Source organism: Equus asinus, chromosome 5, assembly GCF_041296235.1.
Source record: "Equus asinus isolate D_3611 breed Donkey chromosome 5, EquAss-T2T_v2, whole genome shotgun sequence".
In the NCBI taxonomy this organism is placed as follows: domain Eukaryota; kingdom Metazoa; phylum Chordata; class Mammalia; order Perissodactyla; family Equidae; genus Equus; species Equus asinus.
Window position 1 is genome coordinate 47,284,320 of NC_091794.1, and position 250,635 is coordinate 47,534,954.

General features: G+C 38.8%; 2 protein-coding genes, 1 long non-coding RNA gene and 1 pseudogene across 13 annotated transcripts; 2 read left to right on the forward strand and 2 right to left on the reverse strand.

Moving 5' to 3' along the window:
- Nucleotides 1–231: 231 nt before the first annotated feature.
- On the reverse strand, nt 232–105,230 carry ECT2 (epithelial cell transforming 2). 11 transcript variants are annotated; one of them, XM_070509429.1, is made up of 27 exons: nt 104,979–105,230; nt 102,558–102,661; nt 64,285–64,436; nt 63,442–63,521; nt 63,241–63,333; nt 61,550–61,732; nt 56,882–56,971; nt 56,039–56,146; nt 55,030–55,103; nt 54,210–54,340; nt 53,953–54,068; nt 53,792–53,854; nt 52,222–52,444; nt 47,749–47,885; nt 42,582–42,701; nt 35,464–35,532; nt 26,912–27,022; nt 25,648–25,744; nt 23,947–24,028; nt 18,588–18,666; nt 18,301–18,420; nt 15,289–15,427; nt 13,619–13,773; nt 6,138–6,245; nt 4,986–5,132; nt 3,192–3,458; nt 956–2,271 (listed from the first exon to the last, which is right to left on the reverse strand). In XM_070509429.1, exons 1-26 carry the CDS (start codon nt 105,117–105,119, stop codon nt 3,252–3,254), a joined length of 3,129 nt encoding a protein of 1,042 aa, XP_070365530.1. In that variant the 5' UTR covers nt 105,120–105,230; the 3' UTR covers nt 956–2,271; nt 3,192–3,251. The 11 variants fall into 11 exon arrangements, with proteins under 11 accessions (XP_070365532.1, XP_070365537.1, XP_070365533.1 ...); XM_070509437.1 differs by lacking the exon at nt 104,979–105,230 and adding an exon at nt 103,312–103,466; XM_070509431.1 differs by lacking the exon at nt 3,192–3,458 and having other exon boundaries at nt 232–2,271; nt 104,979–105,227.
- NCEH1 (neutral cholesterol ester hydrolase 1) lies at nt 103,481–157,050 on the forward strand. Its single transcript, XM_014866847.3, has 5 exons — nt 103,481–103,711; nt 140,052–140,280; nt 142,177–142,246; nt 152,246–152,417; nt 154,290–157,050. Exons 1-5 carry the CDS (start codon nt 103,481–103,483, stop codon nt 154,905–154,907), a joined length of 1,320 nt encoding a protein of 439 aa, XP_014722333.1. The 3' UTR covers nt 154,908–157,050.
- An 11,728-nt stretch (nt 157,051–168,778) lies between these two features.
- LOC106847509 (tubulin beta-3 chain pseudogene) lies at nt 168,779–170,372 on the forward strand (annotated as a pseudogene).
- A 364-nt stretch (nt 170,373–170,736) lies between these two features.
- Nucleotides 170,737–174,521, reverse strand: LOC123285974 (uncharacterized). The gene is made up of 3 exons (XR_006528091.2): nt 174,389–174,521; nt 173,118–173,193; nt 170,737–170,874 (listed from the first exon to the last, which is right to left on the reverse strand). It is a non-coding gene; the product is annotated as an uncharacterized lncRNA (long non-coding RNA).
- Between the last annotated feature and the right edge of the window lie 76,114 nt (nt 174,522–250,635).

Genomic DNA, 250,635 nt, shown 5'->3' on the forward strand with positions numbered 1-250,635 from the left:
TAAAGTATGACTATTACTATAAATTAAGTAGTCTTTAAACACTGGAACTTGGCTTTAAAAATCATTTGGAATTCATGTCTTTTTAAACAGTACATATTTAACTTTCTACCTTGTGCTATTTATTGTGCCATCAGAATTCTCTCTCTTCTTGGGTCAACTTTGGCTATATTTTGCCTAGTTTCTCCAGATTTTCAAATTTGCTTTGGAGTTAAACATTTTCTTACGTCTCTTCCATATATGTAATTCTTTATTTTTTTATGGTTCTATATTCAATATGTCATGACTAAGTAGGGTATAACCTACAAATACAAGAGTGGGTTAACATTACAAAATGTATTAATGTAACCCATCAGATTAAAGAACAATAAACAAAACATCATTTTCTCAACAGAGAAGAAAAGGTTGATTATATTTAATATTCATACGCCTGAAAGTATATTAACAGATAAATACATGCAAGCTGTCTTCAACTGGTAATGGGGATATATCAAAAAATACTAGATACTAGAGCAGGTGTAGTTAATTATAAAAACTGGAAGCATTTCCTATATTTTGCCAGTACACAGCTAATACATTTCCAACTTCATGCCTTATCTCACGTCATTTCCTCTCCCTTGAAATCCTACACTTTTGGAGGGAATCACAGCTCCAGCTCCAATAAAATAAAAGTTCCATATTTTCTGCCATAAAAATGCATAATGCACAAAAGCACAACATTTTATGTAACCATCATAGGATTCACTACCTCCATTCTGCAAAGTGGACTACAGATTAAAAGCTCCTATCCTACACATAGCCCACTATACACGTAATGCTCAAAAATATTAATGCAGGAAGGTATAAGCACATAAATATGCAAGCAAATACACAACAGCACAGAAATGGATGCAGGCATTCACACGGGCCTATGAAAATTTGTCTAAAGGAACTATTTAAAACATGAAACATAAAATATACTTGGGTTTTAACTATTTATTTACAAAGTTCTTGCTAACACAACTGCTTTTAAAATATAGCAATAAAGGGTCATTTACTATTTAAAGTGGCACATGTGGCACAGAAAACAATCTAGTCAGTTAAACTATTAAGGCAAATAATTGGAAATTGTTAAATGACCATTAAAAGTTGGCAGTACTCCCTAAACAGGTAGGAAATAAAAATGCATTTATTCATAGGAACTTGATTCTTTCGCATTACCGACTATTTAAAAAAAATTGTGAAAAACATCAGTGCTTGAAAAATATTTTACAACAGCAAAAAAATGCATTCCAATTTTACATTTAATTATGAAACCACAATAAAAACTTGCCCATACACGTATCTATGTATTTTACAGCAGGTTAGTAAAACTGATGCCAACTTTAGAGTTATTTCATAAAGAATATAAAGAATCTTTACCACAATTTCCCCCATGGTCTTATCCTTCAAAATAAAATTTCATACACTACTTAACTAAATTAAGATTTGCTACTGGTTAAAATCACCATAAATATATTGTCTTTGAAACAGCTACAAGTATACACCAATATCATGTTTGTGCAAAAATATACATTATTTTTTAATCTTTCTGTCCTTATTTCAATTTTCAAAAGTATGTTGGAACAATATCCTTTAAATGTTATTCTTCTTAAGGGCTAATCTTTTTAAATCTGTACACTAGATCGTGAAAACACTTGAGAATAAAATAAACTGCAAATGGAGCAGCTAAGTAACTACTTCAAACAGCACATGTGAAATAAGACTCCACTATTTAATCAGTACATACTATGCTATCACTTAATTTCTGCACAAACTGAGATACACAAATATGTATTCCCAAAAATTCATTCATGGACATTATACAAAGAGATTCACAGAGGTATTTGGCATCCACCAATAAAATTTATTTACTCTATCAGGTTGCAAAGTTACTGACATCATGAATAACTTAAATTATTGGTCCAATGAAGGATTCAAGAAGACAGAAAAATTACATCAAAATCAGTACAATTTTTTACATGGATTAACTGCAAAACTGTAACAGGTTAACTTCTTTCAAAAAGACAATCAAATCGCATAGCTTAGTGTTATCTACCTTCTTTCCAGCTTTCACCAAGTGCTAATGATAAGTACCATTTAAGTCAGTTTCTTATTTGGTATAAGGTGTTTATAAGCTTCTATAAATTAAGATTTTTTTAAGCTTCATATCAAATGAGTTGTAGATCTACTTAAAGTATGACTTCTCCTTTCAAAAAAGGAAGGAAGGCTGACAAGGGAGGGAGATGGGATACCCTGTAAAGACAAGACACAGATTTTAGATTATCTTTCAGAAAATTCTAACATACTTTTTAGCATCATGCATATCATTTGTACATTTTACAAATTACCGTAACAATTAATTAAAAGACATCTGAAAGTTCTAAACTCTTTAAATATGTTTGTGTGCATAATTTTGCTCCAAATAAAAAATGAGCAAAATTGCAGCGCTTCTGATAAGAGAGATTATTAAGCTACTCAGCTGTCTAAACTTATTGTTTCAGGGGTCAAAGTGAATAACATCAGAATTTTCAACAATAACAAAGAAACATGCACAAGAATACCAAAAACCCAAGAGTGGGTGTAAATCAAAATGAATTATAAAGAAAACTACTGTTTTAAAATCCATGAATGGCTAACCGTAGCTAAACTTAGAGCTAACAAGGTAGCCGGCTGTTAAGTTCTCATCACAAGGAAGTAAAATGAAGTGTTGAAAGAGCTGAGTTGGTAAAGTATTACCGTTCAAGCGATAACAAAGCAATGATTTAAGTAGATAATATAAAAGTTTACATCTTCCTCAGGTGAATCTTTTATGATTTGCCATACTAAAGGCACAAATTTATATATATGCCATAAATCTAAGATTAAGAATCAGATTTAGAATATAAATCCACTTTACATGACACTTACTACTATTCTTTAAAATGATCGTTTTCATAAATAAGAAAATTTGTAATGAGATTGATTTTTTATGGACTTAAGAGTAAATTACCTTGCAAAAATATTTTCATGTGCCAATACGCAAAGAAACTCTATAAAGCCTAAGTTGTTGTGAATTCGAAGGAGTTATACAGTTGTGAATTCAAAAGTCCCCATCCACCTAATAAGTGATTCAGTTTAGAAAGAATACTTTCTTTTTTAACAAATACAAATTTCAAATAGCTAATTAAGCTCACATTAAACTTCGAGGCTTTGTTTCCATTACTGTTGGCATATCTCCTAATTCTTCACAAATGTCAAAGATGACTTGGATAGAACTTTTTTTGAAATTTGAAAAAGTCAGTATTTCCTTCTAGCATCTCTGAAAAACTAGCTCGTGAGGCAGAATGACGGACAGATGGAACCCAGGAGTTCTGAGCGCGCCCACCAGTAGAGTTTGAGCGCTGAACATAAACAAGCTTAGTAAATCCAGTTACATTGCTTGTGGAAACAGAATGGGTAATCTGTCAGAACAGAAACAAGCAATTGAGAGGACACAAATGTCTGAAAGATATTTTAGATACTTATTTATATTTTATTTACATAAAAATGGCAAAACCATAAATAATATAAATTGCCTAAAATTTTTCTCTACAATGCAGTTACTTTCATATGAAAAGCTTATAAGTTTATAATAGTTATTATAGATGCAGGAAATAAAGAGACAGTACTTTGGCCTTCAGAGCTTATAATATGATTTTAATAAATGCAAGCTCACTGTATTTGATCACTTTTAACACATTTTTCATTGATCAAATTTCTTTGCATATATTTATATTATCAACTAAGTACAACTCCTCTCTCACCGAAAGGTTAACCTTAATCAAAAATCTGTATAAACATACTTATAGATTTAGCTGTACCTCTTTAATATATTAAGTAAAGGCTTAACTTTTTAAAAAAATAAGTTAGTGAGCATTATGTGCCTTGCTGTATAAATTTTATAGAATAAAAGGTAACCACTTATAAAACACTAGAGCACTGCGTGCCAGGGACTGTTCAAAGTGCTTTGCACATATTAATTTATTTAATCCTTACAGCTACCACTTTAGGTTCATTTAAAGACAGTGAAATTGAAACAGATCTTTAATAACTTGCCAAAAGTCACACAGCTAGTATGACAGCAGAGCTGGGATCTGAACATGAGTTCCAGTGTTCATTCTCTTAACCACTCGAACTGCCTCTCAATATAATTGCATCATATGTGTGTGTGTGTGTGTGTGTGCTGTACGTATTTAGTCCTTATAATAACACAATAGGGTAATACAATACAACAGGATTATATACTATTAATCGCTTTTCTGTCATCTACAAAAATGGGGATGAGAGAATAAGAAACTTGCTGAAGGACACACAACTGAGAAGTGACAGTCACTTGCTTTTCTTAATGTTAGTAGGTTTGATTAATAATAATTTTACAAAGAACATACAGATCACTCATTACTTAGTGACAGCAGTAAAGGTTAGAAATGTCCTTAATATTAATTAAACGTCTAATAATTCTGACACCATTGGGAATTTGGATTGTTCAGGAAACATTTAAAATATATACATGAATTGAGAACTCTTATCATCCTTTGAAGTTCACAGCTTCAGAGATTATATTCTACTCATCACAGAAATAGTAAAAGGAATAAAGCTTAGTTTCTGCTACATTATTGGAGCCAATCTGTATGAACAGAACCATTGCTATTTATGTTAGTAAAGTGACAGCCCACATTGAAATGTATCTCTCTTCTTAGAGATTTTAGAACATATCTCAATCCCAATAAAATTTCATATCAAATAAACTACACATTAAGTATGTCTCTAGTTCATTAAGTGAGGTTTTCTCAGTTACTTTTACCCAATTAAGAGGTTAGAAGTTTAAAGATATCTATTTTAAAAATGATGGAGATATTAACAGTTCCATCTTTAAAAAGTTAACAAATTGCATACCAACTCTATAAATATGAATAAGTCATTTAGCCCATTAAATCAAAGTCACTTACAGCTAATGATGATGTGCTAGACAGACGACTCATTACATGCTTCTCATTGCTGGAAGGACTTCTTCCCTCCACTGAGCTTTGAGATGCCATGAGAGCCCTTCGTAGAGCTCTTTTTGGAGTTTTGGAGAAAGAGAATGCTCTTGTAACCTAGAGTTAAAAAGAACTATAATTAATTAAGCCTAGACAAATTTAACATAACTGATAAGAATGACCATGCATAAACAATGCCAAATGACACATGAAAAGCTTTTCTACAAACGGTATATGGCAAAATCAGAACCTCTTTGGACAAGGCAGTGAGAAAATATAGTACGCTGTAGACCATTCCATGTCGCATTCATAGAGCATCACAGTCCAAGGGGAGAAAGAAACTGTGAGGAAAAACCTGGCCTGGGAGAGAGGAAACTTGGGTTTTTGTCTGATTCCACTAAATTTAGTTGTGAGATATTTAATACAAATCCACTTGAACCTCAATTTCTTTACTGAAACAGTGAAGGAGTTCATTTGAATCATCATTAACATGTCTATCTACTACACATCACACATGTTAAATGCTGAGAGATACAAAGGTGATTAAATAAAGTACAGCTCCTCCCCTCCAACTCAAAGAAAACTAAAGACTTTATAAATCTAGCAGTAGGCTACAGCTGCAAATTTCGCCTGGTATATTAAAATTTCAGTTCTTTTAGAAAGTCCCATTTACCAAGATTCTTACATAGTCCTCAACATCTCTGACAAAATAAGTAGGAAAGTTATCTTCATTGTTAGAACACTGAAACACACTTATGATCAGGAATAGATCCCAGGTCTCCTGACTCTGTCATGTGCTCTTGGCTGAAAAACATCTGCAGCAATATTTAAGATGAATGCACATACATCTCTATCTAACACACCATCAGTACACTTCCACCCAGGTATACAGTTCGTAGAAGCATCACTGCAATCAGAATGAGAGGGATAACAAGTTGTTATAATTACTGAGGCAAAGAATTCACGGAACTAAAACTATAATCTCTGGACTATTCCCTAGAACCAAAAACAGCTTTGTTTTATAGACTATCTTTACAATGGTGTTTATGGCAATATTATTTTAATATACTCTGAAAAATACATTTTGGAGATATGTTAAATAATAATTTCACTAAGACTCACCTTTTTTGAAGTCTTTTTTATCGCTCTAGAGGCTCTACTCAATGTACTGTCCATATCTTTTGTATTTACTTCAAAGGATTCTGGATCAGCAGTGTACATAAGATTTTCCTGTTGAAAAACAAGTTTCTAATCATTTTAAATATATAAAAAATAAAAACACACAACTGTTTATAAACCTTCAAGCACTTATATACATATGGAAGTATACATAAATGAAGCTATATGGAAGTATACATAAATGAAGCTACTCAAGATTTTTGATGTGCTTAACATAATTTCTACTCTGAAATGTACTAATTTAAGGAGAGTGGAAAATAAGTATCAAGTAAATGAAAATTCACTGCAAGGACCATGGACACCAAAGCAATTGGATAAAGAACTCAATATAAAATCTTACTAACAAGCCTAAAACTAACAAGTTAGAAATCGAGCAGACATAATGCTTAATTATAAAGTCTGCTAGAAAACCAGTATCACAAACTTTCCTTGAGATAATCTCAAATCAAAACAGAGTTTCTCCTACTTTCCCCTTACTTCCTCAATTAACATCTAGACAGATTCTAAATCAGAGGTTCTGAACCTGTGATCAACGGCTCCTAGAAATGGCAATGGATAGAAATCAGGAGGTATGCAACCCCCATGAAATTATGTGCAAACTTCTGTGTGTACATAGTACAAAGGACATTTTTTCTGAGGAGGGGGTTCATAGCTAATACATTCTGGAAGGAGTCAAAGATTTAGGCCAAGAACCACTAACCAAAATTAATTTTAAACGAGACAACTAATCTCAAGTACTTCAAAATATTACTTGCTCCAATTATGTCTGGGCTTTCAGAAGAAAGCAAGTTAGACAAAATGTTTTTGCATACTTCAGCAGCCAATGTTCACTTTAAATTTATAAATCTAGGCCATGAATCGGCGAGTTGTCTCACTACTCTAGCACTATAAGACCATCCTCTAGCAAGATCATTCTGTAGCTAAGGAGAATTTTACACAATCTTGCAAATGTTGGTTTTTCTGAACATGTTCACTCTGCAAAATGTAGAAAATACCTGGTATATATAACCCATAGTAATTATAAGGCTCAAACAAGATAATGCACAGTATTTAAAATGAAATATTAAGCCCTTTACAAACACAAGATGTTAAATGAACAGCTGATAAGAATCTCTTCTGATTTTACTAGAGTTAAGTTTATCATTCTAGTATTTTTGAACACTCAAAGAGCTTCCACTTTCTTGTTGTTAGGAAATAAACTATTACAATAGCATTAAAAAGTATAAAGTAATACCTAGGAATAAACTTAACCAAGGAGATGAAAAGTTTATCCACTGTAAACTACAAAATGTTGTTGCTGAAAGAACTTAAACAAGACACAGATGAATGGAAAAACATCCTATGTTCATGAAATGGAAGATTTAATATTGTTAAAATGTCAATAACCCAAAGCAATCTACAGATTCAATGAAATCCCTAGCAAAATCTCGATGATTTTTTTTTCCAGAAAAAGAAAAATTCATTCTAAAATTCATGTGGAATCTCAAGGGACCACAAAAGGCCAAAAAGCTTGAAAAAGAAGAACAAAGTTGGAAGTCTCAAATTTCCTTGTTTCAAACTTACTAGAAAGCTACTGTAATCAAAACAATATGGTACTGGCATAAAGGAATAGAATAGAATGGAATGGAGTAGAACAGAAAGCCCCAAAATAAACCCTCAGATAATATGGTCAAATGATTTGACAAGGGCGTCAAGACTATTTAACAGGAAAAGGATAGTCTTTTCAACAAACAGGGTGGAAAAACTAGACAGTCACAAGCAAAAGAATGAACTTCGACCTTTCCTTACGCTATATACAAAAAAACCAACTCAAAATGGATCAAAGATCTAAACATAAGAGCTAAAACTATAAAACTCTTAGAACAAAATATAGTGCAAAAGCTTCAAGACTTTGGATTTAGCAGTGATTTCTTGGATATGACATCAAAGGCAGAGGCAACAAAAGAAACACAGACAAATTAGACTTCATGAAAAGTTAAAAAATTTTGTCCAAAAGACATTATCAAAAGAGTAAGAAGGCAATCCACAGAATGGGAGAAAACGCTTGCAAATCATCTATCTGATAAGGGATTAATATGCAGAATATATAGAGAATTCCTAAAACTCACCAACAACAAAAATAAACAACCAGATTCAAGTTCAGCATTCACCACCTAAATTTTCTTGAGTTTTTCAAATTTAACTCTTAAATCTATCTATAACTAATGGGAATATAAGGTTAGGATACACACCTAATTTTCTCTAAGCACTTAACCAACTATCTTAGCACCATGTGTTAACAATCTTATTAAATTATTATAATTCTATATTTGTCATACAATAAAGTCTTATTTCAAGGCCGGTTACCCTTTTTGATCTACCTATAAATTTTTGAATCAGTGCACTATTCTGATCATTGTAACTTTAAAAATACAATTTAATAGTTCATAAAGGAAGTACTGTTTTCTAAATTTTTTACTGTTGCTTTTTGTTCAAAAGACCATCTTTAGAATAATTCTGTCAAACTCCAGAAATTTCCTATAGGACTTTATAGGAACTGTAATGAATTTACATCTTCATGGCTAGTCAGCATTCTCATACAGGAACATCATAAGTCTCTCCATAAAGTATTGCAGTTTTCTTAAAATAGGTTTCACTTGTTCCTTCTAAGGCTATTGCTAAATTTATACTAAAATTTCCTAAATGTATATCAAATTTTACTTGAAAAGGGGGTCTTCTCTTCCTGCACTTTCTAGTTGGTTACTGCTAGCATAGAGGAAAAATAGTGATATGCATGTACTTACATTTTATTTAGTTACTCAACTAAACTCTGTTATAAATAAGTTCTAAAGAGTTTTCAATTGGTTCTTGCCAATTATAGGGACAATCGCTTGCAAAATAGCTCTGAATAGTTAACATCTCTTGCCAATCCATGAGGAACAAAGCAGTCAGGACTGTGACTCAAGCTCCGCCTGTCCCTGAGTGTCCCTGCATTCCCATCACATTCACCTGCAAGCTTTTGCCTTAAGATTCCCTATACCTCACAGAGGAGGGATCCCATTTCCCACATGGCTGTACATACGGCACCATAAACTACACACAGCTGTAGCTTTAGTTTTATGAACTTAATTTTGTTTTTATTTCATTCTATTTTTAATTTTAATTTCATTTGATTTCATTTCAATTTCATCCAATCAGCAAATATATATTAAAAATCTATTATTTGATAGAAGTTTTTTTATATTCCTAGACATAGAGGAAAATTCAAAAAAAGGATGTTTTGATGCTGAAATATGTTCTCCTTCTTTGTTTTGTTTTTAAACTACAAAGTAAGTTATCAATGCTCATTCTGAATTGGTCAACTTACATTTTTTATAAACTGAAAACTGAGAAACAACAGAATTAGGTGGAAAACAATTAGAAACAATAAAAGAATTAATTTAATAAAAGAGATGGGTTACAAAATTAACATACTTATATCAAAAATTCACCTATATACAAAACTAGAGAACAACTTAAGCAGCAAAAACATCTCATTTATAATATTATAAAGAGAAAATTACCTAGGAATAAATCTAACAAGAAATGTACACGTCTACACTTATATTTCCAGAAAGATACCTATGAAAGCATCAAAAGTTGCACCGCTGATAAAAAGACTAGTGGGACAAGTACATATATTTTACTACAGTACACTTATCTATTTGATTTTTTTCTTAAGTGCAAATACTATTTTTCAATTTGAATTATAGTAAAAATTATAGCATGAATATAACTAAATACTGGTAACTTTAATTTACTCCTTGAATAAAATATATGATTTCAAAATGTATTAATGTATATATAATGAAACTAAATTCCAAGTGTGTTTCATTTTGATGAAATGCTCTTTTTATAATGAAGGCACCCGAAATTTAAACCCCTAAGCAGCTGTTAATAAAGAAGAGATTCGCAGTCTTTCCTATTGCTATCTTAACTACTACTAAGCATATAATAACCACCTATGAACTGAAAAGGGAGCAGATGGCTTCATGTTTTCTCTCAATGGACAAATAAATTGCTTCTGATTCAGTGCGGGCGGGGGGTGGGCAGTAGATATGAGGTCTTTTACGTTTCTAGAAGGCTCTGGGTTCAGAATGACAGAGAGTAAACACCTTGCTCACTAGTTGCTGAGAAGACAACGTAGCTGTTTGCTAAGACGTAAAAATGAAGTACTTTCTTTAGTTCTCTCTGCTTAGAGGAAGATAAATAGGGCAAATCACAGGCAAAGTGCAAAAGAGGGAAAATGTATCTTCCGTATTCCTAGGCTTTTTTCTATTACTCTTTTTTTCTCATTAATAATTACCATTAAAATGGTAACTATTCAAAAAAAATCCTACTGCTTTCTAATCTATTCCTCTAAATTTCTAAAATAAAAATGAAATTTATACTGGAACCGAAACTCATTTTCAATAACAAACTAAAACAATTTTTACAACATTTTATGACTTATTCAATGTATCTCGAGCATTAAAGCAGCTTGGGAGCAGAAGGAGTTCTTCAGTGGGCCTCCAATTCACATGCACCTGAGAGCAGTTCTAAAGACAGATCGGCCGAGTTTAAGATTAGAAAGCAGTAACCAAGTTCTCCCATTGAGATATAATATTAATTTCAAGGGAAACAGCTACAGATTTCAGAGGTCTACTCATGGGTGCTAATTCACAGAAAATTTTCTAGCATTTCTGACATCTTAAGCCAATGAACCCATCCACATGTGAGTTATCAGACTCTCCTTTCCCTAAGTTCTCCTCTCCCACCAGTCCTCAAACTCACACACACAAAAGAAAAATTGTCTAGTGTCATGTGTCCCCTCCCTTAGCCTCTGCCTCTGCCTTAGTGATTTCCTCAAATTCTGTAATTAGGTTTACAGCTTAGAGCTTCTGATTTGGTCAAATTAAAGTAGTACCAGTAACAGACATTTATATTAGCAACTTACTATGTATGGCTGATAACCAGAAGAATAATTATAATTTTAACTACATATCGTATTAAATCCATTATAAATATTGGTTCAGAAGCACAAACTCTTCTGATATATGTTCTATCTTCAGCCTATTTCTCACATAGTTAGAAATTCTAGTTACAAATTTAAAAGCTGAGAATAAATATTACTACTCATAAATAGCCAGTGGTGATTTGACCAAGATGTAGGACAAGTTTGATTTTTAAAAGAAATAAAAAGAACTAGTGGTAAAAGTAGTGAACTGTAGCATAGAGTATTTAACTATCAAGTTACTTCTTCTAAACTATTCAAAGTTGGGGGAGGGGAGTAGTAATATTGCTTAAATTCATTTGTTAATAAAATTATACTTTTCATATTAGAGGTTAGAAATCTGAAATGGCTTCAGCAAAGCTACCACCTGACTTCAGGCAATATATGAACCTTAAGAGTATGGATCATGCAATTAAAGGTTACATGTTGGCAAGAGACCAAAAATACATACCTACGTATTGTGACAGATAAAATTTTCAACAGATAAAAATTTTAATCTAAATCCTGAAATAACAGAATTTGGGATACATCCATGGAGAGAAAAACTACCAAGAGGGTTTAACCAAGAACAAAGATACCTTGATTCTAATGTTAGCTTTAAGCTCTTCTTGATCTTAGTTTCACATGTAAAATAATGAGATTAGATTAAGTTTCTTTCAGCCTGAAAATCTTAATTTTTAAGGCATTTACAAATGGGTGTGACAAACAAAATAGTACAGAATAAAACAGTTCTACTTATTTTACTCTTAAGTAAGCTCCAATTATTTAGGGCACCAAAAAATATATGATAGGGAGGACAAAAACTACTGTCAAAGAATCAGATTTTTTTAATATCTTTTACATCCTTTGAGTATATATATTCTTAGAAATACTTTCTCTTCAACATGGCAAATGTTCTCAAATGATAAGACACTGACTCAGGGCTTTTTAAAAATTTACTATGTATAGTATTTTAAATGTGGGAAAGAGCTTGACTGAAGTCACTGAATATCTGAATTTACAAACATATTTTTTAGTAACAAAATTTCACAACTTGAAAGAATTTTGTGGTTTAAGACAGTAAATCAGCACATAGTTAAGTGTTTGCTGCCATCTTGTGGCTGATTTAACTCTGTGAAATTTTTTCATTAGCTGTTTAGATTTCAGTTCTAAGATTATTAGCCATCTCCTGGCTAGTAATTCAATAGATTGCATTTTAAGAAAATTTTTCCATTAACTGTTTATGCTTCCATATTATCATTATAAATTTGGAAAGGATTGCATAAGCCATCTAGTCTGACATGATAAATGTAGAAGTAATTTCTACAATAGGCAATCACTGTACCGTAAGGATCTATTTTATATACAGATACCTAGAATTATGAAAATAATTCTTCCTTATAATGAGCGTTTTTGTAAGCTTTATAACAAAAGCTATCTTCATCATTTTTTAGCCAGTATTCTGTTGTATGCAGTAGCACTGTATTACCCTGTATGAACATTTTCAGATCAAACCAACCTTTATTTATAACATATTCTTGTCCCATATAAATTTCAAAAAACACAAACAAATCAAAAAGTCTGTTAATTGTTCTAAACACTGAGGTAGGGACCTTTAATCAAGTATTGTCTATTTAATAAACAATAATAATTATACCTCAATGTCTTTCAAAGTCAGGCTTAATTATAACAAAATAAATGTTTATTCCCACAGGAATGTCCAAGACAATCTCAGTTACAGTACTACCATACTGAAAAGAGTCATCTATCAATACATTCTCCTCTGTGTCATTTGTGCAAAGATGAAGGGGTCTGTATCTGTCCATCACATGTCTCTCCCATACACGATGAAGAAAACAAATTATCTTCTAAGGGACCTAGATTTCATCCAAGATCTACACAGGCTACATAGTTTCTGGTGAGTCACTTAACTTCACTAATTTATTTTCTCATATATCTTCACGTTAATCTGTATATGATAAAGATAATTATATACTCACAATGGCATTTGATTTTAAGGGGTTGGACTGAGAAAAGTGGGTTGGCAACTTGCCTGAGAGGAAAAGCAACTAGCGACAACTCACGTAGTGCTTTCAAGAAGTTTAAAAAACAACAAAACAAAACACCCTCTATTTTACAAATAGCCAGGTCAAAGAACACCAATGAAAATCACAGGATACATTACAAGCCCCAGAAGCCCCACTAAATCAGAGCCATAGGCTATGAGGGCCTGTCTGCAAGCTAGGGACTCAACGAAATGTTTCATGCATCTAATACTTTTAAAAATCTTTTCCAAATAACTTATTAAACCAGGTGTCCTCAATACCCACAAAACTAAAACTGTCTCACATTCATAATTAACAAGGTATTAGAAAGGGACAGGTTTATTGCTATGGAGTTTAAATTTCACTATAGTAGTGGTTTAAGAACTTACAGCATCTGCTTTACAAATGGTGTTGGCTACATGTCGACATAGCATCTTTAGCCAGTTTTCTTTTGGAAGTTCCTCTGATGTCATCTGGAAACTGAGTAGCACATTTGCCTGCTCTGTTGGTGGCCTTACAAGCAAGGCAAAAGCATTATGGCAATCTAGGATTCCAGAATAATCATAAACATTAAATGTTACTCTTTCGAAAATAATAGATTCATTCAAGTTTAGTTCCCTCTGAGCAACAAAATTCCAATGAAATTATCTCTTCCCCATCCTTCAGTCCACTCTTTTTAACTGAACAAAGAATATCACCATATTACGCTGAAATACTGGAAAGAATTAAAATAGTAAGTACCATGTGAGAAACCAAGAATGATAATTTGACATTAAGTAAGCAGTATTTTCCACATTTAATATTTTCTATGACGTTGTTTTTAAAATTAGATTATATCATTTCTTAGAATTCTAGAAGGTTTGAAGCCCCGCACCCCCACCCCAGTACATAGTTGTATATTCTGGCTGCGGTCCTTCTGGTTGTGCTATGTGGGACACCACCTCAGCATGGCCTGATGAGCGGTGCCATGTCTGTGTCCAGGATCCGGACTGGCGAAACCCTGGGCTGCCAAAGCAAAGCATGGAAACTTAACCACTGGGCCACGGGGCCGGCCCCTAGAATTTAAGTTTTATAAGAATAATTCAATAGCTCAACCTACTGAAATCAAGTTCAAACAAATAAAATGTCCAAATATCAAAACAGTTAAAAAAATGTTTTGTGATGAAGATGCTAAAATGGAACCTATTTTAAACAATGAAGTCTTCCATAATTAAAATCCAAAAATATGCAGATGATTTAAATAAATGCACTATGTAACCCTTAAACGAATCTAGAATTTGACAACCAAGTAAGGATAGCAACATAGCTGCTGTTCAAGTTTTTTTTAACGTTTCTATTAACTCAAAGCCTTACATCATTAAAGGATGGGATCAGTAATGGAACCAGCTTACACTGTAAAAACATATGTCCAACATCCAAAATATGCCCATGCACATACATCACTAGCTGCCAACTAAACAGATGACACTGTGTTTAGTAGGTACAAAGTTTTAGCAAATTCAGGCCTTCAGAGAACCCTCCCTAACACTAGCAAAGTTGAGAGTACAAGCTTTCCTTAATACACATTTGACCTGTGTCAAGTCTACCATAGTCACTTTGGATATATCTATTCATGCACATCCTTTCCTGCTCATATCCTAAACATAACCCTAATAATGCCGCCATCGGCAACAGGGAAGGTGTAAGATGCGGAGCACAGGTAACAGACTGGTGATTTCTTCTGGGTTCTGAAGGAATAAAAGTAAGTTTTGGTGTGGGAATAGACTAAGCTAAGGCACTGTTTTGTCATGTAACCATTGAAGGGAGGAAGATATTCCTTAAGGGATGAAGATATCCCACAGGTTGAAATAGCACTTTCATTGGAAAAAAATCAAAAGTAAAGTCAGTTCCTAGAGATGGAGTTGAGACATAAGTGTAACAACAATTATTCTACCAGAACTAACCAACTATATTTAAAGATAATTTACCAGTTAAAAATTAAATAAATAAGCGAGTGAATCAAACCTACAATGAATATAAACTATTTCTATTTAGCCAATAGTTTATCCAATGAGCATACCTTCTGTTTCTCTTATGTCCAGCACCTTCTTAATTTGAGAAAGAGGCATTAGATGAATGTGCTTCAGAGAAGCTGGGGGACGGGTATGGCCATGAGGACTCCTAAAAGTGCCAATAACCTTGTGCCGTTTTCTTGCTATCTGATTGTAGGGAAAACAAAGTCACTGTCAGTAATATGAATAAAAACAATTAAAGACCAAATACTTAAAAATAAAATGGCACTAATCACGTAAATCTGTATGTAGCTCATTTGACTATTAGTCATTCCAGAATTATATGTGATAAGAAGGAGAGTTACTATGTGACAAATTCATCCATGTAATCGTAAAGCAGAAATTATGTAGCTCTTCTCACGTTTATATGACAAGAGCTCAAAAATCAGGAAAATAGGCTAAGGGACAGGGTCTCTGCAAAAGGTCCCAGAGGTGTGAAAGAACTTCGAAGCACTGTGAGAAGTAACAGCATCGAAGGATAGAGGAATCTTGAGTTCAGGAAGGGGAATAGTTGCCCTGGGATCTCTCTCTTGGATTTAAAAGATAATTGATACCAGTTTAAGAGCAGAGTTCACAATTATTTCTGATCCTGTCCAAGACACTAAGGTTAAATAGTAAATCATGCAGAAATGGTTCTGCTCTCATATTTACACACTACTGAAAAAGAGAAAGGTTAAAGAGGTAACTAACCAATACACTAAACAAAAAATACAAGTTATAAACTCAAGGTGCTGTGTTAAGATATAACTTTTTCTAAACTGGGAACTCATGCAAAAGAAAGAGATAGGTGAAGTAACACTGGAAAAGGGAGGAGCAAAATCAGAAAAGACCTTGTGATTCAGGATGTACTTCAGTTCTGTGAATTTTATAAGGTCTTTAAATTTATTGTTTTCATTTCCATGAAAGCCTAGTATATTATTTTGCCTTTTCAAAAGAAAATCTCTTAAGGTTAAAATCATCAACTGAAAGACATTAACACAAAATGATTTAGATTAAGTTACTTAATGAATTGAGATTGGTCATGATCGTGAATATGACAAACTATAGCTGAAAATTGTACTACCTTGTATTGGCTAATTAGAAAAGATCAAAAAGCAGTATCATAATCACAGGCAAGCAGAAATAGGACAGAGATCTATGTTACATATCAAATATTAAAAGTTCATTGACATTAATATAGTGAAAATAAGCAATAAAAGCTCTTTCTTTAAAGAATTATTTCCACTGTAATATTTGAATGTACTTGTGATGACACCAATGCTAGTACATCAAGGTAAAAAATTCAAAACACAGACGAAAATATATCCTTAAATCCTAAATTAGTTTATCTTCAGTAAACATCATATTTAATGGAAAGCAACATAGATTTTCTTCATTTTAAATGTTTCCAACTTTTCTATACTCTTCATTCCAAATTTGCTAAGAATTGTGTGTGTGTGAGGTTTTTATTTAAACAAACAAGCTAAAGAATAAGAGTTTAGGATTATAAATCTTGAAGTTCAAGTTTAACGTTAGAAACAGAGCTGTTTCAGTTAATGTGACTCTGAGGCAGGGAGGCTGAGAGTAGAACAGAAAGTCACAGGTAAACGAAGTGAGGGGCCAGGGAATCACATAATGGATCTAGAAGTCACAGGGAATGACCAGTTGCAGGAATTAAAGTGGAAGGGAGGTCAATGAGCCAGTTACAAAAGACTTCACGTAATTTGAAGGGGATGTAAGATCAAAAATTTCAAGGAAACCACAACTCTCTCAGGATTAAGGGGGTAAAAACCAGAATGGATTAGCCTATTAGATGAATGGAGCCAGTTGACCTAAGGACTTCAACAGGAAAAACCTTAAAAAGCATTAGTAGAAGCAAACAAATAGAAGTACTGAGCAACTATATATAGTAAAATCCCAAGACAATGCAAATTCAGATAAAATACGACTGAATATTGACTGCACCTACCCCTTTTCTCAAAAGCAGAGTAGGCTAAATTTCTAATTATAGAAGAGACAAGTGAGTCCAGAATTATCTGCTTCATGATTTTTTATGACTTTCTCAGTTTAGGGTACAGTATTTTTCACTGTCTTTATTTTTGTGTTTTGTGACATTAGCAACCAAATGAAAATATCATTTTTCACTAACCTCACAACAACCTCTGCATTTAACACAAGAGAATTTTGGGTGAGATTTTATTGTACCTGTAACTGTGCATGGCTTGTTCTCTAAGACTCTCTTGTATTTTATACTTTAGATAATAATGTGCATGATATAAGAGGGCAGCACTAGAAGAGAAGTGAAGTAAAAAAGGTTAAAAGGAAGCAAAGACTTTAAAGAAAAAGCAAACCCATCAAATCACTTTAATGAAAGCAAGAGAAAGTTACCCAGTAACAGAAATGTCAAATTAGTCTTCTGGTTAATGCCTGTTTTATCAAAATGTTTTATCTTCTGAGATGAAGGAAAATAGACTCCCTTTATATCCCCCATTGGACTGTTTAGTTGTTTAAAAATATACTATTAAAATAAGGAAAGAAGAGTTGAAAAAGCACACAAACATAATTAAATTTGCCTGTAGGGTTAATATGGGGGAAAAAATTTAACTTAGATGAGAATTTTAGAATTAGAATCATTGCACCCCATCTGATATACTGGCCACTCAATCACTCTAAAACCTACTGACTTAAGGAAGAATCAGGGGATCATAATTCATAACATTAAATAATCAAGTTATCTCCCTCTTCAACAAAATACTGACTTCTTTTTCGTTAAAAAAACTACTTAAATTTCTAAAAGAAGAATTATTTTGTAAATCTTGAATAAATATACATAGAAATACAAAGTTTCTACAATTCTTGACCTAAGCATTTATTTGCCTGGAAATAAACTAAATTTTCATTTGGATTTGGATTTGCAACCAGGGCAATTTATCATACTTCTTAGTACTAGGCCTTCTCCTAAAAGCATTCTATCAACATTATTAAACCAACAATTAGTCATACAAATCAGTGGTGTTATACTATATTAAGTACAACTTTACCTCCAGGCAGTCATTGAAGAGGAAGAGAGTTACTTGTTCTCCTCTGTCACAGGGGTGCTCACCTAGAGAAATGGTTTCAACTCGCTGGACTAAGCTTCGGTGAGACGATAAAAGATTAGCCTATAGCAATTGAAAATATTAATAGAAGAGATCACTTGGTAGCAAGCAATTTTTTAAAAGTGATAATTTTTTTAATAAGTTGTCCCAAGATTCTGTTCATATTAAAACTGTAGAATCTAAACAAGGAAGAGAAAATAAACTGACAATCATCAAAAATGACCACTTACTGGGCATCCATCTACTTCATAAACAACATCAAAGATTTGCTTTTGAGCTTCAGTTTTTCTCTTATCTTCATTAATATGCCTGAAAAATTAATAAAGTTATCTTTAAAAAACAACAGAATATGAAAACTGCATACAAATACATCTCCTGTCACTATGACGTTCTTCCATGTGAGTCTATTTTAATTTTGATAGGTGAATCAGTTGAAATAGTCCCCTAGAAGTATCCCACGACATTAGAAAAAAATTCCATAGATCCTTCAGAAAAGTATGTGTAACTATACTCCTTACTACATTCTTTTTTTCAAATCATTATACACTTCCTAAAATACATTAAACCAGTACAAACTTCAAGGGAACAGAAGTTCTAACTATAAGTTCAGTTAAGGTTTTATGCAAGTCAGTTGCTAATCATTTCACTGAAACAAAAACTAAGGCTACTGCTTCCAGATAGGGTGGAATAAGAACGAAAGGATATACCCTTCTGCCAGAAACAATTAAAAAATTATCAAAATATAAAAGAAACAAGGGTTCTCAAGACACTGAAAGTCAATTCCTATGAGACAGGAAACAAGGCAAGCCAACTATAGTCGATTATACTGTCTATAGGAGACACACTTTGGATTCAAAGACATAAATAGGCTGAAAGTAAAATGATGGTACTACTCCACCCAAGAACAGCAAAACTCACATTCTTCTCAAGTCTACGTGGAACATTCTCCAGATTAGGCCATAACATGCCTTAGAAAGTTTGATTGAAAGACTGAAATAATACAAAGTATATTCTCCAACCACAATGCAGTGAAATTAAAATTAATAACAAAAGGAAACTTCTGGAAATTCACAAATAAGTGGGAATTAAACAAAACACTTCTAAATAACCAACAGGTCAAGAAGAAATCACAAGGGAAATTAGAAAATACTTTGAGAACAGTAATTTCAAATCAATAACCTAACCTTCCACTTTAAAACTCTGGGGGAAAAAAGAGCAAACTAAATCTAAAGCAAGCAGAAAAAAGAAAATCAAAAAGATTGGAGTAGAAATTAATGAAATAGTGAATACAAAAATAAAAAAAATCAATAAAACTAAAAGTTGGTTCTTTGAAAAGAACAACAAATTGACAAACTTTAGTTAGGCTGACCAAGAAAAAAAAGAAAAGGACTCTAATTACTAAAATCAGGAATAAAATATGAGACATCACTACCTTACAGATATAAAAAGGATTATAAGAAAACACTATGAACAACTGTATGCCAACAAATTAGATAGCTTAGATGTAATGGACAAACTCCTAGAAAGACACAAACCATAGAAACTAACTCAAGAAGAAACAAAATCTGAATAGATCTATAACAAGTTCAATTAGTAATTTTAAAACTTCTTACAATAAAAAGCCCAGGCCCAAATGGCTTCACTGAGTAATTCTACCAAACACTTGATGAATTAATAAGAATTCTTCATAAATTCTTCCAGAAAAATAGAAGAGGAAGAAACACTTCCCAACTTCTCCTGTGAAACCAGTATTAGCCTGAGACCAACACCAAAGACATCACAAGAAAACTATAGACCAACATCCCTTATGAATGAATATAAACACCAAAATCCTCAACAAAATGCTAGCAAACCAAATCCAGCAACACATGAAAAGAATTATACACCATGACCAAGTGAGATTTTATCAGAGGAACACAAGTTGGAGTTAACATGTAATTATCAGTATAATACGCCATATCAACAGAATAAAGGACAAAAACCACACGACCACCTCAGCAGATGCTGAAAAACTGTTTGACAAAATCCAATGTCCTTTCGTGACAGAAACATTCAACAAACTGGAATAAATGAGGACTTCCTCAACCTAACAAAGAGAATCTACAGAAGTCCCACAGCTACCATCATACTTACTAGTGAAAGACTGAATGCTTTTCCTCTAAAATCAACAAGACAAGGGACAAGATGTTTGTTCTCCCCACTTCTGTTTAACATTGTTCTGGAGTTGCTGGCCAGGGCAATTAGGCAAGAAAATTAAACAAAAGGCATCCAGATTGGGAAAGAAGAAGTAAAACTACGTCTATTTGCAGATTACATAATCTTGTTTATAGAAAATTCTAAGGAATCCACTAAAAAGATAATAAAACTAAAAGAAGTTCAGCAAGGCTGCAAAGCACAAGATCAATATACAATACACTAGGTGAACAATACAAAAATGAAATTAAGAAAACAATTCCATTTACTACAGCATCAAAAAGAATAAAATAGGAATAAGTTTAACAAAAGAAGTGCAAAACTTATATTCTGAAAACTACAAAACGGAGTTCAAAGAAATTAAAGAACGAAATGGAAATAAATGTTCACAGATCAGAAACTCAATATTGTTAAGATGAAAATACTCCCCAAATTGAAATATAGATCCAACAAAATCTCTATTAAATTTCCCACTGTTCTCCTCCCCCAAAACTGACAAGCTGATTCTAAAAGCTACATACAAATTCAAGAGACCCGGAATAGTCAAAACAATCTTGAAAATAAAGAACAAAGTCAGAGGACTCACAATTCCCAATTTAAAACTTAATATACAAAGCACAGTAATCAAGACTGTGTAGTACTAGCATAATCATAGACACAGAGATCAATGAGATAGAATTGATAGTCCAGAAATAAACCCTCACATTTATGGTCAACTGATTTTTCAATAAAGGTGCAAAAGCTTCAGTGGAAAAAGAATGGTCTTTTGAACACACAGTGTTGGAACAGATTTCCATATTAAAAAAAATATATCAACCACACCTCACCCTTTATACAAAAATTAACTCAAAATGGATCACAGACCTAAATGATTTTTACCTAATGACTAAAGTTATAAAGCTTCTTGAAGAAAACAGGAGAAAATCTTTGTGACCTTGGGCTAGACCAAGATTTCTTAGATAAAATCATAAAAGTATCATTCATAAAAAAAATTGATAAACTGAATTACATAAAAATCTAAAACTCCTGTTTTTTGAAAGAAACTGTTAAAAGAAAAAACACAACACAGACTATGTGAAAATATCTGCAAATCACATATCTGACAAGTCTTTTAACCAGAATATATAAAGAATTCTCAAAACTACAAAGAAAATAACCCAAATTAAAAAAAGTAGACAAAAGATTTGAACATACAATCACCAAAGAAAATGGATAGTAAACAAGCACAAGGAAAAATGCTCAATATCATCTGTCATAAGGGAAAATGCAAGTCAAAACTACGAGATTTCACTACACATCTATTAAAATTTCACAAATTAAAATGACTGACCATAGTGAGAGCTGATAAGGACAAGGAGCCACTGGTACTCACCACACACTGTTGGTGGGAATATAAAATAGTACAACTGCTTTGGAAACAGTTTGGCAGTATTTTTCAAAGTTATACACACATCTACTGTATGACCTAGCCATTCCTACTCCTACGTATTTACCCAAGAGAAATGAAAGCATATGACCATACTAAGACTTGTTCACAAATGTTCATAGCAGCTTTATTTGTAATAGCTAGAAACTAGAAACAATCAAAATGTCCACCAACACACAAATGGATAAATTGTGGTATATCCATATAATGGAAAACAATAAAAGGGAATGAACTATTGATACAAGCAACAATAAGGACTAATCTCAAAATAATTATGCTGAGTAAAAAAAGTCTGACCAAAGATAGTATACTGTCTGATTCCATTTAGATAAAATCCCAGAAAATGCAAATTATAGAGATGAAAAGAAGAGCAACTGTTGCCTTGGGATGGGCAGGTGGGACAGGGAGAGGCAAGAAAAGGGACTACCAAAGGGGATGAGTAAACTTTCGGAGTTGACAGAAATGCTCACGGAAATGTTCCTTATCTTGATGGTGGTGATGGTTTCACGGGAGTACATGCATGCCAAAATTAAACTACATTTTACACATGTATAGTTAATTTAAAAAATAAATATTTAAACTACTACAGCATATATCTATGGCAAATTAATGTTTATAAGTTAAGTCATGTGTAACTAATATCATTAGAATCCAATTTTAGGTTTTTATGGTTTGCTTAAATGGCAAGAACTAGTTAGTTGGTGGTCATTATTTCCTTTACCTGAGGTATTATGGTTGTTTCAATCAACCACAAGCCTTCAATCCATAGGCTAAACATTCAAGAATCTCAAGAATTCAGATGTGGTCAAATTCTATAAGGTTTATAAATCAGCATCACAATTCAACATTAACAAATAGCATAAACTACCATCAAAATAATATCAGCAGAGTTTCTACACACTAAACAGGTAAACTGGGCAGGTAATAACCTCTTAGCTTTTCTCTTTTGTGAAGATATGCTAACACTGACTGCCTACTTCATAGAATTTGCTGAAAGAATCAAGGTAGTATGTGTGTCAGAATATGTTAAACTATCAAGTGTTGAAAAATAACTATTACCCTGGCTTGAAAACAAATCAAAAGCACGAAGTTTGGCTGATGAACATATAAAATATGAACATAAGCAAAAAACAAAAACTGCATAACCCTTTCAGAAGCAACAAAAGCTAGTATTCCCTAATTTGAGCATTATTCTACTGCCGAACCCTCTAGAGCTAGGAAACCTTCTCCCTAAGAGCTCTTTCGCAAGTATGTTAAGAAACTATTTCACATAGAAGCTCCCCATGGAATCTCAGAAATCACCTAATTCTATCTATTAAACACGTTGATATGTAAAGTCCAAAGAGCTGAAGTGCCCTCACCCTCCATGAGGCCAGAGTTTTCAATTCTGATCATAATAATAGGCATGAAAGATGATTTCTGATCAGAGCTGTCTTCAAATTAGACCTACAGCAAGTAACCAAAGTTAACAATCAAGCTCCCCAAGTCAATTTCATCACATTTATACTTTAAATACATCTCCAACCAACCTCATCAATTTAATTCTATAAAACTCAAGGATATGAAACAAAAAGTAAAAATACAAGTATTATAAGTCTTTTCTTTTTATTCCATCATGGTCAAATTCCTGAGTTACATTTGGGCAGTTTATATAAAGATAAAAACAAGCTATGACTGGAGGTATATGAAGAAAATGTCTATTAGTGAATTTATAACATTCAAATTTGTACACCATTGTTCCTTCCATGCATAATAGCTTAACACCTTCAGAATGTGTTCTTGATTAACCAATGTATTCTTACAATACTTCTCCCATCACTTTAATGTGTAACTACACTATTAGAGAAATAATATATATAATATTTTACAAAAATTTGTTACTGATATTTTTCTCTCCATTTAAGACTCTAATTTTTCTATTAATTCCACTCTAAATCTAAGAACAAAAAAAGTTTAAATAATGCACTTACGTCATTACTTCCTTTAGTGATCCAATAGCTTTTTCTAGAGTGCTTTTGTCAGGATTTTCTTCAGCTGTATGCTTCTTGAGATCTGTCATGATAAAATGTTTGCTCCACAATTAAAAGAAGTTCAGTGGTTTTCCATCTAAGACTTAAAAATGCTATCCATTATGATAGAAATAGGTTGATTAATTTTTAAAGATATATCTAACCCTTACTTTAAAAAATGTTTTATGCAATGTTGCTTTAAGAGCTTCCTTCTTACACCTTTAAGGTTTCTACATTTTTTTATTGACCAAATTTTCAGAATATGTAACACATCTTCTTACACCGCTATCTCAATTCCCTTCTAGTAAAGCTTGGGGACTCCTAGATTCCTCAAACTCTCTCCACAGTGCTGAATGAAAACACACAATCTTCAATTAGCTGAGAGATCATTATATGTGTTATATTTCATATTGGGGCCCATGGCTCCATCACAGAGAGCATTTGGTATCCTTAATGGCAGGTCTGTTTAGTTTACAGGTTCATGAGATGCTTACTCTTTTACTCTTCTTAACCAAGTTGTTTATGCTATGTTCCACCTAATGGTTCCCTAGCAGCATGCCCACCTAATCTTTTAAGTGGGGTGATAGGAAAAAGGCTTAGAAATCACATTCATTTTAGTCATGACAACATTTGAGGGATTTCAACAAGTACTTAATGAAACAATAATGAAGATAAGTAAATAAGCAAAAAATATACTGCTCTATAAAGTTTACCATTTGGTTGCTCATATAATCTCCTTACAATCTATAAAATGGGATAGCTTTTAAAGACTGAGAAATCATTTTATAAGGTAATAATTGTAAATTCTATTAGATAACCTTAAAGAGAACAAAAATTATCAAATTTTTTAGTTACCACTACAATTCATATGTTAACCAAAAGATTTTAAAGAAAAAATAGATTAAATAGTCAAAAAGTTAGCCTTCTCATCTGCTATACATACTATTGTAGTTAAGATTTGGGGATCAAAAAGCTTTATTACACACTTATTCCTGTTTGGCAGTTTTTTTATTATTTCTTAAATTTAAGTATGAAAACTAAACTAGAATTTTATAAAAATATTCACTACTTTAGTCAACTAAATGTAAAAGCATATACATGCCTTTCTTTTACTGCAGGCAAAATTTATTCATAAAAATTTACTTTCTGCTGTAAAATTTCCTTCCATTGATACCTGTAGTTTAAGTTCTAGAATAAATGGCTGTATGTTTCAAGAGTGCTCTGTACAATCTAAGGGGAAAAAAAGTAAGCAGAAGAATAAGTATATAGAACTTTACTAAGATTCAGAAAAGGACCAAACAATTTGAAACATGTCATCTCTCATCTTGTGATTTTGTGGATGAATTGTGTATTTACGTGGATGTAAATTGATTTTGAATTAGTGACACACCACAAAATGTAAGAAGACTTAGCGGAAGAAAAAGCATAACATGAGTCAATATAATTGATATCAGAACAAATAAAGCATTTTAGGCCAGACTGAATTTTTATAGCATCAGTGATTATTAAGATTATCCATAAAGATATACTCTATGTAAGAGATATAAACTTTAATGGTGAAATCTAAGAAAACTATGAAAATGAGAAGAATTTCACTTTTTTTAGAACAAAACAATTCCATAAAAACATCCAAAATAGTCTGAAAACAGATCAGACAAGTACCATTTAAAAGTAATGCAACACTGGGTAACCTCTGTACTGGTCTGATGAGAAGTTCGACAAGGCTCTGCCGTCCACATTCTGGTTTAGCTTGGTTTATCTGAAAGGAATTAATTTATTCAACAATAAAAAAAGGTCTTCTGCAAAGATTCACACCCTACATTTATTAGACTACACTTCATCATTAGTGCCCTAGGATAAGCACTAAGGCGGGTGGTAGGGTGGGAGTTGTTCTCTGGCATATTACTGGGGTTGAATAATCTTCCAGGCCCTGAAGTGACCTCCTGGCCAGCCCAAAGGTTAACATTTTAACGGAAAGTGAGTTCCTCTACATACGCCCAAATATTCCACCTTAAGTTTCTCTTAAGTCTACAGCATTCACAAGAAAAAAAACAGTTTTAAAATACTAACTATGCTGATACCAGTGGATAAACAAAGTAAGGCACTGGTAAGAGAAAAAATCATTAAAAGGAAAACAAAATGTCACTGGAAAAGTTTTAGGTGTTTAAGAACTAAAACATGTATAACTTTTTAAAAAAAAATAACCACATTAAGTTTTGCATGCTCTGCTTCGGTAGCCCAGGGTCAGTTCCTGGGGATGGACCTACACCACTTGTGGCAGCCATGCTGTGGCAGCGACCCACATACAAAATAGAGGAAAACTGGCACAGATGTTAGCTCAGGGAGAATCTTCCTCAAGCAAAAAGAGGAAGATTGGCAGATGTTAGCTCAGGGTGAATCTTCTTCAGCAAAAACAAACAAAAGAAACCCACATAGAACATTCTCATTCACTCAGCTGCCTTTTGGACCCTGCTACCTAGTATGTGAAATCTTCTGAAGCTAAATATCACTGCCACTCTCAGGTACAGCTAAAGTTAATAAATAACATTAAGGAGTTGTTATATGGATACATTTTGACCAAAAGTATAATTTTAATAAACTCCTTCAGAAATTATTCTTAGGTTTTAGGGGCTGGCCTGGTGGTGCAGCAGTTAAGTGTGCATGTTCCACTTCGGCGGCCCGGGATTCGCCAGTTCAGATCCCGGGTGCGAATCTGGCACTGCTTGGCAAGCCATGCTGTGGTGGGCATCCCACATATAAAGTGGAGGAAGATGGGCATGGAAGTTAGCTCAGGGCCAGTCTTCCACAGCAAAAAGAGGAGGCTTGGCAGCAGATGTTAGCTCAGGGCTAATCTTCCTCAAAAAAAAAAAAAAGAAGAAGAAAAGAAATTATTCTCAGGTTTTAATCTGAAAGAAAAGTGAATTACCTTCAGAAAAGCATGAAATCTTGGTTTCTGTTTTTCACATTTAATAATTGTTTCCTTGCTCATTTCAAAGAAGTTTACAAAGGGAGGATAGGTTTTTACCAAATCTTTTGACTAAGAAAAGAAAAAAAAAACCAAAACATTAATTTGTAATGCATGTCACCCTTAGACAATAAAACTTAAACTCAATCAATCAATACTCACAATCTGACATACTGAAAAGAAAAGTTTAAAGTAAGTTTCTTCTCAAGTTAAATACAGAAATTTATTTTATAAACTTCTCACTAATGAGTGAGTTGTGAAACAAAATGCATCAATTGGTACAGACAGCATAAACCTGAAAAGCAAATAAAGACCCAGAAAGAAACAAAAGTATACTGCAGCTTACTGTATTGATACAAACATGACAAAGTTTAAAATTTTCTGTAACTTCAGAATACAGTAATTAGAGTTGATTTATGCAGAACCCAAAAACATACTACTATTTACTGAAGGATCCAAACCACCATTAAAAGATCAATTATATTACTCAAAAGTACAAACAAAAAAAGGAAAAATATCTTGGGTAATAGTGGAGAATAATAGGTATCAAAAAGATACGTGACAATAATCTGCATATTTGGAATTTTCAACAAACCAGAAAACACCTAAGAGACTATATGGTAAGAACGGAATTTAGGAGGAAGCCTCAGAGAACAAAAGTGCCAGAACCCAAGGCACTGGAATTTATACATAGTATTCAAAGAGACTGAAAGAAATTTATAAATTCTATTCACAGCACTTCATTTAAAATGAATTTACAGAGGTGGTGTCAAGATGGCGGCGTCAGCTGACTCTGAACTCACCTCCTCCCATGGACACAATGAATTTACAACTACTCTTGGAACAATCACCCGTGAGACAGAACTGAAAACTGGATAAAAAGAATCCCCACAATAAGGGATAGTGCTGACTGAGGTGAAGAGGCAGAAATTCCTTGCTGGAGAGAAAAAAGCCACCTTTGAGCCACAACATTTCACAGGCAGCCCAGAGCAATCCTAAGATACAAAGTCCTCCCTGGAGGAGTGGGGGACTTGAGCAAGAAACACTACCACAAACAGCAGCTTTTGGACTCAGTACAACCAAGACAAGTGTCATAATACCTGGCTTTGCTGGCTATTAACTACAATGAGGAATATTCCCAGAAAAGCTATTGGACACAAGGAAAAAAACAGCAGGCTCTTAAAGGGCCCAAGCACAAATTCAACTCTTTCAGAAAGCAACCTAAAATCACCAGAAAGAAAGGTGCACAGTCCTTTGGTGAAAAGAGACTCACCTGATAGGCTCTGCATGCATCTCACTGAGAGGTGAGACCTCTCCAGGGACTGAGACATTGGCGGCAGCCATTACTGTGACCTAGTGCAGGCATGCTGACACAGATGCTGGAAGACGTCAGTGGAGTTCTTCCTCTGGCCTGTTAGCCCAGGGTCTGCTCCACCCACTAGAGCACCAATTTAATCCAGCTCAGCCAGGGAAGGCAACCCACACTCTACCCAAAAGCCACCTCTTGGGCAACTTGTGGACCCACATGGGCAGGGTGCCTGGAACCTCTGCAACCAGGCAAGTGGGTCCACTTCAGGGCGGCAGGGTTTGAATGAGGGAAGGACCTGCAGTGGTGGAGTGAGCAGAGCCTCTGCAGTGGGGTGACTGGGTACACTTCAGTGGGTCAAGGCACTCAAACAGGGCAGGATTGTGTTGATGGGGTGTGTGGCCCCGGGGCAGTGGGGCTTGTCAGCTGCAGCAGACTTGTGCTTCTCAAAAGCCACATAGGGGAGATGCCTCACATTCCAAAGCCTGAAACAACTGGGTGCTCCCATACCTGGGGGCAGCCCAACTAGGCTGCAATCCTGAGAGAGCTGACAACAGTTTTGCAGGCTGGATGTCCACAGCAATTATAAGCCTCTGTGCCTAGCAACCAGCCACACTGGGGGCCTACTCAGTAAAAAGAAAAACTGCAACAGCTATTACACTTTGTAGCCAACTGTTCTGGGACTTCCCATACTCAATAAAGTGACTGAAGGGACCATAATAGCCACATGCAGCTGAGCATTACAACGAGCTGGCCAAGGGGGCAGCCTAGCCTCCCTGGGCAACTGCAACAAGAGCAACCCTGTCATAACAGAAGGACACACGAAGGCCACACAGGGCACACTCCTGGAACATTTGGAACTCGTGACGAGAGGGAAGCACACTGCTGGGCCTCATAAGGCATCTCTTACATTAGGCCACTTCTCCAAGATTGGAAGATGTAACTGACCTATCTAATATACAGATAGAAGCACAAAGAGGCAAGATGAGGAGGCAAAGGAATATGTGCCAAGTAAGGGAACAGGAAAAACCTCAGGAAAAGAACTAAACAAAAAAGAAATAAACAACCTACCTGACAAAGAGTTAAAACAAATACTCATAAGGATGCTCACTGATATTGGGAGAAGAACGGATGGACTCAGTGAGAACTTCAACAAAGAATTAGAAAATATAAAAAAGAACCCATCAGAAATGAATACAATACCAGAAATGTAAAATTCACTAGAGGGACTCAATAGCAGAATAGATGATACAGAAGAACCGATCAGTGAGCTGGACAACAGACTAGAGGAATACACCCAAGCTGAACAGATAAAAGAAAAAAGAATTAAAAAGAATGAGAACAGTCTAACGGACCTCTGGGACAAAATTAAGCACACTAACATTCATATTATAGGTCTTCCAGAAAGAGAAGAGAGAGACAAAGGGGCAGAGATCTGCTTAAAGAAATCATAGCTAAAAACTTTCCTAACCTAAGGAAGGACACAGACATCCAGGTACAGGAAGCAAAGACAGCACCAAATAAGATAAACCCAAAGAGGCCCACACCAAGATATATTACAATTAAAATGTCCAAAATTAAAGATAAAGAATCCTAAAAGATGCAAGAGAAAGGCAACAAATTACATACAAGGGAAAGCCCATAAGGCTATCAGCTGACTTCTCAGCAGAAACCTTACAGGTGAAGGGAGTAACACAATATATTTAAAGGGCTGAAAGGAAAAAACCTTCAGCCAAGAATACTCTACTCAGCAAGACTATCATTCAGAATGGAAGGAGAGAGAAAGAGTTTACCAGACAAGCAAAAACTAAAGGAGTTTATCACCAAGAAACCAGCTTTACAAGATATGCTAAAGAGACTTAAGAGGAAAAGAGAAGACCACAAATAGGAATATGAAAATTATCACACACACACAAAAAAAGCAATAAAATCACTGGTAAAGGCAAATATACAATAAAGACAGCAAATCAATCACCTAAGAAGGTCAAAAGACAAAAGTACTAAAATTATCTATTTCCATGATAAGAGGGTAATGGATACACATGCACAAAAAAAGAGGTCAGATATATCATCAAAACATAAAATGAGGGAGAAGGGGAGTAAAAGAGCAGAGCTTTCAGGAAGAGGTCAACTAAAGAGACCATCAACTTAACATAGATTACTATACATGTAGGTTATTATATACAAACCTCACGATAATCACAAACCAGAAAGCAATAATACACAAAACAACAAGAGAAAGGAACCAAACATACTACTAAAGAAAGCCATCAAACCACAAGGGAAGAGAAAGAGAAGAAAGGAATAGAGAAGAACTACTAAAACACACAGGAAAAAAGTTAACAAAATGGCAATACGTATATTCTTATCAATAGCTGCTTTAAACGTAAATGCACTAAATGCTCCAATCAAAAGGCAGAAGGTGGCCAATTGGATAAAAAAATAAGATCCATAAATATGCTGCATTAACCCACACACTAGAGACCTAAAGATATAAACTGAAAGCAAATGGATGGAAAAAGATACTCTATGCAAATGGTAATGATTAGGGGCTGGCCCCGTGGCCGAGTGGTTAAGTTCGCGCGCTCCGCTGCAGGCGGCCCAGTGTTTCATTGGTTCGAATCCTGGGCGCGGACATGGCACTGCTCATCAGACCACGCTGAGGCAGCGTCCCACATGCCACAACTAGAAGAACCCACAACAAAGAATACACAACTATGTACCGGGGGGCTTTGGGGAGAAAAAGGAAAAAAAAATAAAAATCTAAAAAAAAAAAAAAAAAAAAATAAGATCCATAAATATGCTGCATTAACCCACACACTAGAGACCTAAAGATATAAACTGAAAGCAAATGGATGGAAAAAGATACTCTATGCAAATGGTAATGATCAGAAAGCTGGGGTACTAATACTTATATCACACAAGATAGATTTTAAAAACTGTAACAAGAGACAAAGAAGGGTACTAAATAGTGATAAAGGCAACAATCCAATAAGAGGATAACACTTGAAAATACCTATGCACTCAACATAGGAACACCTAAATATATAAAGCAATTATTAACAAACATAAAAGCAGAAAGAGACAGAAACACAATAATAGTAGGGGACTATAACACTCCACTTATACCAATGGACAGAGCATCCAAACAGAACATCAATAAGGAAACACTGGCCTTAAATGACACATTGGACCAGATGGACTTAGTAGATATCATATAGAACATTCCATCCAAAAACTGCAGAATACACATTCCTTTCAAATGCACATGGAACATTCTCCAGGACTGATCACACATTAGGTCGTAAAACAAGTCTCAATAAATTTAAGACGACTGAAACAATATCAAGCGTCTTTTCTGAGGACAATGGTATCAAACAGAAATCAACTACAGGAAGAAAAGCCACAAATATGTGGAGATTAAACAAAATACTACTGAATAGCCACTGGGTCAAAGGAGAAATCAAAGAAGAAATCAAAACATATCCTGAGGCAAGTGAAAATGAAAATACAACATGCCAAAACTTATGGGATACAGTAAAAGTGGTTCTAAGAGAGAAGGTTACAGCAATACAGACCTACCTCAATCAACAAGAAAAATCTCAACTAAACAATCTAACAGTACACCTAAAGGAACTGGAAAAAGAAGAACAAACAGCCCAAAATCAGCAGAAGGAAGGAAATAATAAAAATCAGAGCAAAAATACATGAAATAGAGGACTAAAAAAAACAATAGAAAAAAAGAAAATCAATGAAACCAAGAGATGGTTCTTTGAAAAGATAAACAAAATTGACAAACCTTTATCTAGACTCACTGAGAAAAAAAGAAAAGGCTCAACTAAATACAATCAGAAATAAAACAGGAGAAATTACAATGGACACCTCCGAAATACAAAAGATAAGATATATTAGGAAAAGCTATATACCACAAATTGGATAATCTAGAAGGAATGGATAAATTCTTAAAATCAAACAAACTTCCAAAACTGAATCAAGAAGACAATTTGCACAGACCAATAATGAGTAAGGAGATCAAAAAGGTAATCAAAAACCTCCCAGAAAATAAAAGTCCCAGACCAGACGGCTTCCCTGGTGAATTCTGCAAAACATTCAAAGACGACTTTATAACTATCCTTCTCAAACTCTTCCAAAAAATTGAAGAGGAAGGGAAGTTTCCTAACTCATTCTATGAAGCCAACATCACCCTGATACCAAAACCAGACAAAGACAACACAAAAAAAGAAAATTACAGGTCAATATCACTCATGAACATCAACGTAAAAGTCCTCAACAAAATACTAGCAAATCGAATACAAAAATACATTAAAAAGATCATACACCATGATGAAGTGGGATTTATTCAAGGGATGCAGGGATGGTTCACCATCCGCAAATCTATCAACATGATACACCACATTAACAAAATAAAGAATAAAAATCACATGATCATCTCAACAGATGCAGAGAAAGCATTTGACAAGATACAGCATCCATTTATGATAAAAACTGAATATAATGGGTATAGAAGGAAAGTACCTCAACATAATAAAGGCCATATATGACAAACCCACAGTTAACATCATTCTGAATGGAGAAAAACTGAAAGCTATCCCTCTGAGAACACGAACCAGACAAGGATATCAACTTGTAACACTCTCATTTAACATAGTATTGGAAATCATAGCCAGAGCAATCAGGCAAGAAAAATAAAAGGGATACAGATTGGAAAGGAAGAAGTGAAACTTTCACTATTTGCAGATGATATGACTTTATAGATAGAAAACCCTAAAGAATCCACCAAAAAGCTTTTAGAAATAATAAATGAATATGGTCAAGTTGCAGGACACAAAATTACCATATAAAAATCAGTTGCATTTCTACACAGTAACAATGAAGTTAAGAGGAAGAGAAATTAAGCATACAATCCCATTTACAATTGCAACAAAAAGAATAAAATATCTAGGAATAAACTTAACCAAAGAGGTGAAAGACCTGTACACTGAAAACTATAAAACTTTTTTGAAAGAAACAGAAGACACAGAGAAATGGAAAGATATTCCAGGCTCTTGAATTGGAAGAATTAACATAGTTAAAATGTCCATACTCCTTAAAGCAATCTACACATTCAATGCAATCCCTATCAACGTTCCCAGGACATTTTTCACAGAACTAGAACAAAGAATCCTAAAATTTATATGGAACAATAAAATAGCCAAAGGAATCTTGAGAGAAAAGAAGAAAGCTGGAGGTATCACACACCTTGACTTCAAAATACCACCAAGCTATAGTAATCAAAACAGCATGGTACTAACACAAAAACAGACACACAGATCAATGGAACAGAATCGAGATCCCAGAAATAAACCCACACATCTATGGACAGCTAATTTTCAAAAGAGCCAAGAAGACACAATGAAGAAAGGAAAGTGTGTTCACTAATGGTACTGGGAAAACTGGACAGCCACATGCAAAAGAATCAAAGTAGACCATTATCTTACACCACACACAAAAATTAACTCAAAATGGATTAAAGACTTCAATGTAAGACCTGAAACCATGAAACTTCTAGAAGAAAACATAGGCAGTACACTCTTCAACATCGGTCTGAGCAGTTTATTTTCAAGTACCATGTCTGACCAGGCAAGTGAAACAATAGAAAAAATAAACAAATGGGACTACATCAAACTAAAAAGCTGCACAGCAAAGGAAACCATCAACAAAACAAAAAGACAACCTAACAATTGGGAGAAGATATTTGCAAACTATTTATCTGACAAGAGGTTAATACCCAAAATATATAAAGAACTCATACATCTCAACAACAAAAAAATTAACTATCCAATTGACAAATGGGCAAAAGATCTGAACAGGCATTTCTCCAAAGAAGATATACAGATGGGCAGTAGGCACATGAAAAGATGTTCAACATCACTAATTATCAAGGAAATGCAAATCAAAATTACAATGAGATATCACCTCATGCCTGCCAGGATGGCTATAATTAACATAACAGGAAATAATAAGCATCAGAGAGGATGTGGAGAAGAGGGACATACACTATAGTTGGGAGTACAAACTGGTGTAGCCACTATGGAAAACAGTATGGAGATTCCTAAAAATACTAAGAATGGCTATTAATTAATTAAATTAAATTAATATATTATTAAAATATTAAGTAATATTTATTTAATTAATTAATTAAATATTAAGAATCCAGCTATTCCACTGCTGGGTACTTATCCAAAGAACATGAAAACATGAATATGTAAAGATACATGCACCCCTGTGTTCACTGCAGCATTATTCACAAGGACCAACCTAGATGCCCATCAAGGGATAAAAGGATAAAGAAAATGTCATATATATACACAATGGAATATTACACTGCCGTAACAAAGAATGAAATCCGGCCATTTGTGATGACATGGATAGACCTTGAAAGTTATTATGCTAAGCGAAGTAAGTCAGAGGGAGAAAGTCAAATATACCATATGATCTCACTCATAAATAGAAGATTAAAAACAACAACAAATTGTGTGTATTTACACAGAGACAGAGATTGGATTGGTGGTTACCAGGGGGAACGGGGGAGGCAGGAGGGTGAGTGGGATGATTAGGCACGTGTGTGTGTGTGTGGTGATGGATTGTAATTAGTCTTTGGGTGGCGAATATGATATAATCTAGACAGAAATCAAAATATAATGACATACACCCAAAATGTACAGAATGTTATAAACCAATATTACCACAATAAAAATAAAACAAAATGTATTTACTTTATTTAATAAACTTAAGTGGTTCTTATCCTAAAGAAGCAGTTCACTAGAAGGTTTTATACAGAGCAGACATATGACAGCAAAAACTGCTATCAACTAAAGAAAGAGAAAAATAAAAACTCAATTATAGAAAATTTCCAAAAGAATCATTAATCTGTGGCCATTAATAAGGGAAAATAACTTGATATGTAGTAAAACAACTAAAGTTTGACAATTACTGCTCCTACTGCTGACCTTGAGCTATCAAGAAAGTGTTAAATTGTATACAGAAAGTATGTTTCAGAAGACAAAAAAACTTAATATATTTTACAAAAATAACTATGTCAAAGTTTTTAAAGCTCTCACATTTAAACAGGTAACTTTCACTCCCTTCAGTCCTTGATGAGATGATACTTTAACCTGAAAACTTAAAAAAGAAATAAAATACTTACATATTTAAGAAAGATGTCACCGATGCTTTTGCTCTCATCCCAATTAACAATAAGGTCTTCAAGATCATCCTGAAAGAGCACAAATCATTTAAAATTTAAAATTGAACTTGACAATTTAAAATCTTTTAATATTTTTAAGATATTCACTTGAAAGCACTTTAGAAAGTGTCTTAAACTTGATATTCAAAACAATAAATAATACATTCTTCCTCCTCAACAAGGAATTAACTCTTTGTGAAGAAAATATCCTTTTAAAAATGATTTTAAGAAAATATAAAGAGTGTCAAAGTCACTAAGACTAACTTCCCAATATGATGTGATAGTTCAATGTCTTTTCTAGTTAACTATGAAGGTGATTGGTGTTATTTATTACAAAAATCTACTTTCAATCCTGCTGCTGAACCATCTTATTTAACATCAGCCATTGGAAACTGTAATTTATAATAGAGATCAGCAAACTTAAAGGGCCAGATGGTAAATACTTTAAGGCTTGCAAGACATATGGTTTCTGTCACAAATACTCAACTCTGTCCTTGTAGAGTGGAAACAGCCATAGACAATCCACAAACAATTGAGTGTGGCTGTGTTTCAATAAAGCCTTCTTTAGCAAAACTTTACCAAAATCCAAAACTGGTTAGATTTGGTCCATCGACCACAGTATGCTAATCCCTTGTCTATAAGACTTATCAATCATCATTCGAAAATACTACATATTTGTAAAATTTTAGAAAACCTTTAAAAGCTCTGTAGGATAATAAAACACAAATCAGATGATAAAATGAGATGCCAAGAAATGACACGCCTTAATCGAAATTCTAAAAGTGACTTTAAAGTAGAAATTAATCAACAAGCTCTTATACCAGAGGTTCTTGAAGTATCATCCACAGACCCTCCAGCACAACCTTTTAGTAGGAGCCATGAGATTAAACTATTTACAATACTAAGGCATTATTTGATTTTTTAACTCTAATTCTCTCACAAGTATACAATAGAGTTTTCTAGAGACTATGTGATATGGCAACAGACTGAATTAAGAAGCAGATATGAGAAAGAATCTTCTATTAAGCCAGGCAGAAAAAATACAAAATGACATCACTCTTCTCACTATTTCTGTTTTTGGAAATTAGTTGTTTTTCATAAAGAATATATTATTTATGCTACCATGTATGTAATGAGTTATGAGGACTTTAAATGTATCAATAAAAATTGTTTTAATTGGATATCCACCAAATAATTACCAAAAAATTAACTCAAAATAGATTATATACCTAACTGTAAAAGCTAAAACAATACAACTTTTAGAACAAAACACAGGAGAAAATCCTCAAAACTCTGAGTTAGGCAAAAATTTCTACATGACTCCAAAAGCAGGGTACATAAAAGAAAAAAATGCATAACTGGACTTCATCAAAATTTAAAACTTTTGTACTTCAAAAGACACCATTAAAAAAATAAAGACAAGCTACAACAGACTCAAAGAAAATATTTGCAAAACACACAGCTGATAAAGGACTTGAATCCAGAATTTATAGAGAACACTTACAACTCAATAAGACAAACAACCCAATCAAAAAATAGACAACAGATCTAAGCACACATCCACCAAAGATAATGTACAAATGGCTAATAAGCAGGTGAAAAGATGCTCAATATAATTAATCATTAGGGAAATGCAAATCAAAACCACGAGATGCCACTTCACATCCTAGAATGGCTATTTAAAAAAAAAAAAAAGTATTGGTGAGAATGTGGACTAATGTGAACCCTCATACATTACTCTAAGAATGCAAAATGGTGTAAAAGCCTGGCAGTTTCTCAAAAATTTCAAATATAAGACTACCCACCAAATATAAGATGACCCACCAATTCTACTGGTAAGTATCTACTAAACAGAAATGAAACCATGCCCACACAAAGACGTGCACACAATGATCATAGCAGCATTATTCACAATGGCCAAAAACTTGAACAACTTAAATTTCCATCAGTTGATGAATGAATGAAGAAATATGACATAGCCATATAATGGACTATTATCTGGCAACACAAAGGAATAAACCACTAACAGGCTACATCACACATGAAATTCAAAAATATGCTAAGAGAAAGAAGCCATATGTAAGACACCACATACTGTATATTTGCATTTATGTAAAATGTCCAGAAACTGCAAATTCATAGAGACAGAAAGCAGATTAGTGGTAGCCTAGAACAGGGGCTAGGCATGGGGATTAACTATAAATGGGTGTGGAAGATCTTACAGGGGGAGGAGAAAATGTTCTAAAATGGATTTATGGAGACAGTTGCATCATTTGGTAAAGTTATTAAAATCACTGAATCGTATATCTGAAACAGGTAAATTTAATGACATGTAAACTACACCTCAATAAAGCTGTTAAAAAAATTGATGCATCCTAAAAAATATTTTTAAATTTTCTGTTTTAATTTCAAATAAAGCCAATGCCAACAGGTAAAATCCACATAAAAGTTCCTCAATTTTTGAAAGTGAAAAAGGATGCTGAGACCAAATAATTTAAGAATCATTGTCCTATGCCAGAAGACTCACAAAAGCTCAAAAGGGGAAAAAAATTACTTTTGATAGCATATAAGTGAACTCAAAGCAAAAATACTTTAACAGCCCACAAGTCAAGAAATAAATTTAACTATTTAAAATTTCACTTGAAACAACAGAAAGAAGAAAAAGATTAAAGATAAGATTAGCCATGAAGCAATATAATGTAGAAGATTCTGGCAGTGACTAGCTTAATTTTAAATATTGGATCTAGGATTTGTCAGTTCTGTGCCCTTGGCTAAGTAACTTAATCTCTAAGTGCCTCAATTTCCTATTCTGAAAAATTAGGATATTAATGAGTCCTAACTCATAAAGGATTAAATTAGTTAATACCTGTATAACATTTAAAAGAATCCTTAACAAATAATAGTGCTCAATAAGCTATTATTAACTATATTTTCCTATGTATTTAATATAAAGTGGAGACGGATATTTGGAAAACTGATGCGAAAGAGAAAAACCTTAGAACTCTCACAATGTAATCTAGTGATATGTTTTTAAAGTGTAAAAAACTACAAGATGGCTGTATATACTTATACAAGAACACTGCTATCAGAAAGTGAAACAATCCGTAGGCACTCTGAAAAATAGTCTGCTCTGTTTCCAGTTAACCTTTAATTCCTAATGCTTGTTGATTAAATAAAAATTTCTGCATTAATCAACTGTTAGTTCAAGAACTAGGTAATAAAGGAACTAAGGCTTAGAGAGATTGAGTAACTTGCCTCAAATCACCCAGTTGTGAAGCAGTATTCAAACTCAATTTTGTCTGACTCCAGATTCCATCTCATTCCACTTGAGATCTATACTACAGTGCCTATCCATTAGAAACGGGGAGTCAGATTGGCAGGCCAGCCCCCAAGAGTATCATTCACAGTGTCACCATTTCTTAAAATGTTCCTGTGGGAAAATGCCTAATCCAATTTAAGACAGATGCTGAAACATTATCTCCTTCTCCTTGTCCATAACATACCAGGAACTCTGCACAGAATTCTCCCAACTTTACCTCCTAGCCATAAGAAAGCAGAACTCTATAGGTCTAAGACACAGAGCTTAACTCCCAAAGCCTGTTTGAAAAGTAGAGGAGGTGGTAAACAGATGGGAGTGAGAACACTACACTACTTTCTTTTCTTCCTTGTTAAAGATTTCTTCTGTACCATTACCATTTACTTTTATATAAGATGGTTTCCCTTTTATCTAACTCATTGCACAATACACCAAATTAGAAGATTACCCAGTATACACCTGTTCCTGAAACAAGTACAAGGCATCTTGAGACTTACACTAATTTAACAAAGGATAAACACAAAGAAAAAGCACTCCCTCCAACCCAGCCTTTTCTCTTTTGTTCCATCATGGTTCCATACAAAAGAAGGCATTTGCACATCAAGGACCAGTGTCAGTTAGTCCTCAAAAAGAAAAACTCACTCTCAGGAAAAGAGAGATATTAACAATCTCAAAAGTTCTCATCTTAATCTAAATATCATCAGACCTTGAAGGCAAATTAAGAATGACGCTGGGGCCGGCCAAGTGGTAAAGTTCGTGCCCTCCGCTTTGGTGGCCCAGGGTTTCGCTGGTTCAGATCCTGGCTGCGGATATAGCACCCCTCGTCAGGCCATGTTGGGGTGGCATCCCACATGCCATAACTAGAAGGACCTACAACTAAGATATGCAACTATGTACTGGGGGAATTGGGGGAGAAAAAGCAGGAAAAAAAAAGATTGGCAACAGTTGTTAGCTCAGGTGCCAATCTAAGAAAAGAAAGAATGAGGCTAAAGGTGTCCACATAAAATCTAGATGAGAAAATACACCAAGTTCCTTCCAGTCCCGATTCGGACATTTAAAAGTAGCATGACCATAATTCAGCAAACATTTACTGACAGAAATCTAATTATCAGACACAGTGGTTGTAAATACAGTGAGTAAAAAATAGTTTTAATCCTTCACAAAACTTCTGAACAGCAGTTTACCCACCTTCTGAATTTAATTATTAATATAAATTGCTATTTTTATTTATTGATTGCTCAATCTCAGGCACTATGCTTAGCAACTTGTAAAGAAAATAAAAATAAAAAATTTCACAATCACCCACGAGTCAAATACTACTATCCCCATTTAACAAATAAGAAAACTGAAGTACTTAGTCGCCTAACTTCAAACCCAAATCTGCTTTATTCCACAGTCCATAACCACTATTCAATACTATAAAATACAGACATCAGTGCTTCTCAGGAATACCATATTAACAAGATGATAGGAAAAACTGTACAAAGACACATTTACATACTAAAATAGTGTATCTACAGCATGATCATCAAGAAGCAACATAGCATTAGTAATAGTCAAGACATGGAAACAACCTAAGTGTCCATCAATGGATGAATGGATAGAGAAAATGTGGTATATGTACATAACGGAATATTATTCAGCCGTAAAGAAAAAGGGAAATCCTGCCATTTGTGACAACATGGATGGGCCTTGAGGGCATTATGCTAAGTGAAATAAGTCAGAGAAAGACAAATACTGTATGATCTCACTTATATGAGGAATCTAAAAAAAACCAAACTCATACATACAGAGAACAGATTAGTGGTTGCCAGAGGCAGGGAAAGAGGGATGGGCAAAATGGGTAAAGGTGGTCAAAAGGTATAAACTTCTAGTTATAAGTAAATCCAGGGGATGTAATGACAGCATGGTATCTATAGTTCATAACACTATATTGTATATTTGAAAGTTACTAAGAGTAAATCTTAAAAGTTCTCATCACAAGAAAAAAAATTTGTAACTATGTGAGGTGATGGATGTCAACTAAACTTACTGTGGTGATCATTTCATAATATATACATACTTCAAACCATTATGTTGTACAACTAAAACTAATACAATGTTATACATCAGTTATATCTCAAAAAGAAAAAAAAGGCAAGACAGCATCAGCATAAAGTCAGACAAAAAAGGGTTCAAACTCTGCATCCAGCATTTACAGATGTCTGACTTTGGAAAAATTAATCTCTGAGTATAGCAGTTTCACATCTGTAAAATGTGGACAATAACACCAACATCTTGGTAGTGTTCAACAGATGTGGCAGTACTTGATAGATGGCTGGCTGCATTTAAAAAAGGGGAAAAAAACGCTATGTATAAAAGAGACAAAGAAAATACAACAAAATCTAGTAGTATTTGGGTGATGGGATTATGGGCATTTTCTACGCCTTTTTCCTTTTCTCCTGATTTTACAAATGTTTGACAGCATGTATTGTTTTCATGGTAGAAAAGAACACAGGCTCTGAAATTTTTAAATGTGTGACAAACCTGAAATCAGCTAAAAATCAACTAATAGTTGAAATATTGGTAATCCAACTTTACAGAAGCTGCTTAAAGAATCACGTTACACATGAGAAAACTAAAGGGTAATAATCATTTTCAAAGCGCCAGTGAATCAGAGAATAAGATCTTCTGAATTGAGATTATGATACTGTTCACTTAAAAAGTTTAACATTTTATATTAAAAGGGAATTTGAATACTCAACTGGCTAAATGACTCACAAAAATTCAAACTGATCCACAACTTATTGGAAGAACACCAAGATGAAAAGCTCCCTGCCTTCCCATTCTACCTTTGTCTTTCCGTGTTTCTTATGAAGTAAAACACATTCCAAGGATACTTTCTTCTTCAAATATTCAGAATGCTAACTAAAAATAAGCATAAACTAGCCTAAGACTTGTTGGTTTTTAAGCTTTTGAGAAAATAAAGATTCCTTCAGAGTTCCCTTTAGATCTAGATATAACTAAAATATGATCAAGAATACTGATAAAATACAAGCATTTGATAAATTGCTTTTTATTAACTTACAGATCTTTTATATTGTTTATGACGTGTAATAAAATCGAAAGTAATTTAATGCATTTGTTTGAAAACATTTTACAATCCAGATTAATCTTTTTACTTCAACATTGAATAAACATTAATATGGGTTGTTTTGAGGAGAAAACTGGTCAATTTTGCTCAAATACCACACAGGAAAAATAGGAGGAAATAAAGCTAAACTACTTTTAAGAGTTCAGCTAAACTTGCCCAAAAACTATTTCACTATTAGAGATTGATACCTGGACATGATGGACCCTTCATCAAAGGGAAATCATTAAACAGAGGAAAGCATTATCTCATCTTATGGTTTTGGCATTTATCTGACTATAAATGCAGAAATGAATGAAATGATCTCCAAGTCCCTTCCAGTCTCACAAACCAAAGCAAAATAAAAACATATAACTCAAGAAGAACAGTATGAAAAGAAGAAAAACAGTATACTAGCAATCACGTCTCTAACAAAAGACACCATAAGGTCTTAATTCCTTATTTTCAAGGTTAATCAAAATCAAAAAACAGGCAAACAGCAAACATTAATAAGGTACTGGAGCAAAGGAACAAACGATTCCAAGGAATAAATGAGGGAGTAAGAAGTTTTAGTTACAATATCATCCTGAAAAATCATAATTAATAAACACAATCCAAAAAGAATTACTACCAACCTAATATATACAAATTTACCTTTATCTTTGTGTGCACATCAAAGATATCTGGGATACTACCAAAAATAGTCTTAATCTCTTCTGGTGCAAGGATGGGCCCACCACGCTGTCCTTCCTCTTCCAGTGGTACTTGAAACAGCTAAAAGGTAAAAAGAGACTAGTTTAGGTAGACTGTGGGCAAAAGGAAAAAAAAAGCTGACATATAGACAACGACAAAGGAGAGATGAGATGTTGATGGGAAAGAAAAATGGAATTAAAAAAATACTTCTCCCTAAATTTGAGACCATTTTTTCTCATAACATTTTCTGTTCTAATTTATCCTATTTATATATCTGTGTATGTGTGTATATATACTCTTATAATAAAATGTTATCTTAGAATCTAATAAAAGTTTATCACAGTTCTACAAATCATTATTAGTATGATATAGGAGTAATTTCTACTTTTTTATTCAAATTACTAAGGAAGAAAGCAATAAGCAATCAATCATTTCCAGACATATACTTAATGCAAGTACTAAATGTTTTGAAATGGTAGCACAGAAACTTGGTTTAGGGGAAAGAGACTGGATTTGAAGCTAGAAGACCCGTTTGAATCCATGTTGTTGGTTGTATCAATCGAAAAAAATAAAAGGAAAAAAACTCCTAGAACTAGTGATAAGTGAGCTTAGTTAGCAAGGTCACAGGATACTAGGTCAGCATGCATGCGCGCACACACATACAAGGCTCGTATTTCTATATCCCACATTCCTATATACTAAAACCAAATGAAAACCAAAATTTAAAAAGTAGTGCCACCTAGGGGCTGGTCCCATGGCCGAGCGGTTAAGTTCGCACGCTCCGCTGCAGGCGGCCCAGTGTTTCGTTGGTTCAAATCCTGGGCGCGGACATGGCACTACTCATCAAACCACGCTGAGGCAGCGTCCCACATGCCACAACTAGAAGGACCCATAATGAAGAATATACAACTATGTACTGGGGGGCTTTGGGGAGAAAAAGGGAAAAAACAAAATCTTTAAAAAAAAAAAAAGTAGTGCCACCTACAATAAAAAATTAAAATAAGTATAAATGTAATAAAACGTACATGAAGCTGAAAACTACATCAGAATGCTGATGAAACAAATCAAAGACGACATAAATAAATGAAGACATATGGTCATAAATTAAAGACTCAATACAGTAAGAATGTCAGTTCTCTCCCAAAGTGATCTCCGGATTTAACCCAATGCCTCTCAAAATTCCAGGATTTTGTAGATAAAGAAAAGCTGATTCTAAAAATGTATATGGAAAGGCAAAGTAACTTCTTACTATAAAGCTGCGGTATTGAAGACTGTGTGGTTCTGGTGAAAGGAGAAACATACAAGATCAACAGAACAGAATAAAGCCCAGAAACAAACCCACGAAAATATGGCCAAATAATTTTTGACAAAGGTGCAAAAGCAATTCAAATGAGGAGGGCTAGTTGTTCAACAAATGGTAGTAAAACAGGACTTGCCACAGGCAAAAAAATGAACCTCAGCCTCAATATAACACCTTACACAAAAATTAACTCAAAATGGATCACAGACCTAAACAAAAAATCTAAAAGTATGACACATTTAGAAAAAAACATAGGAGAAAATCTTCTGATTTAGACTTAGGTAAAGAGTTTTTAAATATGAAATCAAAAGTATGATCTATAAAAGAAAAAAGGTAATAAATTGGACTTCGTCAAAATTAAAAACGTTTTCTCTGCAAAGACTTAGAATGAGAAGACACGCTATAGACTAGGAAAAAATATTTGCAAATCATATATCTGACACAGGACTAGTATCCAAAATATATAAAGAATTCTCAGAACTCAGAAAGGAAATCAAAATATATAAAGAATTCTCAGAACTCATAAAGGAAACAACCCAATTAAAAATGGGAAAAATTACAGTTATTTCAACAAAAAATATTTACAGATGTCATATAAGGCCAAGAATAGATGTTCAACATCGTTAGTTATTATAGAAATGAAAATCAACCACAATGGGATAGCTCTACACACCTATTTAAATGGCTAAAATAAAAAAATGATAATATTAAGTACTGGTGAGGGTGTGAGCAACTGGAAGTCTCACACATGGCTGGTGGAAATGCAAAACTGTATAGCCCCTCTGAAACAAGGTTTCACAGTTTCTTATAAAGTCAAACACTACTTCAGTTCCTGGGCACAGACCTACACCACTCATTGACAGCCATGCTATGGTGGCAATTCACACACAAAATAGAGGAAGACTGGCACAGATGTTAGCTCAGGGCCAATCTTCCTCAAGCAAAAAAATAAATAAATAATAAAAGTTAAATAAACTGACATATTCATACAGGAAAATGAATTACAGCTACATACAACAACACAGATGTGTCTCAAGAATATTTCTATCAAGCAGAAAAATGCAAGGCAATAAAAATATATAAATATGGTTACATTTATATAATTTGTTTTCCTACACAAAGGGAAATGACAAGCACAAAATTCTGGATAATGATTATCTCTGAGCGGAGGGGAAGAAATGGGAACAGGAAAAAACAATAGAGGTTTCAAAGATATTTGTAATCATTTATAAACATTCCTTTATCTAGTCAACATTTAAGTAAAAATCCTACACAAAAATATTCAGATAACCAAAATACATCAAGCTTCATTAAAATCTCTCAGTAGTCTTAAGACATGTTAAACTATCGTAAAGAGTTCTGTTTAATCCTCCATATAAAACTAGATAGCCAAAAACTATTGATTCTACCTTACCAATATTTCTCAAATCTATCCTTTTTCATTTTTGCTAATATCCTAAGAAGTTCAGGTCCCCAAAATCTCTAACCAAGACTGCTGAAATAACCTCCAAGTTGGCCTCCTTGCCCCCACAATCTCCCCTCTTCAATACCTCCTTCAAAGTGAACTAAGTTATCTGTCTAAAATATAAGTCAGATGATGTCATCTTCCCCTTTCCATCTAAAATTCTCCTATAGCTTACAGAAGACAAAGAACACTAGACAAAGCCCTTCTCCGGTCCGACAGGGGCAGTTTTACCTCAACTCTCACGGTATCCACACCCCACCCTAAACTCTAATCCCACTGGACCACTCAAAACACCTTGAATAATACACATCTTCAGTTGTCTGTATTGTTTGTGCAATCTCAAATACACTTCCCATGCATATTCTATGTACCAATCATACTCATAACTTTAAAATTCACTTCAATTTTTATCTTCTTTATGACGCTCGTTCCAACTTTCAACCTAGCGAAAACTCCAGCCCAACATCTTCTCTAAGCTGAAAGAGAGTACACCTCTTACTTCATAAATCTCGAAATACCTCAATAAACCTCCCCCATGATGTTCATAACCCTCTACTTGGTATTATAATTAGGTATGCATGTTTTACGTCCTCTTCCAGTCAAAGCTCCTTTAAAACAGGAATCCTCTTTATCACCTGGCACAATACTTTATATTAACAGGCACCCAAGTATTATATAGAATAAATAAAGAAGCTTCGGGATATTTAATTTGGGGGCTAAAGTTATTCCAAATCCAATTTTTTTAAAAAAAGAACACATTAGTCCTAAAGCAAAGCTTAAAAGAGAAAAATATTATGAATTTAAAGCACAATCTTTTTTTCTTTTTAAGATTGGCACCTGAGCCAAAATCTGTTGCCAATCTTCTTTGTTTTTCTTTCTTTCTTCTTCTCCCAAAGGCCGCTAGTACATAGTTGTAAATTCTAGTTTTAAGTCCTTCTGGTTGTGCTATGTGGGAGGCAGCCTCAGCAAGGCCTAATGAGTGGTGCCATGTCCGTGCCCAGGATCTGAACCAGGGAAACCCTGGGCTGCGAAAGGAGAGCCCACAAACTTAACCACTCAGCCATGGGGCCGGCCCCTAGACCACAATTTTTTAAATAAAACCTTAGGTGACTTTATAATAAGCATAACGATATGAAACTTTGTCTACAGTCTAATAATTCCAAGAGCTTTTTTAAAAGGAGTTTTAGTGAATTTAATTGATACGCAAATTAGAATTCTGAAACTCCAGTGCATTTACCGTGGTCTGAAAGGATTTACATTTCTAGGTAATAAATGCTATGGAAGTACATGAACAGTATACACCAAAAGGGATTGTCTGCTACACAACTACATTTTGGCTGACTATAAAAACTTCAATAAGAAACTCATCTAGGATGATTTCCCTTGAGGAAGAAAAGCAAAGCTGACTTGAAACAAGTGAACTTTAAAACAGCAGAGGGCCTCATAAAACCCTGACTATTGCTAAACAAATTAACTGTGAAGAATAACCTCTCCATGATTACCAACAAAGAAGTCTTTCCATTTCTTAACCATGCACTCTATCGATGGCACAGCAACTACAGGCTATTCTATTGGACTTCAAGGAGTTAAATTAAGAACTCAGATAGAGGTCAGTCAAAAATCAAACACAAACAGAAACTCCCTATCATTTTTCTATTCAAAGACATGCTTACTGGTATGAACTTTATTTTCCTGACAAACTCTCTCCTTCATCACCTAAAACAAATTTATTCCTTCTTTCTACAGATTCCAAATAATGTTCTGTTACTGTGTTTTTCAGAACTTAGAATTTTGGTTGATTCCTTAATATCTTCTTCAAACATCTTACAGGGACTCATCACAATTGTTTTTCTTCAGAAATAACTTCATAGTACATTTAATATTGGTAAGTAATGAGTTAACATTTATTTATGACTAACCACTGCATACTTTAAGAAAACTTGACACAAAAGAATTATTGGAAAAAATTACTGACATCCATAGTGCTATGCTTCATGGCTCCTGCTTTTTCACAGATATACAGTACTACAGAAAGCAATGACTCTGGAACACATACTTTCAGAAACTTACCTACCACTTTCAAATATAAATATAAACGCAGCATCAAACTCAGTCCGCTCTAAGAGCATCTACTGAGGATCCTTCCCTCTTTAAAGTCACTATTAAAAATGGTGCTATTTTTGCATGAATAAAAGCTACTATTATAGTTAGGGCATTTCTCTAACGGCAGTTTCTGTCACACATTTTCATTTTTAATATCTATGTTCAAATTCTATGCTTACATAATTTTCTTGTAAGAAATAACATCTCTTAGATTTCTTAAGAACACTGGAACAGAGATCACTTTGCAACCAAACTCTTACCTGAATGATTGTGGCCAATATATTTACATAATTACTTTCAGTCTGATAGAGCTCTTTTGCAACTTGCCACCTGGCTGACTGCTTTGAGGGAACTGGAGTGGAATTTTTAGAAGACTTAGTACAGGACTTTGGGGTTTCTAAAAGGTAAAAAGAAGGAAAGATTTAAAATGGAAGCCAGATATAAGTACCAAACATTGTACATATTTAACAGAAAGAAAGAGAAGGATACCTACTCTCATAAATATACCACCATACAGATTTTCATTAAAGTATAATTTCCTTACAGGATAACGCCAGAAAAACATAATGGTCAAAAATACCAATGACTCCAAATTCACATTCTACTGAACAAATTGCCCAAACTCTTCAAAAATGGCAAGGTCATTAAAGACAAAGAATGATCAAGACACTGATCCAGGTTAGAAGAGACTAGGGAGAGATAACAATATGTGATCCTGAATTGTATCCTAAACCAGAAAAAAAAACTATTTTCTTTTGCTGAAAAAGACATTAGGGCATTGGGCCAGCCCAGTAGCACAGCGGTTAAGTTCATGTGCTCTGCTTCGGCGGCCCGGGGCTGGCTGGTTCAGATCCTCGGTGCGGACCTATGCACCGCTTGTCAAGCCATGCTGTGGCAAGCATCTCACATATAAAATAGAGGAAGATGGGCACAAATGTTAGCTCAGGACCAGTCTTCCTCAGCAAAAAGAGGACTGGCAGATGTTAGCTCAGGACTAATCTTTCTCAAAAGAAAAAAAAGACATTAGGGCTTTAATGAAACAACTGGTAAAATCTGAAGGTCTATAGAGTAGATCATAGTATTAATGTTAATTTCCTAATTACAATACTTGTACCGTAGTTATCTAAGAAACGTCCTCAAATTTTGCAAAATACAAATTTAAGTATTTAGAGGTAAAGGCATATCATCTGCAACTTACTCTCAAACACCACAGATATAAAAACTACGTGTGTGTGTGTTGAAAAAAAGAGAGAACGAATGCTAAAGCAAATAGCAGATTATTTACATTTGGGAAATCTGAGTACAGGAATCTTTATACTATTTTTGCAACCTGAAATGTTTTCAAAATAAAAAGCTTAAATAATAAAATAGAAAGCAACATATAAAAATATTTAAGTTGAAAAAGGAGGAAAAGGTTGTTATGATTACACAAATAGAATAATGAAAAACTTTCCCTGTATATACAGAGAAAGCCTCCCTCAAAAATCTCCAACATCAACTGCAAGTTCTTTGTTAGTTCAAAGTATCTTATAAAATAAAACATCCAGTCCAGGGGCCAGCCCCGTGGCCCAGTGGTTAAGTTCAGTGTGTTCCGCTTCAGCAACCTGGCTTCCCAGGTTTGGATCCCAGGCACAGACTTACACCACGTGTCAGCCATGCTGTGGCGGTGATCCACATATAAAAAAACAGAGGAAGACTGGCACAGATGCTAGCTAAGGGCTAACCATCCTCAAGCAAAAAAAGAAGATTGGCAACAGATGTTAGTTCAGGGCTAATCTTCCTCAGCAAAAAAACAAAAACAATTTTTTTTTTAAAAATCCAGTCCAACCCAAAGTGGAAGGAGGATGCATTAGTATATTTTATATGTATTTTAAGAAAAATTTTTTAAAAAATGAAATTTCATATAATCTTAAAATACATTTTCTTACTATTAATATGGTTACAATATTTCAACGCTATTACAGAAACTCCTAATAGAAAGCTTTTCAATAGGAAAAGGAATGAAGGCAATAGAGTCTCAGCATACCAATTTTACTCAATGGTAACTTTAAGCACTACTAAAACCAGCATGTGTACTATGGAGTTTTGAAGGCTTTTTAAAGATAACTGACTCCAAAGAATTCCCCACTTGTCATACATAATCCAGGCTATTCTCACCAGACCCAGGAGCCTCGACCATTACAGGATGCTTCAAGGGGAAAAAACTGACATATGCTGATACAAATTTAATTATTGTCTGTAGGCACTGATCTACAGACTGGGGATTCTACTACATAGAGTACCTGGTACATTAGTATAGTTGTCATGTCTGTTTTCTTAGTGGTTCACTTTTCTTCTCTTGTCCACTAAACTGCATATTCAGGTTTCAGTCCTTTATGATCAGCTCCTACCACTCCTAGTCCCTTAAGTCCACCATGATTATAGGACCAGTAAATTCTCAGGTCTCTGTATCTAACCATATTCCCCTGCCCAAGAACCTGGTTCCACTTTTCCAAATGCCTACAGGACATTTCCATCTCAATTTAACCTAGATTTTCCCTAAAACTACACTATATTCCTCCAAAACATAAATGTCCCATTTTTGCCAAGGTAACATTTCTTCCATTTAATACTTTGCCGTCATCTCCTCTTATTCCCTTCCTATCACTCCATTCTATCAATATTTCCCCAGCATTTCTTATTTCTTTCCAACCATCACCAACCCTAGGTTCAGGGCCTTATCACTTCATGGCTCAGCTATCTCTAAACTGCCTTCCTTCTAATCATTCTTCAGAATAATCCATACAAACTATATATTCAATCAATTACTCTGCTGCTTAAGAGTTTCTAAAGTTCTTTGTTGATGAAAATACACAGTTCAGATATATCTGTCTGATTTCAAAGTCCCCTAATATTAGGCTCCAATTAACTTTCTAATTTAACTATTACTCTTCCATATTCCAAGAAAACTGACCTGTTCACTATTTCCTAGAAATTCAATTTATATACTGTTATCTCTATTCCTGCTCCTCATATATTCTCAAATCCACCTTAGTTTCCTGGGCCTACCTTAAATTGACTTTCAATTCCTTCCATGAATATTTAGTGGGTACCTACACTAGGCACTGGGAATAAAGCAGAGAATAAGATAGACAAGTTCTTGTTCTCTTAAAGCTTACATTCTGGTGAAGCAAATAAAATAATAAAGAAGTAAACAAAAACCATAATTCCTAACAGCGATTACTAGTGAAGACAACCAGGTAATGAGTTAGTCAGAAGCAGTGGTAGAACAGGGACTTAACTTTATAGAGAACCTAGTAAGATTTCTTTAAGGCAGAGAGAGCAAGTATAAAGTTCCTGAGGTATGGATGTAGTAGAAATATTCGAACAATCAGAAAGATAGTGCGACTGAAGCTTAGAGAACATTATTGGAGAGTAGGATACCACAAAAGCTTAGAGGTAGGTGAGAAAGGATTACATACATACTTGAAAGCTATAGTAATACAAAGCTACTGAATGACGTTAAGCAGAGGAGTGGCATGATCTAATTTATATACTTTTAGAGACCTAAGTGCTGCATGTAGAAAGGCAAATATGGATATAAAAAGACCACTTAGAATAACACTGCAATCTCTAAGAGAGATCTTTTTTATAGAAAAGGCTGATTAAAGGGTGACAAAGGAATAGAGCTAAGAGTGGTAGACAGAACCAGGAGTTCTAATTTGATTATGTTAAGTTTAAGATGTGTATTAGACATGAACAAGGCTGGTATCGAGCAGGCAGTTAGAGAGAGAAGACAAATTTGGAAGTCATCAGCATTAAAAGATTTTTGAAGCCATAGAATTAAATGAGATCATTTAGGGAGAATACAATAGAGAATAACTTAGGAATAACATTCATCATGTAGAGGTGGAGAGAGAAGTTAGGCAAAGAAGAATGAGAAACGAGTGATGTACACGCAAGCCAAGAGAAAAAAATGCATCCAGGAAGGAGGAGCTGTTCATGTGCTGAATGCTACTGATTGCCTAAAAACTGTCAGTCTCCCCAGCAAGAGCAATTTCACATAGTAGGGACTGAAGTTCAACTGGAATGGGTTGAAAACAGAATGAAAAAGCAAGGAATTGAGATGATGGATCAAGGTAATTTTCTGAAGAATACTCATGTGAAATGGAAGAGGGAAATGGGATAGTAAATGGAGAGGGTCATGCGGTCAAGGGGGAGGTTTTGATTGTTTCTTAAATCTAGAAAACACAACATATTTACGTACAGAAAAAAAACAAAAATAGAGGGAAAAATTGATGATCAAGAGAGAAGAGTTAATTGTATGAGCCTTCCTGTATCAGCTGAGGACAAATTGAACTCACCCTCCCCTGACTTCATTGTACCTATTTTCTCCATAAAGCATGTGACATCCTATGTGACTTTTTTTTAGCTAGTGTTAAGAATCTGCTCTTTGAACAGCTCTATCACTTTCTAGCTCTGTGACCCTAGACAAGTGACTTCTCTATCCTCAGTCTAGTCATTTGTAAAATAGGGGTAATGAAAAGAGTTATAAATACTCAAAATATAAAGCACTTAGCATATACTAAACACCATTAAATGGAAGCATTTTCATGTGCCTTTTCTCCTCAGCTAGAAGAAAGGTAGTTAAAAGCAGAGCCTTTCATATTTACTATAGTAGGGATCTATCAATATTCTATTAATCATACCATTCCACTAAATTGTAAAGATAAATTTTTAAAAATGTGAATTACCTCCATAGTTAATGCTAGACTCTGGTGTATTGGAGATATCTAGGAGTGATCCTATAGAAAGGGAATGTTCAGCAGACGGGCGCTTACGGGGAGGGAAAGGTGACATGTCTGTCTCTCTCGAAAGCTGAGCAAGTGTCTCTTTTAAACGACGTCTTTTGCGATTGCTGTTTGGGGTATTTAGAGAAAGCAGTGACACTGATTTCTTGAGCTCAGGTGTATTAGCCTGCAATGAAAAGCACAAAAGCTCAATTTTACTTCCATGGCTCTTTACTGAGACAGAAACAAAAGAAAAATATATTTATGAGTCTGACAAAATCTGGATTTTGCACAATAATTCTACAACTATACACTCTGCCAGGTAATTCAGAAGCCTCATAAAATATGATAGTCAAGGGACCAATGTAATTGTCTAAGCCCCAGCACCTCACTCCTTTTCTTCATAGCACTCTCACCAGTACACATTCATCTGTAAGCTGGCCTACTGTCTACTGCCCCATTAGGTCATAAACTCCAGGAGGGCAGGGACCACTCGTATTTTGTTCACTGTATCCCTAGCATTCAGCACAGTACCTGGACATAGCACTCACCAATATTTGTCAAATAATGCTTGATTTTAAGAGGTCTTTCCCATAACCTAAAGCATTTTTTTAAACTTTATATTAAGAACCTTACACTGAGAACAGAAGAGTCAGAAGAGAACACAATATAGTACCTATTTAGATTTTATAGAAACATAATAAATCCACACCTCATCTTCAACATTCCATTCAAAAGTAAATTTCCCCTAAAGCCTGCTTCTATACCTTTATGCCACATTGTGGTGAATAATACTACTCTTCACCAAGACTCAGCATGAAGACTGGATTTTTCTTGCCTACATTCTACTACTAGTCATTTTTTTAATGACATCTCTCCCCTTAATATTCTTCAATGACTCCCAATACTTACATGATAAAATCCAAACTCTTCAACACATTAAAAACTTCTTGGTTCTGCCTACCTATAAGCTTCATCTGTTGGCCTTCTTTCCCATACTCTTTTCTAAAGCTGTACTAAACTACTTGCCATTTTAATGTACTTTCAAGCTTTCGTAGCCTCCCCCACCTGCTGTCTAACTTGAATTTCCTTACCAGCTTAGCCTAGTAAGTTGGCTCAACATTTATCTGCTCTTTTGAACCCTGCCTGAGTCTCTCAGAGTGAGGCTAGTTAGAATACTAGCACATATTGATCACAGTAAATATCATTCTGCACTGTAACTGTTTGTGTATCTACTTAGAACCCTTAAGGTTCTAAGTTTCTGAAGATAGGGATGTTATTGCTCATAACGGTATCACCAAGAATTAGCACAGAATTAACATATATTAAAGTAATGTCCATTACACTGAATAGTTTCACTTAAATCTACATAGCCTAAGACTATTATTCAATATCCAATTGTTTATTCTGAAACTCCTAAAGATGATATAAAAGCTGACTGTATGCTAATTATACCATGCTCGTTTGGGATGGACCATCATCTTTATACAATCAAGGTCACAGAACAAATGACTAAGGGACAAAAAAAGCATACCTTTTCATATAAATACATAGTTTCTCCAGCTCGGGCATCCATTTGAATGCTTCCCCAGAACCACTAGGTGAGAGAAAGAACATTTTAATTAAGAATTTAGTTTCTCAGAAAGGCTACTAGTAATATTTTTTAAAAAGCAATCTCATTCTAGAATTACTTGCCTCTTGCTTCACAACATAAAGCTTCTTCGAAGGTTCAAATGGAAGTTCTTTTACTATATTCTCTTCAACTACAAGGTGAGTGCATCTTTCATCTCCAACTGGTAAATAGTTACCTCCTAAAAAAGAAATGCATACAAGCATAAAGAAGCCAAACTATCTCCAAACCCAAATTTTTAAAGAGGCATATTCACCAGGAAGTGATTAAGCCGAAGTTGGAAATAAAATACATATAACTTTTAAATTATGCTAAATTCTACCTTGCATTTCAGTCATTTCTTCCATATTGGTTTTCTCTTCATCTGAAAATCCCAGGAAACTTAAAATGCAATCTTGAAATGGAGGAACTTTAAAATCATTTCTAAAGTCATCAACTGATGCACAAAAATCCCTAAAAACAAAATACACTCTTCTAAAACCAGCTTAACTTAAATTCAAAACTAGGTATATCCATGTATAAATCTACAGTAATTCTCAAGGCTTTATCATAATCCATTTATTGAAAATATTTTGCATCTGGTCCTGAAATGCTCACAAAAACTTCAGTTTAAAAAATACCACTGTATCCTCAGTCATCCCAGAAGAAACTTCTGACAAAATCTGATCATGGGCAATCTTTACAAGATGCAAACCTCTGCTCTGTACATGAAATTTTATGTCTATAGTTTCGTGAAATCTTAACTAATGACGAAGTACGACAGCAAGGAATTATGAGGTTGGAAAGCTTAACGAGGTTATAAATTGCAACCACCACTTAAAATGTAACCAAACAAAATAAGACAAAATACAACACAATCTAAACATCCAGATGCATTAAGCTATTAACTAATAATTTTAGAATGTTTGTGATAATCAAAATTATTTCACAAGGTGAAGTCCAAAGATAACACAGGTGTTTTTCAATTTTCATAATTTTTTTATAACTTTGCTCATCTTAGACTTTATTCCCTAAGCTATGCAAAAACTAAATTCATTTTTGCTATACTATCTACGAATTTAGGGTTTTGGGTAATTGAGTTTACCTTTATGAGATAGTACGTTTTTTTCTCATAATGAACTACGGAATTTCTAAACACTTACTGTTCATTCCGCCTTTCCCAAGCCTTATAAATCCATTCTGGCTTCATAATTGGAGTACCCAAGCTCACAGCAATCTAAAAATGCAAACATTAATTATAATGAATTTTTACCTTAAATAACTATATTCATAGAAATTCTAAGCAATGATACACATACTTTTTTTGCACAGCTTTAGATCATTGTTCATCTGCTTTGTAACAAAATTAAAGAAAAATTAACACAAAAAACTGTCTTTCAATCATACAGCTTAGGTTAAAATAACTTTAAAACAAGTTCCATGATGTCAAAACCATTTCCTTATTTTATTTTAAATAAATTTATCTCTGAAGTTAAGTTCATCTTTATTATATTTCTATTTCTCCTTTCTTCATGTTTACTTCCTTAGAAGCACTGACCCCTAAGACAGTACTACAGAAGAAAACATCTGATTAAGTTACACTTAGATATAAATTGGAGAGTATACCTCCCAGGAATTCAAGATTACCCTAAAATTACCATTTGCACATAAATACACTGACAGAGAGTGAGAACAAAGTGATAAACTCTTTTAAGATATTCAAGTGCAATCTTAAACTAAGATTTTAACCCTAATAAAAGTACTTTTCTCCTGTTCTAATTTTCACAAGTTAAATCTTAGAATTGTTTTATAAGAACATTGCTCTGTTTTTATAAAGACCACTTAGACAAGAGTGAAATACTTACTCTCGTCACTTTCTGACCTCCTCATTCACAATGCTCACAGTAATATTATTCATCTGTCTGAAATGTTATCCATCTACCATCCTCCACAGTCCTACTCATCTTTCAAGACCTAACTCAAGATCCATTGCTTCCTTAAAACCTACGGGACCATAATCCTATGATTTAAAATTTGCACTAAATGTACATACAGCAAAAACTGAATTTCTGATCATTAATAACTTGTGGGAGAAACAGATGAGAGTGCTATAAATAAATCCATCCCAAATAACGGTATATTGAAATACAAAAAACAACCAAGTTTACATACCCTGAATTTTTCACCTTGCGTACAATTTGCCACCAAATGTGTAACTTTTGAATTGCAATCTTTTCGAATAACTCCACCCATGTGATGGACCAATGTCACTAATCTGACCTCAAAAGAAAAATTAAGCAATATTGTCTTTATGATTAATTTGAAGAAAATTTTAAACGATGTTTACAATTCATTTAGCATTTACTGAATACTTTCCATTCATAAGAGTACATATAAGAATTTTTATAGAGATATAAATTTTATGTCAAAAAATTAAAAATTCATTTGCCTTACTGGCACAGGCAAAATTATACATAGCAATAAGCTAGTAAAGATGATCACACAAAAAAAGTTAATTAAACTAGCTTTCATATAACTTATTATTTTCTTAACATCAAGTTACATCACACTAAGATGCTTCCCACAAAATTAGAGTAATATCCCCTTAGCTCTAACATAGAAAATTTTATGAATCAGAAAAAGTTTCCATGAATTCTCTAGGGCAATGAGAATACTTTAAGAATGGACTTGCATAACAAAAAATTGCAATGTGTAAACAAAAATTTCAAATAATGTGGTTGGTGTGGTACATAACAAAAAGATAGTTTAAACAGATGACATAGTTATGAAATTTTTCTGTTAATTTATAGGTCAGCCATCCTAGACAAAACACTTGTGTCTTTACAAGGCTCTTGAGAATGTTTCTTGATAAAATTTAAAACTTGATATATTCATAGTAATTTCTCCTTCAAGATTTTTTAAATAAAACCATAATACAACTACCAAAAAGATGCCACTTAAATTGATTTTGCTGTAGAAAATTATTCATTGATTACAATGTTTTAAGATACTTACTAGTTCTTCTTTCTTCCTGAATCCAGTAAAGCAAAGTGTGAGATTCATCATGCTTGTACAATAGAGTGGGCGACATGAAAATGGCAAGGGCTGAGGATACAACAATTTTAAATATGTGAGCTTTCTTTATAGTAGAAAATAGAACACATCTTTCTCAAGTTAAATATATTTCCCCCTCTTGCCAATCAAAAAATTACTTGCATTTTTCAATATGCAACAAAAAAACAGATTGCAAGTTTCACAATAAAAGATTTTCACCTGATTCCCAAATCATAGTTGATACATATAATCTAAACACACCTTATTATTGGCAAATAAAACAAATTTTTTTTAAAGATTGGTACCGAGGTAATATCTGTTGCCAATCTGTTTTTTTTTTTCCCTTTCTTCTCCCCAAAGCCCCGCAGTACATAGCTGCACATTCTAGTTGTGAGTGCCTCTGGCTGTACTATGTGGGACGCCACCCCAGCACAGCCCAACAAGCAGTGCCATGCCCACACCCAGGATCGGAACAGGCAAAACCCCGGGCCACTCAGCCACGGGGCTGGCCCCTAAACATAAAATATTTCTATCCAAACCTTTAGCAGGAGAGAAATAATAAAAATCAGAGCAGAAATAAATGCTATTGAAACGAAAAAGGCGGTAGAAAGGATCAATGAAACAAAGAGCTAGTTCTTTGAGAAGATAAGTAAAATTGACAAACCCCTAGCCAGACTTGCAAAGAAAAAAAGGGAGAAAGCTCAAATAAACAAAATCAGAAATGAAAGAGGAGAAATAACAACAGACTCTGCAGAAATACAATGGATTATAAGAGAATACTAGGAAAAATTATATGCCAACAAAATGGACAACCTAGAGGAAATGGATAAATTCTTGGACTCCTACAATCTCCCAAAGCTCACTCAAGAAGCAGCAGACAATTTGAACAGACCAATCACAAGGAAAGAGATTGAAACAGCAATCAAAAACATCCCAAAGAATAAAACCCCAGGACCAGATGGCTTTCCCAGGGAATTCTACCAAACTTTCAGAGAGGATTTAATACCTATCCTTTTCAAGCTATTTCAAAAAATTAGGGAGGATGGAACACTTCCTAACACATTCTACAAGGCCAACATCACGCTGATACCAAAGCCTGACAAGGACACCACGAAAAAAGAGAACTACAGGCCAATATCGCTGATGAACATAGATGCAAAGATTCTAAACAAAATTTTGGCAACCAGAATTCAGCAACTCAACAATAGGATCATACATCATGATCAAGGGGGATTCATACCAGGGACACAGGGATGGTTCAACATCCACAAATCAATCAACGTGATACACCACATCAACAAACTGAGGAATAAAAACCACATGATCATCTCAATAGATGCAGAGAGAGCATTTGACAAGATCCAACAGCCATTTATGATAAAAACTCTGAACAAAATGGGCACAGAAGGGAACTACCTCAACATAATAAAGGCCATATATGACAAGCCCACAGCCAACATCATACTCAATGGGCAAAAACTGAGTGCCATCCCCCTGAAAACAGGAATGAGACAAGGATGTCCTCTATCACCACTCTTATTTAACATAGTACTGGAGGTCCTGGACAGAGCAATCAGGCAAGAAAAAGGAATAAAAGGAATCCAAATAGGGAGGGAAGAAGTGAAACTCTTGCTGTTTGCAGACGACATGATCTTATATATAGAAAACTCCAAAGAATCCATTGGAATACTCTTAGAAGTAATCAACAACTACAGCAAAGTTGCAGGCTATAAAATCAATTGGCATAAATCAGTAGCATTTCTATATTCTAATAACAAACTTACAGAAAAAGAACTCAAGAACACAATACCATTCACAATCGCAACAAAAAGAATAAAATGCCTCGGGGTAAATTTAACTAAGGAAGTGAAGGACCTATACAATGAAAATTACAAGGCCTTTCTGAGAGAATTGGATGACGACATAAGGAGGTGGAAAGACATTCCACGTACATGGATTGGAAAAATAAACATAGTTAAAAATGTCCGTTCTACCTAAAGAAATCTACAGGGGCTGGACCCGTGGCTGAGTGGTTAAGTTCGCGCGCACCGCTGCTGGCAGCCCAGTGTTTCGTTGGTTCGAATCCTGGGCGCGGACAAGGCACTGCTCATCAAACCACACTGAGGCAGCGTCCCACGTGCCACAACTAGAAGGACCCACAACGAAGAATATACAACTATGTACCGGGGTGCTTTGGGGAGAAAAAGAGGGAAAAAATATTAAAAAATCTTAAAAAAGAAAAAAAAAAAGAAATCTACAGATTCAACGCTATCCCAATCAGAATCCCAATGACATTCTTTACAGAATTAGAACAAAGAATCCTAAAATCCATATGGGGCAACAAAAGACCCCGAATTGCTAAAGCAATCCTCAGAAAAAAGAACAAAACAGGAGGAATCAGAATCCCTGACTTCAAAACATACTACAAAGCTACAGTAATCAAAACAGCTCAGTACTGGTACAAAAACAGGTGCACAGATCAATGGAACAGAATTGAAAGCCCAGAAATAAAACCACACATCCATGGACAGCTAGTCTTTGACAAAGGAGCTGAGGGCACACAATGGAGAAAAGAAACTCTTTTCAACAAATGGTGCTGGGAAAACTGAAAAGCCACATGGAAAAGAATGAAAATTGACCATTCCTTCTCACCATTCACCAAAATAAACTCAAAATGGATCAAAGACCTAAGGTGAGACCTGAAACCATAAGGCTTCTAGAAGAAAATGTAGGCACTACACTCTTTGACACCAGTATTAAAAGGATCCTTTCAGACACCATGTCTTCTCAGAGAAGGGAAACAATAGAAAGAATAAACAAATGGGACTTCATCAGACTAAAGAGCTTTTTCAAGGCAAACGAAAACAGGATTGAAACAAAAAAACCCACTACCTGGGAAAAAATATTTGCAAGTCATACATCCAACAAAGGCTTAATATCCATAATATATAAAGAACTCACACAACTCAACAACAAAAAATCAAACAACCTGATCAAAAAATGGGCTGGAGACAGGAACAAACATTTCTCCAAAGAAGATACACGGATGGCCAATAGGCACATGAAAAGATGCTCATCATCGCTGATCATCAGGGAAATGCAAATCAAAACTACACTAAGATATCACCTTACACCCATCAGAATGACAAAAATATCTAAAACTAATAGTAACAAACGTTGCAGAGGTTGTGGACAAAAAGGAACCCTCATACACTACTGGTGGGAATGCAAACTGGTGCAGCCACTATGGAAAACAGTATGGAGATTCCTCAAAAAATTAAAAATAGAACTACCATACGACCCAGCTATCCCACTACTGGGTATCTAACCAAAGAGCTTGAAGTCAGCAGTTCCAAAAGTCCTATGCACCCCAATGTTCATTTCAGCATTATTTACAAAAGCCAAGACGTGGAAGCAACCTAAGTGTCCATCAACTGATGACTGGATAAAGAAGACGTGGTATACATATACAATGGAATACTACTCAGCCATAAAAAAGAACAAAATCGTCCTATTTGCAACAACATGGATGGACCTTGAGGGAATTATGTTAAGTGAAATAAGCCAGATAGAGGAGGACAATCTCTGTATGACTCCACTCATATGAGGAATTTAAAAATGTAGACAAAGAGAACAGATTAGTGGCTACCAGGGGAAAGGTGCAGTGGGGGGTGGGCACAAAGGGTGAAGGGGTGCACCTACAACACGACTGACAAACAATAATGTATAACTGAAATTTCACAAGATTGTAACTTATCATTAATGCAATAAAAATTTTAAAAAAAGAGAGAATTGAAGATTATCATGTCTTTATTACTAGTGTCTACAATAAAAGATGCACAATGACCTAAGCAATTTTAAGTTAATAAGACAAGCTTAAGAATGGGAAAAACATAGCAATAAAACCAAAGAATAGGGACTAAGTCTATTACAACTCTTATATTGAAATGCTATTTAAAAGCAAAAAGCTAAGGGGCTGGCCCAGTGGCGCAGCGGTTAAGTGCGCACATTCCTCTTTGACGGCCTGGGGTTCACTGGTTCGGATCCTGGATGCGGCCATGGCACCGCTTGGCGAGCCATGCTGTGGTATACGTCCACATATAAAGTAGAGGAAGATGGGCACAGATGTTAGCTCAGGGCTAGTCTTCCTCAGCAAAAATAGGAGGATTGGCAGATGTTAGCTCAGGGCTAATCTTCCTCAAAAAAATAAAAACAAAGCTAAAGCAATTTCCCTAATTTTAAATCATGCAGCAACTGATAAAAATGGAAATGCAGTAACTATTCTGTGTAGAGAAAATAAGTTTATGAATGCATTTCTGGAACCCAAATTATTTCTTCCCAAGACACTGTAGGTACTAAGACAATTTACATATACACAAAAACACACACACATACATACACACACACGAATATATAGTTATTATTTAACTTTTAAAGGTCTTAGACTTTCACTACTGAAATTACAATAGAAAGAATTAAATGACTATATTAGAGTAGCCACTACTATGCCAATTCTAAATATTTCATACTCTCAACAATTAATGGAATTTTTTTCCTTACGAATTTTCAAAAATTCATTAATAACAATTTAACCTTGGAAAGTCATTATAAACATATATTCCTTCTTACCTCGCCTTTCTGTGCACAGTTTAATACAACTGGTGGTCCAATAACTCTACAATCATTCTTGTATAACTCATTAAAGACAGCATCCTGGAAGTTCATGACGATGAATACATTTTCAAATTCTGGAGAATCCAAACTTTCAAATTCTTCCACTGATGCCATCTTTACAAAGGGCACTTTAATTTCCTTGATTTTTTTCATATAGTTATTAGAAATAAAATTTATATGTTATTAAATTAATTCATATAACTCTCCAAAGAAGATCTAAAAAATTCAATACCAACATTTAAGTGTTCTACAAATACAAAGTTTTAAATCATATAATAATGAGCATTTACTTAACAGTGAACAGCCATATTTCTTTATTTGTATTTTTATGTATACATATCTCCAACCACATTAAGATCTTAAATTTTGAAGATTATTATAAAGGCATAAGCTTCTGACATAAGTTGGTAGTCATTATAAATCATCTTGTATGCATATAAAATAAGAATGAAGAATTCTTTTAAGTACATACATTTTGATAATGGAATGCATTAGAAAGATATCCACTACTGCTTTTTATTCTGACCAAGAAATGATGCCATACATATAGCTAGCTATTCCTGCCCAAATTAACTGTCCTCAGAAAAACAAAAAAAAATACTATGGCACTTAATATCTACAAAAAGGATGTAGATTAACTTAATCATTTCAGTATATATGAGGGACATAGAAAGATGTGAAATATCTTTGCAGCATGGCAAATGTAGGATATAAAAAGGCAAGTTACTGTTTAACACTTATACTGTAAATCTACAAAAAAGAAGATATTTAAGTACCTGTATGGCTCCTGTGTAAAAAGAACAGAACCATTGAAAAGAAAATTCTGAATGGGGCCAGCAAATGATTTGAGCTTTATTTGCTAGGCTGATGGGATGGGCTGAATCACGTACCCCCAAAATTCATGTTGAAGCCCTAACCCCCTGTACCTCAGAATGCGACTGTATTTGGAGATACACCCTTTCAGGTTAATTGAGGTCACATGGATGGACCCTAATCCAATCTGACTCGTGTCCTTATAAGAAGAAATCTGGACACACACAAGAGATACCAGGGATGTGCACACACAGAAGAAAGACCACCTGCAAGCCAAGGATAGAGTCCTCAAGAGAAACGAAACCTGCCAACACCTTGATCTTAGACTTCTAGCCTCCAGAACTGAAAGAACATACATTTGTTGTTTAAGCCGCCCCAGACTGTGGTATTTTGTTACGGCAGCCCTCACAAACTAATACAGCTGATACAGAGAATCAGGTATATTCATATGCTGAGGCAAATTCCCTGATGATTGTCAATTATTGTGACATAATTTTGAAAATAAAGAATTTAGAATAAATATAAAATTAATGAGAAAAAAGCTGAAGAGTTTAAAGAAAAGTATCAGATCTTTGTAAATACACGGTATATCATTTAAATTTAACAATGTCAAATTACCTTATAAGGATTTCACTATTTACAATAAGCTATAGTGTGGGGTTTCAGAAAAACCCAAATTTTAAAAATAAATACAAAACAATTTCTATTCATCTAGCTTCATAGTGCACAAAACATGCCGTGTGCCTAATTTAGGTCCAATCACCATAAGTGAAATATAAGAATACAATCAAGGGAAGTGCAGCATGCCGCATGCAATGAAATGCTTGACCTACCATATTAACAATACTTTTTATTAATTTTTCATCCGATTTTCCAGGACAACTTTCTCTTATCTTTATAACAGGGACTTCCATTATTTTAACACTCTGTGGAAAAGAGACTTAAGTATGAGATAAAGAAAACTATAAATTTATTTACACAGTGATGGAAGAAAAATAGCTTTTTAAAAAAAACTAAAAGCTAAAACCCCATACCTTTAAGGCTTTTATAAGTTCTTCTTGTTTTCCAGCCTCTTGAACCAATATCACTCTTGTTTCAATTTGAGGCATTTCTTCTATTAAAATTAAAAATGTTTAAATATCTTTATCAGGTACTAACATCAAAATCAGCAGTTCCTAATCCCTTTTTTGGCTATATCTGGTATGTTTTCCATCTTTCAGATCATAACATTCTCCAAAATTAAAATCACTTAATTCCCAGTTTATTAAAATGAAAGTGGCCATATATCATTTTAGAGGAAGAGAAAACATACTATAGCAGAGTATACAAACATCAGCACTCCCCCAAACCACACAGAGCAGTCACCACCTTGCAGAGTCACCCTCTTCAACAGTGCATGCAACCGTAGGAAAGACCATTCACACAGAGCAGTCACCACCTTGCAGAGTCACCCTCTTCAACAGTGCATGCAACCGTAGGAAAGACCATTCACACAGAGCAGTCACCACCTTGCAGAGTCACCCTCTTCAACAGTGCATGCAACCGTAGGAAAGACCATTCACACAGTGGTGAGGGAAGAAGTGGCTCCTCACCTAACCAGTCATAACTGAACATATTCTAGCCAACTGTGTTGCAGCTAGACTGCTGTCACATACACAAAAAGCAATATCCAACAATAAGGTGCCTTCCCCTTCAAAGTGGGGAAGCATTAATCCAAACAATACTCAAACATCTACATAGTGTAAGGAGTTTCTGTCAATAAATATTGACTGAATACCTGTACTCTAGCTTAACAGCTAAATCATAAGAAAGTCACTAGACAGGAAGTTTAGGATTGAAATAGCAATTTGGTGCTTGAAAGCATATAACAGATTTACCTTCAACATATGAAGTAGAGCCAATAAACAAGTTTTCCTTCGAAGTTTCGGTAACCTTAGAATCAAAGATGGAAGAGTCAGCCAAGCTCGTCCTCTCAGTAGAGGACGTTGATCCAGCATTGTCAGCCATTGTTTGTACTTTTCTACTTTGGCTGAAAAAACAAAATTTGAATAAAAATACATGAAACAAATACCATCGTTGGACAAAAACAAGCATTAGGGGCTCTTCTTTTATACCTAGAATTTATAAAAAGCATCATTACCCATTTTTCTTAAAACTGAACCAAAGAAAATCACTCAACTTCTCTGGGCCTCAGTTTCCTCTTCTGTTAAAATAAAGATAATAATACCTGACTCTCAGGAATATCGTACAAACAACAATTTATCAAAAGTACTCAGAACATTAGGTGACATAGAACGAACACTCAAAACGTACTCATAATTATTCTACCTGTCTCCTCCACGTCTTTGCCCTCAGCCAACCTATTTCTCTTCCTATATTCATTTATAATACCACCATCATGCCCTAAAAACTCCCACTCAAAACCCAGATCCATCCTTACTCTTTCCTCTACCTCATTCGCCCTCACCAAAATTCCAATCAATCCCATTTCAAGTATCTCTGAGACCTGGCCCATCTTCTCTAAGCTCAATGCCACAACAGCCACTTGGTCAAATACAACAGCTCCACACAACTTCCTCTGCCACCAGTTTCTTCAGAAGTCACTCTTCACAGGGTCTTCAGGGGTATGGTCATATAACTTCCCTGCTTAGAACTCCCAGGAGCACTCCTCCGTATAATGACCAAGTCCAAATTTACCATCCAGTTTACAATTTGGTCCTAGCCTACCTGTTCTGCCCCCTCCTCTAATTCCTCCAGTCCACAATACTGTATGCTCCAGCCACAATTTTTCAAATACAGATCACAATTTACTCCACACCTACTTGCATTTAATAGTGCTCAATTCTCCACCTAGAATGTCTTTCAACCCCCAACCCACCAGTCTTGACTCATTCTCTGTGGATTTCTCTGATCCTCTCATGTGTAATTGGATTGCTCCCTTATCTGTATTTTCACGTTACTTTACAAAAGCCTCTTCTTTAAAAGATTTAACAAAACAATTATGCATGGGTTAGTACCAATGACTCTAGATTGTGAAAGAAAATCCTTTTTTTTTTTTTTTTAAGGTTTCCAGGACTTAAGAGTTGAAAAGTTAAGCAAGAAGGGAATGAAGAAAAAGTTGAATAGACTGCCATCAATTCAAACGGGGGTTTTATATACATTTATTATCTTCAAGTATTGGACAAATATAAAGAAGAGGACTCATCTTTATCTGGAGGGACATGTCTGATCTAATTTACCCTTTCCAGCTTTTACAGATTAATAAAAAATATAAATAGCTTCCACCAGATTCTTAGCAAAATAATAGTTTAAGTAAACTGTATGCTGTGGAGAAGCATTAAGGCATCATTAGATTATTTCTGGATGGTGATACTAAGTAGTATGAAGATGTGCACATTAATAAACTAATAGACCTAAAAGCACAATTGTCAGGTCAGGCGACTCAGCTTCCAGTGTCAGTTCTGCACTTACTAGGGTAAGCCTCAGTTTCCACACTGGTGAAAGAGCTAACAGTACAACTCAAATCCAGTAGTTATGAGGAAAATTGAATACATGTCTTCAAATGAGTGACAAGTATCAACTCTCAAATAAAATTCACACTGTGGACATTTCTTAGTGTCTTCCCAAAAATCCATGTCAAGCATTATCCTAAGGCTCTCCAAAAGAGTGCTCCAACAGTTGTTAATAACAGTCTTTATTTAGAATCAATGATAAATTCCATACAGCTGTTATTTTTTTGTTACGTCTCTTTCACTTAATTGTTTTCAGTAAAAAAGACAAGACTCTAAACAGGCTTTCATTCAAAGTTCCCTTAAAGAATATTTTTTTAAAAGTCAAGAGATGAACTAACCTGCTTTAAGGAATGGAGGAGAGAGATTTTAATAAGTCAAAAACACTATGAGTTCACATTTTTCTCCTGTGTGTCTGTTTAAAGACTATCAAAACAGGTAACTAAAAATTAAAGTTGTCTCTGATGGTACTGTGTATGATCAATTCATTGCCGAAACAGCTTTAAAATTTAGGAAAAAGCAGCTGCACGTTAAATTTATGACATAACATCCAACAGCTTGATTGCAAACTGAAATACACTCTTTTTCATTCACGTATTCTGTAAGCTTTTAAAATAAACACAATAGGATTAGTGTTCATAAACCTATACAGCTTATTTCCCATCCAAGAACATATTCAAGGAGCTTCTGACTAAATACACTAACTATAACACAGGCCTCTTTTAATCTCAAAGATAAAAATTGTCATTTAGACAAATATTCACTTTAGGCTTCCTTTTATTCACTTTTTAGGCAATCATTTTCACGGTGGAGGAGCTAAATGCAATACTGGATCTGTTGGTGTTACTGACAATCATGTTATTGTTAACATTATAATTAACAACTAACACATTTAACGCTTAGTAAGTGGCAGATATTGTGCTAAACCTTTCCCTTGTATTTCTTAAATCTTTGCAGCAATCCTATAAGGCAGGTACTATCATCCCCATCTTATAGATAAAGAAACCTAGAACGGAGAGGTTAAGTAACTTCCCCCAAATCGCACAGTGAGTGGTAAAACAGGGATTCACAGCCGGGCTGATTCCAGAGGCTGCGCTTGTAACCACTAATCTGTACCGGGGAGGATGGGGGGCGGCGTTTTACGGAAAAACCAAACTTCCCACAAAGACGCCAAGCAGAATCCTGGAGCGAAACCACCAAGTACCCGGAGATAAGCGCCCAAAGGCTGCAGCTGCCGGGCCCGGAGCCACAGAGGACAGCGCGGCTTGCCAAGACCCCCTTCCAACTCCCTCCCTGCACCCAGACTCTTCCGGAAATACCTGACCAGGTGAGCGGTGAGGACCGGCTCCCCTCGGCGTCACGAGCAGCGCGGGGAGCGCGGGAGAGTTCACGCAGCCGGGCAGCCGGGGCTAGGGCGCTCCGGGATTCGCGGTCACCGGGGCGGGGCTGTCCGAACAAGCCACGGGGCCCCCTGCTTCGGTGACGCTGCCCGGCTCCCACCGCCCCCACCCACCCCCACGGAGTCCTCACCGCTCTTAAAAGACGCCCAGGACGTTCCACCGCTTCAAGCGCCGACTCTTCTCCCGGTCCCCGCCATTCCTCGCCGGTGGCAGCCACCGCAATTCAAAAGTGAGCCGCTCTCTCTAAGAGCCATGCCGATTGGCGCGTGATGTCAACCTCCTTCCCATAGGTTGGAGCCTCCAGAGAGGGCGGTGATTGGCCGCTGCTCTCCGCCCGCCTCCCCGGAGGCGCCGACTGATTGGTCGTGCGTGTGTTTCAAATAAACCCAACGACTCGGACGCCGGGACGCCGGGACGCCGCGAGATTGTAGAGTAGTGCCCGGATGTGACCAGCAGTGGGTGGTGGTGGCCCCTGCGCTGCTGCTCTGGGAGTAGCAGGTGTGTCTGTGGCTACCGCATGTTTACTCAATAAACATCATCCCGTTTCCTGAAGGCCGTTTGAGTGGATTCTCCTCCCCTCGACTTTTTTCTTAAAGCGGCACCAACCCCTTTAAACCTAGTGCCTCCACAGATGCGTTTTTCTGGTTGCTGTGAGCTGTGAGATTTTTCTCCCTACATCCTTTCTGCTTTAGGAATTTAAAGTTGGGTCAAGGGGTTTTGACTTCGCTGGTTGTGTCGGCTTAGCAGGTTAAGGACGCGGGAACCCGGGTGCTCTCCAGGTCGACTTCCAATTAGTAGCCGCTTCTTTAAATCCTCATGTATGGAAAGCACTGTGCTCTGGTCTAGGGAACTTCACGGATGATGAGAATAAATTCTTAGGGCATCTCACACTTTTTTTTTTTAAATAGAAGCTTGCATTTGAGCAAATGTAAAAATATGTCATGAGATTCTAGAATTTCCTGGAGCCAAAAGAAATTGCTTCCTGCTGTCCCCCACACACAAACACCCCCTCTGAGATCTTTTACTTTCCCCTAAAGTCTAGCCAAAAGTGTATCGTTCTTCCTGTAATTACTATTGCTATTATAAAAGAAATCTTTTATTTACTTTATTTCTCTAAATATAATGCCCTGTAACACAATCTCAAGTAGAACACCCCTCCCCCAGATGGGTTTTGCATAGTTTCCTCCTAATCGCTGATTTAAACAAAAGAAGAAAGGGAATCCGTTGTCAGAAGCTAAATCCCAATAAGAGGAGGAAAACAGACTTCCGAGCATCTCAAAACAGGTTGTGGGGATTTACAGTTGTTCCTAATTTTGTCAGGCCACCTTAGAACGCCTGAAGAGTTTGTGATCCAATCCACAAAACAAGTAAGCAGTCTGGTAATTACTGATTTCCCTGGATTGAGGAATATTTAGTCTTCTCTGCATTATGATGCCTTGATAACCGTTAGGGCAAAAGAAGAGAAAAACAGTCATTGAAATTGAACTTTGGAATGTGCTTGCGTAAACTAGGGTGTGCCCAGCATTCCAAAAATTCTCATCACTGAAAATATATTAAGCTAGTGAGCAAAGCAGCCTATTTCCTCTGTGCACTGCTCCCTGCTAAACAGGCTTTGCACCCAATCTAGTGATTGACTATATGGTATCACCACACAAATTACACGCTAGCCTAGCAAAAGCTATACTTGATTCCTTTTAGGGGATATATGGCAGTTGGACTAGCAAATAAGCAAGCAATACAATCTTTTCACATTTCCTAACCATGTAACCTCCTTTTCCATTTCCTAGCTATGTGATCTCAAGTTATTTAACCTCTCTGTGCCTGTTTGTCCTTTTAAAAAAGGGCATGATAGTACTTACCTCATAGTGTGAGGATTAAAAGAGTTAATATATGCAATTAAAACATATTCTGGCCTACAATAAATTCAATAGGTGTTAGCTGTTATGATTACTACTACTTTTACTACTGTTGTGGCTGCTGCTACTATTAACTACTGCTGTTATGTCAGCTGAGGTCCCGTAATTGCCTGATGGGACTGATGGGTCTCTACACTGCCTTCTCACCCCTGACCACAGGAGCAATGGCACCTGCTTCTGTTGCCTTTGCCCCACCCTACCCCAGCAGCAAATCCCACCCCCCATCAGACCAAGCTTGATGTAGTGAAGACCTCCCTGCGTTCTTTTCCTACCAGAGGGAGAACAGTCCTTCTACACCAAAGCTCATCTCCCTCTTCTCTTTTAAGGGAAAGCCTGCTGTGTTTAGGCCATTTCCTCTTGTTTAGAAGACATCGCCCTCTTGCTGCTGCCCTTGACCACGCTTCTGTCCCCTTCCAACGGAGACACTAGCCGAGATTCTTTGTGTTAAATGTTAGCCTCCTCCTCCAGGCTCCTTCACTGAAAATATAATTATTGAGTTCCTATGTCAAGAGGACAAAACTATTTAAAGTATAGCATAGACAGATCGAAATGAGAAGTTCTTTGGAAGAATAAACCATTAAAAAATACTCATGTGTCATCCACAACTCCTAAAATGCTGAATGAACAAGTTTCAGACAAAAAGTACTAAAGGAATTGAACTGAATTTGATTATTTAGTATATTAAAGTGTCTGACATATTTTCCGCAAGCAGTAAAATCATTTCCAAGGTGGATAAAATGAAATAGAACTACTGAGCTTCCTCCTTTGGAGGATCAACTTCCTCACCTCCATCTCTGAATTGAGTGACACTCTGGAGCATCTTTCCTGACTCCCATCTTACACTTGATCCTCTTCCAGTTTATTCCCTCCTGATTATTCATATTTCCTTTCTTTCCTTCCCTCCTGCCCCATCTCCATCTTCTGTTGTCATCTACCCTCCTTCAAAGCAACAGAGAATGGAGAGTTAGGAAAGTTAGTTTTGGGTTTTGGAATATACCCACTCTCACTGACAAGTGCACACTGCCCATCAACCACTCTTCAAATCAGAGTGAACAAGATTTCTCACACCTTTGTAGTTTGTTCTAATCTACTAATAAGAACTAGCATATCTGAAAAATTATTAAATTTGTTGCAACAAGTGGCAGCATTTGTTGTAGTGGTCTTTGTTTTTATTACCTAAAGTTGTGATGACATATATTACAATTTCTAGATTTTATTTTTAAATGCAAAATGTTAATCAACCAATAATAACTATTTTATAGTAAATTTAAATATTTCATCATAGGATTAAATGTTTTACTGTAACTAAATACTAACATTGTAATGTCACATAGATCTCATGTAATTGTTTTTCTCCTCTATCACCATCCTTACCCCATCAAAGCATTTATGAAGTACATAGCTACATATAATGCCATACTAGGTATAGTCACAAAGATTCAGTCCCTCTAAGAACTTATCACTTAAGATTTTTATTTCAAAAATTTTAATGAATAGCCATGAAATTCTGTCCTTTCTTGGAATTATTAACATTTTCCAATTAAAATGTCATATTTCTGAGTTGGTTAATACAGCATCTTCTAACCTGTCATCTCTGCCTGTAAAACAAGCTTTAGAAATTATAATCACTGTGAGCCAGAAGAAGCTATTTTACACACTTCAGTAGTCAGTAATTAGGATACGAATCGTTGCTTTATTCATATGAATCATTAGGTTATAAATCACTTGACATAGATTTGCAAGACTATCCAAATCTAGCACTTAAAATTTCACTTGGACAAATAGAATTAGCTTTCCTTGACGGAGTAAGTGGTTTCCAAATATGATGAGGCCATTATTTCAAATTATATAATTTGATTAGTAAAATTTTAGATGTGGAAAAAAAATCTCAGTTCATTAGTCTCAGTCTTTATTTTACAGAGGAATTTTACCAAGGCCAGCAACATAGATGTTATAGTCCTTTACCAAGGTCAGGCAGCTAGTTAGTGGCAAAACCACCATCAAAAGTTTTAGGTCCATTAATCTAGTCTCTCTTTTTATTAAAGTTATTAATATTTATGCTATATATTTTACTTATAAAAGTACCAATGTCTTTATTTGTAATGCTTATTTTTTTTACCTTTGAAAATATTAAGATGCTTTCAGTTCCATGAGAGCCTTGTTGGTCTTGTTCACCAACGTATCTCGAGCACCTCGCAACAGTTCTTGGCACGTAGTATGTTCTCAAAAGTTGTTGCATGCATAGCATTGCAATTGAAATCAAAGAATCCATATCGCCTTCTTCTAATCCATTCTCCAGCCTGCATTCAGAGCAACGTTATGCAAATCCAAACTCATCATAGCACCACTGCTTAAAACACTTCAATCCTCCTGGGCCTGCATGGTCTGACCTCTACCTACATTTCCAGCTTCATCCTACACCATGTTCACTTTCTTTCTCTTCAATCCTATACCTGCCTTCCTTCTCAAAGACTTTTGCGCCTGCTCTTCTCTTTATTAATCCTCTGATCCCCATTCCTTTAACCTAGAGCTGGCAACTTCTACTCATCCTTTAGCATTTGCTCATTTACCACTCCTTGGAAGGTCTTTCCTAACTAGCCACACTATCAGAACTCCCATTATGCAGCCCTCAGCACCATGAGTATCTCTTTTGTAACTTATCAAAGATGTGACTATTGGATTGATGTTTGTCTCCGCCACTATCTAAGCTACTTCAAAGTAGGGAAAATGTCTTTTTGTTCATCATTTTATCCACAGTGCCTAGCACATAGAAGACACTCAAATATTTGTTGAAATAACAAGTGAATGAATTAATGAATAAATGAACTTATTTTTCTTATAATATCAGTGATGCTTTTTCCAAAGATACTAACAAAAGTTTCTATTATTTTTACTTTTATCTAACCCATTAGTTATGATAATTTTTCAGGAAAAATTAAGTGATATACTTCCAAAATTAATATATTCACATCAGGGGCCGGCCCTGTGGCCAAGTGGTTGAGTTCACGAGCTCCACTGCGGGCAGCCCAGTGTTTCGTCAGTTCGAATCCTGGGCGTGGACATGGCACCGCGCATGGAGCCACGCTGAGGCGGGGTCCCACATGCCACAAGTAGAAGGACCTGCAACTAGGAAGATACAACTCTGTACCAGGGGGCTTTGGGGAGTAAAAGGAAAAAAATAAAGTCTTTAAAAAGAAAAAATATTCACATCAAGGATAAAATAACTTTTATCATTAATTGACATTTGAGTAAATTACCCAAGAATGGAATGATTTTTGTACCACAGCTAGGCCAGCCCTGAGTGGAAGAGAGTTCAAGCTAATGGTGCTAAATTGATTTAGTTAAGACTTGCCAGTGTTTATGAACATAGTCAATTATCCATATGAAACATTCAGTTTTCCTACAACCTATGCTTTCATACATTATACACTAACACTCATAAATTCCTTCTTCCACACTATCTACTGACTTGTAAACATCTGAGTTATCTCAAAGTGATACTGTCTGCCAGTTTGGTTTTGGGAGCAACTCCATTGTGTAAAGTAGTATTTGCTATGACAACAATTTGAATACTTTGTACTTAGCAATATTTTTGTTGCTGCTGTTCAAATAATGGAAAAATGGAATTGCTAATACAGTTGAAATAAAAATGGAACCCAGGTCATCAAAAAATGATGGATATTTGGCCTCAATTGTATGCCCATTTGACATAAGCAGATTAACTGTGGGTTTAATAATGAAGGAAAAATTACAGGTATGCAATAATAGAAATGCATTTGGGGAAGATATTTAAAAGGTGAGATACAGTGTTACAAATGATATTCAAGTGCACAATGCAACTATATATAAATCCTATGCATGGAAAAACTTAACTGTAAAGAGATACACAAAATTTTCTTAGTATCTATATCTGGACAGTAGCATTTGGGGAGATTATTTCTCCCTCTCCTTTCCATTTTTCTGGCAATTTTCAAATTTTATGTCATGAGCATTTTAGTGGACAATTGTTGTTTTCCTGGCTGTTGAACATTTAACCCTTCCCTCCTAATAATAGTCTGATTTCCTTTTTGAGGAATACCTCATTGAATATGGTTTTAGTGAGAGGTAATGCTTATCTGTTATCATAGATCTAAATGGGGCCACATCTTCCCATAAAGTTCAGCCAATCAGATGCTCTCTCATAGGACTTTGAATTTTTGGCATGTACTAAAGATATGGAAAAGGTTAAGGATCATTGCATTCCAATAGCTAGCAACAACAGTGTGCAAACCAGATTCTTGTGGTCAGATAATCTTTGCTGATGTTTCTACTGCATATGCCTCTGGAGCTCTCTAACTCCTGCCCTTTTCCCAAGGCTGCTCCTCATACTGATTCTACAAATTTGCAAAACAAATTAAATCTTTTTTTTCCTCCAAGATAGCTAGAGTGGTTTTCTATTGCTTGTGACCAAGCACGCCAAGATATGAAGATATGTTGCTTTTACAAATCCAAATCTCATTGGCTCCACCTTCAAAATATATCCAGAATCAAACCAGTTCTCATCCCCTGCAATACCCTTTTCTAGGCTACCATCATCTCTCACCTGAATTATTGCAATAGCCTCCTAATTCATCTCCCTGATTTTACTCTTAAACCCTCACCGTCTATTCTCAATAAAGAATCCAGAATATTCCTGTTAAAACATAAGTCAGGGGCCAGCCCAGTGGCAGTAGTGGTTAAGTTGGTACACACTGCTTTGGTGGCCCAGGGTTCACAGGTTCGGATCCTGGGCACAGACCTAGCACTGCTTGTCAAGCCATGCTGTGGCGGCGTCCCATCTAAAATAGCAGATCTTCCTCAAGCAAAAAGAGGAGGATTGGCAACAGATGTTAGCTCAGGGCCAATCTTCCTCACAAAAATAAATAAATAAATAAAAAAGAAAAGTCAGATCATGTCACTCTGCCCAAATTCTTTAATGGCTTCCCATTTCTTCCATACTAAAGCCAGTGTTCTCACAATAGTTTTCAGGGCCCCATACAATCTCACTGACATCATCACCTATTCCTCTCCCCTTCACATCTTTACTCACCTGTAGCCACACTGGCCTTTTTGCTGTTCCTCAAACATGTGAGGCATGCTCCTGACTCAGGTTGTTTCCTCTGCTTTTATGTTCTTTTCTCACATGTGCATGACTTGCTCACTCTTCCTTAATCCTTGCTCAAATGTACCATCTCAATCAGCGTAGGTGGCTACCCCACCCAAAATTGCAGCCCTTCCACAGGCACTCCTGGGCCCCTTTGCCTTGCTCTTTTTATTTCATAGCCATTGTCACCTGTAAACATATTATATATTTATTTTTTATGTTATTGTTTATTGTCTGTCTCTCCACACTAGAATGTGAGCTCCAGGAAGGCAGGGAGCTTTGTCTGTTTTGTTCCCTGGTAACCAGTGACCAGGTCAGTACCTGCCACACAGTAAGCACTAAAAGATTTTTTGAAAGGAAGAGAAAGTGGAAGAAGAAAGGAAAGAATGAAAAATAAAAAGAAGGAAAGGTTTTAAAATGTTCCAAATATTATTTACATATTATAATGAAATTTTAGGCTATTGTTTTCAAGCGTTTTGAATATTTCTTCAAATGAAATATCATGGTGAGCTCCAATCATAAAGCAGATAAAAGCCAGGCTGAATTGAAATAGGGAAAGAGGGGTCCTGATTGGCCTTCATAGAGACTGCAGAAATTTAAGTTCTTCCAGAACACAGAATGTGAAAACCACCAACCACTGACCACTGGCACAGAATTTGAAAACCACTCACCTCTGAATTTGAAAGGCCAAACCTTTGCTTACAGAACAAGAAGCTGACATTTACTCCTAATAGAGATGCACACCCAGCTATGAAGTTATTTTGCAAAAAAAAAAAAAAAAAAGAATTATCTTTGAATTTGACTCATGTTAATCTCTAGATCTGATTTTTTAGGAAATACAGGGAACAGAAAAATATGATAAATCACACCACAGGGATACAACCAGCAAGATCTAGACTTGTAGAAACTCTACAAGACAACCTGATTTCTTCAACAAATAAATTGCAAGGGGAAAATGAGCAATGAAAGGGTAAACAATAGATTAAACTTGAGACCAATATAACCAAAAACAATATATGTATTTTATTTGGATTGTGATTCAAACTTTTTTTTTAATTATAAGAATAGGATTTCTGCTTCTTCTATAGCTGAGTGAACGTCTAGTTGACCAATTCTTTTACAAATAACAATGTAAATTTTTGTAATAGTGCAAAGAACAATTACCTGAAGGCTCTGAACAGTGAGCAAAAGCAGGTAGATTCTGCAGGAGAGTAAAAACTTGGAAGAATGGACTGATATGGGATAATTTTCACAATTTAATGGCTTTTTGATAAGGCAACTCTGCAGTTAGTGTCATGTAGAGGCTAAAACTAAGAAAAAAACCAAACAGTCTTTCTGGCATAAAGTCCAGAAGACAGAGTTTGGGGTAACCACAGCTGCTGGAAAGTAATGGGGAGTCCTGTTGATAGCCTGAGAGGAGCACGCCAAATTCTGCATATAAACTGAAACCATCTCTAGCTGAATCCTTAATCATGCAAATACAAGGAGGACTGGTAGTAGTCCAGCCAAGAAACAAAGAACAGAGCTAAGTTCTGAGCTGCTGCCCAAAAGACAGAGTTTTCAGTTTGAGTTCAAACAAGTTAATTGCCTGAAAATACAAAAATAACAATTTTTTGAGGACTATAACAGAATTCAGAATATTCAAGACATAACCATCACATCCAGGTTACAATCCAAAATTCTGTGCCATACATAAAAAAACATGTGACACATTCCAAGAGGAAATAAGCCAACAGATGCTAATTCTAAGATAGCCCAGATGTTGGAATTAACATCCAAGGACTTTAAAGCAGTTATTGTAACTATGCTAAATGAGATAAAGGAAAATATGCTTGTAATGAATGAAAACAGAAAATCTCAACAGAGAAATAGTATAAAAAAGAATCAAATGGAGCATAAAAAGGAAGAACCATAAAAAAATTCACAAATCATATTTCATCAAAATTAAAAATTTATACCCCTCAAAAGACGCTGTTAAGAAATGTTAACAGTTAAGAAAGTGAAAAGACAGCCACAGATTGGAAAATATTATTTTCAAAATACCTATGTGATTAAAGACTCATATCCAGAATATTTAAAAAACTCACAACTTAATAATAAAACAAGCAACCCAATTTTTTAAAAATGGGCAAAGAAAGATCTGACAGATACCCCACCAAAGAAGAGATACAAATGGCAAATATGCACATGAAAAGATATTCGACATCATTATTCATCAGGGAAATGCAAAGTAAAACAACATTCAGATACTACTACACATCTGTTAGAATGGCTAGAATTTAAAATAAAAATGGTTAGTACCAAGTTCTGGTTAGGATGTGGAGCAGTAGGACCTCTCATACATTGCTAGTGTGGATGTTTCTTACAAAGTTAAACATATGATTGCCATAAGACCCAGCAGTCCCATTCCTATGTATGAGGATCTTTGAGGAAATTTTATTCACAATTGCTAAAAACTGGAAAAAACCCAAAGATGTATCATTAGTGAATGAATAAACAAATAGTGGTACATCCAAAACATGTTGTACGATTCCACTTATATGGCATTATGAAAAGGACAAAGATATAGGAACAAAAAACAGATCAGTGGTGGACAGAGGCTGAGGGTGACGAGAGGGGCTTTATTGCAACATGGAACAAGAGAACGTTTTGAGATGATAGAAGTAAAACATTAATGGTATAGTCCAGGTGATCTGTAAATAGGTATTCACTGTTAAATTATTTCAACTTTGCTGTATGAAAATTTTCATAATCAAATGTTGGGGAAAATATTCAATAAAAAATGTATTTAAAATGAGAATATCAAAGAAAGGTAAATGCAGACTGGATATTTAATGATATGAAGGAATTATTTTTTTTACTTTTGTGTGCACGATAATGACATTGTGGATATATTCTTGAAAGAGATCTTATCTTTTAGCGATATATTCCAAAATATGAAAACCAGACTTTTGAGACCCTTGCCAAGTTTTTCTCTGTTCCCCAAATTTACTTATTTTTATTCATGTAATTGACTTTGTGGGCTTTCCAGTTCTCCTTTTTTTCCTATGGTAGCGACATACTGACACTGAACACAATACCTTTACTAAATTCTGGAGCAGAAGTAGAGCAAAGGAGTGACTATTAGTGAAGGAATTCACAACCTATGGGATATGACCTCAAAGGCGCTGGGACCCAAGAGAAGTTTTAAACCTACGATGACTGAGCTACTGAAATTCTAGCAAACATAAGAGACCAAGTAAACAGTATGTGAGATCCTAAGGACCAGAGAGGCGCAGACAGGAAAAGAAATTCCATATTTTGGACAACAAAGGTAAATCAGAGAAAACCTAAAATTCATGAAATTACATGATTCTAAAAGTTCTTAACCTTTTAAGTTCAAGCACTCCGCTTCAGCAGCCCAGGGTTTCGCTGGTTCAGATCCTGGGAGGGAACATGGCACTGCTCATCAGATCATGCTAAGGCGGCGTCCCACATAGCACAACCAGAGGCACTCACAACTACAATATACAACTATGTACCGGGGAGCTTTGGGGAGAAGAAGGAAAAAAAAAAAAAAAAGATTGGCAACAGATGTTAGCACAGGTGCCAATTTTTAAAAAAAGTTCTTAACCTTTGCCCTCTAGTGAATGAACTAATAGGTACCCTATGGAGTAGTTTGTGAGTTTTTGTGAGAATTGTATAAAATAATGTTAGTGCTTAGAATAGTGAAACATAGAAAGTGCTCAATAAATGCTAGCTATTAGTATTGTTATTTATTTGCCAAATATTTATTAGGTACTTATTATACACCAGGCACTGGGGATAAAACTGAAACAAATGGATGCAACTTTTGCCCTCATGGAGCCCAGAGTTAAAAGTGAACTTTACTCAGACCATCCCCATTCCATCATACTGCTTCCCTTTTTGTACAACTGGAGTTCACAAGGTCATATACCATCCTAACCATCCATAATAGAGAGGTAATTGTATGTTAATATGTATAAAATGGAAAAACATTTCCATAATGCATACTAACATGAAAGCTGTGATGCTTGATATAGTCACAGACGTGGGGGAAAAACATGAATGCTTTATCTCTCATTATTTTTACCTTCTCTTTCACACGCAGTTGAACTTATTTTATAGAGGCTATTAAAATATTATGCTATTTTCTCCTTCATTAAGCATAATTCCTTTAATTTTTCATTAACGTTTTGCATGCTTCTCTTTTTGAAGATTAAATGGAGCTGTTACCTATAATAGAGATTTTTTATCAACATTTTCAAATTACATATTTTCATTTTCCTAATTAAAATTTTTTGTTTGTTTTCTTTTCTTTCTTTTTTGCATGAATGTGGCTGATCAAGGAATTGATATATATTAAATCACTGCTCTTGAGAACACCAATACAAAACTAAAAGCCGGTAGGTTATTATATAGTGGATACCTCTAGACAGCACGTCGATATTGTTTGATTTCTTAAATTGTGAACATGGATTGCGTTTATAAAACTTGGAAAACAAAACAGCCTAATTGTGCCATTTCCTTATCAAAGCTTTGACTTCCTGTTAGTTACCAATAGCACTTTCCCGTGAACACTCAAGGTCTTTTACAGACTCTCCCCCAAGCAGAAAGAGCAAATGTGTTTTCATGCTATGAAAATAAGGGACACAAGTTAAAAGACCCATTTCCAGGAAACTCTCGAGCTACCTTAAGGTAAAAACCACAATTCATATATTTCTCTGAAATTTTAAAATTAGAAATTACATCATCTACCTATAAACTTTACGAATAATAGTGTAAATCTCAAAAAAAAAAAAACAAAAAAGCTAGAGTTTCCAGTCTGTTACTCTATTCCATTGTCTCCTTAGAACTGCAATGAATATATTTACTATCTTACTACTTAGGTTCCTAGAGAAAAATCTAATATGTATTATCACAAGATTATCAGAGGGAAAAGAATTTTTTAGTAAAACAGACTTTGTAGTGTCTTGAGCAAGCTCTGGCTTGGTATCTTGAGTGTACTTTAGCATTCCTCAAGACAGAAAAATTTTATTATTGCGGCACAGTTCCTCTTCTTGAACCAAGAGAAGGGAGTTTAAGCAAAGGCTTTGTTTCCTAGGCCACAGAAATGAAGGGCTGGGTTCCGGTTTACCATCTTTAGCTTCACCTCCACCTGCTTCACCTGGTGGTTCTTTTTATATCTCCTCTCAAACGTGGACTTGTTCTGCCAGGAACCAGGGATCCACAGTGGTCTCCCTTTCCCATGGGTCCCAGGCTGAATGAAAGTGTACCAAGCTCCACTACTTTTGTAAAGAATGTGAATCTGCTCCAGAGTACTGGGTCCAAAAAACATCATTCTCTTTAGTTTTCTAAATTAGATATATCTGCCGAAGCTTGCTACTCAACAGCACTGGTGGGAAATTTAATCCACTTTGTTTAGCTGATTATATAGGAGAATGAGGATAGGGCAGACAGGCTCCACCCCTTCTCTGGGATCATAAACAATCTAGGTCATCATATACAATCCAAAAAATTGGGGGCAAAGGATTCAGTCCATTTTAATCACCTCTGAGATTTTTTTTTTTTTTTGGAGGAAGATTAGCCTTGAGCTAACTGCTGCCAATCCTCCTCTTTTTGCTGAGGAAGACTGGCCCTGAGCTAACATCCATGCCCATCTTCCTCTACTAAGATGTTAATTAACGATGCCTGCATAAATTATTTGCAGGCAGCCACCTCTACTCCTTTCATGGTATGCTTAAACAAGAGTATCTCTTATTCCCCAAAATCAGGACACTTGGTGTTCAGCCTCCAAGCATCCTCAGGCTGCTCCTACTCAGCAGCTGCCCCTGTTTCTTCCTTCTCCTAGAGTCCTGCGTGGGAGTGGGTTTGAGATCTTCATCACTCTCAGAAGTGCCTCCACCATGCTTCAGGAAAAATACACTGGAAGTCAGGCTAGAATCCACCTTCACCTCAAAGGACTAGTCTGTGTCTTCTTCCTCCTCTTCCTCCCTCCAATGCTTCCAAAACACAAAATGGCTTACTTCTTTGAGGGCAAAGAGGGGAGTGCTAATGAGTCCTCAATGTCATGGAGCTCTTCACGGGAAGGAACTCTCACTCCTACATGTGCTTTATTTAATGCTAATTTACTACACTAATTATTTAAACGAGTTATTATGAGATACTAAATCAAAACAAATTAAATTTAAACATTGATTACTTACTTAATGAAACCCTGAGACATATAATCAAATTTCATAATTTATTAGTTAAAAATCACAAGGCTAATATATCAGATTTTCTTGAATATTATATATACATTTATCAAACTAAAAAACACAAATTATACTTATTACAAAACTGATTACTACTTTTATACTTCAATCAGTTAAAAAAGTATTAATATTATGGATTTAAATTTATGCTTTTCATTATTTCTACACTATCTTCATTATTATTTCTCATTCATCTTAGAAGTTGCCTTCCTAGGGTTACAGAAATATTAATTACCTTGAAGGTTATAGTACCAAACAAAGGAAACAAAAAACATCAGTGCAGGGTAGACAAGGTTACAGATTGTGCCTTGTCAGCATATTGGGCCTGGTTGCACCTTTCAAATCCTATCTGCTGATCTCCAGAATGTACTTCCTTTTCATACTTATTTTTTGTGGCAAAGACTCTAATGTAAAATTTAGGTTAAGGTATTTTGGGCAGAGCGGAGTCAGAATCAATAAGAAAAGCAGGGGATAAATCATGAATATTAGGGCTAGAGAACATCTTAAAATCAATCTCTGTTCTCTTCATTTCCTAAGCGAGGGAAGACAGAAAGAGAAGGAATCAGATGCTGATGGCAAGGAGACTGTTAAGATGGCCTTTTGAATAGGCCAGGAATCATGATTCTATGGTGATGAACAAGGATGATAGCCAAAAAAAAAAAAGGCAGGAAAATGTGAGAGGCAGGGTAAACAAAACTGAAGACTTGCCGGTGACTGATTAGATGTAGGAGAATAACATAAAGTTAGGTTGAACTGCAAGTTTCTATCATCAGTAGCACGCTATGGGGAATTGATTTTACAACAAGGTATAGCATGTTTACAGCAGCGCTTGCCTTGTTTCTCAGGGCAGCAAAATTAGTAGAGCCACTGAATGGAGTGACCACCGTTGCACAGTGCTATTTTATATCCCCATCAGGGTTGGTTATCAAATTGGTTTTTCTTAATCCTACACAATAATTTTAGGTGTTTTAAAACAGTGATACTCGAAGTGTGAGTTGTAGACTAGAACCAGTCTATAAACTTTTATCAATTCACAATAAGTACAGAAACTGCAAGTGAGCATTTAGAAACTTTAATAGCAATTTAACATTGCTGTGTCCAAGTGCATGATCAGAGTAACTTAGCGAAAATATTGGTCTGAAAGGATTGAAAAAAACCTGGTCCTTTACAGACAGTTTAAGAAACTCTGTTTTCAAAGATAAGAGAAGTTATTCATAATATATGAAGTTATAAAAGTAGGTGATAAAACTTTATATTGTATGAGACTGTTTTCATGAATATATATATTTGTCTACAGTAAAAGTGGAAATATATTAACTAAAAAACGATTAAACAAAAGAGTGTATATAAAATACTTAGAACACTGCCTGGTGCAGAGAAACACTCAATAGATGTCCTGATGAAGATGATGACGATGACATTGCTGTCAACAATGGTGACAATGCTGGGACCTCTCTGCAGGTGCCAGTCCTATTCTTGCTGTTCTATAACTACCAAGGATTTCAATTCCTTTTTTTTTCCAACTTTTTTCTCCCCAAATCCCCCCAGTATACAGTTGCATATCTTTTTAGTTGTGGGTCCTTCTAGCTGTGGCATATGGGATGCCACCTCACTGTGGCCAGATGAGCGGTGCCATGTCCACACCCAGGATCCGAACCAGCGAAATCCTGGGCCACCAAAGCGGAACACGCGAACTTAACCACTCGGCCACGGGGCCGGCCCCAGGATTTCAATTCTATTTCAAAGCTGCTGCTACAGCAACTACTGTGCTTAAGGGTCCCTCCTGCTGGTGTGGGCTCCACCCAAGGATCTCAGCCTTTTCATTGTGCCATTCCAAACACACATTCATCATTACTCAAGGATTGTTCCTATGGCAGACAGCCTCATGATTCTTTCTCTTTCTGGGTCAGTTGCAACAAGAGGGAACAGGCTATTAAGCCTACCAAGAAACCTAGACTACCTTACACAGCTTAAAAGTCAAAATGCACGGTGTTTCTTGTAAAAGTCGGCTTACATCTTCCTTGAAGTTCTTATCTAGATTTTCAAATGAATACAAATTTATTAAAAGGGTTATGGCTGAAAGAAACACAAGAGATCAACTAATGGAGATCAAGGAGCGAAGCTTTGGTAACATATTTGAGTGTATAGTCCAGCTTTGCCATCGCCTAATTGTGTGGCTTTCTTATGCAACCTCTCACATCTCCTCTCTTAGCCTGAGGTAGTAATATTACTTATCTCTCTTTCAGCAGTGACCTGCAAAGCATGTGCTCGGTAAATAATAGTTATGATTATTAGTACAACTCCACCATTTACAGAGGAGGAAATTAGGTCAAAGAGGCCCAGGATCCCATGGTTGGTCCATAATTGAACTAGGACTCAATGCCAGTGCTCTTTCCCATCCCCCTAGCTGCCTTTCACAACTCTATGCTGCAATTCTGAGTTCTTAGAAATAACTCAGCATTGCGTTTATTTTGTCTTCTTGGAAAACAGGCAAAAATATATATCAGGTTCAGTGTATATTTTTATTTTGGGCATTCATTAATTTAATTCTGGAAATGCAGTGGTGTGGACCTGTAGATGGAGAGAAAGAGGGAGAAAGAGCAAATGCAGCTAAGTTGTAATTCCTGTGTATCCAATGGCTGTACACCACTGACTAGCCTCTACCTTCAGGAATTCACATATGTTAATAAGCTGGGTTTACAAAATATTAAAAAATCATCATAATTGTGAGTTTATTGTGTAAATGGTTATTTTGGGGCTTTCAGTTACAAACAACAGAACCAACTCACTCTAGGTAGATTCAACAGAAAAGGCCCAATCATTCTGAGAGGCTAAAGCTGCTTGGATTAGAACCCAAAGCTACGATGAGACAGTCCACAATGCCTCTGAGAACAATGAGCATGGACACTACTACCAGCCTTTGCCTCTGAAGCCCCTGAGAGCTCCGTGCCTCCCAGCCAGATTGCACAACACCTCATTCCTCATGACTTTTTTTGGGTCATAGGCCTTCCATGAGTACCACTAATGGCAGAAACTAGGGCACATGCTGGGTGATTGAGATGTGAGAGAGACTGGGAAGGTGACAACTATAGCTTCTAGCTTGCAGACCTGGGATTCACAAGGTGGGAAATTACCGTCATTTACAGAGTGTTCAAAAGAGTCCAGGAGGCCACAGATAGACCAAATGCCCACTATGATGCTCATGAAAGTTTTCTTTGGAATAGTGTCCCATTCATATGCCCCCAAGACGGCATAGGAAGATTCAGATGATTCACCTTTTAAACAATATGGCATAAAGTGAATATTTCTGGGAAGTTAAATAGTTTAAAAATTTCGTTTTTATTCTTTTCCCCTCCAAGATTCCTCTCTGTCCCCTACTTTTCTTGTTATTCTCCCTCTTTTTTTCCTTTTTATTCGCTGAAACTATAATTTCTCTAAATATGTTTATCAATAATCTGTATAAATGACAGCTGTCATTAAATTTGAAGAAAACATAGAGTGAATTTACCAATGCTTCATAATATTCACGCGTTCAAAATATTTGCTAAGCACCTACTATGTGCCAGGCATTGTTCTAGGCACTGGGGGTACAGCAGTGAATAAAAGACACAAAATCTCTCTTTCCCTAGCGGATAGAATGAAAATTTTAAATTACTTCAAGACCTTACAAAAAGTAATCAGCAAGGTAAGATAAGGTTCAATACGAGAAAAGCAAAAGTACAGTATATAATTCAATTTTCAACAATAATGCTCTAAAATAAGGACTCTCCAGACATAGTTCAAAACAACACAAAATAAAATAACTGGTAGTTGTTTTCTAAATGAGTGACTAATGTTGCATACCTTTTAAAAAATAATTATGATATGGGAATATATTAGCAGATATATAAAGAGAAAAATGAGGACACAACGCTGCAGGCCAGGACTTTTATGTGGCTTCCTCTTCTTCTGTCTACTGTTTAAATATTGTTGGTTCTGTGTTCAACCCTCTCTCTGTTTTTCTGACTTTTCTTCCTGTTAATGTTTTAAATAATCAAATTTACATGACCAGCTAAGTTCTCTCTCCTGAGATCCACACCCATACACTGAACTGCCTACCAGAATCTCCCTTTGGAAGTCTCGTGGGTTCTCGAACATCAGTAAGCCCCAAACTGAACTCAATACTATCTTACACAGACCTTCTTCTGCTGTATTTTTTAAGCGAGTGGTGCCATCTACCCATTGCCTATGACTCCAGAAACAGTCATCTTCCACTCCTCCCTTTCCCCAAATTGTAATAGCCCAGCAATCCTGTGTATCATACACCTCTAAAATCTGTCCAGTAATTTCCACCTCTTCTGCTGCAATGTTACTCAGGGTGTCAGCTCTTCTCACCCAGATCATCACTTCCAGCCTGACATCCTGACTTTCATCTTGCTCTGCCCACTACCGCAGGCATACACCATCAGAATAATCTCTTTAAAAGTGTAGATCTGATTATGTTACCCACCTTCCATTAGACTATTTCAATGGCTTCCCAAGCCCTCAGGTCAAGATAAAGCTCAAAGCTATACCTTAAGAATCAAGGTCCTTCATGATGTATTTACTGCCCCCTTCCCTACCCTGAATTGTGCACTGGAGCACCAGGATCCGACTGGGGCAGGGTGTTCTACTCTGAGGACAGTATATATGCACGCTTTGGATCAATTATAGCTTTGCAGCACCTCAAGTTACCGTCCTCAAGTTTATGAGGGGCTTGCATTTAGAAAGAAAATGATAATTACTTGTTTAGCGTCTGAAAGCATACAAGATTGAACATTTGTACTAACAAGATTAAACTGAATCAATGGGAGATTTTGGTTTAGTCTTAAGAGAGAGAAGAGTTTTTCTGTTTGATTGATTATACCTGAAAGCAACTTGTCAAATCTCCAGAGGTGTTTAAAAACATAATTTTGAGTAATTAGATATTAATCTACCAGGAGGCAGGCAGTTGTAAGAAAGGATTTCTTAAGAAACCTCATAGCTTCTGATTTTTGTGGTGGAACATTTTCTCTTTCCCCACTGCTGTGCCTGGTTAAATCCTTTTTGCTTCTTCAGGCTCAAAGCAAATATCACCATTTCTGTGATGCTTCCTCCACTTAACCTCTAACTGGATGGACTAATTGCTCCCACCTCTGTGTGCAGTCGCACTTCTCACAGTGTATTATTCTTGTGTTTTGCTTCCCATAGTGTATTATTCTGAGCTGGACAAGTGTGTCTCCTCTTTAAAGGCAGGAAAGTCACAAGCTGGTAAGCTTACTGTCCCTATCTGCCATCCCCCTCCACTACCCTCCAGCATAATGCATGCAATATATTTTTGTCAGATTTAACTGAATTGCAAGTTAGTCTTTAATGCACTACGCTTTGAAGTGTTTGAGGTTTTCATTTGTTATTGCTGAATACATGAAAGTAGCTTGTGAAATTGACATTATTGCCTTACCATCACAGCTTCTATATGTAACTAGGACTTCTTAACACAGTTAGAGCATGAGCTAAATTTAATATTTTTCCGAAATCAAGTATTTCTAACCCTTAAAAAATTTTTAAAAAGCATCATGCTAGTAAAAACTGTAGCGAATAGCAATGGAATATTTAAGTGTTTACAAAATCCCTTTAGTCACCAGCGTCTAAATGAACGTATGTATAATATGCATCCATATTTGGCATACTTTAGTTTTAGCGTGTTGACTGAAATAAAGAGTCTAGGTGGGGGCTGGCCCCATGTCCGAGTGGTTGAGTCCGTGTGCTCCGCTGCAGGCGGCCCAGTGTTTCGTTGGTTCAAATCCTGGGCGCAGACATGGCACTGCTCATCAAACCACGCTCAGGCAGCGTCCCACATGCCACAACTAGAAGGACCCACAGCAAAGAATATACAACTATGTACTGGGGGACTTTGGGGAGAGAAAGGAAAAGAATTAAAAAAAAAAGAGTCTAGGTGATATTAGTGAAGGAGTTTATTCAATAATCAGCATGAGGAGTTCAAACCCTGGGAAAACAGTTCAAAAGAGTATTTGGAGGAACTGCTCTGAAGGGTGTTTAGTTGAAGTGCAGCTTATATCTCTTTCACAAAACAGTTCATGTGCAGGGAAGAGGGAAAGAAAAAAACTTACAACTAGACTTCATATTTATCAAATAAAAAGGGCTAGAGTACATCTGAGCTAGATTATACACTGAAGGTAACATAAACAAGAATTTCTTGGTTATACATCAAACAAGTTCAGAGACACCGATGATGTCTTTGTGTGGAGGGAGGCAAGGACCAGTGTTGTTAATTATTCCCTCAATCTCTAAGAAATGCAGCTGGGAAATGTGAGAGCGAGGTACCCCTTTAACTCTTATTGCTATGGATCTGTCCAGCTGGTGTCTTCAGTCATGAGGTGTAGGGTTGCAAGGTCATTTGACACAGGCTGAGATGGCCTGCACGGCTGCTTCATAGCACAGCGTGGATTTTACTCTATTGACCTAAAGCCTATGCAGTTGGCTTGCTAGATTTGCCTGTTAGACCAGGGAGAGGGGGCCCAAAAGTCTGTCCACAAGTGAGTAAATATTCTTTCAACGCAGTGGGTGATAAGCAATCAACACAGACCCAACAATGCTTTGTCTAAGAACTGAAATAAAGACATGGGAGAATTAACCTTATATATTATGAATTTTAATATTAACTGAGGGAGTGGTACTTTTTATCACTAGACTATACCTCTCACACCACATTGTATGTTCTTTTTTTCCCTTTATATCCCCAAATCTAGCATAGTAATACAAACAATATTGTTTAAATAAATAAGTGAAAGAATGAATATATGAATGAGACCAAGCAAAAGTCATGCCTAAGAATGATAGTAGGATAATAATCAACCTCACTGGAAATTTATGTTTCCTACTTTTTATACAGAGAGAGAAACTGAAGTCTAAAAAATAAAATACTTCATATCATTATCTTGTAAGGCTGTTATGATCTATACCCTTAGCATTTCCAAGAGAGGTATTTCCAATAAAGATCCTGACTTTAATTTTAGTTAGGGTACATGTAATTTCTCGGGCAATCAGAATATTTCTCTACCCTCATCCCTTTCTTGCACACAATGCATGATGCCTAAAAATTCTACCGCTAAATATTATAGCTGTGTTTCTGGTTTGAAGGGTTACAAATCTGAAAAAACTAGGGCTTTAAAAAATATTATTTTTGATTTGTGAAAGAAGAATAGAGAAGTTACTCATTCTAACCTTAAGAGAGAAAGTTTGAAGAAAAAAATGTATATATGCTCTTTCACTGGAAAAATATAAATGAAATTACAATTACTTTGTTTATCATTTAGATTACTAATTTCCTCCCCACTTCCTCAGCATCACCTAAAGAAGGGATTTAGAGGATGACTATGTTTTTAAGAAAACAGGATTTGTTATTAGAGCATTGGGTTTAAGTCCTCTGTTTCCTTTCTTTCTTTTTTTTTTTTTGAGGAAGATTAGCCCTGAGCTAACATCTGCTGCCAATCCTCCGCTTTTTGCTGAGGAAGACTGGCCCTGAGCTAACATCCGTGCCCATCTTCCTCCACTTTATATGTGGGACGCCTACCACAGCATGGCTTGCCAAGCGGTGCCATGTCCACACCCGGGATCCAAACCAGCGAACCCCGGGCTGCCGAAGCGGAATGTGCACAGTTAACTGCCACATCACCAGGCAGGCCCTTCTAAGGTATTTTTAAAACATTATTATAGAGTAATGAAAGCAGAAAATTTAAAAATTCAAAGTACTAAAAACAAAATACAATTATTCATAGTTCCACTGCACAAACACAAATGCATTTGAGGTTTGGGTATATTTACCTCCAGTTGTTGTATTTAAACTTTTTTGTGTTGTTTTAAACATAATTTGTGTCATAATGTATATTCACTTATTATAACCCAATCAGTTTTTGTGGTAGTATCCTGTTTTTAAAATTATTTTAAGGGCTATGTGCTATATTTACATTTAGATATAATATTTACTTATTTTAATATGTAGAAGAAACTCATTTATATGTTTATTTTAAAATAAATATTTTCTTATAAGAAACCATTTACATAGTTAGAAAGATGTTTTAAAAAAATTTTAAATCGGGGCTGGCCCCGTGGCCGAGTCGTTAAGTTCGTGCACTCCGCTGCAGGTGGCCCAGTGTTTCGTTAGTTCGAATCCTGGGCGCAGACATGGCACTGCTCATCAGACCACGCTGAGGCAGCGTCCCACATGCCACAACTAGAAGAACCCACAACGAAGAATACACAACTATGTACCGGGGTGCTTTGGGGAGAAAAAGGAAAAAATAAAATCTTTAAAAAAAAAAAAAGGATTCAAAACTGTCTTTAAAAAAAAAATTTTAAATGACTAATATTTATTAAAGAATTTGTTTTCTACATAAAGATTCATATTATAGCATCATTTATAAAAGGAAACAGGGTACTGTCTGTTTACCTACCTTCCTTAACATCTGTATGATCTATTCCCTCTTTACAATTTTTTGGAGTAAAACAGGGCCCTGAAAATTATTTCACATTCCTTGACTCTTGGCAAAGTTAAATATTTTCCTATGTGTTTCTTTACTAGGTGTATTTTCTGCTACATTGATATAAACGTTGTTAAAATGTACTAATCCACTAATTTTTATCAGTGCATTTTTATATTGATAAAAACTTTAAAATAATAGAAAGTTTAAATGTTTAAACAAATGTATCAAAAGTCTTCCATATTATTTTTTACTATGTGTAGCAAATTATCATACCTGAGTTACAAACTCTAGGAGCAAAAATCCTAAAACAGTGCTCACATGATATAATGCTGTAATAGTTGACTCATTTCCCAGGAGCCTTAAAATTACAACTTGCTGAATTAATTGTAAAAGATTCCATTTAATGACACACATTCACATGCAAATAATGAAATCCTACACACTTTAAAGATTTTTGTCTTACCTTTTAATTCCTGGTAACATTAAGGAGTTAAAAAATAAAAGAGTGGAGGAAGTCATCAGCATGATGGTGGCATAAGACAGCCCTTGTTTTTGTCTCTCCTCTCCCAATAACAAAATTCTGGTATCCATCCAGACAAAAGTGCCTTTGAGGGAGCTACAGGTCCAGCACCAGGTGTCGAGGGACCTAGGAGGAGTCTAGCCCACCCCTGCATGGGGTAATAGGCAGACAGACTTCATTTCTAGCTGTGGATCCTGCAGTGGCCCGTGAACTATCTCCAGTCTCTCTTGGTCAAGGTCCAGGAGTCCCGAGAGAACACTGAGTTAGACAATCACTCAAAGAACCTTTGTTGAAGTCTAGATTTCCAGAGGAGAAGTCCCAGTACTCTGTTAGAGCAAAAAAATATGATTTTGGATGCATCAGAGTGGGCAGTCAGTAATGACCGGAGGAAGTGACTACTACTTCAAATGTGAACACACTCACATTTGCAAAATGCAGTGCAAAACTCCAGGAAACATTGAAAAATCAACGAAACACAATACCGCCAAAAAATCACAATAGTCTTCCAGTAACCAAACACAAAGACGTGGAGATCTCAGATAAAGAACTCTAAATAAGTGTTTTAAGGAAACTCAATGAACTACATGAAAACACAGAAAGACAATTCAACAAAATCAAGAAAACAATACACGGATAAAATGAAATGTTTAACAAAGAGATAGAAATCATAAGAGGAAGCAAAGCAAAATTCTGGAGCTGAACAATACAATAAACGAAATAAGTGCAATAGAGAACATCAAGAGCAGACTGGATCCAGCAGAAGAAAGAATCAGTGAGATCGAAGACAGGAACTTTGAAATTATCCAGTCAGAGGAGAACAAAGGAAAAAAATGAAAAAGAGTAAAGAAAGCCTACATGAGTTATGGTACACCATCAAAAAGACCAATTTGTAATCATTACTGTTTCAGAAGGAAAAGAGAAGGAGAAGGGGGCAGAAAGCTTATTTAAAGAAATAATGGAGGGCCGGCCCAGTGGCGCAGCAGTTAAGTTCGCACGCTCTGCTTCTCGGCGGCCTGGGGTTCGCCGGTTCGGATCCCGGGTGCAGACATGGCACCGCTTGGCAAAAGCCATGCTGTGGTAGACATCCCACATATAAAGTAGAGGAAGATGGGCACGGATGTTAGCTCAGGGCCAGTCTTCCTCAGCAAAAAGAGGAGGATTGGCAGTAGTTAGCTCAGGGCTAATCTTCCTCAAAAAAATAAAAATTAAAAATTAAAAAAATTAAAAATAAATAAATAAAAATTTAAAAAAAAATAATGGCTGAGAACTTCCCAAATCTGGGGAGAGATTTGGATATCCAGGCTCATGAAGCTCATAGGTCAGTAAACAAAATCAACTTAAAGAGATCCTCTCCAGGATACATTAGAATAAAACTGTCAAAAATCAAAGACAAGGAGAAAATCTTTAAAGTAGCAAGATAAAAAACAAAAAAGCTTATAAGATACAAAGGAACCTTCAAAAGGTTATCGGTGGATTTCTCAGCAGACCCCTTACAGGCCAGGAGAGAGGAAGGTGATATATTCAAAGTGCTGAAAGAATAAAAACCCACTAATCAAGAGTACACTACCTGGAAAAGCTGTCCTTCAGAAATGAAGTTAGATAAATACTTTCCCAGACAAACAAAAGCTGAGGGAATTTATCACTACTAGACCTGCCTTACAAGAAATGCCAAAAGGAGTTCTTCATGCTGAAATGAAAGGATGCTAATTAGTAACATGAAAATATACAACACATTGGTAAAGGTAAGTATATAGTCAAATTCAGAATATTATAATACTGTAATATGGTGGAGTATTAACCACTTAACTTTAGGATAAAGGTTAAAGGACAAGAATATTAAAAATAACTGTAGCTATAATAATTTGTTAATGAATACACAATATAAAAAGAGGTAAATTGTGACATCAAAAATGTAAAAGGGGGGCCAGCCCTGTGGCCTAGTGGTTAAGTTCGCGTGCTCTGCTTCACTGGTACAGGGTTTCGCTTGTTCGAATCTTCGGCACGGACATGGCACCACTCATCAAGCCACGCTGAGGCGGCATCCCACATGCCGCAACTAGAAGGACCCACAACTAAAAATGCACAACTATGTACTGGGGGGCTTTGGGTAGAAAAAGGAAAAATTTTTTTAAAAATGTAAAACGGTGGGAATAAAAGGGTAGAGATTTTGTATGCAATCAAAGTTAAGTTGTTACCAGCGTAAAATAGACTGTATATCTATAAGATGTTTTATGTAAGCCTCATGGTAACCATGAAGCAAAAACCTACAGTAGATTCACAAATGAGAAAGAGAAGAGAATCAAAGCATACCAATACAGAAAACCATTAATTCACAAAGGAAGGCAGCAAGAGAGGAAGAACAGATCAAGGCAACTACAAAACGGCCTGAAAACAATTAATAATATGACATTAGTAAATCCTTCCCTATTAATAATTACTCTAAATGTAAATGGATTGAATTATTCAATCAAAAGACATTGAGTGACTGGATGAATTAAAAAAACAAGATCCAACTAAATACGGCCTACAAGAGTAACTTTAGTTTTAAGGACACACATAGTCTTAAAGTGAAGGGATGGAAAAAGATATTCCACGCAAGTGGAAATCAAAAGAGAGCAGGGGTAGCTATACTTACATAAGACAAAATACACTTTAAGCCAAAAATGGTAGCAAGAGACAAAGAAGGTCATTATCTAATGATAAAGGAGTCAATTTATCAGGAAGATATAACAGTCAAAAATATATATGGATCCAACATTGGAGCACCTAAATACATTAAGCAAATAGTAACAGATCTGAAGGGAAAAATAGACAACACAATAAAAGTAGAGGTCATCAATACTCCACTTTCAAAAACGGATAGATCATCTAGACAGAAAATCAACAAGGAATCATATGACTTGAAGCATGCCTTAGAATAATGGACCTAACAGACATATACAGAACATTTCATCCAATAGAAGCAGAATACACATCCTTCTCAAGTGTATATGGAACATTCTCCAGGATAAATCACGTGATAGGTCACAAAACAAGTCTTAGCAAATGTGAGAAGATTGAAATCATATCAAGTATCTTTTCCAACCACAATGGTATGAAACTAGAAATAGATGACAGGAGGAAAGCTAGAAAATTCACAAATATGTGAAAATTGAACAACATACTGCTGAACCACCAATGAGCCATGGAAGAAATCAAAAGGGAAATAAAAAAATATCCTGAAGCAAATGAAAATGAAAACACAACATACCAGAACCTGTGGGATGGTGCAAAAGCAGTTCTAAGAGAGAAATTTATAGTGATAAACACCTATGTTAAGAAAAAGAAAGATTTCAAATAAAAAATTTAACTCTATATCTCAACGAACTAGAAAAAAACAAACTAAGCCCAAAGTTAGCAGAAGGAAGGGAATAACAAAGTTCAGAGCAGAAATAAATAAAACAAAGACCAAAAAGACAATAGAAAAGATCAATGAAACTAAGAGTTTTTTTTTTTTAAAAGAAAAACAAAATTGACAAACCTCTAGCTAGACTAAGAAAAAAGAGGATTCAAATAAATAAAATCAGAAATAAAAGAGGAGATATTACAACAGATACCACAGAAATACAAAGGATGATAAGAGACTACTACGAACAATTATATACCAACAAATTGGATAACCTAGAAGAAATGGATAAATTCCTAGACATATACAAACTACCAGTACTGATTCATAAAGAATAGAAAATCTGAACAGACAATAACATGCAATGGGATTGGAACAGTAATCAAAAACCTCTCAACAAAGAAAGGTCCAGAACCAGATGATTTCCCTGGAGAATTCTACCAAACGTTTAAAGAATTAATGCAAATCCTTCTCAAAGTCTTCCAAAAAATCAAAGAGGAGGGAACACTCCTAAACTCACTTTACAAGGCCAGCATTACCCTGATATTAAAGCCAGATAAGGATGCTACAAAGAGCTGGAAATAAACCCTCACACATAAGATCTACTAATATTTAACAAAGGAGCCAAGAATACTCAATGAGGAAAGGACAGTCTCTTCAATAAATGGTGTTGGGAAAACTGGGTATCCACATGCAGAATAATGAAATTGGAGCCTTATCTTACATCGCTCACAAAAATTAACTTAAAATGGATTTAAGACTTAAAAATAAGACCCGAAACCATAAACCTCCTAGAAGAAAACATAGAGAAAAATCTGCTTGACATTGGTCTTGGCAATGATTTCTGGATATGACACCAAAAGCACAAGCAACAACAGCAAAAATTAATAAGAAGGACTACATCAAACCAAAAAGCTTCTGCACAGCAAATGAAATAATCAACAAAATGAAAAGGCAACCTACCGAATGGGAGAAAATATTTGCAAATGATATATCTGATAAGGGGTTAATATCCAAAATATATAAAGAACTCATACAACTCAAGAGCAAAAACAAAACAAAACAAAGCAAAACAAAAAATACTATTAAAAAATGGGCAGAGGAACTGAATAGACATTTTTCCAAAGAAGACATACAATGGGCCAACAAATATGTGACAAGGTCTTCAACATCACTAACCATCAGGGAAATGCAAATCAAAACCACAATGAGAAATCACCTCCCACCTGTTAGAATGGCTATCATCAAAGACAAGAGATAACAAGTGTTGGGAGGATGCGGAGGAAAGGAAACCCTTGTGCACTGTTGGTGGGAATGTAAATTGGTGCAGCCACTATGGAAAACAGTATGGAGGTTCCTCAAAAAATTAAAAATAGAACTAGTATATGATCTAGTAATCCCACTCCTGGGTATATATCTAAAGGAAATGCAAGCAGACTATCAAAGAGATAACTACATTCCCAAGTTCATTGCAGCAGTATTCATAATAGTCAAGATATGGAAACAATCTAAGTGTCCATCAACAGATGTGTGAATAAAGAAGATATGGTATGTATACACACACACACAATGAGGCATTATTCAACCACAAGAAAGAAGGAAATCCTGCCATTTGCGACAACATGGATGGACCTTGAGGACAGATTATGCCACGTGAAATAAGCCAGACAGAGTAAGACAAATACTTCATGATATCACTTATATGTAGAACCTGAAAAAAAAAAAAAAAGGCAAACAGAAACAGAGAGTAGAAAAGTGGTTGCCTGGGGCTGCAGGGCAAGGGAAATAGGGAGAGGATATGAACTTCCAGTTTTAAGTTAGACAGAGAAAGACAAATATTGCATGACATCACTCATACGTGGAATCTAAAAAAAACCAAACTCATAGAGATAGAGAGTAAAATGGTGGTCGCCAGGGGCTGGGGTTAGTGGAATTGGGAAGATGTTGGCCAAAGGGTACAAACTTCCAGTTATAAGATGAATAAGTTCTGGGGATCTTATGTACAGTGTGGTGACTGCAGTTAATAATACTGTATTATCTACTTGAAAGTTGCTAAGAGAGTAGATCTTAAATGTTCTCAGCACAAAAAAGAAAAGGTAATTATGTGACGTGATGGAGGTGTTAGCTAATGCTGTGAGGGTAATCATTTTGCAATATTTAAGTGTATCAAATCGATACATTGTACACCTTAAACCTATACAATGTAATATGTCAATTATACCTCAATAAAGATGGAAAAAAATCAAACACAGGGATAAACATTTAAGAGGGGCTAATCAAAGTTTTGGATTGCTTTTCAAAATTTTACATACATGAAAAGCAGATTTGAATTTAGTAAACTTGTTTTTTTTAGATATTCTGTTATGTACAATTCTTTACCTGATTATATTTAGCTGTGGAGGAGAGGGAATGATCTCTTTTCACATTGTCAGCCTTTCAGATCTAAATATTAGACTTTATCAGCTATACATATCGATTGAACTACGGCTATGTGCCTAGAAGTGAGTTGCGACCTGGATACAGGGCTAAGGGCAGGCACTGGAGGAGGTAATAACTTTAATTTGGGGCTCAAATTTTTAAAAAGAGTAACTTTCTGGGAATACACTAGCAGCCTAACAAAAGTAAATATCCAATAGAACTAACCAATAATTGTTTTTTTCAAGATAAGTATTTAAAAGCCAAGATGCAGTAGAGGAATTTGACTGAATAAATAACTCACTTGATTTATTTTTAATACACCTAGTTGCTAAAATTTAAATGTCATCCTGACTACTTGGCCTAAGAACTTAGGCCAGTGGACACTTTTTTTTTTTTAAAGATTTTATTTTTTCCTTTTTCTCCCCAAGGCCCCCCGGTACGTAGTTGTATGTTCTTCGTTGTGGGTCCTTCCAGTTGTGGTATGTGGGACACCGCCTCGGCGTCGTTTGATGAGCAGTGCCATGTCCGCGCCCAGGATTCGAACCAACGAAACACTGGGCCACCTGCAGCAGAGCGCGCCAACTTAACCACTCGGCCACGGGGCCAGCCCCAGGCCAGTGGACATTTTTAATGATTAATTTTTGCAAAGCACATTTTATCAATGTAAATCATTTATTCCTGAGCAGCGTGGACTAATTATCCTAGCACTGATTTACATAAATCCAACTAAATCGGTAAAATAAATTCTGATTGTAAATCACTAACTCTGGTTCCACCAGTAGCTCAGTTAAGAACAGACCTGAAACTTCTGCTGATAAATTTTATTATTTTACATCATTCATAAAATCAATAGAAGTTGCTCCTGAAAGTAAGAGTCTTGAGCACCCAGACCTTCGATTGAGCAGTGGGCTGGCATAGGCCCTTCTCCCCTTGTCTGTCTGATGTGCTTTTACTCACCTTTGAAGACTATTCTTTCTACACGTCCACTATAGTACTTAGCAAGTTTTCTTCTATTTATTTTCCTGTTGACTATTTTCTTTCTCCTAGACTGAGAACTCCTTCCATGCCAGGATTCTGTCCCATTCCCAAGCATGATACGGTGTTCAGTATTTAGTAGGCCATTGGTAAATGTCTGCAATAATAAGGTAATTGTAACATATTGTGATATTATATAACCTTGAATATTAATCAATTCCTCCATACAGTTTTATAATAGACCGTGAAAAGATATCTGGTTCTTGAATGCACACATAAAATGGAAGGAGCCACTTTATATCAAAAACTATAAAATCATTTCTCAGGGATTATAGGACTATAAGTCTTAAATATGTTAGCCATAGTTGTTTGCATCAGTCTGAAAATCTGAAAAAATGGAAAAATGGAGAAAAGATACTTAACCAGAACCCTACTAAGCAGGTAAATGTTTAATAATCTTTCTGAACCAAGATTCTGAAATAAGAAAATCATTTTAGTACTTTCAGAAATATTGAAAATTACTTTAAAACAGATTCTTTCAGGGTACAGCTACCCAATAACATAACTCTTTCCATCTAACTCATCTCCATCTTTACCCAGAGGCAAGTCATTTGAATTGGCTTTGTGAGAAAACTGACTCCTACTGCTCATTGGTCAGTTAGCAGTTACAGAAGGTGCTTCCATGATAAGCTTCAAGGCCCAGACATACTAAATGTTGAACTTTATAAAATATTGTCACTCTGAGAAAGTGACATTTCAGCAGATACCTAAATAATAAAAATGGGCCAACTAGAATGAAAAGTAGGGGGCAGCGAGTGCCGGGTAGAGGAAACAGCACAGAGTGACCTGTGTAAAGACTGGGGCAGAAGAGCCTAAGTATATCTGACTACTGAAATGAAGCCCAGTGTGGGTGCAGCATCCAGGACAGGTTGTGGGGACAGTAGGTGAGTTACGGAGGTAGGCAGAGGCTGAGCAGCCAAGGTTGCTAGGCTTGGAAAGGAGCTTGGAATTTATTTGAAGATAATATTCACATTCACAGGTGACTGGCTGGAATCCTGAATGCCGATTCACCACTTTCCATCAGACACACCCCGGGACCAACAACTATGCCCAGCTGTCTTCACAGGCCACACCTTTTCTGGTGGGTAGATCCATCAAGCACACCAAAATAACAATCAGTTCCTTGGAGAGCACAGGATGTTTTAAAAGCTAGAATGTGCCTGACTTTAAGCAATAAATATCTTTGGTCAAAGACCCTGACTTGTGTCTTACTGTAGAGCACCTTTCTCCTTTGGGAAACCTGAGCTAAAGTTGACCAGACGATGGTTAAAAAAAAAAATGGTTTCACATGTTTTCTACTGACCTTAAACCTTCTGATTTTTTTATTTCTACCTTATTTTAGAAGATAGGTGTGTGTGTGTGTGTGTGTGTGTGTGAGATAGATTCTTTGGGCAGTATCAGGCTTACATTTCTGCAAGGCAGATAGCCACCAACACAGGCCATGATCCTCCTCACATATACTCTTTTCCTATCAGCCTGAAACCCAAACAGTACAGCCAGTCTTTTGAGTTAGAAAACAAAGAAAGTATTACTTCCAAGAGGCTATTAGTCAATTACAAGGTGCAGGAAAACTCACATACATCCCCTACCCTCACCCCACCCCTTTTCCCATTAGTCAGAATTAGTTATTAGATTAGGTGTCGTTCCAAAAACAAAAGCCTGAGCTTTAGAAGATGAGCAAAGGGAATGTCACCTGTACAAGAGTTGCCCAAACTATCTCCGGAGACCTGGGGACTACCATGGGGAAGGGGCAGGATGCCCTGCTAAAGTGCTTCCATTACGCATTTAACTCTTGGGTGCTGTACTGGATTGAACAGTGCCACACACCCTTCCCAAATCCACTTCCTTCCCAGTACCCCAGAATACGACCTTATTTAGAAATAGGGTCATTAGAAACAGGGTCATTGCAGATGTAATTAATTAAGATGAGGTCATAATTAAGATGAGGCCCATGAGATAGGATGGGCCCTTAATCCAATGTGACCCATGTCCTAAGAAGAAGATAAGGGAGATGAAGACGGATACACAGGGGAGACAGCCACGTGAAGACAGAGGCAGAGATTGGATGCATCTACAATCCAAAGAAGACCAAGCATTGCCAGCAACCACAGAAGCTAGCAGGAGGCAAGGAAGGATTTTCTCCTAGAGCCTTCAGAGAGAGCATGGCCCTGCTGACACTTTGATTTCAGACTTCTAGTCTCTAGAACTGTGAGAATAATTTCTGTTGTTTTATGCTCCTCAGTTTGTGGTACTTTGTTACAATAGCAGCAGGAAACTAACACAGTTACTGAGGGCAAGATTCAGGGAAGTGGGAGATGAGGCACAGGAGCGGTCCCTGAGTTGTGGGTTTATGATGGGAAGATGAGGCACTCTGATGCTCTCAATCAGATGCACCACTGCCGTGTTCCTGGAGCTGCCTTAGGCTAGACTACGCTGGATCCATCAAACTCCTGGATCTTTTGGATGATGATATAATAGGATGGTTGCAAGAAAAAGAAAAACTTCCTTTTGTTCTTTGAAGACAAGCCAAGGTTTTCTGTCTTAAGTGAGTATAATGCTGTCATAATTGGCAACATCAAGGATGAACTTCAAATCATAGTCAGTAGAGGGTGTTATGCAAATTAGGCACACGTTATAAATACAGTGATTTACAAACCAGTTTTCTTCAACATATCATGTAGCGACTTTGACCTTAATCAAATGTTTAACATTGCATTTATATCATGTTGCTGAGAATGTTGCTGAATATAATTCTGAGTAAATCAAGGACCGAACCCTTCATCTTACCCTCAACCTGCTTTCCATCCAGTATTTCTTATGTTAGTTGATGACATTACCCAAACCAAAAACTTTGAAGTCATTATTGTCTCCATCCTCTCCCTGCTCTTTCAAGAATCTAGTTAGGAAATTCCAATTTAACTTCTAAATGCTTTCTTTCACTTTCCTATCCATCACTACTCCGTTTCTCTAGATCAGACAGTCCACCTTCTGGCCTCTTCTTCTAGACCTCTTTTGTCAACGTGTCCCCCTCCTTCTCCTAAACAGTAAATGCCAAGGCCCTCAGGCCTGCTTTTCTTCCCCCAAACCCTCTCATTCTCAGCTGCTCTCTCACCCACTGTCACAGCTTCAGTTACGGTAAGATTCCCATACTTACATCCCCAGCTTGGACCTCTCCTGTGAGCCCTGACTTGTATGCCTGTGAGTCTACTCAAGATCTCTACTTGGATTTTCCATAAATACCTCAAACCTAAATACTCCAGGCTCAATTTGTCATTGTCCCTCAAATCTTTTACTTTTCCACCCTTCTTTATCCAGTTGCTTCAACAAGAAATCTGGGAATTCATCTTGACTCCTCCTTTTCCCTCCCTCTCCAAGTGCTTTTGATTCTACTGATTGATTCTACTCTTAGACATCTTTGACTCTTCAACTCTATTACCATCACTTGATACAAGTCTAAAAGAATATCATCTCTTTCTTGGACACCTTAGAAGCAACACCCTCCCAAACAACTTCGCTGCTCTCCCCCTACCAATATACCATCCACCTTGCCACGAGATCTAATGGCAAACCCATTAATGCCTCTCCATTGCCCACAGGATAATGTTCAAACTCCTTGGCATAACATCCAAGGCCCTGAATCATGTGACCTCTGTCTAACTCTTCAGGTTAAACTCTCCACCTCCTTGCATTTGATGCTCCAGAAATATCAAACTACCTGTGGTTCTGTGCTCACACCCCACTTCAGGACTTTTGTACATGTTCTTCTCTCTGCGTGGGATAGCCTTACCCCATCTGCAATGTCCACCTGCACACTCCTCTTCAACCTGCAGAATCTGCTCAGTCATCACCTTTCTTGTGGATCTTCTTACTCCTCACTCTTCCAGAACAGAACTAATCATGACTTCCTTTGCACCACGTCTCCGAACTTTGTACATATTTGGAAAAATTTGTTTATCTGACTTTCTCTCTGACCAGAGTGGACACTTTTTGCGGGAAAGGGACTATTTTCATCATGACAGCACTTACCATAGTGGCTTGCAGAGAGCAGGACTCAGTAAGTATTTGTTGAACTAAAGTCCTCCTTGTCCTTGGATGAAAAAGCCCACTTCACATGGCATAGTAGATGGCACTTTGGATAAATTATTTCCAGTAATAAAAATAAAGATTTTGTTAAGCAATGATATTGCTATGTCACATAATTAGGAGGTTTTAATAAAAACTAATTTCAGATAGTTCTATATAAGTGGAAATGTCAATTGCTTGACTCAAATTACACTTTATTTCCCTAGAAGCAGAGCATTTTATTGATCGTTCTCTTTTTTCACCCATTACAATCTCTGAGTATGTACTATCCCCCATCTCTAAAATATATCCTAAATCTTGTCTCCATCGCACTGCTACACTGCCACTCCTGGCCATCACTGTGTCTCATCTGGGCTCCTGTAAAAGCCCCCTGACTGGCCTGCGCTCTGCACACAGCTAGAGTGCTTCTTTTCAAATACAGATCAGATCCTGTTACTACCCGGCTGCAAAGCCTCGTTCAAACTCCTTATCATAGCCTACACAGTCCTAAACCATCTGCCTTCCTGCGCTTGTGCTGCCTCCCTGACTGTGCCGGGACCACCACCTCTAGCCCACTATTCCTGCCTCACTAGCACTCTTTTTGTTCCTCAACCTCATTAGCCCCTTATTGCCTCTGCACTTGTTCCTTGGCCTCTAGATTCCTGCACGGCTGTCTCCTTGGTCGTTCAGATCTCCGTTCACATGGTTTCTCCTTAAAGAGGTCCTCTTCATCACCCAGTTGAAAGCAGCCACACAGTGTCACACGACCCTGTCCTATTTTCTTCATAGCCCTAATCACTTAGCAGCGGAGTTGAGTGGTAAAGCACATGAGCACGAGAGCTGACTCTGTGGGCTCAAATCCCAGCCACACCTCTCACCAGCTGGGTGACCTGGTGCAAAGCACTTCACCTTTCAATGCCTCTGCTTTCCGAATAATGACAGTACCGACTTCATAGAATTGTTGTGTGTTAATACATTTAAACTGCTCACCACAGAGCCTGGCTTATAGTAAGCACTCCATGCATGTTAGCTATTATCATTTATTTATTGTTTGGCTCTCCCTTCTGTACCTTCCTTACACTCACCCCACCACCACCATCACCACCAAGCATGTACATCCAAAAGAGTGGAGACCTTACTGCCTTGCCCTGACTCCGTTATTTCCTAGTGGGGGCCAGGTATATTTGTTGAATGAATTAAATTTTGGAAACAAGTGCTGAAGGCTTTTATCTCAAATTGGTCTCATTTTCAAAAACTCTCAGATCTGTAGAAGAAGCACTAAGGACTATTGTGGTTTCTTTGATCCTTAGTTTCTATCTCTCAGTGCACTGCTTGAGGGAGGTAGGAGAAGTAAAGACTGGTTCCATCACTTACCAACTAGAGGACTATGAACAAGCTGCTCTGGGCCTCGAGAGGCTCATCTATGGAACTGGGCTTGTTATTAGTGGCTGAAGACAGACTGACGAGTCAGGTGTGGGGGTTTTTTGTTGTTGTTTCTTTGTTTGTCATCAGCTCTAAGATCTATGATTTTACAAATATAATCAAAGTCCATGAAGAAAATATTAAAGTCCACAAGGTAAAACTTTAAGTGATTTTACAGTTTACCTGAGAGCAAGTTATGTTAAGCAATCCAGTAGCCAGCTCCGTTTATATCTCTGGGATTATTGCTAATCACCTAAAAGATTAGTCTTTAACTTTATGCGCATACGTTGACCCACAAACATATACATCTCTATCTGTTTAGTTATATGCTTAATTAGTAACTACAAAAAATCAAAACGTAAAACAATAACCTCAAACTTGCAAGCTTGAAACACCATTAAAGTGTGCCTTTCATATAAATGCTTCCCTCCAACTTTGAACACGAAACAAATTTTCTCCTAATAATCTTATTATCAGTCCGAAATTTATGATTATCTGACTTCTTTGGGTCAGATTAAATTGAAATTACTATATTAAGGTGCAAAATTATATGTACCAGGTGTCTTAAGGCCTCAATCAGTAAGTTTGGAGTCATTCTCTTACCATCTCCTTGAGACAGTTCTTCCAAATGTTTTCTTTCTGGATTTCAGGTTGTGGTTCTGCTGGTGAAGTTCTCTCTCCCATTCTGTACTCACTGCTGCTCCAACCTTTAACAAGAAATCTGGATTCAATGCTCTTTCTGCTACCATTGACCCACTGAAAGAATTTTTTTCAGGTGGTGTTTTCCCATTTATTTATTGATTTATATTAGTATAGGCTCCTGGATTTTTATTTTATTCAATGGTTTATAATCCATCATTATTATTTACTTTGATACTAAAATCATCCAATCTTTAGCCATTAGGAGATCCTTCAAGCCTCCACCTGTGTCCTCTTGACCAGTCCCCATCATTATTGATCACTTCCCTATCTTCTAACACAACAGGCTCATCCTGTATTTTACCTGCCCCAGCCCTGGAATCAGGCTTTTTTCCAAAGAGCTGTGGTTCCTTTTACTGGAGAATGGGATGTGGAAACCACGGCTTGGGTGCTAGATGTACTACTGGCTTATCATTGCTCGAGCTATAAGAATTTGTAGTCACCTCCTTTCACCACATATTAGCTAGAATTTACATTCCATCGCAAGTCTGGTTCCAGAAGACAGTGGATTTTTATTATTTTTCTCAGCATCTCCATTTTGCGTCAGAATGGCCTCCTGCTTTGGACAGACAGACTCATCACACTGAAACGGTTCCAGGTTTCCATTTGAGGATCTTCTTCAGGAGGGAGCCCTCCGTCACAGGCGTGCAATACACACCTGTGTCCTGCAGAGTCCGCTGTGCGGTGCGCAGCGCAGTCTCAGGGCCTTCTCTAACCTGAAGCGTCTGCAGCACTTCGCAGGGACACCGACGAGGGAGCACGTCAGCGCCCCTACTTCCTCCCGACGCCGCCTCTGATTGGCTCCTGGGCATATAAGACACCGGTGAATGAGCCGCCGGCCCTGGCAGAAACTTGCCGGAGGTCTTTGGGTGGCATCGTCCTTTCGCCCTCAACCCGCGGGCGAGCCGAGCCCGGGGAGGATGAAGTCGTCCTGTGTCCTGCTCACCGCCCTGGTGGCGCTGGCCGCCTATTACATCTACATTCCCCTGCCCAGCTCGGTGTCCGACCCCTGGAAGCTGATGTTGCTGGACGCGACTTTTCGGACCGCACAGCAAGTGGTGAGACGCAGCCCAGCGCTGATTCTCTGTTTCTCTTCTCAAGCAGTATTTGAAGGGGGAAACAAAATTTCCGGACCACGTCCCACGAGAATGCATGTTTTTCTAATGCAATGAGGCTATCGCTTTTTAAGGTAGTTCGGTCTGGCATTTTCAGCGTGTCGTATTCGCCTCCTTCTTGCTAGCCGCGGGCCAGATCTATCTCTCCTTGCCTGCATTGGTGACGGAGAAGGTGAAGTTCTCTAATAGAATTTGGCAACTGTTTAACCCTCGTCTGTCCTAAATATCCCCCCCCCCACTTTCTTGGTTTGCAACGTCAAAAATCAATATTGCATCATTTTATAAACCATCCCTCCCCCATTTTCGTTCTCCTACAGGGGCCGGCGGAGAGGGAGTTAAATGTTTTAGGAAGGCTCTGGGAAAATCAGGCTCTCATTCTGGGCAACGCAGCCACCTTAAGAGCAGAAGCGGGCACGGGCCAGCTCCCCACGTCCCCAGACTGGAGCCCTGCATCCCGGGGGCAGCAGTCGGGGCTCTAAGCACTGGAGGAGCCGCGCGGCTCTCACATTTCATGCGTGGCGTTTGTCAGCTCAGCCCGAGAAAGGAGGCCTGGAGGCGCGACTGGGGCTGGCTGCGGGAGAGGCGGCGGGACGGCAGCGGCTGTTGGCCTGGTGCCTGTGGTTTCTGCTTGCCTGCAACGTTTACTTTTTGTCCTTGAAGGAGATAACGTCTGCCCGAGCCAGGGTACCCTGGCTTACCCTGCCAGGGTAACATTTCTCTCTACTGTATCATGGGTGTGTATTTTGTTTCCCTGCCTGGGATTTGTTCTCCTGTAAAGGGCATTCAGAGAATCTAAAATCTAAACTACCATCTGCAGCCAAAGCTGAGCCTAAGACTGAACAGTGTTTCTGAGCAGCCTGCCGGATCTGAACTCCGAACCCTCCTGCAAAACCGGCCCCTCCTGTCCCCCAACCATGGGCTTTAAACGTTGTAAACCCTTTTTTTTTTTTTTCAGGAATGACTAGAGAAAGAGAGACAAAAAAAAACTCCTGATTTTCCTAGAGGATGGATGCTCCTTTTCCTGTCCATTCTAATTGTGTCTGTAGGATGACATAGTCTCTGGGGGCTCTGTCCTATCAAAAAGCCCCTTGGCTAGGGGCTTGCAGCACATTCCTAGTAGGCATTTGTTTGTCTTGAATCCAGTCACGTTCTCCACCCAGGTGGCCTGTTGTCCCTTAGGAAGGGTCTACGAAGCCATCGATCCACTTACCTCCCTCCTGCTTACTCTGATGTTGACATGGTGGAAGAATGACCAGCCCCTTCTCTTGCATGGGTTCCAAGAAAGGCAGGCTTCATGTAGGAAGGCTGCAGTCCCTCTTCCTCCAGAAATTATGTAATGTGAGAGTAACATCCTTCAAAGATTCTGGGGTACCATGGTCTTTACCTGGGTGGGCTAAGTGGCCTTCTACAGTAAATAATGGCTAATAAGAATAAGAAGAACAGGGCAAAAAAGAATCAAACTGCTATATTGGCCACAGAAATTCTTCTTAGTTTTCAGGTCACCAAGGAGGTCTTCTCCACCGTAAGTAATTTGGGAAAAGCCAGGTTTGGAGAAAAGCTTTTCATCCTCAGCTGGACTGCCAGCCGCCGGAGGCGAGGGCTTTGGTCCCCATGGTCCTTTCCAGAATGTGCCCTCGGCTGTTGTTGGGAACAATAGTGTGTGTAAGGCCGAGTCACAGAATTGGATGGGGTAACAAAACACGGTCACCTGACACTGTGGCCTGGGAGTGGGTTTGCACAGAAGTGGCTCTCATCAATTGTCTTCTGAATTGTGGAACATCAGAAATATCATTCAGACCACGTGGAACCATCTTCTGCCCTTTAAGGCAATTTACCAGTGTCGCTTCAAATTGTCCTGGGGAAAAGGCAACATGGCTTGAGGCATTGTGTGTTAATAAGAGCATGACTGTTAGAGTCGTGCCTCCCTGAATCCCATCCCAGCCAGGTCACTTACTGCCTGTGAGGCCAGGCAATTTACTAATCTTTTCTGATCCTCAGTTTTCCATGGAAAATAGGGCAAATAGCTGCCTTGTAAGGTTGCTGTGAGGTTAATAATGTATTTAAATGCCTGGAACTTGTAGTGTTCTTCTAAAAGTTGTCCCAAAGGTCCCCTATGGATTGTGGGGAAAATCTGTGGGATTGCCCAACTTTGCTGAAACAATAAAACTAATGTAAACTGGAAGCATTTTATCTCACTGAAAGCTGGAGAGCTCCCATGAAATTAATTGCATGCCGGTTAATTTTAGTGAAAGTTGATTGGCTCAATTACGAAAGCAAATGAAGCTGCTTCAGACCTGAAGCTTGGCCTCCTTCCTAACACAGCAGGCACCTGCCTAGCATCAAGAACTATGAATGCTACCTTTCTTCTGTTGTCATTAGCAAATGCGTCACCTCTCACTGCCCCTTCTTGTCTCCTTTATCCTCTGCAGATAAGTCAAATTACTGGGATTATGTTCATTGCGCTTTTCTTCCTGGGGGCCTTCCACTATTACTTAAGAAGAAGCTACTTGGGATCTTTCTCTTAGTCATCTCAAATACAGATGCCCTATTAGAATCCCCTGGGGAGCTCTAATAAATCCTGATGCCCAAGTCACACCCTATATAAAATTTTATTCAGAATCTCTAGAAGGTGAGTCCCAGGCATCAGTGTTGTTTAAAAGCTCCTTAGGTGATTTCAATGTGCAGCAAAATTTGAGAACCACTGTTCTTTGAGATAAATAAAAAGCATTCCAGATGGAGATAGTATGTTTTCCTTACCCTGCTCAAGTCACATTGCACATATGTTGCAGGGAGAGAGCCCCTTTACATGAGCCTGGATTGGTTTATCAGATTAGTTGGTTGATACTCTGGCTCTAAGAGTCTAAGGGGGTAAAATACTAGCTAGGCAAATTTCAGTGTTAGAGCAAATCCATCATAAGACTTGAGCAGGGGAAAAGCACAAACAAAAGTGGGTCTGGGAAGAGCAGTGGAGAGAGGTTTAGATGAAGACTGGGCAGCTGGAAACCAGAAGGACAAAAGGAGGGAGTTTTAGGGGAGTTTCTGAATACCAACTTCAAAATGCTATGCAAGCAAAGATTTTAAAAAGTGGTAATCCCAGTACACATGAAGATACTGAGAACTGTGCACTGCTGAGTTCGGCAATATCTGTTGGAAGCCAGAGAAGCATGTTTATTCTTTGAACCAGCAATTTCTCTGGATGAATTTAAGTAATCATGGATATAGGCAAAGCTGTAGTTATAAATATGGAAACATTTTACAGGATCAGAAACCTTGTTCAACTAGTCCAAAAGCACTACTATTTTGAGAAATATGGGAGAACATTCAGTAAACTTTTTTTTTTTTTTTTTGGTGAGGAAGATTGGCCCTGAGCTAACATCTCTTGCCAACCTTCCTCTTTTTGCTTGAGGAAGATTGTTGCTGAGCTAACATCTGTACCAATCTTCCTCTATTTTGTATGTGGGATGCCACCACAGCATGGCTTGATAGCAGTGTGTAGGTCCGCACCCAGGATTCAAACTGGTGAACCCCAGGCTGCTGAAGCAGAGCGTGCAAACTTCACCACCACGCCACTGGGTGGCCCCCTCAGTAACCTTTTTCATCTTTCTTTTTTTGCAGCATTATTTGAAAGAATGAAGGGCTGGCCCCGTGGCCGAGTGGTTAAGTTCACTCGCTCTGCTTCAGTGGCCCAGAGTTTCACTGGTTCAGATCCTGGGCGTGGACATGGCACCGCTCATCAGGCCATGTTGAGGCGGCATCCCACATGCCACAACTAGAAGAACCCACAACTAAAATATACATCTATGTGCTGGGGGGATTTGGGGAGAAAAAGCAATTAAAAAAACAATAAATAAATACATAAAAGAATGAAAACTTAAGAACAATAAGAAATTAAGTAAATTATGGTAAACCCATATTTTGGAATAGTATACAGTCAAAAACTTTAGGTTGTAAAGTAACAGTGAATGGCCTACAAAAGATTTGTGCTGTACGTTAAGTGGGAAAATGCTACAAAACAGCGTGTATGCCATTATCCCATTTAAAATGTCCACATCAAAACATATAGTTATGTATATCTCTATCTATATACATATAGAAAAAGCAGAAGGATATAATTTAAAATACAGTGATTTTTTTCTGGGTTATAAGGTTATATCTTCAATGTTCAAACCTGTACATTCTCGTTTTTCTACAATGAACATGCCATAAGAAATTATTTAAAACTCTTTTTTGTAGTAGGTTTTCATAGATTTCCTACTTCTAAAGTGGAATTGATGTGCATACACGTATCAATGTGGTTAATATTTTAGTAATTGTTCTATGAAGAAAAGCAGATTTCTTTGAAAAAGGCATCCTGGATCCCCTGATACAGCTGTCACAAGTGGATGCTTCATGCTCAGTCACTGAGATGTAATACAGATTGAAAGCCTACTGTGTGAGGTTTTAGGGAGATGCTAAAATGGTCTAAAAGACACTACAGCCTGGTAGAATGGACAAGCCATGTTAATATACAGCTATTAAAAAGGTAGCTGTCAGGTGTTGCAGAAGAGATACAGTTACAGAGGCTCGTAGGAGAGAGAGGTCATGTACAGTTTACAGGGGTGGTGAAGATGGTGACTGACAGCTATAAGGCTATCTGAAGGGAGTTCAGAGCAAGAGCTTGGCTTGGCTTGTCTTGATTACCTCCTAATTTACTAGTTCTTATACTATGTATCTTTTTGATGACGTAATGTGAAAGAGAGGTTGTTGAAATTGGTATTTCTGCTGAGTGTTCTCCCATTTCTTATGGATGACCGTGCTTTCAGACCAGTTGAGCCTGGTTTTTCGTCCTGTAAAATGTCCCCAAACCTGGTCAAATCTAAAGTAATCTCACCAGAATTTTCTGTGCATGCTGTGCCTTTGGGCTGTATGGGAGTGGTTTAATTGACAGCTCAGCTGGATGCTATCCAGAGCTTCAATTTGCTAACCTTTTTCATAACCCTTCATGAACTGGAATGTTTACTAATGTCAGGTAAATTTAACTTGAAAGCATTAGTAAATAATAAAAGTTTTGTCTACCTCTTTTCAGACCTGTCATGATACATATTTCTTCATGTAAGTGAAAGATTTCACCAACTACAATAATTTTTAGCTTATTTGATGAGATTTTCTTTAAACACCTGGCAGCAGACGGGCTTTAAGAATAACATCAGAGGGCTGGCCCAGTGGTGTAGTGGTTAAGTTCATGCCCTCTGCTTTGGTGGCCTGGGGTTCTCAAGTTCAGATCCTGGGCGTGGACCTACACACTGCTCATCAAGCCATGCTGTGGCTGCATCCCATGTACAAAATAGAGGAAGATGGGCACAGCTGTTAGCTCAGGGACAATCTTCCTCAAGCATAAAGAGGAAGATTGGCACTGAGTGTTAGCTCAGGACCAACCTTTCTCACCAAGAAAAATAAAAGCTTCTAGGGGAGTATTTAATCAGGATTAGTCTGACAGGTGAGCAATCTGAGCTGATCTCGGTGGATAGCACCTCCTGGTGGATGCATTTGAACACTAAGGTCAGATTGATTTGCTGCCAGGTGTGTTAGACAATGCCTGATTTATAGTTTTCCTTTTAATTTTTCCTAGAACTCTACAAATATAGCCCTGAGCTCAGAAATACCATCATTATTACTGTATTTTAATGGGACATTGTATTTCTAACATATGGCTTTAGCTTGATCTGAAGACATTTCTGTGAGGTGTGAAAGTGCAGTAATCATTCTCAAACATGCTATTAACGCAAAAGTACTTCTTTTAAAATCATGAGTATATGTTTGATTTTACTGCCACATAAAACTATGTGAGAACTGTCTACCACTTGTTTTCGCCTTCATTTTATGTTTATAAAGAATTAAGAAATGTAATTGAATTTCCCAGTGGCAAACCTAGCTATATTCCCTAATATGTGTCACATTATGAAATTTTAACAGTCTATCTTTGTGTTTCCAAAATAAAATTAAAATCCTACCATTTGGAAGCCATCACTCATTCGTTAAATATTAACTGAACAGCAATGCTAGGAACTGGCAAAACAAAAATGAAAAAGGCACATATCTAATCTTGAGGAGTTTACAGTTGAGTGGAGGGCAGATAAACCTATTGATAGTGACAGAGTGTGCGCTTGAGTGACAGAAGGAGAGTCATGATAGAGGCATTTATGGGTTGCCGCAAAAGCCTTAAAAAGGGTGTCTAATGTAGACCTGGGCATGGGGAACTGTTTCGCTTTCACATTGCCATCTAATCTGAGTTATCCAGGTTGAGTGTTTACCATAAAAATAACTGACATCTCTTAAGCACGTGGTGAGTATTTACTCTGCGCCAGATTCTGTGCTATGTGCTTTGCATGTAATTCATTTAGTCCATGCTATAATTCGATGAGGCGAGTGTTCTTATTTTTCTTATCTTACAAAGGAGGAAACTGAAATGCAAAGAAAAGTAACTTGCTCAGGATGACACAGGTTATAAGAGGTGGAATCATGATTCTGTTCCAGCCTGTCTTACTCTGAGCTCAGGAGCTTACTCATTCATTGTACTAGACTGTATTTCCATAGGAGCTAGTGGAGTGAAGGAGGTGGGGAAAGAGAAGAGAGGGGAGAACAGAGGGTGAGAAGGGCATTCCAACCAGAAGGGACATTCCAATGGGAGAGGATGATACAGCTAAAGAACTAAAAGTGGATTTGACTGGCTGGAGCATAAAGCTCAAAAGTCGGGAGATGAGGCAGGAAGAAAGCACGGGCCAGATAATAAAGGGCTTTGTGGGCCAAGAAAGGAGCCACTGAAAGATTTTTAGTAGGGAAATCGCGTGATCAAATCTGTGTTTCAGAACAGTCTTTCTCAGTGTAGAGACTAGAGTTTAAGAAAGCAAGTGAAGGTGAGAGACCACTTAGGAAGCAATCCAGGTGAGAGGTGAGGGCATGAGCTAATAAAGTAGGACAGGTTTGGAGTGAAGCTCACCAGAGTTGCTGACGGAGAGAGAGTATGGAGTGAAGGAGGGAAAGAAGTCAGAGATGACTCCTGGGACAGACTCCGGAGTAACTGGGTGAATGGCGATGATGACTCTGATTTAGGAAAAAGAGCAGATCTAAGAGTGAAGACCCAATAGATTTTTGGACCTTGTTCTGCAGTGTCCATGGGACCGGTCCAAGGATAGCTGTTCATAAATAGCCTGCATACACAAGACCAGAGCTCAGGAGAGTGAGCGAGCGGGGTTGGACATACGGAATTGGGAGTGGTCAGTGAATGGGGGGGTGGAAGTACTGGGGGTGAATGGGTATGGACTGAGAGTAAGATTGGGAGATCCTGCCAAGGACACGCCAGGGGGACACCAGCGGTGAGAGGAAGAGGAGGCTAACCCTAATAGCAATGAGACCCTAAAGAACATCATTTTTTATTATACCTTACCTTTATGTAGCACTCTAGGTTTTACCGAGGGTTTCACTTCTGTCATCTCATTTTATTTTTACAATAAATAACTGGCGAGCATTAGTTATTTCCATTTGTCAAGTGAGGAAATGGAAGTCCAGAAAGGGTCAATGACATCCCCAAGATCTCATGATTAGTTATTACTGGCAGAATAGCGACTGGAATCAGAATTCTGGGACTCCTAGTTTCATTCTCTCTGCTGGGCCAGGCTGACCTGAAAACAAAGTCCTCCATGATGGATTTGCTCCTTTTTCTCCCTCGTGCTGTCTCTCTGACAGGCCCCTCATAGCGGTGACCACGCATATGGGAATGCTCATGATAACTTGGTCACTGGTACACGGTGTCCTGACTTTTTTTGATCTCTAACGGTTAAATTAATCTCCTCTAGTGTTTCCCAATCTTTTTTCATGCCAGAGACTTGATTACATCCGTGAAGATGCCAGGGGAGCCTGGAACAAATGTGGGGGGAATCTGCGTGAGCTTGAATGACAGAATTCACAAGATTTATAAGGAGAACTGTACAAGTGGTTCTCAAATAGAATGCCAACTCTGATAAATTTTTTCAATAGTTATAAAAAATGGTTTTAAGTTTTTACCACTATAAAACACCTAACCATCAATATCTTGTGGCCCACCTGTAACCTATTTGTGGCATACCTGCTGGGAAGCTCTCCTCTCTAAAGTTTGTAACTATTTAAATACATGTTTATTATTACTGCTGTTAAACACAGTCCCCAAGTTGCATATACCTAGGTAGCCATATAATTTATTATCCAACCAGGGCATTTTTTGAGAGTGATAAAGGCTGCTATTAATAATCTTGCCAGGACAACCATTTTAAACCAGAATTATTCCCAGACAAATCTGGATAGATGCTCACCTACGTTTCTTTGACTTGCACTGACCAGCGTAACCCAGTCAAAGTAGTAGGATGATGCCTGTGCTCCTTGTTCTGCTCAAATCTGACTGTGAACCTTCCTGGAACCCACCCCCTACCCCTCACTCCCTGGCTGCCCGTCCGCCAGGATAGTGGCAGAATAAAAATACCAAGTTCCTTAGCTGGCGCTTAGGGCCTGCCACAGCCTGGTACCGCTCTGCTGAATCTAGCCTCACAGTGTTCCCAGGACAGTCGACACACTCGTATCTGACACCTTTCCTCCTGTTGTCACCCTTGCATCACATGCCCTCCCACCCCCTCACTTTGGCCACATCCCACACATCTTTCAACACCTACTCAAAAATCATCTCTAAAGGCCGGCCCGGTGGCGCAGCAAAGTTTGCACGTTCCGCTTCAGCGGCCCAGGGTTTACAGGTTCGGATCCTGGGTGTGGACATGGCACCGCTTGGCAAGCCATGCTGTGGTAGGCATCCCACATATAAAGTAGAGGAAGATGGGCATGGATGTCAGCTCAAGGCCAGTCTTCCTCAGCAAAAAGAGGAGGATTGGCAGCAGATGTTAGCTCAGGGCTAATCTTCCTCAAAAAAAAAAAATCATCTCTTGTGGATACTTCCCTTCTTTCCCCAGTCAGCCTTTACACTCTGCTAGCGTTTTGTTTTTCATTTATGGCCCTTATATTTCTTTCCTTATGTTGATATTTATGTACAAGCTTCCCCCCCCCCCAATCATAAGTTTTCTTGCCTATCATAGGCATAAATTCTCTCTTAATGTTTTAGGCTTTTTGTTTGTTTGTTTGAAGCTCATTCACGGTAGAGAAAATAGGAATTCATGGTTCCGCTTTCTTCGGTCTTCTGTGTTGCTCCATTTTCCCCAAGGGGCAGACCTAGTGCTCCCAGGTGCTTCTGACTCTGAATTTACCCAAAAAAGGCTTTTTGTTGTCCTTTGCAACTTTTTTTTTTTGCAAGCCTTGCTATTTTCTGGGTTTCTAACTTCCTCATAGTATTTTTGCAGATTTATGTTTGTTTTTGAATTTGTAATGAATTTTGTGCCTATTTCTAGCTAAATGTTAATTATAGTTACAGGCAGCCTCCTTAAAAGATGGCTGGCGAATTCACATTCATTTGATACCATTCTGCCTTTCCCTTTTCCTCCTGAATGGTTAATTGATGAATGCCCCATGAGAAATTAATTTGACTGACGTTCTTCTGTGCTACCTATCCCATGATATGCCCTGAGACTCAAAGTGCCTTTTATCTGATGGTTCTGAAGTCTATTTTCCTAAAGTGCAAGATGTTTATCTCACTGCTCCTAGTTTCTGCATCAGTTCTAAGACACGGTCACGCTGTCCCAGCGTTTCAGTCACTTCCATTTCATGGCACAGTTCCTCCTTGTTAGTGAGAAGCAAGTCCAGAGCAGCAATAATCCCTGCTTGCTTGACTTTCTTAGCAAGGCAAGTCAATTCTTTTGCTCTTAGAAGATGATCTGCTTTTAGTGGAATAAGATTGCTGGCAGATATCGGGATAATGGATCCATTTACTGAATGATAAACACAACTAACTTGTGAAATAGTAGTTCAAGTCCTCATTTTTATGAGAAAGGAAATAGAAGCTCAGCAAGGTTAAGTAACTGGTTCGCAGACACATGACTGCCTGGGGAGGCTGGCTGTGAGCCAGGTCTGCTGGTCTCTACAGCCCTTTCAACTTTATTCTACAGCTTCCTATTATGATTGTTCAGTCTCCTCTCCTCCCCTTCCCGCCACCCCCTCCACTCTGACATCTTTTGTACTAGCTGTGTGATCCACATTAAGAAAGCGTCACACAGGGAAGGAATGTATTATGTATTTACAAATTTTAGTCCTGGAGGATTTTAATACATATTACACATTGAAGAAGGTTCCATGGTTAAATAAGACTGGGAAATGCTGAGTTAACAGAGTTCACCAGGGTTTCTTTTTTAACTGTAAAATATTTCAGAATTCCTACCTTACTAATGTGTATATTGAATCTTAGAGAATATACTGTGAGTCCCAAATTTAGTTGACTATAGATCCTTATTTTACAAAAAAACTCATGATACTGTTGGGATATTTACCAAGTTTGGGGGACCGTTTTCATAGTCTTTAAGAGCATGGATTTGGGGATCGGAGAGACCTGTGTTCAAAACCAGGCTCTGAGCATTAGCTGTGTGACCTTGAAGAGTGTATTTAACCTGTGAGTTTCTTTCCTGATTTAGTAAATGGCCACATTACTTGGCCCATAAAGTTATTGTGAAGATGGCATGAGATAATGTATATAAAGTGTTATTGTTGGTCATCATCATCACACATTAATATGTAAAGCACTTGGAGCAGTCCCTGGCGCATAAGAAATGTATTTAGTCCAGATCTGATTTTTAGCAGTTGTCTCCAGTATACTCCAATAGTAATATGCCATTTTTTATTCTTTTATTTTCACTCTTATTCTTGTCAATCTGCTACTGATCTCAGGTTTGTGGATTCTATACAGGTGTAGATCTTAATCTGGACTGCTGTTGGCTACTGCTACTGGGTTTAAATCCTGGCGTAGCCCTTGCTAGTTGTGAAACTAGTTGGGCAAGTTTCTTAAACTCTCTGAACTTTAGTTTCTTTACCTGTAAAAGTGGGGTAATGACACTTGTAGCGCCTCCCTCAAGGCTTGCTAGATGGATTAAATGTGATTGTGTATATAAGATTCTTGGCACAGTGCTTGGTATATAGCAAGAACTAAAAACTTCTTCCTGTGGTTAAAGTTTCAGAGTCTACGGGCTTAGTTGGCTCATGTTCTAACTGCATGTATGAATCAGCAGCAGCAGCGTCACTAACTCATCCTGTTCTAACCATTTTACATGGATAGCACCTCAATCTTTATGACAACCCTGTGACGTAGTACTATTTTTATTCCTGTATTGTAAATGAAGGGAATGAGGCACAGAGGGGTTAAGTAACTTGCCCAAGTTACACAGCCGGAGCTAGAATTCTAATTCAGGCATTCTGGCTTTGGAGTTAGTGCTCTAAAAGCTGGAGATATTGTCTGTCTCTTAGACTATTACTGTCTTAGATCAAAGATCTCCACTGGGCTTTGCCAAGGTATCAATTCATTTTAGAATATTCTGTGTCACCTGAAAAGAGTTCCTTAGACTTTAGGTTCCTAAGGTACAGCTGGTGATATGACATTTTGTCATATAAATTAAAGTGCTTTACTTGAATTCGGTCCCGATGTGACCACCTTGCCACTATGTGAAGGTAGTGAAGTACTTGCAAGCAGGGTTGATTTTTCCTCAACAAAGGGCTTTGGATTTGCTCAAATTATTGCCATCTCTTGGGTCCAGAGGTCTGTCCCACAACTATGGAAAAGATGACTTTGACTTCTAAAGTTATTAAAGGTTTCAATTGACCACCATAATAGAAGAAATTCACCTTGACCTCTGTGGTTCGTTAACTGAACAATCATTATGTGCCGGGCACTGGGGTTATAGCAATTCACAAAACAAACAGCACTTGGCCTTCCTCTACCTACCTGGTGCCAAAAATATGTGACAAGTGATTATACAGAGGAAAATGTAGGAAATATGGGGAAATTTGTTGGCAGGTCAGTGGTAATTGAAATCCCATAAAGCCATGAAATCCCCTAAGGAGACAATGTTGAGTGAAAGAGAACAGTTTTAGAGTTTCAGAGAAGAGGTTGGAGCCAACAAAGGAGACAGAGCAGTCAGGGAACAGAGAGGAAACCTAGGGAAATAGTGTAAAAGAAACCAAGGAACCACCAAGCGAGAGTGGTCATCTGTGTTGAATTCTCCTGAGAGATTGAGGCACATGAGGATGGAATCAGGCCATCAGCTTTGTATCCTGGTGGACCCCTCAATGCATCAGGCACAAATGTAACAGCCCAGGCAACTGTGGCTTTTACATTTCAGCCTCTCAACCTGTAGCCTGTTTGTTGGAACCGTTTCAAGAATGTCTGCCAAAACTGTTTTGACTTTGGCAGTGTTGATATTGAGCTATCATTTCTGTCTGGAAATAGCCAAAATACACTTTATAGCTTCTGCTTAAACCTGACATGGAGGTTACTGATGGATATTACTGATGTACTAAATAGTTTTATATAAATATATATAATAGTTTTATATATATAACAATGTAGTACATTTTAAAAAATAAATACATAGCGGGCAGGCCCCATGGCTGAGTGGTTAAGTTTGCACACTCCCACTTTGGTGGCCCAGGGTTTCACCGGTTCCGATCCTGGGCGCAGACATGGCACGGCTCATCAGGTCATGCTGAGGTGGCATCCCACATACCACAACTGGAAGGACCTACAACTAAAACTATACAACTGTGTACGGGGGGGCTTTGGGGAGAAAAAGGAAAAATAAAATCTTTAAATATATATATATATATATATTTTTTTTTTAATTAAAAACAAGGGGAAATAAAAAGTAAAGAAACTCCCCATCCCCCAAATACTTAACTGTAAATTAGTGTTGGTAGGTTCATCTCTGTGAAAACACATTTTAAAATTTAGACTCTTACCGGGTAAGTAGCTTTTCCTGTCTGCTTCAGAATGAGGTGAATATTAAAATAGATGAATATTAAACTTGCTCCCTTGTAGACTGATGCCTATTAATTCTGTAGTTAGCAGTGGACCATTTAAATGCATGTACTATACTTTTGTCAAGGACAGTGGACCAGGATTTTACAGGACACACCATGTGCCAGATTTGGGTCTTAGCAGCCTCAGAAGTTCCTATTGACCAAGACCAATAACTTGTTAGTCTTATTTCCCCATATAGCCGACTAACGTTGCGTCATTCTACAACTTAAACGAAGATAGTCTTGGATGAAAAGAAAAAACATTGTTATTGGTTATATCTACAGAAGGAACCTGTTTGGAAGTGATTTTCAATTACTCTAAGAACATTAACATGATTTCCTGACTCCATAAAAGCATATTATTGGGCAAACCATAGAATTTTAACTGCTTAAAAAGTTGGACTTTCGTTTGAATGTTTTCAGTGGTTGAATGTCTTTATGTCATTCTCTCCCCTCCCCCACTGCCATTTTTTTCCATTTTTCAGGTTTCAGACAGTGGCAAGCAGCCATGGGTGGCATTTTTAAGGTCCATATACCTGTTATCGTTAAAGTTGCAATAAAGATTGCAGAAAGGTGGTTTTATGTGCATGTGGGAGAACCAGGTTTACTTAGTCTTTTTGTAAACATTGAAGTTATACTTTAATGTATAGTGTTATACTCTGTTACAGCTCTTCCTCTTTCTGTTCATAAAGGAAAACCAGGCATTATTCCTTCTCTAAAATGCCAGTGTATTTTCAGCAAACTAATCGCCTGGAATGTGCTAGACACAGCAGAGACCTTGAGGTGCTCACGTTCTATTTTGGAAAAACCAACAAGTAGGCAATTCCAACAAACGTGCTGAATGCTGCGGTTTGTGGTACGGAGTGGGCGCTGTGGGGGCCCAGCAGCGGAAGGCTCCGTGTGTCTGAGGGACTCAGGCAGAGAACCCCAGAGGAAGTGCCGGCTGAGCTGAGTATGAAAGGATGAGAAGAAGCACATCGGGTGGATGCGGAAGGAAGGGCATCCCAGGATGAGAAAACAGTAGATGCAAAATTCCGAGGAGGAAGAGCATGGCACATACAAGGAGCTAGTTCTGTTGAGTTTCCCAAAGGTATAAAATAAAAGTTTGCAGGAGATCTTTATATGACTGATCCATGGGGGTGGAACTAGTCTCAGTCTTGTGTCATTAAGATACATTCACCGTTTTAATTATGGTGACTTTAAGTAAGCTAACAGTAGGATTATGAAAGCACGCAACCAGTGCCTGGTGTTTTTCAAGAATAAGTACTACTTAGTAAATTAATCTTTAAACTACTTATTAAAAATATTCTCTGTTACAAACCTGTAGAGTAGTAGTTAAATTTTGGTGCCAAAATATATAATGTGATGGAAAACAATTTGTTTTTCTACTCTTGTTTGGTTTTAGTGGCTTTTTGTCTTAAACAAAAACTTCTTTAAGTCAGTCTTTCTTGTGTCCCTAAGCCACCACTTCAGAAAGTCATTCTTTGTTTGAAGTTTCAAACAGACACTGCAGCTGTTGGCAGCTGTGGTGACTTGCTTGAGACAAAAGCGTCTTGCATATTCGTCACAGGGGTTGGGTCTAAGGTTAGAGAACCTGAGCTCTTGTTTTAACCACCCAGTCTACTGCCCCTCTCACTTCGATTTTCCTCTTTTCCTCCACCCTGTTCTTTCCCTCCATAGAACAGACTGCCGTTCGTAATTATCTGTTGAATTACTCCTGAGTAATTTGTCTCCCTCTGTAATTCTGTCTCCCCTGCCAGGCTGGAAGCTCTGTGAGGGGAGGGAGCATGTCTATGGGCTTCACCTCTGTGGACCCAGCTCCTAAAAGTACCTGACACAAAGTAAACTCTCACATTTGCTGAGTGAATAAATGATGAGTGACCCAATGTTCCCAGACAGGTTTTACAGTAAAGAGAGGTGGCGACAACCTCCTGACAGGAAGTTTTCCCTGTACATTCTCACTTCTCAAATGAGGCATCATCAGTAAGATCAACCAGCAAAACATGCTTCTTTTGCCCTGGATTCCTGTGCCCTCTCCAGAAAGAGCCCAAGTAGGAAAATGAGATGGGGTCCTGCTTTTTCAGAGAGCATGAACAACAGTGAAAGGAAACATAATCAGCAATGTAATCATTCTTTCAACAATTAGACTGAGCACTAATTATGTACCAGGCAGTATGCTAGACCTAGGAGAACAAAGGTGAAGGGGGTAGATCTAGAAACTGACAGTGGCAATAAAACAAGTAGAAGCTTGAGCCAAGTACTAGAGAGTATTGAGGCAGGAGTGACTGTCCAAGGAGTGAGTTGGACAAGGGTGCCACAGAGCAGGAGGCACTTGAGATGGATACTGAAGCATGAGCTGGAATTTGGTCATGAGACAAAGCAGGAGAAATTCCAGTAACAGATGGAACCCTACAGTTGGCCCTTCTATATCCTGGAGGAAAGTACGTACTGCATGGGTGAGACAGATAAGTTGTGCAGGCAAAGTTGTGTACAGGGAAGTGGTGTGTAAGAATGTGAGCGGGTAAAAGGTGTGTTTGGGCAGTAGGTGGATGTCAGAGGGTGGAGAATTTTCTTTAAGTTCTATAATCCCTGGCTGTCACAGCTACTTTTAAAATTTTTTTCCCATAGAAGCATAATTCCTTTAGTAAATTAAAGGACTGAATTTTTTTTATATACTCAAACTTCTATATAATTATGCTATAAAAAATTTAGGTGCCGGCCCGGTGGCACAGCAGTCAAGTGCACACATTCCGCTTCGGCGGCCCGGGGTTCGCAGGTTCGGATCCCGGGTGCGGACATGGCACCGCTTGGCACGCCATGCTGTGGCAGGCATCCCACATAGAAAGTATGTAACACTGACAGACCTCCCTTTATGCAAAGTATGTTTTCCACTTTCTTAAAACTCCTTTTGTGTTACTTCTTCCTAGTTCTCCTCTCCCCCAAGAAAAATGGGGGAGAGGAGAACTTAATTCTTGGCATAGTACAGTCTCTAGAATCAACTGGGAAAACTTGGAGAAAATGAAAAGGAAGCATGGAGAGGAGGAAAGGACAGGTTGGCACGTACCACCAAGTTTCTGGAGGGGCCCAGGTTCACCCAACCCGTTCATCTAAAGACTAGGGCCCCCATTTGAAGAGTCTCACCTTCAGTTGACCTTCTGGGCTTGTTCCTCCAGTTCCCTGGAACCCCTGGGAAAGATCCTTAGGATGGCTTTGCATGCATGTGCCCCAATCTTTAGTGTCACATAAAAGTTGTGTAACTGAGGAAACCCAGCACAATCCTATGTCCTGATTGGATGCAGAGTCAAGCTGAAATAAGATCAAGAGCCCACCACTTCTTACCTCCCCCCACAGGCATACACTGTGTGAACATTTGCAGTCCCTTTTGGGGCAAAGCGTTGGATACTGAGTGTGCGGGAGACCAGAAAGAATTGGATCCAGCCAAGGAGGAGTAATACTTAGAGAGCACACAGTCCCTGGCCAAGGACTCAGAGCTGCATTAGAGCCCTGGGTATGGCCCAAAATAAAGCAGGACCTTGGTAAGTCATTCAAATGCAGATTCAGCGTTGATCTGTAAAACAAGGGGGCTGGACTAGGTGAGGCCTTCCCGAACCAGTTTTAAGGGAATTTAATACGTGTGAAAGGATTAAAGACTAAGCAGAGTTAAATAAATTTCTCTTTTCCTGCTGGGACTTCTGTCTTTAGAAAGCTGATGTGCCCTGTGAATTTCTGAGAGAAGAATTGGTATGCATCATTTCCCAAGCTTAGTTAATCACAGGATGACAGAACGTTTCACTCTTTGTTCTCTGTGCAAAATTGTCTCCCCAAGCTGCTGTTCCATAGAACTCAGTTCGGGAAAACTTGCTCTGTAGTTTTCCTTCCAGCTCTAACATTCTCACATTTTAAGTATGTAAAAAGGCAACAAAAGCCTAGAAAGAGAGCTCAGGGATCAGGTCAGCTGAGAGTGAGGATTTAGAACAATGCTGTTGAAATATGGATGCTCTAGGTCTGGGAGGCAGATGGAACAGAAAAGGGGAGGGCAGAATTAAAAGAACAAAAATAAGTATAGAGTTGAGCAATTTTGCTATGAAGGGGAGAGAAAGAAAAATTAGGGTCACAGAAACTTGGAGATAAATTGGAACTTTTTTCCATAAAGATGTAGTGAAGGAACCTGGAACTAGGCCCAGCCCAGTGGCACAGTGGTTAAGTACACACGTTCTGCTTTGGCGGCCCGGGGTTCACCAGTTTGGATCCTGTGTGCGGACATGGCACCACTTGGCAAGCCATGCTGTGGCAGACATCCCACATATAAAGTAGAGGAAGATGGGTGCGGATGTTAGCTCAGGGCCAGTCTTCCTCAGCAAAAAGAGGAGGATTGGCCGCAGATGTTAGCTCAGGGCTGATCTTCCTAAAAAAAAAAAAAGAACCTGGAACTAGGAATCAGCTGACCTGAGTTCTTGTCCAAACCTGTAACCGGACGATTTGGGGCTTGTCACCACACCTCTCTGGGCATCAGTTTCCTCTGTTTTCAAAGAAGAGTGTCTATATATGTGGGCCTTTCAGGTTTTAAAATTGTACAACTTTATTTGCATCCAGTTTAAGTTAGTAAGGATTGAGCCCTCCAGAAAGGGATTTGGTGAGGAAAGATGTGTGAGGAAATGAGGGCTGAGACCTAGATTAGAGAGAATTAGGTCAAGAGAGGCCATTCACAAGCTCCACGAGGATAGATCTTTAATGGTACTCTGAAACTGCGAGTTCCAAATGCTGGGATTTCTCTACAGAATTGCACATAGAGTAGATGGTATCTGTTCAGTCGCCTCCTTATGTTAACATGGCTTAATTTCCCAAGTAAACCCAGGCAGGCATCTGAACTAGATTGAGTTATCATTAACTCTCCTAAGGAATTGATTTACTTGATTAACTTTCTCCCAGGTTTATGTTTTTTTCATTAGTAGAGTACCTGATAATTGCACATTAGTGAGCCATTTCCAATTTTTGTTTGTTTGTAGTCTTGTGACATATTCTAGATTTGATTTTCTTGGGTATTTGCTAAGGTAAAATTAGTAGTCTCATAATTATGAGACGCAGTAATGCATGTCTTGGTAAGTAGTTACAGATAGATGGGAAGCACCAGTGTATTTCTTTTTCAAGCATTAAATATACACTTCTAAGTGTGATTATGGACACTCATTCATTCCCCAGGTGTTTCTTGCACACCTTCTGGATGCCAGGCAACGTGCTAAGTGATGAAGCAGTGAGCAAACGCATTATTATCCTTGTGACCTGTGTGGATGGGCACCCAGCTTCAAACCAAGAACTGCATAGCCTATGCAAACATCCACTCCTTCATTCATTTTTATTGACTGATCCTATTCATTTTAAGTCATAAAAGAATGATAAAATGGTAACTTTCAGCAAAGCTTTACCAGAAAGAAAATATGCTTAGTCACCTTATTTACTCAATACCCAGTGTGAGAGGAGGAAAAAGTTGGATAATCCTGTTTTATTAACACCACAGTGGTAAATAACCTTATGCTTATGTTTCTTTTTTAAATCACTGGGTCACACACAATTCAATACCCACCAAGAAATGAAGAATCTTTGTGTTAAATGCGTTCTTCCTGAAACTCCTGAACTGCTGTGTGCCAGACTATCCTTAAGCCAAATTTGACTGTGTGCCATTTTATAGTAAAATAATGCAGGCATAACTCATGCAACCAACTTAAACCTTTTCTGCTTCTGAGCTGGGGGCACACACTTGGATTGGTGGTTTTCCTGGCCTCTTTGACAGTAGTGTCCTGTCTCCAACACAGGCTTCCTCGAATCCATCACTCTCCTCTGCAGTGTAAAGCTGATGATCTTTGGGTTACAAAAGATAGCGTTTTTCTTTGGTTCTGCTTTTTCTGCACTAGGAAATTTCAGGGCTGAAGGAGATGAAGAATTAAGCATTGAGAACATGTTCAGTTTTGGCTTGAGTGTTCCATGTGTAGTGTGATGATATGATGAATGGGTTCCAAAATGAAAATCTGTACTTCATACCTACTTGACAACCTTTATAAGCCTCAATTTCCAGCCTTCACAGAAGAGATCATGAAAAAATACTCTCAAATTTAATTCCTCTGCTTCAACACCTTTGGATATATTTATTGTGTTCAAGATGAAAATCAAATTCAACACTGAGGGGCTGGCCAAGATCTGATCGCTTCCATTTATTATATGTATTTTAGGAACGTCGGAATAGGTCCACATCATATTTTAATACAAAACCTGAGCCTTTTTAAAGTCCATCAAATAGTTTTAAATGTTTCAGTGGTTTTCCCCCCTTTGTTTTCTTTCTCCTCTTCAGTCTCTGCCCCCTCTTATTTGTTGGTGTCATCAGACACCTCAGACTGGGAATCCTCATCGTTAGACTCCACCTCATCTTCCTCTTCTTCCTCCTCATCCTTCCACCTCTTCATCCTCCCTGAATCCTCAACTTATAAGGTCCATGCACATCCCTCCATTTTGCCATTGAACTCATGGATCTTGACAAGTAAGGCCGCATAGACGTCATTATACTTTTTCCCCCAGAGCTTGAAATTCCCTATCAAATTTGGCTTTTATCTGATCACATCGCTTCTGCAGCTTTTAGAGGGCAAGAACTGGGCATTTCACAGGTCGAGGCAGGCTCTCACTAAATCCATTTTTAGCCGTTGGTACTCTGTCTTCCGGGGCCTGGGGAAAGCCAACTGATCCGCACTCTCAGTCTCCTCTCTGCGCGCCGCCTTCCGCCTTTGCTTTCTCGGCAGCCGCCTCGCTCGGCTCCGAAGATGCTTTGTTTCCTGAGTCTGTCACATTAGATTACAAGTGGCAAAGGTGAAGCGTGGCTCCGATGGAGGCCCGGCAGCCCAGCTGCGCCAGAAAGAAGTGAGCTGAGTAGGGGAGGGGCGGGGGGAGGGAGGAGGTGGAAGGAGGGCGGGCCTGAGACTAGAGCCGCTGCCCCAAAGGAGGCGGGGAAGTGGTCCTCCGCGATGAAGTCGCTGCCACCCCCGTCCCCTACAGCTTTACAGCCTTTTGCGCATCTATTTATCTCTGCGCAGCGGCTGTGTGCCAGCCTCGGTACTTGGATATGCAGATGACTCCAACCGGGTTTCTACCCTGCAAGAGTTCACAGGGGAGACGGACACAAACAAGCCTCACACAGAGAAAGGAAAGGTGCAAAAATGGAGATCTGTTCAAGACACATGTTGACAGAGAGCGTAACACGCAAAGCATAACGCGATCAGTTCCCTGTGGAGGACGGCCTGGGGGTTGAGGGGGGGACCTTCACGGAGGAGGTGTCTTGAAGGATAGGAATTCGCGGAAGGGACCATTCAATCCTAGGGGAGGCCAGCAGTGGTCATTCAAACGTTCTACCATGGCTTATCGCCAGCCCTGCACTTAGCAGCATGGCCTCGAGTATCTTCACCCGTTACCGTTGCAAAGAGTCACTAACAACAGAAACTGCCTAATGAAAGACTGTTTCACACTCTGAGTTGACTAGGCCAGTGCTTCTCAACTCAAACGTGCAAAAGAACCACCCGCAGAGATTCCTGGGTCCCACTCCAGAAATTTCTAAGTCAGGAGGTGGAGGTGGGCACAAGAATGTGCATTCAGATAGGCCGCCCTTTGAGCAGCCTTGGACTGGACAACCTGCTTGGTTGTGTAATGGTGAAAATAGAGATAAGAGATGAAAGAACTAGTTCTCAGTAACCTTCTCTTAAAACAGGTGAATTCTAAAAATTAACAATTGACTAATCAGTTGGTGAGCCAAACTCCTTTTGTCTCTTCTCTTTTGGCATCTCTTTCTTTTGGAGGAACCAGACTTTTGCTTCATTACACGTTGTCCTGGGTGGATGGGGGACGGTAGGGGAGGGGAACAGAAAAGGGAATACATGTTCTTACAGAGCATCATAAACACCAGATTCAAAGTCATCAAATTAGGAATATTTTAATACATTCAAATGCAGTGCCAACCCTATTTGTCTCAGAGCCATAGGACAGTAGTCTATCCCTACTTTCCAGAAGGTTGCTCTTCTGTACCTTCGTGTGTTGCCGTACTTTGTTCCTCTGTGTGGAAGGGCTTTCTCCCCCCTCTTCTTCTGGCAAACTGCTATTTGCTCTGGCAAGAGATTTTCACGTATGGTTCAAAGCTGATTCGGCTTGAACTAAAGAAGCCGGACTTGTGGCCTGTCAAACATACATTGTACACTTGCTTTAGCCATTAAAGTGAAGAATGCATTCTCAAGATAAGAACGCAGACTTCCCCTCCTACGCCCTGTTGGTAAAGCCTGCTCCTGTTAGATTCTCTTCTGTCTTAGTTGGTCCTCTGTACCTTCCAGACACTGGGTTCGTGTTGACCTGCTAATTTGCAACTGAATACCTCTTTGAAATTTGGATGCGTATGGATCCTGGGCATGTTTAATGTATGTTCTTTGTTCTAAAAAGATATAAGACTGTACTGAAGACCATGCTTCTCCAGATGCTTCTTCCTTTCTGGAAAAGGCCTTCCGGGGTTATAATCCTCACTGAGGCTCAAGTAAAACTCACCTTATCTCTCTCATCTATAGAACGGTCACTGGTTATTTGGTCCCAACAGTTCTTCGAGATCCAGGTCGAATGTCACTATTGCTGTGATCACATAGCAAACACCTCCGGGTGGACATGGTTACTTCTCTCTCTGTGTATGTACCCTCAGTACTTATCATACGATGGCATTGCAGTGCGTATATCTGCCCTACGCACCGTCATCTTCTTGAGGATGGAGCCACCTTTGCATTTCCCAAATCGGTTTTGGTGTCTGGTGCACAATAAACACTCAAATGCTTGCCAAACAAGTGGATGAAAAATAGAGATGAACCCTTTTCCTCCTGATGGGATATCTGACCTATAAATTTACTCAGGAGGGAAATATAATGATCTCATCTGTTGTATAGATATTTTGATTTAGACTTAATATGTTAGACATTAAACACACTAGCTTGTTGTAGTTGTGGACCTTGACTGAAGGTTTATGAGGAGCAGATTGTTTCCATTTTCTGAATCTGTTCAAGAAGCTTCTCCTGGGGTGGATTTCAAACCTCCATTGTTAGGGATTGCAGATTCTGTCACAACAGCCTGCCTTCCTTCTTGAGCCTCTGGGACTGACTGCTGGCGGCTGTCCTGTCTCCTCTGATGCCTCAGGCCAAGGAGGCGCTGAGCTGCTTTAACTTGAAACTGCTGGCTGTAGAAATTCTAACTGCTGGGAAGCAGCTGGCTTTTGTACTCATGCCAATTTTCTTAGGCAGTGTTCACATAGGCAAACTAGTCCTGCTAACCCGCCCAGCAGATGTGCTGGCAGATATGCTGCCAGTTGGGTAGAGTTTGGGATACATTTCATGACCCTCTTCTCTTCCCCACCCTGATTTTAAACTTTTTACTTTAAGAGTTCAAAACCTACGTGATGGGAGAGGCTCAGCTTTAAATAATGGCTTGGTTTAAATAATGATTTTCTTCTGAGCTCTGAGTAATAACATTCAGAGTGATGGGGCAGTCATTGCGATTTGGGTTTGTCACTTGGAGCTTTACAATCCTGGGCAAGGCATTTAACTTCTCTAAGTCTCAGAAGAGCATCAAATGAGAGTAACACCTGCTCCTCCTATTTCGCAGGTCCTTGTGAGATTCAAACAAGCGAAAGTTCAAACGGTCATAAACTGTACAACATTATACAAAAAAGTCATTATTATAATTGTATTTTATGTAGAATGTGTTAATTTATTATCACATTATGCATGTACACAAAGGGGTCTTAATTTAGTATAATCATCATCTGAATCAGGCTCTTCAGACATCTGTAGATATCCATAAAAATCATTTGCCTTATATCTTTGAGGTTTACGTGCCATTTAAGAAACCATTTTCCCACGGTCACGTCTAATTTAGTGCCTCCTGCACTTTACATAAAGCGGAAGATTAACTCAATTTCTGGAATGTCCCTTGTAACACCCTTGTGAAGTCAGGCAGAGGGTGTCAGTGGGCAGGCTCTGGATTGCCCTATAGCAGAGAGAAGTTGTGGGTTTCATTTAGAAGTTTAATTCTCTTGTGCTGCCTCTAGTCAGCTGCTGTTGGGAACACTCAAATGAAGACAAACGCTGCTTGTCCTCACAATCAAGGGACGCTTTTAGTAGCCTAAGTAGCCTCATGAAGGCGTTTGTTTATGACCAGCTGTACATGGGGCACTGGAAAAAATGATACCCAAGCCTCAGACCTTGTCTCAAGGAGCTCACAATCCAGTTATTACTATTATAGCTAACAAAGATTTGAGTAAAAAAAAGAACTCAAATTAATTTTGTAAAGTCTCATTTCAACTGTTGCATGTGTGTGTGTGTGGTGTGTGTGAAGGAAGGTAAAGGAGAGTGAGACAGGAACAGGACCCAGAAAGAGGTGTTACCAGAGAAGGCTTGAGGGAGAACGGTGCTGGTGAGGAAGAGCTGGAGGAAAGGGGAAGATGGGGGTGCCTCCTTGGCCCAGAGCTGTCAAGACTAGAGCTGCTGACCCTGCTCAGCATCCCCCAAGTCATGCATCCTTTTTGGCGTCAGTTACACTTTGTGTAAATATGGGAGGCTACACATTCATTCTAAATGTAAAATCTTCCAGGTTTATGATGTAGACTCAGAGAATAAATTGACTCATGAGTGGTAGTAGAGAGTGATAGTTGAGGGTTATGGAGCCAGAATGCTTGCTTTAAGATCCAGGCCACCACTTCCTGCCTGTGTGACCTTGGGTGATTCACTGGACCACTCTTGGTCTGAGATGCCCCCACACAGAGAGTAGTGACTGACAAACAGCAAATGTGGATATGCCTGATCTGTATTCCCCTTGACATGTCGTCATAGAACATAGGAGGCTTTTAGAGCTAAGCAAGTACCTTAGCAATATAGAAACTATTTGTCCTCTGTGTGATAGTAAAAACAAACAAAAAAGTGTAGGAACTGGAAAGAGACAAGCTTATCCTTTTTGTGCTCTGCCACATCGAATTGCAGCCTGGGAGTGAAGAACAAACGGAAGGCTTTAGGGTGAAGGGGTTAGGGTATCGGATCCCTCGGTGAGCTCTTGCTGTTCTCCGGTCTCCGTGACCTTGTTAATTGAGTGGTGGTGAGGTTCTCCCCAGGTTTGCTTTGTAGCTTATAATGAAATCCTTGGATCCAGGACTAAACAAATTCAAAGTTCCGTAATGAGCAATCTCATCAGAGAACCCTACTGTTACATAATTATGTTTGTGCTTCACAGGTTGGCTTAGTAATTCCCTCCAGTGCTTTGCTACATGGAGAGGGTGCAGCTGTGCCCCACATGGAACTTTTTTGGTCCATGCCTACTCTCAGAGTGTGGGACAAAAGATTTATTCTACAAAAATAATGCTGAGCAGAACAAGTAAGGGAGGAAGGACTGCTCTAGGAAGGATCCCTAACCTCATGGAGATCTACCAAAGGCCTGAGCAAGGTTCCTGCCAATTCAGGGCCGTGGGAGAGACGGGACCACAATAGGTAATGTGGATTTACTCCTCACATGCACTCTTTTTTTCACTTCTTTATCTGGGAAACTGGAGCCCAGAGAATTCAGGAAGCTTGCCCCGGTCAGATAGCTAATAAATGAGAAAGCCAGGACTTGGCCCTGGTCTCTGTCCAAGGTCTGTGGTCTTTCCTCTCCATCATACTTCCTTAACCCATTCTGCCCTTGACAAAAGAATTTCAAGGCAGGATAATGAAAAGTGACTCTTCACACCCTTTACTTCTTCTTCTTTTTTTTTTTTTGAGGAAGATTAGCCCTGAGCTAACTACTCCCAATTTTCCTCTTTTTTTCTGAGGAAGACTGGCCCTGAGCTAACATCCATGCCCATCTTCCTCTGTTTTATACGTGGGATGCCTACCACAACATGGCTTTTGCCAAGCGGTGCCACGTCCGTACCCGGGATCCAAACTGGCGAACCCTGGGCCGCTGAGAAGCAGAACGTGCGAACTCAACTGCTGCACCACCTGGCCTGCCCCACACCCTTTTCTTCTGAGGAAGCCTTGAAGATGGGGTTTATATTTCTTAAAGGACTCTGCTACCCTGAAGTCCTTGTATATCTAGCTCTCAGTTTAGGAACATGTAGCTGGTGATTGAGCCTGGCTCCAAGTTAACGTGAGATTTCCTTTGTGAGTTACCAGAGCTAAGCTAAGGTAGTGAGACTCCATTATATGACAGATTGAAATGCTGTAAAGGACAGACATAAGCGAATAAAAAGAAGTAACATTATGAGCACTTATATACTAAGTTCTATGCCGGGCATCCTTTACAAAAGCACTATAAAGTAGGTATTACGATCACTCCAATTTTATAGGTGAAGAAACTGAGGCATAAAGTGGTTTGGTGACTAGCCCAGAATCACCGAACTAGTGAGTGTCAGGACTGGAATTGATCTTTGGCTGACTGATTCTATGGTCCACACCCTGGGTGAGTAGGGAGAGAGGAAAGGTGAAGTAGAGGAAGTGGAGTACTCACTGGGGGCTGGGAGGTGGGGAAACCCTGATTTGTAGCTCTTGCTTATTTCGGTGATGTAAATACTCCCACCACAGCCAATTTCAAGCTACTGACCTGATGTCCGCTGATTTGTAAATTTCACAGTTGGTTTTTGTGACCTGGCAAGAGCTGGTTCTAGCACCCCACTAAAGGGCATTGCCAAAGAGACTAGCAGGTAGAGAAAAAAATAAAGTCATGCAAGTTATGCTTGAGTACACTTGACTCTAGAGAACTGGAAATTACAAGGGGTGGGGTGGTGAGAAATGCGGTTGGAATGCAGAATGGGGTCAGACTGGAATGCCAAGCTCAGATTTTTTTTCTGTAGGAAACTGGAAATCAATGGAAGTTTTTAGGCAGCCAGGTAATGTGATCAGCCTTTTAGGGTAAGAACTCTGACAGCAGTATGCAGCAGGTTATAGAGAAAGAAAGTGTTGTCTAGAATTCACGTCAGTAGGCAAATACAAGGCAGCAGTGGGAGTGGGGTGGAGGCTGGGGGTAGAACTACATTCAGAAGTTGTTGGCAGGTGGAATTGACATGAATTGATGACTGAGTAGATACACATGTGAGAGAAGGAGAGGACTGAGGAAAATATCAAGGTTTCTAGCTTGGAAGCTAGATTTATGATCAGATCACTAATTGAGAATTTAAGGGAGTAAGTTGCTGAGTTGGGGGTGGAGAAGGGAAAGTAAAACATATTAATTTTGAAGCTTATCGGCTAGATCCTGGAGACAGTTGGAAATGTGGCAATATGGACCCAGAGCTTAAGAAAGATCAGAGCTGGAATTTGGAAGTCATCAGCATATGGCTAGTAAGCACCTGCTATTTGCTAGGCATTGTGTCATAGCAATATGTTGGCTTGCTCAGGGAAAGCAGGAATTGTAAGTTTGAATAAAATTTTAAAACTAGAACCTTGGGGAACACTATCTTTTAACAGGCCAGAGAGCAGGAGAGGAAGAAACAATAAAAGACCAAAAAAAAAAAAAAAGAGGAATTAATTACTAGCATGGGAAGAGAAACAAGAGATTGGAGAAATTAAAGAGGAAGAGAGTTTCAAGAAAGAGCAGTTGTTAAATGCCTGCAGAGAGGCCAAGTAGGTCATTGGTGTTGGCAATGGCTGGTGGGTCATTGGTGAACTTAATAACGACAGTTTTGTCAGAGATACGGGCCTGGAAGCCAGATCGTAATGGGTTGCCTTCAAAGAGGACAGTCTTTGAAAAGTCAGTGTCTTCTTTAGGGTCAAGACTGATCTCAACAGAAATCAAGTTCTATTTAGAGGCAAGTCCTCTCAGCTTTCCTCCTTACCTCCTAGAAACTCATCTGATACAGCCCTCCCCAAGGCCAATTCTTCCATCAGTTTTCCAGATCCTATCTCCTTCTTCTTCCGTCTCAGTTCACTTGTCATCTCTCCTCTGCAACCTTTGCCTCTCGTTATTTACAGGCTCTTTCCCTACAAGCATGCTCAAGTCTCTCTCATAAAAAAAGAAGAATTTTTTTCACTCTTTCCCTCATCCTACTGCTTTCTTATCTCTGCTAGTGGCGAAAGTACTGTCTACATTCCCTGTTTCTTCACTCCCACTCACTTTGCAACGACTTGCTCTTTCTTGAAACTCTCTTCCCACTTAACTTCTCCAGTCTGTCGTTTCTCCTGCCATTTTGGTAATTAATTCCTCCTCCTCTTTTAGAAGGTGGGCAGATCTTTTAATGATTGGTTCTTCCTCTTCTGCCCACTGTCCCTTTAAATGATGCTGTTCCCAAGGTTTCATTTTTTATTTTATTCAACTTTACAATTCTTGCTTTCCCTGAGCAAATTGACTTTCACTCTCTGGTGGAACTTACCATGTGGCCTAAAGCCTCCCAGAAATGGTGCTCAGACAACCCTCTCCTTTCTTCAGAGTTGGGTTGGGTTGAATTAGCGATCCAGCCCCTAGCAAGTGAAGGAATGTTCTAATCTCTGTAGTTGAGGTGGGAATAGGAAAGAGGACTTTGATGCCTTCCCACCCTTCCAGGAGGAGAGTGATGCTGAACACTTGTAAAGCAAAGTGTGGGTGGTGGGCAGAAGACTGAGGTGTGGAACACCTGCTCACACCTGCAAACATCTGTGTGCCTTTCTCCACCCTGCTATCCTTCTCCAGCCCACTGAGCCTTCATTAAAACTCGGTTAATCCTGCTCATACTGTCTCCAGCCCGCCTCTTTGGACAGCCTCTGTCTCTTCTCTCCCAGGCTGCATTATACAAACCTTTGTACTTTTAGGTGCATGTCTCTGTTTTTGAAGTTTCCACATCATATCATAATCATCCATTGTGTTTAGGATGTCCCTCCGTGTGTATGTTCCTCAAAAATAGGCCCTTGTGCTTTCTTCCTCCTTGTATCGCCAAGGCTTAGGCTTGTCGTGTGACCAAATAGGTATTTAATAAATGTTGGTTGAATGAATTAGTTGACTTGATTTACTTAGTAATTCTCAACCTTGCTATGTATGAAAATCACCTCAAAAGCTGAAAAGATACCCATCCCTTAGGTCACATTTCCAGAAATCATTATTTAATAGATGTGGGATGGAACTCAGGCATTGGTATTTTTTAACAGCTTCTGGGTAATACTAATATGCTGTCAGTTTTGAGAACCATTGGATTAAATGAAGACAATAGATGTACCAATGCCTGCTATATGCTACTTTTTTTTTTTTTAGGGAAGATTAGCCCTAAGCTAACGTCCGCCGCCAATCCTCCTCTTTTTGCTGGGGAAGGCTGGCCCTGGGCTAACATCCATGCCCATCTTCCTCTATTTTATGTGGGACGCCTGCCACAGCATGGCTTGACAAGCGATGCGTAGGTCCACACCCAGGATCTGAACCAGCGAACCCCAGGCCGCCAAAGAGGACTGTGCGAACTTAACTGCTGCGCCACCGGGCTGGCCCCTGCCAGATGTTTTAATTAAATTCCCACAATAACTCAAAGGAAATGAGCTTTGTTTTTGTTAACATGTGGGAAAAAACAGAGCCCAGAATGATGTAATAACTTTATAGAAAACAAAGTCGGTAAGAGGCAGGGTAGGAGCTGACCTCGTTACCTTGCATTGCCTTTCCAGCTGCCCAGGCAGCTTCTCTCCAGTGGCGGGGAAGCCATTCAGTCTCTTACCCATTCTTTCAGAAGCGGAGCATTAGGCAGCTGGCTGAATTGTGTAACATTTGGAGAAATGTGGCGTTAGCTCTATTCTACCCCCAAGAATGAGGTTGGATGGGAATCAGTCCATGCAAGGACATGTCTGTGTCACACTACTCTCTCTTTCACTTTTATAGGACAATTATGCCTTTTTTTCTGGGCTGGGCACTCAATCTTGCCTCCAGGTCTCTTTCTCTGGAGGATGGCCATTCCAGTAGCTTCTCGGCTGACCCTTTACATACATGCCCACCCTCCCCTCCAGTCCTGAAATGAGCCTGTGTAGAAATCTTAATTTTTCTTTCAGATTACCTGTAATTTCTTGAAGGTATTGATGCTAATCTTTGATGTTTGTAACACTGTTTCTCCTTCTGCAAGTTCTATATGACATATATTAATTACAAAGAGAACTAAAAAAAAATCACTTAGAGTTTTTGGAGAACTTTATAATATCTCAGACTCACTAGAAGATATGCTGGGATCTCACAAGTTAAGTTAAGCATAAGTTACAGGTTAACAAAAGTTGCTGATGGTCAAGTTGTTCTAAACATTTAATTTGTAAATTTTCATAACTTAAGCAAACATTCCCTAAATACTCTAGTTAGTCTTAATTAACTTGCTAGACATAACTATTGTCAAGTTTGTTCTGTGAGATATAAACTGAGTAACACTTTTCTTTTATAATATTAAGTATTAGTTGGCGATCATAATAATAAACAGTTACGTAGTATTTGATATGTGGCAGACGCTGTTGTGAGCGCTTTCCATATGTTTACTCATTTAATCTTCAGAACAACTCTGTGAATTAGGTACTGTTATTCTCAGTTTACAGCAAGGAGATTAAGGCATAGGACGTTAATGAAGACATACAACCAGTAAAGAGTAGAAACGAGAGTCAAGCCCAGGCAGTCTGGCTCCCCAGCCTATGCTCTTTACCAGTGTTCTATGTTTGCCTGAACATGTGGGTTTGGAATTAGGGCAGTTTTGCACATTGATAGAGGAAGATTGATATGGTGCTGTAATTCCTGAGCATCACTCAGCCTCTACTGACTACTTTACCACTTGGCCTGAGCAACCATAAACATGGGAATTCTCAGCAGGTTGGGTGGGAGGCATAGGAAAACCTTGCCATGGTCAAAAGGTTGGGATGGCCATTAAATCTTTTAAGGGAGCAGTAGATCCAGTCAGACTGGCTTGTCCTCTACCTCAGAAGCTGCAACTGGTAGCTCTTAGCCCAGATTTGGCCTGCAGGCATGTTTTATTTGGTCTGCAACTTAAAAAAAAAAAAAAAAAAAATCTGAATCAATGCTTTAAAATCAGAGGATTTCTCTTAAAAATCAGTCTTAGGGAAAGTCCAGAGAACTGTGAAAGCTTAAGGAGGGATGGAAATTTGGGGAAAGGAAGGGCATCACTCAAGATTTAAATTCTTGACAATCTAAGTTCTCAGTCCATCCTTTACCCACCTTTGTATTCTTATAACCTGTAGCAGAGTCTTCACATATAGTAGGTGCCTAATTAACACTTGTCAAATTATGGTTATCTGATCTCTGGTAGTCTCTTGCCACAAACATTGAGGTTTTTTGTAGAAGAAAAGTTCTGGGGCCGGCCCCGTGGCCGAGTGGTTAAGTTTGTGCCCTCCGCTTCGGCGGCCCGGGGTTTCACTGGTTCGGATCCTGGGCGCAGACATGGCACCGCTCATCAAGCCATGCTGAGACGGCGTCCCACATGCCACAACTAGAAGGACCCGAAACTAAAATATATGACTATGTCCCTGGGGGCTTTGGGGAGAAAAAGGAAAAATTGTAAAAATTTTAAAAATTAAAAAAATAAAAAGTTCTGCATTAGTGGATCACAGGTGATCTGTATGGTGGTCTTCAGTGCAAGTCACGTAATTTGCCTGCCAATAAAAAAAAATTAAATCTGCATTTAAAAGTACACATAAATGGGGCCGGCTCAGTGGAACAGTGGTTAAGTTCGCACTTTCTGCTTCTCCGCGGCCCGTGGTTCGCCAGTTCGGATCCCGGGTGCTGACAAGGCACTGCTTGGCACACCATGCTGTGGTAGGCGTCCCACATGTAAAGTAGAGGAAGATGGGCACGGATGTTAGCTCAGGGCCAGTCTTCCTCAGCAAAAAAGAGGAGGACTGGCAGTAGTTAGCTTAGGGCTAATCTTCCTCAAAAAATAAATAAATAACTCAATAGAGTACACACAAAATTTACACCGTTTAAAAAATATGACTATAATTTTGATGCAGATAATGCTCTATGAAATTGTTTTCCTACAATAGATAGGAGTAGAACAGAATTTGGACAGCAGAATTAAAAAGCTATCTGGCAGGATGAAATGGCCGTTACTGGAAAAGTTGGAGGACCACTGACGTAGAATACAAACCTTGAACATGAGAAATGAGCCAGGTAGTGAGTTACAGTAGATGCTCTAAGTGTTTAATGTGGTTGGTTCGTGTTGAAATTTGACCACATGCTAAGTTGTTGATGTGTATGGGGTATCAGTGTTCTATGGCTTTTCCCCAGCCTCTTGCTCCCCCTTTGACATAAGCATACCGGTGAAGTTTTTAGAGATTATTTTATATCTGTTTAACCTATAATAATTTCAGAACTTGATAATCAATGCAGTCCTAATAACACGTGTACATCATGGGAAAAATGATTGTCTCAGCTTCCCTAGAAACATTGGCCTGTCTGTCCCTGGGCTCACGTTTCTTGATGCAATGGTCTTCTGGATCGGAGGTGTACTAGTAACTATAACCACCACATGTAAGGCTTAGTACGTGCCAGGCACTGCTATAGGTGTTTTTACTCTTTTTAAGCTTCACAACAATCTTTTGAAGTAGTTACTATTGTTATTTCTGTTTTATACATGAGAAATCGAGGCTCAGGAAGGTTTATAACTTGCCCAAGATCCCACTGCTGGTGGGTGGGGGAGCTGGGCTCTTAACCCAGGTGCTCTGGCTCTGGCGTCTGTGCTTCACCTCGGTGCTGTACATCCTCTTAGAGTGAGCCTTTCATTGCCTGCTCCCTCTGTCTCTACATCCCATATTTACCTTATCTTCCATAGGCATCAAATGGTAACTCTTGCCCAACACTTTGCATTTGGTTTCTGACCTTCTTCCTTGCTACTCATGCTTCATCTTCCATTAAGGCACGATTCGGGCTGGACGCCTTATTGCATCTCATCCCAGAAAGGACAGGCAGAAGTAATGCCTTCCTTCACTAAACTTGTGCAATCCTTTATCCAGGCATGTCTTAGTAAGCTTGCGTCACTTAGCTAGCTAACATCAGCTATTCATTTACAAGTCTTGGTTCTCCTCTATTTCCCTAAGCTCCCGAAGATTGTCTCTCTCTCCCTCTTAAGGTTCCCTGACCATAGAATATATTCCCTAATTTATATGCTGAATGAATTAACAGAGAACAATCCCGTTCACAAACATAACAACTAACTTCTATGCTAATAAACAGAGTCCAGTTTCTTCTTGGCTTCCTTTGATTCTTGCTTGCCTTCTGACCTTCGGTCATCAGATCTGGGTAGAGAGCCGATGGCCCACCGATTTTCCTGTGTCTGGTTCCACTGAGGTGTAATGAGTACTCTTCATTCCTGTCATCTCCTCAGGCAGAATTCCCTTCCTACATCCTGGTATGGTTATGGGGGCAAGTGTTGAGACCTCTAGCGCTGCCTTAGAGTACTTCAACTAGCTAAGACTGGGTCAGTTCCCAACCTGTGGGGCTCTTAACACTCAGCTTGCTTCTTTGTGTTACTGGAGTTTTCTGGCTACTTCTAAGGAGGATTCAGGAAACTTTGTTAATTTGAGAACGTTTCTTAGGTGGATCTGAATTTCATTTCACAAACTCAAGGATGCAAGAAATATAATTTGGTCTATATTTTGAGCCTTCTTTCTTTAAGTAGAACTTAATCCCAGTGAATGTAGGTATTCCCCCATTGCTGTTTGCTTTGAGGTTTTGGAGGGTCTTATACAGTGTTGAGGCATAATGAGTGGGGAAGGCCATCTGGGTACTCATCTTCAGCCCACATCATTGTTCCATCTGGTCCTTGGTGTGTGGTCCCTACAAGTTGCACTCAGATATCCTGTGTTCTCATCTATAAGAGCCCTTCAGGTCCATTAGTGCTCTCTTTGATTCCTGTTGGACCCTTGAGAACATATAATGGATCGTGGATAATGGAGAGGTTATCTCAGATCCATCTGCAAGACACTCATGCAGCCCTTGTTACTTTTAGGTCTTTTTTTGGGATATGGAATCCCTCTGCTGCTCCTGCACCAGCTGGAGCCTGAGGAACACTCCGAGGCCGTTTGAGACCCTGTCTTCCTAGACATACCTTGCAGTCACACTTCCCTAGAGTCTTGCCTCTTTCAAAGGTTCCACCTGAGCGTGGGGCACATGCCTGCTCTTCTCAGATTCCACAGGCATATCTGCAGGTTGCTGTGTCCCAGGGTTCTTTTTTCGTTGGACCTTAGATATCAATCCACACATTCTTCGTTTCATCTCCACACTTTCCACCTAGCTTAGAGAATCATTTCTATTCTAGGAGTCTTCTTATTCATCATGTAATCTTCTAAATCAGTCTATTTTTTTAATTCTCCGAAGGATGTAGGCTTTTGAAAATCAGGAAGTCACTCCTGTTTATTTGCTATTTGTTTTCATAACCCTTCCCTGAATAACAACTACAGGTGGGTGTGGCTACTGATTTTACTTGTTGGGCAGTAGGGATGGGAGGGGAGTAGTGAGAAGAGCTACATGAAACAGTAGATATTGGAGAAGAAAGATAATATTTACAATTTTATCATGCCTCATGACATCCCATAGACATGTGAATGTCATCCCCAACTGAATAGGACTCAGAGCAGTTTCTTGGGCTCCCACGGATCTAAGCCACATCTCTAGGGCAATTCTGTCTGTCCTGCAACCTCCCCGCCGTGGTTTCCGGAATCCACCTTCCACACTGGTTACTTTAGTTTTTAAGCTTCTCTTCTGTCCTCCTCACAAGGAGGATGATAGTCCCTACCTCACAGAATCGTACCTAGAATTCAACAACCTACCCTGACACTGTAGGCACTCAGACAGTGATAACTATTGATGATAATAATAATAATAATAAGGGTGGTTAATGACTGATTACTGTTTGTTTCAAAATTTGAAAATGGAGAGAATCAATCTCTATACCATCTCTAGGATAATTATTTTTCATTCTCTTTTTTATCAACGCAATTCCAAACCTTAGTACAATTTTATTTTGGCACCTTTCTGGGGTTTTTTTTCCCACCCATCCACCCTTTCTTTCTCCCTTCTGCTTATCTTTTTTTCCTGCATAAACAGACTATCCCTTCTCCAGTCAGCACTTCTGCCCCCACGCCATCCTGTCAGTATTGTAAATAATGCAGATAGTTGTTCAGAAATTCTGTTAATGCAGATGGTCATAAGCTAACAGAGCAGCAGTGTTTCTGGAAAGGTAAGGGCAGATTGAGTCAAGGCTGAGCCACTCAGAGCAAGCAGGACATAAAGGAAACCCAAGGCGGAGTCTCGGTAAAATGAGCACTCTCTCTAATCTGTTTGGTAAAGACAACTCACTTGTTTTACAGCTTTCCCATCGTTGAAGAAACTCACATATAATTTGTCTTAAGTCTTCAATAAGGCCTTCATTTAACTCCAAAAAATATATAGTCCTGAAAGTAACACAGCCAAGTCTGCCATTTCTTTGTATTTTATTATTTCATGCCTATCAAGCCACTTGTCCTCTGAGAAATGGAAGGATCCTTTGTGTTCTCTATTAATTGATGACAGTGTTGACAAGGGGTTATTGTGTGAACTCTAGAAATCTTAGTGAATACAGTGATTCTCAGCTGTACCCTGACAGATCGCAATATTCCCCAAGTTAGACTGATATTTTACCGCAAGGCTCCAATGATGATTGCCTTTTCCCAATTTGCCAAAGACCTTAAATTGATGACTAGAATCGTCTGCATGTGTGTGTGTGCATGTGCACACACACGCACATTGTTTATTTCATTTTGAGAACAGTTGTTTTAACTTTTCCAGTAAACTGGGCGATTGATCCATATAGAAGTTGAGTTACTTTATTAATATTCATTTGTTCTGATGCTGCTTGTATTGCCAACAAATGACTATTAATAGAATTCTTGGAATAGCTGTTCGGGGTAGATTAATTGCCTGTCGTTCTTGTTTTTCATGAACACTGGCTAATGGTTTTATGATGCGGGGCTTTCCAACCTTTTTCACAACAGGGCATATGTATACAATAATAACATTTTATATGGGACACTGGAGGAAGTGGCTCAGGAGCTTGGCGAGGGGATTAGTCACAACACGTCTGCACCGTCTTCAAGGCACAGCAGCGTGCCCCCTACACATGCTGGGAAGCTAGATTATGTTGCCTTGCAGACTTTATGTAGTCCTGATTTCTGCTAGCAACATTGTTTCCTTGATCTTATGATGGCATTAAGCATTTCACTAATTATCAATGTTCTGTTTCATATTCTACACAAGGGTGCTGTTAGTCTCCAGCTGTTCCTCTTGCCCAGCTTTGAGAGCCACCAGGAGATACAGTATCTAAGTTCATGCTCTGTGCCAGGAAAGTTTCCAGTCGCTCTTTGACACTTCTGGGCCTCTCTAGTTTGACTAGTCGCTAGTATCCAGTTGGCTTCCAATTCTCCAGCTTTGAACCGTGGCCATTAAGTCTCACAGGGAGGTCAGTTCTGAAAGTGTACTCAGTAGGAAGAGCTGGTCTAAGAAGCGGACAGAGGGGAGTACACTCTGCAGGGCTTTGCTGGGTGGATGACTTCGGTCTTTTTTCTCTAGATTCCTTCTCCAACCAAATAACTTTCTGTGAACACTTAATGCAGAGCTTGATGTCCTCAGGGTTCAAAGGAGAAGAGACGGCAGGCTGAATGTTGTTTGCACGTTTCTGAAAAGCTCCTGGTTACGTCTGAGCTGGTTTGCTTCTAAATACCAGGGCCACAGTTGACTCGGCTCCTGCCCTCTCACACACTCGTTCCTTTCTCCTACTTTCAGAACAACCAGACACACTTAAATATATAATATATAATGTTTAATAAGCTAACACAAATATATAATGAGCTTAGAAATGCTTTTAAAATAGTTACAGTAAGTATAAAGCTTTCCTCTCTTATTTACATTTAAATAAAGTATTCTTCCTCTGCTCAGAGTATGTAATTGGAACTATGATGTGCTGATTTGGGGGGGAGAAAAGGGGTTGAATCCTGCAATTCACAGTTCCTAGGTTTGAGTCCCAGAATGCAACTTATCCAGTTAAATGGGCAAGTTCAGCTAATTTCTAAGCCTTCTTGATAAAATGGGACTGATATTTCCTGTCCCATTTCCCTCTCAGAGCTGATCTGAACATCAAAGGAAATCTCATGTATGAAAATGCTTTGTCAGCTCTAAAAGTGGAAGGTAAACATAATTTGTTACTGTGTTCAAAGTGGCCATTGAGTCCTTAAGTGCGGTGGCCGTTGCTTGTGAGAATTCAAATACTGAGTTGGCGAGTGTTGCTCTGGTGATGACAAAGTTGGAAGCTGACGTGCTCTCCCTCTTTCTTCCCTCCCTCACCCTGCAGAGTAACCTGATACACTACCTGGGCCTGAGCCATCGTTTGCTGGCACTGAATTTTATCATCGTTTCTTTAAGCAAGAAAAGCGCATGGTCATCTGCTCAGGTGAAGGTGACCGACACTGACTTTGATGGTGTGGAAGTCAGAGTGTTTGAAGGCTCTCCAAAGCCAGGAGAGCCACTGAGACGCAGCGTTGTTTATATCCATGGAGGAGGCTGGGCCTTGGCAAGCGCAAGTATGTCCTGGTCACCTTCAAGTTGTCTGGGGTTGTGGTTGGCCCTGGGAGAGACGTGAGATTGAGTTTAACTTTCTTATTGGGTAAGGAGAGGGGGCCCATTTGACTTGGTTCCCCCAGACAGTCCCAGTTACCCCTATTGTCCCAGCAAAATTATTGAAAGTGCCCCCTTTTTACACTGAAAGGGTCCTGGTTTGGATGATTAATTATGTGGTTATCCTATATAAAGGTTTTTGCCTGTTGTTAATTCAGGCAGATTGTTTTGAAAATATTTCCAGTGACCCAAACCATAGACTAACTTATTGTGAAGTGTTGACAGTAGCTTTCTACAGCAAAACAAGGTGAAGTTTCATTGAGCCAGAATGTGAGGGAATTATCTGTAGCTCTTTTGCCAACTTGTGTTTTGAAGATGTCTTTCTATGAAATAGAACAAGTATTTCTAAGTATACATGTTAACTTGTCAACCTTTTGTCTGCTTCTGAAACCAAAGATGAAAATATATAAAGTATGCCACCGTTAAAAGGAAACAATCTTGCAGAGTTCAGGAATATTCTCTTTAACATTGGATTACTTCATGAGCAGAACACATTCAAAATGGCGGGCAGCCAAGTGCACCAGCCCAGTGGAAAGCCTACCAGGAGGTAGTAAGGGGCTTCTCTCTGCCTGTAATTGTCATGGAGCTTCTTCCTCATCTTCAGCCCAGAGCTTTTGGCATCTCCTAAGTTTAAAGCTAATGGCAGCTTGTTCTAGCTTTTGGGTTTTTTTTAATAACATGTTATTTTTTTTTAATGTGTCAAAGGCCAAAAAGTATAACTTTGTCTAGTAATCCCGTTGCATTTAACTCCATGTTCATCATTTATTCTTTTATTCACTGATTTGTTCACATTTTCAACAGATGTTTACTGAGTATGTAGGTTTGCTGAGGGGTTTCCTGGGGTATAGGACTTTCAGTACAAAAACTGCTACAGTTATGTGTAAACCTCGACCTTTGGTCACTCTATTTTGTGCTAGAGGATGGGGATATAAAAAGGAATAAGACAGAGTCTCTTCCCTAGAAAAGATTGTCAGTAGCATTGGACACTTGCCAGGCCAGACATTATGTTGGAGATCAGGAAGTGTAGGTGCCAGGAATGGTGTGGATTGTAAGAGTCAGCCTTTTCCACATAATTTTGACTGATCGCTCCTGCCAGAGGAGGAGCTTGGGCTGGAGGAGGTATGCAGGTGGTTACATAGTTATTTAAACTTCTGGTTCTAAGACTGCCTTGGAAAGCCTATAAATAAGGGAATATTTGATTTTCCCTTGACACAATCCACCCCTTAATCTATTGGAAGAACAGATAAGGGAGTAAATTGTTGCGTATTAAAATTGCTCTGTCACTGTGAACCATTGGATCCTCTTTCTATGAAATGCTGACTTCCTAAAATTCTAGTTTGTTATGTGTTGCTTTAAACAGAATCCAATAGTCTTCAAATTGGTGACTTCCCTGAACTGAGCAAATAAGAGGATTAAAAGAGAAAAATTTTTTGGTTCTAAGGAGGAAACTATTTAGTTGCCGTGATTTTTGGAAAGGCATACATTTGAAAAGCAGAATTAATTTGGTAATTTTTATGTAGTTCATTATGAAATAAATGTTAGTTAAAAATACATTCAAATGTAATCTAATATAGGCTTCCTGTTATTTTATAGTAATTACATTTTAGCACAAACCAGATTTAAGTTTTGCGTATTTGTACATGTAACTCTATTAATGAGACATATGTTCACATTTGCTTTTTATTATGTTTATGATTAATAGCTGAAGTCCAAGTCTAAAAACAATCCACAATTAGCAGAATTTAAGAATGGACAGTATTAAATAACCTGTTTAATGGTGATTGCCCCTTTATGTCTTTTAGAAATCAGGTATTATGATGAACTGTGTGCAGCAGTGGCTGAGGAATTGAATGCTGTCGTTGTCTCTATTGAGTAAGTAATTAATGCTGATCATAGAAAAAAAATTTTTAGAAATGGATCCAAGATAACCATCTAGCTATTTCATTTTATAAGTAATAAAGTAAAAGTCCAGAGAGGTGAAGTGATTTTCCCAAGATCACACAAAATGATTTCTGATATAACTTAGAATTTCTTTTTTGTTTGTTTGTTTTTTTGTTTTTTTTGAGGAAGATTAGCCCTGAACTAACATCCGCCACCAATCTTCCTCTTTTTGCTGAGGAAGACTGGCCCTGAGCTCACATCCGTGCCCATCTTCCTCTACGTTATGTGTGGGATGCCTACCACAGCATGGCTTTTGCCAAGCTGTGCCGTGTCCACACCAGGGATCCCAACTGGTGAACCCCTGGCTGCCGAAGCGGAACGTGCACTTAACTGCTGTGCCACCAGGCCAGCCCCAAACTTAGAATTTCTTGAGCTAACTCTGTAAGATCTCGAATTATCTTTCTATTTTAGTTTTGGAAACTTTTGGAAAAGGAATTAACTGAAATTGAGAGAAATATGCAATCAGTTGTCTATAGCATATAGATTTGATTACTCCCTCTTTAAATCTAAAACCTAATCAGCATTTTAAGAGAATCTTTCGTACAACCAAGAGATGGAAAAGTTATTCTTCTGTGGAGTCAGGTTCTGTAACTCAGACTTTGTAAAGAGTAATGCATTCAACAAATCTAGTTGATGTAGTTATTATTGTCGTTAGTAGTAGTATTAATGTCAATGTTTTGAGTTGTTTCTGTTCTAGACTAGTCATTTTTCTGAGAAACTGAGAAGAATGTGCATAATAATTATAAGAATTGTAATGATGGTAATAATGCAAAAATCATAGCTCCTGTTCCACGGCAGTCACCATGCAAGTATAATTGGGTCCATTGTCTCTCCTCTTTCGGATCTTTGTTCAAATATCTTTTCAGCAAGGCCTTCCTTGACACCCCTATTTAAAATTGCAACCCAGTTTTCCTTTGTTTTATTTTTCTCCAAAACTGTCATCAACATCTGACAGGCCATATATTTAACTTATTATGTATTTATTGTACTGGGTGGAAGTAGACAATGTAAATTCCATGAAGGCAGAGATTTGGGGGATTTTTGTGTGCTTTGATCATTGCTGATCATTAGTGCCTGGAAATGTCCCTGGCAGATAGTGAGCATTTAATAAATATTTATAGAATGAATGAGTAAAGAGTCTTGCTTAATTCTCATGTAAATCATCTAAGATAAATATTTTGATATTTTCCTCATAGATGAGGAAATTGAGGCCCAAGAAGTTAAGTAACCTGCACGAGGTCACATAGCCAGCTAGTTACATAGATTGAGTGGGGAATCGAGCCCAGGTTGAATCACCCCAAGGCCCCTATGTTTCTTTGGTCCAGTGTCAGACCAATATGGAATGATGCTATGTGACAGGGTTATGTCAACATCAACCACTTTCCATGCCCCAAGCTTATCCAGCTCTCTTCTTCTCTCTGCCTCCCTCTGTTCATTCATAGCTCATCTCCTCCTTGCCCCTACGCCAGATCTGAGACTTAAGAGAATGCATTCTTCTGCAGTCCCTTTGGAAGGGCTGGTCTCCTGAGTCATTTAGGCAGTTCGGATCCTATGAGCGGCGGCCTTAGAGTCACACAGAGCGATGCTGTGGCTGCCTCCTCGGTGACTTTGGCTCTAGACAGCTCTGGACAGCTGCCAGACCTCCCTCAATCCTTGGCCAGGCCTTCCAGATCACTCAAGGGCCCTCACTTCTATTTTGTAATTCAAGAACTTTCAAGTAAATGATTGCATCATCTGGCCTGGGCAGCAGGCCAGAGGAAAGCAGGAGCTGTTTAAGCAGCTGAGCCCCATTATGGAGCAAGGCCCTACAGCTTGATGCTGGGGAATTAGCCTCAGGGCCCTTTACTGATTTCTCCAGCTCTTCGAAGCTCTGAGGAAAGGAGGAAAGTTGGACTTTCTGTACTGGACACCATGAAGATTCTCCACACAGGCCTGACTCTCCAGGGCTTCAATATAAGCAATTGGCAACATGTCTAAGCTCATCCTACATGCCCTTCTCCACCTGCCAGGATCTGTCTCAAATAAGACAGGGGTTCTTTTACGTCTTGGCTTATCATAAAACACACTAGGATGGATAGGATGTTTCTAAGATGATTTTTTAAAAAGAACTAAAACATAAAAGGGACTGCTTTCATTTTAACTTTCCATTGTGCCTAATCTCTGCAGTAGCCTCCAGAAGTTTATCAACTGAGAGGCATCACCGTAGCAGCCGGGTACCATTACTCATGACCATGTGACCTCAGGCAGGTCATTTAACCTCATGTGCAAAATGAGGTTAGGAACCTTTCCTGTGCATCTTGACTGGGAGCTACTGGGAAGAGAAATCCTATCTTCTTTCCTTTGGGGCCCCATCACCCAGTACAAGGCCTAGAACATGCATGCATGCTATGATCATGATGTTTCTCTTGGAAAGTATAATCAGAGGTCTAACTTGGGAATGTATTTCTTTTCGTTCCCCACCTCTTTCTTCTTTCTTTTATTCCATAAAGATCTATTGAATTCCTCTTATGTGCCAGTTACTATGTTAAATTCTGGTAATATAACAGTGTGAGTAATAGAGATATAATTCCTGCCTTCATGGGGCTTACAATGTTAAGTGTGATAAGTAATGTGAAGTAGAGGGGTAAGTAGTAACGGAGGCATCTAACGGGTAAGATCTCACCTAGTTTGAAGTGTCAGATTCAAATATCACTTTTGTCGAGCTCCTAAGCATGAGCAGAACCTAGTTAGAGAAAATGAGTTGGTCATAGAAGTCCAAAGTGGTGTAATAAGAAGGCTTGGGAGGAAGGGAAGGAGACAGAGCATTAAGGGAGTGAAATATGAGAGAAGACAGATGGAGGGACTCACACTTCTGGTGATGACAAAGGGAAAGAAGAAATAGGGTGGCTGGTGCTGAGAGTTTTCAGGAGCATGGTGGACCCTTGGTTCTCCTGGATTCCACTTTCTTCTGGCAGGGAGGCTGTCTGGAGACTGCTGCTCCTTATCCTCGGGGCCCACGGGGGTGGGTAGTGGTGCCATGGCTTTGCTTCAGCTGGGGCATGGCCTTGGGGAAAGTCATAATCTGAGGAAGCTGGTGGGCAAAGGTTGGGGGCAGCCCTGGTAATGGAATCACCTCACAGGAAGTGAGAGCCGGGAGTTGGAAGGCCTCAGTTCCTGTCACTGGTGCTGGCTCAAGGTCCTGGGGAGAGGCCCAGCAACTGAGGTAAATAAAGGTCTCAAGGTGTAAAAACAGGCATTGGCTTCTACTCAGTAGCTTTTGCAACACTGTGCTATTTTTATATATTAATTGCATAATAAGTTTAATAAGTTTGTTATATAAATGAAAAAGTTCACCTTATAATGCATGGATGTATACTTATTTAGGTAATCTGGGAAGGTCTTATTTTGTGTTCATAAACTTATTTTCATAAACTTCAGTGCAATTTAGCTATAACATTGTACATTTTTACCTGTAGTTTAAATAATAAAACACAACACTAGAACCATAAGACATAAGGGAAGAGGAAGATTTAAATTTTTTTTTTTTTAAAAGATAAATGCGGGGCTGGCCCAGTGGCGCAGTGGTTAAGTTCGCACGTTCCACTTTGGTGGCCCGGGGTTCACCGGTTCAGATCCCGGGTGTGGACATGGCACCAATTGGCAAAACCATGCTGTGGTAGATGTCCCACGTATAAAGTAGAGGAAGATGGGCACAGATGTTAGCTCAGGCCCAGTCTTCCTCAGCAAAAAGAGGAGGATTGGCGGCAGATGTTAGCTCAGGGCTAGTCTTCCTCAAAAAAACCCCCAAAAAGATAAATGCAGGATAATAACAAACTAGGCATGTTGGATATTGTTAAGTTCTGTTTAATTCTATAAATTCTGTTATTAAATTCTACAAGGTATATATGTTGCTTTTTGTGTGTGGAAAACTGTTTCAACTTGTATTTTTCTTTTAATTAAGTCTTTACTACGCTCAAACTCTCCATTTTATGTAAATGGAAACCCATTCCCATTCGACCAAACGTTAGGTGGAACAAAACTTTACAGAGCTGTACAGAAGAATGCTGCTAGAGAAGACAGAGAAGAAGCGGGAGCATTTATCCTAGTTTGCTGCTAACGGGGTTGTAAGCAATGGGATCTTTATGCCTCTGTTTTTTTCATCTGTAAAATCAGCTGAGTGCAAGCTGACAAAATCACAGCAGTTTTAGGAGGCATAATACAATACGCATCGCGATAAATAGATGTTCAAATAAGATACTCTGAAAAACCCAGAGCACCGGTGACTAGCTGTGACTCCCTCCTGCTCCTTTTCCTGCTCTTCCTCCAAGTCGTGAGAGGAGAAATCCTCATGCATCTCTCCCACTGGGCAGCCCTGGAAGGTGGGCAGACCAGGTTCCTAAGGGTTCCCCTCCGAGAAAGGGAAGATCTTGCTCAAAACTTTCCTTCAACTCGGTCCAGGCCGACTTAGCAAACCTGAAGGCCAGCATCACAAATAATTTAATACCACAGAAAGATGGTACTGTGGCTTCTTTTAAGAAGTAGTTGTTTTATTTTCTTCATTATCGTTAACTAATGAATCTCTCCTTTTCAGACATATATATAACTAATGTCTTCTTGGCTCTGTTGTCTACTAACATAAAAAAATCAACTGGTGTCTCTCTTGTCATGTAGGTCTTTTAGAGTTTCCTAGGGGGAAATTGGAGCTTTGTAATCGAGCTTTTTAAAAAAAGTCTGTGCTGCAGCTACAGAACCCCCATGACTTCAAAGCACAGCGAGGTTCTGAAGCCTAGTTCCACCCACGCCTGAACCCTACAGAGCTATGTTTAGCTTCTGAAATGACACAGAGAAAAGAGGCCAGAAGAACTCAGCACCAAGCCTGCTCGGGCTTCGGGCTTCTGTTCCTCCTGGGGAGTGCTCTGGCTCTCTATTTACCGTTGAGCTTAAAGGCGAGGTTGGCATCTGAATGGGAGGAGGCAGTTTAGATAAACAAAGAGAGCCCTGGGAGCTCCCTGCTGTGTGCATAGATATGTCTCAGAAAGTCTTATATTGTGAACCCTGTGAGAGAGAATTGCATCATTTGAATGGATCACAATTCTAGGCTTGGTCACTCCTAGGGTTTCGGTGAAGCATTCTGACCTCTGTCGGTTCTCTTGAATGGTGTTCTTGTCCAGTCAGCCAAGGCTTTCGTAATCTCTGCTCTCCCTTGCTATCTCCAGGGGCCAATTTTGAGAATAGACACAGAAAAGAAGACCCTCCCTCAACCTTTATGCACAAGCCACTTCTTAAGAACAGAAAGGAAAACAATTATCCATTAGCAATTTTATTTTATGTTCTTATAATGGGAAGGAAGCTCCCACCTGTTAGAGGGATAGATTATTCTTCTGGAGTTCTCTCCCTCAGATAGAGAGCAGAATGTGGATGTAATTACTGATTCGATTCAGATAACCCCTACTGAAGATGCGGCTTCTCTGAGACTGAGGAGAATATTAACCTTTTTATGTGCTCAAGATGAATCTATTGAGCTCTTCCTGGGAGATGGCGAAAAGGAAAAAAAAAAAAAAAGACCAAAAAAAGGAATGAGGTTTTTTCTCTCTCCTGCTGAATCTAATAGGAGTATACTTTCATTGCAGAATGTCACATGTACCTTTCACCTAACTGGCAGCACAAGAAGAGAACTCAGTGTCCTTGCCCACAGCAGAAGACTGGACACTGGTTTCCCAGTTAGGTTATTTGGAGGGTGAATGTGCATTACGACGCTCTTAAAACACTAGCGTCATTCAGGGCTTCAACTTCCATAGGCTTGGAGCACCTTGCATTTCCCCTCAACCCTAGGCTTGTGTGTGACATCCGCCTTTGACTTAAGGGGCAATTTGTCAGTCCTTCTGAGCATTGCTCCATCTCTCTGGTCACCGTTAATAAAGTAGGTAATAAAGTAAGTAATGAATCATAGAAATGGTGCTGCTTATTTCAGGCGGGTATTCAGCAAACTCTTTAGTATATCATTATGACCTTTTGTCTATTTCTAGAGGAAGTTGAGGTATCTGTGTTATGACCTCTTGTGAGACAGACTTTGAGGGCTCCGAGGAAAGAGGGTCACTTTGGGCTGGCTCTTAGAAGGTTTTGTGGAAGAGGTGGCACTTGAGATGAGGCTTAAGGGATGGGAACATTTGATGAGGAATTGCTGGGGAAGGGCGTGGGGGGTGGAAAAAGGGGCCAATGCGTTGGGAACGGGAACAGGGAGATGTGTTCAAAGGAGAGTGACAATATGGCTGGACTCGGTGCTGTTTCTGAACCCTGGCTGCAGGTTAGAGTTACTTGGGGGAATTTTTCTTCAAATGTAAGTAGGCTGGGCCCCACCCAGATCAAATGAATTGGCGTGTTTTATAAAGGGACTCAAACCTCAGTGTTTTCGTAAAGCTCCCAAGATTATCCTAAGGTGCATATAGAGTTGAAAACTCTGAGCTATGCATAGAATATAGGAAGTGGAGTGCTTGGCGAGATGAGTAGGTGAGTTAGGAACAATTTTTTATGTTTTTAAAGCCATATGATTTATTACTTTCCCCACCACAGATAGTGTTATACGACATATATTTTATATGTAAAAGGTATGAAATAAATATTTCAAATTTTGTTTGGAAAGAAGAAAAGTATGTTGTTAAAGGTGTACCATGTGCCAGGCACTGTGCTAGGTGGTTTGTTTAGAGTATATTGCAAAACCGTTGAAATCATGACAGACATTCTGGGATGTCAGAAATCTACAGTTTTGAGAATTTACTGCTTTGGTGAGATAATGAGAACACACATACCTATTCGAAAGGCTGTGGGCTTTGAAGATTGAGAATATTTTTAAAGGAAGAGGGGATATGTGGGTCTTGAAGTCAGATCACAGCTTTGCCACTTCCTGGCTGCCGTGGACAAGTTACACATCCTCCTTGGGCCTTGCGCTCTCGTCCTTAAGCCCGCAGGTTTGCTCCTTTATTTAAGTGAGACGCACCTGGCGAGGTGCCTTGCCTAGCAGGAATAAGATAATTTTTCTAGAGTGTACACATTTGTTAAATTGATTAAACCTCATTCCTGAGTTTCCACCACATTTTGTTCTTCTGGTAGGAGGGGTGCACAGTAATAGATCGGCAGAAGCTGGCACTGCAGAGTCATTTATCTCTGCAGTGAGTTGGCAAATTGAGACGATATTTGCTGCAAATTCATCAGATGTTTTAACTCAAGATCCCGAATTTTAAAATTAAAAAAAATAAGGCAGTACTTTGCAGGGACATAGCTTTGAACGAAAGCAGCAGATAAATATATTTATGCATGCTTTCTTTGGCCATACCACTCAAATTTCCTCCCGTCTCTGTTTTCTGTGTCTAGAAAGACATTACAGAACTTTGGCTGTCCTTCTCAGGTCAGTTTCAAGCTACCGAAGGCTCATCTTAGGCTAGGTGACCTCAGAAATATCTAGTTTCACTATATTCTCCTGTCTATGAAAACAGTGTCCCTTCTTATTGAATAACAGTAGAGAATGTTTCCAGCTTGAACCAAGGTAAGGGGAGGGGTTAGAAGATAGATCTTTAAGGGCACCAGAAAGACTTTTGCATCATCACCTGTTTTTAAGTATATTTACTCTGTTATCTGAGCCAGTTATTAATCGACTGGTAAGATTTGAGGCAATAGTGTGTTCTTTTAGATTACCAATTTATCTTGATTCAAAGTCACTAAGACCTTTTATGAAACATCAGAAAATTTAATCCATGGATGTGTCCTAGTAGAATATGTTCTGACCTCTGGGCCACCAAGAGAACAGTTTATCATGATATGTGGAATCCTGCTGAGACAAATAGCCTTTATTTTCAAAACTTGAGTCATGAAGGGCTTTGTTTTTATTTCGTTGAAAGAATTCAGAGATCGTAATACTGAAGTTAAAAAATTGAGACCTCATCCCGGAATTGGGGGTAAATAGAATCATGTGAGATGTCTCCACCTAGTGGACAAAATGGTGTACTCCTACTCCTTTCTGCCTTTATTAATGCCTGGACAAGTGTAACAGCAGCTTTAAGACGTAATGAAACCAACTAGAGCAGAAACATTTTGGATGATTAGTTGATCATCACAGAAGGAAAAATAAGAAATAAATTATAAAATTTATTTTATCTGTTATAAGGCAACCACTAAGGGAATTTCTTATTGAATTTAGAGTTTTAAAATGTAGTAATTCTTGAATGACCAGATCTGCATTCACTACTTATCTAGGTATTTCACAAATATTTGTCCATTTTATTGTATTTACATTTAATGTCAATACATTTAGTTAATTATCTGGATTTTATATGGGGGAAATTAATGGCCTTATATAAAGTAGCTTTGAAAAAAATTAATGTGCTAATTATAAAATGGAAATTAAAGACCTGAGTCTTAACTATTATTAGATTTTAATCAAGTAATTAGTTTCTGTCCAACCTTGTATTGATCTGCATTTAACTTCTTTTACAAATCAAGTAACTGTTCTGTGCCTCACTTTCTTCATTTGTAAAATGAAGGTATGTTAATACTCAAAAAAAAAGTTTACTGAATGGATGATTATGTGCCCAGCACGTTGATAGATACACACAGTGATGACTAAAACACGGTCTGTGATACCAGAGAACACACTCGTTCAAGGAAATACAGAAAGAAATCATTTTTGCATGAGGCAATATGAACAACAATATACCCCACCACATAGAAGTACCAAGGAGGGCTGGCCTCATGGCTGAGTGGTTAAGTTTGCGCGCTCTGCTTCAGTGGCCCAGGGTTTGCCAGTTTGGATCCTGGGTGTGGACCTACACCACTCATCAGGCCATGCTGTGGCAGCATCCCACATAGAAGAACTAGAATGACCTACAACTAGAATATACAACTGTGTCCTGGGGCTTTAGGGAGAAAAAAAAAAGGAAGATTGACAACAGATGTTAACTCAGGGCCAATCTTCATCACCAACAAGAAGCTTAAAAAAAAAAAGTACCACCAAGGAATGGTAGCCAACTTAGCCCCAGAAGCAAAGAATGCCACCTGGAGGAGGCCAAACTCTCGAGCAAGGCTTAAAGGATGAGTGAGAATTAATAAGCAAGGAAGGAGCATGGAGCCTGAGAGGGTGCTCCAAGCTGAGACTACCAATATGGATTTGTAAGATGATGTGGTTGGGACGTTTGACAAAACCAGGGTTCTTTGGAACTCTTAAATGATTATGAATCCTACTAAGTGTGCAGAATAGGATCCCAAAGGGACTCTGATCATACAAAGTGGGGCAGTAGAAAAAGCCCCAGCAGTGTCCCAGAGGGCCTGCCCTGGGCCGTCTGGCAGACTTGGCTTCCCTTTTGTTGGTTGACGAGTAGCCTTTTAGTTCCAGCCTCCAGTCAGTGAGTGCGTTGCTTGGGTTTAATGTCCGGCTGGCATGACCTCTTCGGTGGAGTACAGTTTTACTATATTTATCAAGTAAATCATGAAGAATGCCATAAGGACTCATTAAACCAACAAAAGGGTTAATTTTAATTAAGACCAACAAAGGGGTTAATGCTGCCGAGTCACCTTTTAACCCAGAGGAGTTGTGAATGGAACACTGACTTCCAGAAATGAAATTCCAAAATCTATTGTGTTTCTATCCATATCTTAATAATCAACATCTGCGTTTCACTTTGAAGTTTCGTTTTTGCTTTAGTGGTGGTGGTAGGGGGACTGTTTGGTTTGGTTTGTTGTTTCGTTTGGTGGCTTACAGTTAAAAAAAAAAAAGGTTATTGCCAATACAAAATCATTACATTTTTAAACTATTTGATTTGCCAGAAAATGGATGTTTTATTTTTATATTAATTCCTTAGCTGTTTGTGTCTAATGTCAAAAGAACCAGTTTCCTCTTAAACTTTAAATGGCCTGTAAAGACTTGGTGAAGTCCTTCAATGAATACAACTTTTGTCTTCACAGGTACAGGCTAGTTCCAAAGGTTTATTTTCCTGCACAAATTAACGATGTTGTACGCGCCACGAAGTACTTCCTGCAGCCAGAGGTCTTACACAAGTATTCGGTTGACCCAGACAGAATTGGCATTTCTGGTGACAGTGCTGGTGGGAATCTCGCCGCTGCGCTGGGCCAACAGGTAACAGGCTGCCCTGAGGTGCTGGTGTAGGAGGGCACGTGATAATATCCAACAGACCAGTATATTCTCTACTGTGCATGGCAAAGGCTTAGCCAGGTGGGCTTGTCACTAGGGGGCCAAGTTATTCAGATGACCACACTTAGAGAGCTCTCAGATATCTTTCTGAAGTAGGAAGAGGGGTCATTGAAAGAAGTGTCATTTCTGAGTCCTTGTAAAGGCCCTGATTTCAATTAATGTGAAAGGAAGGGCTAACATTTTAGAGGGCTCCCTTGCTCTCAGGGATATACGTGAAAATTAAGTACCCCCCTCTGCTTTTCCATGTTGGACTTGCAAAACAGGGTATTTTTGCTTAAATTCCAATCGCTAAGATTGTTTCCTTAGAATTTTGAGCCAAATTAAAAAGTGTTTCCCTCAATTTGTTTTAATATAAAAAAAGTAAATGGTTCAGGTACATTAAATGTCATAACACAAGTTAATCTGAGCTTACCTGGTTACTTCTTTGAAAATGGTATCTCTCTCTAATAGCAGCCAACATTTAGGGTGGCTGTGTAAACTTAAAGATAAGTACATTTCCTTCCTCTTATGGATTAAATAACTTAAGAAGAGCATCTCTGTCTTCTCACCTCCACACTTCCTTGGGTACCCTCAAATAGCATCTGCCTTTTTATTTGTGGTGTACCTTGGTTTTTTTCTCCCTTGCTATGTTTAAAGAACTTGGTTCTCCACTTGGCCTTGGCACATTTGCTATCCCTGTGTCCACATGTGGTAAGAAGGAGGTCCTGGTGCAGTGGGGAGAGCATCATAGGCTTTCAAACCAGACAGAACTGGGAGAGAATCCAATTCCCCTCTTCGAGAACTATTTGGGCAAGTCCCTTCACCTCTCTGAGCCTCAGGAGAAAGAGGATAATGCCATCCGATTGCCAGGACTTAGTGAGATGATGTAATTCTTGGCACATATTAATAGTACTATTAACTGATTATTTCCTCATGTTTTTACAGAGCAGTTACATCTTCCCAGTAGGGTTCTAAAGTCCCGTGTGAAACAAAATTGTACGGCTAAAGTGACCTTGAAGATGGTTTAGTTGCCTATGAAACACAGTGACTGAGTTAGCTGCCTTTTGGATGTTACACGAAAAAATATATCATCTTAGACACTAGACTTACAAAATGAGGCAATGTATCCACATTTCAGGGAGGCCTGGGAGAATTGAGGTCTGCTGAGCTGGGGGATTCACTCAAATTTCCATGTCAACCACTCTGGGGCGTGTGCTCGTTAAGTAGAAAGGAAGGTGCATCGTCAGCACTCTTTAAATCCTCACGCGTTCTCCCAGCATGAAGACTAAATGCTCATCAGAGGAGGTACCCTGAGGTCCTACTAAAACTCTCTGGAGTCCTATCATCTGCTCATTTAGCTTTTCCTACTCCTCTCCTCTGGAAGAGTCAGACTCGTTTTTTTCTCCCAAGTAAGCCATTGCCTTTTGGGGACTTGCAGGCAGTGCAAAACTAAATAAGACTCACGCATTCTCCATCCATAGCACCCATCAGAGTGTGCTAAGTGCCAAAAGATAAATATAAGTATTAATGGGGGTTTAAAGACCTGAGAGATCACGTACCTTTGAAGTGTTCCCTCAAAACGATGAGTTGCAAACATCATCCCTTTTTCAGTAAGTAGCTAGCAGCTCGATAGGGTGGCGGTGGCGGTGGGGATAGAGAATTAATTATTTTTTAAACTACGTTACTTAATACCAATACCTGGCAGAAATTTAACCCTTATACTCCTTTGATTCAGAGTAACACATTCAACTACTTTATAAGATGTTTCTGTAAAAAGAGCCATGCAAAATGAAATAATGTTTGCTGCTTCTTCTCCAGATTAGTCAAGATGCCAACCTGAAAAACAAGCTCAAAGTGCAAGCTTTAATCTATCCAGTTCTTCAAGCTTTAGATTTTAACACACCCTCTTATCAGCAAAATGTGAACAGCCCGATCCTGCCCCGGTACGTCATGGTGAAGTACTGGGTGGACTACTTAAAAGGCAACTATGACTTCGTCGAGGCCATGACCGTTAACAATCACACTTCCCTGGATGTAGAAGAGGCTGTCGCCCTCAGGGCCCGTCTCAACTGGACAGCCCTCCTGCCCCCATCTGTCACAAAGAACTACAAGCCTGTCGTCCAGACCACCGGCAACGCCAGGATCATCCAGGAGATCCCTCAGCTGCTCGACGCCCGTTCTGCCCCGCTCATCGCAGACCAGAAAGTCCTGCAGCACCTCCCAAAGACCTATATTCTGACGTGTGAGCACGATGTCCTAAGAGACGATGGGCTCATGTATGCAAAGCGTTTGGAGAGTGCAGGTGTGGAGGTGACCCTCGATCACTTCGAGGATGGCTTCCACGGGTGCATGATTTTCACCAGCTGGCCCACCAACTTCTCAGTGGGGATCCGGACTAGGAATAGTTACATCAAGTGGCTGGATCAAAACCTGTAAAGGAGTGAAGTTTCTAGAATGCTTGAGCCCCTCTTGACCCTCCTGCACCTGCTTTGGAAAGACATGCACTTTTTAGTCGACTAATTTCCCCTTGTTACTTGTGAGTTATGGAATCTCTATTCCCTGCAGACTTATGTTAATTTAATTTTTTTAAATGCATTTGACTAATCTAAGTGCAAAAGCATCTGAAATCTGGTTCTCAAAGTGGACCAGTCTCTGTCTTCTTGTTGTTTTAGCCAAACTGCTACTAATACCCACAGCTGCAGAAAGCAGGACTAGGAGCTGGAAATAGCTCTGGGTCCTGCCTTCATTAAGAAGTTCTTTTTAGAAGAAATTTTTCCAGCTGTGGATGATAGAGTGACCTTGAATGAGTTAAGAAAATGTAGGCTCTTCTTCAACTTGCTAGAGTTTGCTTTGAGTTCAGAGCAGTGTTAAATGCGTGCACTTTAAGGTCAGTGCTGGGTACCACGTGCCCTCCGTTCTTCATGAATGGATGGTTTTGTTTCCTATGGGAATTTCGGCAATGGCTTTCTAGCAAGGACAGGTTTCTCAAAAGACTTTCTTCCTTTATAGTGTTAATTTTATGAGATAGCTATCTATAAGTCCAGCTGGATTATGATGATACTTGAAAGTTACTTTCTACCACTATTATTGGAAAATAGGAGGTTTGCATGCACTGAATATATGTACATTGTTACATTTTTTGGTTATACCATCTCCTTGGGAGAGATCTTTTGGGAGCAAAGTTATTTAGATTTAGAATAAATTTTCCATTACAGAACAAGTAAAAACAAATGAACCAAACTACTGTTTTCATAATGAATACTTCTCACATAAATTACCAAGAGCAGTGTGTATATATTTGGCAGGGTCAGAAAAGAAGATCCATTTAATATTAGTTTAAAATTATGAAAAATACCTTTAGAGGGTCTAGTTTATTCTTGAAAACAACTTTTTCACTTACACGGCTTTAAAGTGGGCCTATTTTGGTATATATAATGTATTGTTTATTTTTTTAAGTTATTTAATGTTAAAATATGTAGCTAGACTTAAGTTTTTCAGGATAATGTTGGTAAAGAATATTAGAAATAATGATATTTTTAAAAAACTATCTTAGAGTTTAAAATCTACCTTGGGATTATATCCACATATAATTTATGAAAAGAGGTAAAATAGCTATTAATACTACTATACATTAGGTTTAAATGTTTTGATGTTTATATGCGTATGCAAATTAAAATAACTGGAAACTATGACGACACCTAGTAAAGTCACCTAAGTTTATAGTTACAGCTCAGACAAGACACACGTGCTCATCTCTGCTCTCTCTGTTTGGAGGAGCACTGGCTCCTATTCTTCTGGGTGAAGGACAGACATTGGCGCCAGCTGCCTACGTCTCTCATTAACTCCTTCCAGCCAGGTCTAGAAGTTACAACAGCCCAAGCTTATCTTCATGTAAAGGCTTCACTGCCAGTGGGAACGTCTTCAGCACAGCAAGAAACTGCACTTCTGACTAAGTTGAGTCGCTCTGCCCTCCTTCCTTTCACTCTTACTTCTGCCCCCATCCGCGCAGGGACTGCAGAGAGCGGCAGTAATGATACAATGACATCGTCCATGGAGAGAAAGTAGAACCTTTTCACTCATTTGAAAGATGAAATATTTTTGGCATTGAAATAACAAATGAAAATTTGCACACTTTTCATTTATTGTGTAAGCATTTAATGTACAAAAAAGAAGTAAATGCAACATTGTGTGTGTGTGCCTGTGTGTATATAAAAATAATCATACAAACTAATGTGCTAATGGACTCAGGCAAGTCATTTATCATCTCTGAGCCTCTTTTCATTTTCCTCTAAAATCAGAGAATTGAGTTATTTGATCTCTGAGGTCTCTTCCAATGATAAATTCCAACCATTTTGTCAGACTGGCAAATTGTATTGGCCTCTTCTCTTTTTGTAGGTCATTATTCTATATACAGAGACTCATGCATCATCGAAAAATTTTTTTTCTGTAAACCTAGGATTTTAGTTCTTACTCTATAATAGCTACCCTTCTCATTTAATACTACTCTTTTTGACACCTTTTGAAGGGACCAATGTTTGGATTTATTTTGGTTACCTACATCTAAGAAAGCAAAGAAAACGTAATACACACACAGAGTTCCTTAAAATGATGTTTTCTCAGAATTGCAAGGCAAATCCTACGGTAATTGCAGACAATGAATGATTCCGGATCTCTAAAGGGCTTTCTCAGGTGAGAAGGAAGTGAAAGAAAAAAGAGGACAACCACTGTTTCTGATGAAATACTTGAGTTTCATTAAAGCTTTTATATATTCAAATAATTCGTCTAACAACTTGCACTGTATCCCACCTCAGACCTTGCTTTAAGGTCTTCCTTGAAATTTTCCTTGGAATAATAAAAATTGCAAATCATGATACACAATAACCACTAGACACAAGAGAGGCTAACCCAACCCGAGCTCTGAGCTCTAAGAACTCCTTTGGGAAGTCTGCAGAGTTTATGTTGAAGACATTTTGGTTCGGGTGAGTTCATTTTCTTTAGCTTTTGTTTTTATAAAAAAGAAAACCTTATACTCTGCAGATTGGTTTTTTTTTTTAGTGTTATGGCTTTGCTTTGTTTTCGTATTTTATGAAAAAGTTGATAGTCTTTTTGTAATATCATTGTGGAATATGAACATAAATATATGAAGAAAAAATATTGAAGTGCTGCAAAATATAGTGACGTGTAAATGTTTTATCATCTATTTGTGAAAAATTTAAGACAACTGTATAATTATCTCGGTGGATATAATATTTTATGCATGCCATTTTAACCTTTGACCTTTTGCTTATTTCCCACTGCAAAGGGGAAGGCAGATTTTATGAAGGATTTTAGTAGCAAATCTGTTTTGTAAAACGAAAATCCAGTGTGGAGGCAGGAAAGTATGTGTCTGTTTTGACTCATGTTTGGAAATAAAATGGCTCCATCTGGGAATGTGCGTCATCTCATTTTCTGGCTCCCATCTCTCTCTTTCCCTCTATATCCTAGATCCCTAGCCACAGTGCCCTCTAAATCTTCTGCCCCTTGGAGTACTCCAGCTGCCTTTCAGTCCCCGAGAGCTGGTTCAGTGGCCTCCTTGAGCACATGCATTTCGTGTCTCGATACAGCATGTGCTGCTCAAATTGGGGAAACCTACCTTGGACTGGCGAGAAGATTCTTAAAGCCAGGCAGGCCCTGAGATTATTTTGGGACTTTTCAATACACTTATTAAGAAGGGATGATCACAGCGCAAATGAATTTGGATTTGAACTGGTTCAGCCAAAGTATCAATTCCACCGGAGGTAAGTTCTCAAATTGACTCCATCATTACGAGCAAATCTGGTAATTTCACACTTAAGTTTATTACGCTTAGTTTGTATCAGTATCATAGGAATTTACAAAACTTTTTTTTCCAAATGAATTGTTTGTATTAGTTCTAAATGGTCACATACAGGCTTGTATATTAGATTTTCCTCTTTGATTATAGTTACTTTCATCTTCTCCAACAAGACCTCTAGTCTATGGCTATATTTTGCTGGAGGGATCTACTTACAGTTTCAACAATTGTCCTTTGGGGCATTTAAAATGTACTCTGTTTGAATATTGTTTTTCTTGCAATTTTCATTCTTTTTTTATTGCTCATTTTTTTTTAAATAGCATCTCATTTTCCAGCGGAGCCCCTATTTAAATATCTAGAGGATGTGGACATCAGTACCACACTCCTCAAATCTCAGAGATTGGAAATGTGGATATGATTCCTAGTAGGGATATGTGCATTGCTCAGCCCTGTCACTCAGCACCAGCATTTTGTATCACTAGAGAGAGAGGCTTGTGACATTTGGTATCTTGTTTAGAAGGCTCCTCCCCCAGATTTCCCCACAACTGGTTCAGTGTTGACATTCAGATTGAGAGCTCCACCTTCTCAGACAGACTCCAACTAGCCCCCAACCCTTCCAATCCCCACCCCTCTCTCCAGCCCCAGGCCCCTCCCTCTGATTGCTAGGCTTATCATTGCCGCTTTCCATCTCACTTCTCTGTCTGCAATTCTTATTCATTATTTGATTGTGTGCTTGTTTTCTGTTTTCCTCATACTTAAATGTAAACTCCATGAGGTGGGGACTTGGTCTTTTCCATTCCTGTTTCCTAGGCATTTAGAACAGAGCACATAGTGGACTTTCAAAATGTGTTTTTAAATACATAAATCCTTAGTGAGAAAAATGGAGCTTATAGGAATGAGGGTATTATTATTTTTGTTTTATTTCTTTTAAGTATGCTTTTTTTTGGCGAGGAAGATTGGCCCTGAGCTAACATCTGTTGCCAATCTTCCTCTTTTTTTATTTTTCTCCCCAAAGTCCCAGTACGTAGCTGTGTATCCTAGCTGTAGGTCATTCTAGTTCTAGGTGGGGTGCCACCACAGCATGGCTTGATGAATCGTGTGTATGTCTGTGCCCAGGATCTGAACTGGTGAACCCTGGACCAATGAAGCAGAGCATGGAAACTTAACCACTCTGCCACAGGGCCGGCCCCTAGGGTACTATTTCCCATGTATTTCTCCTAGAAGTAAATTAAGGTTATGTCAAATATAAAAAAAAATCACTTAAGACTAAAATTACTTACTGTCCTAAAAGCTGAATATATCTAAGCAAAATTAAATAATTCAAAGTAATTTCATTCCTGTTTTTAACTAACAAATTTTAAAGCAAAAAATGTTTTTGAGTGAATGGATGAAAAGAAGATTTTTTCTTTCTTCCACAATTCAAGTCCTTCCTGCACTTTTCTTAACAGATACTGAGGTTTTTGCTGTGTTAAATAAACCGTTGCAAAATGCCCTAAGAGAATGATCTACATAACACATTCCACAAGTGTTGCATGGAAGTCACCTTAAGAATTTGAGAAATTTCAACAAATTTCTACTACTTTTAGGATGTCCTCTTCCCTTCTTTCTGTTCTCATTATTTTTAAATAGGGAATCAAATTCTATGTTTTCTATTCCAGTTAAATTCATGAAATAAATAATAATTTGCTTGGCCGCAGATGAAATTTAAGTATTCTGCTTTAAAATGAATGGTTTACTAACCTGCTGACTTCGTTTCTGCTGCTCTCATCAAATGAAGTTCTCTGCCTTCTACACAAAGCCAGGACCTCAATTTGCGTCCTTAATCCAGTTCATAATTGTCTCCTCCACGGATGTGCTGAGTTGTCTCCCCTTTCTCCTGTACCTTTAATTCTATTCACTCCTTCCCCTTAGCTCTAAGAATATAGTGAAATCTGTCCTGTGCAAAGAGCTTCCTTCCCTTTGTCTCCATTTTATTTTCCTTCTGATGCAAATAAGGCAATATTGTGTTGGTTATATATTGCTGAGGAACAGATTATTCTGAAACCAGGAATTTAAAACAATAGCCATTTGTGATTGGGTGATTCTGGGTTGACTGAGCTTAGCTTGGTGGATCATCTGCTAAATGTAGTGTTGACTGGGACTGCGATCATCAGAGAGCTCCACTGGGCGGCGACATCCGTGATGGCTCAGTACTTGGCGGGCAGTTGTTGCTGGCTGATGGCTGAGTGACTTGGTTCTCTCCCACATGGCATTTCCTCCTGAACTGGAATTCTAAAAGCGTTGCATCTGGATTCCAACATGGAGCATTCTGAGTGTGCAAAAGTAGAAAGCTTTGTATCTCCTAAGATCCAGGTTTGGAAGTTACCCAGCATCATCCCACCATATTCTATTGGTCAAAGCAAATCACAGGACCAGCTCAGATTCAAGAGGAGGGGAAATAGACACCCCTGCTTACCGGAAGCAATGACAAAGAATTTTCATCTTTAATGTACCACAATTCCTGCTGGGAGAGAACTTCCATTTTGACTAGTCATTGATAAAAACAAAATACTCTGGGGGCTGGCCCCTTGGCCGAGTGGTTAAGTTCGCACGCTCCGCTGCAGGCGGCCCAGTGTTTCGTTGGTTCGAATCCTGGGTGCGGACACGGCACTGCTCATTAAGCCACGCTGAGGCAGCGTCCCACATGCCACAACTAGAAGGACCCACAACGAAGAATATACAGCTATGTACCAGGGGGCTTTGGGGAGGAAAAAAAAACAAAAAAAAAAACAAAATACTCTGCTTACATTTATGATATATTTGATGACTGGGAGAATTTTCCACAGATAACTTCTGGCCCCATGCATTTTTAACCTTGCTTTTCCTCCATCTCCCCTCAAACTTCTGGGTGCTGGATACAGTAGAATAAGTTCCTATTTCAGTACTTCTGGCCCCGCACTTCAGCAGAGTGTGGGACAAGGATATTTCTAGAAGTTATTCCTCTACTGGATGAGTCAACAATAACTGGAACAGCTTCAAATCACATAAATATATCCCACTAAACCCAAGCCAAATGCATCCTCAGTTCAATTTTCCCTTGACTGAATCCCAAAAATGCCTGCAGCCTCCTTAAGCTGTCTAACACACAGGGAATCGCAAGGGAGGAGAAACTGGAGTGGAAAGAATCAGTAACCAACTGCAGTTAAAAGGTATTTTAACCTTTGTGTATTTAAAGAAAGGCAACAATCTTGTGCGTGTATGAATGGGATCCCTCAAGTTCCCTGAAAGGGGCCCATGCATGTGAGGGGCTCTAAGCTCAAGTTTTACGGTAAATCTGCTCCTACACAAGATTCAGATTCATACATTTGCCCTCCTTCTAGATGCCTCTCCTGAGCCAACCTCTAGTCCCACCGCTGCAGCAAGTCCCAAACTGACAGAATTACCTTCTGTCCTTGTACTGAGTGGCCTTATATGGTCCTTACTTGACTCGAATGTCCCACCTTCTCTTGTGTTACCCAAGCTAGAATCATGACAGTATTCTTTATTTCCTCCAGTCCTCCAGCTTTTGATCAATCTCAAGTCCAATCAATTCGGCTTCCTCAGTCTCTCTCAAAATCTATTCCCTTCTCTCCGTCCCTGGATACACTGCTCTAGTTGAGTCCCTCATCTCTTCCTGCCCAAATAATTACACTAACTTTCTAATTAAGTCGTCTTCTTTCCAGTCTTGTGTCCCTCAAATCCATCCACCCCACAGCTGCGAAATGTGGATGTGTGTGTGTGTTTATCTATATTTTGCTGGGAAAGATGCACCCTGAAATAACAGCTGTTGCCAATCTTCCTCTTTTTTTCCCCTCCCCAAAGCCCCACTACATAGTTGTATATTCTAGTGGTAAGTTCTTCTAGTTCTTTTATGTGAGCCACTGGCACAGCATGGCTATCGATAGATGAGTGGAATGATTCCACGCCCAGGAACTGAACTTGGGCCACTGGAGGGGAGCACGCCAAACTTTAACCACTAGGCTGTCAGGGCTTGCTTGCCAAATGAATGATTTAAAACTCAAACATGACTATTTCCAAGCTCTAGTCCTTCAGTCCATTGGTACGGTTCAGTGCACTTCATGTTACACGCACAACTCTCCCTCCTGGCCTTGCCGCTGCCTATTTCTGCAGCCACAATTCTCCAAGTGTGGCCTGGGCACCCCTCGGGGTCCCCCAAATCATAACAATTTTCATAATAATACTATGATGTTATTCGCCTTTGTCACTGATCTTCTTTCATGAGTGTACGGTGGAGTTTTCCAGCTGCTATTTGACATGTGGTTGCAAGAGATGGATGCAGAGGCAGATATGAGAATTCAGCTCGCTCCTGTTATGCCAGACATTAAAAAGTTTTGCAAACGTGTAAAACAAGGCCACACTGCTCACTCACCTGTGCTTGGAAAATTTAGGTTTGGTAGGTTTTTTTAAGTAAAATATAGCTTAAGGTAACATGAAATTACATACATTAACAACTATGTTGAAAATTTCTCCGTTTTGATTCCTAATACGGTAAACGTCAGTAAATAAAATCCACATGAGCAAAAGCTTTTCGGAGGTCCTCAATAATTTTAAGAATGTGAAGTTCTGAGATCAAGACACCCAAGAACCACTGTTGAACAGTACCATCTCCTGGCAAGCCCTGCATGTTGTGCTAAGTTATAGCCAGCCGACACTGAACTTACCGTCATGGGTCCCCACCCATGCTGCATATGCACCATGTTTTCTCTTATCTAATTCCTTTCCTCTACCTGGAATGCCCTTTCTTGGCCTTTCCTTTGCCATCCTCCACCAGGAAGCCTTTTCTAACTGCTCTCTTCCCAGGATCCTGTAGATGACCCTCCTCTGGTCTCACACTGCACTCACCACATGGCACAATACCTGTCTGTTAGTGGGTCTGACTCCCCCGCTAGACTGTGGGATCCTCATATGAGAACGTGTCAGCATCGCCTTTGTGACCCCACTGCTGACACAGTGCCTCTCGTGGAATAAATATTCAATAAATCTTTGCTGAACAAATGTTCTTCTGTTGTCACAATCCAAACATAGTGTTCTTTTCATGATGTAAAATTATGCCTGATGTAATATATTTGGTTACTTATAGTCTTAAGATAAAATCTCTGGGTTTCACCCCACCCCCTCCAATGTTTTTTTTTTTCTATTAATGCGTTAAAAACCTCATTTGGTCAACTAATAAAATCCTGGAGCCTACAATAGAGTATTTTTTTAATTCAAGGCAATCACCAGCAGAGGGCGCTCTTGACAGTAGAAGGCATTCAGCTAGTCACATTGTTGCTTGTGTTCTGCCAGGAATTTGAAAAAGAAAAGATTTCCCAGTAGCTTTCTGTTACTTTTTATAAAGGGTAAACAAAAAGCCATGCAATATTGCATCACAGAATAAATTATATTGGGTATTGTTTAAATACAGAGACTTCAAAATCCTCATAAATACCTAAGAGAAAATGACTGAACTCGCAAAACAAGGCAAAACAAAACAAAAAAGGATTCACATCCCTCCCTTGTTAAAGGATGACTCACCCCTCTGTCAGCCAGAGTGTTTTGTCCTTTTTATTTACTTTTTTTTTACATGTTTTTATTCAAGGTAGATATTTGCCGTCCATTTGGAAAAAGTCTGACAGAGAAATGGTGTCCTGCATTTTTGGAGGACCATTCAGTGTGGCAGGAAATATAGGACTTTTGTCTTTTATTTGCCTGCTGGCAAACCCCACGCATCCAGTGCCGGGTGGAACCTTAGTGTGAAGAAACTGCCTTTGAAAACAATAAGTCAGGCAGAGCAGGTGGCCTTCAAAAGGTAAAGCACATTTTCAATTCAAATAACCTTCAGTGTGACATTTGCAGGATTGCCTTACTTTTAAAAATAGATGTAATATGTTCCATGGTTAAGGGGAAAATGCTTGACGCTCAGTTCACATGGAACAGAATTTAGGAAACCACAATTTCAGTTCCAGCTCTGCCAGCAAATATCTCAGTAAATTTTGGTAAGTTTTCATTGGTGCCTTGGTTTCCCCATTTTAAAAGTTATGTTTATCTAAACTTCTTCCTTACTCTACAAAAATACTTGAAGCAGCTTATAATTAAACGAAAACATACAATGAAATAGTGACAGAGAAATAGGAGCTCATAGCCAAGGAAAAGAACAAAAATATGCCAACTAGAAAAAGCAGTTGTTAATCACAACTAGTTTGGCTCTGAGCACCCTGGTAGTTGAAGGAAAAGTGAAAAACATGACCGGTCATTCAGCCTTTCTGTCAGCCTTTCTGAGGCATTCCAGTTTCTCCAGCGTGATGGTCTTTCCCCAGCACTGAATTCTAGAAGAAAATCCTTACATGTGACTTAATGGATAATGTCCTCAATTATTTTAAAACAAATACAACAGGAACTCCCACACAACTATTCATTTAGTGAATCTCAGTGAAAACTGAGGACACGATTCTAGAACTCAGAGTATTCCTATGTTAAATCAATGGAAGCAATGTCACCGAAACAGGTCTGTTTTGCCCGCCGCAAGATTACGCTAGCACCAAGACGATGAGTTTGCAAAGAGAAAGAACTTAATCACAGGGCAGCCAAGCAAGGAGGTGGGAGACTCAGTCTCAGATCTCCCGCTCTGAAAATGGGAACTCAGGGATACCGATGGAGCAGAGGAGCAACGTGGTCTGAATGTAGGAATAGATGATTGGAGTTAAGGAGAAGTAAGGTAATTGATAATCTGCCCAAGTGAAGTCAAGCTTCATGGTTCTTCACAAGACTCTTGTTCACAAATGGCATTCCCGGGACCTGAGGGTGGAGTTTTTAACCTCTTGATGTCAAAAAGTTCGCTTATCGGGCACCTGCGCAGGCCCAGTTAATGGATTGGTAGTCTCAACCAGTCTGAACTGGACAAGGGGGATCCTAATTCCTAAACCATAGCTCAAACATCCATTACCGTGGTGACGCAGGCACCAGAGAGATGTTATCTATGGGAGCCTAGTGGGAGTCGCATAATATATTGCCTAAGCGGCACAGTTCACAATGGGTAGAACAACCAAACGCTATAATTAGTAATTGCAAAAAAAAAAGAAAATTTAGTTACTTGCTACGTAGTCATTAATGGCTAACTGTTACTGGTTTCAGTAATAGTACTTGCCCTACTGCCTGCCTCCAAGGACTGTTTTAACAATTAAGCTATAGAAGGGCATTGCAAAAAGTTATGAGTTACACAAATGTTAGATATTATTAAATCCCTCTTGGCATATTGATAATAAGATGATCAGCTTCCTGTTCTTTTATTGGTGCCAAGGGGAAAAAACCAGGGGACATTATAGGTACACGGAAAAATCAGGAAAGATTACAGAAGACACTGTTAACTCGTTACCTCTGGGGAACGGGAATAAGGGTCCTAGGGGAAGAAAGATCTTTTTTTCTACTTTGCTTTCCTCTGAAGAATTTGAATTTTTTATAATGACTATGTGTTATTTAATATTTAAGGAACAGAAAAGAGAATATGATTTATTCATAAATAATACTTATCCAGGGTCTGCAAAATGACTCCAATATCCATTTTAATTTTCTTTTAGTTGCGATTTACTTCATCTCCTTGCAAGTCATTTCTTGCAAGAAACAAACACTCACTCAAGCTAGCTCAAGAGAGGGGTTCAGTGTAAGGATCTAACCAGAAATCTCCTGGACAACCAAGATGAAAAGATGAAGGAAAGCCTGCTCTCCGGGAGCTTGCTATAGAAAATTCAAGAACCCAGGCTTCTTCCTCTGTGTCTCCATGTATTTAATTTCTGCTTCTTTCTTCTTATCTTCTGAAATACTCAACTTCTATCAGCAGATAGGCTTTCTTGCTTGCTTTACGAATCCATCAGAACTTTGTATGATGAAAAATGACCACCAATTCTGGGTAGGGTTAAAGCATCCACATGTACTGACTTTCCAAGATATCTACGTCTCTTAAGGCAGCACTTCTCAGACATTCATCTGCATGTGAATCACCTAGGAAATTGTGAGACTGCAGGTTCCAGTTCAGTGGGTCTATGGAGGTCCCTAGAATCCCAGGTGATCCCCTGATGCTGCAGGGTATCACACTTTGAATGGCAAGGCCTTACTGCACATTTTTGAAAGAGAGCATCTGATTGGTGGCTAGCCTGTCAATGAATTGGGTTGGACGCCATCATCTGTGGCCTGGTGTAACTGTATGATATACAAATGTGGATGTAAATAATCCATAATCAATATAAATTAAAATTGGAGTGAGTTTATTATAAGCCAGATCTGAGGACTAGCCTGGGGCCTTCCTTCTCCAAGGAAGGAAGGGCACCAAAGAAGTAGGGTACACAGAGTGTTTATACCTAGTCTTGGAACAAAGAGCATACATCACATATGATAGGAATGTCCCTTTTACAATTGTCACGAGATACTTAGCTGGCACTGTAGATCAGTGGTCAGCAGGTCAGTGGTCACAAGGTGAGCACAGCAGGTTGGTAGTTAATCCTTAGTTTCCAGGAAGAGATGCTAATCCTTAAAGAAATGCCGATGAGGGGAGAAGTTACATCCTATCTTTAAGGGCATCATTCTTGTCTTTGGGACATGGTAAATATTTAAAGCAGTGTATCATGCATGCTTAACAGGCTATGTCAGGCCCTTTTGGAAAAACAAAGTCAGGTCAAGTTAGTTTTAATCCAAATGGCTTCCTCATGTACTCCAGTGTATCCTGTTGCTTGTCATTTGTTCATTGCCACATAGCAGGAGCTATGGAGGGGAGTAGAGTCTCTGAGAAAGAGAGGAATGGGAAAACATGTACCTCAAAACATAGAGCAGACATTCTGCTCTTGTCTGCATCCAAAGTTGCCACAAACATCATTCACCTACATACAGCAGAAACTCTCTCTCCTTGTTCCTAGTACTCAACAACCTAAAGTCAAGTCCAAGGGTGACTCTGGTTTCCTCAGAGCCCACAGCCTCCAAATCATGTACATTCTTCCTTCAGGTTTGTGCTATCTATTCCAGGTGTGGTTTCTCACCATTTTGAGCTGATGGAGTAATTAGCGGTTCTCAAACTTGAGATTCTGATTCAGTGAATCCAGTGTGGGGCCTGGGCTTTGGGGTTTTGAACAAGCTTCATGAGTCATTTGGATGCATCAATGCACTCCAGTGTGAGAACCACTAAACTGAAAAAAAAATTCCTTTGCCGTGGAGTGGAGATGAGGGGAGTGCAGAATGGGGTTCCTTATGTTAAAATGCATCTGTAACCACATGTTACATCAGTGGTTTTCAAATATTACCATGTATTAGAATCCTCTGGAAGGCTTGTTAAAACAGAGACTGCTGGCCCCACCCCCCAAATTTCTGACTCAGTAGGTCTGAGACTGAGCCCAATAATTTATATTTTTACAGGGTCCCAGGTTACACTGTTGCTGCTGGTGCTGAACACATCCCGAGAGCCCCTGCACTACGTGGTACTGTTACTGATGTCACCCAACTCACAAACAGAACTGGTGGAAAGAATGCATGTGGGTATTTATGAAATAACTTAGAGTCATAAACATGTCCCACAGTAGGCAGTGAATTACTCAGAGAAATGGATAGAAGATGGTTTCCATTCTGGCCTTTGCTAATTTTTAAGGATCTAAGATAGAAAGACCAACTCTCAGATGCGTTACATTGTCTCTCCACACAAGGTGTAACAGTCAGGGTCCCCTCAGGAAAGAGACGGCATGCTTAAACTGGTTCATTTGAGAAGCATTTAACAAAGAGACTCTATGCAATGATGTGGGCAGAGTTTAAGGAAACCAACAAGAGATGGGGGAGTATTCTGGGTCTCATAGCAACAGGGAGCTGTTATCTTGTCTAGAGATGGTAACACAAAGGAAGGGAGTAATCCTCCATACTAAGCAATGATAACTATGTGAAGAAAGCATAGCATCAGCTGTGCCCTTTGGTAGATCATCAGAGAAGGAACCAGGGAAATAAATTCCCCAAACTTCACTCTCCTTCTGCCGTACATTCTCCTGCTTGTGCCTTCCGTGTTCTGAACTGGAAGGAAGGGAACCCATTCAGGTAGTCCATATTAATCAGACTCAATGGGTTCATAGCAGGATGGAGAAGGGGAAAGAATGGATCTGGAAATAGAAGACCCCCAGCACACAGGGTCTTAGGATGAACCCCACATCTATTGCTTTTGTAGCCTGGGGTTAGCAGCACAGTTGACAAGGGGAAGCAGATGTTTTCATGTCCATTTCACACAGGCAGATTTGAGCTCTTTATGCTCTCTGAAGTAATTACACTTAAAAAAGTCATAGAAGTGATGTTTAATTTAGGATGACAGCAGAAATAATAGGTGTAGCTATTTTACAATATCTAGGTCTAGTGGTTATCCTGGCTCAAAATTTGTAAGCACAATAACTAAAAATAAACTACCAGCCTTTCCTTTTAAGTATGAGTTTTAGGATCAAATGACTTTTCCGGCCTACGTTGGAGGAAACTTTGGCTTATGGTAGGTAAAAAAAAAGGACCTCATCCCTCCGCAGCTAGCCCCGGCCCGTCGGCGCGCTTCCCGCAGCCGCCAGCCACCCGCACCGAGCATGAGGGAGATCGTGCACATCCAGGCCGGCCAGTGCGGCAACCAGATCGGGGCCAAGTTCTGGGAGGTCATCAGCGATAAGCACGGCATAGACCCCAGTGGCAACTATGTGGGGGACTCGGACCTGCAGCTGGAGCGCATCAGCGTCTACTACAACGAGGCCTCTTCTCACAAGTATGTGCCCCGGGCCATCCTGGTGGACCTGGAGCCTGGAACCATGGACAGCGTCCGGTCTGGGGCCTTTGGGCACCTCTTCAGACCTGACAACTTCATCTTCGGTCAGAGTGGGGCCGGCAACAACTGGGCCAAGGGCCACTACACGGAGGGTGCCGAGCTGGTGGACTCGGTCCTGGACATGGTGCGGAAGGAGTGTGAGAATTGCGACTGTCTGCAGGGCTTCCAGCTGACCCACTCTCTGGGCGGGGGCACGGGGTCCGGGATGGGCACACTGCTCATCAGCAAGGTGCGCGAGGAGTACCCTGACCGCATCATGAACACCTTCAGTGTGGTGCCCTCACCCAAGGTGTCGGACACAGTGGTGGAGCCCTACAACTCCACGCTGTCCATCCACCAGCTGGTGGAGAACACGGACGAGACCTACTGCATCGACAACGAGGCCCTCTACGACATCTGCTTCCGCACGCTCAAGCTGGCCACGCCCATCTACGGGGACCTCAACCACCTGGTGTCGGCCACCATGTGCGGTGTCACCACTTCCCTCCGCTTCCCCGGCCAGCTCAACGCCGACCTCCGCAAGCTGGCCGTGAACATGGTGCCCTTCCCCCGCCTGCACTTCTTCATGCTCGGCTTCGCCCCACTCACCGCCCGGGGCAGCCAGCAGTACCGGGCCCTGACGGTGCCTGAGCTCACCCAGCAGATGTTTGATGCCAAGAACATGATGGCTGCCTGCGACCCCCGCCATGGCCACTACCTGACCGTGGCTACCGTCTTCCGCGGCCGCATGTCCATGAAGGAGGTGGATGAGCAGATGCTGGCCATCCAGAGCAAGAACAGCAGCTACTTCGTGGAGTGGATCCCCAACAACGTGAAGGTGGCCGTGTGCGACATCCCGCCCCGTGAGCTCAAGATGTCCTCCACCTTCATCGGCAACAGCACGGCCATCCAGGAGCTGTTCAAGCGCATCTCGGAGCAGTTCACGGCCATGTTCCGGCGCAAGGCCTTCCTGCACTGGTACACGGGCCCGGGCATGGACGAGATGGAGTTCTCTGAGGCCAAGAGCAACATGAACGACCTGGTGTCCGAGTACCAGCAGTACCAGGACGCCACGGCTGAGGAGGAGGGCGAGATGTACGAAGATGACGAGGAGGAATCCGAGGCCCAGAGCCCCAGGTGAAGCAGCTGGAGGGGTGTGGCCAGGGCCAAGAGGTCTGGCCCCCAGAGCCATGTAGCCACTGACACCGCCCCCCGCCTTGCCCCCACCAGCTCCAGTCACATCAGTCTGGGCTCCCGAGTGTTTGTTCTCTGGTGGTTAGGGCATCCCCACCCCACGTGAGTCTTCCTATCATAGGTCATCTCTGTTTTTGTGTCTCTCATTTGTCTCTCTGCTTTATCATCCATTCCAGGCCTGATGTTTTGTGGTTTGTTTTGTTTTTATACACGTTTGTGTTTATATTTTGGGGGGATACTTAATAAATTTATTGCTGTCAGATAAAAAAAAAAAGGACCTCATAATAATTTCAACAGTTACAGGGATGAAGACTTCACATAAACTGTCATTGTTTTGGTTAGTCAGAAAAGAGAACTGTGCTTCCTGTGAGGACTGTCCAGGAAGAGAAGGGACAAAAAGATGATACATTCAGAAAAACAAGGGATCTCAAAAATACCCGCTTCCACCATAGTCTGTCATTCATACATCCATTCATTTATTTAATAAATGTTGTTGCATCTCTCCTAAATGCCTGGGACAGTGCCAGTCCCTGGGGATCAACAGGGAACAAGGCACCCTCCAGGCCCTCAAGGAGCTTTCAATCCTGTGAAGGAAATGAACAAGTTAATGATATTGATCTAATTATGAAAATAACTAAAAGTGTTTATAATAATCCATGGTTTACCAAAGCATTTTTTTACACACGTTATCTTATTTAATCCTCACTCAACTTGGGAAGTAATTTGTGTTGTCCTGCTTTTACTACCTGATGCTTTTAATCAAGACTCTGAGAAGGTGGGTACTGATTCATGACTGGCAGAGATGGAAATGAAACCCAAGTTGTAGGACATACACCTCTCTGCTGGGCTCTTTAATTGCCATCTTTGTTTAAAACCCAAAAATGCCCAGAAGGGTAAAATATCAAGTCATTGATTCCAAAATATAAATCAGCTTTAACCGGGACAAGAATAGAACACCTTGAGAGAACACAGAAAAAGAAGGAGGCACATAATGGAAGTTGGCCTGGAAAAGAAGAAAATAGTGTAAAAATAGAAGATGAAGGTCACCAGGAGGGAAGGTATTTCCCTGGTTCCTCCTCTGATGGTGTACCAAAGGACGTAGTTGACGCTAGGCTTTCTTCGCATAATTATCCACTCTTAGAATGTGGGAGTCTCCCTTCCTTTGTGTTACCAGCTCCAGACAAAATAAAAGCTCCCTGTTGCAACGAGCCCCAGAGTACCTTCATCACTTCACTTAGGTCTGGACCTGTTGCCTACATGGGTTCTGTGACTGCTACCCCACAATTCATTTCCAGGGTTGAGTTTATAGCCACGTCAGTTATAATTAAGTCTGGATTATTTGTTCCAGTTTTTCTGAGAGGGTGTGGGATACCAGGATAATGTGATAAACAACGTTCTATCTGCCCTCGTGGTCAGCATTTGTTCTTTTCGCTGGGGCTGTAATGAATTTGTACCCCAGAGAGCACATGAAGTTCTATGTAGCCAAATTAAAGTGCCTTGTAAGTAGTCCCAACACCGTGTTTTTGTCAGTCTCCAAATTGGCGTGACCTAATAGGGAATGAATGCTGTAAACAAGAGGGAACACTTTATTGTCCATCAATGAAGACATGTCCTATTTTCTCCTTGGCTTGCCTTACCAAGTTTGGTACCCCAGAGACTGACTCAAAATCAAAGTACATAATAGAGGAACATGGAGCATACAAAGTATTAGTGTCGTAGTCTGGTGTGATTTTCAAGATTTTATTTAAAGTTGTGCATATACTTCAGTGATTTTAAAACAACACTCAGGATACCTTAAAAAACACTACATTCAAGCTACTCTGATTCATCTTCCATCTACAAACTATTTTCTATGTTACCTAAATAATTATTTTTTGGAACAATGCTATATAAATGCTGAAGGAAAGGCTAATGATAATAGATATGATGTATTGAATGCTCATGTATGTGACAAGCATATCGCACGCATTTTTGCCTAACAATCTGCAATTTTTTCTGCTTTGTAAGTGAGGACATTGAGAGGTTTATTAATTTACCCAACATCTTATAGCTAGAAAATGGGTGAGATGGGAGATTTGAATCCAGGTCAGTTTAACTCCAAACTCTGTGCTCTTTCACTAGATCAGTCTAACCCGAAGGAGGTGAGTTTTCTAAACCCAAGCTCCAAATTTTAACAGCTGAATTGATTGTTTGGGGCAGTGAGGAAGATCCTGTTAAAACAACTTATGGTGATTAATTTTATGTGTCAACTTGACCAGGCCACAGGGTGCCCAGATACTTGGTCAAACATAATTCTGGGTGTGTCTGTGACACTGTTTCTGGACGAGATTAGCATTTGAATTGGCGGATTGAGTAAAGCAGATGGCCCTCCCTAATGTGGGTGGGCTTCATCCAATCAATTGAAGACCTGAATAGAACAAAAAGGCTGACCCTCCTGTGAATAAGAAGGAATTTCCTCTCTGTCTGACTGTCTTCAAGTTGGGACATTGGTCTTCTCTGCCTTTGAACTTGGACTTGGACTGGAACTTACTCCATGGGATCTCCTGGGTCTTCAGCTTGCCAACTACAGATCTTGGGAGTCCTCAGCCTCCATAACCACATGAGCCAATTCCTTATAATAAATCTATATATAATCTCCTATTGGTTTTGTTTCTCTGGAGAACTCAGACTAATAATGCAACTCTTCTCATCAAGTATTCTGAGATCAGCCAATTAGCCAGCTGTTAGATAAGTTTCCTCTGGTCCTTCTCCAAGTACACTCATCACTGGTAATACTCTGGAAATTCCCTACCACAGTTCCTTGTCAGCAAAATTCATACCCACTTACCCTTGGTGTTATTGAGAATCTCAGGAGATAAAAAGTGGCTCATCATCCAAAAAGAGCTGAAGACTTCTATTTTGTTCTAATTAAAAAAATTTAAACAAAAAATTTATTTTTTAAAAGAGCAAGTTCTTTGGTTCAAAATACAAATTTATTTTTATATTTTTAGTTTGCATATTCAGTTCAATATTTCTTATGCACCGCCTAAATTACTTCAGGTATATCTCTAGCCACATGAAACTCAGGTCAGAGAAGGGGACATCAAAAAGTTGAAATGTATGAAAACTGAAATGCATAATTCACCCAATTTCGATGACCACATTTTGAATTAGATAATATAATCAACTATGCCATACCTAAGAGGGTTTTTACACCAGTCTCCTTGATTGTATTGAGGAGTCTGTGAAACAAACCAGTTGAATATGATGTTGCCTTGGGCAGGAGCATCCTGACCTGGGGAAAGGTTGGCTGCATATCTGCCACCAAAGGACTCTGGACCCGGCTCTCTGATCTATTTGACATTCAGGGAATTTTCTATGAGTGCCCTATCTCTGTGGCCTGTAGGAATTAATTTGTCCGCAAAGGAGAGCAAATGCATTTCCAGTATATTAATGAGATTAGACTCAAGGACAACTGAACAAGAATCCTATTTTTGAAACCTCAAAAAAATTTTCATGAATGAAATGCAAGGAGAATCTGCAAGTCACTCGCTACATTCAAATATCCTGACAAAGGGAGGTGTTTTGTGTATCATGACATGTGCCCCCAAGCTTGTTTTGTAAATATATATTAAAAATGTGTATTTATTTGTCTGCTACGTCATTGATTCATTCATCCATTCAATACACATCATTAAGCATCTTCCATTTTTGAGCCATTATGCTGGGTACTATAAGAGGTTTTAAGATAAATAATAGAAGTATAGGGGTAAGACAAATACCAAAATAACTGAAAGGCAATACAGTGTTATAAGTGCTGAGTGAGAGGAAAAACAAAGGATTATCAGGATTCAGAGGAGTACTAAGTTAAACAGAGTACTACATGAAGTAAATTAGGAAATACTTCATGAAGGAGGAAGGATGTAATTTTAGCTTTGAAGAATGGCAAGCACTTCTGACAAAGGGCCACCACGAGCACATGTATGGATGTGGGAAAGCTCACTGATCAGCACAGTTCCATTGATGGGAATAGTATGGGAGATTGGAAGGGGATGATGGACCCAGCTCAGATAAAGGAGAAACCAGAGAAGCATATGGGGATTAAAGGTTGAACTCAACCGGGAAGCCATCGCCCACGGCTTTGTGGCCAGTGTGATGTGGTGGAGCAGGCACTGATGCGTCTGTGAGTCAGAAGACGTCTGCTCCTCTGGTCTCCTCCTTGTCTCGTGGGGGCTCCTTTCACATCTTTGGGCCTCAGCGTCCATATGTGCAGAAGGGGAGTTGACTTCCCAGAGTCATCGTGAGGATTAGATAAAGCAGATGATTGCTGCTTTCTAGTGTAGATTGGGAGATCAGTTAGTTAGAGCCTTGCTATTCAACATCAGAGAGCTCAGAACACTGATTTCTAATGTAAAATATCCTTCAAAATTCTCTTTAAACTATATTGCTCGACCTACAGAAACATAAAGCAAAAACAATTTAATCATACATCATAGCAATGACCATCATAAAAATTACTTGCCTTTTTTACAACCCTTTTGATATGGATGCTATTATCACCCTCAATTCAGAGGAAACTGAAAATTAGAGTGGGTAAGTCAGTCACCTACAGTCACGGACTAGAAGATGGCAGAGCTGGGGGGCTGGCCTGGTGGCACAGCAGTTAAGTTCGCATGCTCCACTTTGGCAGCCAAGGGTTCGCCAGTTTGGATCCGGGCGTGGACCTATGCACCACTTATCAAGCCACTCTGTGGCAGTGTCGCACATGTAAAATAGAGGAAGATGGGCACAGATGTTAGCTCAGGGATAATCTTCCTCAAAAAAAAAAAAGAGAAGATGGCAGAGCTGGGTCTATGAACTTCAGCAATCAGACATGAGCCCACACACTTAACACCAGGCTATAATGCTTTCAGATAAAGCAGGAAAGACACGACTTTGCACAAGCCTTTAATAAAAAAAAAAATACATACCTTCAGTGTCTGTTATCCAAGAGTATTAACCCAAAGAGATATAATTTTCAATTCTCTCTTTTATTAAAAACAAGTACACGAAAAAGAAAATATTTAATGTTAATATTATAATTCAATGAATTGAAATTAAACAAGATACTGCTTTTAGTTAACATTTTAGTAGATGCTTCAAAAATTATTTGCATTTTTTTCTGATAAGAAATTAAGACAGGTTTGTCATAGAAAATTGAAAAAATATTGAAAACTATAAAGAAGACAATAAAAACAACCCATGATCCCATTACTAACATTTTATTAAATGTCTTTCCAGTCATTTTTTTGTTAAAAGATAATATTTTTAGGCTTTTCTGTCCCTAGTGAAATGTGCTACATTATTAAGAATTAAAAATATTTGCATTTGAGGGGCTGGCCCCGTGGCCGAGTGGTTAAGTTCGCGCGATCCGCTGCAGGTGGTCCAGTGTTTTGTTGGTTCGAATCCTGGGTGTGGACATGGCACTGCTCATCAAACCACGCTGAGGCAGCGTCCCACATGCCACAACTAGAAGGACCCACAACGAAGAATATACAACTATGTACCAGGGGCCTTTGGGGAGAAAAAGTGGGAAAAAAAGAAATCTTTAAAAAAAAAATTCACATTTGAACATATAGATTCCTCAGCCACAGAATTTTTACTCACTGCTAGTTTTTTTCCTGTATTATATATATAATATAATATGTATAATAATATATAAATTATGTATGTATGATTTACATACAAAATCCACAAATTAACCGTACAGTTCAGTTAAGTTTTACATATGCCCATGTAACCACCACCCAGATCAAAATACAGAACATTTCCAACAGCCTAGAAGCCCGCTCATATCACCTCCCGGTCAACACTGCCCTCCCCTCAGGATAACTATTGTTCTCATCTCCATCACCATTGATTAGTTTCGTCTGTTTTTGAACTTCATATAAATCATACAATATATATTCTTGGTGTCTGACTTCTTTACCACATTGGTACATGTCTCAGGAGTTTGTTCATTTTCATTACCATGTAGCATTCGATCGTATGAGTATAATACAATTTGTTCATCCATTCTACTATACTGTTTTCAGTTTGAGGCTATTATTAATAAAGAAGGTATGAAAACGCTTATCCCTGTCTCTTTTTGGTGGATATAGCACTTATTTCTGTTGAGCTTATGCTCAAAAGTAGAAGTGCTGGGTCACATTGTATATATGTGTTCAGCTTTAGTAGATACTGTCAAGCAGTATTCTAAAGTGGCTACACAGCTTATACTTTTTTTTTTTTTATTTGCTGAGGAAGGTTCTCCCTGAGCTAACATCCTTTTCAAATCTTTCTCCATTTTGTTTGTGGGCTGCCACCACAGCATGGCCACCAACCAGTGGTGTAGGTTTGTGCCCAGGAACCGAACCTGGCCTACTGAAGTGGAGAGCGCCGAACTCAACTACTAGGCCACTGGGGCTGGCCCCTGAAATTTATACTCTTCTCGACAATTTATGAGAGTCCCAGTTGCCCCACATCTTCACCAACAGAAGCACTCTCTGTCTTTCATTTTAGCCATCTGGCACAGTGTCTCACTGAGATTTTAATTTGCATTTCCTTGATGGCTAATGATGATGAGCACCTTTTCATATGTCTGTTGGTTAGTTGGACACCCTCTTTAGTGAAATGCCTTAGTTAAAGTGAAAAGACTTTAGTTAAAGTCTTGCTCATTTTAAAAAATTAGGTTTTAAATCTGGGTGAAAGTCCTTTGTTGGATGTATGTGTGGTAAATGTCTTCTTCCAATCTTTCACTCTCTTAGTCATGCCTTTTGATTAAACTACTGGCTTTTTTTTTTTTTTTAAAGATTGGCACCATTGCCAATCTTCTTCACTTTTATTTTCCTTCTTCTCCCCAAAGCCCCCCAGAACATAGTTGTATATTCTAGTTGTGATCCTTCTGGCTGTGCTATGTGGGACGCTCCCTCAGCATGGCCTGATGGGCGGTGCCATGTCCTCATCTGGGATCTGAACTGGCAAAACCCTGGGCCACCAAAGTGGAGAGCACGAACTGAACCACTCAGCCACAGGGCTGGCCCCACTACTGGTTTTTTATGTGACAAAAAACTATTCTCTTTACTGATAGAAACAACAAATTCAATAAGTCATTACTTTTTAGGTTTTTTTGATATCAAATTAATGATAGTTTTTAATAAAATATATGTTTGCAGCATGCTTATAAGGAGAACAGCCTGAATGAAGTTTAAGAGACATTGATTTAGAGCACCAAATTAATGAAACTGATCTTATCAGGCAAAGTGAACATCTCTAAACTCCCAGACTGGGAACTGCCAAGCAAATGCTAGTCCTTTATATGACAGTAAATGTGATTCAGCCTAAATCCATTATGGCCAAACCAACAAAAGGAAAATTTTTTGTTTGTTTGTTTTCGCTTTGTTTTTTTCAATTATTTTATTGAGGTCGTATGATTTATAACATTGTGTAATTTCAGGTGTACATTATTGTTTATCAGTTTCTGTATCGACTGCTTCGTGCTCACCCCCAATAGTCTAATTTTTATCTATCACCATACATATGTGCCCCTTGACCCCTTTCTTCCACCCCCCAACCCGCTTCCCCTCTGGTAACCACTAATTTGTTCTCTTTATCCATGTGTTTGTTTATCTTCCACATATGAGTGAAATCATGCGTTGTTTGTCTTTCTCTGTCTGGCTTATTTCACTTCACATCAGACCCTTAAGGTCTATCCATATTGTTGCAAATGGGACAATTTTGTCTTTTTTATGACTGAGTAGTATTCCATTGTAAATATATCTCACATCTTCTTTATCCATTCGTCAGTTGGTGGGCATTTGGGTTGCTTCCACATCTTGGCTATTATGAATAATGCTGTCATGAACATGAGGGTGCATAAATCTCTTTGAACTGTGGATTGCAAGTTCTTTGGATAAACACTCAGTAATGGAATAGATGGATCATATTGTATTTCTATTTTTAATTTTTTGAGAAATCTCCATACTGTTTTCCATAGTGGCTGCACCAGTTTGTATTCCCACCAGCAGTGCATGAGGGTTCCCTTTTCTCCACATCCTCTCCAACATTTATTATTTTTTGTCTTGTTAAATTATAGCCATTCTGACAGGTATGAGGTGATATCTCATTTGTAGTTTTGATTGGCATTTCCCTAATAATTAGTGATGTTGAACATCTTTTCTTGTGCCTACTGCCCATCTGTATATAGTCTTTGGAAAAATGTCTATTCATATCCTCTGCCCATTTTTTGATTGGGTTGTTTGTTTTTTTGTTGTTAAGTTGTATGAGTTCTTCATATATTTTGGTAATTAACCCCTTGTTGGATATATGATTGCAAATGTTTTCTCCCAGTTGGTGGGTTGTCTTTTCATTTTGTTCATGGTTTCTTTTGCCTCACAGAAGCTCTTTAGTCTGATGAATTTCCATTTGTTTATTTTTTCTTTTGTTTCCCTTGCCCCAGTAGACATAGTATTTGAAAAGATTCTTCTAAGACCTATGTCAAAGAGTGTACTGCCTGTATATTCTTTTAGGAGTTTTATGGTTTCAAGTCTTACATTCAAGTCTTTGATCCATTTTGAATTAATTTTTGTGTGTAGTGTGAGATAATGGTCTACTTTCATGCTTTTGCATGTGACCGTCCAGTTTTCCCAACATCATTTATTGAAGAGATTTTCCTTTCTCCATTGTATGTTCCTGGCTCTTTTGTCAAAGATTAACTGTACATAGATGTGTGAGTTTAATTCTAGGCTTTCAATTCTATTTCATTGATCTGTGTGTCTGTTTTTGTACCAGTGTCATCTTGTTTTCATAGCTTTGTAGTATATTTTGAAGTCAGAGCTTGTGATGCCTCCAGCTTTGTTCTTTTTTCTCAGGATTGCTTTGGCTATTCAGGGTCTTTTGTTGCTCCATATAAATTGTAGGATTCTTTGTTCTATTTCTGTGAAGAATATAATTGAGATTCTGATTGGGACTGCATTGAATCTGTAGATTGCTGTAGGTAATGTGGACATTTTAGCTATGTTTATTCTTCCAATCCATGAGCATGGAATATCTTTCCATTTCTTTACGTCTTCTTTGATTTCTTTCAATAATGTCTTGTAGTTTTTGGTGTATAGATCTTTAACCTCTTTGGTTAAATTTATTCCTAGATAGTTTATTCTCTTTGTTGTAATTGTAAATCGGATTGTATGCTTGAGTTCTCTTTCTGTTAGTTTGTAATTAGTGTACAGAAATGCAACTGATTTTTGCAAGTTGATTTTGTACCCTGCACCTTTGCTGTAGTTGTTGACTATTTCTAATAGTTTTCTGGTGGACTCTTTAGGGTTTTCTATGTAGAGAATCATGTCATCTGCAAACAGTGTGAGTTTTACGTTTTCCTTTCCAATATGGATACCTTTTATTTCTTTTTCTTGCCTAACTGCTCTGGCCAAAACTTCCAAAACTATGTTGAATAGGAGTGGTGAGAATGGACACCCTTGTCTTGTTCCTGTTCTCAGAGGGATGGCTTTCAATTTTTCACCATTAAGTATGATGTTGGCTATAGGTTCGTCCTATATGGCCTTTATTATGTTGAGGTAATTTCCTTCTATATCCATTTTATTGAGAGTTTTTATCATAAGTGGGTGTTGGATCTTGTCAAATGCATTCTCTGCATCTATTGAGATGATGGTATGGTTTTTATTCCTCATTTTGTTAATGTGGTGCATCACATCGATCATTTTGCAGATATTGAACCATGTCTGCATCCCTGGTATAAATCCCGCTTGATCATGCTGTATGATCCATTTAATGTATTGCTTTATTTGGTTAGCCAATATTTTGTTGAGGATTTTTGCATCTATATTCATCAGCAAATTGGCCTGTAATTTTCCTTCTTTGTATTGTCCTTTCTGATTTTGGTATCAGGATAATGTTGGCCTTGTAGAATGAGTTAGGAAGAATTCCATCTTCTTCAAATTTTTGGAATCATTTGAGAAGGGTAGGTATTAAATCTTCTTTGAATGTTGGTAGAATTCTCCAGAGAAGCCATCTAGTCCTGGACTTTCATTTTTTGGGAAGTTTTTGATTGCTGTTTCAATCTCTTTTCTTGTGATTTGTCTAGTCAGATTCTCTATTTCTCCTTGATTCAGTTTTGGAAGGTTGTATGAGTCTAAGAATTTATCCATTTCTTCTAGGTTATCCAATTTGTTGGCATATAGTTTTTCATAGCATTGTCTTATAATCCTTTGTGTTTCTGTGGTATCCATTATAATTTCTCCTCTTTCATTTCTAATTTTGTTTGTTTGAGCCTTCTCTCTTTTTTTCTTAGTGAGCCCAGCTAGAGCAGGTGTTGCCATGCTTATATCAGACAAAGCAGATTTCAAGATAATAAAGACAATGAGAGATAAACAGAGGCAATGTATAATGATAAAAGGGACATTCACCAAGAGGGCATAACACTTATGAATAATATATATGTACCTAACACAGGAGCACCAAAGTATGTAAAGCAACTACTAAAAGACCTAAAGGGAGAGATTAACAGCAACCCAATAATAGAAAGGGACCTCAACACCCCACTTACATCAATGGATAGATCACCCAGACAGAAAGTCAACAAAGAAATAGTGGATTTAAATGAAACACTAGACCAGATGGACTTAATAGATATATATAGCCCACTCCATCCAAAAACAGCAGAATACACATTCTTCTCAAGTGCACATGAAACATTCTCAAAGATAGACTATATGTTGGGAAGCAAGGCAAGCCTCAATAAATTTAAGAAGATTGAAATCACATCAAACATCTTTTCTGACCACAATGCCATAACACTAGAAATCAACTCTAAGAAAAAAGCTGGGAAAGTTACAAATATTTGGAGACTAAACAATATGTTACTGAACAACCATTGGATCAATGAAGAAATCAAAGGAGAATTTAAAAAATATCCAGAGTCAAGGAAGATGAAAATACAACACGCCAACTCTTATGGGATGCAGCAAAGATATTCTGGGAGGGAAATTCATAGCAATACAGGCCCACTTCAACAAACAAGAAAAATCTCCAATAAGTAATCTTAACCTACACCCAACAGAACTAGAAAAAGAAGAACAAACGAAGCCCAAAATCAGAAGGAGAGAAATAATAAAAATTAGAGCAGAAATACATGAAATAGAGACTAAAAAAACAGTAGAAAGGATCAATGAAACTAAGAGCTGGTTTATCTAAGAGAAGATAAAGAAAGGAGAATTCTTAATTAGAAAAAGCAGTGGAAAGGAATACTTGGTTAGAAAAAGAGGCAATATCAGGGACCCCTTATCTGAGTTTTCATTACTCAAATTCCTTTAAGACATGGCTATACAGGAAGGGAATTTTGTCATTACTTCAAAATACTCACTGATGAACTGAATACTTGTAAAATTGTTCCCCTCTCAGATAACCTTCCCAGCTTGGCTTGACTGATTATGCCTGATCAACCAATCACAACTCTCTCTGTCTGCCTCTTACTGCTTGCAGGATATTGTAAACATCTGACAATACAAAGAAACTGGGTGGCAAAGTTGATGAGGATTTTAGGCTGGTTAATTTTAAAACTGCAGATGAGAAGCAGGCTCCGGGGAGTGGAATTTGCTTGCCCTTTGTTGGGAGGCATCTGCATTTGTGAGGGAACCTCCATCTGTGGAGATGCCTCCCTCTCTGTGCCAGGGGAAAGGGGGATGGCCTTGTCTCTGGAAACTCTTAATGGGGAAGGCAAGAACTTAAGTTGGTTACTGTCTGGCAACCTCATGTAACTGATTTAGGGCGGTGGCTTCTGGCCTTTACTTAATCCGATTTGATTCCTATCTAAAAGTTGTGGGACCACCCAATGGCCAGACCCCACCTGCACTGATACCATTTTAACTTTTTTGCATGTTTTTTCCTTTGTCTTGTAAAGAAATGGCTCACATACCTATGCCTTAAATTTAACCTTACTCTCCACCCATGTTTGCAGCAGTAGTAGCAGCATGATGGCACCAGCTCTGCCTGCCCATGGGTCCTGTCCGCATGTCAGCAGCAGCAGCAGCTCCCCATGCCGGCAGCAGTAGCGGGGGCAGCAGCAGCGGCTCCTCCTGCCCGTGAGCCCTGTCCCCACGCAGCAGCCTGACTGCCCATGGGTCCTGTTCCCCTGCTATTCCACACTATTCTCTAAATAAAAGAGCACTACCACCAGATCTTGAGAGTCCAAGAAATCTTTCTTTTGACTCCTCGGCTCACCGACCCCACATCAAAATGAAGTTGCAATTTTTTGCAAAAGATGCAGCATTTCATGAAAATGATGTTGGAGAAGTGCTACAATCTCATGTATAGTCATGTGTCAAGAGACTAGGTAAAAATTAAAGACGAAAAAATAGACAAGGAATCAGATAAATTAACATTAAAGAAGAGAAATGGGTAAAGATGATGACACAATAAATGCTTCCAAAAGGTGCTAACTTAAATATCAAAGAATTTTAAAAATCCCTTTGGAAGATTGATTAAAAAGTCCTTGATTTTTTTTCTGGAAAAATGCTCTTCCTTTGATTGTGTTGCACAGGGTAAGACGAACTAAAGCATATTGCATTGTGCCATCCTACCATTTTGTGCAAGAAAATACGTGTTCTCTCCATGCCAAATCAGCTCCCCAACAATCTTTAGACAAAAATTAGTGTATCATTGCAATTAATCTTATAAATGCTGTTAACTTTAAGATAATTATTTTCATTATTTACCTTGAAATTTGCTCCTTATTATAAAAGGGTTAATTCACTGTACACCTTTGCTAATACCATTTATCCTTGGATAATGAGTGATGAGGATTTTTAGGCCGGTTAATTTTAAAACTGCAGATGAGAAGCAGGCTCCGAGGAGTGGAATTTGCTTGCCCCTTTGTTGGGAAACATTTACATTTCTAAGGGAAACCTCTATCTGTAAAGATGCCTCTTCTCTGTGCCAGGAAGAAGGGGGATGGCCTTATCTCTGGAAACTCTTAATGGGGAAGGCAAGGACTTAAGTTGTTTACCTTCTGGCAACCTCATGTCACTGGCCCCCCACCCCAAAGTCCTCCTTTGTCTTTAGCTGAAGATAATATTTAACCACTGACTTCTGCCATTTACTCAATCTGGTTTGATTCTTATCTAAAAGTTGTGGGACCGCCCAATGGCCAGACCCTTCCGGCACTGGTACCATTTTAACTTTTTTTTGTCTTGTAAAGAGATAACTCACATACCTATGCCTTAAATTTAGCTCTAACCCTCAACTTGGGGCAGCAGAAGCTCTGACTGCCCATGGGTCCTGTCCCCATGCTATTCCATACTATTCTCTAAATAAAAGAGCACTACTGCCAGATCTTAAGAGTCTAAGAAATCTTTCTTTCGACTCCTCGGCTCACTGACCCTGCATCATTGAGTACTTCTTCTAACTCTGATCTCTGTGAAAAACTTCAAAGGTGTAATTTATTGCATCCACACTGTTCTCACATTGCCAATAACATAACAGAAGCATAACGCAGAGAAGTGATGTGCAAAGGCCACCAGGACAGTGTTTGCATCCACATCTGACTCCAGAGTCTATTCTTTTTAGGTCAGAATGCCTCCCAGGAGCTCAAAAGTGGGAGCAGCCAGAAATCCAGGGTGATTTCTTTTACTCTCCAAACTTCAGTCCTTTGAATGAGAAAATGGTGTCTGTATTCTTACTCTTATTACGTACTAATACTAATGCTTCATGTCTGCATAGGCCAAGTACTTCCACATCCGTCTCATTTGGTCCTTACTCCCACCCGAGGAGGTAGCAGAGAAACAGGCAAACAGAAATCTCAGACTCAGAAAACTGAGGGATGTGTGGCTTCTAGAACTGTTGTGGATCAAGGCTGCCCCAGGGAGAAAAGTCCAAGGCCCCTGGCCTACGTGCAGATCTCTATCAGCCTCCAGGAAGTATACGATTTCCTGACCTGATTCAACCTGATTTGTACCCAAAGTTATATGATCACCCAATAACCACACCTGCACTGGTACCATTTTATTGACTTTTTTACATGATCTTTCCTTCGTCTTGTTAAGAAATAACTCACATACGTATACCTTGTAAATTTAGCCCTACCCTCAACACATTGCAGCTCTTCGCTGCCCATGGGTCCTGTCCCCATGCTATTCCCTGAATCAAGGAGCACTACTACTAGATATTGAGAGTCCAAGAAATCTTTCTTTTGACTCCTCAGCTCGCTGAGCCCACTTCAGAACCATCTCCTTTAGGCCTCAGCGCAGTGCTCTTTTCCCTTTACCACTCTGTCTCCTGGTGTGGAAGGGGAGCAGGGGAAGGTAGAAGAAAAATTCATTGACGAAGTTAACATCTCAGTAACATCGCCACCAAATCCATGCCCCTCCTGTTGTGACATTTTCCAGGTGAATAACTTTAGCCTCTCTCTCCTGAGAGTGGTACCCACAACACCAGCAAGAGGGAGGCTCTGAGGTCACAATTCTCCTCACCTTGGGGGCTGAAGAAAGTTCTGGCTTTCGAATTCTATATTAGTGAGAAAACCAGCAAAAAGACCCTGCAGAGGTGTCTGGCTCATCTATTCAGGGGAGCTAACTGAGGGCGGTCACTGAACCTAGAAGCTGTGAAAATTAACAGATTCTGTGAAAATTAACAGCACTGAGTCATTCTCTTTCAAAAGGCTTTGTCAGTTTTACTTTCTATTTCTTGAATTAACTTTCTCATTGTTTGTTGATGGCAGGGGAAGGCCAAGACCACAGCAGCAACACAGCCAGAATTTATAAGCTCTGTTTAGCCCTTATTTCTCATAGAACTCTAGGCCCTTCAAATCTCAGATTTATTCTAATAAGCCCCGAAATTGATTAGGTTTACCTCCCCCCCCCGCCCCCCCCCACCCCCCCACACTTTCCCCATTATGCATGCTCCCTCGGCTTCCTGTCCCGATAAAACTAGTACTAACAAAAGCGCTAACAATTGCAGGGCGGTCCTGAGCAACCTGTGAAGGGAAGCAGGACTTGAAATGAAAACAAACTACCTCAAATCCCTAAAAACACACTCTGAGCTCGTCTACATCTAAAGCTAATTTTTAAAAAATTATTGTGTTAGCCCTTTTCCCTTCACTATCCTGTTTATTAGGATTTTTCTCTCCATTCAAGGAAAGTAGGGTTTTTTTTTTAGATTAATAAAGCTTTTGCTAAGTTTCTTAGTGGAATATGAACACACACTCTCCTATCAACTTCAACTCAATTCAAAACTTATCTAAAACACTCCACCCAGTCCTTGGGAAATTCCAGATTAATTCCCACCAGTTCTGGTTAATTAGTTACGCACTGAATTGGCCACTAAAGGGAGCTGTTTCTAGATGACTGGAGCCGTTCGTCTAGATTCAAATACCTTCACGTCCTCTTGAGCTGGCACACACATCGTTTCTCCCTGAGGAGTCAAGTGTGAAGAGAGGACACTTTTCTCATCTAAGAGAACAAAGAGATAGGAAAGACATTTCTACAGCTCTAAGGATACAGATATGCAAACTAGTGTATATTCATTTTACATATATGAATATATATTGCATGCATAATATATTTGTGTGTGTGTATATATTTATTTATCTTGGTAGCTAGTTGGAAAGTAATAATTTCTTACCTCTGGAGAATTCAAAGTGTGATTACAGCTATTGCTTTCCTGTCTGCATTATCTTTGGGAGGGAGAGACAGCAGGAAGAAGGGCGAGAGGGAGAAGAGAAGCTGAGGTCCCCTCAGAGGTCAGTCAGTGAATTTGTCCAAGCTTGAACAGGACAACCTGTCCCTGTTAGAATTTGACACTTGTAGGAAAGCATACAAAGCCCACACACACGGGCCTTGATTCACTTAGAGTGGATTTGGCTGGACTGAGTTCTGGAGCCTCCTGAATTTTAAAGAGAAACAGGAAAATCTTCCTTGATCCTTGCTGTGTTTAGAACAAAGCCAGCTTGATAATCATATCCCCGGGACATGGAAAAAGCTTTTTCAGAGCTCCAGGATGCTCCTCCTACCGCAGCACACATCACCATACCCACTTCACGGCTCAGAACCGTGTGCCCAAGAGGCTCAATATTGCTGGGTAGGAAGGGGAACAGAGTAACTTGTCTCAGGTTTCTGGGCCTCTGCCCGTCTTTCTGCTTGGCACCTCAAACTAGGAAAGGCAAAGGCTTGAAGGAAAGTTCACCAGTGGAGGCCCCATTGTTTAAGAAAATCCAGTGGGATATTTAATGGACACACCTGACGTTTCCTTTCCTTTCATATTTCAGTCTTAGATCCTCAGAAGTTTTCTTCAGGAAAGAAAATCCCAGGTAGCTGCTGCTGCTCAGCTTAAAACTAATCTGATCTCTTGTGGCAGGAAGCCCATGGGTCACGGAGAGCCCTGCTGCCTTGCCCGACGCGAGTGAGAGAGTGGCAGCTGGACCCAGGAAAATTACTAACCCTTCCCTCATCCTACCTTAGCAGATGGAAAAAAAAATTCTCTTCTTTTAATTTCATACTTTGCCTGTCCTGTCAAGATTTAGCTTATCATGCTTTGTGGGGGCGGGGGGGGGGGGGGGGTTGGGCAAGGGGGAGTCACAATAATAAAAGTTTGGCTCGGTGTAAAACCTGATGTTCTTAACCCCCAAGGGTTTCTCTGAAGAATTATCATTATTTCAAAGAAAAAAGTTCATTGGAGAAAATAAACATATATATTTAATTTGTAAAGAAGAAAATGTAGAATAAGTTTTTCTGTTCTTTAGAAAATGACTCTACTACATCTTTGCAATTTTTTATCTTATAGTAAACACATTAAAGAGATATTTTTCTTACGCTCAGATTTAAACCCTTTTCCCATGTTTTCTCTTTTCTTTCTCTACTCTCCTTTTCTTGTCTCCATTCTCTTTCATTTTCTTCAGTTTCTGAAGCTAGAATCAGGAAAAAAAAAAAAAACAAGAAAAAAGCAAGATGTGTACTGACCACACCCATCAGACTTCCAGAATGTGTTTATACTGGAGTAAACCACGATAGAACGACACAAGCTTGATCATGTCTAGGTGAACTGGCAAAATTTGCCTTAAATATTCTGTTTAGTCTGGGAAGGACCAGCGTAAGAGCTCAGGAGGAAAAAAAGGCCCATTATGCTGAATTCACTCATGCCTTCCTTGGTTTAACTAAAACTCTGTACTTTCATGAGAGGCTTTTTTCATTGTGTACCCATTCGTGTGGAAGAGTAACTATGAGTGTGTGTGTATGTGTTTATTCACTCCAAACATCCTTTCAGTGGGTGCCTGATTTCCTAGAATTAGCCACATTGCAAAGAATTGTTAAGTTTCGTTTTACTTAGCTCTTTCACTTTTGCTTCAGCTTACTCCAAATGAGATCGTAATATAGAGCTGGGGGGAATTCTAATCCTCTCATTTATGTAAAAGAAAACTAGAACCTGTGCCTTGCTCAAGCCCTGCCTGAGCTCCACACAGTGCTCTTTTTTATGACTTTATTTTGGTTTTATATTTTAGGTAAAAATCCACACTCTTCTGTTATTTGATTAAAGTTTTTAGATTTATAACTACACTTGAAGCCATCTAGGAGTCAATTATATTAAGGAAGATGACCATCCATAAACAAAAAATATACTCAAAGGACAGTGTAGATCAGTGTCTCCCTCTTGACTAGACATGATGTTCAATGTATTTAATACTTGGCAGACCACAGGCACTGACCCACTGATGTGGACACCAGCTGTAAACACCTGGCCTTGGTTGAGATGAGCACTGGGGAGAATTCACCTTCTGAGGGATGTACCACATCAGTCTATTTCCAGTTGGTGTGGACTCTGAGGCCTGAGGGTTGCATCAGGAGTTATATTTTTCCAGGCTTTTGGTTTCTTGGATAATAGACTTGGGGTTTCTCTGGCAGTATATCTCCTTTAAAGGCTCTTAGCCTCTGTTGATTTGTATTTATTCAACTCCACAGACCTTGATTAGTTATAGTTCTAGAATCAAGAGCTAAATCTGAGCGGCTCTGTCATATACCAACAGCTTCTAGCGCTTCATCCATTCTGCAGGTTTTCAGCATTCAACTTGGCAGTGGGCCTCTCTGCAGTGAAAAATTATAGCCTGGGTTGGAGGAAACCAGTTCATCTTCCTGTTACTCCATCTTACACGTCAGAGGGTAGTTTTTACAATGGGGGTAATTATCATCTTTGTCAATAAAAAGTGCCCGAAAGGATGTGTTAGAGGCTAGAGAATCAGACTTTTCCAGGTCTCCATCTTATATTCAACCACATTTCCTCTTATTGCTTCCTCTAACTAGCTTTGTGCAGAAAATCTACCTTTTTAACTCTGCAAAGCTCAAGCCCATCTGCCGTTCAACCATGTTGGATTTACGGCCATAGGCAAAATGCATCTTTCTTAGAAAAACTGTATTTTCCTCTCTCCCTGACTTTCAGGCAGGCCACATTTGATAGAAGTTTATCACTTGTGTGACTTTACTGAAATTTTCAGGAAGTAGTCAACACACTCTAATATCCTAATGTTTTCCCACCAAGCTCTCCACAATCAAGGCTTGGTATAAGGATATGCTCTGATTTTATTTTTAAAAACAGGCAGGAAGAAAATATTTGCAAAAGGCAAATCTGACAAGGGATTATTATTCAAAATTTACAAAGAACTCTTAAAACTCAACATAAAAAAACAGACAACCTGTTTGGAAAATGGACAAAAGACCTGAACGGACACCTCACCAAAGAGGACATAAGAATAGCAAATATGCATATGATCAGATGTTCAACATCACATGTCCTTAGGGAATTGCAAGTTAGAATAACAATAAAATACCACTACATACCCATTAGAACGACCAAAATCCACAACACTGACAACACCAAATGTTGGGGAGAATGTGGAGCAACAGGAACTCTCTTTCATTGCTGGTAGAAATGCAAAATGGTACAGCCACTTTGGAAGTCAACTTGGCAGTTCCTTACAAAACTAAACACATTCTTACCATACAATCTAGCAATCACACTTCCTACTATTTACCCAAGTGAAATGAAAACTTAATGTTTGCAAAAAATACTGCACATGGATGTTTATAACAGCGTAATTCATAATTGCCAAAACTTGGAAGCAACCAAGATACTCTGCAGTAGGTGAATAGATAAATAAACTGTGATACATCCAGACAATGGAGTATTATTCAGTGCTAAAAAGAAATGAGCTATCAAGTCATGAAAAGACTTAGAGGAGGGGACTGGGCCTGTGGCCGAGTGGTTAAAGTTTTGTGCGCCCTGCTTTGGTGGCCTGGGGTTTGCGGGTTCAGATCCTGGACGCAGACCTACTCCATCCATCAATATGCTGTGGTGGCATCCCACATACAAATAAAGGAAGATTGGCACAGGTGTTAGCTCAGGGCTAATATTCCTCAAGCAAAAAAAGAGGAGGATTGGCAATGGATGTTAGATCATGGCAAATCTTCCTCACACAAAAAAAAATAATAAAAAATTTAAAAAAGTTAAAGACTTAGAGGAAACTTAAATGCATAATACTGAATGAAACAAACCAATATGAAAAGGCTACTTTACTGTCTGATTCCAACTATATGACATTCTGGAAAAGGAAAAACTATAGAGACAGTAAAAAGACCACTGATTGCCAGGGCTTAGAGGGAGAGAGGGATGAATAGTCAGAGTGTGGAGGATTTTTAGGGCAATGAAAATATTCTGTATGATACTATAATAGTGGATATGTGTCGTTATACATTTGTCAAAGCCCAAAGAATGTGCAACTCCAAGAGTGAACTCTAATGTGAACCATGGACTTTGGGTGATAAGGATGTGTCAATGTAAGTTTATCAACTGTAACACATGTACCACTCTGGCGTGGGATATTGATGGTAGGGAAAGTTGTGCATGTGTGGGGGCAGGGGTATATGGGAACTCTCTCAACTTTCTGCTCAATTTTGTTGTGAATCTAAAACTGCTTTAAAAAAATAAAGTCTATTTAAAAAAAAATGATGAAAACTTAGCCGGCTGCTGTGCTATCCCCTATCAGGGACCATTCCTTCTCAGCCAGGATAGGAGAGTTTTCACAGCCCCATGATACATGTTGTCTTGCACAAGTTCATAATTTAGGGTCTATCTTATGTAAAGTCTCATTTCCATAGACTAGCTTCTAGAGTAGTTAAGACCTACTGAGTTATTCAGAAAGCCAGCTGCAACCAGCTTAATCAAAAATGAGAATGCATCAACTAGGTAACTGAAAAGTGTAGGAATAAGACTGGATTCGGGTATGATTAAATCCAAGTGCTTTAAAGATGCAGTCAGGTGTCTCTCTTTCTCTCTCTCTGTCTCTCTCTCTCTCCGCTCCCAACCCCATGATGACCTCATTCTCATGAGGGCTGGCTCTCTCTATGTGGAGGCCATATGGAGACCAGCATCTCTAGACTCATATTACACTGGTTAAGCAATACTTAGAAGAAAGAATGCTCCTTTCTCAGCAAAATTCAAGCTGCTATCTCATTGGACAGACTATGGCCACTTGCCCATAACTGAAACAACTTTAGTCCACTGTTTCCAAAAGTTTATATGCATGTCACTGTTGCTTATGCAATGATTTCAGGTAGTAAGAAAACATTTATTCTAATTTTAATAATGCTGTTAATTTTCATGTATATTAAAAAATTAGTGCATCAAAATTTCTTTTTTGCTTTGGATGAGGCTGAAATAGGAAAGGAAGGTAGTAATCCACTTTTCATGAACATTTCAAATCTTTGATAATCTGAATGGTCCACCAAGACTTCACCTTTTTCATGTAGGCTAAGTGTTGCACAGGCAGAAAATTCTAGTCACTGTTGTATACTGAGGGAAAAAGTTTGGGGTAAGAACCTCAAGGATTCTGGAAAAATCCATTTCATGTGGTTACTTATAAGGCAGCTTTCAAAATGAAGTATGCCACAAATCATATTTGGTAGTTTCACATTCCATATCACAGCTGATAAATGAAAGATTTACTCCTGTGGAATGTGAAACTCATTCATCATAGCAATCTTGTAGCACCTAGGGGAGCTTGAATTAATGAGATAGATAAGCCCTTGAGTATAACTTTGAAAATCTTTACCCCACTTGAGAAGAAAACATGTCATTTTAGTATTAAAAAAATTAATCACATAACAGAACCATCCACAGTTAAACTCCTTGTCAACGAAAATTATACAACTGAGTTTTGTTCCTTCTGATTTGTTTTTATGCAGTTTGTTTCCAAGAGGAAGCACCTCTCTTAAATTTAATTCAAAGTCCATTCCAGAATTTGGAATCTGTTTCTTTTTCTGTTTGGAAGCTGTTTCTTTTTATATTTTCTTTGAAAGTATCACTTTTATTTCTCTGTGGTTTCACTTTGAGAAGTAACTCAAGGAGGAAGATGGTTACAACTTACTTGCATAAGTTAAAAAGTTCTTCAGATAAGTAGAGGATGTAGTTATGTAATTTTCATTTATTTGCAAAAATAAAAATTTATGAGAATTCATCCATCATCAAAATAAAAAATAAACTTTCATTGCTCTATATAAATGATCATTCTATATAATGATCAATATGCTAAATGCCAATTGTCTATATTCTTCTTATGGTCATTGTTTCTTTCGATTCATTTTATCATAATTGGTTCTTCTTATATTTATTGAAACATAGGACATGAAAGACCCCATTGAATCTGTACCCACAATCAAGGCAAAGCAAAACTTAGGATTCATCTAAACAATAGTCAAAATAGCAACAGGAAAGAAGCAAAAATTTAAAATGAGCACATGTAAGCTAAGGAAAGAAAGGAAATGGATATTTACCGAGCACTTTATTATACATGTAATTATATAGTAATTACACAGTAATCACATGTGGAATGTTGTTATTTCTGTGTGTGTGTGTGTATAAATATGTTTTTTAAAGTAATTTAGAGGTTAAACAACTTTCTGAAGTTCATCCAGTTTGTAAGCAGTATTTTGTTTGACTCCAAAGGAGTCGCTTCACCATTCTGCCTCAGGAGGAAAAATGTGGCAAGCAAAATTAGTTTACCTTATTTAAAACTCTTTGGGGGCTGGCCCAGTGGTGCAGTGGTTAAGTTCACACGTTCCACTTCGGTGGCCTGGGGTTCGCAGGTTCAGATCCCAGGTGCGGACCTACGCACCACTTGTCAAGCCATGCTGTGGCAGGTGTCCCACATATAAAGTAGAGGAGGATGGGCATGGATGTTAGCTCAGGACCAGTCTTCCTCAGCAAAAAAGAGGAGGATTGGTGGCAGATGTCAGCTCAGGGCTAACCTTCCTCAAAAAAAAAAAAAAAAAAAAAACTCTTTGAAATATCTTTTGTGCTTTCTAATAGATTCTGCCACATTGGAAGGTGATTTCTCTAGTAAAATAGATCAGGAGCCAGTAAAATTGTTACTTGGTTAACCTGTTATTTGAGAGCAGGAAGAGTGAAAGGTCTTGCTCAGTAGTAGGAGAGATAGACATCCTGGGGAGGCTTAAGGAAAACGCACAGGATCGTGGAAGCGGCTCATTAAACTGTCAAGGTGATGCAAATATCATTATCCAGTTATAATCTGCTCTTGTCTAAGCACCCTCTAAGCAACAAATGGTAAAATCCAATGTTACAAGCTGGGGGGAGGGGAGAGGACATTTTGAGGCCTTCTGTTTTTAAGCGGAGAGTGAAGAACAACTGCCAGTTGAAATGCTGTAACGGAGTCAGGCTGCAACGGAAGGGCCAAAGCAACAAGGAGCAGCCAGTGGACTAGGAATCAGAGAGAGAGTGTTTAAACCCAGGTGTGGCCTTATCGCCAGGCTCAGGAGCCACACGGATCCACCACGCTTTGCTATTATAATGATAATGACAATAACAGTAATATTCGTAATGCTTTATCATCGGTGCTTTACAGATAGTCTTTCTTATTCTAAAAACAACACTGCAAGGTTAGTATCAGCATTTTACAGTGAGGTTCAGTGAAGTTCAGAAACGCAAAGCCACCCAGCAAGCGTTTCGTCTGAGGTGGATCCCACCCAGATCTTAGACTACGACTCGCAAGTCCCTGTTCTTTACCCAGCTATACCAAGCAGAACACACACGTTAGATGTGTAGCCTTTTACATAGTACCTAACAGGGCATTCAATAAATTTTGGTTCTCTTCCTCCTACCTGTGACTTGCCAGTTAGAAAGAACTTCTGGCCTTGTTTTATTCTTGAGTCTGATTGTCGGCTTTATGTATTAGCATCCTATCATGGCTACAAATTTAATGGCTTAAATAACGCAAATTTATTATCTTACGTTTCTAGAGGTCAGAAGTTCAAAATCAATCTCACTGGCCTAAAATCAAGGTGGTGGCAGGACTGGGTCCTTCCTGAGGTTGTAGGAGAGAACCTGTTGCCTTTTCCAGCTTCTAGAGGCTGCCTGCTTTCCTTGGCTTGTGGCTTCACATCATGTCTCTTTTTTCTCCTTCTGCTCTTGTCATCATGTCGTCACGACTCTACCCACCTGCCTCTCTCTTGTTAAACCTTGTGATTGCCCTGGGCCCATCTGGATAATCCAAAATAGTCTCAACTCAAAATCCTTCATTTAATCCCATCAGCAAAGTCCCTTTTGCCAAGTAAAGTAACATATTCACAGTTTCTTCTGGGAATTAGGACGTGAACATCTTTGAGGGGCAATTATGCAGCCCCTCATGCCATCTCTTTCTGTTTCTCCCTTCACTGGGTGGCCAGGCTGTGCTGCAAGATAGAATATAACATGAGTGGAGCCAAAGCTGAAGGGCAGGTAAGGTTACCAGGGAAGAAACCAGTGCATGATTCAAGGTCACTGAAAACAGACAACACACACACCAAGCTCAAGTGGTAGAGCATTTGCTTATAGCAAGAGGAGAGACAGTGCACAACATCCAGCTCTTCCCAACGTGTCCATCCCCCAGGGCCAGCTGACCCCCTCTGCAGCTGATTTGGGTAGTATGGTTGCATGAACCCTATTCCCTCCTGCAGTAGAGAGACGCTGACTCCAACCCCACTCCTGTGGGGTCTGACATACAGAAAGCTGGGGGCGTGCCTGAGGGCATTGACGCATGCACTGAAGCAGCACAAAGGAGTCCACACTGAGTCTGAGACAGGGAAAGCTATTCCCACACAAGGCAATAAGCCCAGCACAAGAGTGTGGGTGCCCTATCTCTTGGTAAGGAAGTATTCCAGGCCAAAGGTGCATTTTCATATTGCTGATTTGGGGTCAAAAGACTGCATGCTTGGCACTCTCTTTCCCAACACTTTTTTTTAAATCTCCTTCCCTGGGAACTGGTTTGGGAGCTGCAACCAAGAAGTATAGGAACAGCTTCAATTCCCACCCCACTTCAGATCCAGCCACAGCACTCAGATCTCCTTTTTCTCCATCTATCCCAAGTGTTCCTCCTCTTCCTCTGCCTTTCTCTTGACTGCCAGCATTCTTGCCAAAGATCTCATCCTTACTCCTCTTTCCTTCTGACTCTAGACAGGCTTCCAAACAGACATCTCCGGCCCAGGCCTCCAGCCTGAGTTTCAGGCTGATGTCTCTGACTGCCGAGAAGTCATCTTGGCTGACCCTCCTACAGCTGACTCCACATAGCCAAAACTGAATTCATTTCCCCTCTGAATCTGCCTCTTCTGTGTTCCTTTTTCATTGACTGGTCCTTGATGAGCACTTCATTTAGTCCTATCACATAAGTGTCCACAGACCCCCTGTACCTCAGAAATCTCTATCTAAGGCTCTTCCTGTGTCATAAGATTTCCTGCCCTCAAGCTCCCCTGGTTACAAGAAAACCACATCCCAGAGCCACCATATGTTTAGGGTGTGGATGGTGTAACCCCAGGGGGTGCCACTCAGATAGTAGACATTGTAGGTTTGTATATTTATGACATCAGTTTTCCAACAGATGGAGGTAAAGTGTCTTGAAATAAAAATTCCATTTTCTAATCCGCACGATTGTGCATTTTTGGCAAGCAGAGGACCTACTCTGCCCTGAGAAGAAGAAAAAGCAGCTCTGGGAGCGAGGGGAGGCAGAAAGAGCCTAATGACAAAGAGTTCGCATAGAGTTCCTCAACTGCTTACTCAAGGGACTCAGCTGAAGGATGTTTGAAAGAATGATTATCGCTTGAAGATACCAAGTAAGCTAGAAAGTTAAGTCCCTCCCTTAGTCTGAAATTTTGAGTTGATGATCTTCATTGTCATAACATTTTTTAGCACTTTGTTTTAGTCTTGGGAGATTTCGAGAAATTCCTATCGAAATCCAGCAGAGGTGATCACAGGATGAGAAACAGTGATAAGGCAATGTCTTCCTCGTGCTTTCTTTCCTTCCTTTTTACCCTCCAAGGCTGCCTTAGCTGGGCTCTAATCCTGCACTGTACTCAGTTCAAAAAGCTGTGTTATTTAAAGGAGGGAAGAAAAACTGGGCTTTTTTTCTTCCCATCCATCAGTTTAGCCTCTGTGTTACTCCATTTCGTGTTCCTGTAAGATCCATGCAAAGCATGGGGTCCAGCTTACATCCCTAGGCTAAAATTACCTACCATGGACACATCCAGTACACTAATTTGAAAGGAAGCCCTGTCTATGCTCGTCTATGCTGGACCATTACAGTCACCAATCTGCGAAATATGTTAAAATTTAGAATAGATAGATATAGCATCAAATTGTAGTTTGCCTTTGCTAGATCTTGAAACATCTAAGGAAGATCATGGAAAATGCTCTTCTTGCCTAGATGGATTTATGGTGTATGCATGTGTGTGTGTGTGTGTGTGTGTGTGTGTGTGTAGTTGGGGAAGATGAAACTTACTACCAGATACCCAAGACTTCATTGAGGACCTTGAGAAAAAAATCTCAGTGGGTGCCTCCTCAAATACCTGTCAAATCTCTCTGGAAAACGGCCCCCAAGACTATACTGTCTCCACCCACCCGACTCTTGACGGGATCATTCAGTCACGCTTCTCTCTTCCTCTGTCCCCCAAATCCCCTAGATCCTCTCTGTGCTGAATCCTCAAAAGCCTCCCAGGTAAGCATCCCCAAGGCTGCAAGAATCCCATCCATCAGGCTGCCTCATAAGATTGAGCCTTCAAGGCTTTATCTCTAATATCCCCAAGCCCTCAGGAAGACCCAGCCTAGAAATAATAGACTCAATATCCGGGACATTTGATCTCCATAGCTGGAAATTGGAAATAGTCAATATGAGTTAGTTCTGTCATCTGGGTAAGCCTAGATTGTAAAAGGCAGAGGACACAGCAATTGGCTGTATCAAAGAATCTGAATTTAGCCAAAAGCAATGATACTGAAATTTGAATAAGTATAACCGTAAGCAACTTTGACTCTACATGTGAAGTAATCTTTGTTTCACAAAGTTTAAAAATATTTCCACGGGAGCTTAGATATAATGTTAACATAACTTACAAGTATTAAATAGTGAAGGGTAGAATTAGTTTGCCCAGCTGGGACTCATGTGTTTGAATCTTACACACACCGTTTATTTAGTTACTGACGATGAATCGAATGGTGGTTTCAATGGAACTCATGCACAGAACTTCGGAGAGTCAGTAGCTGACACTTTCCCTCTTATCTCTTAAGGGACTTTTGCTCTCCTGTGAAGAAAAACAAAAAGCTTCTAAAACCTCACAATGACCACTTGTAAGAATATCGACAACCTCAAACTGAAAAGGAATAGAAACAATCATACATTCAATAAGCGTTTCTATAACTTATCTAGAAATGAGGAATTGTGAGCGACTTTAGGCCAAAATGAGCTGACTGTATATCCATAGTGAGATGTATTCTAGCACAGAAAGAACTGAAAGGAAACCTTGCACCTCATTCTACTCTTTTCTTGTTCATATTAATGCTTTTATTGTTTTGGAATTATTTTCTTTTTATTGTTAGGTAAAACAAATAAGCACTAATATTTATTTTGTTAAAAAAAATCAAGATTTTTCAGCATAAGAGAAATGAAGGTACAATTGTAGAAAATCATTTAAGTAAGAACACAGTAGTGTTAGAGCTGAGTTAGAAATATCAATATAGACTCATGCTTTAAGAGAAAAAAATGTATCTTCTTTAGGACTATCCACTAAATTCTTTTACTTATTTACCAACAGTGGCATTCCCAGATGGGACACACTTACTATGTATCCTTAGTACACATAAAATGGTTATAATAACATCTTTCCATGAAAACAAACAGCACTGCTTGGGGAGATAGCCAAGGCCACGTCTGGGTCCTGAAAGGTAAGAGGCGGAGATGGGAAAGCTTTCAAGGATTGATCTGCATACGTACTTAAAATTTTTTTTTATTTTCACAGGATTTCAGTCTTACAAAGAAGTTGCAAGATTATTACAAAGAATTCCTGAATGCTCTTCATCCAGATTTCTCAAATGTTAACATTTTAGTGGTCTCGCTTAATTTTTTCTCTCTTAATATAGATTCTGAAATATTTGAAAATAAGTTGCAGGCATGATCTTTTTACCACTAAATACTTTAGCACATTCTTTTATATAATCACATAGCAATAATTAGAATCAGGAAATTCACATTGATAGAATTCTATTATCTAATATACAGATCTTATTCAGATGTGGCCAGTTATTCCAATAATGTCTTTTAGAACAAATAAAAATCCTGGATCTTGCATTAAATTCAATTATCATGTCTTTTAAGTCTCATTAATCTGGAATAGTTCTTCGTATTTTCTGTGTTTTACATCAGCATTTCTGAAGCATACAGACCAGTTATTTTGTAGAATGTCCCTCAGTTTGGGTTTGTTTGACCATGCCTCACCATTAGATTCAGGTTATTCATCTTTGGCTGGAATATCACTCAAGTGTTGTTGTGTTCTTCTCAGTGCATCCTACCAGGAAGCACATGGTGTTGGTTTGTCCCTTCACTGATGATGTTAACTGTGGCCAATTGGTTAAAGAGGTGTGGTAGAGGCTCCTTTCTGTATATTTCTTCCTTACATTTCAATTCGCTTTGTTGGGGCTTACAAAGGAGAAAACTAATTCATATTTGTCCGAAACTAAAAATAAAAGATTAGAAAGTATTCCAGCAGAGATTATATGTGAGAAAGTATTATATAAACTGGAAAGGCACTTAAGTGAATATACAGGATTGTGATTATTTTTAGCAATGATTCTACCTTTAATGTTTCTCAGGAAAAATGAGTTAATATATGAAAAATTAAGACTCTCAGCCTTTTCTTCTGGATTTTGACAGGTAAAACAATCACAGGGAAGTAACATCAATCCAAAGTCCAATGCCCTAGAACTCCTGATGAAGAAGAACTTCATTTTCCTCAAAATCTTATCAGCTCAGCTCAATCACACACACTTGGACAAATCACTTAAGAGTCTCTGAGTTTTATTTTCTTATTCTATAAAATGGAGAGAGAAGAAGAAAAAAAATCCCTCAGGTTGCAGAATAGTTGGGAATAACAGATAGAAAGTACAATGCACTTAGTGTAACACACAATTCTTGGCAAAGTCAATGTGAAAAAGAAGATAAATTATTGTGCAAGTGGCCCCCATGAGTGCTCCCCGTGGGTCCCCACGAGGTAGGTAGGATAAGTCTTTGTTATTCTCTCCATTTTAGATGTGATAACTGTCTCCAAGTCCATGTAAATCAAACCAGATGTGGGGCTGGTGCCTGCTTTGGGGTTACTATGTTATTGTTCTTTCTTCCACATTATGGCCATAACCTTGTGTTTTCTGCCTGAAAAACTTATTTTACATTTAAATGCACACACAGTTTTGCTTACACTTCTCATTGACTCCACTGAGATCAAAAAGTGACTGGGCAAAAGATAATAATAGCCTCTATTTAATATCAATTAAGTCATTTCGTTCCCTTATCTCTTGTTGAAAAGAAAGTTCCCAGTAGCATGAAAGGTGACCTGAGTATGACAGCAAAACAAAGTCATAGATCAGTATTGCAGGCACCAGCAATAAACATTTCTCTAATCTGAATTCAGGGGCATTCTCACCAATCATGCTGGCAGAATGCAAAGCAACATTTGTTTTACCTAGAGCAACCTCCACTTGACCGGTGACCGTAAAAACATGCATGATTCATTCCCCTGAAAATGTATTACCTTGAAACCCCCCGCCCTGGAGAGGAGAATAAGTCTGTTTCTGCGGCATTCAGTTTTCCAATTGCTACTTCATTTTCATCAAACTATTTCTCAGATCTAGATATTTAACTTATGAATATACTTGCCAAAAGTGAAGAAAAAATGTATTCATTTTCTTTAGTTGGCTATTTTCTTTAGTTTGGTGTTATATAATCCAGAAATCTAAAGGAATCAGAACATTGCTAAATAGTTTAACAATTTGAATTGCTTAATAATTTGAAAAAGGTCCAATTAGGAGGAAAGAATGCTAATAAGAGTCTCCCAAGGCAGTGTGTATTCCTGGAACTTCCCCTGTCTCAGGGAACCCTGGAGCAGGACAGCAAAGCCACCCAAGCACAACCATTTCACTCCTAGCCTCCAGGTCACATGCTCTCTCTCTTTCTTTCCTTTTTTTTGTATTTAGGTAAGCATCTGAAAATATAAAGTAAGACCACAAAGCAGTGTGACTTGTCACTTGTAAACTGGATTAGAAGGCGGTCCCTAGAATTCCAGAAGTGTTGTGGAAATATTCCAATTTTAATTTACAATCAAGATAAACTGCACTCAACTAGGAGTCAAGAGATCTGGGTTCTAGTTGTCATCTCACGCTGTGTGATCCTGAATAAATCTTTCAACTTCGGGATATCAGAAACCCCATCACAAAATGAAGGGGGTTGAATCAGGTCATCCTGAACATCCTTTCCAGCTCCGTTATTGTGTAATGCAGTGAAACATGAGTAACGTGTTTTGAACTGTTGGGGTCAGGGATTTTAGAACTTGTAGTCAACATATAGTACTTTTAAATTCATACTTTTTTTGAGTCCTGTTCTCATGGATATATATATCCATGTTCTTCTGTGCATTTAAACATTTTTTCCTATTTTACAGCTTTTTCACCATTAGCAATCAAAAAGTTCCTCAAGGATGTATTTTTGATTTCTTGCTTTTATTTTTTTTCAACTTCCATTTTGAATTTTTCCAAGATCTCTTCCGGAGTTGTGGAGGCCAAAAGCTTCACCGCTTTTTCATGAGATTTACCACCTTTATCCAAAACATGTGGGGGAGGTGGACATTTCCTCTACCCACTTTAGGTCCTTCTGGCCAGGCTACAAATTACATTCACATGAGACAGAATAACAGGAGAAAATTAAACAAAGCTGTATAACATGCGTACATGGAAAGACTCAGGAAAACTGAGCAACTTGCCAAAATAGCAGAGGTTCTCATCTTAAATACCATCTTCAGCTAAAAAGGAGGATACTGGGGGTGGGGGGAGTCAGTTATGGGAGATTTCCAGAAAAGCACAGTAAACAAGGGTAAGGTTATCATGCAGATTTAAGTCCTTGCCTTCCGCATTGATAAGAGTTTTACAGATAAGTTCACCTCCTCTTCTTCCTGGTACAGAAAGGGAGATACCTTTATAGATGGACATTTCCCTTACAGATGTAAATGTCTCTTACAAAGGGTAAATTTTACTTTTCAGAGCTTCTTTCATGTCTGCAGTTTTCAAAGGTAACCAACCCAAAATAATCCTCATGCCAAAGAAACATATCTCGGGGTGGCCAATTCCAATCCCCCACAACCACATCACTCCTGAGGTCTAAGACCTCGGAACAATAGCAACAGAGCTCAGTGTTCACCTCTCCTTCTAACGGAGGTGCTGCAACATCCATACTCACAGCCTCGGCTGTCACATCTGGTATAGCATGTTGTTTGGAACCAGGTTTGGCATGGATGGCTATGGTGACACAACCTTTAGGATCAGCTGCCACAGGACCTAAGAGAAGCAGTGATGTCTCTTGTTCCTCGCTCTGGCTTTTACCTCTTGACAGAGGACATGATTAGTGGGTGGAGAGGCAGAAGGCAGAACAGAGCCTCCACAGAAGCACAGCCAGGCGGTGCTGCTGGAGCATGAGGTGCAGTCCTTGTTGGTTACATCAGCTTTCTTCAGCATGTTGGTGCCCAGAGCAAGCCGGATGGAGACCCCAGCACCAGGTCCAGTCCAAGCCTTTCCAGCCCATCCACAGCATCCCTGCCTCTCTTTCTCTTTCTCTCTCTCTTTCTCCTTTCTGTTTCCTGACTCACACTTTTTTTTGTGGAAATAACTTAACATTAATTTTAAAAGTAAGAGCTGTATGCTGATGAATCTTAAAATAACTTTGAGAGAAAACCTCTGTCCTTCTTATATGTAAATGTGGACAATACTGTGGTTATTATTTTTTCTTATGTAGCAACACGGGACCATTCTTATTTGGGTCCTGGATTAATTCATATTAACTCAATTTTCATCCCCAAGGCTAGCCTGTGACCAAATTATAAAATGAGTCAAGTTTTGTTACATTTCTTCTTTCTCAAAAATATGTTTTCCAGTTGACCCTAATAATTCTGGGTTTTCAGGTTGTGTAGGTTTTTTCAGTCAATGGTGAAAGTACTCTGACAAACTCAAGCCAGATCCAGGAAGCCTGGAGAGTTCCAAATGAGATGAATAAGATGAATCCAAAGAGACCCACAACTGAATGCATTACAATTAAATTGTCAAAAGTTAAGGACAAGGCGAGAATCTTAAAAGCAGCAAGAGGAAAACAACTTGTTACATACAAGGGAACCTCTATAGGACTAACAGCAAATTTTTCAGCAGAGAGTTTGCAAGCCAGAAGGGAGTGGCACAATATATTCAGAGTGCTGAAAGAGAAAACCTGCCAACTAAGAATACTATGCTCAGAAAAACTGTTCTTCAAAAATGAAGATGAGACAAAGACTTTGCTAGACAAACAAAAGCTGAGGGAGTTCATCACCACCAGAACTGCCTTACAAGAAACGGTACAGGGCGTTCTTCAAATTGAAGTGAAAGGATGTTAAACAGCGACATGATAGCATAAGAAAGTATAAAACTGGTTGACAAAGATAAATATATAGACAAATACAGAATACTGTATTATTGTAATGGTGGTAGCTAAGACACTTTTAATTCTAGTATAAAAATTAAAAGACAGAAGTATTAAAATAACTATTTAAAAAGTTAACAGGTGCACAGCACAAGTAAATGTAAATTGTGATATCAATAACATAAAGGGTGTGGCAGGGAGAAGTAAAAGTGTAGAGTTTTTGTATGCAATTAAAGTTAAGTTCTCATCAGCTTAAAATAGACTGTTACTATAAGACATTTTGTGTAAGCCCTATGGTAACCACAAAGAAAATATTTATAGAACTTACACAAAAGTAAAAAGGAAAAAATCAAAGCATATAAATATTTTTAAAAATGATTCCCAGAAGCTGGCCTGGTGGCACAGCAGTTAAGTTTGCGCGTTCCGCTTCAGCGGCCCAAGGTTCGCTGGTTTGGATTCCGGGTGAGGACATAGCACCACTTGGCAAGCCATGCTGTGGTAGGCGTCCCACATATAAAGTAGAGGAGAATGGACACGGATGTTAGCTCAGGGCCAGTCTTCCTCAGCAAAAACAGGAGGATTGGCAGCAGATGTTAGCTCAGGGCTAATCTTCCTCAAAAAAAAAAAAAAAAGATTCCCAAAGGAAGACAGAAGGTAGGAAAAGAGGAATAAAAGAACTACAAGACAAACAGAAAACAACAAAATGGCAATAGTAAATCTTTCCCCATCAGTAATTACATTAAGAGTAAATGGATTAAACTCCCCAATCAGGAGACATAGAGTGGCCGAATGGGTTAATAAAAACAAAATCCAACTACATACTATCTACGAGAAACTTACTTTGGATTTGAGGACACACTTAGGCTGAAAGTGAAGGGATGGAAAAAGTATTCCATGAAAATTATAACCAGAAAACAGCAGAAATAGCTATACTTAGACAAAATAGACTTTAAGTCAAAAACTATCACAGGAGACAAAGGACATTATTTAATTATAAAAGGATCAATTCAATAGGAAGATACAATTATAAATATATATCCATCTAACATGAGAGCACCTAAATATATAAAGCAAACATTAACAGAACTGAAAGGAGAAATAAACAACAATATAGTAACAGTAAGAGATTTCAATACCTCTCTTTCAATAACAGATAGAACAATCATACAGAAAATCAACAAAGAAACAGTGGACCTGAACAGTACTGTAGACCAAATAGACCTGCCATATACAGAACATGCCACGCAACAGCAGCAACATCTATATATTTGTCCAGTGTGCACAGGACATTCTCCAAGGTAGATCACATGTCAGGTCACAAAAGAAGTCTTAACAAATTTAAGATTAATATTATATCAAGTATCTTTCTGAGCACAATAGAGTAAAACTAGAAGTCAATAGTGACAAAAAAAAAGTGGGAAACTCACAAATATGTGGAAGTTAAACAACACACTTTTGATCAACGTTTTGACTCAAAGAAGAAATCAGAAGGGAAATTGGAAAGTGTCTTGAAACAAACAAAAATGAAAATACAACATCCAAAATTTATGGGCTGCAGGAAAAACAGTACTAAGAAGGAAGTTTATAGCTTTAAACACCTATATTAAGAGAGAGGAAAGATCTCAAATAAATAAAATAACTTTACACCTCAAGAAATGAGAAAAAGAAGAACAAACTCAGCCCAAAGTTAGCAGAAGGAAGTTAATAACAAAGATTAGAGCAGAAATAAGTGAAATAGAGAGTGGAAAACCAATTTTAAAAATTAGCAAAACTGAATTATTTTTTTGAAAAGATTAGCAAAATTGACAAATTCTTTTCTAGACTAAGAAAAAGAGAGAAAAGACACAAATAAATAAAATTGGAAATGAAAGAGGAGACATTACAAATGATCCCACAGAAATAAAAAGGAGCATAAGAGATTAGTATGAACAATTATACACCAATAAACTAGATAACCTAGAATAAATGAACAAATTTCTAAAAATATATACACTACCAAGACAGAATCATGAAGAAATAGAAAGTCTGAACTATAATTAGTAAGGAAATTGAATCAGTAATCAAAAATCTCACAATAAAGAAGAGCCCAGAACCAGATGGTTTCATGGGTGAATTTTACCAAATATTTAAAGAAGAATTAATGCCAAAATGTCTCCAATTCTTCCAAAACTTCCAACTCATTTTATGAGATCAGCATTACCCTGATACCAAAGCCAGGCAAAGACACTTACAAGAAAAGAAAACTACAGGCTAGTATGCCTGATGAAGGTAGATGCAAAAATCCTCAATAAAATACTAGCAAATGTAATTCAACAGCAGAATAAAAGAATCATACATAATGATAAAGTGGGATTTATCTTTGGGATGCAAGGATGGTCCAGCATACACAAATCAATTAATATGATACACCAAGAAAAATGAAGGGGGGAAATCATATGATTATCTCAATAGATGTACAAAAAGAACTTCACAAAAGGCAACACCATTTCATGACAAAAACTCTCAGCAAACCAGGTATAGAAGGAATGTACCACAACATAATAAAGCCCATATGTGACAAGCTCACTGCTATCATACTCAATGATGAAAAGCTGAAAGCTTTTCCTCCAAGATCAGGAAGAAGGCAGATGCCCACTCTCGCTACTTCTACTCAACATAGTACTGGAAGTCCTAGCCAGAGCAATTAAGCAAGAAAAAGAAATAAAAGGCATTCAAATGAGAAAGAAAAATGTAAAATTATCTCTTTTTACAGAAGGCTTGATCTTATATGTAAAAAATCCTAAAGACTCCACAAAGAAACCTGTTAGAACTAATTTAAAACTTCAGTAAAATTGCAGGATACCAAATCAATGTACAAAAATCACTTGCACTTCTATACCCTAACAATGAACTATCAGAAAAGGAAATTGAGAAAACAATTCCATTTACAATGGCATCATAAAGAATAAAATACTTAGGAGTAAACTTCGCTAAGGAAGTGAAGGATTTGTACACTGAAAACTACAAGGATACTGATGATAGAAACTAAAGAAGACACTAACAAATGGAAAGACATCTCCTGCTCATGCATTGGAAGACTTAATATTGCTAAAACATCCATACAACCAAAAGCAATCTACAGATTTGATGCAATTCCTATCAAAATCCCAATAGCACTTTTTTTACGGAAATAGAAAAAATTCTAAAATTCATACGGAAACACAAAAGATCTGAATAGCCAAAACAATCTTGAGAAAGACAAACAAAGCTGGGAGCATCACAATTCCTGATTTCAAGATATATTACAAAGCTATAGTAATTGAAACACCGGATACTGGCATAAAGACAGATGTTTAGCCCAATGAAACAGAACAGAAAGCTCACAAATAAATCCACACGTATACAGTCCATTGATCTTTAACAAGGTTGCCAAGTATACAGAATGAGAAGAGGAGAGGCTCTTCAACAAACGGTATTGGGAAAACTAGAAATCTATATGCCAGAATGAAATTGGACCCATATCTTACACTATATACAAAAGTCAACTCAAAATGGATTAAAAACTTAAAGGTAACACCTGGAACTGTAAAACTCCTAGAAGAAAACACAGAGGAAAAGCAATGACTCACAGATATGACACCAAAAGCACAGACAACATAAGCAAAAATAAAGTGGGACTTTATTAAACTAAAAAGCTTCTGCACAGCAAAGAAAATAATCAACAGAGTGAAAAGGCAAACTAAAGAATGGGAGGAAGTATTTGCAAATTGTATATCAGATAAGGAGTTAATTTCCAAAATTTATAAGGAGTTCTTACAACTTAATAGCAAAAAAACTAGTAACTGGATTAAAAATAGGCTAAAGGTTTGAATAGACATCCTCCAAAGAAGAGAAACAGATGATCAACAGATATAAGAAAAGATACTCAGAGTCACTAATCATTAGGGAAATGTAAATCAAATCCACAGCGAGATCTCACCTCATATCTGCTAGGGTGACATATATATATAGAGAGAGATATATAAAACAAGAAGTGTGGGCAAGAATGTAGAGAAATTGGAACTTGTGTACATACACTGTTGGTGGGAAGGCAAAATGGTGCAGCCACTATTAAAAACAACATGAAGTTTCCTCAGAAAATTAAAAATAGAACTACCATCTGATCCAGCAATCTCACTTTTTGATATTTATCCCAAAGAATTGAAATCAGGATCTCAAAGGGATTAGAACACCAATGTTCATTGCTGCCCTCTTCACAATAGCCAAGATTTGGAAACAACCTAAATGTCCATTGACAGATGAATGGATAACAAAAATGTGGTATATGCATGCAATGGAATATTATTTGGCCTTAGAAAATAAGGAAATCCTGCAACATGCAACAACATGGATGAATCTTGACAACCCTATGCTAAGTGAAATAAGCCAATCACAGAAGGATAAATACTGCATGAGTCCACATATGTAAGGTATCTAAAATTTTCAAACTCATAGAATCAGAGAGTAGAATGGTGGTTACTAGGCACTGGGGGAGTGTTGGGGGAAATGGGGAATTGCTAATCAACAGGTATGAATTTTCAATTATAGAAGATGGATAAGTTCTGGAGATCTGTTGTACAACATTGTACCTATAGTTAACAATATGGTATTATACACTTAAAAACTTGTTAAAAGGGAGGGCTCATGTTAAGTGTTCTTAACATGATAAAATAAAATTTAAAAATTAAGAATTTTTAAAATATTAATAAATAAATAAAATGAGGCCATTAGGGTGTGCCCTAACACAATCTGACTAGTGTCTTTCTAAGAACAGGAAATTTGGACAAAGAAATGCCAGGGATGTACATGCACACAGAGGAAAGACCATGTGAGGAGACAGCAAGGAGGTAGCCATTGGCAAGCTAAGGAGAGAGGCCTTAGAAGAAACCGAACCTGCCAACACCTTTATCTTGGACTTTTAACCTCCAGACTGTGAGAAAATAAGTTTCTGTTGTTGGAGCCACCCAATTTGTGGGTATTTTATTATGGCAGCCCCAGGAAACCAATGCTGACTTTGGTACTGAGAAGTAGGATGATGCTGTAACATCCTAAAAATGTGGAAGTGACTTTGGAACTGATTAATGGGTACAGGTTGGAAGAGTTTTGAGGGGCATGTTAGAAGAAACCTACATTACCCCGAAGAGATCGTTGGTAGAAATATGGGCGTTAAATGTGCTTTTGATGAGGCCTCAGATAGAATTGAGGCACATGTTATTGGATACTGGGGGAAAGGAGATCTTTGCTGTAAAGTAGCAAAAAACTTGGCTGAGTTGAGTTCAAGTGTTTTGTGGAGAGCAGAATTGGTAAATGATGAACTTGGATATTGAACTAAGGAGATTTCTAAGCAAAGAGTTGAAGATGCAGTTTGGTTTCTCCCTACTGCTTATAATAAAATGTGAGAGGAGAGGGATACATTGAAGAAGAAATTGTTAAACAAAAAGGAAACAGAACTTGAAGATTTAGAAAACTCTTAGCCTATCCATAATGCAAAAAATGAGAAAGCATTTTCCGGAAAGAACAGTGAAGTTGTGGCTGGACAATCACATGAGGAGGAGAGTATGGGTGTGACTCATGGATCCAATCAACCAACTCAGCAGACACTCTACCAGCTTGGACTGAAAGCGACAGAGAAGAGGCAAAATGAAGTACGGTTGTCAAACTTCTGGTATTCTACAAATATTTAGATGAAATTTGGGACTTAGAGTTGATGCTTAGAGTCAAGGCATCTGGGCTGTTGGGGTCAGGGTGAACGTATTTTGTGCGTGAGAAGTACATGTTTTAGGCGGCCAGAATGTTATAGGCTGGATTGTGTGCCCCTGAAAGTCACATGTCGAAGCTATAACTCCCGTTACCTCCGAGTGTAACGGTATGTGAAGATAGGGCCTTTAAAAAAGTGATTAAATGAAAATGAAGCCATTAGGCTGGGTCCTAATCCAATCTCACTGGTGTCCTTATAAGAAGAGGAAATTTGGACACACGGAGAAACAGCAGGGGTGCTTGTGCACAGAGGAAAAACCATGTGAGGACACCATGAGAAGGTGGCCATCTGCGAGCCAAGGAGAGAGGCCACAGAAGAAACCAAACCTGCCAACAGCTTGATCTTTGAGTTCCAGGCTCTGGAACTGTGAGAAAATAGATTACTATTGTTTGAGCCCCCCAGTCCATGGTATTTTGTTATGGCCACCCTAGGAAACTAAAACAGGAATCCACCGTTAACGACTGACTCACCATGTGACCTTAGCAGGACCCCTCTCTCCACTGGGGGCTCTGGTTTCCAAATCTGAAAATAACAGGTCTGACTAGATGGTATGTGAAGCTTCCATGTGTTTTTATGGTCAATTGTTGTTGATTTTTATGAGACAGATTTTATTGAGAGAATAATCGCTAGAACAGATGTGCTTTTGTTTCTTAATCTAACTCCCCATTGTCCTTCATCTCTAAACGCCAGCAGCAGAAGGCTTATAATTTGGCTCAGGTGTCTAAAACCCCGCAGCATCTGTATTACTTTGCCAGGGTTTCCATAACAAAGTACCACAAACTGGGTGGCTTAAACCACAGAAATTTGTTGTCTCACAGTTCTGGATGCTGGAAGTCTGAAATCAAGCTGTTGGTAGGGTTGACTCCTTCTGCGGGCCGTGAGGAAGGATCTGCTCCAGCCTCTCTCCTGGCTTCTGGTGGTTTGCTGGCAATCTTTGTGTTCCTCGGGGAAAGAAGCATCACCTGGATCTCCGCCTTCATCTTCATATGACATTCTTCTGTGGGTGCCTGGGACCAGATTTCCCCAACACTAGTCCTATTGGATTAGTGCCCATCTTAATGACCTCATTTTAACTTTAATTACCCCTGTAAAGACCCTATCCCCAAATGAGGTCACATTCTAAGGTCCTGGGGGTTAGGACTGCACCATAGGAATTTTGCAGGAAACAATTCAACCCATAAATAACATCATCTCTAACTGCTCCCCTACCACCTACCAGAGAAAATATCACAGAGAATCCTCCAGGTTAGCCTCCTGCCACAGTTTGTCTCACATCTACGTGTTCCTCCTGGGTTCTCCTGCCTGCTGCTCTGAGTCTCTTACCTGGTTTTCTCTCTCTGGCAGCTCCAGAGCTGACAATAATTTGGAGAATCTGTTTGGTAATCAACTTCATCTTCTGTTGGAGGCTACAACAGTGCAGGTGCATATTTTCCCAGCCTCCGTTGGATCCATATTCTCCAACCCACGGACATGCCCATTTTCAATTCACCCAGGCCAAGAAACTCCATCTGAGTCAAAACCCTAGACCCTTCCCCTTATTCATTTGAGAGAGGAGTGTGAACAGAAAAACTCACCGTAGATTAAAAATGACCTTTAAAGCAATAAGCAGAAGTAGAAAAAAGACAGTGGATCAAGGAGTACCACCCAAATTTGTAAAAGAATTTTTTACCACACCCTACTCCTTCCTAGCAGGTTGCTTTCATGATCTCAGAAACTTGGATGGTGGAGAGTTCTGCAGGTTGACAGCAGCCTCCTCACTTTCATAAACACAGAAGAAATGTCACCTAGGACCAGGCAAGGAGACCAATTCACATTCTCTCAACATTTTGGAAACCCTGGTTTAAGAATTAATTTACTCCACTGGGAAAGCACAATTTTCACTTGTCATTTAAGGATGTTGGTGCATTCAAGGATAGGAATTAAGTAACATATATGAGGAAGATGGTTACTTTAAAAAAAAAAAGGATTTGTACAGAAACACTCCATTGGTGCTCAGGAAACCAAAACACAATTAGAGATAGCATTCTCTGGAGCCAGCACAGAGGTTGCCATGGTAAGAACAATTTTTTTATAGTTACCTAGAGAAACAGTAAAGTATTAGAAACACATACAGTTTGTTAGGTTCTAAACACTAGCATAGGGATGTTTTTCTTTTTCTGAAAAGGAGAATTTAATGGAAAATAAAATGTTCTATCCTAGACCATGCCCTCCAAAGGGTTCTCATTTCAAAGAAAATTGTAAACACATTTGAAGGGATGGGAGCCTACATTCTGTAAAATGTCAGCGAGGGAGCAGTCGGGTTCTTTGAGATGGCCTGAGGAGCTGGAAACAGCATCACCTTCCTTTTAGAGTTGCTGCAGAGGTGTGCATCTATTAGATATCGCCTCCCCCTACCCCCTGCCCCTGTGTCTGTTACGTGCCCTGTTTCATGCTGAGCCAAGCTGGACTCACAGCTTAATGCCGCTGGATTCTTTGACGCTGCTAAAGAGAATTCACTTGCACAAAAGCATGGTAGACTTTCTGAAGGTGTCAGAGAGGAAATGAAGAAGATGAGCTTGCATTGCACAATTCCCTCCCTCCCCATCTCAATTAAAAAAAATACCTCTATTAGGTATTTCTAATCTCTAATGTTCCTTCTTTCGTTGTTTTTACCGCCAAAGATTTCTCCCATGGACTCTTTCCTTGCATGGGCCCAGGCGTACAGGCAGGTCTTTTTCTTTCTCCTGAATTCCTCCTCACCATTGTCCCTCTCCCCCATCTATTTTCCAGAAGAATCCAGTTCTGCCTTTAATCCTACACCTAAAGTTGCGCAATTCAAATCATCATGAGGTCCAGCGAAAGTCCTCTGTTACATAAGGGTTAGAACCACTCTACATTAAGGACCTCGCTCACTGCCCAGAGCATAGTAGGCCCTCAAGAATGTAGTATTAGTATGAGTATAACTCTTCTTCAAAAACAGTGTCTTTGAAATTCAGCTTCTTCTCACTTCTTCAGCTGTTTTCCTCCCTCGCATCCTTCACTGCATTTCCAAGAATCAAAGACTCCTAAAAGCTTAAGGCTAGAAAAGACTCTGGGGAACAAACTTCACCTTCTCACTTGACAGGGATCAATAAGGGCCAGAGAAGGAGGGGACCTACTTGTCCAGAGTCACACAATTAGTGATGGAATTGGAATTACAGCCCAGATCTCTCAGGTCCTCACGTCTCCCCACACTCTTCCCACAGCACCAATGACATTCAAAATACTTTTGACCACAACCTACATTTTACATTAGGCCCCCGAATATCCATATGTGGGTAATTACATGATCTACAACACTTATTCTTACTACATGTGACACACGCTGATATTTTCTATTCTGTTCTATTCAAATCTACTTTTTTTTTTTTTCCTGAGGAAGATTGTTCCTGAGCTGGGGAAGATTCACCCTGAGCTAGCATCTGTGCCAATCTTCCTGTTTTTGTATATGGGCCACTGTCACAGCATGGCCACTGATAGACAAGTGGTGTAGGTCTGTACCCAGCAACTGAACCCAGGCCGCTGAAGCAGAGCATACTGAACTTAACCACTAGGCAACAGGGCCAGAGCCCTCAAATTCACTTTTTTAAAATATGGTCATAACTCTCTAACTTGATTGCAGGCCCTAGTAATGGTCTGTAACAAAGAGTTTGGAAAACACCATACTACAGCCTACTATCAATGTCATTTGAAGTTAGAGAAGGTTCCATAAAAAAGTTAAGGCTCATGTTGGAACTCAATATACGGTCAGAATATGTCAGGATCAGTAGATGAGACAGAGCAAGGATGAGGAATGCGGTGGTTAATAGCATGTATGCAAATATCTCCTTGGATAAACTATTTGAAGAAATGAGAATAATTTAGGAAACAACATGTGGTAAATTCTGGTAAAAGTATCAAAGAGAATTAATAAAAGAGGGAGGAAATACTTATTATTGGTTCAAAATTAAAACCGTTTTATACCATGGAGAAAATCTTAGTTGTACAAACTATGAATAACTATGTAGGAATGAGATGAATTACAACCATAAGATTTCATAAGATTCACGAACTTACAGATTTAAAGCTCTGAGCCCTCCTTTCCTGTCTTCACTGTCCTTGCCTGCTAATTCTCCCTCCATCTTCCTCTCTTCCTCCTCCTTCTAGATGAAGCTGAGGCTTCTCTCAGCTGCTCGTATCTCTGGGGATCAGAGTTCTTTATTGACAAGGCCTCAGGAACATCTTTCTTGGTCCAGATCTTTCTCTCTAGCCATGTGTATCTCAACCCATGACTGCTGGACTCTTCCCACAAAAATTCCCAGTCACACCTTACTCTTAGCTCTGCACCCTCAGTCTCCAATTCCTCCTCCTGTGTGGACCTCAATCTAGAGCTTCTGTCTTTCTCCAATCTCTAGATACGCTCCTCTATTGTTCTTGATGATTCCAATGGCCTAATTACCCACACTACTCCTCATTCTCATTTAACCCACTCATTTAGCCCTTTTTGCCTTTTGAGCTTCCAGAATTCATAAAAGGACTAAGTTCTTTTACAACTCACTACCCCTTTCTCAACCCCTTACATTGACTGCTTACCTCACACTCCATTTTGGTCATCTTCCTGTCCCAGTTCCCACTAGGAAGCATCTGGAAGGCCCAAAGCTCACATCTGTAAGGCTCAGATTTAAGCCTCATTTGACTGCCACAGCTGCCTTTGAATATTCCAGCATTAATTTTGCCCTTTCAGCGCCAGCAGACACTCTACACTTAACTATATCCAAGACCTCTTTCTCCATCCTGAGTAGACTCTAAACTCCTTACAGGAGCAAGACAGAAATCCTAAGGCAAAGGATGGGATATGAGGAAGCTCTGGTTTTGACAGCTTTCTCCCTATTGACAAAGTCAATTGTGGTCTGAGTGTTTAGCCGGAGTTTCCTTCCTCCCTCCTGGTCAGTGTGCTCCAGGTGCATCCCCCTCAGAAATGCCGTGTCAGGAATGGCTTCTGACATAGATGAGGAGAAGTTGCTCCTGGTGTGGGTGGCATGGAGTGTAAAGTCAGAGACCAATTGGTGCTCAGGGGCCCCATTTTAGAAAGACCCTTCCAAGTCTTTCTGAGGACAGTGGCATAGACATCCCTGCAAAAACAAACTTAGGAGTTCTCAGAATGAAAGAATCCTAGAACCAGAGCCAGGAGTAGAGAAAGAACAGAGAGGATGACAGAGAAAAAGCCCTAAGGCTCTATAGCAGCCTAGTTGGTTGGAAAAATTCTGAAAGCTTCTCTCCTTCCTTCTAAGGCTCGCCTCATCACTTTAGCTGAAATTAATTGCTATACTTCTACAACATTGCCTCTGTACTAAAGCACTTCTTTCACTCAAGTTTTAATTACAGATATTTAGGTTTGTATCTCCATGGCTATATAGGTCTCTGTGGCCATCAGTGCCTGGCCCCATCCTATATCCATAGCAGGCATGTAATCAATGACTGTCAAATTGCAGCCATGACCCCACATGCATCCTGGGTTGCTACTGCCCTCGGTGCCTCTGCCATACCTCCACCCACATTTCCCCATATAATGCTCTTTCCAAATGAAAGGGACCAAAGTTCCCAAATAAGATTGCTCAGTGGTGTCTTTCTGGACATTCTCCACGACACATAACTCAGGGAATATCCTACCAATTCCAGAAATGTGATCACTAGACCCCTTAGGAAACTTTACAACCTAATAAGTTTATTGGGTAATGAGGTGAAAAGAGAAGGTTGGATAATTATGATATTAAAATGAGATTCCTACAGCTACTTAGACTATGCTAATGTTATTTCTAAGCACACTTGCTTATTTTGCCAGTGCATTTAGTATACTATTTCGTGTCTACTATTTTTCTTATGAGTTTAAATGTACTCAACAAATTACAATTGCACTGGAAAATATCCTCTATCTTTAGAAAATTATAGATAATGCTTATAGATTTGACAAGTGTTCATATTTTTCTTTAATTCTTGATCATATTTGTAAGAGCTGTTTGAAGGTCTCTATCTATTAACCTCGGTATCACTGTTAATTCTGAATCATTTTTAATGTTAAATTTTTCTCCTCCTCGTGGCTTATATTTTCCTTATTTGCACATCTAGAAAATCTTTTATTGTATGATAAATACTGTCAGTGCTATAGTATTGAGTGGCTGGATTTTGTTTCTTCCTTTAAAGAGTGTTATTTTGTTCTGGTGGGCAGTTAATACAATCAGCTTACCTTGTTGAGATTGTCTTTAAGCTTTGGTATGGATGCTCTTGAGTTGCATCTATTCTAAGGCTAGATTAGCCCCGAGATCTGGGGTCTCCATGAATGCCCCAAGTGTATAGACAGGTCCCTCCATTCTGGGTGATTGAAACTGAAACACCTTCCAGCCCTCTGAGAACCCTGACAGCTGTCCAGCCCATGGATCCCTGGTGGTTTTTCTTTCTCCAGTAGTTCTTCTTTGTCTAGCCTCAGGAGGTTGCATCCAGGGAACGAGGAGATTAGTACACAGAGACTGAAGAGACCACTGTGTAGATTTCTCTGTGCAGCTCCCTGCTTTCTGGTACTCAGTTCAGTGAGATGGCTGTGCGTAGGTTCCCCCTCCTTGTACCCCAGTCTGAAAAGTGCCTACAGACAGAAAGCTGAGTGATCACCAGACTCACCTTGTTTGTTTCCCTTCTCTCAGGAATCACTACAAGTGCGTGTTCAACATCTGAACACAGTCATGGCATACACATATCCGGTTATTTAAGGCAAGAAGGCTAGTCCAGTACCAGTGACTCATCATGGCTGGTAGGAAGAGATGTTAGTTAATTTAAATCTATGCTCAATCTTAATTGAGAATACACTCCTGGGATTTATAGTAACTTCTAAAAACCTACTACAAGTGCTTCTGCTATCTTTCTTTTAGATCAACATAGAGGCCTAGTTAATTAGCCTAATTAGCTTCTAGAAATGAATTTTCTGTGGTGGAACAAGTGGTGTCAAGATGTTCAGGCTCTCTGGGGATTTTGTGTCAGCATTTCTGTGCCAGCATGAACAAGTTCTGAGTATCTAGTGAGCCCAGTAGTCCACACCTTTTGGGTTAGGATCCCAGTGAATGCCTTTGTTCAGCAGATTAGCCTGAGGCTTGCTGTTAATTGACTCAAACTAGAAAGTTAGATGAATGTTACTGCTGGAGTTTATTACTTTTACCCGAAGCGAGCCTTCCACAAAAGATATGAGTTGGGCATGTGTAGAGCAGAATTTGGACCAGATCAGGTTAGCAAGGACAGGTGATATGACTGTTGGTGATAAGTGTTTGTTTGTGCAGCAGAATGCTGTCTGACCCTTGATTTCATTGTTACCTGGAAGCTAGTTGTGGGAGGAGGAGAGTTCTCGCCCTTCACTCTTTCTAATATTGGAGGTTACCATAAAAGAATCTGATTTATAAAACCAACCAAATGTGCTTAAGTCGGTTCACAACACCCATTAGAGTGTTGAACAGCTTTCACCTTTTGCTAAGATCTCCTGCGTTCTGTGAATTATAGATGCATCAACGTGGCCATGGTGCTATTTTCTCTTTTATAATTTTGTTCTAGACAGAGCTAAGAGGCTATGTATGGGGTAGAGAGATCTATGACTAATTTCCAGGCTGGCATAGGTTCATTTCCCGGCTGGCATACGTTAATTTCCCATAGTCATTCCCCCTGCTTGAGGTAACTCAATCAGAGGAGCAAATACATAATCACGTGTAGACTCAGAGGAAGCCGTACTTTTATCTCAGCTTTACTTGGGATTCTTGCCTCAAATAGTACCCTTCGCTTACAGGTCTTGTACTCTTCAGTCCACAATGCCTATTTTTTAAAAATATTTTCTCGTGAACAAGCTTTGAGAATGCCTGACTCTCATGGTTTTTTAGTAGATAATGGTAGTCACTGAAAAAGTTTGAGGTGAGTGAGGGTCATCTACTCTGCATAACCTGTTACCAGGTTATAATGCAAACAAGTAGTATCAGATTTTAGCCAATTCATATATCCTAAATACCTTTAATTTCATCAGTGAGAATTCATTTTTATCATTTATCAGGCTAGTTAATCAGCCATTATTTTCACCAATAAAAAAAGTCTTCTAATATTTACTGTGCCAATTAGCAAACTGTAGGGTATTTTTTGAGGTACGTGTAACAGAAGCATTTGAAATAACCACTTGTGGAGTTTAGGATGCTGGCTGACCCCCTGAACTGCACATTTTCTTACAGGGCACGACTGAGTCCATGCTAAAGTTATTTTAAAGTAAATCGCAGATGTCTTAACATGTCTTCAGACCCAATCACAAGAATTTACATTGTAAAAGTCTGTGTTAAATAAAACTCAACAGGTTTGGGGCTTTTTAAAACCTTTAATACACTATGTGTGTTTTTAATTTCCAAAGAGGTGATGAGGAAAGTGGTGGATCCAGCATCCAGCAGTTCCTGGCTTAGCTGACCATGGAAGCCTTTTTGGTAGTGTAGCTCATGGAACTAATTTCCTTAGAAACCATCTTGGAAAATCCAGTATAACTGAATTATGTAAAGAAATTTGAAGGGAAAAACCTGGAGACTGGGAGACTGGGTATGATGCTGTAATGGATACGAGATAATAAGAACATAACTAAGAGTGGGAAAGTGAGTAACCTTGGGAAATCCAATTAGACATTTAAAAGAGAGAAATGAAATAACTGGAACATCGGCAGAACATTAGTACCTTGCCAGGAGAGACAGGCAAAGAGAGCTGATTCATCCAATGTGATGATGTCTCAGTGTCAGTAAGTGTTGTGATCCATCCAGACAGGAGCAACGGGAAAAGACTTCAGTATGGAATCCAGAAGTTAACAGATGAGTTGAATTTAATCAAGTGGGTGAAGCAATCTGTGTGTGCGTGTGTAAGATCAGATGTGCAGCAGATTTAGATCGGCTTCCCTCCACAACACAACTCCTCAATAGAATTGTCTATTCTTAATGTCTCTATTTGTTCTCCCATCCAGTGTTGCATTGAAACCAGTCTTGTCAAGGTCACCAACTGCCTCTAATTGCCAACTCGAGTGGGTGATTTTTGGTCTGTTTGAGTCAGTTTGATATTGCATATGTTTTCAGAAGTTCTTCTATTTCATCTAAATTTTCACGTGTATTAGCATAAAATATTTCACAGTGTCCTCTTAGGACCTTTCAAGCTTCTACGGCCATCCCAAACCAGCTGTTGATCTCTATCTACATCACTTGGAACCCTTTTAGGAGCTTCTAGGTCCCTTAAAATGTTCCCCATGGTACTTTTCCTTGGATTCTTTGCAGCGTTTTCAGCACTATTCCTTACACAACTTTGGTTAACCATTAACAGTTTAAGGTACTTTACAAAATACCAAACAAATTGCAGAAAAAGAAGTTACTGTGGAGTAAACTCTCACAAAGTTCAGAATAGCATCCAAAGTACTCATTGGCTAATAGTCTTTGTGTTTTGAGCTAAACCTCATTGATCGAGGGTGTAAAAAACATTTGTCACCCTTGCTTTTATTTCCTGAAAATGTACAATAGCACTCAAAACACGGGAACACAAAAATATTAACATATAAATAAATACAATACAACAGCGTGCAGATACACACATATTTTTTTAAAAGCTTACTTCTAGGTAGATACCATTACAGCAAATCAGCGCTGCCCCAGTCAGCATAAATGGAGTGTGCTTGTGAATATCAAAGGACAGGGACAAATGTACTTGTAAGACAGAAAACCTGAGCCCTCACAGGTATTCCTATGGTATTATCCAGACACTGGATAGGACCTGAGCACTTCACTGGAGTAGTTTGCCCTTTGAAGTTTAATTCCATACAATTCCACACAATTCAACTAACAATCTATACTTACTAAGTATAAGGTACCGGCACTTGTCGTATGCATTGTAGACATGGATGACTATCTCTCCTTCAGGATAACATGTAGCAATATCTGCTACCCAATAGTAGGGCACTAGCATACCCAATTCTCTACTTACTAAGTTGTTCCTAGATTTTGCCTTGGAGTTAATGCGACCACGAGGAGACGACTGGGAAGAATGACAAGTCTTATCTGTGCTGGGCTCCAGACAAGAGCTGTGGCCCAGGCCAACTTGTCATTAGGCACAGTGGGCACAGTGACTCAGGTTCACGGTGCTTTTAGAGGCCCATGAAAACGTTTTGACTTCTCTTAAAATCAGAAGAAAGAAACTGAATGTTTAGGTTGAATAAAATGTTTAAATATATAATATTGACATATACTCATCATCATACCAACACAGCTATAAAATATAATTTAATATTCTTTTATGGAGGAAGGGGCCCACAGCACAAAAGTCCCTAGGGCCAGTGAGAGTCAGCATAGTCCTGGTTGGGGCCTGAGGGGAAGGCAGGTCCTGATCTGACTGCACATTTTTGAGGTAGAAGATAGACAGCATGTAGAGACATGGCCTCTGGGTTTTCCCATTGCAAAAGGAAGAGGCAGTGCTTTACAAACATTCCCATATATTGATGCTCCCTGCCCCCGATCACAGTGCTGCTCCACAATCTGTTGACAAAGAATGGAAGGTGGGTAGTTGTTTGCTGCTCAGGGAGGTGGCGTGACTCCCTGAGGGGTCAGAGTGGATTGGCTAGTGCACAGAGTGTGCGTGTGCAAAAAGAATGTCCAAGAAGTGGGGGCAGTAGCAACATCAGGAAACTTTTGTAAGAAGAGAAGCAAATCTATGACGGTAATACTTTGAAATGGGGGCGGGAGGGGTCTGAGACCTGTTCTGTCAAGGACCAGCGAGTCAGCAAGGAAGTAGATTAATACAGATTAGAAGAGTATGTTGCAGAACAGATCCCTGGATAAGCTGTTCTACTTTATCATCCTCATGGAAACGGGGTGCATATCAAAAACGTCTGGAGAGCTTTGACAAAGTGAGCGACCCCACTAGAGTGTCTAATATCAACCCCCTCCACGGATGTTTCCATACCCTCCCTTTAAAAATCACTGCCATAATAAACTGCCATTACTGATAAGAGTATATTGTATTTCTCACTGTGATGGATCAGGGACAAAAAACCCCAAAAACTAGTAATTGCTGATGTAGAGAACAAAGGAATACCGAGATACGGAGCCAACACTTCCCTTTCCTTTATCACGTCCAGTTACTGCAGTGCTTCACATATTTTAACCATTTAATCTTCACAATAATACAACAAGGCAGTTATTATTACTATGTCCATTTTTTAGATAGAGAAACTGAGACACAGAGAGGTTAGGCAACTTGACTAAGGCCACACAGTCAATATGCCAGCACAAAATAAATGGCAGTGCTGGTATTCAAGCCCAGGCAGCCTGGAGATGGTGCCCTTGCTAGTCACCAAGTACAGGAATAGGTAGTTAAAATGACACATATGTTACAATGCCTGTCCATGTGAACTATTTAGTAAATCTATATATTTTACCGGTAACATCACTCGTGTTTTTCTCAAGTCCTTGTTTTATAAAACTCTAAGAAAGAACTCCCTTCATTATCATTGATGTAAGAATTCTGAACTCCTGGGTGGATCCAGCAGTTCATCTGGAGGGCCCTAGTGAAGAACTATCTTGTTTCAAACTTGCCCAATGAAGTAACTTGCCTAATTACAAAGTGAATAAATTCATACTTCGAGATGTCACATGTGTTGAAACAAGTATGAACTTATTCATATTTGTAATCATTAACCCTAACGGTTTGACATGTTTTTACCCTCTCTGGTGGATTATGGAATCCAGTTCAAACAGATTTCTCAACAACTGGATCTGATACATAAGTACTCAGAGGACTACCAAGAACTTTCTCTAATTCACCACTCACGTCCCAACGTGAAAAGGTATTAGAAACCCATTGCTTTGGTTCCTTTATCTTATTTTTTTGTCACTCTACTGTGAACTAGAGGGGTCTGCAGTGTACCAACATCTTCTTTCTCCAGCCCTCACTGCCCCCACCCCATGTACAGCTCTCCTGTTGGCCCTGGCTGCTCAGCCTCTGTGCGCTGGCTCCACGTCCTTCCTCAACCTAATGAGAATTTTACCTCTCAGGGGAGAAGGCTGTCCTTTTGAAAGCTTTTCCTCTGTCACAGATATTTCAGCTATCTGGGAAGCATAGGGAATGCTTTTTTTTTGAAGATACATCTCCCCTCCTTGAATTCACTGTCTAAACCTAAAGCCAACCTTGATTTAAGGGTGGACAATAAACTGTTTTACATCCATGATGAGCCGCCCAGTTGCAAACAAAAATGGACCCATGAGGTTGGACCAAGAACTGTGGAAAGCTGTGAGGGGGAGCAAAGTGCTTTCTCTGCAGTGCTAAAATGGTGTGGAAATATGCCGCCATTTCTTTTTACCAAGGGGTGTGTGTGTGTAGTATTTAGTGTATTTTTATGATTGCAGAAGTAATACATAATTACCATAGCTATATGGAAAACAAACAAAGGCACAAAAATGAATACAAAATAATCCCTAGTTCCACAGCCAGAGATAAACCATGTTAATCATGTTAATTCATAGGTGTAGACCTACTCGGTCACTAAAATAAGGACCATGTCCTACTCACTCTTTTCTTATATTGTTGTATTTTTCTGTAATCAATATGCTGTTATGTTTTTCGCATTATTAAGTATTTTTATACTACATGACTCGTAATTGATGTGTCTGGTCTATAAATTGGATCTGACATAATATTTTTAATATATATTTAGATTGAACCTATAAAATTGCCATTTTTGCAGGTCAAAATATTTGAATATCATCAATTTAATGTGTTTCCAATATTTTCCTATTACTGGATTCTTAGGTTATTTCCAGTTTTTTATTTTATAAATAATGGTGTAATGAATATTTTGCACATAAATCTCTTTGCAAAACTGTGATTGTTTTCTTAGGATAAATTCCTAGTAGTGAAATTGCTGGGTCAAGAAGGATGGACATTTTTATGGTCTGTGATACATGTTGCCAACTTTCCCTCTAGATAGTCATGATTTACAATCTCTTTGGCATCTTCACTGCTTTTTTTTTTTTTAACTCAATTATTCAGTTCAGCTAATCCTCATATGAAATTATGTGATTATGGATTACCTTCCCAGCATAGTCTTCTATTTAAATTTTGTCAAATAATATTTTTGTGTGCCCAGAACCTTTATAAATCCTTAGTTAACATAGATGTGGGGACAAAGCTTGCTCAAATCCAGTTCATGTGAGCCTAGTTAGAGAAACGGAAGGATGGCCCTACCTTCCACTCATGTCACTTCCTCTAGACTGCTTTCCCAGGTATGGTTCTAAGCACAGTGCCCAATGCTTAGTTTATGGTTATCAAGTTAACCTCACTGGAAGATGCAGAAGACACTATTTTGGTTTGTTTCTTGGTTGTTTTAGATGGAGAGTGGTGACACAGTGAAGGAAAACGGAGGGGGGACATGCTGTGGGGACATGTGTGCACATATATACGTGTATGAGTGTCTATTAGGGAATCCTGAAGTTCACTCTTCTGTAGGTAGCAATTGATTGGGTGTAAAGAAAAGACATTATTCCCTCTAAAGTACCAAGTTCTAAAAAAAGGGTTTTTTAAATGTGAACCAGCCATCATGGGTCAAAAGCTTGGGTGACAGAACCCATGTCTGAAAAGTTCTTCCTTTAAAATCTCATTGCATTCTGTAAATTACAGTAAGAGACTTTAGGGACACCGTTGCACTCGACTTGAAATAAGTTATTCAAAATCTTCTTACTATGTGAACATCCAGACAATTTAGAGTCAACATCTTTGGGAGGTAGGAAACGAAAAGCAATTTCTCTTCCACATGTTGTCTAGCATCAGTGGTACTTCAGATGCCACTTGCTGAGCTTTCTGAAATCCTTTTCTACACAAATCACATAACTCATCAGCCCCAAACGTCTTATTTAGCCAGTGGACCTTATCTGGTAATTGCTGGCTTTATAGCTTTCAATTGCTTTGGGGGAAATTGCTTTTTGGAGACAAGAAAAGGCTGCTGAGACCTTTAGACTCAGATTAAACTACCTAAGTTTTAAAGAGAGAATCCTGCAACACACAGTTTACAACCTGACGGAAAATAGGTCCATATAATTTGCTTATACGGGAGGTAGACAGTATGCACATGGGGTTATCAAGTCGTATAAAGAAATTACAGTCAACGTAGTCTTTCTCCTTTCCTAGAATAGGCTGACTCATACTAGGCACTCTTCCGATAAAGACTTTGTTTTAAAAATTATCTAAACCTCTTCCTTAGCAAGCTGTGCATCTGTAAATCTGAAATAACAGACGAGTGGCAGCTCTGACTATCAAAGCAGAAACAGAATTTATAACTTAAGGTTTGTTAAAACACCACTGAAATAATAGTTATCAAGTCAGTAAAGATTTTTAAAAACTACAGTATTGAGATTGGTACTCCTATGCAAGTGCTGGTGAGAGTGTGAATTAGTCTGACCTTTCTGAAAACAACTTGATAATATGCTTTAATAAACTTAAAATTTTTATATCTCTTAACTTAGTAGTTCTGCTAAAGTAAAAGGACAATTTTATATGTGGGGAAAGATTCATGAACAAATGACACATTCAGAATATTGTTTAGACTGAAGTATTTTGAAGCAATCCCAATGTTGTTAGAGGAATGGGCAAAAAGTTATATTACGTAATTAAATATTATGTAATAAAAATGATGTCTTCAAATAGTTTTAAAAAATGGAAAATGAAAATATTAAGTGGGTGGGGCTGGCCCCCTGGCTGAGTGGTTAAGTTCGCGTGCTCTGCTTCAGGGGTCCAGGGTTTTGCTGGTTCAGATCCTGGGTGAGGACATGGCACCGCTCATCAACCCAAGTTGAGGTGGCGTCCCACATAGCACAACCAGAAGGACCTACAACTAGAATATACAACTATGTACGGGGGCGGGGGGACTTTGAGGAGAAGAAGAAAAAAAAGAAAAAGGAAGATTGGCAACAGGTATCAGCTCAGGTGCCAATTTTTAAAAATGAAAAAAAAAAAAGAAAATATTAAGTGTGTAAAGCAGGATATATAATACATATATTATATATACATAAATCTTTTCCTACATTACTAATTCCTTATCACAATTTTGTTAATATAGACTTAAATGAACACGAAAAAAATCTTGAAGGAAAGATACCAAAGAAAGAAAAACAGAAGACCTATGGCAAGGATGATTACTGATAATTATTGCTCTCTGTTTTACATTTTTCTGCCTGTTCTAACTCCCTTAAAGTGAATATATATTAACTTTCATAAAATTTAATCTGTGAAAAAAAGGAAGAATGAAAAGAAGAAAGGAAGGAAGGAGGAAAGAAGGGTGAGAGAGAGAGAGGAGGCAAGAAAGGAAGGAAGAAAATAATGATTTCAGAGTGGTTTGCAATTCAATTTCCTTTTAAGGAGACTATTCTGAGAAGGAAGAACATTTTAGCTGAACTGCTGAATGTGGTAGTACAGATATGATTAGTTCTCCTTTTCAAACTGTTTCATGGTATGAGCAAGAAAGGCATGTGAATTAAAAGGGAATGAGAGCTAACAGTTGACATTAGGTGGACTTTGGTCCCTGGAGTTTACAAACAAAAGATTTTGGGGGTAAATATTGTACCAGAGTTTTTTCGTAACTTCAATAACTGGATACCAGCTACCGTGGACATAGTTCAAGTCTCTCCCCGTTAATGAGGCCCTTCCCCACCTGGCCAAGTTATATGAATGCCTGTCACATGGATTCATCTACTTACACTGTCTTGGCCTGGTTTGTCTCTTTCTAGGGGCCATGGTTTGTGTCTTTCTGTGTCTGTTACCTACCACTACTTACCTTGCTAGTCACTTCAGTGATGCTAACAAAGGAGTGTACATTAGTCCAGGTTCTTGGTTGCAAAACCAGAAACTGATTCTGGAAAACTTAGTAAGAAAAGGAAATCATTGGAAGAGTCTTGGATTGCTTACAGAATTGGAGAAAAGGCCAGAGTTCCAGATCCCAGCAAAAATAGAGGAGGAAAGCACAGTCAAGACCTTTTCACAGCAACTGCCTCTTAGGATGTCATCTCTACTGTTGTCGCCATGGATACACGCTGCTGGCCAACCTGATCATGCCGTTGCTACGCTGCGGGACTCTTCTAACCCTGGACCCTGGAATCTAGACTCCGTGGCCACAGCTGAAGTGACTAATGCTGTCTGATCCTACCTTGAGCATCAAGAACTGGTAGAGGCATCTGCTCAGCCACTCTATCTGCCAGGGACAGGGGAAGTGTAATGTCCACCTCCCCTGGCTTCTGTAGCAGGAGTTGAAGCCTGACCTCTCACCATTGTTGGGAGTCTCCTCAAATAAGAAGTGTGTTTGGATAGTTGTCAGCCAAAATGTCAAATATCCATTATGAATGGTGATGACGACGAAACACAGACCATAGCTTTTGCTTTTGCACAATAATATTGTCTGGAGCCAGCCCTGATCGCCTAGTGGGTAAAGTTCAGTGCACTCTGCTTCAGTGGCCCAGGTTCGGTTCCTGCGTGAGGAACCACACCACTCATCAGTCAACTGCCATGCTGTGGTGGCAGCTCACATAGAAGAACTAAAAGGACCTACAACCAGAATATACGGCCATGTACTGCGGCTTGGGCCAGTGGTAGGGGGGTGGAGAGGAAGAGAAGATTAGCAACAGATGTTAGCTTAGAGCAAATCTTTCCCAGGCAAAAAAAAAAAAAAATCCCAATCTGCTTAGGAAATTTAAAATCATAATAATAATAGTGTCAGATTTAACATGATATTAAAAAGACACAAAAGGATGCAGTGGCTGGATCATCAGGATATTAGAAAGACAGTGGAGAGGGAACATCCTCTTGAAGGGCAGTCTTCATTTAGTACCCAGCCCAGTACCACTGCACATGGTCGTGAACTTTGTGTGAAGAGAAGGGTGACATGAGTTAAGGATATACACAGACTGACTGGTAATATCAAATGGCTTAGCTAGTTGTTAGGAACTTGGAAGAAGCAAGAATATAAAGTCAAGAGTGAAGAGGTCTGAGAAGAGGCACATGGATAGAACTATGGGAGGATGAGGACTTTTGTATCATGGGTTAATGCCCACTAGAGAGCATCCATAGCAGAAGAGGCACTAAGCAAACAAGGGGACAGGATGACCCAGCCAGTAAATGTCAGCCAGCAATTGTCTCAGCCACCCCAGTCCTTATGCAATGGGCTCATGAATGGAGTGGCCATTAAGGCAGAGAAGGAGGTACACATGCACCCAATGGCATGAGCTCTCTTTCATCAAACTGACTACTGATGTATATCCACCCTGTCAGCACAGAGATGGATGCTGAGCCCCTGACATGGCACCCTTCCTTGAAGGGGCCCACCAGTCACTTGGTGGCAAGTTGATTACATCAGATCCCTTCTAGTCTAGAATATTTCTTCCTGACTGGGTACGGTTTTGCCCTTTTTTGCCTGTAGTACCAACATAGGATCCCATATAACATCACCTTAGACCAAAGGGCCCCCTTATAGCACATGAGGTGAGTTGATAGAAAAATGACAATAGGATTCACTGACCCTACCACATCCTGCACCAAACAGAAGATGCTGACCATTAACAGATGGGAGAATGGCTTCTTGAAGATGCAGCTGAGCCACCAGCTTGGAGGTAACACCCCATAATGATGGGGCAGTAAACTTCAAGGTCCAATATGTACCTTAAACCAATGGCCAACATGTGATGTTAAGCTCAATAGATAGAATACAGGAGTCTGGGAAATGAGGTAGAAGTAGGAGGGGCCCCACTTCACATCACTTGCAGAGTCACTTGAGGAATTTATACTTCTTATTTGTGCAACTTTAGTCTCTATGGGTCTGAACGTCCTGGTTCCCAAAAGGAGGTCGTTTATACCAGGCACATAGTAAGAGATCGCTAAATTTAAAGCTACAGCTGCCCCCTGGTCATTTTAGGCTGCTTGTGCCAATAGCAGGCGCAAGAAGAGTTAGCAGACTGGCAAGAGTAATTGACTCTGACAACATGAGAAGGTACTGATACTACATAATGGGCTAAGGAGAAACACATTTGGCTCTCGGGTGTTCCACATATTAGCACTGCCATGCCCAATTTTAGCTTTACATGAGCAAGTGCAACAACCACAGCCTGTCCAGGCCATGGTCACTAGTGACTCAGACCACCCCAGGGATGAAAGTCTGGGTCACTTAACCAGGCCAGCCACACAGACTAGCATAAGTACTAACAGAAAGGGATGGTGATCTGAAATACATGGAGGAGGAAGACAATTGAGTGTCAGTTACTGCCTGGGAACCAACCACAGCAGTGGAAACTAAAGCGTATTCCATCAAATCTTTTCTTGTAAATTTCCCTAGCAATTGTGACCAACAAGGATCCTGAAGAATCTATGCTTAGATAGAGGGAACTTAATATAGGAAGGAAGCTGATCTGACCAGTACACGGGGAGGATGTGGTGAGTGCTGTTGATGCCTCACCCAGATGCCCTTTACTGAGCTGGTGCCCGCATCACCACCGAGCTGCCCCGTTGGTTGCTCCTTCTCCAGGTGATTGTCTTCAGCTGACAGGAGCTGCCTCATTGCCCTCCCCCTTCACCACACACAGGAGCAGTGTGAAGCCAAAGACTGACACAGGAGTACAAAAAGCCAGTTCCCTCACCTCAATGGGGGATAAACAACGTGGTTCGATTCGTGCTTTAGTGCTCCCTATGGGATCAGCCTGAAGCCAGGCCCTACTGAGGCCCCATGCCTGCCTAGTTTCTTCCCCTGCCATATCCTGGTTCATGGTTCCCTCTCTCCTGAGAGCACTCCTCAATAAATCGCTTGCACAAGCATGTCCATCTCAGGCTCTGCTTCTAGGATCACCCCAAACAGTCTCCGTTAAATATTTCTTTTCAAAAGACTTTCTTATTAATTAAAAAGAATTTGCTGTGCCAAGTGGCATCTTAATTGTACTTCTGTAAAAAGATCCTTTTCACCAATTAAAACTGATATGGTTGAGTCATTTTTCTCTAGTTTTTAAGGCTTTTCAGAGTGTACTTTATGGGAAACAAGTTTCTCAAGATAATCCACCACTCACCAAAGAAGAAACCCAAAAGATAAAAGATTTTGTGTCAAATGGCTTGAGAAACTCTGCTTTCTGTATAGGCTGCTCCTGGAGACTCATCGGGCATGTGAGCCAGGAAAGAATGTGAGGGAGCGGGGGCCAGCGGTTAAACGCCCCTGGCAGATCTGTGCTCAGCCACTAATCACGAGTTAGATAGTCACTGAACTTAGCTGATCCCACTTTTTATATATAAAATTGACTAGCACACTCCTCGTAATGACAATGCAAGAATTAAATGATAGAATGCATAAAAAGCACTTAGTACAGTGCCAACCATATAGAATCTACAATAAATCATAACAAGTAAATAAATAAAAATAAGTGCCTTGGGTTGCTGGGGAGGGGGAGAGGACTGTTTAATTATCTTGACCACAGAACTTGTTTTATTTTTACCTAAGACCCAGAGGAAGACCATGAGATGCATTTCACAAAATGCTGACTTAGCGAAACTGAACCTTGCTTACTCATCACAACATGGTGACTATTAAATAAAGATTTTGAACTGGGTAAACAGTTAAGCAACATAACTTTAGGCAAATACCCTTAATGACAGTCCAGAGGTCTCTGCTTTAAAAAAAAAGAAGTTATTATTTTAATTCTAAGAAAATTAGCATCTGCCTTGCTTATATTTTCCAAATCGACATCCATTTTGCACCTTGGCTCCGTGACATTCTGGCCAAAATATTCTTGATGTATGTTTACTTAACAACGTGTTACATGTCGACTTGAAAAACTGCATTCCTTCTGCATCTCAGGTCAGGGTGACCCTGCTTTTACAGTATCTCTGTGCTCCTGACAGGAGTCCCAGAGGGCACGAGGGAGCTGCAGGGTAAAAGGCTCCCCTCTCAGGAGGAAGTGTTGGTGCAAGATTCAACCTCAGGAAGAGCAAGAGCCAGAGCCCGAAGCAGCCAGGCCGAGTTGCCTGTGCTCTGTTTAGGAAGGACAGGAGGCTTCAGACAGAACGCTTTTACAGAGTAAGACAATAAAACATCCAGATGAAAAATGGGAAATTTTGGGAAAAGGAGATTCAATAGATACTGTATCAGTTTGCTAAAGCTGCCATAACAAACACTGCAGACTAGGGGAATTAAACAACAGAAATTTATTTTCTCAGTTCATGAGGCTGGAAGACCAAGAGGAAGGAACCAGCAGGCTGGGTTTCCCCTGAGGCCTCTCTCCTTGGCTTGCAGATGGCCGCTTCTCACTGTGTCTTCACTTGGCCTTTTCTCTGTGTGAGCCCATCCCTGGTGTCTCTTCCTTTTCTTATAGGGACACCAGTCCCATTGGATCAGGGCCCCAAACTCACAACCTCATTTAACTTTATTTACCTCCTTAAAGGCCCCATCTCCAAAAATAGTGATATTCTAAGATACTGAGGATTGGGTTTCAACATATGATTTTTGGGAGAACACAGTGCAGTCCACAACAGGCATTAATATAGATCAAACATGTTTTTGGACATACTATCATGAATTCTATCCCCTGAAAAATATTAATTAGTCCCAAACTCAGACAGGGAAAGAGTTGCCTCCATGAATATCTACTTTGTAGTGTACTGCAAGGCATGACTTCCCTCTCTGCCCTCCTAAGGAAGTGCTACCTGCGTTGGGAATAATCGTTTCTAAGTTATCTAGTCATTTAAGAGAGAATGGATCTCCTGTCTCACAGATCCTTGCCCAAAAGACTATATGGGTCTGAGTCACACACTTCTGTGTAAACAAAGAGCCAATTTGGAGTCTGGAAATCAGAATTCTAGTCCTGGTTTGACCTCTATCTAGTTGGGTCATGTCAGGAACGCTCCCTGGCCTCCTCAGGGAGAGGCACACTCACTGGGCAGCATTCACTTGGGAAATGGATTGCCTTTCAGCCTTTTCCACTGAGAGTCAAAATGTGTCAAAGAACATCAGTGCTTCACTGTCTTTTGTGCAGTTCTCTTGTCAGCCTGTCTAGCGGATGGCATGCAAAGTAGCAGACCGACTCTGATGGCAAGACTCCAGGTTTACTACCCAAACCAAACAAACAAGTTAAAAAAAACGTGAAACTTCACAATAGAGACTCTGATTTCAACAGAGGAAAATGGAAACAGGAAGGTTTATTTATTTTATTGGCACAGATGTTGTGGATCTTTTTGCCCTTCCTAATGATTTGCTGCTTGAAAGAAGAGAGTGTCTATTTCAAGTTTTTTTCTTAGATGAATAGAGCAGACTATCTGTGTTTTGACGGCCTCCACATGGGCATGGAATAGAAAGAGTCGTCGTATGGAAATTCATCAAATGTGAGAGCTAAAAAAAGGCCTTACAATAGTACAGGATAAGCGCTTCAGTGTTTACATGGAAAAAAAAAAGCACAAAAGCCTGAGGTCCTAAAAATTAACTGACCAAATCCAGATGTAGTCAGAGATAGCACTGGGTCATTAGTATGTCTCGCCAGCTGAAATATGTGTTTTTCTGCATTAGAGACAGTGACTCATGCTTCTTTACATTTCCTTTAAGCCCCAGACAACTGCTGGGCACATGGAATATTCTGTAAATACTTATATATCAACAATGCCGTTTTCCTAAAGTGGTGGTAGAGGCTAATAGCAGAAACTCTTCAATAACAAACAAAAGGACAGGTATTAGTTTAATAACCCCAGGATCACGTGAAATTATTTTTAAATTCATATGGTTTGCTAAAATACTTGCTAACTCCAATGGTATCATCAAGAAAAGCAACCATACGATTACACAACATGCTGTGATATAGAATAGAATAAATCTTTTGGAACTAGAGAGAATCTTAGAGGTTATCCAGTACGAACTCTTAATTTTGAAGATAAGGAAACCAAAGAAAAGACAAGAATAACCAAGACTCTCTCTTGAAGAATGACAGGGCTTTTTATAGAAGACAGCGTGGTATTGACAAGGCAACAGGCAAACAGATCAATGGACAAAACTGGGGACTCAGAGGAAAGACTATGCATATACAGCTACTCCATATGTGGAGAGTTAATATTGGAGACAGGCAGGAAAAGGGTGGATTTATCAATAAAAGGGTCTGGGACAGTTGGCTGGACATATAGAGGAAAATTACCATGGGGCATCCTACCTTACTCCATACAAAAACAAATCAATTCCAGGTAGATTAAAAACATAAATGTTAAGACCTAAATAAATGGAGTTTTATGCTGTGTTTATGATTTGGCGTAGGAAAGGATTTCTTAAACAAGACATAAAAAGCACAAACCATAAAGGAATAGATTAATAAATTTGGCTACATTAAAGTTAAGAATATCTGCTTATCAAAATATACCATTAAGAGAGTGCAAAGAAAATCCACAAAAATACCAGATGTTTGCAACATATATGAAGAACGAAGGACATGTATGCAGGGTATGTGAAGATTTTCCATCAATCGATATGAATAAAACAATTTGATAGGAAAAGAATGTTAAAAATTCTTTGGATGGTTACTGCACAGAGAAGGGAACCCTAGGTGAACAATGTCATATCAAGAGATACTCAATCTCATTCTAAGGAAAAGCAAATTAAAGCCACAATGGCTTCCCATTATACACCAACCTGACTGGCAAAAACCTCCTACAGTACCGAGTGTTGGGGAGTACGCCATGAGAACTCTTTTTGCTGCAGGTGGGTTTACAAATTGGTGCCAGCATTTGGAAATTTTCTCTAGCAAACTGACATACCCCTAACCTACAGCCCAGGGAAATGGGCACGTGTATCAGGAGACATGTATAAGAATGGTCACGGCAGCCCCGACTATCCAAAAAACGAGAAACTACGCGAAAGTCTTTTGACTGGACAAATTGCGGAACATTTATACAATGGACGATTTAAAAGCAATGAAGAATTTAACAAACCACAGCTTCATACATCTATATGAATGAATCTTAAAAATAATAAGGTTGAGTGAAAGACACAAATGACAAAAGAATATTTACTGTATGATTCTATATACACTGAATTCAAGTGGTAAAACTATCTTTTAAGAAGCAAGAAGGTAAGGACCACAAAAGTCAGGATACCTATTTTCTCTGGGAGCAGTGAGAGCACACAGGGAATGTGCAAGTTACTGGGCGAGGTAAAAGACCTTGTTCTAGGTCAAGGTCTTGTAACCGACAAAGTTCTGTTTGTAACCTGGGTGATTGTTTCATGGCTTTCTGATTGTGGCTTTTTTTTTTTTTTTTTTTTTGAGAAAGCCCTGAGCTGACATCCACCGCTGGTCCTCCTCTTTTTGCTGAGGAAGATTGTCCCTGAGCTAACATCTGCGCCCATCTTCTTCTACTTTACGTGTGGGATGCCTGCCTCAGCGTGGCTTGATGAGCAGTGCTAGGTCTGTGCCCAGGATCCGAACTGGTGAAACCTGGGCCTCCAAAGCAGAGAGCATGAACTTAACCACTACGCCACTGGCCAGCCCCTAATAATGGCTTATTTTACGCATATATATATTTTTTATATTACCTTCTAGACGCATGATACATTTTACAACAGAAAAATAATTTTAAAAGGAGTAAAGGCAAGAAATTCAATACAGTAGAAAGGGTACCAGACTTGGAGACAAAGGTACTAATGAATATTCAAATGTCAAGAAAGAAAGGTTTCTGTAAACTTTTAGTCACTCAACTATGCAGCAGTGGGAAGAGTATTTGGAGCAGAGGAAGTAGACTAGAGGATCATCTTTTTAAGTTCTTTAGATAATATCACTGAATATTTTTGAAGTCTAGGAATGCTTAAGCACTGGGCATCCAGCCCTTTCTAAGCACCAGACTCTTTACAACATTGTTTCATGTTTCATTGTTTCATGTCATCATCAGAACAAATCCAGGAAGTCTGCCTTATTTACAGACAAGAAATCTGAGGTGCAGAGAGGTGAAATGCCTTACCAAAATTAATGCAGTCAGAGAAAGAGACAGTATACCAGAGCTTCTCCAACTTTCCTGTGGAGGAGGCCTCCTGAGATCTTATTAAAATGCAGATTCTGATTCAGGAGGTCTGGGGCCCTGAGAATCTGCATTTATAACAGACTCCCAGCTGCTTGCAGGGCTGTTGGTACACAGACCCACTCTGAATGGATTCTGGAGCCAGGCTGCCTGGAACCGTGATGCCATCATTCTGTAGTTTCATGTCATAGAACAGTTACATTACTTTTCCTCACCTGTCAAATGGGGGTACTAAGACTGGGCTCATAGGGTGGTTGTGATGTTTAAAGTTACAATATTTGTGCAGGGTTTAGAACAGTGCCTGGCACTTAGTAAGCGTTCGAGAATATGAGTTCTACAAAGTAACACACAGCTCTTCTTCTAAGGAAAATTTGACTATTACGAAAAGAAGTTAATAATTTCTACTAGAGAGCCTTCAGCACAAAGGTTAGGAAAAAATTGCCAAGAGAGAATCACAGCCAGAGCCTCTGCCTTTCTGACTCCTTATATTCCACTGAAGTCTTGCCGGGTCTTGCTATTTCGTGCAACTTTATAGAAAAATGCTTAATACCCATAAGACTGACTCGTACGGAGAATAATCTCCCACATCTGTCTGCAAACCAACTGCACCATGTGAGAGCAGACAAATTATTCTGGGAAAACTGCTGTGGCTGGGAAGCCATCCAATTGTTTAAAAGTGCTGATCAAATCCAGACTGACAAACACTGTTTTCATAGAAACCATTTTGGAGTTAAAATGTTACATTAATCAGAATCTTTAACTGAAGGGATGTTGGGGAGAAACGCAAATGAGAAACATTATTGATAGCAATAATGTTCTTCTCTTCCTAACCCCCTGCCACAATACTGCACCCTCTCTCGAATCACTGAGGTCAAAGCTATGGTGTGGTCTTTGATCATCTCTTGCCTTTATCCTCTTCTTTTTTTCATTTAGTCAACCCGGAAGATGACATTTGGTAGGTTTGGGAAGGATTTTAACACCACCAATCCCCTTGTCTTTGGTCAATGGAGAAACAAGCTGACTAGCTCAGTTGTAAATACACTTTCCAATGAAAACAAATGTGTCCCCCTAGTTTAGCAGGAATTGTTTTTGTTTCATAAAATGCGTAATTTCATGACATCCAATTTTAATTAAAATAGAAATTTGTTAAAGTGGAAACGATCAATTCTAAAAATAATGTGGATAAAATTGGACCTTTCATGTTGTTTTTAAAAGAAAGTAGCATTTATGTATTGATTAGTGAAACAAAGTATAGTGATAACTCCTCATGTTTTACTCCCGATGCAGTTCGTAAAACACGATTTCCTTATACAAATAGAACCTGTTAGGGGAAATTGATCATTTCTGTCTTTCCAGAAAAGGCATTCTTCAGTAATGGCATAGTCTTGATGTGGCCAAAAGAAATGGCTTTTTTTCCATACCTAGAGCTATTTCACTGCTAAACCTAAAAACGATTTGATTTTATGATTACTGTATTATCCACTGCATGGATGATAGGTTCATCATATTCCAGGAGTATTGAAGATCAACACCATTCTTTTTAAAGGGACTCATTCATCTATTGTTAAAGAGGATGGCTGAAAAGTAATAGAATTCATATTCATCTATTACGGAACCTGCTCCAACTGCTTCCATTGAGAGATTAACTACAACTAGGTCCGTAAAGGACTCAGTTATAACCTCGACTTTTTGTTTTTACCTCTACTAGTGCTGTAGAAGCTCCTGCCAAGACGACAAATATGACTAACAGCCAGGGTCATGTGATGACTTTCAAGGGCCTCAGGTTCTTTTCTCTTCACAAGGTCCTTATTTCATAAAAAAATATTTCTTTTACTAAATTATATATTATTATATTATATATATTTAAAAATATATTTTACAACTATATTGCTAAAAACACAAATATAATTCAAGTTAGATTTATTATTATATATTCATTATTATCATGTTCATTTTTTTCTTCTAATTCTAAAAGAAATTAAAATTAAAACATGTTCATAGGGGGCTGGCCCCCGTGGCCGAGTGGTTAAGTTCGCGCGCTCCGCTGCAGGCGGCCCAGTGTTTCGTTGGTTTGAATCCTGGGCGCGGACATGGCACTGCTCGTCAGACCACGCTGAGGCAGCGTCCCACATGCCACAACTAGAAGGACCCACAACGAAGAATATACAACTATGTACTGGGGGGCTTTGGGGAGAAAAAGGAAAAAAAAAAATAAAATCTTTATTAAAAAAAAAAAACAAAAACAAAAACAAAAAAAAACATGTTCATAGGCCTCTAAAAGTTTTGTGGGCTTCCAGCACTGGGCCTGCTGTGCCTAATGGCTAGGTTGGCCCTGCTTTAAAAGCAGGCGACTTTAGCTGAATCCTCATAAATCCCAGGCATTGTGTCAACTCAGTTACATGCATTGTCTTGTTTAATCTCCACACAACTCTTAGGACATAAGTATTAGCATTATTTCCACTTTATAGATGGGAAAACTCCAGCCTAAAGGAGCTCCAGAGAAAGCAATCACAGAGCCCAGAATCAAATCCAGACCCACGTCCTTCATCTCTCCACCTGATGGCCTTGCAAGAATTGAGAGCGCAATAATAGTTCACTAATCCAGAGAGTGGCCAGAGAGACTAATCATAAGGTATCAAACTGGCTGTTCGTTCACTTCTGAGATATAAAACTCTATGCTAACCTCTCCATCAGCCATGATACCTTCTAATAACAAAACGCAGATTGACTGCCAGGAATGCAGGTATTGGACATGATTCAGGTGCAATCAACCTGACTTTTCTCACACCAGAAGGCTTCCTTGAGAAATAAACAAAATCTAGAGTTGTTGGAATTTTAAAAAAAATCTTAGAATTGTTAGTATCTTACAAATAAATACTCCCCACAGACTTTCTTAGTTAAATTCTCTTTGGAGAATGAAGACATGTTCCATGTGCAGTCCTCATATTTCATCCACTCCCCGTTGCATGCCCCATGTAAGTTCTCTGCATCATTTCTGAACTCTGTGCAGAGCAGGAGAGCTCCCTTGCCGGGAAAGGGTGGAGGCCAGGAAAGGGAAAAGAAAATGCAAGAAACCTATGGGGAAATAATAAATGAGCTGCCATAACCCAAAGGAAAAGGAACAGCGATCCAGTTCAGTCAAGGGAGAAGCAAAACAACTCTGCCCAGGTCTCCACAGGTACATCTGTCAGGAGGATTAATCTTAGTCCCAATCAGACAGAGTGACCTCCATTAGTTAGATAATGGAGGCACAAACAGATTGCTCACTTTTATTCCCCAGGCAATTACACAGCCCTATTTTCATCTGTGTTCAATAGAAGTGACCTAAAAGCTTTTGAGGCACCAGTCAACAAAATATCTAGATATGACAACACTCAAAAATTATTTTGTTCTCACATTTCTTTGGGGGAAAAATATCCCATGGCCAAGGGTACTGTTTTGCAGACCAAGAGACACTGTTCAGCTGTACTCTGGAGTAGGAAAAAAAAAAAAAAAAACCAGTCTCCTCACTGTCATTTGAAGCAGGATTTCCTCTTTCAGACAACAATTAATTTAGTCCAGTGTCTGGAAATGAGCGAGAGCTCACTGTGTGCGAGACTCTACAGTAGACTCTTGAGTTTAGTTTCCGTAGCTTTGTGAGTTTGGAAGTCAAACAGAACTTGATTTGGTTACTTTCATAGTTAAAATATTATTTTTTCAGCTAAAATTTTACCTGTGAATTCCCGTGAAGACAAGAGGGAACTAGGAAGAGGTAGTTCTCCATGGGAAGACCAAAGTATTCTTTCCTGAAGAAAGAGGTAAGGTTGCAAGACCCACAGAAACATAGGAGGAGCACCCGTGAATTTGACAAGTTTGATAAACATTCACGAGATGCCAGGCTAGTACTGAGATACTGAGCTACTGAGATAAATACAAAAGGTCGCTGATCTCAAGCATCTCGCAGGCGCTCAAGTCTTGGTTCTGCCCATCTCAGGACAGCACAGGAATGGCACGGGGACAAACTTATTGAGAGGCCAGGATGGCCCCACACCTCCTTTCCCACACTGAGGCACATCATCAGCTTAAAACAAACTTCTTGGCCTTAGAGCCTCCCCCAGATTTCCCTGGGACACCGCCCAGTTGTGGTATCCATGACATGGTGTGGGCTAAACGGTGACAACTGTGACATGGGATGAGTTATGGAAACTCCTCACCGTCTCATTCCCTCAGTGAGACGTTTCAGGCCTGCCCTCCAGCTCCAAGGCCTGCCAGTGAGGCACCATCTCCTCCAGGAAGCCCTCTCAGCATCCACTCATGCTCACTCCCTTCCTGCACCATTAGGGCTCCTGCGTTTCTCTTTCTTTCTCTCCATCCCTTCCTTCCCAAACACCTCCTGCTTACTTACTATGTGCCCGGAACTCATAGCACTGGGAATCAAAGACTATAGGATGGGCTTCTGTCTATAGGGGGCAGTCCTGTGTAGAAAGGAGGAAGGAGTATATTCTGCAAGTGTGGGGAGAACGATAAAAAAAAAACGTTCCTTCATGAGGTTGCCCTTGAATTGCTTTCTCCTTCTCCTGTCAGGTAAACATCCTGGACCTTGCTTGTCGTTCCCTCAGGGTCAAACTCAGTGAACCTAGCAGTCTTCTGGGCTGAAGCGCTAATGGCAGAAGGCCTGGAGAAAGGGGAGGAAACTTTACTCAGAGTCATGTTCATCCTCAGGTACTCCAAATGCCACATAGCTGTTAGAATCCCGACTTCACAGAAGAGAAACTTGGATCAGAGAAGCTAACTGGCCTGCCCCAGAGCACACAGCTCATGAGATCTCCTTCTGAGATGCACAACCACACTTGAACAGCCTTATGGTTCTGCTTGATCTTTTCCTGTTCTCAAAGTCTATGGCTTTCCCGCTCTTCTGCAGAAGATCATCTCTTAAATGCAGACAGAAGAGGGCTGCCAGCAGAGCAGGGGCAGGGCCAGATTCAACCTTCCCACAGGAGGGACAGCATGGGGTCCAGGGCTGGGGCTGGCACCTGCTGGGGTGGGGAGAGTCAAGCACAGAGCTACTTCCTCAGAAGGCCTGATGGTTTAGCCTTCATGCTGCTTCTGCTCGTATCTTTTTAAATATATATTACTGTTTCACAAGCATCACACTTCTCTATAATTAGTGTGAAGGTGCCACTCCTAGAGGCTGTGCTCAGGAAGAGTCGTTGTGCTTCCCTGAGGCCCTCCCCCGTCAGAGCTCCTCTCAGCTTCTCTTCGCAGAGGAGACGAAAGTCCTCACCTGCCCAGCACAGCTAATGAGGGCTCCCTGGGGGACGGAGCTGACCCTAACTCTCCATTCATAGTAGCTCCCAGAGCTGGTATGGGGGTTGTGCTAGCCCCCTGCCCCTATCGCCATCACACCCCACCCCCAATCATCACAAAAGAGCAAATTTTATTGAGAACTCAGGGTCTGATGAGCACCTACAGCTGCCGGAAGAACGCTGTAGCCATCCTCTGCTGTGCTCTTCTCATGAAAGACCACAAAACCTACTTTACACAAAGTTAGCAGCCACTCCTACCCTCAATGGCACAACTTTATCACCTTTGAGATCTTTCTTCCTGTCTGAAATGTCAGTTGGTGGCATTTTTTTGGTACTGTCAGTCACTAATTCCACTTAAAAAGAAACATTCTGGGCCAGCCCCATGGCCGAGTGGTTAAGTTCGCGTGCTCCGCTTGGTGGCCCAGGGTTTTGCTGGTTTGGATCCTGGGTGCGGACATGGCAACTCTCATCAGGCCACGCTGAGGCGGCATCCCACATAGCACAGCCAGAAAGACCCGCAACTAGGATATACAACTATGTACTGGGGGCCTTTGGGAAGAAGAAGAAGAAAAAAGGAAGATTGGCAGGAGATGTTAGCTCAGGTGCCAATCTTTAAAAAAAAAAAAGAAACATTCTCATTCACCCACTCATCTATTTATCCAAGATTTATTAGTAGGAAAAATGTACTTTCCAGTTTATCTAGAATTGTCCTGTTTTGCCTTTTTTCCTGGCATAGTTATTAATGGCACCCTCTTTTACTACCAAGAAGAATGCAGTCTGGGAGATAAACTATTTGATCACCCTATGTATGGAGTGCATACTATGGGCCAGCACTGTGCTAGATCTTAATGATGCAGTAATGAATACAACAAGGTTCCCGCCTCCTAGGAGCTCACAAACTCAGGATCCTTCTTTCTAGGTTACATCACAGGGATCTCTGAGCAGTATTGGCTCATTCAGCCTTTCTTCTCCTTCTTGGTGCCCTTGCCCCAGTTAATCAGAGTCTCAGTGGCATTCTCTCAACCCCTTGGCTGCCAAGCCTTTCTCCCTCAGTGTCTCACAAGAACCCTTGTGCCCCTTCAGAGCCCCTTTTGGATACATATTACCTTTCAGTGTCTCATGGGGACACTCCTATGTGGCCTTTCCATGTCCTGCATGGACCTGTGTGCCCCTCCATTATCTACATGGATGTCCTTATGTGTCCCTTAATGTCCCCTGTGAACAATTTCATGTGTCTCTTCACTGTCTAATGTACCAGTGTTTTTCCTTTTGTCTCATGTTGTCACCACTTTGTACCCATCCATTGTCCCATGTGGATATTCCTGTGGATCCTTCTAGTGTTGTGTGTGGACCTATGTATCCCTTCAGTAATGCAGACTCCACGAGTAGTCTCCAACTTGAAGGCTGCAGGCCCTGGAGGGTGACAGAGGAGCCAGGGGTCCTTGAATACACATGTGTGCAGAGAAGATTTTGTGAATGGTTAAAAAGGGCTCCTCTTCTTTAAAAAGATTCTGCCTCAGAGCCACATGGTGAATTTGTTAAAAAAACAGATTCCTAGACTTCATTCTAGACCTAATGAATCTGAATTGCTAGGATCAAGCCCAGGAATTTTCATTTCAAACAAGTTCCGTGGGGCTATGGTCTGAATGTGTGTATCCTTCCCAAATTCATATGTTGAAGCCTAATACTCAGTATGACGGTATTAGGAGGTGGGACTTTAGGAGGTGATTAGGTCATGAAAGCAGAGATCTCATGAATGGGATTAGTGCCCATACGAAAAAGCTTCAAGACAGCTCTGTCCCCAAGTAGGGGGCCACTGCAGAGAGTGCCCAGTTAGAGCAATGCCCAGCACAGTCATGGGGGTGGGGCCGCACCCACAAGCCCGAAGGAGCCACCAGCACTGCAATGGGAGCTTCAAGCACAGAGCTCCCACAGGGGTGGGATCATCCAAAGCCATGGCAGCAGGGCCACCTAGAGCCTCAGAGGCCCAACCTCTGACCCCAGTGGGTCCAGAAGACACTGGATTTTTATTGGTATTTTAAAAGGATGATTTTGATTTATAGCAAGGGTTGAGAACCACTTGTCTAGCCCTCCTCTCTTCTACTCTCTCTCCTCTCTATGAAATGTCCTCTCTTTTTCTTCCTAACAAAATTCTGATTTTGTTCATGTATTTATCCCTATCCTCCATGCTCCATGCAGTTCCTTGCCTCAGAGGAAGCTAACTCCACTCATGGCTGCAGGAATTATTTCTCATTGTTAATTAATGCTCATTGCTACAAGAACAATCTCAGAATCTTTAGGAAAGAATATGTGACCCAATTCTAGCCAATGAACGATTAGGACAACTTGCCAAAGATGTCTGGAAAAATTCTTCCTCATTCTTAAGAGTAAGCCAGTGTTGGACTTTTGATTTAATAGCAGAGTAGCTGGTATTGGACGACTTTTCTGCTGGAAACAGTTATAAGTTTTGGACAAAATATCAGAAAAAATAACAAATGTTTCAAGGCACTGAAAAGCAACCAAAAGCAGGCCAAAACTGGAGGAGACACAGTCTTGAAAGAAGGGAAACATGCTGGGTAAGATATCACATTTAATTGGCATTTCCCTTGAGAGAACTCCTTGGTCCGCACAATGCAAGGGGAATAGAGCTAAAGCAGAAAACAGCAGTCTCACTGGTTTGAGGAGTTGGTGGATAATTTTTAGGGTTCTTACAATGGTAGCTGGAAATTGAAGAGGAAATTCCAGGAAGGAGGGAGTCACAGAGAAGTGAGTTCCAAAATCTGAATACTGACTTCCTTCAAATGCTTGACTGAGTCCTAAAGTATGTATGCACATGACAAGACTCCAGGATGCCCATCAGAAAGCCACTCTGAGAACTTTAAAGAGATTAGCAAAGATTTGAGCAATTACTCAGTGGTAGGTAAACTGAGTTTGGAGTTCAAATCATGCCACGTTGAAAGGTTTAGTAAGTACCTTGGTCTTTCCATTGAAACCTCAAGGGTCGGGTCTTGAGAATAAGGGCCAGAACCCAGGACTAACAGCTATGCCCTGGCACTAGGAGAAAACACAAAAAAAGTCTTCTGTAACAAAGCCTAAAACCAAGCCTCTATAAGATCAAGGTGATCCATCTGTAATTTAACTGCCTGCTAGAAAAAAACTCAACATACCTTAGAGAAAGATTACAGAATCCACAGTTAATACAATGTATCATTGACAATGTCTGGCATATAACCAAAAATTACTAGAAGTGTGAAGAAACAGGAAAATGTGATCCATATTAAATTAATAAAAATTTTTAAATAACAGTTAATAGATAAAGAGCTCTGAATGACCTAGACTGTGGAATTAGTAGACAAGAACCTTAAAATTATTAGAAACATATTTTTTAAATCAATAGGAAAAAATAGATGTAACCAGTGAAGGAATGGGGAATTTCAGGAGAAACATAGAACCCTGAAAAAGGACCAGATGGAAATCCTAGAAGTGAAATAAACTGTATTAAATAAAATATCCATCAAATGGGAATTATAAAAAGTTAGAGCAGAAGAAAAACTCTGTTACACTGATGACATCAATAAAAAATATGCAAACTGAACTACAGAAGGAAGGAAAATTGAAGAACAAGAAAGAATAACAGAGCCTTAATGACCTGTGGGACAGTATCAAGAAATTTAAAATATTTATACTTAAAGCCCTAGAGTGAGAAGAGAGACAGTGGAGAAGAAAATATGTTTAAAGATATATTGGTTGAAATTTTACCAAATTTGGTTTAAAACATCATTCCAGAGATCCAAGGAACTCAACAAACTCTAAAAAGGATAGATATAAAGAAAACCATGCCTAGGCACATCATAATAAAACTTCTGAAAACAAAGGATAAGAGAAATTTCTTAAAGAATAAATTTTTTAAAGAGAAGAAAGACGCATTACCTTCAGACAAATAATGATAAGAATTGTAACCAACTTTTTATCAGAAACAGTAGAGGTCTGAGGACAATGAAAAAATTATTATGAAAAAGTGATAAAAGAAAAACACCTGCCAACCTAGAATTCCATGCACAGTGGAATTATCTTTCAAAAATGAATGCAAAATTTAAAAATATTCAGAAAACAGAGTGCTGAGAATTGGTCACTGGCAGAACCACACCACAAGAACTGCTAAAGGAAATCATTTAGGCCAAAAAGAAAAAGTACCAGACGGAAATTCACAACCACAGAAAATAATGAAGAAGGCCAGAAATAGTAAATAGGTGGGTAAAATATGTAAAAAATGGCTTCCTTTCTTTCCTTAAATTTTTCTAAAGACGATAGACTTATTAAAGTTGAATGGGAATATTGTATTATGTGGTGTATGACAAGACGAGTAAAATATACGTCAACCATAGCATGAAGAACAGGAAAAAGGAGAAATAGTATTATACTGCTGTAAATTCTTACATAATATATGAAGTAATGTAATTTTAATTCAATGATTCATAAAGAATACATAACATCTAGTAGAAGAGATTCAAAACACAAGAAGAAAAACAGACAGAAAGGAAATGAAAAAGACAAATTCACAGAATGGAAGATCTCTTCATTAAATGGTGTTGGGACAACTGGACAGCCAAATGCAAAAGAATGAAAGTAGACCATTATCTTACACCATGCACAAAAATTAACTCAAAATGGATTAAAGACTTGAATGAAAGACCTGAAACCATGAAGCTTCTAGAATAAAACATAGGCAGTTCACTCTTTGACATTGGTGTTAGCAACATATTTTCAAGTACCATGTCTGACAGGGCAAGGGAAACAATAGAAAAAATAAACAAATTGGACTACATCAAACTTAAAAGCTTCTACTCAGCAAGGGAAACCAGCAATGAAACGAAAAGATGACCTAAGAATTGGGAGAAGGTATTTGCAAAACATATATCTAATAAGAGGTTAATATCCAAAATATACAAAGAACTCATACATCTCAACAACAAAAAGCTAACAACCCAATTAAAAAATGGGCAAAAGATCTGAACAGACATTTCTCTAAAGAAGATATGCAGATGTCCAAAAGACACATGAAAAGATGTTCAACGTCATTAACTATCAGGGAAATGCAAATCAAAACTGCAATGAGATATCACTTCACACTTGTCAGAATGGCTGTGATTAACACGACAGGAGATAATAAGTGTCAGAGAGGATATGGAGAAAAGGGAAATCTCATACACTACAGGCAGGAGTACAAGCTGTGCAGCCACTATGGAAAACAGTATGGAGATTCCTCAAAAAATTAAGAATAGAGCTACCATACAATTCAGCTATTCCACTGCTGTGTATTTAGACAAATAACATGAAAATGCAAATGCATAAAGAAACATGCACCCCTATGTTCATTGCAGCATTACACACAATAGCCAAAACTTGGAAGTAACCTAGGTGCCCATCAAGAGACAAATGGATAAAGAAGATGTGATATATACACACAATGGAATACTACTCAGCCAGAAGAAACGATGAAATCCAGCCATTTGTGACAACACAGATGGACCTTGAAGGTATTATGCTAAGTGAAGTAAGTCAGAGGGAGAAAGTCAAATGCCATATGATTTCACTCATAAGTAGAAGATAAAAACAACAACAAACAAACACGTAGAAACAGAGATTGGATTGGTTGTTACCAGAGGGGAAGGGGGGAGGGGGGAGGGTGAAAGGGGTCATTAGGCACGTGTGTGATGATGGATTGTAATTAGTCTTTGGGTGGTGAACATGATGTAATCTACACAGAAATTGAAATATATTGATGTACACCTGAAATGTATATAATGTTATAAGCCAATGTTAGTGCAATTAAAAAAAAGAAATGTGATAAAGTTAGAAATAAGCAAGACATAAAGACTCACAATTTGGGTATAAATAAAACTATTGGCATTTCAAGATATAGAATATAATTACAGAGGTTGTGTAGATAAATAAAAAAGTACTTGCAGAAAAATACTAGGAATTTTCAGATAATAAAAGATTAAAGAAAAATCCAAAAGTAAAAAAAAGAGAGAGACAAACTCACAATTATAACTGATTTTAACACCCCTCTCTCAGCAATTAATTGAAATAGTTACAGAAATTTTGAGCAACACGAACAACCAACTTGACCCAGTTGATATTATAGAACACCACACCAAACAATTACTGAATTCTTCTTTTCAAGAGCACATGGAATTTCCACCAAGACAGATTTTATGTTGATTTATAAAACAAATCTTAATTCACTTCAAAGGATTAAAATCATATATAGTACGTTCTCTGCCTACAGGAGAACTAAATTAGAAAATCAATATCCATAAGGTGTCTAGAAAAATCCATAAATATTTAGAAATCAAATTACTTACTGTAAATAATTCTCAAAGAAGAAATTACAAAGGAAATTAGAGGACATTTATAAATTTGAAAAACCTACAGTAGTCTCTCCTCTGCAGGGGAGAAACCCAGTTCTTCCCTACTGTATGTCTCCTCTCCTTTTACACAGAACATTCATAGCACTTCACTTCTGACACTTCTGGTCACCAAATGTGTGTGGGGTTTCCCCACACCAAGCAATTCTCCAGGACACAAACTGAGTATCTTACAATTCAACTAAATTCTGACACTGTCTACGCTGGCACAGCATCAGATCTCACAGGTTAAGGGTTCAGTCCCAAAGATTGCTCCCAGCCCACTTCAGATGCCAACCACACGTCACAAGATGTTGTAGGTCCCAACGTAACCTACAACGTCTGTCCAATTTGACTACAAATCAGAGGTTCCTGTGACCTCATCCTCAGGTTCGATTAATTTGGTAGAGTGACTCACAGAACTCTGGGAAACAATTACATTTACCAGTTTATTAAAGGATATGATAAAGGATATAGACAAACAGACAGGGGAAGATATACATAGGGCTAGGTCTGGAAGAGTCCTGAGAACAAGAGCTTCTGTCCCTGTGGAGTTAGGATGTGTCACCCTTCTGGTGTGGATGTGTTCACAACCTGGAAGTTTACTGAACCTGGTACTATTGGGATGTTATGGAGGCTTCCTCACATAGGCATGATTAAATATTAGCTCCATTTCGAGCCCCTCTCCCCTTTCCAGAGTCACCTCATTAGAATAAAAGATGTTCCTAGTGCTCTGATCACTTAGGAAATTACAGGGGTTTTAGGAGCTCTGGGCCAGGAACCAGGGGGAGAGACCAATATATATATTTCCTGTTATCTCACATTTCTAACTGAATGATAATAATAACGCAGTGTATCGAAGTGTGTAGAATGCAGCTAGAGCAGTCCTTAAGGGGAAATTCGTAGGCTTAAAGACTTACATTTGAAGAAAAGAAAGATTAAACCCAATTATATAAGCTTCCAACTTAAATAGTTAGAAAAAGATGAGCAAATTAAAGTAAATAGAAGAAAGGACACAATAAAAAGGGAGAAATAAAGACAAAGTGGACAAAGAATATAGAAAATTTAAAAAGCCAAAAGTTTGTTTTTAAAAAAGACTAATAAAATTGATAAATTTCTAGCAAGATTGATCCAGAAAATAAGAAAAAACACAATTACCAATAATAGGAACAAAAGAGGGAATATTATTTCTGACTTAGACATCAAAAGAGATATTATGGGATATTATGAACAACTTTTACCATTACTTTTCACAATTGAAACAAAATAAATTCCTTGAAAAATATAACTTCCCAAAACTGACCACAAGAAGAAATAGAAAACAGGAATGATCTTATATTTACTTAAAATTTTAATAAATACTTTCAAAACCTTTCCTCACAGAAAACTGCAGCCCAGATTTTTTTTGAACAAATTCTATGAAAAATTTACAGGAAAAAAATATCAATTTTACACAATGTCTTTCAAAAATAAAGTAGAAAGAACCATTTCACAATTCATTTTATGAAGCCAACATAAATGCAATACAAAAACCTGTTACAAATGTTACAAAAAAAGAAAAAGAAAGAAAATAGCAGTCCAACATCCCTCATACAAACAGGTGTAAAATCTTCAATAAAATATTGGCACATCAAATCCAGCAATATGCAAAAAAGATTAATATATCATGACCAAGGGAAGTTAATTCCAAGAATCAAGGTTGTTTCACATTCAAAATTAAATATAATCCATTACATTAACAGCATAAAAAAGAAAAATCATTTTTATCTGAATAGGTGTTTGAAAAACACAGCAAACAAGGAATAGAAGAGAGCTTCCTCAACCTGATGAAAAACTTTTAAGAAAAACTTAACATAGTTAATGGTGAAAAACTTTATGCTTTGCTAATAAGATTGGTGACAAAACAAGGATGTTCGTCTTCACCAATCCTACTCAAGGTAATATGAAGGATCTAGCCATTGCAATAAGGCGAGAAAAAGAAATATACAGCATAAGATTGGAAAGAAAGAAGTAAAACTGTCTTCATTTGCAAACAACATGATAGTCTTAAGTAGACTATCAAGATAGCAGAAGAATCTTAAGTAACTAAAAAAAAAAAAACCTTCTACAACTAAGAAGTGAGTTTAGTGAAGCCATAATATATATATTATATTTATATATTCAAACTGCTAGAAATTTAAATTAAAGAATGACATTTATAATAACATCAAAATACTTAAGAATAAATTTAACAAGAGGAGATTGCAAGATTTCCACACTGAAAGCAACAAAACATTGCAGAAAGAAATTTTCAGACCAAAATAAATGGAGAGACATATACTATGTTCATGGATGAGAGTTTTGATATTACTGAGATGTCTAGTCTCCTCAGATTGATCTATAGATTCAGTACAGTCCCAGTTAAAATCCCAGCAATCATTTTTGATAAGTTAATTATTAATTTTATATGGAAATGTGAAATACCTTGAAGAGCTCCAAAAAATCTTGAATAATAAGAGCAATGAGAAATGGAAATTGTTTTCAATAAATGTATTGGAGCAACTGGAAATCCATATAATATGGAAAAAAATAAACCTTAACTACTTTTTGCCACAGGGAGGAAAGGTAATTCAAGATAGGCTTAAACACAAAGGCGAAAATAATAAAGCTTCTAAAGAAATCATGAAATAATATTTTTGCTAACTTAAGGTAGGCAAAGTTTTCTTAGGCAGGACACAAAAACCAAAAAAGAAAAAAAAACAGTAAATTCATCTTCATCAAAATGGAAAAGTTCTATTCCTCAAAATACACAATTAAGAAAATGAATAGTTAACTCATACACTTGGAAAATATCTGCCATACGTATATCTGACGAAGGACTCATATCTAGAATATATATATTTATATATATCTGAAACTCTTACAAATCAAAAATAAAAATTTGAAAAACCCAAAAACCAAAATAACAAACATATCACAAAATAATATATACGTATAAAGGTCAACATAAAAAGATGCTCAACATCATTACGGTTATTAGGAAAATGCAAAATAAAATCATAGTGAGACACAACGTCCACTTGAGAAGCTATAATTTTAAAAACTGACAATATCAAGTGTTGGTGAGGACGTGGGGCAATTGAAACTCAAACATTGCTATTAGAGTTAGAAATGTTACAACCACTTCGGAAAACTGTTGACAGCTTCTTTAAAAGTTAAACACCTACACTGTCACCAGAAATTACATTCTTAGGCACTTACCCAAGGAAAAGCTTGTGTGCAAAAAGACTTGGACAAAAATACTCAAAGCAGCTTTGTTCATAATTACTAAAAACTAAAAACAACTCTAATGGCCATCAACAGGAGAAGGGATAAACAAATGACAGAATACTACTCATCAATAAAAGGCAACTACTAATACACATACAAAACAGGGATAAATCTCAAAAACTTCATATTACGAAAAAAAAAAAAAAAGCCAGAAATTGGTTGCCTTGGGTGGGGAGGGATTTTAACTGGAAAGGTGCATGAAGGGACTTTCTGGAGCAAAAAAAAATATTCCATATCTTGTTTTGAGTAGCAGTTACACAAGTTATACAAGTATTTAAAACTTATCTCACGGAACATCTGGAACTGTGTTTATTTCAGCTACACCACACAAACACATGCACACACACATACTCACACATTCTGTTGACTAAAACAAGCCAGATACAAAAAGAATACATATTGTATGATTCAATTTATATATAGTTCTAAACCAGAAATTAATTCGCGGGGACAGATATCAGAAATGGTTGCACATAGATAAGGAGAATAGATTAGTGGTTACTAGGGGAGAGGGGAGGGGAAAGCAAAAGGGATAAAAGGGCACATATGTATGGTGTGGGATAAAAACTGGGCTGTTCGCGGTGAGCATGATGCAGTCCGTACGGAAACTGAAATATAATGATGTACACCTGAAATTTACACAATGTTGTAAGCCAATATGACCTCAATAAAATAATAACACAAAAATACAAGGAGGAAGAGGGGAAAGGGATAAAAAGGGGCACAAGGAAATCTTGGGGGTGATGGTCATGTTCCTTATCTTGATTGTGTTGATAATTTCACTGGTGAATGCATATGCCAAAACTCATCAAATTGTATAGCTTAAATATGTGCAGTTTATTGCATGTCAATCATACCAAAATAAAGATCTTTTTGAAAGCGAAAAAAAAAAGAAAGAAATGGTTGCCGTGGAGTTAGAGTGAGGAATGACTGGAAAAGAACTCAGTACAACTTTCTGGGGTTATCACAATGGTATATATCTTGATTAGAGTGATGGTTACACAATTTTATAGGCCAAACTCATTGATCTTTGTGTGTCAACTTGGCTGGATCATGGTGCCCAGATATTTGGTCAAATATTGTTCTGGATGTTTCTGTGAGGGTGCTTTTTGGGTGAAAGTGACATTTAAATCAGTAGACTGCGATTAAAGCCGATTGCCCTCCATAATGTGGATGGGCCACATCCAACCAGTTGAAGTCCTCAATAGAACAAAGACTGACCTCCTGAGAAAGAAGGAATTCTGCCAGCAGATGGCCTTTGAACTTGAACTGCAACATCAGCTCTTCCCTGGGTCTCCAGCCTGCCAGCCCACCCTGCAGATTTGGGACTTGCCAGCCTCCATAATCACATGATCCAATTCCTTAAAATAAATCTACTTGTATATACACAGCTTATTGGTTCTGTTTCTCTAGAGAATCCTAATGCAACTCTTTTGCTGAAAATCTGCACATTTTGTTACGTGTTAATTTTATTAAAATTTTAAAAGAAGAGATGAAGGAGGATTGCGAGTGTGCTGGGGAAGCGTATCTTTCTCATTTTCAGATACGAACAAGAAAGCAGATAGATAGCCCCATTTTCTGCTGGTGTCTGTTTCATAATTGTCTTAGTCTATTTGGGCGGCTACAACAAAATACGACACACTGGGTAGCCCAACAACAACAGAAATTTATTGCTTATGGTACTGGAGCCTGGAGAGTTCAAGGTCAAGTCACCAGCATGGTCCCATTTTGGCAATGGCCTTCTTCCTGGTTCATAGCTGGCACCTTCTCGTTTTGCCGTCACATGGTGGAGGGGCTAGGGCGTTCTGTGGGATCTCTTTCATAAGAGCACTAATCCCATTTATCAGGATTCCACTCTCATAACCTAGTCACCTCCTGAGGACCCCACCTCCTAACACCATCATCTTTGGGGGTTAGGATTTCAACATAGAATTTTGGGGTAGGGAGACACAAACATTGAGACCATATAAACATGGGGAGCAGCCTTAGGATGAAGTCAACCTGTGGAGGATTGTGAGAAGAAAAGAACCTGAGTCTGGAAGACACTGTAGGGCCAAGCACTAAGGAAGCCTGCCCTATGTCTAGACATACTGATATATGTGAGCTGATAACGTCCCTGGTTGTTTGCAGTGGGCATTTATTTTTCACTTTGGCTGGCCAGCATGCAACCTCTTTCCTATGTTAGGAGTTCCCCTCTTATGAACAGACCACTTCCCACCAGAGAAGCTGAAAATGTCAGATACTGACCTTGTCTTTCTTCCTTGAAGTTATGGTGCAACATGATCTAGACTCCATCAAACAGATGCATAAATACACATGTGAATCAGAAGCTAAAGATAAATCATGACGTTTCACGGGTCTGGCGCAGTGGCCTACTGATTAAGCTCACGTGCTCTACTTTGGTGGCCTGGGGTTCGCCGGTTGGGATCCCGGGCACGGACCTACGCACTGCTCAGCAAGCCATGCTGTGGCAGGCACCTCACATATAAAAATAGAGGAAGATGGGCACAGATGTTAGCCCAGGGTCAATCTTCCTCAGCAAAAAGAGGATTGGCCGTGGATGTTAGCTCAGGGCTAATCTTTCTCAAAAAATAAATAAATGAATAAATAAATAAAGATAAATCATGAAGTTTCATGAAGCAGAAGCAGAGGCTGAGCATTTCTGTTCTGTGAGTTTTGCCCAGTGACCACTGCGCTCAATTTCCAGAACAGCAGTATCACTGGTTCTAGGAATAGCACCGGCTCTCTAGGGCAGGTGGCGGCTGCGGTGTATATGTCCTGTGGCGGCAGTGGTTATATTGCTACCAGATGACTGTATGGGTAGATTTCGGGGATGCCCCCAGATTGACAGCTTCAAATCCGTTTCCAGCAACCTCCACCAAGATTCTAACTACCCAATATCCTTTTAATAAATTGCTTTTTCTGTTTCAATTTGTCTGAATTGTCTTCCGTTGCTTGACACTAAAGACCCAATTGAAATTTTGTTGAAACTTTCTTAAGTAGCCTTCTTTGTTAATTGCAGCAAAAGTGTTCTAAATGTTCCCTAGTCCTAGGCGCTCTCAGTGACCTACTGCTGCAATAATGCTCCGCAGCCACTGACTCGGTGGATTCAAATAACAATGATTTATTCCTGCTCTCTTATCTTCAAGTTGCCTGAGAATCAGCTGAGCTAGTCTGCGTTCAGCTGACCTTGGCTCCAAAATTTACATTGGGTCTAGCTCAGCTCCATGCATCTCTCATCCTCCTTAGACCACCTGGGTCTGTCTTCTCGTGGAAATGACAGACGTCAAAGGGCAAGACCAATTGTGCAATTATAATTCAAGCCTTCTCATGTTAGGCCTGCAAATATCCCAAAGGCCAAGTCCCACAACCAAGCCCAGCATCAATGAAGCAGGGAAATATATTCTCTGGTGAGATGAACTGTAAAGTACGCGGTAAAGGGCAGAAATAGAGAGAGGGATAGAGTTGGGAAC

Bases quoted from the DNA above. Each gene is read 5' to 3' on its own strand.
- ECT2 (XM_070509429.1), bottom strand. From the start codon at position 105,119: ATGTTACTCTCACATTACATAATTTCTGGAGGAAGAGGGACTGCAGCC. The intron at 55,104-56,038 runs GTATGTAAACTT...TTGCATTTTTAG, and splicing joins CGCAAGGTGAAAAATTCAGG to ATTGCTGTGAGCTTGGGTAC. The intron at 3,459-4,985 runs GTAAGTGACTTT...CTGTTCTGACAG, and splicing joins CTAGCACATCATCATTAGCT to ATTACCCATTCTGTTTCCAC.
- NCEH1 (XM_014866847.3), top strand. From the start codon at position 103,481: ATGAGCCGCCGGCCCTGGCAGAAACTTGCCGGAGGTCTTTGGGTGGCA. The intron at 140,281-142,176 runs GTATGTCCTGGT...TATGTCTTTTAG, and splicing joins CTGGGCCTTGGCAAGCGCAA to AAATCAGGTATTATGATGAA. The intron at 152,418-154,289 runs GTAACAGGCTGC...CTTCTTCTCCAG, and splicing joins CCGCTGCGCTGGGCCAACAG to ATTAGTCAAGATGCCAACCT.